The sequence below is a fragment of the Microcebus murinus genome, chromosome 7, assembly GCF_040939455.1.
Source record: "Microcebus murinus isolate Inina chromosome 7, M.murinus_Inina_mat1.0, whole genome shotgun sequence".
Classification (NCBI taxonomy): domain Eukaryota; kingdom Metazoa; phylum Chordata; class Mammalia; order Primates; family Cheirogaleidae; genus Microcebus; species Microcebus murinus.
Window position 1 is genome coordinate 25,097,172 of NC_134110.1, and position 220,810 is coordinate 25,317,981.

The 220,810-nt window shown below is 53.6% G+C and overlaps 14 protein-coding genes and 1 long non-coding RNA gene across 31 annotated transcripts; 7 read left to right on the plus strand and 8 right to left on the minus strand.

Moving 5' to 3' along the window:
* Window positions 1–211: 211 nt before the first annotated feature.
* On the minus strand, window positions 212–2,846 carry SLC52A2 (solute carrier family 52 member 2). 5 transcript variants are annotated; one of them, XM_076004924.1, is made up of 6 exons: window positions 2,793–2,845; window positions 1,965–2,203; window positions 1,747–1,862; window positions 989–1,356; window positions 768–891; window positions 212–677 (listed from the first exon to the last, which is right to left on the minus strand). In XM_076004924.1, the coding sequence occupies exons 2-6, from the start codon at window positions 2,092–2,094 to the stop codon at window positions 465–467; spliced, it is 951 nt and encodes a 316-aa protein (XP_075861039.1). In that variant the 5' UTR covers window positions 2,095–2,203; window positions 2,793–2,845; the 3' UTR covers window positions 212–464. The 5 variants fall into 5 exon arrangements, with proteins under 5 accessions (XP_075861039.1, XP_012615729.1, XP_012615728.1 ...); XM_012760275.2 differs by having other exon boundaries at window positions 989–1,862; window positions 1,965–2,199; window positions 2,793–2,846; XM_012760274.2 differs by having other exon boundaries at window positions 989–1,862.
* Window positions 2,847–2,902: 56 nt separating this feature from the next.
* On the plus strand, window positions 2,903–6,081 carry FBXL6 (F-box and leucine rich repeat protein 6). 3 transcript variants are annotated; one of them, XM_076004922.1, is made up of 9 exons: window positions 2,904–3,378; window positions 3,690–3,848; window positions 4,012–4,075; window positions 4,374–4,505; window positions 4,579–4,686; window positions 4,774–4,806; window positions 4,920–5,187; window positions 5,276–5,522; window positions 5,828–6,081. In XM_076004922.1, the coding sequence occupies exons 1-9, from the start codon at window positions 2,972–2,974 to the stop codon at window positions 5,976–5,978; spliced, it is 1,569 nt and encodes a 522-aa protein (XP_075861037.1). In that variant the 5' UTR covers window positions 2,904–2,971; the 3' UTR covers window positions 5,979–6,081. The 3 variants fall into 3 exon arrangements, with proteins under 3 accessions (XP_075861038.1, XP_075861037.1, XP_012615725.1); XM_012760271.3 differs by having other exon boundaries at window positions 2,906–3,378; window positions 4,774–4,887; window positions 4,956–5,187; XM_076004923.1 differs by lacking the exons at window positions 4,374–4,505; window positions 4,579–4,686; window positions 4,774–4,806 and having other exon boundaries at window positions 2,903–3,378.
* Window positions 6,082–6,264: 183 nt separating this feature from the next.
* Window positions 6,265–8,394, plus strand: CATSPERQ (catsper channel auxiliary subunit theta). The gene is made up of 7 exons (XM_076005335.1): window positions 6,265–6,281; window positions 6,565–6,688; window positions 6,749–6,899; window positions 7,141–7,235; window positions 7,396–7,591; window positions 7,719–7,804; window positions 8,061–8,394. The coding sequence occupies exons 1-7, from the start codon at window positions 6,265–6,267 to the stop codon at window positions 8,247–8,249; spliced, it is 858 nt and encodes a 285-aa protein (XP_075861450.1). The 3' UTR covers window positions 8,250–8,394.
* Window positions 8,395–23,669: 15,275 nt separating this feature from the next.
* Window positions 23,670–38,841, plus strand: SCRT1 (scratch family transcriptional repressor 1). Its single transcript, XM_012760270.3, has 3 exons — window positions 23,670–24,277; window positions 26,279–28,608; window positions 38,756–38,841. The coding sequence occupies exons 1-2, from the start codon at window positions 24,163–24,165 to the stop codon at window positions 27,211–27,213; spliced, it is 1,050 nt and encodes a 349-aa protein (XP_012615724.2). The 5' UTR covers window positions 23,670–24,162; the 3' UTR covers window positions 27,214–28,608; window positions 38,756–38,841.
* On the plus strand, window positions 33,548–43,774 carry DGAT1 (diacylglycerol O-acyltransferase 1). The gene is made up of 17 exons (XM_012760268.3): window positions 33,548–34,138; window positions 38,756–38,843; window positions 41,019–41,059; window positions 41,173–41,258; window positions 41,342–41,394; window positions 41,556–41,661; window positions 41,762–41,863; window positions 41,957–42,031; window positions 42,108–42,211; window positions 42,301–42,339; window positions 42,423–42,464; window positions 42,542–42,586; window positions 42,665–42,777; window positions 42,859–42,924; window positions 43,018–43,105; window positions 43,198–43,260; window positions 43,382–43,774. The coding sequence occupies exons 1-17, from the start codon at window positions 33,936–33,938 to the stop codon at window positions 43,535–43,537; spliced, it is 1,470 nt and encodes a 489-aa protein (XP_012615722.1). The 5' UTR covers window positions 33,548–33,935; the 3' UTR covers window positions 43,538–43,774.
* A 2,147-nt stretch (window positions 43,775–45,921) lies between these two features.
* On the minus strand, window positions 45,922–77,822 carry HSF1 (heat shock transcription factor 1). 2 transcript variants are annotated; one of them, XM_012760241.2, is made up of 14 exons: window positions 77,506–77,822; window positions 52,105–52,213; window positions 51,491–51,627; window positions 51,185–51,309; window positions 49,411–49,486; window positions 49,261–49,322; window positions 49,043–49,139; window positions 48,819–48,955; window positions 48,400–48,687; window positions 47,792–47,878; window positions 46,880–46,985; window positions 46,743–46,808; window positions 46,584–46,653; window positions 45,922–46,499 (listed from the first exon to the last, which is right to left on the minus strand). In XM_012760241.2, the coding sequence occupies exons 1-14, from the start codon at window positions 77,620–77,622 to the stop codon at window positions 46,294–46,296; spliced, it is 1,683 nt and encodes a 560-aa protein (XP_012615695.1). In that variant the 5' UTR covers window positions 77,623–77,822; the 3' UTR covers window positions 45,922–46,293. The 2 variants fall into 2 exon arrangements, with proteins under 2 accessions (XP_012615695.1, XP_012615698.1); XM_012760244.2 differs by lacking the exon at window positions 47,792–47,878.
* A 109-nt stretch (window positions 77,823–77,931) lies between these two features.
* Window positions 77,932–103,280, plus strand: BOP1 (BOP1 ribosomal biogenesis factor). 2 transcript variants are annotated; one of them, XM_012760172.3, is made up of 16 exons: window positions 77,932–78,089; window positions 80,527–80,706; window positions 89,138–89,218; window positions 100,446–100,600; window positions 100,677–100,794; window positions 100,874–100,975; window positions 101,045–101,257; window positions 101,325–101,486; window positions 101,557–101,637; window positions 101,703–101,772; window positions 101,851–101,983; window positions 102,068–102,248; window positions 102,323–102,611; window positions 102,694–102,778; window positions 102,861–102,968; window positions 103,045–103,280. In XM_012760172.3, the coding sequence occupies exons 1-16, from the start codon at window positions 77,988–77,990 to the stop codon at window positions 103,196–103,198; spliced, it is 2,214 nt and encodes a 737-aa protein (XP_012615626.2). In that variant the 5' UTR covers window positions 77,932–77,987; the 3' UTR covers window positions 103,199–103,280. The 2 variants fall into 2 exon arrangements, with proteins under 2 accessions (XP_012615626.2, XP_012615627.2); XM_012760173.3 differs by lacking the exon at window positions 80,527–80,706.
* SCX (scleraxis bHLH transcription factor) lies at window positions 96,243–98,822 on the minus strand. Its single transcript, XM_012760174.2, has 2 exons — window positions 98,088–98,822; window positions 96,243–97,203 (listed from the first exon to the last, which is right to left on the minus strand). Exons 1-2 carry the CDS (start codon window positions 98,661–98,663, stop codon window positions 97,165–97,167), a joined length of 615 nt encoding a protein of 204 aa, XP_012615628.1. The 5' UTR covers window positions 98,664–98,822; the 3' UTR covers window positions 96,243–97,164.
* Window positions 103,281–103,436: 156 nt separating the features above from the next.
* Window positions 103,437–170,658, minus strand: MROH1 (maestro heat like repeat family member 1). Of its 5 annotated transcripts, XM_076004926.1 has the most exons (46): window positions 170,521–170,658; window positions 161,305–161,394; window positions 161,005–161,099; window positions 159,223–159,325; window positions 158,340–158,415; window positions 156,092–156,237; window positions 154,441–154,572; window positions 153,401–153,563; window positions 153,148–153,246; window positions 144,086–144,237; window positions 143,370–143,510; window positions 142,858–142,950; window positions 141,114–141,192; window positions 139,741–139,854; window positions 136,886–136,959; window positions 134,780–134,902; window positions 127,945–128,052; window positions 127,504–127,648; window positions 127,326–127,366; window positions 126,853–126,994; window positions 126,466–126,518; window positions 125,853–125,960; window positions 125,291–125,503; window positions 124,771–124,893; window positions 123,661–123,807; window positions 123,531–123,557; window positions 122,552–122,674; window positions 122,260–122,339; window positions 121,945–122,059; window positions 121,739–121,834; window positions 121,026–121,130; window positions 120,550–120,685; window positions 120,309–120,421; window positions 118,899–119,051; window positions 113,820–113,971; window positions 110,083–110,248; window positions 109,415–109,611; window positions 106,279–106,416; window positions 105,894–106,008; window positions 105,394–105,540; window positions 105,076–105,264; window positions 104,608–104,763; window positions 104,406–104,540; window positions 104,235–104,337; window positions 104,098–104,163; window positions 103,437–103,725 (listed from the first exon to the last, which is right to left on the minus strand). In XM_076004926.1, exons 5-46 carry the CDS (start codon window positions 158,359–158,361, stop codon window positions 103,640–103,642), a joined length of 5,016 nt encoding a protein of 1,671 aa, XP_075861041.1. In that variant the 5' UTR covers window positions 158,362–158,415; window positions 159,223–159,325; window positions 161,005–161,099; window positions 161,305–161,394; window positions 170,521–170,658; the 3' UTR covers window positions 103,437–103,639. The 5 variants fall into 5 exon arrangements, with proteins under 5 accessions (XP_075861041.1, XP_075861043.1, XP_075861040.1 ...); XM_076004928.1 differs by lacking the exon at window positions 161,005–161,099; XM_076004925.1 differs by lacking the exons at window positions 161,005–161,099; window positions 161,305–161,394.
* Window positions 170,659–177,341: 6,683 nt separating this feature from the next.
* Window positions 177,342–180,027, minus strand: HGH1 (HGH1 cochaperone). Its single transcript, XM_012760322.3, has 6 exons — window positions 179,369–180,027; window positions 179,188–179,288; window positions 178,979–179,077; window positions 178,694–178,785; window positions 178,481–178,603; window positions 177,342–178,406 (listed from the first exon to the last, which is right to left on the minus strand). Exons 1-6 carry the CDS (start codon window positions 179,968–179,970, stop codon window positions 178,233–178,235), a joined length of 1,191 nt encoding a protein of 396 aa, XP_012615776.1. The 5' UTR covers window positions 179,971–180,027; the 3' UTR covers window positions 177,342–178,232.
* Window positions 180,028–193,997: 13,970 nt separating this feature from the next.
* WDR97 (WD repeat domain 97) lies at window positions 193,998–203,250 on the minus strand. Its single transcript, XM_076004933.1, has 22 exons — window positions 203,118–203,250; window positions 202,789–202,925; window positions 202,025–202,656; window positions 201,794–201,915; window positions 200,663–201,601; window positions 200,343–200,579; window positions 200,171–200,261; window positions 199,874–200,006; window positions 199,660–199,781; window positions 199,407–199,464; window positions 199,137–199,286; window positions 198,785–199,042; window positions 198,515–198,640; window positions 198,349–198,432; window positions 197,022–197,471; window positions 196,756–196,938; window positions 196,464–196,661; window positions 196,269–196,390; window positions 196,033–196,195; window positions 195,229–195,680; window positions 195,082–195,143; window positions 193,998–195,008 (listed from the first exon to the last, which is right to left on the minus strand). The coding sequence occupies exons 1-22, from the start codon at window positions 203,239–203,241 to the stop codon at window positions 194,812–194,814; spliced, it is 5,040 nt and encodes a 1,679-aa protein (XP_075861048.1). The 5' UTR covers window positions 203,242–203,250; the 3' UTR covers window positions 193,998–194,811.
* On the plus strand, window positions 202,636–203,602 carry LOC142871915 (uncharacterized). Its single transcript, XR_012920128.1, has 2 exons — window positions 202,636–202,682; window positions 203,247–203,602. It is a non-coding gene; the product is annotated as an uncharacterized LOC142871915 (long non-coding RNA).
* On the minus strand, window positions 203,376–206,493 carry MAF1 (MAF1 negative regulator of RNA polymerase III). Of its 2 annotated transcripts, XM_012760099.3 has the most exons (8): window positions 206,107–206,493; window positions 205,243–205,368; window positions 205,009–205,137; window positions 204,775–204,940; window positions 204,514–204,635; window positions 204,310–204,429; window positions 204,025–204,147; window positions 203,376–203,902 (listed from the first exon to the last, which is right to left on the minus strand). In XM_012760099.3, the coding sequence occupies exons 2-8, from the start codon at window positions 205,323–205,325 to the stop codon at window positions 203,881–203,883; spliced, it is 765 nt and encodes a 254-aa protein (XP_012615553.1). In that variant the 5' UTR covers window positions 205,326–205,368; window positions 206,107–206,493; the 3' UTR covers window positions 203,376–203,880. The 2 variants fall into 2 exon arrangements, with proteins under 2 accessions (XP_012615553.1, XP_075861047.1); XM_076004932.1 differs by lacking the exon at window positions 204,025–204,147 and having other exon boundaries at window positions 206,107–206,475.
* A 184-nt stretch (window positions 206,494–206,677) lies between these two features.
* Window positions 206,678–211,321, plus strand: SHARPIN (SHANK associated RH domain interactor). Of its 4 annotated transcripts, none has more exons than XM_020288749.2 (9): window positions 206,691–207,276; window positions 207,562–207,736; window positions 209,881–210,018; window positions 210,097–210,238; window positions 210,323–210,431; window positions 210,511–210,664; window positions 210,742–210,876; window positions 210,958–211,086; window positions 211,165–211,321. In XM_020288749.2, exons 1-8 carry the CDS (start codon window positions 207,079–207,081, stop codon window positions 211,014–211,016), a joined length of 1,110 nt encoding a protein of 369 aa, XP_020144338.1. In that variant the 5' UTR covers window positions 206,691–207,078; the 3' UTR covers window positions 211,017–211,086; window positions 211,165–211,321. The 4 variants fall into 4 exon arrangements, with proteins under 4 accessions (XP_075861046.1, XP_075861045.1, XP_020144338.1 ...); XM_012760097.3 differs by having other exon boundaries at window positions 206,705–207,276; window positions 210,742–210,860; XM_076004931.1 differs by lacking the exon at window positions 211,165–211,321 and having other exon boundaries at window positions 206,678–207,276; window positions 210,539–210,664.
* Window positions 211,322–212,340: 1,019 nt separating this feature from the next.
* On the minus strand, window positions 212,341–214,801 carry CYC1 (cytochrome c1). Its single transcript, XM_012760098.3, has 7 exons — window positions 214,622–214,801; window positions 213,809–214,005; window positions 213,598–213,724; window positions 213,356–213,513; window positions 213,106–213,266; window positions 212,735–212,835; window positions 212,341–212,646 (listed from the first exon to the last, which is right to left on the minus strand). Exons 1-7 carry the CDS (start codon window positions 214,748–214,750, stop codon window positions 212,542–212,544), a joined length of 978 nt encoding a protein of 325 aa, XP_012615552.1. The 5' UTR covers window positions 214,751–214,801; the 3' UTR covers window positions 212,341–212,541.
* Window positions 214,802–220,810: the final 6,009 nt, after the last annotated feature.

Genomic DNA, 220,810 nt, shown 5'->3' on the forward strand with positions numbered 1-220,810 from the left:
GAGCTGGCCTGCACACTCACTCAGGGCAGTTCCAACAAGCACCAGGGAGAGTGGTGGGGTGCGGGGGGTGTGGGCTCAGAAGGCGTGACCCCAGGATCTGTGAGACCTACCTGCTCAGAAAAGCTGTGCCAGGACCCTGGCAAGGGGCAGCTCCTGCTCTCAGAGGAGTCTGCACAGAAGGAGATGTTCACAAGACTAACAACTCCCACTCTCTGAGTAAGAAAGTTTTACTGTACAAATTCCATGTAGGTCCCTGGCCCAGGGCCTTAGCCCACAGCCCCAACACAGCCCTGGCTCCAGGCCTGCTCTTTGTTCCCGGCACCTGAAGTGCCAGGGTCTCCTGTGGAGTGTGCAGGTGTCTATGAGTGTGCCACGTGGGGGGCCTCTCTGGGCCACAGGCACTCAGGCTTGTGGCAGCCTCGAGGTGAAGACAGGAGTGGAGTGAGGACCCCTCCTGCCCAAGCTCAGGGGCCACAGGGGTCCACACAGTCCTTTCCGCTGCGGAACACATGGTAGATGCTGGTGGGAGGGAACATAGCGACAGCACCAAGCAGGGAGCCCACCTGGATGGCCATGCCAGCTGCCAGCAATGCTCGCTGGCCCCCACCATGCAGCAGGGAGCTGACTGCTACCTTCACATATGAGAACACGCCCAGACACAGCACCCATGACAGCACCTGAGAGGGGACACAGCAGCAGGCTGAGCACGAGATGCCCCTGCTCCAGGGCAAACCCGCCTCCCCATTTCACGTCCCTGCTGTGCTCACCACAAGGACCACCCCTGCAGAAGTGCCCACTAGGGGTGGGCAGGGGCTCAGGACTGCCAGTGCCATGAGGTAGGCTCCAAACAGCATGCCCAGCAGAGAGAGACCACTTAACCCTGCCAGGGACCTGCCAGGGGTAAGCAGAGATTCAGGGATGGCTGTACCAGGACTTGGTCTTTACCCCTGGCTTCCACCCGCCAAGGGGTTTGGGGTCCCTTGCATACCTGCACAGCACGCCCATGGCCAGGAAGCAGGCAAGGGGGTTGGCAGCACTGCCCAGCACCACGGCCAGGTGATAGGCCAGGCGCCCATAGGGCAAAGAGGAAAAGCTCTGTACTGCAGGCAGCACGCCATTGGTCAGTGCATTGGTGACGGCCAGCAGTCCCAGCAGGCAGGCACTGTGGGCCGAGAACAGCCGATAGGCCTCAGGGTCTGGGCCAGAGGTGGTGCCTGCCACCTGACTTGGTGGCTCCTGCAACAGCGAGACCTCTTTCTCCTCCTCCTCCTCTGCTCCTGGGGCTCCCACCTGCAGGCCAGGCCCTGGGCCCCCTTTGGGTGCAGATGGTGGTGATGGCAACAGCAGCAGGAGACCCTGGAAGGCGGCAGCTGAAGTGATCAGAAGGGCAGTAAGTGCCCAGAAGAAGGTGCTGGCAGAAAAATGCTCAGGGAAGTCCAGTGGGGGACCAGGGGTACCATTGGTGGGGGCTGGTGGGCACTCGAGGCGGCCCACACCCTGCGCTAGGGCCAGCACACAGGGCAGCAGGGCGCTGAGGCCCTGACCCAGGAAGAAAGACCGTAGGAAGGGAGGTGGCAGGTGGCTCAAGAAGGGCAGGAAAGTGACATTAGAGGCACAGCAGGCCATCGCCAGCACCAAGGCCAATGCTAGGAAGGCCACAGAGTGGAGCTGCCCTGCTACTGGGGCTACGTGGTACCACAGAGCAGCCAACAGAGCTGTGCCCAACATGCTCAGCACCTCCACCACCTGGATGGGGACCCGCTCGCCCTTGTCCAGGGTCAGCCGCCTCCACAGGGTCACCACCAGCAGACCCAGGTTCCCCAGCGCCACACACACAGAGAGGTATGCAGGGAGGCTCCAACCTGCAGAGAAGGAGGTAGGCCATGTCAGCAGCACGACAAAGAGCAGCCGCAGCCCACCTTCCTGGGCACACCTGCTTTGGCTTCCCTGCACCTCCCACTCACCCTCCGGAAGTTCTTTTACCACCACAGGCAGCTCCACCCAGATCCCGTTGACAGCAGCCCATGAGCCCATGCCGAAGAGAGCCACCAGCAGGTGGGTCAGCGCCAGACGACCTAGTGTGGGTGCTGCCATTCAGCCCAAGGCTGGGCCCTCCAGGACCGGGCAAAGATCACAGCCAGCTCTTTCCCCACCTCGGTCCAGAGACACTTTGGCTCTTCTGAGAACTGAAGATCTCTTCTAGCTTGAGGGAAACAGATAGGCAAGCAGGACTGACTGGGATCAGAATCAACTACGGTCGGAGTCCCAGGACCAGAGGAGGGACTCTGTAACAGAGGGAGCGCCGGGAGCGGAGCCGGGGGCGGGGTTGGGCGCAGCTGAATCTATCGAGTAGCGCCGGCCACCCGCGTCCGGACCCCAAGACAGTGATGCCGGCAGGGAGAGAAGCGGGAAGTCAGCCCAAGGCGCCACGGACCCTGGGAAGGGAGCTGATCCGCTTACCCACAGAGGACTAGGGCTCCAAGCTGCCAGAATCACCACCACCACCGCCAACGGACCCCGGGACAAGGCGCCGCTCGGCTAGCACGCACGCCCCAGGGCTTGTGCGGTACCCAGGACTGCAGGAGCCAAGTCAGACTCCCGGCGGGGCTGCGCGCGCTGTGCCCAGGGGCCGCCCCCTCACCGCATTAGGTGAGCGCCCTGGAAGCCCGGAGCCCAGCACACCGCACGCTACCCGATCAGCGGTTGGCCTTCCCACCACGCAGCGGCACCGCTCCAATCCCGAGCCCGCAGGGCTGGGGTTCAGCAGGACAGATGCCGGGACTCCAACTCACCCGCTGGGCCTCCAAGACCCCGCTAGCAGGCCCGCCCCCTCTCACGTGTCCCAGACCGGAAGCCCCGCCCCGGAAGCGCGTGCCGGCGAGCTGGGCACCCTGCGAGCCTGAGGGGCGGGGAATGGGTTGGAGTGTCCCGCCCCTTCCGTTCAGCTTCGGAGGGCCTTAGAGCGGCGTCGATGGCCATGGCTGCTCTGGCCGCCCGGCGGACCCGGCGCAGAGCTGGGGTTGTGCCGCTGGCCGGCGTGCGGGTCCGCTCGGCCGAGGACTGGTGGTGGGATCGGCTGGCGCCGAGCGGCTCTGGTTGCCACCTGCTTCAGTCAGACAGCATGCTGCTGGTGCTGCCAGGCTCAGGGCCCGCCCGCGCCCGCACAAAAAGGCGAGTCGCCCGCCAAGCTCAGCGGCAGCCGCTTCCGGGCCATCACGCCGCAGCTTCCAAGCCCAAGGCCACGCCCCGGCCGGAGCCGGCGCCCGCGCCCGAGGAAGTTCCCGACGCTGGCTGGGGAGACCGTATTCCCTTGGAAATCCTGGTCCAGATTTTTGGGCTGTTGGTGGCGGCCGATGGGCCCATGCCCTTCCTGGGCAGGTAACACTGCACCCACAGCCCTGGCCTGTCGAGCGCAGTGGCTTGGACCGCAAGTGGTCCGAGCGGGTGGCCGCGGCGGGGGCAGAGGGCGAACTCGTCTGAGCGCGCATACACTGGTGCTCAGACGTCTATCCGGGAGCGCAGTCTCTCTGTGGGTCCATTTGGAGACCCGGGAGCCGGGCTTTGAGCTGAGATGTCCACGACGCTGCGAGTTGCGGGGCAAGTGCCCCCTTTTGGGAAGCCTATGGTGGCAGCCGGTAGGGGCTTTGCCCACGAAAGGCCCGGCACACTCAGCAGAGCTGTCCTCCCAGGGCTGCGCGCGTGTGCCGCCGCTGGCAAGAGGCCGCCTCCCAACCCGCGCTCTGGCACACTGTGACCCTGTCGCCCCCGCTGGCTAGCCGCCCTGCCAAGGGTGGAGTCAAGGTGGAGAAGAAGCTCCTTGCTTCCCTGGAGTGGCTTATGCCCAATCGGTGAGGGGTTCTCTTTTCTTTATCCCTTGGCTCCACCTGTGTGGTGTGTGGCAAGCCCTCGGCCCCTTCTGTCTTCCTGGACCAAGGTGTTGGGTGGGGAGGCCTCCAACAGGAGGGGCAACGTGGGGATACTAGTGCAGTTCCGCCTCTGCTGTCCGCCCAGGTTCTCACAGCTCCAGAGGCTGACTCTCATCCACTGGAAGTCTCAGGTACACCCTGTGTTGAAGGTGAGAGCTCCAGGCTACCTTGCACACCAGCCATGACCCACTGGGGTTGTCTAGTACTCTAGGAAGTAGATTAGGCTCCTTAGGGCCCAACGCTACCCCACGGGGATGCCTGCCTGCCTTTCCTATTGTCTCCAGCCGGGAGGTCTTGGAGGTGGGGCACCCAAGTAGGCCTGGCATGGGCAGAATGGAGGTCATAGCTGAGGCAGTAGAATGGGATGGCACCATCCACCAGTTTCTTTCCCTTATGGACCTTAGCCTGCCCTCCCCCAACTCCAGTTGGCCTTCTGTCTTCCCAAAGCTGGTAGGTGAGTCCTGTCCTCGGCTCGCTTTCCTCAAGCTTTCAGACTGCCATGGTGTGACCACTGATGCTCTGGTCATGCTAGCCAAAGCCTGCCGTCAGCTACACAGCCTGGACCTACAGCATTCCATGGTGAGCCCTGTGTCCCAAGCGGCCCTGACAAAGACTAGGCTGAGATGACAGGTTTCTTGTGCTGGGTCCCCAGGTGGAGTCCACAGCCGTGGTGAGTTTTTTGGAGGAAGCAGGGCCCCGAATGCGCAAGCTATGGCTGACCTACAGCTCCCAGACAACAGCCATCTTAAGCGCGCTGCTGGTAGGTTGGTGATGGGCAGGAGCAGAGCCAGATGCTGAGCTGTGGATTGCCAGCATGCTGACTCTGGTATCCCCCCACCCCCTGCAGAGCGGCTGCTGCCCTCAGCTCCAGGTCCTGGAGGTGAGCACTGGCATCAACCGCAATAGCACTCCCCTCCAGCTGCCTGTTGAAGCGCTGCAGAAAGGCTGCCCCCAGCTGCAGGTACTTGATGCCCCACCCCTCCCACCTGTCAGCCCCTCTCCTGTCTGCAGCATGGGCCTCACCCCCAGGTGCTGCGGCTGCTGAATCTCACATGGCTGCCCAAGCCTTCCGGGCGAGGGGTAGCTCTCGGACCAGGCTTCCCCAGCCTCGAGGAGCTCTGCCTCGCCAGCTCCACCTGCAACTTTGTGAGCAATGAGGTCCTGGGCCGCCTGCTCCATGGTTCCCCCAACCTGCGCCTGCTGGATCTTCGAGGCTGTGCCCGTATCACGCCTGCTGGCCTGCACAATCTCCCGTGTCAGGGTCAGCTGTGTTTGGATGGTGGCTGGGCAGGTGAGATGTGGGGACTCTTGTCTGCCCTGCTCACTCATGCTCACTCCTCTCACCTCAGAGCTGGAGCAGCTTCACCTGGGCCTGTATGGCATGTCGGACCGGCTGACTCTAGCCAAGGAGGGCAGTCCTCTGTTGACCCAGAAGTGGTACCACACCCTGCGGGAACTGGACTTGAGTGGCCAGGGATTCAGTGAGAAGGACTTGGAGCAGGCCCTTGCTGCCTTCTCAGGCACCTCTGGAGGCTCACACCCGGCCCTGTGCTCCCTTAACCTCAGGGGTACCCGGGTCACACCAAGTACGGTCAGGTCAGCACCCCCTCCCCTAGTCCCTTGGAGCCAGTACACTTGCCTCTCTGTCTGCCTGGGGCCCAGAAGTGCTGTCCTGTTTGGCTTGTGACCTCCAGGGGTCTGAGAGAGGATTGCATGCCCTGCTTGACCCTGGCCTTGGCCTTGGGGACCCCAAGGGTACTAGGCTTGGCCTCGATGGCTGTGGGTGGCAGAGCAAGGTGTGCAGCAGAAGCAGACAGGGCTTCCTAGCCTGGCCCAACCCTTCTGTGGCTTGGGTCTTCTGGGCAGCAACTCAGCTCCCCTGGCCTGCTCTGCCCCCACAGCTCTGTGGTCAGCAGCTGCCCAGGCCTGCTATACCTCAACCTGGAGTCCTGCCGTTGCCTTCCCAGGGGCCTGAAGCGGGCCTACCGGGGCCTTGAGGAAGTCCAGTGGTGTCTGGAGCAGCTGCTTACTACCCCTCCCTCCCTCTACTAAGCAGCTACAGACCTCAGAGGCCTCAGCCGTCCTGCCCCACCCTGTATGCTTCTCCAGTTTTGCATATTTGAGCATTTTGTTACAATAAAACATTTTTTAGGAACTCTGCTGTGGTCTTTGGGGTAGGGTTGAGGAACTGGGGTTATAGCTGATGGAGCCACTGGGGGCTACAGCTGCCCCAGAGGCAGTGTGTTGTGGGGGTGGGAGTGGCCCCCAGCATGCTCTTGAGCCTATCCTGGCCACCTTTTGCCTGCTAACTGCTGGGTTTGAATCTTGGGCTGAGAGTATGTGTCTGGCCCTCAGGTACACTGAGGGGAGCTGTCCATGGTTGGAGGGGGCAGAGGTTCCCATGGAGAGGTGGAGCCCTGGTAAGGGCTGCCTGCCTGCAGATTTCTCTGCAACTTAGACGTGGCATGTCCAGCCATCCATCCTTCAGATGAAGGCCAAACCAGGCTGCACAGGGGGTCTCTAGTGGGAAGAATTTGACCGGGAAGCACACGTCCTCTGCGGGGCCTGCCCCTGGTACTCCCGTAAGGGGTGGTCAACAGAGCGGCCCCTTCTAGAACCTGCGTCCTGGAACTTCTAGAACCCGGGTGACGCCCAGCCTGGACTACTACCGGGCCTCACTGCCCTGCCCGTCGCCTGTGAGCTCCTGCTCGTTCCTGAACCGCAGCCGTGGAGGGTTTGATCACCCAGGTAGGAGCACGACTGTAGGCAGTGGGTGGTGGTAGCTGGCAAAGCCGCCAGGCTGACGCTTGTGCCTGACTCAGATCCCTAAGGGCCGGCCCAGCAGCCTGCCCACTACCTCTAGCGGCAACCGCTTCCAGCTCTGGGCCCTAGGACTCTTCTGCACCGAACGCCACCTGGCCAGGCGTCTCAAGAACAACAGTTTCTACCCGTTCACGCAGCAGCAGCCAGGCGGTGCGTGCGGGCCGGGTGGGGCGGGGCGCAGCAAGGCGAGACTCCGGGTAGGAGAGGGCCGGGACGGAGGGTGGGGCCAGGTGGGCAGGGCCAGAGCCCTGGGCGGGTCCGGCCCGTGCCCTCTGGGGCTCAGACACCACAGGTGGGACAACGCCGCTGCCCGGGCAAAACCCTGGCACTGCCACCCCCGGCTGCGGGCAGAGGTCAGCAGTCCTCACGCGCCGCCACACGCCACCCCTAGTCTTTGTCCTCGAGTACTACTTGGACACGTTGTGGAAGGGGACGCTGCTGTTCGTCGTCTGCGTGATCCTGGTCAGCGTCAGCTCCCTAAGACAGGTTGGAGGTCCTGAGCCCTAATCCACAGCCTTCCTCCCCTGAGGGCTGGACCAGACGCTCCGCACCAGCTCCCGAAGTACCTCTGCTCTGGCCCCTCCCCTCCCCCCCCCATCGCCCGCCTCCGCCCGCTCAGCTCAGATGGTTCCCGCGGCGTCCACAGGTGCAGGAGCAGGAGACTTGGGGCTTCCCTATGTACGGCATGGCCGTGGGCCTGTGGCTCATCATCTCGTCGCTGCCACGGCGCCGCCTGGTGCTCAACCACACGCGTGGCATGTACCACTTCTCCATACAGGGCCGCACCGTGTGTCAGGGCCCCATGCACCTGGTCTACGTGCGCCTGGCGCTCAGCTCTGACGGTGACGCGGGGGGGGGGGGGGCGGGCGAGTGTGTCAGGGAGAGGGAGGAGCGGGAGGGGCGGACAGGCCAGCCCGCTGCCCCGCCCCCGTCCCAGAGGTCCCTGGCTGAGTCCGCGTCCCTCCCCAGCCCATGGGAGGTGCTTCTTTCAGCTGGTCTTTGGCGGCAACAGGCTGGAGCCGCTGATACTGGTGCAACTGTCGGAGCACTACGAGGTGAGTCCCGCCCCTGACACGACTCCTGAGGACAAAATGACACCGACCACTGTTTAGTTTCTTTGGATGGGGCCATTTTGCACGCAAAGGGTAAATACAATGCGGTCCTCCGCGCTGGGAGCCAGCGGAGCGGGCGCTGGGCTGCAGGTGGGGCAGGAAGGCGGCTGGTCGGGAGGGGAAGCCTAGAGGGCACAGTGGCGGCGACGGCGGGGCCAGTCCTGTCTGGATTGGAGCTGACAGCCATCCGCTCTGACAGCAAATGGAATACCTGGGCCGTTACATTGCTCGGAAACTCAATATTAACTACTTCGACTACCTGGCTACGTCCTACCGGCACGTGGTCCGCCACTGGCCGCTGGGGGCCGCCTTCAGCCCAGGCATCGTGTTGCGCAATTACCGCGGCTACGACAGGCCCAGCCTGTCTCATTCTGACCTGGAGGTGTGACTCTGAGGCCTGCACTCCCCCTCTTCCCCACCGGCAGGACTGTGTTCTTTTTTGCCCTGTAGCCTCCCATCCCTACTCTGGGGTGGAGCGAATGTCAGGCCCACCCACTGGCCTTCCTCTCAATAAAGCTTCCTCAGTTTCCAGACTTTGTTGGGAGGCGGGAAGGTGCTCCTGTTCCTGGGTCTTCCACCAGTGCACACTGCCCAGGGCTTCAGGGAGCCCCTGCAGCCAACAGAAGCAAAACCCTGATGGGAGGTGGAGCAAGGGTGGCTGCAGGCATGCCTCTAAGAGTGGACCAGGTAGGCTTAGGACTTGCTGCCCTTCTTGACCAGCACACTTAACTGGCCCTACCTGACCTCAGAGGTGCTGGCCAATGAGTGGAATCCAGGAGTCCAAATCTGACTGGTCCAGTCTGGGTCAGGTGCCTGCCTCTTCCTAGTCCACCCAGCAGCAGGATGGGGTAGAGCCAGAGAACAAGCCCTGTGCCTGGGGGTGCATCTTGGATTAAATATCCCCCAAAGTTGTTGCTGCATACCTCCTAGGCCAGGGCATGAGGCCTCCTGGAGGGATAGGCCTGTGGTGACCACAGCACTTGCTCTTTGTGCCTGCTGCAACTCCAGTCCCATGTTCCCTGTCCAGCAGAACCCCCCAGCTCTCACTCCAATACCTGAGGCCTCTTGGGCTCTGGGGGCTGCTGTGGGAGCAGAGAAGGCAGTGGGCCATGGGGTTCTAGGAGGAGCAGTGCCTGGTACTGTCCATCTGGCTGTCCTGGTCAGCATGCTGCTAGCCCAGGTCTTTGGGCATTGTGTCAGCTAAGTGTCCGTGGAACCAGGAGTGGCTATATAATATGCAGAGCTCCATGCCAAATGAAAACTTGGAGCCCCTTGTTAAAAAGTTATTAAGAAAGTAAGCACAGTGACATACACCTGTAATCCCAGCTACTTGGGAGGATGAGGCTGGAGGATCACTTGATGCCATAAGTTTGAGGCCTGCCTGGACAATATGGCAAGACTCTGTCTATAAAAAATAAAAATAAAGTTGTGAAGAATTTCAAGATGGAAACAGTAGAGCATTAAACCAAGCACAAGGCCCTGATCTTGGTGCCCTGTCACATGCCTATGAAGCCAACCCTGCCTGGAACCATGACTTGGAGTCACTGGGTCAACCTCTAACCCCAAGGCTGGCCAGACCCAATGGGTTCACAGGCACCCCCACCCATTGCTGGGGCATGGTCTGGGGGCTAACGGCATTGCTTTAGGTAGTCCCTGGAGCAATTGTTAGTACTGGCACAAGTGCAAGGACCCCTCTGCCCCCAGAAGATGGGCCTTAAATGTCCCCAGAGTGTCACTACTCAAGTTTTACCAGGGTTTAGGTTAGGGACTTAGTTTAATTCAAGCAAAGTCCCTGCTCTTCTGGAGCTGAAAACCTAAGGGGGACCCAGAATGCAGAACTAACTTCTATGCATCCAAGGTGGCTGGAGGAGGAGTAGGGTCCCTCTAGCTAGGGGCTCAGGAAAGGCCTTTCCTGGGAGTGGCCTTTGAGTTTATACAAGCTGTAGGGGAGAGCATTCTGGACAGAAGGGACAAGAAGAACAAAGGGTGTAACACAGGACTGAGCTGCAGGTGCTCAAGAAGCTGCAAGGAGACTAAGCTGGTCACAGGGGAGAGGACTTGGGGAAGGAGGCCCGAGATGATCTGGAAAGAGCAGCCAGAGTTTTTACTCCTTGCAATGGGAAACTGCTGGAGAGTTGTAACCGAGATGCACTATGCTCCAGGGAAGGAGTGATGGAAAAGGGCCCCAAGGTTGCAAGAATTGTGTAAGGACAGAAGGGGCCAAGAGCATCCGAGGAGCAGGGACCACCAGGAGGTATGAGCTACAGCTGGGGAAGTGTGTCGGACTTGCTGGCAGGCTGGGCATGGGCTGCAGAGAAGAGCAATTTCAGGTGAGTCTGAGTTTCTGGTTGGGCACTGGGGCTGGGAGGTGTCGGGGGAGGGCTGGCAGCCAGGAGTCCTGAGTTAGACCAGGTGTGTGGGACTTTGTCAAGGGAATTTGGAAAGGTAGAAAGGCTATGGAGAGAAGGGAAAAGGGGAAGCACAGACCTGACACCATTGTCCCCCCTGAGGTCCCTATAGCTAAAGACCTGGATGAGAAGTTGCTGGCAATACAAAAGCGTCTGGCTTCAGAGACGCAGGGCAGAGGAGGCCCACAGAGGAAGGATTAGGAAACCAGAGAGGGAGGGAAAGGGGACCCGAGTCCAGCAAGATGGGGACTCACCAGAAGTGGCACTGCTCCTTCAGGAACAGCCTGGGAGAAGGAGGCTCAGCAGCACTCCAGAAGTGGGGGGGGCAGTGAGAGGGAAGTAAAGATCACACAGGAAGTTTCACTGTCAAGAGCAGAGAAACATTCCAGAGTACTTGCTACTTCCTGTCGAGTAAATAAAATAAAGTAAATAAATTTAATTACATTTTAATTAAAAAAAGAGCAGAGAAACAAGGGGGCAGCTTGCAGGAGGAAGGTCTTGCTTGTTCACTTTAAGGGGCATATTAGGCCAGGCGATGTGGCTCACGCCTGTAATCCTAGTACTCTGGGGGGCCAAGGAAGATGGATCCTTTGAGCTCAAGGGTCTGAGACCAGCCTGAGCAAGAGGGAGACCCCGTCTCTACCAAAAATAGAAAAACTTACCCAGACATGGTGGTTGATGCCTGTAATCCCAGCTACTTGGGAGGCTGAGACAGAAGGATCCTGAGCCCAGGAGTTTGAGGTTGCTGTGAGCTAGGCTAACGCCACAGCACTCTAGCTGGAGCAACAGAGTGAGACTCTGTCTAAAAAAACCGGGGTGTGCAGGTGTGAATGACCCAATATAGATTTACTATGAAGCAGATCCAGGGACATTTGTCACAACACAGTTCTTGGCTGGGCAGAAAAGGAGAGGATTAGGAACACAATTGGGATTGGAAGCAGGGTCTTTTTGTCCCTCTTTCACTTACTCCTTAGAAAAGGACCCCCATATTTAACTAGACATATGATCACACAGAATGAACACTACACTTCCGAGCCTCTGTTGTAGATTGGTAAAAGTGGTTATGAGATGAATTCTTGGCCAATGCAATGTAAGAATTGGTGTATGGGCCAGGCACAGTAGCTCATGCCTATAATCCTAGCACTCTGGGAAGTTGAGGCAGGCGGATTGCTCAAGGTCAGGAGTTCAAAACCAGCTTGAGCAAGAGCAAGAGCACCATCTCTACTAAAAAATAGAAAGAAATTAACTGGCCAACTAAAAATATATAGAAAAAAATAGCTAGGCAAGGTGGCGCATGCCTGTAGTCCCAGCTACTCAGGAGGCTGAGGCAGGAGGATTGCTTGAGCCCAGGAGTTTGAGGTTGCTGTGAGCTAGGTTGACACCATGGCACTCTAGCCCAGGCAACAGAGTGAGACTCTGTCTCAAAAAAAATTAAAAAAAAAAAAAAAAAAAAAAGAATTGGTGTATGTAATTTCCACAAATGTCCTTAAAGGGGTTTGGCTTGTTTTTGCCATTTTTTCTTTTTGTGGGCTGGATTGCATTCATGATGATTGGAGCTCAGCAGCCATTTTGGACCATGAGGTAGAATGCATGTGCTGAGGATGGCAGAGCAACAAGATAGAATTGTGGAGCTTGGTGATTATGGAGTTGACCTATCAATCCTGGATGGCTTACATTAGAGTCTCTTTATGTGAAAGAGAAAAAAATTCTACAGTTTAAGCTATTGTTACTTGGAGTTTTCTAATACTTGCTGCAAGTCTGATTCTAACTAATAAGAAGATTGTTAGCTTTGAAGGGGATTAGGAGGTTTTAAGGAAAAAGGGAAAGTATGAAATAGTCATCTCAGGGAATTGGGGAATTGGGAGAGTAACTAACTGGATGAGGAAAGTATAGTAAGATTGTATACCAATGTGGAGTGCTTAGTTGAGATGTGTGTCATACAATGTAAAGGGCCAGTGAGTGTGGTTTTATAGTTTTCTCTAGCAAAGTGTTGCTGCTTAGATGCACGTGTGGAGCAGGTGACAGTTTGGTCTAACAAAGGAAGCTCTTTAACAAGGACAAGAGGATAACAGTGTGGGGCCAAGGGAGTGATTATGATTCTGAATCATGGAACCTGAACTGGGAAGACAGCATGAGGACAAGGAGCTTCAGTTCCCTATTGCCATGTACCCTATCACCCCAAACTGAAAAGCTCAAAACAGCAATGATGTTACTCTTTCTCATGATTTTGTGGGCTGGTAGGGCTCAGATGGGTGGATCTACTCCACAGGGGTATTTGGGGTCGCTGGTATTTGGGTACACCACTCATGTGGGTACATCAGCCAGAAGCTTAGATGAGGCCAGAATGTTCAAGATGCCCTCTCGAGGCTGGGCATGGTGGCTCATGCTGTAATCCTAGCACTCTGGAAGGCCAAGGCAGGCAGATCACTCAAGGTCAGGAGTTCGAAACCAGCCTGAGCAAGAGCGAGACCCCGTCTCTACTAAAAATAGAGAGAAATTAATTGGCCAACTAAAAATATATATAGAAAAAATTAGCCGACCATGGTGGTGCATGCCTGTAGTCCCAGCTACTCAGGAGGCTGAGGCAGGAGGATTGCTTGAGTTCAGAAGCTTGAGGCTGCTGTGAGCTAGGCTGACGCCACAGCACTCTAGCCCAGGCAACAGAGTGAGACTCTGCTGTCTCAAAACAAACAAACAAACAAAAAAAAGATGTCCTCTCATCCTTTAGAGCAGGGGTCCTCAAACTTTTTAAACAGGGGGCCAGTTCATTGTCCCTCAGACAGTTGGAGGGCCAGACTATAGTTTAAAAAAACTATGAACAAATTCCTATGCACACTGCACATAACTTATTTTGAAGTAAAAAAACAAGCAGGCAAAAACACCTGCATGTGGCCCACGGGCTGTAGTTTGAGGACGCCTGCTTTGGAGCCTCTCTCCAAGTGGCATCTCACCATTCATCAGGCTATCTGGGCTGCTGGCTCCAGGGGGAGTGTTATAAGAGGACAGACCCCAGTGAGCACATGTCTTATCAGGCATCTGTGTACCTCACTTACTAGCATCCCATTGGCCAAACCCAGTGTCAATATGGAGGGGACTAGATAAGGGGTGAGGCCCAGGAGGCGAGGGTTGGTAGGGCCATGGATGTACAAAGGCTGCTGCATCTCCCCTCTGGCCCTTCCCAAGACACCTAATATCTCACCACTTTACAGCACCAAGCATAGGCTTGAAGTCCAGGGTCTTGGCATCTAAGACAGGTCCAGGTGCAGTTGAACTTTCTCAGGTGCAGCCTGAGAAAAGTGTGTGGATCTTCAGGTGCAGAGACCTAGTAGCTAAAACACAAGGACCTTCCCCTACACATATTATGTACATTAATGAAACAGAGATGGTATATCATTAGTTGACACTTCTGCTAAAAAATGGGAGGAGCCTTGAGTGTGTGCTGGATGTTGTAACCAGCTTCCAAAGAACAAAGCATAGAAAAGGACAAACAGCCAGGCGTGGTGGCTCATGCTTGTAATCCCAGCACTCTGGGAGGCTGAGGCAGGAGGATTGCTTGAAGTCAGGAGGTCCAGACTAGACTGAGCAAGAATGAGACCCCTGTCTCTATGAAAAATAGAAAAATTAGCCAGGCATGGTGGTGGGCATCTATAGTCCCAGCTACTCAAGAGGCTGAGGCAGCATGGTTGTTTTAGCCCAGTAGTTTGAGGTTGCAGTGAGCTATGATGATGACGCCACTGCACTCTAGCCCAGGTGACAGAGGGAGACTCTGTCTTAGAAAAAAAGAAAACAGGAAAGAAATGTGGTTGGGTTCGAATCCACCATCTTCCTGTTTGTTTCCTATTTGCTCCATCTGTTCTGTTTCCCTCTTTCTCTTTTTCTGCTTTCTTTTGCATTCATTGAGAATTTTTTCATGCTTTGTTTTCCATGTTAGCCTATTGGCTACAGCTCTTGTGCTATTTTGTGGCTGCTTTATTGTTTACAGTGAACATCTTCAGCTTGTACAGCCAGCTTCCAGAGACGTTGTAGCACTTCAGAGGTAAGTTAAGACTCTCACCATAGTGGGTTCCATTTCTCTTCTCTTGGTCACTGGCTATTTTATTATACATTTTCCCTCCACATGTATTGCAAATCCTGTATGCATTGTTATTGTTTTATATTTAATCATTTGATTGTCTTTTAAATACTAACAAAGTCTTCACACATACCCACCTAGCTACAATTTCCAAGCTTTTCACTCCTTGGTGGAGATCTAGATTTCCATCTGATATCATTTCCTTTCCCTGAATGACTTCCTTTAAGATTTCTTATAGTGTGGATCAGCTGGTGATGAATTCTTTCAGCTTTTGTATGTTTGAAACGTCTACTTAGCCTTCTGTTTTGAAAGCTATTTTCACTGGGTGTCAAATTTTAGGTGGACAGGCTTGTTTTTTTCTTTCAATACTTTAAAGATGTTGCTCCACCATCTTTGAGCTTGTTGGGTTTTTCTTCATGAGAAATCTGCTGTCATCCTTATCTTTCTCCTCTGTTCATAAAATGTGGGGTTTTTTTCCACCCCTTTCCTCTGGCTGCTTTTAATATCTTCTCTTTATCACTGGTTTTAAGCAATTTCATTATGATATGCCTTGGTGTATATAGTTTTCTTATTTTATGTGCTTGGGGCTTATTGAACTTCTTAGATTGTGGGGTTTATAATCTTCATGAAATTTGGAAAACTTTGACCCTCATTTCTTTCTTTTCTTTTATTTCACTTATTGTTTGTTTTTTTGTTTGTTTGTTTGTTTTTTGAGACAGAGTCTCATTTTGTTGCCTAGGCTAGCTAGAGTGAGTGCCGTGGTATCAGCCTAGCTTGCAGCAACCTTAATCTCCTGGGCTCAAGCAATCCTACTGCCTCATCCTTCCTAGTAGCTAGGACTATAGGCATGTGCCACCATGCCTGGCTAATTGTATATATATTTTTAGTTGATCAATTAATTTCTTTCTATTTTTAGTAGAGATGAGGTCTTGCTCAGGCTGGTTTCAAACTCCTGATCTTGAGCAATCCCCCTGCCAGAGTGCTAGGATTACAGACATGAGCCACCATGCCCGACCCCTTATTTTACTTTTTGAGACAGAGTCTCACTCTGTTGCCTGGGCTAGAGTGCTGTGGTGTCAGCCTAGCTCACAGCAACCTCAAACTCCTGGGCTCAAGCAATCCTTCTGCCTCAGCCTCCCAAGTAGCTGGTACTACAGGCATGCACCACCATGCCTGGCTAATTTTTTCTATATATTTTTAGTTGGCCAATTTATTTCTTTCTATTTGTAGTAGAGACAGGGTCTTGCTCTTGCTCAGGCTGGTTTCAAACTCCTGACCTTGAGTGATCCTCCCGCCTCAGCCTCCCAGAGTGCTAGGATTACATGCGTGAGCCACCACGCCAGGCCCAACCCTCATTTCTATAATCCTTTTTTCCTCCAATCTATCCCTACTCTTAGGAACTTCAATGACATGTATATTCGGTCCCCGTGAAGTTGTGCTAGAACTCACTAATGCTCTGTTCATTTATTCCTCAGTCTTTTTTTCCTCTGTGTTTACCTTTGGATCATTTCTATTGCCATGTCTTCAAGTTCACGAATCTTTGCACTGTCAAATCTGTTGTCAATTCCATCTTGTGTATTTTTTTTAAATCTCACGCATTGCAGTTTTTATCTCTAGAAGTCTAGCCATGGTTTTAAGCTTTGTTAGGTGTGCCCAGGGCAGTGTTTAGTCTAATGTTAGTTTTCCTGATTATTGAGGAAAAGCCTTCTGAGTGTTTGGCCTGATACCTTGTGAAGTTTTCCACTCTGGCTGTTGGGATCAATCATCATTCCTGGCCCCGTGTGCGCTCCAGGGCTTGTTCCTTCTCATCCTTTCAGGTGGGTCTTTTCCTAGACTCTGGTACTTGCCTCACACATGTGCTATTTTCTCTGCTGAACACTTGAGGGCCCTCAGCAGACTTCTGGTCCTCAGCAGACTTCTTTCTCTGGTTCTCTGCCACATGGACTCTAGCTGCTCTGCCCCGCTCCAACTCCTACATTCAGGGAGTCCATCTGGGTTGCCCACCAGTACTCTTTCCAGATGGTGACCTGGGGAGTCATAGGGTTCATGTTTGTCTCCCACCTCTCAAGGATCACTGTCCTTCACTGCCCATGTCCAGTGTCTGCAGAACCATTGCTCCATAGCTTTTCTCCAGTTTTTCAGCTGTTTCAGGCAGGAAGACACATCTGGTTTCTGTAACTGCCTCTGTGGGCTGGAAGTGAACATGGGTCTGGGTTTCTTTGGAGCTTTCTGATGGTGGAGTTCTGGGTCTGACCTCAGCACTCTGCCTTTGGCCGCAGAAATTAGAGCCTGCCTCAGTGTGCATCCCTTGGGGCCCTCTGCCTTTCCCTTTGAATCCTTTTTTTTTTTTTTTTTTTTTTTTTTTTTTTTGAGACAGAGTCTTTCTCTGTTGTCCTCAGAAAAGTGCCATGGTGTCAGCCTAGCACACAGCAACCAACTCCTGGTCTCAAGCAATCCTCCTGCCTCAGCCACCTGAGTAGCTGGGACTACAGGTGAGAACCATCTAGCTACCATGCCTGGCTCATTTTTTTCTATTTTTAGTAGAGATGGGGTCTTGCTCAGGCTGGTCTCAAACTTCTGAGCTCAAGCAATCCTTCTGCCTCAGCCTCCCAGAGTGCTAGGATTACAGATGTGAGCCACCATGACTGCCTTCCTTTGAATCTTTAATAGAGCTGAGCAGTGGCAACTCCCCACACTCCGCCATGATTATTCCCCTATACTTTTCAAACACCTGGTATGAACCAGCTGGAGCCTTCCCTGCTACCTTGTGACCACAACTCAATGACAGTAAAAGTTCTAACAACTGGATGTCATCTGCTATGGTCTGAGTGTCAGTGTCCCCCCAAAATTCATAGGTTGAAACCTAATCACCAATGGGATGGTACCGGGAGGTAGGCCTTTGAGAGGTGATTAGGTCATTAGAGGTCTCCCTGTTCCTCATTTTCTTTCTGTGTCCTAATGGAAAATCACAGAGTGCCTTGACTGTCTGTGATCCCAGTCAGCTGCAGGTTTCCCTAGCAAGCTTGAACCCAAAGCGGGGCCTTTGATATTCCTACACCTGACAAAGGTATCTAGGTTTACTAGAAAGAAACTGGCCCCAGCTCTGAGGCAGATTCTTTAAACCCTCATATAAACTCCATACTATGACACCCTGGCTGCAGATGTACCTGTGGAGAATTCCCTATTCTCTCACTGTCCATCATGAGGATGCTGCAGGCTCTGTATGTAAGTTCCCCTAGTAAATGCTGTGGACTGAGCACCCTGGCATTCAGTGCTCTCTTTGGAATCCCAACTGGCCCCATCTTGGGAAGGTTTGGGGCTCTCCCTTGTGGGAACTCCCCTGTGGCTGCTTTTGGGGCAAACTCATACACGGAATGAAACAGTCATAGGATGGAACCCTCATGAACTGGATCAATGTCTTTATAAAGGAGGACCCAGAGAGCTTTCTTGACCCTTCCACCATGTGAGGACAAAGGGAGAAGTCTCCATTTATGAGGAAGTGAGCCCTCACCAGACACTGAATGGGCCAGTGCCTTGACTTTGGGTTTCCCAACTTCCAGAACTGTGAGAAGTAAATTTCTGTTGTAGGCCATGCATGGTGGGCTTGAACCTATAATCCTAGCACTTTGGGAGGCCAAGGTGGAGGATCACTAGAGGCCAGGAGTTCAAGACCACCCTGGGCAACATAGCAAAACTCCACATCTACAAAAACTAGAAAAATTAGCTGGGCATGGTGGTGCATGCCTGTAGTCTCAGTTACTTGGGAGGCTGAAGCAGGGGATCACTTGAGCCTAGGAGTTTGAGGCTGCAGTAAGCTACGAGTGCACCATTGCACTCCAGCCTGGGTGACAAAACAGACCTGTCTCAAAAGAAAAAAAGTTTCTGTTGTTTATAAGATACCCAGTTTATGGTATTTTGTTATAGCAGCCCAAGTGGACTAACACTTGAGCTGCTATAACACTGGCCTTGTACCCTGGAACTCTGTGCTCCACCTCCAGCACTGATAGGCTTGCAGTGAGCAAACCTCCCCCCATTACCCCCCAACCCAACTGTCTGCCTTTGCTGACTACTGCTGATCTTAACTCCCACAGCTTGGGTCCTCAGGGCACACTCTCTGTAATAGAGTTTGGTGTGCAGGATAAGCCATTGTGATTAACCCTGTGGAGGGAAAAGGGCACACAGAGTGCCCAGGCTAGCCCCAGCCACCCCAGTGGGAGTTCTGGGGTCAGAAGTATCCTGTGTGGAGCCAAATGGCTTGGCCTTTCACTCCCATATTGCCCATTGCTAGAGGCAGGCCACCCCTAGAAGGCTGTGGCCTTGGCCAAGTGCTGTCGGCAACTGAGGCAGCCCTAGAGCATCTGACAATGGAAGGTATCCACTCCAAGTACTGCTAGCAGTTGGGCTGAAGTCTTTCCTTGAAGGGTGATACAGGTGATGTGTCACATGTCCACCACTAAGAAAAGTAACAATGGGTGAAGGGAAAGAAGCCAGCCACAGTCCAGGTGACACCAACTGCCCTCGGTGAGGGGTGTGGTCATGGGGGACCAGGTTCCTGTGAGAGGAAGAAGGTGGGCACAGCTAGAGAGGACCTTTCTCAGGGGTGGAGCTGGTAGTACCCAAGTATGAAGGTAGAAGGGAGCATGCTCTGAGGCCATGGCAGGAACAGGGCTCCACAGCAAATGCTGAAAGTGCACAGACTCAGGGAGAGGTCAAGGGAGGTAGGGGTGGAAGGTCCATGCTGAGTTAGGAATAATGAGGTGGCCAGGCCATCCATGCCAAGCTTCCATGGAGTGCAGGCAGGTCAGTAGCCCACTGTCCCCTGCCAGAGCCTTCCTGGCTGAGGCAGACCCAGCTGCCTTCTGTTGTAAGCGCTCCCCTCCCCAGCCCTCTCTCTCAGTGTCTCCTTCACCACTACCACAAAGGACTGTCTCATAGGGGTGGGAGTTTTACAAGAACATATGCATTTCTACAGCTAATAGAACTCTACATTTAAGGTATTTTACTGCATGGAAATTACATCTCTGGCTTAGAAATTAAGTGACATATGCCTGAGGCCAAGCATCTGAGCAGGTCAAGCAGCTGGACTCCTTGCAAGGAGATGGTCACCTTGACTGCTTTGGGACTGCTGGCCTCTCTACTATCCAGCCAGAGACCCTGGACACAGGAGGATGTGGATTCACCTTACTAGAAGCAAGAAGGGGGCAGGGTCCAGTTCTAACTCTGGGTACCCCCCAGTTCTAGCTGGGTTGACCCAGAGCTGGAGGCCAAGGACCACCCTCATGCATACTCTCCAGGCCAATGTACACCTCTTGTGTCTCTATTTATTAAGAGAAAAATGGCATTTTGTGATATGATGTCCAAGATTTGCTTCAAAATAACAGAGAGGCCTGGTGCAGTGGCTCATGCCTGAGCCAGCCTCCAGTGAAGGGATCCTCACTCTACTTTTGTGCACATTTGGTATTTTCTATAATAAAACAAACAAAAAAAACCCGAAATTTGCATTTTGTCATTTAATTTGCATGCCTTTGGTTCCTAATAGGGACTCTTATTTCTTGTTTAGTCAATCACCTATTAACCCCTTTGGGGTCTCAGCATCTTTGTTCTGTAAAAAGTTAATTAATGCCAGTTATTTCTTTCTATAACCAGAATGTTTACCTGCTGTTATATTTAGTGCAAATATTTTCTACTATTTTGATATTTGCTCTTTGTTTTTGCTTCTTTTTCATGTGCACATTTGTGTTGTGGTCCAATCTCTCTCTTTAACTTTCAATTTGCCTCTGGGCCTGTCTGGCCACTCCTCATGCCCTTGTCCCCATAGGCCCTTTGTGGCACACAAAACTGTTTTGGAATAAAGACCCCTCATCCTGAAGCCCTCCCTGGCATTCTCCCTGCTGAGAGAACCTGGCTCCTTACTGCTCCCTTCCTAGCAGCCCTGTCTGGGGGCCTAGAGGGGAGGCACCTTCCACCTTGCTTCTGGCTGAGGTCTGCAGCTCCAGCCCCCAAGAGTTCTAGCTGTGAGGCAATCACCACCCAGCACCAGCCTTTGCTGTCAGCACCATCCCCACCTGTCACTGTCTGAACTTCTGTGGCCTCAACATCCTCTTGGATGATCCTTCAACAGCCTTGACCTCTTCTTCAAGACAATGTCCTATACCCTCTACCCATCACCACCAGTGACTGCCCCCACCCCATCAGCTCAATTCTACACCCCATTCTCTGCCATTCCCTCTCTCCAGGCTAGGCTGTCCACTAATTTTCTGGGCTTGTACCCCATTAGGGCAGAGGGGGTGAGAACCTGATCACAGAGTGGGCACAGCAGGGGCTCTGGCTTTGCTGAGGGTGGGGGTGCTGGGAAAACAATAGTGGGATACTCCCCCCTCAAGCCTAATCTTTCCAAAACATGAGACCAGAGCAGGGCAAGGAGTGGTGCAGCCAGAAGCAGAGAGAGGCAGAAGGTCACAGAACCAACACTGTACACATCCAACCCCAAAGACATAGGGGCTGGGCGGAGCTGTAACTTGAATAAGGACAGCTGGAAGAGACCCCAGCACAGAGAGGTTCTGCCGCATGGCCTGGAGCTTCCACCAGCAGGGGGCTAGGGCCGTTGCCTCGCCTGGGGACCCTGCAACAAGTCCCCCAAGGTCCAAGGTCTCAGTGAGAAATTCAGGGCGGCCTTTGTGGAGCAGGGCTGAAACTTCCCAAGTGCACGGGAAAAGTCAACTGGACCCTGGGGCCAAAGCTCCACAGTGACCATGGGTGCTGGGGACGAGGGAAGCGGCTGCTCAGGATGCTAGAAGGAAAGCAAGGAAGAAGGCCCAAGTAATTGCGCCCAGGCCACATGTGTGCTCAGCACCCGTGGCTGGGCGCAGTGATGGCCAAGGCCTGGACCCAGCTGCCCCTCCCCGCCGGGCGCCTCAGGGGTTGTGGGCTCCACTGAGGGATACAAGAGCTGCCCAATGGTCCCCTCGGGAGAGCCTGGCCGCCGGACACATGTGTCCTGCTCTGTCGCCTCATCCGTCAACGGGGCTGGGGGCCAAGGGGGCGTGGAGATTGACAGAGAGAGGCAAGTATGTGGACAAGGAGTCGGGGAAGGGAGAAACGAGTAATGAGTGAGGGCGAAAAAGAAACAGGACGGGGAAGAGAAATGAAGTGGGCAGAGGACAGAGATGGGCGATGGGGTGGAGGAATGAAAGAATGAGGGAAGGGGATGGAGAGCTGGGAGTCCGAAGGACCAAAGTATGACCAGAGAGACAGAATCCCTGGGACGAGTGGAATGGTACAGGGATGGAATCGGAGGGACACGGTTGGGGGCGGGGACAGAGCAGCCGGGAGGAGGCAGTGAGCCCCGAGTGAGGGGATCGCGCCTGGCAAGTCCCGCGGCGCCCTGAGGGTCCACTCCGTAATTAGGCCTCGGTCCAGATGGGCCCCCAGTCCCGCAATAAAAATGTTAATTGGCCCGCGCCTCCGGCTGTGCCTCGGCCCGGCCCCCTGGGAGGAAGCCTGGACTCGCGGCCCGGCCGAGGGGGATTCCTGCCCCGCCCCCACCACGAGCCTCGCCGGCTGCTGCTCCGCGATAAGGGGGCGGCCGAGCCCCACCCCCGCCCCTCGGGAGCGCCTGCCACGCAAGATGAATGTCCCGCCGCTGCCAGGGCCGCTGGCACAAAGCGGGTCCGCGGTTTCCACCGCGCCCCGCGCCGGGCCAGCTCGGTCACACCCACCCTGGCTGGGCGCCGGGCTGGGGACCAAGGAGGCAGCCGGTCGGCGGGCGGACGGGGGAGGGGCGCTGAGCTCAGCACTCCAGGCGCGCCCCCGTGCGCGCGCCCGCACGTAACTGTCCCCTGCAGGGCCCGCCCGCTGCGCGCTCCCGGTCACTGTCTGCGGGCCCGCTGTGCCGCCCCACACAAGGTCACCGCGCAGCAATGAGCGCGCTCGCCTCCCCCTCGTGCGCGCTCCCAGTTCGGCTGCGCCCCGACACTCCCCAGAGCCACCCTCGCAACCTTGGAGCCCAACTACAGCAGGCCGCACGGGGGCGCGCTTGGAGCGTGGAGACCCGAAAGACCGCGCGGGGGCGGGTGAGGGACAATGGCGGCGCCGGGCCCTGGGCCCTAATTGGGGACATATGTACCCGCGCGCGGCCATTGTGAGGCCCGGAGCCCCCGGAACCCTAACGCCCCGGCGCCCCGTCATTGGCAGCTGAGCCTGACGTCATGGGGACTGCAAACTCCGGGCGGGCGGCCGCAGGAAGGGTTATCCGCCTGGTTGCTGGGCTGCCGGGGCGGAAGGTAGAGGGGGAGCTGCAGCCGCGCGGAAGGGCGGAAAACCACCAATGAAGCCGAATTCAGGAGCAGGGACATGGTAGTCCCACTCCCCCTCCACAGCCTGCTCGCTGCAACGCCTCTGCGTTCTACATTTGCCCAGTGGGGAGAGGCGTGGGCCGGGGAGGCCCTTCCATCGGGCACGGGGTCAGCCCGGGTGACCGAGTGGCAGGAGACATTGCGGCACAGGGCGCAAGTAGCGCTGTCACACTGTGCTTTCGCTGCCTCAGCATTCCCTCCCGAGTCTTCCGCTTCCCCCACCCGCCCCTGCAGATCCCGAGCCTCCAGGCCCCAAGCGGGGTGGGCCGGACTCAGCTGGAATTCGCCCTGTGTTCCTCCCCACAGGACCCAAAGTCCTGAGCGCAGGGGCCTGTTTCCATCTCTTCCCACACGCCTGACAATGCCACCAACCGCTGGGCCGCAGTTCCCTGGGCCGCGCAGGGGAACTCCCCACACATGGAGGCCGAGGCATCCCCAGGACCCCTCCCAGGAGACCCTGGCTGGGGCTTGGCCCAGCACAGCCATTTCTGCCGGCCTCTCCTGCCTCCCCTTCGTCCCCCTCCCCCAGCTCCTGGGCTTTAAAAGCCGGAGGCTGAGCCTAGGCGCAGACAGAGGCGGCTGCGGGCTCAGGAGCCCGGCCGAGGAGCTGTCCGAGCGCCGAGCCCCGCCCCCGGAGCCCCTGTCCCTCCCTCCCTTCCTCCCTCCCTCGGCCCGCCCTCCCTGCGCACCCCTCCCCCCCAGGACCCCCGCCCCCCGCCCGCCGCCGCCGCCGCCGCCGCCGCCGCCACTGCTCGCTCCGGCTGCAGAACAATAAAGCAAGCCTCCCAGAGACCCCCGCCGAGGACCCCCGCCCGGCGGTTGAGCCCCCGAGGACCGCCCCTCTCCGCCCTTGCCGGCTGAGCGCACCCGGGCGCTGGCCGCGGTGCTGCCCAGTCCGGCGCTGGCCGCGGTGCTGAAGCTGCGGGCGCTGCAGCGGCTGCCGCCGCATTCTCCAGGCCCCGCGCCGCCGCCCCCGGTGGCATGGGGGGCCGCTGACTGAGGCTCCGCCGCGGCGGCGGCGGGGGGAGGAGAAGGGGGCCGTGGAGCCGGGCAGCCCTGCACCCACTCGCAGCCTCCGGGCCCGGGACGGAGCCGCTCCCCCCTCTCCACCCCCCCAGCCTCCTCCCCCGCCTGTCCAGGGGCGGCACTGCGGGCTGGGAAGCCGGGACCAGAGGAGGGAAGGAAGGAAAGAAGAAGAGAGGAGAGGAGAGGAGAAGAGAGGAGAGCAGAGGAGAGGAGAGGGGAGAGGAAGAAGACGACGAAGAGGGACCCGGAGGGGCAGAGGAGCAGACGTAGGGCAGCCAAAAGGAGGAGAGAGGACGGCACTTTCGTGGCAGCATCCAAAGGCCAGAGTGGGGACCTGCGCTGCCTCCGCTGCTCCTCGGATGGTGACGGGGCCCCGCCGCGGCCGCAGTCCCCCTGAGCCCCGGCTCCACAGGCCCCCAGCGCCGGAGTCCCGCAGGAATCATGCCCAGGTCCTTCTTGGTCAAGAAGGTCAAACTTGACACATTTTCTTCGGCAGACCTGGAGAGCTCCTACGGGCGCGCCCGCAGCGACCTCGGCGTGCGACTGCACGATAAAGGTGAGAGCTGGGCTGAAGCTGGGCCCAGGGGCCCAGGGCCTTGCTGGAAGGGGTGGAGGGCCAGAGGGTGGGGGTGGGGGAGGAAAAACCTGGGAAATAGATGGGTACACAGAATGGGCAAGAGGCTGTGGCTGGAGTGGGACTGCAGAGGGTGGGGAAAGGGGAATGCAGAGGCAGGCCAGATCTGGGCAAGGCTGAAGAGACATTGGGGAAGAAAGGCCAGGAAGAGGAAGCACCTGAATGCACACACTGACCCGCAGCCTGACCCATGTGGGGACAAACAGCTGCATGGACGACTGCCGAATGACAGGACCCAGCCATGTGGGCACATGCAGACCCACACCCAGAAACCTGGGCCCACTTCACTACCCTCTTCTCTTCATCGGGTTGCACCACCAGAACACCTGCTGGGGCTAGCTGGGGAATGCTGGGAGCTTCAGGGAGTAGGCATGGGGTCCAGTGGGGCTGTCCACCTGTCAGGGCAAAGGTACCAGCAAAGGCAGAAGCTTCCCTGGAGTCAGGGTCAGGGAGAAGAATGTGGGGAGGTGGGCTGTGGGCAAGAAAGGCCCAAGGTGCTGGAGGCAGGGGGAGGCTCTTTGTGTAAGGGTGCTCAAGTTCAAGGACAACTGTTAGCATGCAGGAGAGGGAATGGGAGTGTCAGGCAGCCAGCGTGGGGTGGCAGAGCAAGTGTGACCTGCAGGAGCCAGAGCCTGTATGAATCCATGTGACTGCATGTGGCCATGTGACCGTGTGCGCTTGTGTGACCCTGTGTGAGTGTGTGCTTGCCTGTGTGCCACTACATGGGACCATGTGACTCTGAGTCTGCTGTGTACCATGTGACTGAGAGTGTGTCCAGGGTGGCAGCATGTGTGACCCCACATGAGTAGGTGGTGAGTTTGGGAGGTCAGCGTACAGCCTACCCTATGAGGAGACTCCAGGACTGATGGTGGCAGGGATGTTCGGCGTAACCCTGAAAAAGCCAGAGCCTGCATCGTGAGGGGTGTGCATTTGTGACTTTGAGGTTGTGAGATCCATCTTGTGCCTTGGGAACAGCCGCAGTTACCAGCATAAGTGATTCTGCTCTCCTGCAGCTTGTCCCTGTGAAGGTGTCCCCTGGTGGACACCCTGGCACTCTCTTTACCACAGCTCTCCCTAGTTGCTGTTGAGGAAAGTGGAAAGGACCCCAAAAGGGGAGTGTGGGCAGAAGAAGGCAATGTTGAACAGGGTAGGACCCAAGAGTGCAGGATAACCAGAGAGAGTGAGGGAGAACCAGAGTGGACTTGGACAGAGGAGAGTGAGGCTTGAGCCACAAGAGTAGGGGCCAAGTCCAGTGAGTGGTGAGAGAAGGGAGATGGGAAGGAGATGCTGGTGAGGGCCAGAACTGGGGGAGGTATACATCTCTAGGGCTGGTTGGGGGGCCTAATGGGCCAGAGAGCAGCAACATCAAAATGGATCACAGATCTGGGGGCCCCCGGCAAGAGCCAGTGAGGACCCAGGAAAGGCAGGACGAATGGGGTCCCTGGGCCAGCGGCCCTGGCTTTGTGCGCGGCGGGTCTGCAGTGTGTTGCATAATCAAGGAAAACTGCTGAAGTGGGGAGAACCCTTGGGGGAGGAGGAGGAAGAGTGGGGGGAGGAGGGAGAGGGAAGCGCCACCCCTCCCCCCTGACCTTGAGGCTCGGGGGAAGGGGGGCAGCCGCGCCCGAAGATGCGCCTCTCTCCTCCCCCCACGAGGGTGGGGCGCTCGGACGGCGGGGGCGGAGCCTGGCCCAGCCCTGTCTCATCCTCTTCTTTCCTCTCTTCCCCTCCTTGTCGTCTCCATCCTCCTTGCCCCGCGGTCCCTCGGCCCCTTCTCCTTTGTCCTTCTTGATGTTTGCCTCTTTTCCGGTACTTGGCGTCTCCCTGCCTGTGTCCATTTTGTCTCCCGCCGACACCCCCCCCATGTGGGTCTTGCCTGCTGTCCTATTCCCTTCCCGCTGTCTGTCTGTCCACCTCGGCCCGCAGGATACCTCAGCGACTACGTGGGGCCCTCTGTCTACGATGGCGATGCCGAGGCGGCGTTGCTCAAAGGGCCGTCCCCGGAGCCCATGTACGCTGCAGCCGTGCGGGGAGAGCTGGGTCCTGCGGCCGCGGGCTCGGCGCCGCCGCCCACCCCGCGCCCGGAGCTGGCCACAGCTGCGGGCGGATACATCAACGGCGATGCGGCCGTCAGCGAGGGCTACGCAGCCGACGCCTTCTTCATCACCGACGGGCGCTCGCGCCGTAAGGCTACCAATGCCAATGCTGCTGCCGCTCCCTCTACTGCCTCAGGGGCGGCCCCAGATGGGGACGCCGGAGTCGGGGGTGGGGCGGGAGCGCGCAGCTCGGGATCCGGGCCCGGGGGCCGGGGCGGCACGCGTGCAGGGGCAGGCACCGAGGCGCGCGCGGGGCCAGGGGTGGCAGGCACTGGTGGCCGGCATGCGTGCGGCGAGTGCGGCAAAACGTACGCCACGTCGTCGAACCTGAGCCGGCACAAGCAGACGCACCGAAGCCTGGACAGCCAGCTGGCGCGGCGGTGCCCGACGTGTGGCAAGGTGTACGTGTCCATGCCGGCCATGGCCATGCACCTGCTCACGCACGACCTGCGCCACAAGTGCGGCGTGTGCGGCAAAGCCTTCTCGCGACCCTGGCTGCTGCAAGGCCACATGCGCTCGCACACTGGCGAGAAACCCTTTGGCTGCGCACACTGCGGCAAGGCCTTCGCCGACCGCTCCAACCTGCGCGCACACATGCAGACGCACTCGGCCTTCAAGCACTTCCAGTGCAAGCGCTGCAAGAAGAGCTTCGCGCTCAAGTCTTATCTCAACAAGCACTACGAGTCGGCCTGCTTCAAGGGTGGCGCTGGCAGCGGCGGCCCCGCGGCCCCCGCGCCGCCGCAGCTCAGCCCTGTTCAGGCCTAGGGCGGCGGGGCCTCCGGCAGCCAGGTCGGCTCTCAGCAATACGGGCCCCCAGGGAAGTCTCCGCCGGCGTCCAGGAGGAGGGGCCGGAGGGCGGGCCCCTCCTCACAGCAATAGGGGGAGGGGGGGTCCGGTCCCACCCCGCCCCGCCCGCCAGGGGCCTTGCCGGCCTCTTCAAGCAATAGGGTCCTGAGGGGAGACCCAACCCAAGCCCCTTCCCCTCCCCTCCAGGGTGCCCCAGGCTTTCTCCCAGCAATAGGGTCGAGGAGACCCAGAACAGAACCTCATCTCCGAGTTGGGTCTCTGAAGACGGGGTGAGATGAGGTAGGGAGCGCCCTCTTTCTCCCTCCTCTGCGCCCCTGGATCGCGTCGCAGAGACTCAGGTCTTCCCCACCCCTTCCCAAGCCTTCAAGGGCCGGGCCTGCGGCCCAGACGTCCAGGGAGCCGGTCCCTCCCCGGCAGCAGGCCAGGGGAGGAGCAGGAGAGGGGCGGGCCTGAAGAGGCCTTCCTGCCCCCCCCACCCCCTCCCCCTCCCCCCCGCAGTCTTCGCCGAACTCCCGGGAGTGTTAGACGCGTTGGGATGGGGAGGGGAGCAGACGGCGGCACCCCTCTCCCTCGGGTTGCTTCTGGGGCCTAAGTCCGAGCCGCCCCTCCCACCCTCGCCTCGCATCCTCTGCCAAATCTGAATTCTTCCAGCCCAGCTTCCCGGGCGCTGTCCTCCATAACGAATAATAATGACACATATCGAATCGCATGGACTTATCCGACCTCCTCAGACCCCGCTCCCGCCCTGCCCCGGGGCTCCCTCCCTCGTACCCCGGGCATTCGGTGTTGGAGGACGGATTCCCGGGACCCAGAGGCAGGCCTGGGTGCTGCCCTCTGCACATCTCTCTGTATTCGCTTTGCGGGTAAAGCCCCCTGGGGGGGTTGCGGACGCGTCGGGTTTCTTTCTGTATTTGTACGTTTAATTTATGAACGGATTGCACTCGGGTCAGGGAGGGGGCGCTGAACCCCCCATCCTTCCCGCCGACGCCCGGGCCTAGGGATGTCCAGGATTACTTTCCCCGCCCGTGAGGCCCGTTCCTAGCTGGGCATCTCTAGGGAGCCTCAGGCCCCGCCTCTCAGAGGCCGGCCCCTCCCCTGAGACCCAGGCCCCGCCCCCACTCGGTTGCCAACTTTCGCCCGTCTATGCCAAAGCCTCGGCGGCGACCCCGCCCAAGGGCCCGCCCCATTGGCCGCCGCCTTTGTGACGTCACTGCATGCAGCCCCACCCCTCCTCCCGATCCTACCCGGGGCTGCCCCCTCTCCCTCCCTTTTAGGTAGTCCGATGCCGACTATAGAGCAATAATGCGCACTGCATGCGAAGCTGCCGCCGCCTCTAGAGTTACTGAGAATCAGGTATCCCCTCGCCCCATCCACCCCATAGGCCCCTAGATCAGGGACGCTGCGCGGGGCCGGCCGCGCAGACTTTCTTCCTCCCCCTTCCCTGCCCCCCCACGGCAGAGCCCGGCGGGTGTACTGGTTCTGGGGGCGGGGGTGGGGTGGCTGGACCCACGATCCCTCCTTCAGTCATCCATTACTTTCCGACCGTTCATTAGGCACCTACTATGTGCCAGGCCCATTGCTGAGTCCGCCAGGGATGCAGTGACCTTCGGGGAGGTGCGTGTGCAAGACAGGTGGCAACAGGCTTGGGTGGGCCAGGGAAGGATGCCCATGCAGACAGACCAGGTCCCTAGGCTCAGACGGTCTCCTTCTACTCCTCTCCACCTCAGCCCGGTCCTTGCTGGGCGCAGTTGGGCTCTACCTTTGACTTGGGCCTTTTGGGCCTAGCTGAGGTGACAGACTCAGGGCCCCAGGGCTCAGTGCCAGCCACCAGAGCCGCCCATACAGGGGTCCAGTCTTCCGATTCCCTGGAAACGTGGCTCTGCTGTGTTTGGCCAGGGGCAGGGCCCTGGCAAGAGAAAAAGGTGCAAGCTTGAATATGTGATGTGGCCAGCCTCATCCCCAGCACCCAGCTTGGCTGCCCCCACAGGGGCACACCGTGGGCCCACATCCAAACCCCTACACAACCAGGCCTGGTGCCCACACAGCTCCCAAACTGGGCCCTGCCCACCTGTGCTGCATGCACACACACACACACACACATACAGGCATCCCCACCCCACCCCACTCCACTCTCCTGTCTACCTACCTAAGGAGAAGGCCTGAGGGCCATGGGCCCACCAGGGTCTCCCACTTCCCCTCACATCTCGCCGCCGTGGAAAGCCATGGGCCCTTTCCCGCCCCCATAACTAAGCAGCACAATAACCGACTTAGCGAATTCAGGTAGAAGGAACGTTTAGGTAGCACCTATTTTGTACTGATTCTACAAGTAGGGCCCGAGGTGCGGGGGCCCTCGGGTGGGGGCTGTGGCCGCCGGCCTGCCCCGCCCCCACCCCCGCCTGCGCCCCGCCGCCTTGTACATATTCCCACCCGGAACTGGCCGGGATTTTTACTCGGGCCGAGCCCCTGTTCCGCCCCCGTTTGGGGCTGGGCCGGCCGGACAGACGGACGGACGGACAGACCTCCTTCCTAAGCACAATAGCACCAGCTCCCCGGAGCGCCGCACCTCCACGAGGAGAATAAATGCCACTCTTGATAGAATTTGTATTGTCGGGCTGATGTGTCCTGGGTTGGGCTGCGCTGCTGGGGGGCCTGTGGGCATCTTCCCAGTCCTGCCACAGTACAGAGGCTGGCGGCTTGCAGGCATCAATGCAGCAGCTTTTCCAAAGAAGGCTCTCTTCTTCCACTGGGGAGAAAAGCAGTTGGCATTTCCCCAGGAGCAGGTGAATCTGCTATGCGCTAAGAATTGGGCACTAAGGGTTTCCAGCCCAAAGTCAGGTTCAGCTCGAGGCTGATCTAGAATGGCCAGAGTAGGTATAGGAGGGGCTGCAGCCCTCTATCCTGGGGTGCCTCCACTCTACACCACCCTCCATGTAGGGGCTTTTGCTGCCCTGGCAGGCCCGACAGCCATAAGTGAGCTCTCTGAGATGCTGTTGGAAAAAATGGGGACAGCAGAGGGTTAGAGGTCTGGCCCCTTCCTGTGGCCTGATACCCACATTCTGACCCCCAGACTTCCAGGTTATGGGCCCCCTTCTGTCTGAGGAGGCCTGTATGAACAGTCGATTGAACCAGTTCCAGGGAAGAGGTGCCTAAAGGGCATATAGGCTTCTGTAGCCACCCATAGCCTGAGGGCTCCAGACAGGATGAATAGAATTGAGATGAGAGGTGGTGTTGTACTGAGAGAGCAGAGGGGCAGGGACCAGCAATGGCCCCTGGTAACCAGGTAGGTAGGCATGAACTGAGAGGTCCAAAGGTTTGGGGCACATATGGTCAAACCAGGTCAGCTCTAAGCCCAGGGCCAGCACAGCTGCCCACACCCTAGCTGTGATAGGGGACAGGCCTGCCCAGATTCAATTGGGGTGGAGAGCAGGGGAGCCAATTCTGCAGCAGGTTATAGACTGTGCGTCTGCTGTTTGGAGGGGGTGCTGATGGGGGTAAGTGCCCCCTTCTGGAGAGCAGTGCCAGCAATAACAATAGCAGGTGTGAAGACATGCCTGGTACTGGTAGGGGCCTGTAGCCAAAGCCTCCTGCAGAGGTACTCTTCACTTTCACTGTCTGGGCCTGGGTAGGCATCATCACCCTCCTTGGAGATGAGGAATCTGAGCCTCTGGGAGATAAACAGCTTGTCTAAGGCTAAAGGATCCCAGGGCTGCCTTTGACATAAGCTCTGCCCCCAAATTCTACCCACCTTGGCAGGCGGCAGTGGTGGGGAGGAAGACTCCTAACTACTCGCTCCTTTTGGAAGGATTCCACAGCTACTGTGTTTTTCTGCTTCTCCAGGATTTTGATGGGTGCTGGGGGTGGAAGAGTGGAGGCAGCCTCCCTGAGACCTGGGATGAGCTCAACCCCCCATTCCTCTCATCCATGGACGCAACTTTCCATCCTAGAGAATGGGTGGCACAGGCTGCTGACCATCACTGCCCAGGAACTCTCCCTTCGGCCCGTGCCCCTCACAGGGCTCCTTAGCCCACCACGGCCCCTCTGCCCTAGGGTCATCCCAAGATCCCTTCTAAACTCCAACCCCCTCCCAGCCCTCCATCCCACCAGGCCTGCAAGTCTCCTCGCCCCAGCCTCTGCCCGCTCATTTGTTGCAGCTCCCAGGGAGATCTGCACCATGCTTTTCTCACCCACCCCGCCCTGCACACCTTCGTTTCCAACCAATCTCATGTACCCTGACCTTTCGCCTCTCTCCTGGATTCCTACGCTGCACCTCACCCTGGATCCCGGGGTACTGGGGCTGTGCCAGGCATCACTCTCCTCTTAGGCTACCGCCCCGGCCCCGCCTCCCGGCTGCAGACCCCGCCCCCGCCATGTCGTCAGTACCGATGCTCTCGCTCATTGGTGTGCTTACAGCCAGTGCCTTCCCATTGGCTCGCGGCCCTGCTCTTCCCGCTCGGCCCGACCCATCCTCCCTGGTGGCCAGGTCCCAGTCTCTGGTCGCCTCACTCCCAGTGGCCACTTGCCAGTTGACCGGTGTGAGGCGGGACAGGGTCGCAGGCAGCGGCCTCCAACGCGATCCTTCACTCCTCATTGGACCGGGTGCGCTCGGCTTACTGGCAGGCTGAGCCGTCAATCTTTTCCTCCTCCCATCAGTGTGACAGCCTGTGAGGGTCTTCTGGTTTTAGGTTCTGTACTGGAGGGTGGTATGGCCAGAGCGCGCGAGGGGACACGTGGGCGCGCGTCGGGGGGAGGCTCGCACTCGCTGCCTGGGAGAAGGTGTGAAAGAGGGGATGGCAGAGCCCTTATGGCTTCACCTGTATGCTCTAGGCTCACAAAAGGACACTCTTCCGCCTAGCCTCCTTTTGGGGTCAGTACATTCTCAGAAAGGCATAGCACAGCTGAGCCCAGGCCCAGCCCCAGAGCACGCTCCGATAGTGGCTGCAATGCACAGACAAACGTTTTGGCAGACTGGGTAGAAGACTGGGCTGATCCTGATCCACCCAGGCCCATGCGTGAGGACAGGGGCTCTCTGGCTCAGTCAGAACGCCCCCCCCCCCCAGCAGGCTACAGGAAGACACCTTTTTGGTAGTCCCAGACTGCCTAATGCCCTGGCTGGCATCAACCCAAGATGATTATGGCAGGAAGATGTGTCACCAGGGTGAAGCCCTGCCGGCCACCTTTGGTGGAGGTGGTGGAAAGAGGCTGAGCTCACCGGGAAGGCTGTGACAGACAGGTCCACTGGAGAGGCTGCACACCTCAGGCTGAGTCCCTCAGTTTGCTTCCAGAGAGGCGCCTCTTGGCCCTGCTCATCCCAGAGGAATCGAAGTGTCTCCTGGGTAAACCAGGTCTTAGTCCCCAGTGAACCCTGGGATCTGAGGCCCAGAATGTCTGCACTCCATGCCCTGTGAAGATGCATGCCAGGCCAAGGTGGGAGCAGACTTGGTCTCCTGAGCCGCACTTTGTTGCTGTTACGGTTGATTAGTTGTTTCATTTAACAACAAGGCGATTGTACAGGCTGTGCAATTTCACAGAAGCCTCTGAGTCCCTGGCAATCTGGCACCCCAGGCTCCTGACGGCTTGGCGAGGCTAGTTCCAGTTGGAAGCCTGGAAGCCCTGCAAGTTGGAGGACCTGCTCCCTGTGGAAAGGCCGGCATCCTAGCCCTATGCAATACCGGCCCTGCAGACAGAAAGGTGGAGAGCCTGGAGCGACACGCAGGGCGGATGTCCCAGTGACTCGGGGCCTGGGGCACTTTTCCCGCTTGAATCTCTGACTTGGCCCTTGTCTGAAGTCCCCCTAAGTCGAAGAAAAGCTGATTCCTGCCGTGATAACTAGAGGTGCAGAGTGTCGGCGCAGAGCACCACTGTGCCTGGGGCAGCAGTTACTGCGCGGAAACCATCGCACCGGGTGGTGGTGACGCGAGCTGCCGCGGACAGAGGCCCCGAACAGCTGGACGGTAGCGCACCAGGCTTTTCATAAATAATCAACATCCCCAAACGACTCGCCTGGACTGAGGAATGACGGAACCCTGTATTTACAGAAGTGGGACAAGTGAGAGGTCAGGGGAGGCGCACAGCTGCCAGTAAGTCGCGTGCTGGTGCAGGCCCTCAGGCTATCCGCCTGGCTCCGCGGAGCCGGGCAAAACACTGGAAGTCTTTCGCGGAGACCCTAGGACGAAGCAGGGAGCAGATCTGCTGCCCGGCCGTGTACTTGCAGCCCGCAGTCCCGGCTCACGCGAACGACTACAGCTCCCAAGGTGCTCTGCGCCGACACTCCCGCAGAGACTACGACTCCCAGGGTGCTCTGCGGCGACACGCTTGCGGCGACTACGACTCCCAGGATGCTCTGCGGCGACACGCCCGCGGCAACTACGGCTCCCAGGGTTCGCCGCGCGTCCCACCTCTCACACCAGGCCCCGCCTCAGGTCGGCCTGTGGACTACAAATGGACACGCGCGGCAGTCGCCCGCCAGTTAGCGGCTCCGGTGCGAAGCGGCCTCGGTTCCTTGGGCGTACAGGCGTAACGCGGGCGGGCCTGGAGGGCCAGACGAGCGGTCGCGCGGGCTACGGCAGCCGGCGTGGGGCGGTGGTAGCCGTTGCTGAGGGTTGGGAGGCGGAGTCGTGGGCCTCAGGCGCTGCAAGCCCGGCGGGCCACGACTTGGCTGCGGCAGGGTGCTGGCTGAAGCCATGGGCGACCGCAGCGGCGCGGGCGGCTCCCGGCGCCGGAGGACGGGGTCGCGGCCATCGAGCCACGGCGGCGGCGGGTCTGCAGCGGTGGAAGAGGAGGCGCGGAACGCGGCGGCGGGCCCTGACGTGGGTGCTGGGGGGGACGCCCCGGCCCCGGACAAGGACGGAGACGACAATGTGGGCGGCAGCCAATTGGAGCTGAGGTAGTGGAGCACCTGACCCCTAATCTCTGACCCTATGACCCTGGACCCCGTGACTTTTTCCTGGTTCCCCGGGAGTGGCCGCAGCAGCGCAAGCTCTGAGTCCGAGAACCTGGGGTTCAGACTAAGTGGGGACCTGTGTGCCCTTTGGGCCCTGCGGGGAAACTGAGGCTTGGAGGGGAGGGTCACCTGCCAAGGTCACCGAGATGGAGGTGTGGAGTTGGCCAGGCAGAGAGAGGGGAGCCGGCAGCTGCCCTGCTTCCAGACGCTTTTGGGTCTGTGCATCCTCAGGTGGGTCCTGAGGTCCTTTCCGAGGGATGAGCTGGAAGCCTGGGCACTTAGAGGGCTAGTCCGGGTCCGGTCCTGGCCCTGGACACTGTCCTCTTCCTTGGAAGGAGTTAGATGGGATCCGGGCAGTTTGTGATGAAAGGTTTCTCTTTGGAGGGCTATGAGGGGTGCCTTGGGATTAGGGACAGCTCCCAGAGGACAGTAGCCCAGGTCTTTTTGAGGACAGGGAAAGGGGCAATGTAAGAGGCTTTTTTGCTTGCAGGCCCTTCCAAGGGTGGCTGCATGGCTCATTCATCCCCCATTGAGTCGTTAGGCTGGCCTGCTTGTGTTGCCAGAACAAGTGCTTGCTATAGGGATGTGGGTCTTGTATTGGGACATTTATCCCGTCTGGGGTTTACAGGAGGAGGGGTTTGAAGTGGACCCACCTGCGGGTGGGTGCCCTGTTTAGCTGAATGACTGACAGGAATGGAGGGGGGGGGGAATGAACCATGCTGATAGGGAGGGCTTGGCCTGCCTGGACATTGGCCCTTCCTCCAAGCTGGCCCAGAGCAATCCATTTGCCATCTTCCAGCCTTCCTTTCTGGCTTTCACCTTGGTCCAGGGGCTCTCAGGGTCTTTGGCTGAGGGAGCAGCTGAAGGGCCAGAGGTTATCAAGGAAGAAGTAGGCAGTTGGTCATTTGGTTGGTGTGGATTTGCTCTCTCAGAAAACAAGAACAGAGGCTTTCTTCACCGGGCACTGTGGAGAGGGATTAGGGGAGGGCAGCTGGGGTGCAGGCACTTTCACAGCCCACAGGGTGCTCACAGTTCACCTGGGAGATAAGATAACCTCAGCATGATGCATTCATGGAACAGTATGGACAAAGGTCGGGCAAGGAGGCTATGAAGGTGCCACTGGGGAGGAGGGTGGCCCTCCTGAGAAGGTGCTTGCTTGCTGTGGGCCTGGGGTGGTGCTGAGCGAGGTTGGTCCTGGCACTTTCTTCCTGAAAAGGAGTTGCCCTCTCTTTAGGAAGCAGGGGATGGCTAGCATGGCCTCAGGAGGGTGGGATCAAGGTCCTTTTGTGTGAGATGGGGGTTTCCACCTCTGGGCGAAGCTGCCACTCTGGGATAGGCAGGGGAGAGCAGTCACTTTTTTTGTTTTCACTAACCAGCAAGCCTTTTCTGTGCTTCTGGGAGTGTGGGGCTGGGTATAAGCCTTGTGGGAGAGGCTGGGTGAGCCCTGTTTTTGCTGTTGGGGTCTGAGATAGCCAAGGTAGAGCCTTCCTGGGACTGGAGGGTGAGCCAGCTGATCTGTCTGCTCCTGGGTCATGCAGGCTCTAGCTCACCCCCTTGTCACCCTCCCACCTCCCTTCTTCCAACTGCTCGTTGCTGTTCTTGGCCCAGCCCAGCTTTTCCTCTCCCTCTTCCTCCTTACTCCTTGAGCTCCAGGCTTCTTCCCCTCCCTGACACTTCCTGCTCACCTTAGGCTGGGCTCTGGGTGTGAGCTCATTTCTTCTGGTCCCATGGCAAGGTGAGACTGTGAGGCAGGAAGGAAAGGGCACCTCTTCCTGTTCTGCCTGGCTCATCCCTTCCAGGCTTTTTGCACACTTTTTCTGGCTCTCAGTTCACGGGCACTCCCTTTTGGTTTCCATCTTCTCCCAATGTGTTTGTCCCTGGGGTGTCCTCTTTCTGTCTCTCTTTCCCTTTCTCCAGCAGGGTCTGAGAGGTGTGAGGAGCCTGCCGCAACCATCTCTCACCCCAGGACTCAGCCCAGAGGTCAACACACAGGAAGTGTGGATGAGGTGGCAGCTGGGAAGGGAGCTGGCACTCTGTCCTGCTCCTCACTCTGGTTGGCCCTGGTGCTGGACTGTGTGGTCCCCAGGTGTGGCCCACACTTGGGAGCTATGCCTTTGGGCACACTTTGAACCTTGGCATAGGAGCATGGGGATGGGCATGTGCTTACCTCCTAGTGCTGATGTGAGATTGAGTAAGAGGATCCTACTGGCTGGGTGTCCCTGGGGGCTCCAAGGGGGAATGAGGGTGGGCTGCTCTATGTCCTCTCAGCCTGGGGAGGGGGTCTAGGACAGCTGGAAGGCATAGAGGCATGGGCAGGTCCTCTAGTAGGGGAGAGGGTGACAAAGGCGTTCTAGGCATGGCTGGCCAGTTCCTGCCTCCCTGTGTGGGTGAGTTGCCGGCCTGCCCTCTAGCCCACTTGCTGCTGGCTGTGCTGGCAAGCCTGGAGCTCTTTGGGCATTGGCAGATGGGGATCTCCTCCCCTGGGTCAGGGGCCTCTGACCTGTTGGGGGAGGGGCAGCATGGGCTGAAGCTGTGCAGTGGCGGTGCTGCCTGGGGTCAGGTGTCAGGAGGCCTGTGGAGGACCTGAGGCTGGATGTGGGTAGGTTGAGGAAGGCCTAGGGAATCCATCAGGAGTGACCTAGAAAAGCTTTCAGCTTTGGAAAGCAGCACTCTTTCCCCACTCTTGTTTCAGTCTTGAAGATGGGTACTAAGAAAGCCAGCATGGTCTCCTTGGTGGCCTGAAAGGGGCAGAGGTCCCACTGTTGTGGAACAGCATGGCGATGTGAAGACAGTTGATAGGTCATGGTACAGGCAGGCTAACTAGGAGGCTTTGAGATAGTTCTGGTGAAAGCAAATGGGCTTGAACTTCGGGGAGGGCAGTGGGGAGGCCTGCTCTGTCCTCCCTGGGAAGCTGTGCCTCATATTCTTGACTGCCTCAGGGTACTGGGGCTCTGGGAAACATGTATACTTACCCAGCTTCTTGGGGAAGTGGAGCAGGTGCAGTCCGGGGAGATGGACCAAGGGCAGTGGTCAGTCAGAAAGGCGTGTGCAGACCCAGGGAGGGGAGGGCTCAGATGAAGACCACAGCCTCACCTTGTGGTCCAGACTGGACCTCATGGGTAGATGCAGAAAGCTCAGGCCTGTGGCTGAGAGAGGCAAGTGGACAATGGCAGGGGCTGGGGTTGGGGCAGAGCTGCCCTGTCCTGATGCTCCAGCCTAGATGGGTAGAAGGACAGGTGCGACCATCCTTTTACCAGCTTGGTGGTGCTGGGGGCTAGTGTGGCCAGGTCCAGGAGCTGTGTAGGTATAGATGGGACAAGTGCCGTGTAGACCTTGGTCTGGGGGACAAAGGTCAGGCCTGTTGGCATTGCCCTTCAGTCTCCTTGGCCCCTTGCTTCCTAGGCGGGGCCATCTGACTGCTGACTCCAACTCTAGCCAGCTTGCCTCTCGGAACTGAGGCAGCGACAACCCTGAGAGGGCATCTGTGTCACAGGCTCCTGCCATTGTTCCTAGGCCCATTTTCTTGCCCAGGGCTCTGAGGCAGAGGTATATGTGCATGGAAGGGAAGGGGAGCCCTGGGCCTCTCCTCTTACAAAATTGAGGCTTTGCTCAATGCTACATGTGGCTTCCTGGTGGTGCAGCAGCTGGGAGTGAGGTGGGGCTGCAGTTGGTTTGAGTGAGGCAGTGCTGGTTCCTGGGCCATGTGTGGTCTGGTCTTGCACTTGCTGTCCTTGTCCCAGCACTAGGACAGCCCATCTACTGGGCCAGGTGCCCTTTTCCACCTCTGCCTTTCCCTGAGGACAGGCACAGTCTGCTTGCCTCCCCACCATCCCACACTGGGTGGGAGAACACAGAGGGTGCCTGTCTCTGCTGGAGGCCCCAGTGGGCTCCTCTTGACCCCTTCAGCCCAGGCAGCACTTACCTGTGGTTGAACTGGGATAGGCTATCACTTTTCAAAAACAAGTGGAGGCCACACAAGCACAGGCCAAGTCCCTGCACCCAGGAAGGTACCCATCAGGCTGGATGCTTGACTGGCCTTTAGCCTGGGTTCCTTTGCCCACTTGGGCCTTTGTGGTCATGTGTGGGGAGGAGGCTCTTTGGGCTGTGTTGGGACCCCCTGGTTCTCTGGGTGGCAGGATGGCAACAAAGCTTGGAGGACTTGCCCTTCACCCTTCTGTCCCAGCTATTTGGTGGGGCCAAGTGGGCCCACAGATCCCTGGGTTGGACTGTGGCCCCAGTGCTAGTCCATAGCCAGAGTGCTGTGGGAGCCAGGCTGGGCTCCTGGCCTGTGGTATGCAAGTCCATTGTAGGCCTGGGCCAGGCAGGGCAGGGCTAGCCAGGCTCCTGCCTGTGATATGCCCTTTTCTGCTGCCTAAAGGGGCAGAGAGCTTTGCCAGCCTCTGGTATGGCCCTACCTGGCTTTTCCTCCTGTTTGTAAATGAGGTGTGGGGTGTGTGGGCAGAAGAGTGGGTTGGGGTGGGAGTGTGGATCACAGCTGCTAGCCCAGAGTGAGGGGCTGGGGTATCTGCTCACCAGGGTGCTTGTGTCCTGCACTGCCAGGTGCCATCGCCTGCAGGATTCTTTGTTCAGCTCTGACAGTGGCTTCAGTAACTACCGTGGCATCCTGAATTGGTGTGTGGTGATGCTGGTGAGTAGGATGGTGTCTGGGAGCAGGTCTACCTGTGGCCAGGTAGGGCTCTGTCCCAAGTTGGCCTTCACCTGGGAACAGGCTCTGTCCCCCAGGGTGCTGGGGCTGGAGTCCATGTGGGTTGGGGGGCACAGAGCATGCTGTAGCTACCTTGAGAAGGCTATGTCTCCGTGTGGTGGCCTTGTACTGGGCTGCTGGGAGATGTGGTGGCGTTCCCTGCAGTGGCCACACACTTGCTGCTCCCTGCTGGATCCCAGGAGAGTCCTGCAGATGGTAATGTGGGGAGGCCTGAGGCCTGTGTGCTGTCAGCTGTGCTGAGGGGGCGCAGGCCCCACGGGAAGGCAGGGAGGAGGAGGGGAGGCTTGCCCTGCTTGGGCTGTGGAGGGAGCACTCTGTGGATTCAAGGCTTCCCTGGCAAGGTATGTAAGAAGAGTTTCCTTGTGCTATGCCTTATGGCCCTAGTGGACATAGAGCCCTGGTAGGCCTGGCCCCTGCTCTGCAGGCCTGCTGGCCCCTCTCCTTCAGCCCTGAGTCCTAGGAACCCTCCAGGAAGGTAGTTGGATGGAGTCCTGTGCCATGTCCAAGGCCTGCTGCCCTTGGGGCCTGGTTCCCACTGGCACTTTGTGGGGGTGGGGCTGAGAGCCCCACCCCAGAAGCAGTTGGAGTCTAGGGCTCCAAGGGGCAGCCTGTGGGGGGAGTTGTGGGCAAGGGCCTGTCTGGGCCCAGACTCCACCACTTAGGGCCAATATCGCCTGAGGCCTTTGACCCTTGCCCAGACTTGTCCTCTGTTGGGTGTGGTGCCTGTGTGGTACTGGCTCCACGTACACCCGTGGCCCCAGTTGGTGGTCCTGGGAGGTTCCCTGGGAGTGTCTGGGGCTCCCAGCATACTTGGTCTGCAGAGGGCTTTGGGCTTTGGCCAGCTGTGGGGTGAGTCCTGGTGGTGAGAAGCTGGCTGGGCAAGAGGACAGTGGGCCTGGTGCTCGCCTAGCCCTCAGGAGATGTGTTCTGTTCCTGGCTTAGGCTGGGTCTTGGCAAGCCAGACAGCACTGTTGGTTCTTTTGGAAACTGTTGGGCCTGCCTGGCCCTTTGGCACAGCTGTGAAGCCTTTCCCTACTTCTGGCTCTGGGCTCCGGGCTCCTTGCTAGGTTTCCTCTGTGGCCGGGGCCTGGAGGGGCCACTGCCCATCAGCAGCTCTGGCTTCTGCCTGCTGTGGGTTCTCAGGAGAGGCCACATTGTGCAGTGGATGATGTGGGTTCCACATGTGTTGAGGCAGGAGGTCCACTGGTTAGCCTTGCAGCTGGGAGAGGTAGGGCAGTGGCCCCTGTGTCTCTGAGGTAGTCTCCTCCTCCATGAAGCCTTCCCTGACCACCCAGGCAAGGACCAGTGTTCTCTTGGTGGCATTGCTTTTCCAGAGCACTTGTTACCACCATGCTCATGGAGGTGTTGGTGGTGCTTGTGAAATAGGTGATGAACTTCTTGTCCTTGCAGAGGGAGGCTGAGTGCCTAGCCCTAGTGTGGAGCCGGGACCCTGTCTTGATGGGGGCTCAGTCCATGGAGAGCTGCCATGGAGCAAGCCTGGAGCTTGGGGGCTGTAGGAGGCAGCCAAGGCTGGGCAGGGCATGTGCCCAGGGAGCACTCCAGGCCCAACCACCCTCTACCCCACACCCTTGCCTGCACTTTCATGTTGTAACCTCTTGCCACACAGCTGAACACTGAAAAGACTGGCCTGGCTGGCAGGGCAGTGTACTGGGCAAGGGCAGGCAACTCCCCCCTTCAGCCTTGGCCCCTTAGAGGGCCTGGTTCCCTGGGGCTTGGCTGTGGACAGTCCTCCCTGGGCTGGCTTGGGCTTTGGGGCTGTCACTATGGTGGTGGCTGACTATAGGGTGAGCCTCAGGTTCCTCACTGGCTTGCTTAGTGAGAAGGACAAGCACTGCTGCACAGCAGGCCTCTTTTTGCTGCTGGAGATGCAGGCATCGGAGGTACCTGGTTCCCTCCATGCAGGCCCTTCTAGGGGCCCCTGCACTGATGTGGGCTGAGGTGTGTGGTGAGTCTGGGAGCTTGGCATGAAGACCAGACAGGGCTGGGTGTGGGTTGGGGGCTCCTATCCCCATAGGTGCTGGGGTGGGGTGTCTTGTGGTCAGGAATAATGGGGCTGTGTTCTCCTGTCTTGTGTAGATCTTGAGCAATGCGCGGTTATTTTTGGAGAACCTCATCAAGTGAGTACCTTCTCCATGTCCTGGCCTCACCCCAGTCACCGCCTGCTTAGGTCCTGTCCCCAGGTCTCCCCCCTCCCTGTCCCCACCTCAGGCCTTCATGCCCCTACCCCTAGGTATGGTATCCTGGTGGACCCCATCCAGGTGGTGTCTCTGTTCCTGAAGGACCCCTACAGCTGGCCTGCCCTGTGCCTAGTTATTGGTGAGCTGGGCTCTGAGGAGGGTCTTGGGTGGGGACCAGACCCGCTTGGCCTTGAACCTGCCCTCTGGTGCTTCTGTCCTCAGTGGCCAACGTCTTTGCTGTGGCTGCGTTCCAGGTTGAGAAGCGCCTGGCGGTGGTAAGCATCATCCTGCCACAGCCCCTGGGAACCTGCCAGTCAGTTCTCCTCACTGCTGCTGCCTTCCTGGGAGGAGCTGCTTCCCAGGTGGCCCTCACTCAGGGAGTGGGGGCCCTGGCTGAGTGCTCTGCCCCCCCCACCCCCCGGCCTCACCCCCACAGGGTACCCTGACGGAGCAGGTGGGGCTGCTGCTGCACTTAGCCAACCTGGCCACTGTTCTCAGCTTCCCGGCGGCCGTAGCCTTGCTGGTTGAATCCATCACTCCAGGTGTGCCCCGATCCCACCCCATCCCATCTGCCCTGGGCCAGCCACAGGTGCGGCATCTGGCCGTGGACCCTGTGGAGGCCTGAGCCTTCCTCTCCTGCAGTGGGCTCCGTGCTGGCGCTGATGGTGCACACCATCCTCTTCCTCAAGCTTTACTCCTACCATGAAGTCAACCTGTGGTGCCGCAGGGCCAAGGCCAAGGCTGGTGAGGGCCTGCTGAGGGGCTAGGGCTGCTTGTGAGGCCAGGCTGGGCAGCAACATCACTCCATCCCTTCCCTCCCTTCTGCTCTGCTGCTAGCTCCTGCAGGAAAGAAGGCTGGCGGGGCTGCTGCCCAGCATACTGTGAGCTACCCAGACAACCTGACCTACCGTGGTGAGGACCCTGTGGTGGGTGGGGCTGGGGGCAGGGCCAGGCCTGTGCTGGTGCCAGCCCCTCCCTCCCATTCCAGATCTCTACTACTTCCTCTTCGCCCCTACTTTGTGTTATGAGCTCAACTTTCCCCGTTCCCCCCGAATTCGGAAGCGCTTTCTGTTGCGACGACTCCTTGAGATGGTGAGGTTGGGGGCTGGGGGCTCACTGGGGACTGAGGGGCCTTTAGGGCCATCTGGAGACTCAACCGTCTGCTCTGGTTCCTCCCTTAGCTGTTCTTAACCCAGCTACAGGTGGGGCTCATCCAGCAGGTAAGGGGGCTGGGGCGGGTGGTGTGGGATGGGGTGGGGTAGCTCAGTGCAGGTGGGAGCTGACGCTGCGCCCTCCTTTGCAGTGGATGGTCCCTACCATCCAGAACTCCATGAAACCCTTCAAGGTGAGTGGCCCAGGCCCTCCTGTGGCTGGGGTGGGCGGGCGGAGGCCGTGGCCGGCTGAGGGAGCCTGTCTCCATAGGACATGGACTATTCACGAATCATTGAGCGGCTCCTGAAGCTGGCGGTAAGTGTGCTGGGCCAGGAGAGGGGGATGGGGGGCAGTGGCAGGGGTGTTTTGGAACCTGGAGCCCCTCTCCCACAGGTCCCTAACCACCTCATCTGGCTCATCTTCTTCTATTGGCTCTTCCACTCCTGCCTGAATGCTGTGGCCGAGCTCATGCACTTTGGAGACCGGGAGTTCTACCGAGACTGGTGGTAGGTGGCCTTGAGGTTGCCCTTGGGGACTGGGGTGGGCTATGGTGTGCTCTGATCACCCTGTCATCTCTCTACTCCCAGGAACTCTGAGTCTGTCACCTACTTCTGGCAGAACTGGAACATCCCTGTGCACAAATGGTGCCTCAGGTAGGTGGTGTATGTATGTGCATGTGTGTGGGAGGTGGGGTGAAGCTGTGGGCCTGGGCCCCTTCCCACGCCCCCCTCCCCCTTCCTCTGCAGACATTTCTATAAGCCCATGATCCGACGGGGCAGCAGCAGGTGGATGGCTAAGACAGGGGTGTTCCTGGCCTCAGCCTTCTTCCATGAGGTCAGTGCTCTGCAGGGCATCCTGCCTCATCTCTGGGCAGCGGTGTGGGCCATGTGGGACATAGCTGACACCCCCTCTCCCTCCTGCCTCAGTACCTGGTGAGCATACCCCTGCGAATGTTCCGCCTTTGGGCCTTCACGGGCATGATGGCTCAGGTGAGCAACCTGCACATGGCTGCCAACCTGCCTGCTTCCCCCTTCCTGAGCCCTGGGGCCCAAGAGTAGCCCTCCCTGTGGTCACCATGGCTGACTGACCTTGGCCTCCACATGTCCCCAGATCCCGCTGGCCTGGATTGTAGGCCGCTTCTTCCGGGGCAACTATGGCAACGCGGCTGTGTGGCTGACGCTCATCATCGGGCAGCCAGTGGCTGTGCTCATGTATGTCCACGACTACTACGTGCTCAACTATGAGGCCCCAACAGCAGTGGCCTGACCCACTCCTCACTGCCCGTGGCCAGAGCCAGCTTACCTTCCCTTGGGCCTTGAGTGCTGCAGCTGGGGGCCTGGCTGCGTGGCATCATCCTCCTGCCCTAGGAGGCCTCTCTGCCCCTGTGGGGCTCTCTCCTGTACCCCTTAGGGATACTGGCAGCATACCGGGCAGATGCCGGCTGGGAGTCTGTGCTGACCCTGCTCCAGGGGCTGAGGGTGTCAATAAAGTGCTGTCCAGTGACCTCCCTTAGTCTGCCAGGGGTTTGGAGGGCTTATGGGAGGAATGGTAACACCCATGGGGAGGGTCAGTGTCAGGGCTGTGGGGGGAGCTGCTCCAGGAGGTGCTAGAAGGCCCTTTTGTTCCTCAGGCTGTCTGGCCCTGGTGTTCTTGGAGGGTTTGGGTCCACCGGCCTCTCCATGCCACCCCAGCCCTGCTGGGTGCTTCCCTATGTGCCCACATGGGCTGAGCTGTCTAGTATCTCCTGGGATGGGTGGGAGAGGCTACTTTGCTGTGGCAGGGCAGGGCAGGGCAGAGCCAATGGGGCATTTGCATGGCTGGGGATGTGGCCAGGTAGGTCCCCAGTGTCCCTACAAGCTCACTGCTCAGAAAAGTTCAGATCAGACTTTGGTGCTAGTGATGTACCTGCTAATCCTGCATGGTGGGGCCAAGTGTCCTGTGGCTCCCAGTGGGGCATGAGCCTGTTTAGCCAAATTGGGCCCATCCTCAGCTTGGGCAGGAAATGCTCAGGGTTCACTGGAAGTGGGTTTTGCCTGGAGCAGCCTCCAAGGGCCCTTATGACTTGGGTCTGGGGGACCAGGAGGCTGTAGAGATCATGATGACTGTCCATGGGCAGTTCATCTAGGGATGGGCTTGGGGCAGGGCCCTGGGATCACATCTCCAGGGTCAGGAGACCCCGAGCCCCTTGGCTGAGATAGGGACCCCCTCCCTTAAGACCCCACCTTGTGCACTAACTGTGCCTTCTGAGGCCAGGCTGCCCCTTCACCTGGCACAGAGGGCCTGGAGAGTAGGGGACCCTGGGCCCAGTGGCTCCAAGCTGTCCTCCCCTAGGGCTAGGCCTGCCATCGGCCCTGGAGCTCTTCTCCCCACACATCTTCTGGCACTGATCTGGGCAGTCCAGACACAGCCCTGACTGAGGCCATCAAAAGGACACTTCATTCCCAGGCCCTGCCACCCATTGAACTGCAGAGGAAATCATCTTGGTAGCAGAGGTGGGGGCAGTGCCAGGTCCCCGTTCCCAGCTTATCTTGGTGGGCTGGCTGTCTGATTGGGATCCCCTGGGCTGAACCAGGCAAAGTGTGCCCTCCAAACCTGTAACTATAGTCCAACATGGCAGGTGTCTGAGGAGCCCCCAGTACAGGTCTAGCCTGCACTGTCCTGCCCACTACCAATCTGCCGGACCACAGACTTGCCAAGGTGCTGCCATGGGAGGTCAGGCTACCAGTACTGGGGTGGGGTGGGGCTGCCCTCCCACTACTCCAGTGAAGGCAGCACCTTCCTGGCTCCTCCCACCCTCTGCGAGTGGCACTCCAGAACAAGCTGTTGCTGCCAGAGTAAGAAGCTGCTAGAAGAACAGTGGCCAGGCCGGGTATGGTGGCTCACACCTGTAATCCTAGCACTCTGGGAGGCCGAGGCCGGTGGATTGCTCGAGGTCAGGAGTTCGAAACTGAGCAAGAGCGAGACCCTGTCTCTACTATAAATAGAAATTAATTGGCCAACTAGTATATATAGAAAAAATTAGCCGGTGGCGCATGCCTGTAGTCTCAGCTACTTGGGAGGCCGAGGCAGAAGGATTGCTTGAGCCCGGGAGTTTGAGGTTGCTGTGAGCTAGGCTGACACCATGGCACTCACTCTAGCCTGGGCAACAAAGCGAGACTCTGTCTCAAAAAAAAAAAAAAAACAACACAAACACACAAAAAACCCGATGGTCAAGGCTGACCCAGAGGCAGGGTCTGTTCCACTAGCCACATCAGATCACCTGGGCCACCTTCCCCTTCTTCCACCAGGCCCTGTGGAACACCTTAAGCAATAGGAGGTGGCTCCTGCACCGATGTACTCAGGGTGTTGACTCTGTGGGAAGATGCAGCCCTCCCTCCATGTCCCCTATCCCTGAGTGAAAATAACTTGTGAAGGGGATCCTAGGGACTCAACAGACAACCAGGGACTCCAGGCCCAGGCTACCCCTCTCTGGCCCCTCAATAAAGGGCTGTGGGCACATTCTGGCCCTGGGGAGTCGGATGGGCACAGAGTGCCGTGAGCATCTTCCCCTCTCCGAGGAGGCCATCTTAACCCAGACCTTCTGTGACCTCCGTTGCCCTGCCATGCTCACTGCACACCCCCCCTCCAGACAGGAGAAACACACAGGAGGCCACAGTGTAGAGCCTGTGTTTATAGATCTCTGCCTGTCTCGTCCGTCCGTCCGTCTGTCCACCTGTGTGTATATATCTCTATGGAAGGGGAAAGGGCTCTTGTGTAAAAATCGAAAATACAATTCTGACTATGAACAACCTGCAGGATCAGTCCAAGTGTGACTGTGAGGAGGCAGATAGGCCCGTGGGACTCTCGCTCCTGACCACAGGCCCTGCCCAGCCCCAAGCCCCTCTTTCTGCCCACACTGGGGCTATGGTATTTGAACTGTGGTGCCCGAAGGCTGCAAGCCTGCCTTGCCTCCCCAGGACCAGCCCCGCACTGGGATGTGGGGGTTGGGCAAGCCACAGCCGACTGGCCCCCTCCTGGGGCCTCTAGGACACAGTGGGGTCCTTGGCTTTGGGAGGCTCAGACCCCATCAGCAGGGAGATGGTAGGGTCATCTGCATAGTCGTCCCCCTCAGAGAAGTAGGAGCCTTCTCCGAGCTCAAAGAGCACCGGCAGGTCTCCATTCCCAGTGTCCACAGGGCCGGGGTCCAACAGGAACAAGGGTTGCGCCGTGTAGTGCACCAGCTGCTTCCCTGCAGGGTGTAGTGGGGTCAGGGTGGTGGGCTGGGCAGGAGGTGGGGGTATAGGTGGGGAGTGGGGTATGGGGTGTGGCTCACCTGAGTCAGAGCTGCTGTTCTCAGCTTCAAGAGGCCTGGGGGGTTCCTGGGGAGACAGGAGCTCCTGGATCTGTAGGCATGGTGGTGGTATATACTATGGAGTGAGGGCTTCCACAGGTCATCCCCCCCACCCTGCCCTGCCCCTGCTTGCCTACGCACACTGGCCAGGCTGCTGTCAAGGTCAGGCAAGCTCATGTCGGGCACGGTCACTGAGGGGCTAAACAGCTGTGGAAGGAAGGAGGCCAGTCAGTGCCACACCTGTGAGCAGGGAGGGGCGGGGACAGGGGTAGACTCACGTCCAGCAGGGCGCTGGTGTCCACGCTGAAGCCATGGCTGGTCAGCATGGTCTGTAGGTTGTCCAGGTTGGAGTCCATGGCATCCAAGTGTTCACTGAGCTCGTTCCTGGCCCGGGATGAGTGGGCAGGTGAACCAGTGCCCAAGTCCCCCACCCAGATGCCCTCCTGCTGGAAAAGGGCTCCCTGTGGCTGTAGTCTCTCCCAAGCTGGGTCCCTCTCGATGCCTAGCATGGGCTAGAGGGAGACCACGTATGTGTGGATGGCCCGGAAGGCGGTGGTGAGCTCTGTGCCCTCCAACCATGGCAAGGAGGTGAAGGCCTGTGAGGCATTGGTATGGACTTAGGATGGGCCAAGGTGGCAGCAGGGGGCATGGGATGACTCAGCTCTAGAAATAGGATGTCGGGTATAGTTCTTCAGGCCTGATGAGGTTTGCTATTGCATTGAAAACCAAGTGAGGAGACGGGCAGGGAGTTGTGCTGTGTGTGGGTAGGTCAGCCCCTCCCCTGGCACTGCTGTGGGGGTGAGACTCAGGGTCTGGTGGCCATGACCAGGAAGGTCCTGGGGCACCAGGTACACCTGGGCCATGGGACGGGAAGCCAGGAGGCTCCTGGAGATGCTGCAGGCCTACCCCTCACTGAGAGGAAGGTCAGTCAGCATAGCAGCCCAGATCCTGCCTGCTGCAGTGGCCAAGACTGGGGCCTGTCCTTGTCACAATGACCTGGACCACTAGCCCGTGCCCAGGTTGTGAGGGCACGGCACCTGGTGGCCCTACCCAGATGCAGCGGGACCTGGGATGCTGTTCACCAGGCAGGGCCCATGACTTATGTTCAGACTGGGGTCTGGTCTGTGGCTGTGGGAGGGGCCCAAGCTCTGGCAGAGCCCTCCTCCCTCCCCAGTGGGGTCAGCGCTAACCCTGGCTGGACTCGGCCATGCAGAGAGGAAGAGGAGGGGCAGGGGAAGAGGCGGGCGACCCCAGACATCTGTGGAGTGCGAGCCAAACTGCAAGATACAAAGACAAAAGCCCCCCCCCCCCATTGCAGTCGGGGACTGGGCAGGCTCTGTGCCTGTCCTCGCTTGCTCAGCCTCCAGGCAAGGCCTAAGGGGTGGTCAAGGCCAGGCCTGCTCACCATCTCCTGCACCCATCTGGGAAGCATGACAGTTGCAAGGACCCTGTCACAAGAAAGGGTGACAGCAACAGCAAGGGCAGCTGAGAGAGCAGGTGTTACCAGGACACCTGGGCAGGTACCACCAGGCTGCCCTGCCATGCACCTTGGTCCCTGTGGCATCTGGGGATGTGGGGCAACCTGGTTGGTAGCCATGTCCCTCCCGAGCCCCAAGCTCTGATGAGGTCAAGGTTGGGGGCCAGGTCTGCCTTTCCTTGTCCCAGCAACCCCTGAGCCTGCAGGCCTGGGGGTCAGGGTGGGTGTCCTGCCTTGCTGGCTGCCTTGTATGCAGCCCTCCAGGATGGTCTGAACTAGAGCCCAAGGCTGTGCTCCAAGGCTGGGGTGGGCAGCACTCACTTGTCCAGGCAGGCTACGCTGAGGCACTTCTCAGGGGTGGAGGTGGGCAGGGGTGAAGGGGAATGGCCCCTGGCATCTGTGTGGCCCCCAGTGTTGGCATCTGTGAGGGCTGTGGCCGAGGCGGGGGTGGGCTCGCTCTCCCGCAAGATGGAGTCAATGAGGGCGGTCGGGGACAAGGGGGTGTCCACAGAGGACGGGTGTCCGGGACTCGCCTCCTCCACCTGAGGGCTCCGAGGCGGGCTGGAGGGCTCCTCCTTGACACGCACCAGGGGGCTGCCGGACAGGGGCCTGGACAGGGGTGGGTGGGGGCATGTCAGCAGGAGCCCCAGCTGGGCCCACCCCACTCCCAACTCCACCAAGGGCCCACAGGGGCTCCCCTAGTGGGGGGACAAGAGGGCTGGGGGTGACGTGGCTCCCACCTCTCGTCTATACTCCTGCCTGGGGAGGCCATGGGGCTGGTGGGGGCCAGCTCAGTGATGTCGGAGATTATGGGTCCGGAGCTGGCAACAGTTTCTGGGGGGTAGAGGCTTGAGCTGCTGTAGGCCGGAGATGGAGCCTGCAATCAAAGGCAGGAGGCCGCATGTGGCTTATGCTATGGCCATACCACCCCGATGCCCACCGACCCACGGTGCCTGGTGCTCACCGTGTAGGGGCCTGAGCCGTGGACGTGCTCCAGGGAGTACTGGCGGCCGTACTTGGGCACGGAATGTGCCGAGCTGCTGTCGTTCAACATCAGGGGGCTGCAGGGAAGGGTGGGGTTAGCTGCCTCCCCTGGCCTCAGCAGTACCTGGGACACAACTGACAGAGGACAGGGACCCCCTGGGTCCTGTGCAGAGGATGCAGGTGTCCCCAGAGCCTCACATCTTCCTCTTCACTCCCAGGATCCGGTTTGACTGCACCAGTGAGATCAGGAACTGAATGAGCTGTGGGTAGAGAGGATACAGTCATCCAGGCCCATTCGGGGGAGGGGGGGTCCCTGTTGGCCTGTTGGCCTGCCAGCCCTGCCTCTACCTTGTTGACGACTTTCTGCTGTTGGGCGTGCTTCTGCCGTAAGCTGGCCACCTCCCGCCACAGGGCCTCGTTCTCACTGAAACACACGAGGATGTGTCAGTGGGGTTGCAACCAGGCGCACCGGGCAGGGCTGGCCTGGTCCTCCCGGGGATAAGGATTGCCGTGTGAAGGGGCTGGGGAGGCCAGGGCTCTTCCTGGCCCTTCCCAGTGTGGCTGTATTCCAGAGTCACACAAAGGTACCCAATGGGGTGGCTGCAGAAGAGGCAGGCCCCCAGACAGGTGGCAGACCCTTGAACTCTGCCTCCCACCCCAGCATCTCTGCCCCATGGAGGCCCAAGGAGCGGGGTTCAGGGAGGACACTGGTAGCCCAGCTCTTCAGGCTGCAGAGCAACACATAGGGGGGTGTCCTATGCCTTGCAGGATGCTTGGGGCCTGCACCAGGCTCAGGTGTGGCTCACAGGTGGCCCTGTGCAATAGGGAAGAGTGGCCCCAGCACCGTCTTCCCCCACCAGGAATCAGGCCACGAGTGCACTCCCATTGCTCTGCTGATGGCCCAGCCATGCTGCCACATGTCTTCCTGACACACAATCATCCTTCCTGGCCTGATCTCAAGAGGCACCAGTGTTCTGGGCTGAGGACAGCCACCCTGGGGTTGGGGTTCCTGAGCCCTGAGGACCCCAAAGTGGGTAGAAGCAGATGCAAGCCAGCCTTCCTGGGTGGCCTTGCCTTAGTTTCTCAACTGCCAACCATGTGCTAGGCCCCTGCTAAGAGCTTCACCAGGGTCCTGGCTGAAGAGGGGGCTGTAGGGTGGGTTATGTGTGCCCAGACACATGCCAGGGGCAGAGGTTGCAGAAAGAATGCTCCAGAAACCTGAAGTGCTTCCCACCCCCAGGCCTGAGGTGCAGGTAGGTGGGAATAGATAGGGGCACCCTGCATGGTGTGATGCCTGGGGCAGCAGGAGTCATCAGAAGGGTGGGGAGGGTAGCAGGGAGCCAAACAGTCACAAGGCCTGCTGTGGCCAGTCTCTGCCACCCCTGGCCTCTGGGTGTGGGGGCTGCAGGGCAGCATCTGTGCACTCAAAAGCAGGCTGGCTGGTCCTGCTGAGCTTGGAGCCCAGCTGCCTAAGGCTGTGGGAGCCTAGCAGAGGCCAACCCTCCCAGGAATCAAGGACTGCCAGCAGGGGCATGGGGTGGGTGCCAAGCAGGGGCCCTTCCCAGTCTGATTCTTTTTTTTTTTTTTGAGACAGAGTCTCACTTTGTTGCCCAGGCTAGAGTGAGTGCCGTGGCGTCAGCCTGGCTCACAGCAACCTCAATCTCCGGGGCTCAGCGATCCTACTGCCTCAGCCTCCCGAGTAGCTGGGACTACAGGCATGCGCCACCATGCCCGGCTAATTTTTTTTTTGTATATATATTTTTAGTTGGTCAATTAATTTATTTCTATTTTTGGTAGAGACGGGGTCTCGCTCAGGCTGGTTTCGAACTCCTGACCTTGAGCAATCCGCCCGCCTGGGCCTCCCAAAGTGCTAGGATTACAGGCGTGAGCCACCACGCCCGGCCCCCAGTCTGATTCTGTATTTAGAGAATGGTAGGCCCAAGGGCTGTCACAAAAGCCACAGAAAACAGGGCTAGGGAGGGGACAGGCTCTGCACAGAGGTGGTGAGGGTGGAGGCTGCAAACCCTTCGCCCAGGATAGGGCCTCCTTCCCCAACAGCATGCACAGCCTCATTGGGGTCCCCAGACAAGGCACTGCCCACCCTCCCTGGTGCAGGACCTACTGCTTCATGGCCAGGAGCTTGGAGTCCATGCACTCTTGCCTGCCCTTCATCAGCTGCACGTCCGTCAGCAGCTTAGTGACGCTGTCCTGGCGGATCTTCATGTCCTCGCTCTTCAGGGTGGACACCTGGATCCCGAGGGGGAGAAAGAGTCACTGAAGTGGCCAGAGCTTGGCAAGCTCCCAGGCTGCAGCCCCACCCAGGGAGGGGGCAGGGCCTGGGACATAGCTGGAAAAGTCATGAAAGGTGTGGCCAGGACAGCTGCAGGGAGGTCTGGGGGAGGAGGCTGGGCAGAGGCTGGCAACTCACACTGGTCACTTTCCTCTTAATATTCTCCAGGAGCTGCTCCTGGCCACGCAGGAAACAAGGGTGCTGGAACTCAGTGTCGTCCCTCTCAGGCTTGACCAGGCCACCCTGCTCAATGTGGACCACTTTCCGGAAGCCGTCTGCACATAACGAGTGGATGTAGCACTGCCTAAGGCCTAGGGACCAGACCCCCCCCTGTGACAGCCTGGCCACTGCTCCATAGCAAGCAATGAGCAGTTCCTGAAGGGCTACACTGGTGTGGCCCTGGCTAGACTCCACGCTATCCACTCAGAGCTTGTGCCTGGGTGGTCTTAGTCTAAGGGAGATCCATGTCCCCACATCTCCCCTCCCTGATGCATGTGGGAGTGTGGCTAGGGCTTCACAGCTCTTCTCTGGGGACCCTAGGTTCACACCCACAAAAACCTTTCCCTCAAGGAAGAAGTGCCCACCCTAGGCCCCCAGCTTTCAGGGCTCCACGCCATGCTCTTGGCCACCGCAGAGGGTTCAGTCCTTCACACTCAGGGTGGGTCAGCTTCTCCACACCCCAGGCTGGCTGCCTAGTACCTCTGAGCAGGGGACCCTCGCCCCCACAAGCCCGGTGGGGTAGGCACACTCACACATGTTGAGCTGCCGCACGAAGCTGGCCATATTGTTGTGCTTGAAGTACTTGGGCAGCACCTCCTTGGCGAACTGGCCCTGGTCGAACACGTGGAAGCTGTTCCCGCTCTGCCAGGAGACACATGGATGGGTCATGTGTGGTGGAAAGACACAGAGGTATCTGTGCCCTGAGGGGACCCCTCCCCATGAGTCGGGTAGCTCACATTCCTAACCCCACAGGGCTGGGGCCACAGGGGGACCCAGAAGGGCTGGTGAGAATTCACCCCTCAGTATCTGCACTGAGGCACAGGTCTGGGTGGTGGCCAGATGCTCAGTTTACATTCATGAGACACCCATAGCACTTGGAGCCCATTCTCTAGAGGATCAGTATTTAGTTTTAATCGGCAAGTTTTCCTTAAGAACAGCTAAGACCCCAAATTGAGGCAGCCAAAGATATGGGAATCTAATTTCTGTTACATTGAAGGAAATACAATTGTTTTCAGAAATACAAACTTTACTCCTCTTTCGGCACGTAAGACAAGAAATATCGACTGTCAGAAAGTGCATACACGGGAGCTGACCAGGCAAGAGTCTTTGCTGGCTGCAGTCATGGTGGCTCAGAGAAGGCGCCAAGATGGAAGGATGGAGAGGCCCAGAGCAGGGCCAGAGAAGAGCATGCAGGGCGTCTGCACAGGAGTGGGGGCGACTGAGCTAGGTAATGCACCAATTAAAGACAGAGCAGGCTTCTCCCTGCTGAAGAAGGGAGTTACAGCTGGGGACAGGGGAAAGCCAAAAGGCCCCTGTGGTGTTGGACTAGAACTGGAATACTGCTCTTCAATATAGAAAGACAGGAGAATAAACATGGGTGTGAACATGTGAGGGGAATGGGAACAGCATAGAAAGGGGCTCCAAAGCAGCAAGGGGAAAGCTGGTAAAAATGTTAGTCAACTTTTCCAGAATGCTGAACATTAATGGAAGAATTGCAAGCAGTACGGGGAATGTTTATTCAAGAAAAGCAGTTGGAGCTCAATAAGAACAGTGAGCACTGTGGTATTTTACCCTGACCTGTTCCTGTTCTATCTCAGCTGCAATCACTGGAACCAGTGACCTGGCAGCCCCTGGGGGAGGAGGGCCCAGAGCTCCTTCAGGCCTTGCATGGCAGCACCCTGGGAGCTCCCACTTCTCAGGCTGTCTTGGATTTGACTTGAAGCTCTCCCAATGCAGAAAAGCCTTTTCCTAGGAGTGCTTGTTGAAACAGCTGGAGACAATTTTTAAATGCTGTGGCTGCCTAAGGCAGTGTGTAACAGTTGGGGACAACAGAACACTTAAAAGAAAAAGCTGGAGAATGAAGTATCACTAAAGGCTCTGAAAAATCCCCAGGAACCCAGAAGCCATGTTCATGAGCAGACCTGTGCTCTCATTGAGGAAAGTCATGAGGAAGCCCTAAGCTGTCACCTCTGGCTGACCTTAAGGCTCTGTGTAAGCACCAAGGGAAAGCTAAAAGGTCTGTCAACCATCTGGCGGAGTACTGAAGGTGTGCCCCAACATAGAGTCCTCCCAAAAAGACTGGAAGATTCATTGCCCCTAGGCTCTTTAGGAGCACCAATCCAGAAAAGCCACCAAAGTACAGTTGCAACAAACTGTAACAGCAATGAATCCTGGGAAATGGGAGAATCTGAGCTCCAGAGTTGCCACATTATATTAATTAGAAATCTAGTTTTCAACAAAAATTATGAGATGTGCAAAGAAAGAAGAAGGTATGGCCTATATACAGGGGGAAAAAAAAAGGCAATCAAGAGAAACTGTCCTGGAAGAAGCCCAGACCCTGGACTTACTAGACAAAGATTTTAGGTCAACTATTTTAAATATGTTCAAAGAACTAAAGCAAACCACATCTAAAGAACTGAAGTAAGAGAATGATACCTCACCAAATAGAGAAAATCAATAAAGAGACAAAAATTATAAAAAAGCATTAAACTGAAATTCTGGAGTTGAAAAGTATAATAACTCTTCAGAGTTATTATAAAAGTTCTCCAGAGGGGCTCAAGTGCAGATGTGAGCAGGGAGAAGAAGGAATCGGCAAACAGGAAGATAGGTCAATTGAGATCATCCAGGTTGGGGAAAAAAAGAAAAAAAGAAAGAATAAAAATGAACAGAGCCTCAGAGACCTGTAAGACATCATCAAATGTACGACATATACATAATAGGAGTCTTTGAAAAGTGATAGGGACAGAAAAAAATATATGAAGAAAAAAATGCCCCAAATCTCCACTAATTTGATGAAAAAATATCTAGGAAGCTAAACAACTCCAAGTAGGATAAACTCAAAGAGATTCCCAACTAGACATTTCATAATCAAACTAGCAAAAGCAAAAGGCAAAGTAAGACTCTTGGAAGAAACAAGAGAATAGACTCATTGTAAAAAAGGAATCCTTAATAAGATTAACAGCCAATTTCTCATCAGAAACCATGAAGCCAGAGACAGTGAGATGACATATTAAAAATGTTAAAGAAAAAACCCTGTCAGTCAAGAATTCTAAATCCAACAAAACTATCCTTTGAAAATGAAGGAGAGATTTCCACTTCTGGGATGGCAGTGTCAGGAGCTTTGTGGAAGCAATTCCCAGTGAAACAAGCAAAACTTATTTAAGTCTCTGGCAATTGTCCTAAAAGCATATGACAAATAACAAAAACATTTACTCAATAAAATCTGTTGAAACTTGGTAAGAACAGTGAGCATCTGTGGTATCTGAGCTATAACCCACTCTCTCCCAGCTCACCATGGTGGACACTACATTCTGGAAATGTGGGGCCAAGATGGGGATCCCTCAGTTCCCAGTCCAAGCTTACTGTATGTCACTTGGATGGGCAGACAATCAGAATTTCTCATCCTCTCCAACTCCAAGTTGAAGAGACTAAATTCCTGCTGAGTGTGACCAAGTAGTCAGAGTTTTTCTTCCTCCGCCTTGCCCCTACTCACAGAATGCAGGCTCTACCTCAGACACAGCAGGCTGAGAGAATACTGGGACTCTGATCACCCTCCTGCCAGTCTGCATGCAGAGGAGAGTATGCATGCTGAGAGAGTCAAGCTGAGTAGGCCAGAGGCCACTGCCCTGCCCTGTACCCAGAGTAGTGGCTCAGAGAAATTTGCCCAGGAAGAGGAAGTCCATAAGGGAAGAGCTCTAAAGGTTTCCCCAAGGAAACTCACTTTATCCCAAAGTTCAAGCCCAAGAGTGCTCTTAAAAACAGTAACTCCTCTAAATTAATAGTAACGAGTTAGACTACAGCCTCAAAAACTACCACAGCCCAAAAAAAAAAAAAAAAAAAAAAAACCCACAGAACCCCCCCAACAATTCGACAATACTGCCCTGAAAAATCCCAAAACAAAAAATAAAACCCCAGCACTACTCAAATTTAACTGAAGCAGATTGCTGAAAAATTTGTGCCCCAGAGCACCGTCAAAAACAATAGAGTGGTGGTGAACACTTTGCTGTTCTGGACAAAAACAACAACAACAAAAAACAACAATAGAGTGGCTGGGCGTGGTGGCTCACACCTGTAATCCTAGCGCCTCTGGGAGGCTCAAGGTCAGGAGTTCGAAACCAGCCTGAGCAAGAGCGAGACCTGTTTCTATTAAAAACAGAAACAAATGAATTGGCCAGCTAAAAATATATACAAAAAATTAGCCAGGCCGGGCGCTGTGGCTCACGCCTGTAATCCTAGCTCTTGGGAGGCCGAGGCGGGCGGATTGCTCAAGGTCAGGAGTTCAAAACCAGCCTGAGCAAGAGCGAGACCCCGTCTCTACTTAAAAAAAAATAAAAATAAAAAAAAAGAAAAAAAAAAATTAGCCAGGCATTGTGGCGCATGCCTGTAGTCCCAGCTACTCCAGAGGCTGAGGCAGGATTGCTTGAGCCCAGGAGTTTGAGGTTGCTGTGAGCTAGGCTGACGCCATGGCACTCACTCTAGCCTGTGCAACAAAGTGAGACTCTGTCAAAAAAAAAAAAAAAAAAAAAGGAAGGAAGGAAGGGAGGGAGGGAGGGAGGAAGGAAGGAAAATTAGCCTGGCGGTTGTGGCACACACCTATAGTCCCAGCTACTGAGGAGGCTGAGGCAGGAGCATTGTTTGAGTCCAGGAGTTTGAGGTTGCAGTGAGCTGTGATGACACCACACTGCACTCTAGCTGGGGGGACAGAGCAAGACTCAGACTAAAAAAAAAAATAGTGGGACACCTTTAACCACTTCGGTACAGCGCTCACCGGCCATGAAACCTTGCCCACAACTGGCACTCACAGTCCACACGACAGTTTGTGTTATGCATTGACAACGGATCCGTTTTGCTCTTGTGTGATTAGGAAAGCTTTAAAGTACTGAAAGCTTATTTTACTTTACAGGCAGCTTTACTTGTAATGCAAATCAGAATAGGTAACATATACATATATGTTTTTATTATGTTATTTTTAAATGTTCACAATTTTATTTTGATAAATGAAAAATTAGAAAAGTCATATCACGGCTGTCGGCTAAAGTCGATGCTCGGCTCATCTATGTCTATCAACTATAGTCGATGCTTGGCTGTGTGCGTTCATCTGTGGCTGTCACTATAGTCAATGCTCATACCGAACTGGTTAATTACACCAGCATACATGTAATAGGAGTACCATAAGGAAAGGAGAACCAGAAAAAGTATTCAAAGAAGTAAGGCCTGAAAACTCCCAAAATTTACTAAAAAAAAATTCATGAATATGGTATGTCTCTATTTACTTCAATCAATTTTCTTTGTTTTATAATTTTATGGTTTTTGCATACAGATATGTACACGGTTTATTAGGTTTACACTTAAGTGCTGCCCAGGCTGGAGTGCAGTGGCACCATCATAGCTCACAGCAACCTCAAACACCTGGGCTTAAGTGATCTCCTGCCTTAGCCTCTGGAGTAGTTAGAATTACAGTCACTTGCCACCACACCCAGTTTATTTTTCTATTCTTTTTTTGTAATGACAGGGTCTTGCTCTTGCTCAGTCTGGTCTCAAACTCCTGGCTTCAAGCAACCCTCCCGCCTCTGCCTCCCAAAATTCTAGGATTACAGGTTTGTCAAGTGATTTTTTTTAAAGCAATTATAAATGGGATTTTAAAAAATCAATTTCCTATTGTTCACTGCTGATATGCAGAAGACTGACAGATTGTGTATTAACCTTCTATCTAGTAACCTTGCAACTCATTCATTAGTTCCAGGAATATTTCTGTAGATTTGTTGGGATTTTCTATGTGAACAATCATGTTATTTGTGAATAAGGATAGTTTTATTTTTTTTTCTCCAATATGTATTCCTTTTATTTCCTTTTCTTATTATACTGGATAGGACTTCTAGTACAATGCTGAATAGGACAGCTGCAAAAAGATATCATGGCCTATTCCTGATTTTTAGGGAGAAAGCATTCAGTCTTTTATCATTAAATACACTGTTAGGTATAGATTCTTTAGACACTTTTGTATCGGGTAAAGGAAGTTCCCTGTTATTCCTAGTTTTCTGAGGCGTTTTTTTTTTTAAATGTGATGAATGTTAAATTTTGTAAAATTCTTTTTTGGATAAATAATATGATTATGTAGTTTTTCTTCTGTAGACTGCTGATATAGTGGATTATATTGATTTTTATTTTATTTATTTCATTTTTTTTTCTTTTTTTTGAGACAGAGTCTCACTCTGTTGCCTGGGCTAGAGTGCTATGGTGTCAGCCTAGCTTACAGCAACCTCAAACTCTTAGGCTCAAGTGATTCTCCTGCCTCAGCCTCTTGAGTAGCTGGGACTACAGGCAAGTGCCACCGCGCCTGGCTAATTTATTATATATATAATTTTTTTTTTTTTAGTTGTCCAGCTAATTTCTATTTTTTTAATAGAGACGTGGTCTCAATCTTGTTCAAGCTGGTCTCGGACTCCTGTGCTCAAATGATCCACCTGCCTCGGCCTCTCAGAATGCTAGGATTACAGGTGTGAGCCACCGCGCCTGACCTATTTTTTTTCATTTTTTAATTTCAGCATATTATGGGGGTACAAATGTTTAGGTTATGTATATTGCCTTTGCCCCACCCACGTCAGAGCTTCAAGCGTGTCCATCCCTCAGATGGTGCGTACCACACCCATTATGTGTGAATATACCCATATCCCCTCCCTCCCTGATTTTTAAATGTTGAGCCAGCCTTGCATTCTTGGGAAAAATCCCATTTGCCGTGACATTAATTTTTATATAAAAAAGACTATATTTAGAAATATATTACTATTATTGTATATAATGCTGAATTGATTTGATAATATTTTGTAGATGTTATAAAAGATACTGGTTTGTAGTTTTCTTGGATGATTTTTTTGCTTAATATTGGCCTCACAAAAGGAATTGTAAAGTGTTTCCTCCTCTGCTAACTTCTGGAAAAGATTGTATAAAATTGGTGTTATCTCTCCTTCAAATGTTTGAATATGCCAGTGAAATAATTGGGCTTAGAGATTTCTTATTTGGAAGATTTACAACTATGAATTCAATTTCTTTAATAGTTTTAGGACTATTAATGTTATCTCTCATCTAGTGTGAGTTTTTGGTAGTTGGTAGTTTTCAAGGAATTGGTCACTTCATCTAACTTGCCAAATTTACATTCATAGAGTTGTTTATAGTATTTCCTTGTCTGCGGGTCAGTAGCGATGTATCTTCTTTCCTTCCTGATTTTGACAATTTACATCTTTTCTTTTTTCTTTTGTTATTCATGCTGTAAGCTCATCAATTTTTTTTTTTTTTGAGACAGAGTCTCGCTTTGTTGCCCAGGCTAGAGTGAGTGCCATGGCATCAGCCTAGCTCACAGCAACCTCAAACTCCTGGCTCAAGCAATCCTGCTGCCTCAGCCTCCCAAGTAGCTGGGACTACAGGCATTCACCACCATGCCCGGCTAATTTTTTGTATATATATTAGTTGGCCAATTAATTTCTTTCTATTTATAGTAGAGACGGGGTCTCACTCTTGCTCAGGCTGGTTTCGAACTCCTGACCTTGAGCAATCCGCCCGCCTCAGCCTCCCAGAGAGCTAGGATTACAGGCGTGAGCCACCGCGCCCGGCCTAAGCTCATCAATTTTTAAAAATCTTTTCAAAGAATCAGGTTTTGGGTTCATTTGTCATATCGTTTTCTATTTCATTTATTTCTTCTGCTGCCTTTATTACTTCCTTTCTTCTCTTGTTTTGGGTTTACTTTGCTCTCTTCCCCTACTTTATTAAAGTAGAGGCTTAGAAAGCCATTCTCTTTGTCTATTATACCAATAGTCACTTATCGGTATAATTTCATTTATCATTATCATATATTAGGTACATGTATATGTTATACTTTTACACAACAGGAAGCACAATAGGCTTGTTTACACCAGCATCACCACAAACACACGAGTAATGCACTGCGTTATGACATCAGTAGATATTTTTCAGAGCCATTATAAACTAAACCCTTTGCACTCAGATGTCGAGTGTGACTCGACACGGTTAGCATCAGTAGCAGCTCATATGTCGAGCCACACTCGACACACAGTTTCACTGCAGGGGGGATTTTTGTCTATTTTTCCAGTATCTTTTCTTGTTTTCATTAGCATGAAAGGACAAGTAAAATGTAAATGCAGAGATGGTACACTAACTTCCAGGGGTAGATTATTATCCACTAACTTAGAGCCACATTTAGATGGAAAGCTCCATATAATGACACCTTACCCTAACAAAAAACACAAAGATTGTGTTGTTTGTTCTAACAGAAAAATCAAAGGAGGAAGAAGAGAGACGATTTATATTTGCGAAACATGTGAATGTAAACCAGGTCTTCATGTGGGTGAATGTTTCAAAAAATATCACACCATGAAAAATTATAGAGATTAAAATTACTCTATGAATGTATCAATAATCTGAAATATACAAAAATCCAAATAAATAAGTTTGTATGAGAAGAAACTCCAGTTTTTTATTCTACTGCCGCGCTTTATAAAATCTGGGATATTTAAAAAATTAAATCCCAAGTAGAATAAAGGAATCGAGAAAAAAGTAAGCGAGTACAAAGGGTTAAGGGCCTATTGTTGTATATGTGGTTCCTCTTTGAGTGATATATTGTTATGTGGCACATGGCTATATATCTTTTTTTCATCCTTTTATTTTTAACCTAATTGTATTGTTACATTTGACATGAGTTTCTTTGAGACAGCTTTTAGTTGAGTCATTAAATAAAAATCCATTTTATCTTCTAGTTGATGTGTTTAAATGAGGGGTAGGTAAACTTTTCACTAAAAAAAAAAAAGTAAATATTTTAGTCTTGGGCCATATGGTCTCTGTTGCAACTACTCAACTCTGCTGTTGTAGCACAAAAGTAGCCATAGAAAAAGCTTAATAAATGGATGTGGCTGTTTCAATAAAACTTACAAAAAACAGTCAATCCATGGGTTTGCTGACTTCTTTATGTTCTGGCTGTGTTATGTATTACATCTACATACGTTGAAAATTCCATCAGACAATGCCATTATACACTGGTTCTAACTATCACACACATTTTAAAGAAGAGAAGACTAGTTTTAATTTACATATAGTTAATTCTATATAAATAGAGTCACCATTTCTGTTCATTTTCCTTCATTTCTGATGTTCCAAGTTTCCATCTGGTATCATCAACCTTTTGTTTGAAGAATTTCCTTTAGTAATTATTTTAGAGTAGGTTTTCTAGCAACATATTTTTATAGTTTTCTCTTCTTTAAGGATGGCTTAACCTCACCTTTGTAACACTGAAAGATATATTCCCTCGAATACAGAATTCTGAGTTGACAGTTCTTTTCATTCATTCTATTTCCTTCTGGCTTCCATGGTTTCTGATGAGAAACTTACAGTCTTGTGAGTCATTGCTGTCTTATCAATAATGTGTTGTTTTTCTGTGGATTCTTTCAGAATTTTAAGTTTGTCTTTAATTTTCAGAAGTTTGGTTATGATGCATCTTGGTGTGAATTTCTTTGGGTTTATCCTTTTTGAGGTTTGCTGAATTTCTTGAATTTATCAGTTTATATCTTTTACATAATTTATAAGTTTTCAGTCATTATTTCTTCAAATTTTTTTTTCCCTGCATTTCTACTCTTCTTTTGGGACTCCAATGACACAAACATCAGACCTTTAGGTACTGTCCTAGTAGTCTCTGAAGTTCTGTTCACTTTTTCTACCAAACTTTTTTCTTTCTGCTGTTTAGATTGAGATATTGTCAATTGAGATATTGTCAACTCTAATGTCAAGTTCATTGACTTTCCTCTGTCATTTCCATTTTGCTATTCACCCCATCTAGTATTCCTTATTTTGGTTATTATAATTTTTAGTTCTAAAGTTTCAATACAGTTCTTATTTGTAGGTTGTATTTCCTTGCAAAGTCTTTCTTTATATTCATTTCAAGAGTGTCTATCCTTACTTTGTGTGACATTTTTATAATAGCTACTTTGAAGTTGTTGTCAGACAATTCCACTATCTGTGCCATCTTAGCCATTGGCATCTTTTTGTCTCTTTTCCCATGTGAATTGAGATTTTCCTGGTGTGTATGTATGTTGAGTAATAGGTTATATCTTGGTGTTATGTGTTGAATTATGTACCCTCTATCATATACACAAAAGATATGTTCAAGTCTGAACCCACAGTACCTCACAAAGTAACTGCATTTGGAAACACGGGTGCTGCAGATGTAAACAGTTAACATGAGGTCACATTGGAGAAGAGTGGGCCCCTAATTTAAGATGACTGACGTCCTCTAAGAAGACAGCCATGTGAGATACACAGGGAGACTGTGAACTGACAACAAAGGCAAAGACTGGGCCATGTGGCTATAGGCCAAGGAATGCCAAAGACTGACAGAAACCAGCACAAGCTGGGACAGGCAAGGAACAGTCCCCTACTATAGGCTCAAAGGGAGCATGCCATGGATATCAGACTTCTAGTATCCTGAACTGTGAGATAAAAATTTCTGTTGTTTTCAGAAACCTAATTTGTGGTTCTTTGTTATGGCACTCATATGAAACTAATACCTGGACATGGTGAATGTTTTGTTGGGAGTTAGCGTCTTGTTTAACTCCTACAGAGAAGGTTTTTTTTTTTTTTTTTTTTTTGACAGAGTCTCACTTTGTTGCCCAGGTTAGAGTGAGTGCCGTGGCGTCAGCCTAGCTCACAGCAACCTCAACTCCTGGGCTCAAGCAATCCTCCTGCCTCAGCCTCCCAAGTAGCTGGGACTACAGGCATGCGCCACCATGCCCGGCTAATTTTTCTATATATATTAGTTGGCCAATTAATTTATTTCTATTTGTAGTACAGACGGGGTTTTGCTCTTGCTCAGGTTGGTTTCGAATTCCTGAGCTCAAACGATCTGCCCGCCTTGGCCACCAGAGAGCTGAGAATGTTGATATTTCTGTTTTACCTGGCAATCAACCTGGTTGGGCACAGGTCATACATTCTGAGTGGTCTTCTGCAGGCCTCTGTGACACTATCAAGATTCGCCCCGTGTGCACCACCTAGTGGCCAGTCTGGCATCTGGGCAGTGTTGTGTACCCGAGTTCAAAGTACCAGGAATGTTTGGAATCAACTAATGTGCATACACATGCATCCCTGGCTGAGCCCAGGAGTTTATACACAGCCCTATGGGATCACCTGCCCAAGCTACTCCCTCTCTGCAATTTCCACAGTACTTTCAAGTTCCCTGGGGCTCTATTTTTTAGTTCTCTGGCCAAAGAGCTAGGGTTTAACTTTGTCCACTCTGCTGTGCACCTCTTGAGAATGCTTTTCTGTCTGTGTTACATGGAGCGGGGAGACGACAAAGGGAGAAATCAATGGGTGTCCACCTTGGCCTCTTGGGAACACAGCTCCTCTGTTCACAGAGGAAGGAACCCCTCAAGAGTTTTAGGTGCTGGTAGGCCTCTACTGCTACCATTGTCACTGCCATTTTCTACAGCTGGGGTGTGAGATAATGGAGGGGGGAAAGAGAGAAAAAGGAGAGGAGGCCGGGCGCGGTGGCTCACGCCTGTAATCCTAGCACTCTAGGAGGCCGAGGCGGGCGGATTGCTCGAGGTCAGGAGTTCGAAACCAGCCTGAGCAAGAGCAAGACCTCGTCTCTACTATAAATAGAAAGAAATTAATTGGCCAACTAATATATATAGAAAAAATTAGCCGGGCATGGTGGCCCATGCCTGTAGTCCCAGCTACTCGGGAGGCTGAGGCAGGAGGATTGCTTGAGCCCAGGAGTTTGAGGTTGCTGTGAGCTAGGCTGATGCCACGGCACTCACTCTGGCCTGGGCAACAAAGCGAGACTCTGTCTCAAAACAAAACAAAACAAAACAGGAGAGGAATTACTTCATTCTCTGAGCATGTGGAGACCCTTTTCTACTTCTCTAACTATGGTTAGAGGGCATTTCCTAGAGCTTTCTTTGTCCATGCCAATACCCACTTTGGGGCTTTGGGTATATTAAATCCAGGCCAGGGTATTGAAAGGAACAAAAATAGTAATCTCACCATCAGTTTGGTGGCACTTCAAATTCTGGTATTCCCTGCCAAACTACATGTTACTATTTACTTTTTGGAATCCTCAAATCGTCTCTATATCCTGTGTCAAAGTGTTATAGTTGCATTAAGTGAGAGAGACAGGATGTAGGGTGCTTACTCCATCTTATCTGCAACCAGCATATCCTTCCCCTCCTCAGAATGAAGAATTGGCAAACCTTTTCTTTTTTGGTAAAACATCAGATAGTAAATATTTCTGTCTTTGTAGGCCATGCGGTATCTGTTTCTCTGTACTGAACTCTGCTGTTCTATATAGCATAAAAGCAGCCAAAGACAATATGTAAGTAAACAAATGTGATTGTGTGCTAATAAAACTTTATTTACAAAATGGGCAGTGGCTAGATTTAGGTCATAGGGGGAAGTAAGTTGACACCTGCCTTCGATCATAAGTTGTTGAGCTTCTTGTGTTGCTTTGAGAAGTCCAAAGCTATGTGATTTCTAATTCTTTGTATGAGAACTGTTCCTCCCTCCAACCCTTAAAAAATGTTAGGACAATAATGACCTTCCCTTTGTTCCCAGGATTCTGAGATTTCACTTTTCACCATGATGAGCTTTGTGATGGGTCTTCTTTTGTATTTATTGGTAGAGAGCTAGGAGGCTCTTAGATTGTTCAGTTCTAGGGAATTTTCCTGACTTTCTCCTTTTATAATAGTTCTCTTACATTTTCTCTCTTTTTTTCTTTCTAGGACTTCTATTAGGTAGATATAATAGTTCTTGAACCGATCTAATTATCTTAAATATTTGCTCTTGTTTTTCATATTTTTTTGTTCTAGTATCTGGATTATTTTCCCAACCTTCTTTTAACCATTTTAATAAATTGTCTATATTTGCCACCGTATTTTTAATTAAGAATTTTGTTTTCTGGTGTTCTTAAAAAAAAAATTGTTTTCTGAATGGTCTTGTTTCACCGATACAATATTTTCTTCTATCTGACAATTTTTTTTTTTTTGCTTCACTTTTGTTAGAAGCTTTCCCATAGGTGTGACAATCCTTGTGCGAAATGAAACCCTAAGCCCCACCACCAACTGAATGGACTCCCTTTTGTCAAGGGGATCCCAGAAAATCCTAAAGCTGAGTTGCTGGCCCTAATAGGGGAGGTCAGACTTGCCTCTTAATGCCCCCTCCCTTTTTGGAGGTATCCTTTGTAACAGTGAGATGCTAAATCATTAACAGGCCTAAGGCTATACAAGACAAAGCTTAAAGCACACTTGTAGACAAAGCTTCATTTCTTTAACCAATTATAAATCAAAGAATCTTTAAACTCATCTATAGCCTGTAAGTCCCCATCTCTCTTGAGATGTCCTGCCTTTTCGGGCCAAACCAATGTATGCCCTCTACATATTGACTCAGAGTCTTCATGAATGTATAAAACCATTTTCTCAGGACCTCTTGAGACCATGTGCTCTGGGCCAGTTACACACATTTGGCTTAGAACAGGCGTCCTCAAACTACGGCCTGCGGGCCACATGCAGATGTTTTTGCCCATTTGTTTTTTTTTTTTTTTGAGACAGAGTCTCGCTTTGTTGCCCAGGCTAGAGTGAGTGCCGTGGCGTCAGCCTAGCTCACAGCAACCTCAAACTACTGGGCTCAAGGGATCCTCCTGCCTCAGCCTCCCAAGTAGCTGGGACTACAGGCATGTGCCACCATGCCCGGCTAATTTTTTGTATATATTAGTTGGCCAATTAATTTCTTTCTATTTATGGTAGAGACGGGGTCTCGCTCTTGCTCAGGCTGGTTTCGAACTCCTGACCTCGAGCAATCCACCCGCCTCGGCCTCCCAGAGAGCTAGGATTACAGGCGTGAGCCACCGCGCCCGGCCTGCCCATTTGTTTTTTTTACTTCAACATAAGATATGTGCAGTATGCATAGGAATTTGTTCATAGTTTTTTTTAAACTATAGTCCGGCTCTCCAACGGTCTGAGGGACAGTGAACTGGCCCCCTGTTTAAAAAGTTTGAGGACCCCTGGGTTAGAATAAACCTCTTTAAATTATTTTATAGAGTTTGGGTCTTTTTCCATTAACACTTGCTTGTTCATTCATATTACAGAAGAGGCTGGGCACTTGTTTTATTGGAGGGTGATCTGCTTGGTTGGTTCACAGCTATAAGTATCCAAAGGTCTTGTTGCCTAGGCTAGTAATTTTCTTTCTTCCAAGATGAATTCTATAACCCCCTGCCTGAAGGGCATAATCTTAGTTGTCGGCATTTGTTTAGTGCCAACTGTGGGAACAGGGTTGGGAGAAGGGCTTCCTTCATCATGAAAACAGTTACCAAGTCCCCTCACTTTCTGTCCTGTACCCTGGCCCTTGCTTGGCCTGGGTGTGCCCAAGTCCAGCATCCAGCAGGCCAAAGCTTCCATTATCCTGATAGGGTAAAGGAGGTTCAGGTTTGTAAAAACTATGTCCATTGTCTTGAAAAGTAGCTGGCATCTCTAATCCCCAAGTATTTAGGGGCTCCATGAATGAGTCATCTGATTTGAGGTGTGTCCCAGGCTGCCTACTTGCTTAGCTTGCTTCTTTCTCTGGTCTGCTAAGTGGTTTTTATCTTCCAGAATAGCTCCTGCGTTTCTATCCCTGTCCTCCCAGTCTTCGTGGTACTATGCCCCCACTTTTTTTTTTTTTTTTTTTTTGAGACATGGTCTTGTTCTGTCACCCAGGCAGAGTGGGTGTGCCTGGGGTGTGCCTGGAGTGCAATGACATGATCATAGTTCACTGCAATCTTGAATTCCTGGGCTCAAGCCATCTTCTTGCTTCAGCCTCCCAAGTAGCTGAGACTACAGGCACTCACCACAATGCCTGGCTAATTTTTAAAAACTTTTTTCATAGAGATGGGGTCTTTCTATGTTGGCTGGGCTGGTCTTAAACTCCTGGCCACAAGAGATCCTCCTGCCTTGGCCTCCCAAAGCACTGGGATTACAGGCAAGAGCCACCATGCCTGGCCTATGCTCCCTGCTTTTAAAATTTAAACTCTATATACTAATTTAGTAAGTTTTAACCAGAAATCCTAGGTACTCCATAAATGTTACCTCATTTAATCCTCACGAGCAACTGACTTCAGAGAAGAGTAAGGCTTTGAGGAGATTGGAAGAGGCTTGCCCAGGTCCCACATTCAGCTGCACAGCCAGGACCCAAGCCTGTGGCAGCCTGTGGAGAGAGAACATGTCCTTTCCGCTCTACCCAGAACTCGAGACAGACCCACATTTTAGGGGTGGAAAGAGGAACCAGAGGAGACTAAGAAGAAACCATGAGGGAGATTAGAGGTTAACCAGGAAAGGCATAAGGACTTGTCAAGGAGCAAAAGGAGTCACCAGATCACTCTTCCAGAGTGGCTGTGTGGGGAAGCAGCAGCAGGTGGTGGCAGTTCATACTGAGGCAGGAGCAGGCACACAGGAGGGTTTAAGTAACAAGACAAGTGCTTGGTGGGCTACTGGGGAATGTGCCTAGTGTAGAAGCTGGAGAAATGAGGGAAGAAAGGACCAGCCCTCTGGGACTCCACATTCTCCTGACATCTTACATGGAGGTGATCCCCAGGGGGCATCCATCACCCACCAGTGACTTAACCCTCATGCTGTCTCTACCCTCAGGCTGGACTCTGGGCTGAGCACTACACCTGCTTTTTAGGTATCTCCACATGGCTGACCATCAAGGACTCCCCTCTCCCACCTTTCTAAAAAGGAAGATATAATTAATAAACAGTAAACTCTATCATTTTAAGTACATAGCTTAATCAACTTTCCACATACAGCTGATTAACCACCATTACAAGCAAGGAACAAAACATACTTTTATCATACCAAAAAGTACCCTATATCCCTTTGCAGTCAATCTCTTCCCTTCATCCCCAGTGAACTACTGATCTCAATTTTGTACCTACAGTTTTGCTTTTTCCAGAGTATCATATAAACGGAATCATACAGCATATGGCCTTTTTTTTTTTGAGACAGAGTTTCGCTTTGTTGCCTAGGCTAGAGTGAGTGCCATGGCTTACAGTCACCTCACAAGAGACCTTGAGCCAGAATTAATCCACAAGTCTTAGAAACTGAGATAATAAATGATTGTTATTTTAGGAAGTTAAGTTTGGAGGTAATTGGTTACATTTGTATACCAACAGATAATACAACCACTAAATCTTCTCATGGGTTTTTACACTATTGTAAATATTTCAGTTTTCAATAGTTGGCGACTAGTATGCAGAAATATAGCTTATCTTTGTATACTGACCCTATATCTTGTGATTTCACTAAATTCATTTATTCTCGTAACTTTTTTGTAGATTCATTGGGATTTTCTAAGTAAATCATCATGCTATGAAAAGGTAGTTTTTATTTCTTCCTCTCCAGTCTACATGTCTTTATTTGTTTTCCATAATGTATCGGTGACATTTGGTACATCGTCAGACAGACGTGGTCAATGCAGGCATCCTTGCCCTCTTCCAATCTCGGGGGACAGAATTCAGTTTTTCAGAGTTAAGCCTAATGTTAGCTACAGGTTTTTTGTAGACAGTCTTCATCAGACTGAGGAATTCCCCTTTTATTCCTAGTTTGTTGAGTTTTGTTGACTGAAATCGATGGTTTGCAGTCATTATTATCTTTTGTTCTTCTCTATGCAATTTCCTTTCTTTTTCTGGTTGCTTTTAAGATTTTCTCTTCATCAGTCTTTTTGAGCAATTTGATTGTGACATTTCTTTTTTTTTTTTTTTTTTTTTGAAACAGAGTCTCACTTTGTTGCCCAGGCTAGAGTGAGTGCCGTCAGCCTGGCTCACAGCAACCTCAATCTCCGGGGCTCAGCGATCCTCCTGCCTCAGCCTCCCGAGTAGCTGGGACTACAGGCATGCGCCACCATGCCCGGCTAATTTTTTGTATATATATTTTTAGTTGGTCAATTAATTTATTTCTATTTTTGGTAGAGATGGGGTCTCGCTCAGGCTGGTTTTGAACTCCTGACCTTGAACAATCCGCCCGCCTCGGCCTCCCAAAGTGCTAGGATTACAAGCGTGAGCCACCACGCCCGGTCTGATTGTGACATTTCTTAATACAGCTTTCTTTATTCTTAGCCTGCTTGAGATTCTTGGATATTCTTGGATCTGTGGGTTTACAGCTTTTCAAAAATTTAGGAAGGCCAGGCGTGGTGGCTCACGCCTGTAATCCTAGCACTCTGGGAGGCCAAGGCAGGCGGATTGCTTGAGGTCAGGAGTTCAAAACCAGCCTGAGCAAGAGTGAGACCTGTCTCTACTAAAAATAGAAAGAAATTAATTGGCTAACTAATATATATATATAGAAAAAATTAGCCGGGCATGGTGGCACATGCCTGTAGTCCCAGCTACTTGGGAGGCTGAGGCAGGAGGATTGCTTGAGCCCAGGAGTTGAGGTTGCTGTGAGCTAGGCTGACGCCACGGCACTCACTCTAGCCTGGGCAACAGAGTGAGACTCTGTGTCAAAAAAAAAAAAAAATTTAGGAAAAATTTCGGTCAATATTTCTATAAACATTTGGCCCGACCTCCCCTTTCCTGGAACTTCAGTTGTATCAGACCACGTGGTATTATCCCACTGAGGCTCTGCTAAGTTTTTGCAATCTTTTTGATCTCTGTGGATATTTCTATTGCTTTTAGTTCAGTAATCTTTTTTTTTTTTTTTTTTTTTTGAGACAGAGTCTCACTCTGTTGTCCCAGCTAGAGTGCCGTGGCATCAGCCTAGCTCACAGGAACCTCAAACTCCTGGGCTCAAGCAATCCTTCTGCCTCAGCCTCCCGAGTAGCTGGGACTACAGGCATGTACCACCATGCCCGGCTAATTTTTTCTATATAGTTTTAGTTGTCCAGCTAATTTCTTTCTATTTTTTTTTTTTTAGTAGAGACGGGGTCTCGCTCTTGCTCAGGCTCGAACTCCTGAGCTCAAAAGATCCACTTGCCTCAACCTCCCCGACTGCTAGGATTACAGGCGTGAGCCACTGTGCCTGGCCAGTTCAGTAATCTTTTCTTCTGAGTTTCTAATCTGCTGTCAATCCACTCTGGTGAATAAAGTTTCCATATACCCCACATCAAGTTTCCCCTAGTATTAACATCTTGTGTTAGTATGGTGTACCTGTCCACAAGTACATGAGATACATAATTAACTAAAGCCCATTTTTATTCATATTTTCTTAGTTTTTACCTAATGTCCTTCTTCTGTTCTCAGACATCACCCAAGATACTACATTTCATTTAGGTATCATGCTTCCTTAAGTTCCACTTGGCTCTAACAGTCTTTCAAACTTTCCTACTTTTTGACAACCTTCACAGTTTTGAGGAGTACTGATCAGGTATTTTAGAATGCCATCAATTTGCATTTGTCTGATATTTTTGTTATGATTAGCTGGAGTTATATATGTTTGAGGGAAGAAGATCAAAGAGGTAAAATGCTCTTCTCATCTCATCATAGCAAGAGTACACACTATCGGTAGGACTCACTGCTGCTGATGTTGGTCGTGGTTGCCTGGCTGAGATCGTGTTGTCAGACTGTCTCCCCTGTAAAGTCATCTCTCCCCAGTCTATACAGTGCTCTTTGGAAGGTCACTATGTGAAGCCCACATGCACGGGGTGGGGAGTTCTGTGTCACCTCCTTGAAGAGAAAGTAAGTAAATAAACATCTTGGAATTCTTCTATGTGGGTGATTAGTTCCAGTGACATTTTGTCCAATTTATTTTTTATATCTTCCATTTCTCAGTCTTTATGTTTTCGCTTTACTTCCTTGAGTACACAGAACATTTTTAATTGTTTTAATGCTCTTTTTTGCTAATCTCTTCAAACCTGGGTCTATTACTATGGACTATCCCCCTCCTGTGACAAGTCAGATTTTACAGCTTATTGGCTTGTCTATTAGTGTTTGACTGTATCCTGGACACAGGAATTTTATGTTGTGTGTCTGGATTTTGCAGTACCATGTCCATGTTGTGGTTCTTCCAAGGTCTCTGCTGAATGCTCTGTATTTCAAGTGGCTTCTCCACTCTGGCCAGTGAGAACCCAGTAACCCACAGCCTTGTGTGTTCTGCTCGTTGCTCACAGCTCTTCAGTGTTATTCTTTCTCTGGAAGTTGTTCTTAGCCCAGCTTTATATGGTTTCACTGCACGCGCAACTCAGCATTCAGCCCAAGACTCAAGCAGGCTCATGGGTAGACTGCTGGAGCTCTTTCTCAGCATAAATCCCTCCTTTCTTGTACCTTGCCCTGCAAATTCTAGCTGCCTCCACTTCCCCAAAGTCTGGGCTCTGCCAAATTCTCCCTTTCTGCCCTTGAGTCAGGAAATTTCTTCCCCATAGAAAGCCTAGGTAATTTTGTGGTTCACCTCAGTCCTTCTGGTTTTCTAATATCTAAATATGGTTTAGTAGTTTCTTTTTTTTTTTTTTTTGAGACAGAGTCTCACTTTGTTGCCCAGGCTAGAGTGAGTGCCACGGCGTCAGCCTAGCTCACAGCAACCTCAAACTCCTGGCTCAAGCAATCCTCCTGCCTCAGCCTCCCAAGTAGCTGGTACTACAGGCATGCGCCACCATGCCCGGCTAATTTTTTCTCTATATATTAGCTGGCCAATTAATTTCTTTCTATTTATAGTAGAGACGGGGTCTCGCTCTTGCTCAGGCTGGTTTCGAACTCCTGACCTCGAGCAATCCACCCGCCTCGGCCTCCCAGAGAGCTAGGATTACAGGCGTGAGCCACCGCGCCCGGCCGAGTAGTTTCTTTTTTTAAAAAAAATTGTATTTAAAATTTATTTGATTTTTTTATTAATAAATGTCAGTCATCTGAAAAACATGGTTTAATGGTTTATTAAGCCATTAGGGTTAAGTCCAAGTTGAACATGTCAGACAAGCCCTACCTTACGGGTCACCATGAGTTTGGGGGGTCTGCTGGTGAATCTGTCAGAGAACCCAGTGTTTCAGCTCCCTGTCTCAGTGGGTCAAGGCCCCTCCCCTGCTGACCACAGGCAAGTCTTGCAGGAGCTCATAGCTTATACCTGGACATAACGAAAACCCGTGACTGGAAATATGGAAGGACAGCTACTGGCTGGTGAGCAATGCCCTGGCGCCCTGAAATGCATTTACTAAATGGTGTTAGTAAATGTCAAGTCTTATTGTATATTCAGAGCCTATGGCCTTATTTTCCATAGCACTGTGAACAACCTGAAATGCATACAAAATCCTGCATGTTGGCTCGTCCGAAGGTAGTGAGTTATCTCACATGATTGTTCACAGTCAATTACAGATTGAACTCCTTGTTCTACTACTTTCCCCCCTCCTCACTACTACACTTGACTAGTCTTAAAAAAAAAAGAACAAAATCCTGCATGTCAGTACTATTTTATAGGGAGACAGTCTACATTTGAACAACATGGTATCCCTAAGGGGCTCGCTCACCTGCAGCTTTTGAGTGTCTGCCGAGGACACAAGCCCTTGCAGCTCCAACCCCTGCCCATCCAGAGATGAGTCTGTGTGATGTGCTCTGGGCTCCTTGATGTGGCTGCCTGACCACTCTCTGGGTCCCAGGAGCTGGGCTTTAGGAGCAGCAAGAATGTGTGGCAAGAGTGTGTGCAACTGGCATATGGGGATCTGGGGACTATGAGGGTAGCCAGGAGAGAACAGGGCAGCAGAGAAATCCAGTCTGAGAGTGAGGCAGACAGAAAGTCCTGAGCAGGTGTCAAAAAGGTGGCTCACATTTTAGTCCTCCTCCCCTGGTCCTAGCTTTATCCTTGTCTGGGAGAGAGATTATTTATTTGCACCTTTCTCATACTTTTCTTGTTTCTACTCAAGCTAGCTTTATTTCATTCCTGCAACAAAAGCACCATGACCAGAGCATTCTTCCTCATCTCTGATTGCTGGACATCCTGCACCCCAACCTCCTGGCCCACCACTTTGCTGGGTCCACAGGGTCAGAGGGAGGAGGCCAGTGCTGCCAGGCACTGGGAGTCAGTTGAAGCCGACCTGCCCTCCCTTTCATAGCCTGCAAGACTGGTCCCCTCCTACTGCCAGATCTCGAGGAAACCTTGCAGCCAATGGAGCAGGCTGTGATACCACCTGAGTGTGAGGGCTCCAGCCCAGTTTTTGTGATACCTGATAGGGGATGACTGCCCCTACAGGGTGGGTGCTGTGGACATGCTGACGCCTCTATGGTTCATCCTCTACCAGGCCTACACCTCCAGAAACCAGGGACTCCCAGGCCCAGATGCCCCCTCCTAGCCCCTCAACAAACGGCTGTGGGCACACTCTGGCCCTGGGGAGTCAGGTGGGCACAGGGTGCTGTGGGCATCTGCCCCTCTCCAAGGAGGCCACCTCAGCCCAAACCTTCTGTGACCTCCATGCCCTGCCCTGCTTACTGCACACTCTCTTGTCCCCCTGGACAGGGGAAACACACAGGAGGCCACAGTGTAGAGCCTGTCTGTTTATAATCTCTGCCTGTCTCGTCCGTCCATCTGTCCACCTGTTTGTATATATCTGTATATCTCTATGGAAGGGGAAAGGGCTCTTGTGTAAAAATCCAAAATACAATTCTGACTATGAACAACCTGCAGGGTCAGTCCAAGTATGGTTGTGAAGCCCCAACCAAACACCGGGACATGCGGCTGTAGTGAAGGCAGCAGAAAGGCAGGCCTGCAGGACCTTCACTCCTGACGAGAGAGAGGCATTGTAAAAATACAAAATACAATTCTATGAGCCAGCAGTACTGGCCACTCCAAGGGCAGCCTGGGTCTCAATAGGAAGGCAGGCAGCAGCAATAGCAGGATGTCTCTGGGGAAAGAACATGGACTTCAGATTTGGTTTTAGCATTTTCTAGCTCTTACTTTGTAAAGTTGCCCAGCATTTTTGAGCATCAGTTTTCTTATCTATAAAATGTAAATCATGCCATCTATTTCAACTGTTGTGGACAGAACAGAACTAACAAGAAGGCTTAACCTCATGCCATGCACAGAGGTGCTGAGTGAGGACAGCTGGGCACCATTTGTAGGTTATTCCTGAGCACCCTGGGCTTGGGGAGGCACTGGGGCCTCTAGCTTCTGTAGTACAGCTCCCAGCCCACTGGTGCAGCAGCCTGAGATTCAGGATGATCACCAGATCTTCAAGGACAGGCCCAATGGGCCTGCTGGGTCCTGCCGGCTGTCTGAGAACATGCCTGCACAGCTCTGAGAGCCAGGGGAGCAGGAGTGCCCTACCTGTCATGTTGTGGCCAGAGCTCTCAGTGTCCGGGTATGACTGGGTGCTTTGCTTCTGTAATTCCTCACGTGACCTCATGAGGAACACCTGAGTGCGCCCTGCACCCACCTTACTGCAGGCAAAGCTCTGCCTCCCACCTAGAGATCCAGCCTCTCCAGAGTGGCCATCTGACCTCAGGCACTCAACAGGCCCCCCTGGGATGGGCCCAAGGGCTTGGCAACCTCTGGTTTCCTCAGTCTCAGGGATTCTCCCAGGGCCACAACACAACCTTCTAGAGTCATTCCTGCTGCTAAAGAGAAGAGAATTGCACCATCAGGCTGGGACCAGGGAGAGGCCAGAGAGGTACCCAAGAGATGAAATTTAAGGAGGCCCTCATTCTCAGGGCTATCCAACTGCAGGGTGGGGCTTAAAATGGAGTGCCTCCTTAAACTTTGCACCTAGGCACCTCTCTGGCCTCACTCTAGCTCTGCCCTGATCCTTAGGCCTCAGTCTACCATGGTTCCTTGTCACTTGCACACCCAACACTTGCCTCAGCATTTGTCTGGCACCAGTCACATGGCCCTATGCCTGTTCTCAGGCTCTCCAACCAGATAGGTGGCTCCTGGGGCTGGGACAGCACAGCTAGTCCTGCAGCCCAGAGCCCACTGCCAAGCTGCCCAAGGGAAGCACAGTTGGCCCTGTGAGACAAGGGGTGAGTGGGGCTGGGACAGTCTCTTTTGAAAAGATCTATCAAATTTGAAAACATCTCCTATGACTCGTTCATGAAATATATGTTCACTTTTTAAAAAGTAGAAAAAAATGTAAAAATTATCTGTAATCTCAACATCCAAAGGAATGCTTTTCACACTTCCTTTCAATCTTGTTAGAAAAAATCCTGAACAAGATTATATTTCATAGGAAATTGGGATCACAGTGCACCTGGTGTTCTCGGCCTTCATTCCCACTTACGTTGGGCATTTCTCCATGTTGTGAAGCTCTCTGGAGAGGCTTCTGCTCTCCAGAGTTGGCCTATGGTTCTGCAGGCCTGGCAAGAGCCTTAGCTGGTGGATAGAGTTGCCCTTGCACAAAGCGGAGGAAGCTAAAGCTGAGAGATGGTATGGGGCGTGGCAGGGGAGGGCCCAGATCTCATGCTGTATTTATGGAGCTACCTGTTTATCCAGGTGTTCAATCTCTCTTTGTCTCTGAGTATTGGATACCGCTGCACCTTTGGGACAAGGCGTTGAGAAGCCTGCCGAGGGAGAACCACGCACATCTATGCCCATGCTCTTATGTGGATCTTTCTTGGATCCTAACCTCATGATCACCAAATTTCCTCTCCAGGGCAGATGGAGCTGCACTGCCCTCCAGGACTTGTCTGGGAGCACATGGACCTCTAAAGGCCCTTGCCTGTTTGGGTAAGGTATACACCTAGTCCATCTTTAACTGAATGAGGGTTTAAGGGAAAACACCATCGCAAGGATGGAGCAGCTGCCACAGTCTCTACTACACAGACTCTGGGGTAGGGCCTGCTGTTCTGAGCCCCAGTAATGGTGTGGGAACCCAGACTTCAGGCCAGGGAGGAATGTGTAGTGGTTGTCCAGCCCTAGCAAACACCAGGCCAGGCTCAGTAAAGGCACTGGCCAGAGTTTCTGGGGCTGGACAGTCTTTCCCCTCAGATTCTTCCTCATCTCCTTCTTTCAAACACAGAGGGTTTTTCTTGGCTGACTGGTGAGAAGACTTCCAGCACAAAGGAGGAGGTTCCTGAGGCAGAAACACTAGAGCCTTCCCAATCTTCAAGTCTCCGAGTTGGGACTTTACTGCCACAGAGGCCTCAGGGCTTGGGTGAGTGCCCTCGAGGCTGTGAGGTGGAAGCATCATCTCCTTTCTCCAGGCCAAGCAGCCCAAAGAAGCTCTGCAGTCCCCTGCCCAGGCTGGAAAAGGGTTTCCTCCCATTTGTGAGCCAGTGCTTGGTTTCCATCTCTCTATCATGTCAGCTACCACAGCTGTGTCCTGCACCAACTACGCAGGCTTTATAAAATCAGGTGGAACCAGACACCCTTATTAAAGTCAGCTCCCCGTCCCTCCCCAGGGAGGACACAACAACGGGGCTCACAAATGGTGTAGCTGCTGTGGATGGAGGCTGGTCCCACGCCTGATCAGACCCACCTTTCCCACTCCAAAGCCCTACCCAAAACTTGCTGTGGGTCCTGGGAGAGAGTACATCAACACTTCACCAACCTGCCTCTCACTCTTTAAGCAGAAACAGCAAACAGATTACAGGGCAGGATTAAGCTCAGAATATCCCAGAGAATCCCTTATGGCCCTCCCCCAACAGGGCAAGAGTGCTTCCTGAGAGTTAAGGGGAACAAGAAAGACAAAAATGTGGGGTCTTTTCCTTTGGTCGGAAAAGTTCAAAGTCTAGAATGAAGAGATGGTGGAATGAAGACAGCTTGCAGAAATGCACACTGCCCCTTTTGGGGACTTGGGAACAGGGAAAGCCCATACAGAAGTGTCAGCAGGACAAATACAAAGTGTTTCTAAGAAGAGTGAAGATTTCTAGTCTTCTCCTTATTTCCAAATACCCTTTGAGCAAAGCAGAGCTTCACTAAACAAACCCGAGAGGCAGAGAACCTGGCTTCCAGCTTGGGGCTAGTTTCAGTACAGACTTTTTCTTCATTCCTAATGGCTTAAGAGACTGGTGTACAAAAGGGAGATACTCAGCTGAGTCTGAGAAATGCTGGTGTAGCAGCTTGCAGGAGGAGGTCAAGCACGTTTGGAGGCATCCAGTTTGTTCCAGTCCCTCCAAGAGCTCCCAATGATCAGTGTGGCCTTTCTTCAGGCCATCATTTGCCAGCCCTGGCTATGGCTATGGCTCTGGCCTTCACCGGACACAACGTCACAGCCAGGATGTGAACAGCAGACTCTGATCTCCAACTCGACACAATCACTGATTTACTTCTGCAAACCAGAGCTGTCCGGTCTTGCAGGGTCAGACCATGTAAACAAGCCTGCTGCCAGGCAACAGAAGACAGGAACACGAATAAAGATGTCCCACAAGGAATGAAAAACAAAACTGTTCTTGGGAAACCTAGCTCCAGTATCTGGGAACGGGTTTGAGATCGACTTGAACTTTGAGACGTTTTACTTTCTGTTTTCACTTCTTTTCCACAAAAGCAACGCCCTACGATTCATGTGCCAAGTCCTGATTTCTCTCCCAATAGCTGCCGACCCACTACCCCGATTCCGGCCATTTGAGAGAATACAGGTGGACACTTGGCCACATCGTTTTCTGGAGAAATTGGGCGCTCATTCTAAGGACAGATATACTTCCGCAACTGTCCAATAGTTAGCAAAAGACTAAGGAATGAGAAGCTCCATCCTCCTCATCCCAGGGAAACTTCACTTGGGCAAGGTCTCCGAACTGCTTTTCCAAATTAGGGTTCTAGCTCTGGGGCAGATTTGGAACCTGCAGTGCTTTTAGGGGCGGGAGACAGGGCAGGATCATCCCGAAAAACTGCCTCTGGCTCCTGGCGCGGAGCATTCTAGGAGGTCCAGCCCCAGCCCATCCAGGGCTCCCTCCCGGCAGGTCCCCTCCCCCGCGGGCAGCAGGGCGGGGCCCGCTGCCTGCTGTCCCGGCCCGACACCCTCGGGGTTCCCACGCAGGCCCGGCTCCCGCGCACCCGCGCACAGCCGCTCACCGGGCTCCAGCAGATGAGCGCGTCGGTGTCTGGGTCACTCACGAGAGTCCACAGCTTGGTCAGGAAGGCCGGGACGTTGCTGGGCCCCGCAGCGCCGGGGCCCACGGTCAAATCCATCTCGGGCGAGGCAAGGAGAGCGGACGTAGCGGCCGCAAAGAGGGACCGAGAGCCGGGCTAACGCAGTCGCAGTGCCTGCCACCCGGACCGCACCAGCGCCCGCTGCGCACACACTGCCCCAAGGCCTAGCATGGCTGCCGCCATCTTGCGACGGGCGCGCTCCCGTCTGTGCCGCCGTCCGCCCTCGTCCCCACTGGTGCGCGCCCGCAGGCCCCGCCCTCGGCCCGGCCACACCGCGCGCCTGCGCGTGCTGGCCCCGTCCTTGAATCCCACCAATCGAGGCCAGGCTGGGCGGGGCCTGCCGGCGCACGCGCCGCGGCGCTGCCGGAAGCGGCTGTGGAGGTCCGAGCCGGCGTGCAGCTGGCATGGCGGGCGAGCTGGGCTCTTGGCGCGTGGAGGCTACGGCGGGCTGCGGCATGAAGCGGCGGCCAGAGTCTGAGCAGGACCCGGAGCCACAGCTGGAGGAGGTGACCACGGGGCGGCGGGGGCTTGGCCGTCCGAGGGCCCAACGTGCACGTGGCGGGCGGGGACGTGGGTCGAGAGGGGAGGCGGGGAGGGCGGGGGCGCGTCCGCTGTGCTGGCGTCGCTGTGGGGCCCCAGGCTGAGAGGACAGCCCGTGCTGCGGAGCTGCGGAGCGGGAGTCGGTCTGGGGATGCCGGAGGGAGCGGGCGGGGGGCGGGGGCAGCCCTCACCGGAGCCTTTCGAGCCTCTTGCGTTGTGCATCTTGCCATCGGTAGGATCGGGGTTTGCACCCCCACTTAATATTTAACCTCTTCGTACTCGCCTTATCTGCATTATTATTCTCATGGTTGGATATGAGAATAAGAAAACCTGAATAGAACTCAGTGACTGCTGTGTTTATTGTATCAGAACTTATTGCTGCTCTACTCCTAATGCCCAGCTTAGCCGTGGTGTGGTTGTGGGGGCGTCATCAAATCTGGGCAGAAGGCATGCACAGCCAAGTGGGTTGTTGAAGCTGTCCCTTTGTTTTGTGAAATGTACTCCTGTTGCTCGCCCACTGCCCTCTGCCAGCAGGCAGGTCTGGGCGCCAGGCTCTGCTACTTCCACCCTTTGGCTAAATACTCATCAGGAGTCAGTTGTTTTTTTTTTTTTTTTTGTTTTTTTTTTGAGACAGAGTCTCGCTTTGTTGCCCAGGCTAGAGTGAGTGCCGTGGCATCAGCCTAGCTCACAGCAACCTCAAACTCCTGGGCTCGAGTGATCCTTCTGCCTCAGCCTCCCGGGTAGCTGGGACTACAGGCATGCGCCACCATGCCCAGCTAATTTTTTATATATATATCAGTTGGCCAATTAATTTCTTTCTATTTATAGTAGAGACGGGGTCTCGCTCTTGCTCAGGCTGGTTTTGAACTCCTGACCTTGAGCAATCCGCCCGCCTCGGCCTCCCAAGAGCTAGGATTACAGGAGTGAGCCACAGCGCCCGGCCAGGAGTCAGTTGTTTTTGTGCCCAAACCATTTATGGTCTATTTGTTATTAGAATTGTGTGGCCAACTGAATATTGGAACTCCATCACCAGTGGGTATATGTTAGAATCACTTCTGTGAAAACTCAGTTGAATGCTATGGCATAGCTGGTAAATACAGTCTGTTTTCTTGGGAGAGATTTACAAACTATTAGAAGACAGTAAAGGCTAGACTTCACACTCAGCTGCTTCCAGAGAGTCTTTGAGTTCCTGTTCTACTTTTTTTCTTTTTTTTTGAGACAGTGTCTTTCTGTGATACCCAGGCTGGTGTGCAGTGGCATGGTTATTGCTCATTGTCACCTCAAACTCCTGGCCTCAAGCAGTCCTCCCACTTTGGCTTCCTGAGTGAATGGGACTACAGGCATGTGCTACCACTCCCAGCTCTCTAGTTCCACTTTTTAAAACCCGGTGATGGGCTGGGCAAGGTGGCTCACGCCTGTAATGCTAGCACTCTGGGAGGCCGAGGTGGGAGGATTGCTCGAGGTCAGGAGTTTGAAACCAGCCTGAGAAAGAGCGAGGCCCCACTCTACTAAAGATGGAAACAAAATTAATTGGCCAACTAAAAATATATGCAAAAAATTAGCCGGGCTTGGTGGCACATGCCTGTAGTCCCAGCAGTTTGGGAGGCTGAGGCAGAAGGATTGCTTGAGCCCAGGAGTTTGAGGTTGCTGTGAGATAGGCTGACGCCACAGAGTGAGACTCTGTCTCAAAAAACAAAAAAAACAAACTGATGATGGAACCTGTCTGCTGTATGTCATGTAGCTAGGCATGGAGTGGTCTCCAGTCATCAGGGCTCTGCTCAGAGAAAGCTGTGTCCTGCTCCAAGACAGGAGTGATTAGGATTATACTTGTGTATAAGTAAAGCATGAATTGTTTTTATTACTCTTCAACTAGCCTTTTCAACTTGCTGACTGTTGGTTCCAATCTCATTAGATAAGGAGGCTGCTTCCTCAGGTGGTAAAAGCCCTGCAGGGCTTGTGATCCTCTTCTGGCCCCCAGCTCCTCCCCCAGTTAGTGCCCTCACAGCTCTTGGGGGCATTGGATGCCAGAGTAGACTGTGGAGGAGTTTAGTTGGCAGTGGCAAGCAAGTTTTTAATGCAGTGGAAACTGAGCTCTAAAAAGGGGATGTTGTCCTTAAAAGGTGTCTTCTTTGTGAGATGCTAGGAATTAAAATGTACATGCCAGAGGCAGGTAGCCATGCTGCCTGTGGAGGTAGAAGGTGCGGAAGGCTCAGGCTAGGTGGATGGTTCACTAGAGGTAGAGACTTGGGGCTGGAGGGTAGGGCGTTGGAGGCTGGCTGTACAGAGCTACTGGTCAGTCCCTGGAGTGGATGGTGGGGCCTGCTCCTTGCAGCAGTCATCTCATGGTGCCGGTGTGGGCAAGCCTGCAGGGGCAGCAGACACCAACCCAGTGCTTCCTTGCAGCTCTCTCTCTGCAGCTCTGCTCCCAGCCATGGAGACAGCATGGATTCTGGCCTTTCTGACAGTGAAGAGAGTGTATTCTCAGGCCTGGAAGATTCTGGTAGTGACAGTAATGAGGATGATGGCCATGATGACCTCGAGGGCCACGGCGGGACAGAGAAGACGCCTGGGGAGCAGGTGCAGGTGGGTGAGTGAGGAGCCTCCCTGGTGGGCTTGTCTCTCTAGGCAAAGGTGGTCAGGAGGAGGAAGGCTTGCTGGGGCCTGGGCTCTCTGAGGGGCTGCACTGTACTGCTTTCTCCACAGTTCCCTCAGGAACTCCAAGGCCCATGCCCCTCGTTCGCTACACCTGGGGCACACTGGGCTCTGGAGCTCTGGTTTTCATCCTCAGTTATGTGTACCATTTAAGGGAACTCTGAAAATCCCCATGCTTGAACCTTTTCCCTTCAGGCGATTCTTGTGTTGCCCGTCTGTGGGACACTGAACCACCCTCTCAGCCTTGCTGCAGGCTGAGTTTCCTCCAGGCAGGGTCCAAGATGGGGACTGGACTCGCTGTGGCTGCTGGGATAGGGGCCCAAGCAGGCTGCATATGGGACCGCTGGAGTCGAGCCCCACTGACCCTACAGGGCTTCAGGAGCCCAAGTGCCCACAGGTGGAGTGTTTGCATTGTACCATTGCAGTGATGGTGGGGTGTGCCCCACTCTTAAGGGACACGTTTTTCTTCAGTGGAATTTAACTAAAATACAGCATTTGTTATTCAAATATTATGGAAATAGTTTGTAATGATTTACACTTCCAGTGGCTTTGGCATTCTGAAAGTTACCATCTTGGCTAGTACAGAAGCCTGCTCCCTTGACGGAAACCAAAAGCCATGGCTTGTTCAGTTTGTGCTGGTTGCATTGGATATCTTTGTTTACTAGGAAAAAAAGAGTTTTTTAAAGAGACATAGTCTCTCTCCATGTTGCCCAAGCTGGTCTTGAACAGCTGGGTTCAAGTGTTCTTCCCTTCTCAGCCTTTCGAATAACTGGGACTATAGGTGTGCACCACTGAGCCCAGCTAGGAAGAAAAGACTTAAAATCAGATTTAAACCTTCTACCTATTCCAGCTTTAATTATAATACTGGCATGCACAGAGAGAAAATGATGTGCTAAGTCTGTTGACTGTGGTTTGCAACTATTTTCCCCTTCTTAAGGTTTAAAATAATAAAATACAACTTCCTTGAAAAAAACTTAGAGCCAGATATGGTGGCACATGCCTGTAGTCCCAGCTACTTGGGAGGCTGAGGCAGGAGGATCGCTCAAGTCCAGCAGTTTGAGGTTACTGTGAGCCGTGATGACGCCACTGTACTATAGCCCAAGCAGCAGAATCAGACTGTCTCAAAAAAAAAAAAAGGAAAGTTAAGGATTTACACATTTAAGTATTTGAAGTATTCCTTTTATTAAATTCTTTGAAATAGGTAATGTGTACAAGTATCTCAGAGGTACAGCAGGATGTGTCCTGGTAGAAGGCCCTGTCTCCTCTGCGCTTGTCTCTAGAGCCCCCGAGCTCTGGGCCTTCTGAGCTGCTGAGTGTGTGCAGCTCCATCTTGTTCTCTGCGGGGGTTTCTGTGACTGGACATAGCTGGCTGCCCTGCACAGGATGTTCCTGCAGCACCTCTTTGGTCTGTTTGCTCCGTTATGCTGCAAAGCCTGAGGCTGCAGCCTCAGTAAGAGATGGTGAATAAACTGCCTGCCCTTTGCCCACAGGGTGGGCTCTTGGAGTTGCCAGCCTCTGACTGCATGGTGCTGGGGGGATGGTCGTCTGGTTTCCTGCACCACCCCTGCTGCCTGCCCAGCTTTTGTGCTTACATCTTAGCGTATGTTCTGTGCTTTAGCATGTTTGGCCCCTGCTGGAATATTTTCAGTTCTGAAGTGTGGTCCTCATTACTGGATTTAAATTCTTGCAGGCTAGGAGAGTGAATTGAAGAGGTTGCACTACCGTCGGCTCCTTAGGAAGTCTCTCCTACTGCCCCCTTTTCCCAGCTATTCCTCAGAAGCCATCAGACACCTTGGCCTGACTGAGCTGGGCACTTCCCTCCTGTCTGCACCCCTTGCGGGATGGTGCAGATCCTTTGCCATCTTGTAGCCCTGTTGGTGGAAACTCAGCCTGCAGGACAGTCCCTGCTTCCTGAATATTCTCATGGCTTCCCTGAACATGGCCACACAAAGCATCTGGGATGCCCCTCTGATAGATAGCCCTGCCACACTCTGGGTTGGTAGCCCTAGGTTAGGCTCATTTCTTTGTCATCCTGAAGCCAGCCCAGGGCTCATTACACCTGTAACCCTGGCACCCTCCAACCTCTTGGGTGCTGCCAACCAACCTCACCCCCAGTCAGGGCTTGTCATGTGTCACATCATTTGGAGGTCTCTGCCCCAGATGTTCATCCCACTGGATATGGGTCCTCAATCCAAGAGCTCCTCCATTGGCCAGCTTCTAGAAGTAGCCCCTCCCATTAGTGGTAGGAACTCATGCCAGCAGTGACTTACCAGCTTCTGCCCCTGTCTCTGTGAGGTGTCCCAGCTCTTTTCTGGGAAGCCTGGGATTCTGTGGCACCTGCCACGGCATGCACACCTGTGTGGTCTTGCACATAGTCAGGGGCCGTAGTGAGCATCTTTGTGAATGACGGTACCATCTGCCTGGGACCCACTGGAGAATAAGATAACTTTTCTGTGATGAGAGAACAGCCTGATTGCTCCTTCCCCACGCCCACTGCCCCCTCTTCTTGGGTGTGTCTCCTACCTGGGGTGCTGGTGACTGCCAAGCAGTGGGTTTTCTGCTAATTTCTCTTCAGCCATGTGCTCCTGTCTACTTGACCATCACCCCTATTTCCTCCACGTTCTGTTGGCAAGATGTGTCCCCTATCCGTCTCAAGGCTTCCACTGCCTCTTGCCAAGGATGAGGGGCAGTCACCTCTCTTCTCCGTCTCTGTGCCTCATGTGTTCTGAAGGACAGTCTGGTGACTGACAGATCAGACTGGAACAGTGGTGGCATCTGTGTGGTGTCGGGCTATGTGCTCCCCAGACCTTGCTGCCTGTGGTGTTGCACCTGGCCCAGAAGATGTAGTGAGGCAGGCCCTGTGGCATTTGCAGAAAGCCTGTCTCTGCTGCTGTTCTGGCAGTCCCGTGCTAGTGGGTCACTTCAGGGAGCCCTGTCCCATAAGTCTAGGTTCCAGGCGTTTGCCTCAAACCATCCCAGACAGAGAAGGGCATCCTGCCGAAAGCATTGCACAGGTGAGGACTGGAGCAGACGGCCTGGCATGCCTGAGGGAGGCTGCTGTGGTGTGCGCCTGGAGGCAGCAAACCCACAGGGAGATGCTGGGTTTGGTGCCTCCTGTGTGTGCATTTCTTCTAGGCCTGTTGGGCAGACGCTGGCCCAGGTGCTTAGGGCCACTCTGGGCAAATGTGCCCCCATGGGGTGAGAATGCGCTTGGCTCCAATGCCAGCCAGGTACTTCCCTCTCACTTCCCACTTCCCTTGGGCCTTTTGTATTTCTGCGTGTGCACCGCTTTCTTTTTAAGGGGTGTGTAGAATCATGTGATGTTGGTGTGATGGGGGTGCTAGAGGACTCACAGGAGGTCTGAGGGTACGTGGGGAACGGTCTCCCTCCCTCCCACGCCTTTTCCTGCACACACCTCTGTTCAGGCAACTTCTGTTTCCAGTTTTAAAGTTTCTTTCCAAGATGTTTTTTGCACATCCAAGCTTGTGTGCATATAAAGAGTTTTCAAATGGTGGTTTCTTAGAAGAAAAGGGAGCACATCTTGCTCAGTCTCAGGACTTTTTACCTTGCTTTTGAGTTCGTTGCTCTCTGAGCACACGGCTGCTCAGCGCAGGTGGGCTGTGGTGGATACTTGCAGTCATTTGCTATTATAAATGGTGCTACAGTAATAACATTGTTTATGCTGCTTCTCACATAATGTGAGCAATTCTTGGGTTTAAATTCTGGGAAGAATTTCCAAGCCTAAGAGTAAATGCATTTTTAATTGTGAAAGGCATCCTTACTGTCCCCTGGAGGTTGTGCCACTCTGGGCAGCCACACCTGAGATGGAGCCTCCTCCCAAGCTAAGGTCCTACATGGTGAAACTTCATCTCTTCTTTTTTTTTTTTTTTTTTTTTAAATTTTTTTTTTTTTTTTGAGACAGAGTCTCACTTTGTTGCCCAGGCTAGAGTGAGTGCCGTGGCATCAGCTTGGCTCACAGCAACCTCAATCTCCGGGGCTCAGCGATCCTACTGCCTCAGCCTCCCGAGTAGCTGGGACTACAGGCATGCGCCACCATGCCCGGCTAATTTTTTGTATATATATTTTTAGTTGGTCAATTAATTTATTTCTATTTTTGGTAGAGACGGGGTCTCGCTCAGGCTGGTTTCGAACTCCTGACCTTGAGCAATCCGCCCGCCTCGGCCTCCCAAAGTGCTAGGATTACAGGCGTGAGCCACCACGCCCGGCCATCTCTTCTTTATATTAAGAAAGAGGCACCTTTTCCTTTGTTTCTGTGAGAACTACTGTTTCAGCTAAATCCCTTTGCATCTGAAATGCACTTTTCATCACTGTTTATGTTCCTTTCCCATGGGTCATAGGTGTGCCCGGGCTCTGTGACCTGCCCTTCTGCTTTGGGCCCCTGCCCAGCCTGGCCTGCACTTCCCACCTGTGCCCCTGCCCTTGAGCTCATGGCTGAGGTAGAACCCCTACGAAGTGCCTTGGTGGTCCTCCCCCAGGTGCAGCCACCCCTATCATGGGCCCTTCTGTCCTTATGGGGAGGGAGGAGATATCTTGTCAGTTTTTTGTTTTTTTGAAACAGAGCCTCGCTTTGTTGTCCAGGCTAGAGTGAGTGTGTGGCGTCAGCCTAGCTCACAGTAACCTCAAACTCCTGAGCTCAAGCAATCCTTCTGCCTCAGCCTCCTGAGTAACTGGGACTATAGCCACGCGCCGCCATGCCCGACTAATTTTTTCTATATATATTAATTGGCCAATTAATTTCTTTCTATTTATAGTAGAAATGGGGTCTCGGTCTTGCTCAGGCTGTTTTCGAACTCTTGACCTCGAGCAATCCGCCCACCTCAGCCTCCCAGAGTGCTAGGATTACAGGCATGAGCCACTGCGCCCTGCCTGTCAGTTCTTTTTTCAATCTATTTTCTTAGGACTTCCTTTTAACCCTTTTCTCCCTAAGTTTCAGTTTGCTGCCCCAATCCCAAAAGCACTCTGTTTTCTTCCCTTGGTCAGATTGACCACCTGTCCACCCAGCGTCTTGTGTCCTCACGTGGATTTGCACATGGGATCAGGAAAACTAGCTTCGTTTTGGTCTGAGGTCCCTGGACCAGGAGCCCTTGGCTGTTTTCTCTGTTTGTGTCAGTTATGTGTCATTGTGCAGCAAATTACCCCAAACCCAGTGCCTTCCAACAACAAGCACTCACTCTCACTGTTTCTGGGGGTTGGGAGCCCTGGCATCTTGCAAGGTGTGCTCAGGGTGGTAGCAGGATAGGGGTTTCCTTTCCAAGCTCCCTCACCTGGCTGTTGTCAGGAGGTGCTCAGAGCTGCAGAAGGGCACGATGTGTTCTGGGGCTGGTGAGTGGGTGGGAACAAGAGCTGGCAAAGGAGGGGCCAGCTACTGGGGCTACCTCTTCCCTGCCCTGAGGGTCTGGGCCACACATAAACCCAAAGCCACAAGAAAGCCCTTGGCTGCAGGTGGGCTACCACCAAAGCTAGGGGGTCCTGTTGTGAACATGCTGGGCCCTGAGTCACAAGAGATATCTTTTACTTTGTATTGTCTCTGGCCTTTTCAGTCCCTGTTGGTGTATTTTCTGTTAAAAGCATGTGGGTTTTCCATGCATCAGTTTATAAGTCTCTCCTGTTAGATGAGCCACATGCATGGAGCCCTCCTGTGCTGGGCTGCGGGCAGCTGGTGTGGGCTGTGCCCTGAGGAGTGTAACAGCCCCCTTGTCCAGCGTGGAGGGTCTGTGGTGCAGCACTGAGTTCTTCAGCCTCCTTTGTGCGTAGGGTCTTTGTGTCACCAGCCACACTCTGGTCTTTGCCCTCAGGTGTAAGGGAAATGCACGTGCATGGCAGTGGTTGCTTCCTTTCTTTCTGCCAAGTCTCTAGTGGAATCCTCTTGTGGGCAGCCCTGACCTAGAAACCACAGGGAAAGTAGTGCTGGGAGCAGTGTTTTGGCCTGGCTGACACAGTGGCCATGCCTGTCTGCTCATAGAAAGAGACAGGTGCCCTCGCTGTCACATGCCCAGTTGGTGGTAGTATTAGGGCATGGCCAGGTTGGGCCAGATGCTGGGCAGGGAGGAGCTCATTCAGTGTTTTGGGCTCACATACATTCTGCCCTGGGGCTGGGCAGAGATGTGCCTATCCTCTGAGGTCCAGAGGCCCCCCAGGTTCAGGGACGGGAGTGGCTCCCTCCTCCTGGCCTGTTGCCAGCCTCCAGTACAGTTCCTCTCCCAGCTGGTCAGCACAGCCTCCTATATGAGCCCCACCTGGGTGCATGGGTCAGCTCCCTGTCTGTTCATGGATCCTTCAGTCCTGCTTTTCATTGGTCTGGGTTGCCTGTCCTTGCTGTCCCTGTGGTGTCTCTGGGCTTTCCCTTCACCCTACACCCCGACTCTGGCCAGTTGGCTTCTGTTGGTTATAGCTTGAGACTGTGCTGCTGCCTGCGCCCTCGGGGGGCTGCCTTTCCTGCCCTGAGGTCTGGGTCCCCTCACCTGGGGCTCTTTCAGGGCAGCTCTGGGCAGGGTTGGTGCTGGGAGCCTGGGGGGCTGCGTGGATCTGGGCAGACCCTCCCCCATGGTGTCTGCACTACTGCCAGGCGGGGGCACTGGGAGTGTTTCATGGGCTGACATTCCATTTGTCCATTTTTGGGATGTTTTTTTCCTAATTTTTAAATTAAAAAATATGTTTTCAATGCCCCAAAGCATCTGCCTCCAAAATTTGAAGTGATGGGGCTTTCCCAGGTCACCCAGTTCCCAGAGCTGAGCTGTTTGGTGCCCCTGCTCTTAGGGAGTGCAGGGTGGGTTCCCGCGCTGCTGCCCTCTGGTGGACGTCATCTGCCCCATAGCCATCACTTCATCAAGCAGACGCACACCTGGAGCCCTGGGTGCTTATCTGTGTCGGGCTCTCCCAGCCCCTACATGGCTGTGTGGGTGGCCTGTCTGTACCCACAGGGCAGCAGGGGGCACACAGTGTGGATGGCAAGTAGTCATCACCAGCCAGGACATTGTGCCTGTGGCCTTGGCTCAGAAGTTGAGGGTCATGGGGTGCAGCGACCAGGTGCAGTGCCCTGGCTGCGACCCCTGAGGCCCATGCTGCAGAGCATGCTGTGGGTGTGGGGCAGATAGCAGCTTGGTGTCACCTTGGCGTTGGCTGGCTCTGGCCTAGGGGGCTGCCTGGCTCAGGGACTGGGGCAGGTGTTGGGGTCGGTGCATCTAGGCAGAGGCAGGGCCTAGGGCTAACCCACCCTGCTCCCAGCCAGGCAGTGGACCTGCTTCCAGTGGGCAGTAGGGGAGATGGGGGTGGAGGATCTGGGAACTGGATCTTTCCTTGTCCCTGGCCTGGAGAAAAACTTAGCTTCCCATTTCTCTTTATATTGAGGGAAAAAACAGGCGAGAGGAGGAGCAGGCTCGGCAAGCCTTTGGCTCCTGCTCGGGCAGGAGGGCGTGGGGCTCCAGGCGGGGGTTGCGCTCAGGGGTTCCTGCTCCCCCCCCCCCGGGGGGGTGAGAGGTGGGCCTGTTTTCCCCATCAGTCCTGGTTCCGCCAGTAAACCCGATCTGGTTGGAGCCATCCACGCCTCCCCAGTGTGTGGGGGGGAAGGGGCAAGAAACTGTTTTCCAGGTTGGGTTGTGAATTCTCAGCAGCCCACTCCCTGACCTGGGGGGCTGGGGTCGGCCTGGGGCTGTGGACGTGCTGGGTGGGAGGGGGCTGGGGGCCTACAGAACCACAGGCATTCTGCAGGTTCAGGGCACCTCTCTGGGCCCTTGGCTGGCTGAGCTGGGCCAAACAGGCATCTTCTCCACCCCTGTGCTGGTGAGCTGCCTTGGGGCAAGGGTCTTACCCTGAGGCATGGCCTGTCTGTGGTCTCTGTGCCAGCTCTGGGTGTGTGCCACCCTGCCCTGCCCATATTGCTACCCGGGTGGCGCCGCTGGCTCTTGGTCTGCCATGGGTCTGTCGGACCAGAAGCCCTGCAGCAGCTTTGATGGTGATAGGAGTTAAGGGCAGTGGCTGAGGGGATTGGAGGGTCCTGCTGCTCTGGATGCCTTCACCCTTTCCAGCCCGGCACCAAATGTCAGCACCTCCCTGGGCTGCCAGGAAGCCCAAGGGGAGGCTGGTGAGCCCGGCCCTAGCAGAGGTGCAATGTCTGGGCGGGGCCTGCAGTGGTGAACGCCAAGCTACACAGGCCCTGAGGCACACGTGGAGCTGGGGTGTCCCATGGGGGCTGTGGGGACCTCAGCCTTGGGGAGAGCAGTTCTGCAGTTCTTCTGAAGTGCTTCACCAGAAGAGGAGGCTGGGGTCCCTGGGCCTGGGACATACTGAAGGTCAAAGGGCATCCCATGCCACCTGACATAACCATTCTTCCCTCTCTCTGCAGGCCGGTCCCCCTTACCAGAGGACAGAAGTGGTGAGAGTGCAGAGCGGGAATGAGTATGCCGAGGACAGCTCTGACGAGGAGGTGAGCTGGGCTCATGCACTTTCCATGAGGGTAGGAGGCCCTGTGCCAGGGTGGGGTGGCAGCCAGGAGCCACCCAGTGGGTGTGTTGGGCCTTCCTAAAGGTGAGCTGTGCTGCCTGGGGGTGGAAGAGGGGTTGGAGCCGTAGCGAGGCTTGAGTGGGCGTCCTGGCTTGGGGCCCTGTTCTATGTCTGGAAGAGTGATTTCGAGGTCTGGGACACATGACTGAGACAGTATGTGTGGGTCATTGCGCGTGCCAGGGGAGGGAGGCTGGGTGTGGCTCCATGGTTCCTGTGCCTTTGTCTGGGCCCTGGCCCCGTGGACTGGTCTCGCAGATCCTGATGTGTCTGCAGGTGGCCTGCTCTGGGACACCGTGTGCTCCTTGGTGGGGGTGTCATGAGCAGAGTAAGGCTCCCATCTGTGAGGTGAGCCACTGCAGCCTTGGGCAGGGGATGGGCATCTCCTGGTGTCTTGGTTGGCTTTGCCTTTCCCATGGTACTTCCAAGCAGTGGCTGATGTGGGCTAGGCCACCGCCTTCAGGCCTCTGAATTCCAGGAGCACTTACTCAGGAGGGATAGCAAAATTTGGTGGTTTCTTTCAAGAAGCTTACAGTCTGAAGGGGAAAAGCATGGTGCTGGGCCAGGGGTGTGGCTGGTTTCTCTGGAGCCACGGTGCCTAGAGGCCATGATAGGGTGTGTCCAGGGGTCATAGTTGAGTTGTGGGGGCTGCCCTCAACTTGTAAGGGCCTGGAAGCTCTCAGCCCCGAGGCAGTGGCGTCACCTGCCTGTCCCTTCCCTGATGTGGCCAGGCACACGCCTGGTGGGAGCGAGAGCCTTCTCTGGGCATTGGGGGCTGCAGGGGGCAGGCTTTGGTGTGAAGCCTGCAGGGATGGGGCCCTTGCTTCCCGAAGGAGCTCTTCCTGCCTGCCTGTCAGGGGCTGTCCCCAGGGCCTGGGGGAGACACGCGCTCCCTCCCTGCTCAGGTTCCCCCCCTCATGCTCTCTTGGCAGTGGCTGCTTGGCTGCCCGCCCGATCCGGTCTCTGCTGCGCGTTCGGAGAACAGAGACAAAACAAAATAAATTGGTTTCCTGGCCGTAGCAGCGGCGCACTCAGTGAAGGGGGGCCACGCAGCACGGCCCCTGCCTGTCTCCCCTCCCCCTCCCAGGGGCTCTGGCTGTCGGCAGCCACATCCTGTCGGCTACTTTTTTATATTTGGTATTTTGAGAAATCAATGATGATTGTAAGTGGAGTGCAGAGGCCGGGGGAGAGGCCCCGGAAGATCGCGGCTGATGGCAGGGCTAGCCTGACCTGCCTACAGAGCTCCACCGGGCCTGTCCCTTGCCACTGCTGGCCTCAGGGTGGGCAGCCCCCTGCTGTGCCGGGAGGAAGCGGCTGGGCCACGGGGGCTGCTTCCTCTGTGATGACTATCCCAGATGTGGTCTGAGTGACAACCCAGGAGCTGAGATGCCGCCTGGCCTTACTCCTGCCAGCATAGCTGGCCAGTGGCTCGAGGGGGCGGCAGAGCTCAGCTTTCAGGAGTCCAGCCAGGCCTGGACAGATGTGTCCCTTCCCGAGAAGTCTGTGCATGGGGGGTGCCCAGAGGTTGTGTCCATTGCGGCCTCTGCACCCTTGGGGCAGAATGAGGTTGGCCGAGGGGAGTGATTTGGGGCTGCAGGTGGTCAGGGAGGAGCCTTGGACAGCCTTCCAGCAAGTGTTGGACCAAGGGTCCTGGTTGGGAGAGGAGGACTGGGTCCTCTTTGAGCTTCCTCCCCCTGCCCCCGTTCCTGACAGCAGCGCATCTCTCTTGGGGTATGCAGACATGGCAGCCCCTCCCTGGCAGAGGCCCTGTGTTTGGCTGTGGCCTGTTTGGCTGGTGCCTATGAGGGGCCGCAACCTGCTGTCAGGGCAGTCCCTGCTTGGGCCTCCATTGGATGGCCCCTTCTCCCAGCAGTGTTCTTGGAGTTGGCCGGTCATGCTGGGACCCTGGTGCTCCTCTTTGGCCAATCAGAGGCACTTAACAGAGCTGGCTGGATGGGTCTGACCAGGGCCCTAGCAGCAGGCAGGAGGGTCCTGCTGGGGGCAAGTGCTGCTAGCCCCCACCTGCCTCCTATCCTGGGCCTCTTCCCTGCCCAACCCCAGGTCTGGGTTCCAGGGCCTGGTCTGGGGACTCTAGAGCTTCTGTGCCCTCTGACCACTGCCCTTCAATGGAGCCCCACTTTGGGGGTTTCCCTCCCCTAGACATTTCCCTAACCCTGGCCCAACCTTGGCGGGAGAGCTGCTTCCATTCACGTGGTCTCCTCCTACCCTCCCTGGAGTGAGGCTGAGGGAGGTGGGGGTGGAGCCCCTGATTGAGCTGCTGGGCCCGGTTGGGGTCCTGGCCGCCATGGAGTGGGGGGAGCCCCCAGGAGCCAGCTAAGCTGCGGCCGCCCCGCCCCCGCACGGCCACCTCACTCCTCTCCCACCGCGCCTGAGCCTGGAGCTTCACAGACGTGATCTCATCCAGCCGCCCGGACCCCCAGGGAGGGGGGCGGGGAGAAGGGGCGGGGCGAGGGAGCCCTCCGGCCTTTGCAAAGGCAGCTCCCCTCTTGGTGTCAAGAAGCTGGGAGAAACTGAGGCTGAGGCATGGCTCAGGAGAAGAACTGCATGTCTCTCCTTCCCCTCACCTGCCCAGCAGGCCTGCAGTCAGGGTGAGGGGTTCAGGGCACTGAGAACTCAGGGAGAGGCCGGGGAGGAGCTGCTCCTCGCTTGCCTCTACCCTGCCCCTGGGGCCCATCCCCTGTGGACTGCTGGTGAGTCTGGGGAGCAGGGATAGGCGTGGGGGCTGCAGCCCTGGCTACTCCCCTGGGATGGGTCCCTCTGCATCCAGAGCCCGCCGTCTCCTCTGCTCTCTCGCCAAACGCCATTAATGGCTTCTCCCAGCTACTGAACCGGCAGCTGCCTCCAGTGCTGGCGGCCTCCTGCTCCTCCGGGGCCGCCCCCGCCCGCCCGCCCGCGTCTTGGCCCCGAGCACTCAGTCTTGCGTCCTTGCGTCCTGGCAGCCATCGCCTCTCGGCTCAAGTTTCCCAGCAGCGAGTGAGCAGCTGGCCCTCCCCACTTGGTTTGTGGAGGGCGCCCCAGGCCTGCAGACTGCCCTGGCTTTCCTGGCGGCCATCTGCCCTGCCAAGCCCATGCCTGTAGACTGCCCTGGTTTTCCTGGCAGCCATCTGCCCTGCCAAGGCCATACCTGCCTCTGAATGGGCTCAGACTGCCCCCCCCAGCTCTTGTCCTTTCTCCATGTGCGTGGCCAGCCTTCCCAGAGGGGCACCCCTGCCGACATGCTCTGCTGACCCCACACCCTCTCCAGTGGTAGGCGTGGGTGAGCATATGCTGTGGTCCCCGCTGGGTGCCCCTTGACCAAGGAAACCCCACCTCCATCTAGCACCACCCCATGGCCCAAAAGCCACCCTTTGCATTGGATTGGGAGAGGAGATTCCTTTTGGGAAGCGGGGGAGGTCAGGCAGAAGGGATGGGTGGTGGAAGTCAGCTGCCCCCTGTGAGGGGTCTCAGGGCCTGGGAACCTGGTGGTAATGGTGGGGGAGGGGTGGGGTGGAGAGCCCTCCAGAGCCCCTTCCTCCCTCTTGCTGGGGTGTGGGGGTAGGGGCTCTGGGCCTGCTCTGGTGCCCACTCAGGGCCAGTTTCCTTGGCAGTAGGAACCCTGGTATGTGGCCGGAGGGTGCTGGGACAAGGGGTTATTGAGGGAGGTTTGCCCTGGGGCTGACCAGGGGCAGTGTCTGGAGGGCAGGTTCTGTGGGGCTTGGTGGGCACGGGGTGCTGGCTGGGATAGGGGCATAGCAGGAAGCTGGCTGCAGGGGCTGGGGCTGGACTTGTCCCGAAGCCAGGCTGTGCTGATGGGGGTAGGAGTCTCAGATGCATATGGGCTGTGTTTGGGGTTGAGCAGGTAGCACTCTGGTAACCTCCACCTTGAAGCTGCAGTTCTATCTCTGTGTAGCATGGCTCAGACCAGGCCTTTGCCACTTAGGTGAAATTGGGTTGACACGGGGTGAGCAGTGAGTGTGAGACACGTGTCTGAGCCCAGGCCCCTAACCCTAGCATCTGGACAGGTGTTCTGGGAGTTGCTGCTCCATTGGACCCTGGACCAGGCAGGCTGGGGTCTGGGTCAGTGTCTGGCAAGGGGTGCCCTCTCTCTACCCCGCACCATGGGGCTGGCAGGAGGCCGGGCTGTGGGCCCAGCCAGCTTCTTCAGGGACACACAGATGGTGGGCGCAGAGAGGGAGGTGAGGGCTGGGCTAGGGGATCCTCCTCCCCCTGCTCTGCCCCTGCCGTGGGTCCCCGTAGGAAGGTGAAGCCCAAGCAGGACCTGGCTTTTTCCATCTGATCTGCCAAGGACTCTGGCTCCAGCACCAGAGCTCAGCATCCTGCTGGAACTTTCTGTGGGTTCCAATGCAGCAGGTGAGCCTGGTGTAAGCAGCTGCCTCCTGACCCCCCACCCCACCCTGGATGCCCTGAGCACTTAGAGATAAAACTCTGAGAGAGGGAGGAGGAGGAGGAGTCATGGGCACAGGAAGGCCATGTTGCTCTGAGACAGGCGGCCATCGAGTGCGGGGGAGTGGAGTGAGCGCTGAACACTACCCGCATTGTAATCGGAGAGGGGCTGGGGGAAGAGAGAGACTGAGCGAGGGCGGCTGACCCCACGCTCCCGGGGGACAGGTGGGAGAGGCGGAACGAGGAGAGAGTGAAGGATTCCAGAGGTGGGCCGGCTTCCTCTCTTGCAGACAGACACGGGAGGGCGGCGGGCAGCGGGCCAGCCGCGTACCTGCAGTTCCAATCTGTGGTCCTGACAGCTGCAGCCACTTTGGAGAGGGGGAGGGGAGGGGGCTCATCTAGGGCGGAAAAACCCCAGCCGGCACATCAGCCGGCTGCTGGCTGCTGCCTGTGTCCGGTGCGGTCTGGGCGTGGGGGCCCCCATGAAAGCACTGACCCTGGGTCTGTGTGTGTCCTTGGCCAGCCAGCCTGGGCTCTCAGAGTGTGGTGCCTGACCTGGAGGGTCACATGTGTTTCCTGGCAGCCCGCAGGTGCTGAGCAGGGTGGGGCGGCTGGCCCGTGGGCGCAGGCAGCCTGGTGATGAATCATGTGGTGCCCTGTTCCCCAGGCTGGGGACAGGGAGCTGACAGCTGAGGCTGAGCGGAGCATTTCCAGCCCAGCTCAGCTCATAGGGGTGGCTCTTGGCCCAGGGTGCAGGCGGACCCCCCTCCTTCCCAGCTGCCTCTGTGGGGCACGTGAGGGGAGCCCTGGGTCTGTACCGAAGCTCCTGGCATGGTGTAGGGTGAGGCCAGCACTCTGGGATGGAAGCCAGGGGCTGTGGTGGGCAGGGAGCACCTGCCACCCCTTGGCTGTGAGTAGCTGTGTAGACTCGAGTGGGGCACAGGGCTGTGGTTCAGCCCACGCCACCCCTGGTCTGGTTTAGATTTCTGGAGCAGTGGAGGGTGACGGAGCGTTCTCCTGCCCCTCCCCTCCTGCTGGCTGGCGGGCCAGGCCCTGGGCCGCTGCTACCGGTGCAGTGCAGGGAGCGGCTGGGCCGGCTGCCCAGGCCTGAGGCTGGCCAAGCTGCAGCCGCAGTCAGAGTCAGGCCCCGCATGGAGGGCTCGGCCAGCGCGTGCTGCACCCCAACCCACCGGGCCCTGGGGATCCTCCTGGCTCCAACGCCTCTGTTCTGTTCCCTGGCCCCTTTTTTCTGGTTGCGTTCGACACCACAGACTCAGGCCCTTATCTAGTGGCCTCCGACTTTCCTCTCACTGTGTCCCTGTGCCCTACCCAAACCCTCGTGCCTAGGCCTGTGCCCGCCACCTGCTCCAGTCTTTGCCTGCCCTCCATGCAGAGTCCCAAGCCACGAGGTACCTATTGGTGCCCCACTGAATCCCTGACATCTGCCTGCGCAGGCCAGCAGTCCCCACCGAAGGATGCCTCTCCCCTGCACACTTTGGTTTGCTTTGTGGAAACTTCCAGTGTCCAATTTCAAAGGGCACATCCCTCTGGTTTGTCCCCAGTGCTGGCTAGGCCACTCCGACCACTGAGGTGGGGTGTTCACCCAGCTACCCATCCTCTTGTTAGGCTTGTGGGTGAGGCCACAGACCCTCCCTGCAGAACCACACCCGGTGCCCAGTGGGCAGAAGACAGCCAGCTTGGGGACTCTGGGGGCTGTGCTTGTCCAGGGCAGGGTGCCCTGCTGGGTCGTGCTCCTGGGCCCACCCAACTTCTCACAGTGGCCTCGTTGGCTGGCAGGGCGGCTGGGCAGGTGATGCAAGGAGAGCACTCCAAGAGGGGAAGGGGCTGCCTCAGCTCCTAGCTGCACCCCCATATCCCCCCAGGGCCTAGTGTCCTAGGTGGGTGGGGACTTCTGTAGTGACCAAGTTTGTCCTCGCCTCCCCTCCTTCTGGCCAGCTGTAGGCTCCTGCAGGATTAAGGAGAGGAAATTTGGGGTTGGGTTTCTCTGAACGAAACCTGCCGTTGTGACTTTTTATCCTGTTATATTTCTATCAGATTGGACACAGCCCCCTCTAGCCCCTAATAGCTCTGGCTTTGAGAATTTCTTCCAGAATTACACCACCACTTCCTGCCCCACAGTTCCCTGGAGCCCATCTGTGCAGGGGAGGGGGCAGCTCTGGCCCTGCCCTGTGCAGATGCCCACGTGGGCCTCAGCACCTGGTCCCCCACAGGGACCTGGGGGCTCAGTGCCTGTGCTAAGGTCTGCAAGTGCTCAGAGCTGGGGTCTGAGGAGGGGCCTGGGACCGGCCAGCCACCCCGCTGCCCGCACTTGGCGCCCTCAGCTATTCCCTGCCCGGCTGGAAGTTGGGCTGCTGCTGGGGTTGGCTGGGAGGGATGGCCGCACAGAGCCACCTGCCTTTCTTCTCTGCTGTGCCCACCTAGCTCACACCACTAAACCACAATTGTCACCTGCAGAGTTTAATGGCTAGCCAGCTGTACAGGGAGCATGGTGGGGGCCTATGTCAGCCTCCTCATGGTGGGCAGGGGTCTTGGGGAGTTGGGTGGGGTGTGGTGGTGGAAGGACGGCTGGCGTCCTCCTTCTAGCATGGGCACTGGTTCTGGGGCGCAGGGGAGAGGTGCCTCTGTCCAGTTAGTGTGTAGAGGTAGGGGAGTGGGATGACCCTGGCATGCAGTGGGCCCCATAGCCCTTACTGGGGTCTTGGGTGGGCACTTGGGGTGCACTTTAGATGTCCACTTCCTGGGGATCTGTGGACAAAGGCTGTGGTGTCGTTTGCCCACAGCTAAGTGGCCTAGGCTAGCTGTTACTTTCTCACCCCTGGGTGCCTGGCAGGCCTATAGGCAAGGTAAGGTGGCTCTGCTTCTGCCCACCTTCCTGGGGGGAAGGGCTTTGTCCTTCCCTTCCCTCCCGCAGCCTCACTCCAAAGCCACCATAGGAGCTCCGGGTGGGTAAGCCCAGCTTGTCTCCCTCCACGAGGAATGGCCCCGAGTCCTGGGGATTGGAGGGTCTTCGCAGAGAACTGGGGTACCCTGGCCACTGGGGTGGGAGTGTAGGCTCAGGGTGGGGGCGAATTCCCAACCTTCCAAGAGGTCAATCTGCCTCCATATTTGGAAGATAATGTTTTGTTTTTAATTATACAAAATTTCCAGACTTTATATTATCATATAAAAGACACAAGATGCCAACACATAGCGACCGGAAGAAAACCCAGGCAGGAAGCCAGCATGGAAAGTTCCAGTGGGTCTGGGCAGGTGCTGGGGCCACCTCAGAGTCCTGCTGCCGCCTGTCCATCCATGGGCCCTGCTCACAGCCTGGCAGGGCTGGCCTGGCGGGCACATTCATGGAAGGCCTTGCCCAAGTCAGGTCCGAGGTGGGGGCTCTCTGTGGCTCACCCAGGGGCATCCACCTCCCCCAGTAGCATGTGCCTCCTTGCAGCCGTGGGCCCACTCCTAACTTCGAATCGCCGTCTTTCTGTCGCGGTCCTTGCTCTGCAGAGGGGAGGGAGGAGTGTGAGGGCCAAGACCCAGAGACCTGGTACCACCCCAAGCTGCCTGGGCCTCTCTGCTTTCCCCACCGGGTGCTGTCCCTAGTGGCTGATACGGAGGCACCCCCTTCCCAACTCGCCCCAGCTTCCCCCGTGCGTTTTGGGGAGGGGAGCACACTGCTGCACAGCAGAAATTGTAAAATTAAATTTCCCAGATGTTCAGGCCCCAGGAGCTCGCGCGTGCTGTCTGGAGAGGAAATGGGGATTGGGAAAAGCCCTGCCGTATTTTCTCCCTACTCACCCTGCTTTTCCGGTGCCACCAAGCACAGCAGGGGCTGTAAATCACAGCTGGCCAGCATCTCCTGTGGTGTGGCCTTCGCCCCCCCAGCTGTACCCGCCCCCCCAGCCTCTGCCTTTCTGCCCATGCCTCAGGGAGCCTCAAAGGCCCTGGGGCAGAGCAGGTGCCCAGTCAGCCTTAGGCCAGTAGTGGGCTGCAGGGGCTGTAAGGGCACATGGACCCCAGAGGTCCCTCTTTTCCTGCCTTGCTGCCCCCCAGTCCCCTTCCCATGGGGGTAGAGGGAGTGGGCTTGAACCAACATCCCACTTCCTGAACTTGCTTCACTTCACTCTCACTTGCTGAAGAGCGGGCCTGAAGCAGCCCTGGTCCAGTTCTCCAGCTTCTCCCAGGTTGTGGTCTGCCTTGCCTTCCCCTAGACCCCCTTTTGGCTCCTATCCCTTGCCCCACATTGGGGGGCTCCCTGTAACTCTGGATGGAGGGCCCTGAAGAAGGCCTAACCCTCCCTGTGTGCACTCCGCCCTGCCTTGGCCAGGCTTGGGTTGCAGGTGTCCCTGTGTGCCCTGGCGGGTCCTGCCCGCGGCCGTGCTCACCAACTTTCTCTGGTTGCTGAGGCAGAAGGTGCAGATCTGTTTGGGCTGGGCGTTCTCGCCGTCGCGGGCCGGGGTCGGGAGCGGTGGCGGCGGTGGGGGGCTGCCCGCGCGCGCCCCATGGAAGAAGGCAGGCCCTGAGTGGCACGGCTGCCCGTCACCGCAAGCCTCGCCCACCAGCAGCACGTTGCCCAGGTGCGAGATGTAGCTGGAGGCCAGGCGCAGCGTCTCGATCTTGGACAGCTTGCGGTCAGCCGGCTCCGTAGGGATGAGCGTGCGCAGCGCCGTGAAGGCTGTGTTCACGCTGTTGGTGCGGTCCCGCTCTCGCGCATTCGCTGTGTGCCGCTGCCGGGGCTCACGGCCCGGCCGGCCCCCCACCCCCGGCCCGCCACCCCCGGCCCGCCGGCCCCCAGCCCTCCGCCGGGTGCCCTGGAGGCCGCAGCGCGCAGCGTGCACACGGCAGGGTTTCTCGTCGGAGCCAGAGCTCTCGCTGCCGTGGTCTTCATCCTCCGACAGCGGGCTCACCTCGGGGTACAGGTAGCGGCCCGGCGGCGCCGAGCGCAGCATGGCGAAGGACATGGACCGGCGGGGGCGCGGCGTCAGCTCTGCCGCGCGCCACTCATGCCGCCTCCTGCGGCCTCCGCGGGCCTCGCGGGCCGCCCGGGGCCGGGGCGAGGCGCGGGATCTTGGCTGCGCCCCGCGGTGGCGGCTGCCGGGCGCCGCGCGCACATGTGCGTCGGGGCTGGAGCGAGGCCGCAGGCTGCGCCTTTATAGGGCGGCCCGGCCCCGCCCCCTCGCTGCCCCGCCCCGCCCCCTCCCACCAGAGGCTCTGTGGAGCCCGGGGCCTCTGCCTCCCTGGGCCCCTGCCTGCTCCCTCTCCTCTTACCCTTCTGCCTCCTCTGGGTACCTCAGCCTCTCTCTGGTCCCTGCCTCTGTCTGTCTCCCTGGGCCCTCTGCCTCCCCACCCTCTGCACTCCCCCTACTCTTCTGTTGCCCCTCCCCCTGCCTTTCCCAGCCGTGCTCAGGGGCAGGTCCTTGGAGCATCCCTTCATCTTAAAGGATGCAGAGGAAGTGGGAGACCCCTTCTGTGTGGCAAGTCAGGCCCCCAAGACTACAGTGGCTGCCACTGCTTCTCAGCAGGTGGGAAGGGGCTCCAACAGGACCCATAGCCCTGCTTTTTTCCCTGGGATAAGCACATTAACCCGACTGCTCTGGCCCTAGAGTCTGACCGCGCCCTGTCTGTCTCGCGCTCCCGTGTGCTCTTGGGCCTGTCTGCCAGGCTGTGTGCCCCAGCCCCTGTGCTAATGTGAGTCGGCCCCACCCATCTCTCCTACACCTGCCCCTCCAGGCCTGGAGCAAGCTGTGCCTTCTGCTAGGTCCTCTCCCACTCTTCTCAGCTCACTTCTGCTCCAGGGCTTCAGAGAAACTGCCCCCATAGCCTCATTGCCTACTGTGTGTGTCCTGTGGGTCTCCTCTACCATGCGTGGGGACCGGGCATGCTTGGATAAGACCTGGTTCCTCCCCCAGGTCCCTTAGGAAACACACTTCTGTCCATCTAATTTTGGGATGGCCATGTTGTCCTGGGGTGCTGGAGGGCCCCCCTTTCCCCACGGAGAGGAAAAGGACATTCTCAGCAGTGGGCAGGGCACTGGGGGTGGACTTGTTGGGAGGGACATTAGTGGGCAGGTACAGAGGGGCAGAGCCCAAGGGGTCCTGTCCCACTGGCAGGGGGGAGCTCCCATCTGTGCTCATTCTGTCTGCCCTCCCCCCGTGACTACTGTTGCAGGAAGCGGCGCCTGGGCAGCAGTCCCCAGGCTGGAAGGAGTGAGGGTGGTGGCTGGCAGGGGCTGCAACCAGGAATGTGTGTCCAGGAATGTGGCCGCTCTGCCCGCCTTAAGGAGGGGCAGGGGGGAGGGAGTCCTTGGCCAGCCACAGGGCAGAGCCCAGTGGTTTCTGTCTCCCATGGAGCGGGTCAGAGGGGGTCTTCCTCTCACCCCTGCCCACCTCTACCTTAGGCCCCTGCCAGGGGAGGGAGCCCGGTGGGTGATGAGGTCATTGCTGTCTGTGGCTGCCCAGAGCCCTGGCCAAGGAATCCAATGGGGGGGGGCTGGGGTTGGCACCGCTTCAGTGGAAAATGTGAAGGTGCAGCTCAGGCGCCTCCAAGGGCGGGGGGGTGGGGCAGTGCCGGCCGCTGTGCCACGTCAGACCCTAGGGCCAGGGAAAGGGCATGTGCGGGGGTCAGCTGGCCTCGCGGTGATCGAGGCTAGTGCCTATATTCCGCCTATTCCCTCATCTGCACCTCCTGGGTGGCCTGGAGGGATGTGCATGGTGGAGCTGAATACTGATGTGCCATGGCTGCAGGACATCCGGAACACAGTGGGCAATGTGCCCCTGGAGTGGTACGAGGACTTCCCCCATGTGGGCTATGACCTGGATGGCAGGCGCATCTACAAGCCTCTGCGGACCCGGGATGAACTGGACCAATTTCTGGACAAGATGGATGACCCTGACTACTGGTGAGGGGCTGTGGGCAGGGCCTGCAGTGGGTGGGGCTGTGGGGCTGGAGCCAGGCTCTGACTGGCTGGACCCCAGGCGTACTGTGCAGGACCGGATGACAGGGCATGACCTGAAACTGACCGACCAGCAGGTGGCCCTGGTGCGGCGGCTGCAAAGGGGCCAGTTTGGGGACGAGAGCTTTGATCCGTATGAGGTAAGGCAGCAATCCTGGCCCTGGGGGTCTTGAAGTCCAAATAGGACTCTGGCCCACATGCCTGTGTCTGCTCCCCCAGCCAGCTGTGGACTTCTTCAGTGGGGACATCATGATTCACCCGGTGACCAACCGCCCAGCCGACAAGCGCAGCTTTATCCCATCCCTGGTGGAGAAGGAGAAGGTGGGAGCATCCCTGCCCCCCATGGTACAGGCCCTGTGCTGCCCACCCTGACCCGGGCCATCTGTGCAGGTCTCTCGCATGGTGCATGCCATCAAGATGGGCTGGATTCAACCCCGCCGGCCTCGAGACCCTACCCCCAGCTTCTATGACCTGTGGGCCCAGGAGGACCCCCACGCCGTGCTGGGGCGCCACAAGATGCACGTACCTGCTCCCAAGCTGGCCCTGCCTGGCCATGCCGAGTCCTACAATCCACCTCCCGAATTCCTGCTCAGTGAAAAGGAGGTGGGCCTACACTGGTTGGGGGTCTGGCCCCTGGCCCTGTGCTCCTGGCTCATGCCTCTTTTTATAGCGCTCGGCGTGGGAGCAGGAGGAGCCAGGCGAGAGAAAGCCCAGCTTCCTGCCACGACGGTTCCCGAGCCTGCGGGCCGTGCCTGCATACAGCCGCTTTATCCAGGAGCGCTTTGAGCGCTGCCTCGATCTGTACCTGTGCCCACGACAGCGCAAGATGAGGGTGTGTAGGGGTGGCTCGCCTGGGGGGACATGGGAGAAGGGCAGGGTGAACAGACGCTCTCCTGCCTCAGGTGAATGTGGACCCCGATGACCTCATCCCCAGACTGCCACGGCCTCGGGACCTGCAGCCTTTCCCCACGTGCCAGGCCCTGGTGAGTGGGGCGTGGGGGGCACACATCACTGGGTGTCCGTCTCCTCACTGCTGCCTCCTCTGCAGGTCTACAGGGGCCACAGCAACCTCGTCCGCTGCCTCAGTGTCTCCCCAGGGGGCCAGTGGTTGGCTTCAGGTGGGCCTGAGTTGGGTAGCCCTGGGTGGGGGGCGAGTGGAGGGAGCAGGTCCTCAGAGCCTTCTCTGCTGTGTCCAGGCTCAGATGACGGCTCCTTGCGGCTGTGGGAGGTTGTCACTGCCCGCTGTGTGAGGATTGTGCCCGTGGGGGGCGTGGTGAGGAGTGTCGCCTGGAACCCCAATCCCACTATCTGCCTGGTGGCTGCAGCTGTGTAAGCGTGGGGCCAGAGGCCCTGGGGTGTGGGACATGTGGGGCGGTGCATGTGCTGAGGGGTGTGTCTGGCCCTGGCCTGCAGGGAGGATGCAGTGCTGCTGCTGAATCCCGCCCTGGGAGACCGGCTGGTAGTGAGCAGCACGGATCAGCTGCTGAGTGCCTTTGAGTTGCCCCAGGAGCCCGCCATGCAGCCCGCCTGCTGGCTGGAGGCCTCGGAGGAGGAGCGCCAGGGGGGCCTGCGGCTGCGCATCTGCCATGGCAAGGTGTGTGGAGGGGCTGGGGGATGTGGAGGGGGCTGGCCTGGATCAGCCAACCAGCCAGCCATGTTCTCCTGCAGCCAGTAATGCAGGTGACCTGGCACGGGCGTGGGGACTACTTGGCTGCAGTACTGGCCACCCCAGGCCACACCCAGGTGCTGATCCACCAGCTGAGCCGGCGCCGCAGCCAGACCCCATTCCGCCGCAGCCACGGACAGGTGCAGTGTGTAGCCTTTCACCCTTCTCGGCCCTTCCTGTTTGTGGCCTCCCAGCGCAGTGTCCGCCTTTACCACCTGCTGCGCCAAGAGCTCACCAAGAAGCTGATGCCCAACTGCAAGTGGGTGTCCAGCCTCGCTGTGCACCCTGCTGGTGAGCCTGTGTGGGACTGTGGGATGTGCACCCTGTGGGTGAGCATGTGGGGCCACCCTGCTCACTACCTCTGGCCACCTAGGTGACAACATCATCTGTGGGAGCTATGACAGCAAGCTGGTGTGGTTCGATCTGGATCTCTCTACCAAGCCGTATAAGGTGCTGAGGTAAGGTGAGGTGGGCTGTGGATGTGGCCAGTTGGGTCCCTCCATTTAGCCTGACCCTGCCGCTAATCTGAAATCCCCCCAGGCACCACAAGAAGGCCTTGCGGGCTGTGGCCTTCCACCCCCGGTACCCACTCTTTGCATCTGGCTCAGATGACGGCAGTGTCATTGTCTGCCACGGCATGGTGTACAAGTGAGTGCTGACCTGCCTGGCCCCTCCTTGGGACAGCTGTGTCCGCTTATGTCCTGAGCCCTCTTCCTCCCCACAGCGATCTGCTGCAGAACCCACTGCTAGTGCCCGTCAAGGTGCTGAAGGGGCATGCGCTGACCCGAGACCTGGGTGTGCTGGATGTCGCCTTCCACCCCTCCCAGCCATGGATCTTCTCTTCGGGGGCCGACGGGACCATCCGTCTCTTCAGCTAGTGGCCTGCCTGCCTCAGTGGCCACAGCTGAGGTGTGGGGGTCTGGGTGTACTCAGGATCTTCAATAGAGGTTTTGTTCCCTATGGCCTGGTGCTCCTGCCTCCTTGAGTCGGGGTTCCTGCTGGGCCTTCACCTCACTGAGTTTTCCGAAGTTGGGGTCAGAGGGAACAACACCCAAGCAAGGGCACCCTCCTGGCTAGTGCCTGAAGGAAAGGCCACATCATTGTACCCATTGACTCACTGAGGTGCAGGTGGCTTTATTGGGAAATAGGTGGGGTCACACAGACGCCTGGCCTGCAGCGCCTCTCACTGAGGGTTCGGGTTTGATCCCGGGCAGTGCCAAGCCTGTCCCACCCTGCATCTAGGCAGGAGGCCCCATCTGAGCAGGTACAGGCTCACCCAGGGGGCTATTGCTTTGGGGAAGGGTCCACTGGCCAGAGCTTCACGCGAACTTCACCAGGCGGCCCAGGGCCTCGGCAGCCTTTGCTCGCACTGCAGGGGCCGGGTCCTTCAGCAACAGCTGGAGAGCTGGGGGCAGAGGGCGTGACTGCCAGGAGGGTGCTGGGAGCTCCCCCCTATCCCACCACCCCTGCCTGGACACTGTGCCTGGGGGGCCATGACCTTGGCACACCCCTGGCTGCGCGTGGGCCACACTCTCCTAAGAGACAGGCCTCTGCTGGGAGGGCTCAGGAGCCGACGGAAAGATAGTTTTTCCTTTTTTAGTGTTTTTTAAGCTCTTTTGGAACAGTTAAGAAGTTTCCGTGAATTACTAGAGACGATGAGGTCACCAGTGACAGGGAAAGAAATCCAGGAAAATCACTTAGTCCCTGCGGGTGCCCACAGGGTCAGCAGGGCCCCAGCAGGTTGGGGGCCCTTGTTGGGGGGGGGCAGGGGGCTCACCCGCAAGGAGCTGTTCCAGGTCCACCTGGGGCCGATGTCTGATCTCCGCATGCAGTACCAGGAACCCTGCAGGGTGGAGGGTAGAGTGAGGGGTAGGAAGGTGGGATGGGGGCTTTGGGGGTGGGAACAGCGCTTACCCGTGAACATGGGGGCAGCAGCACGGATGTCCTCCCAGCCACTCTTAAAGTAGAATAGGCTGGTGCTCACCAGGCGACCCAGCAGGTCTGGGAAGTGCCGCATCTGTGGGCAGCTTGGGTCAGCTCAGCCCCTGCTGGCTCCCTTGCCCCCTGCTTGCCCCCTGCCCTCACCAGGTGCTTGCAGGTGGTATTGAGGAACTCGCCAAAGTGCAGGCCCCGGCCTTCCTGCAGGTAATTCTGGAAGGTGGCCGATAGCTCCTCACACTCCAGGTTGGGGCCACACATGCGCAGGGCAAACCTGCAGGCCTGCGGGGCACAGAGGTGAGGCCCGGCCCATGGAAGCTGCCCACCCCCATCCCTACCAGCTACTCACGCTGGCCACGGGGGCCTGAGGGTCCTGCAGGTGCAGCAGCAGGGGTGCCAGCCCGCTGACGACCTGCTCCAGGAAGACATCTTCACAGTCTCTGTGGCAGGCCTCGTTAAGGTGCCCGAAGAGGCAGATGGATGCTGTCCGGACCTCTATTTTCTCCTGAGGGGCAGGCATCACCACAGACTATAACCCACCCCACCTGCCTCATGCCATAGATGGTGACACTCAGGCTGGGAGGGGCCAGGGACTTGGCAGTGGTGGCAAAGGCTGGCAAGACAAACTCCTCAGGGTAGGGGTTGTTAGGACTTGGTGCTCAGGTCTGCTCTGAGAGGGCCTAGCAGCAGTGGGGAGTTGGCCAGGGCTGGCCTGGGTGCTGTGACAGCCCTGAGGCTGGCATTGGGTCTGGCTGGAGTCCCTCACCAGGGGTACAAACTGTTGTGGCTTTTTGTTCCTGCCCCCAGCCCAGCCTACACTGTCAAAGAAGGGCCGGACACGGATGGCAACGTGCAGCAACACCGAGTGCAGGTCCCAGGGTTCCACCAGGGGCAGCAGCCGCGAGAGGCCCACCATGGCTTCTAGGGCCACCAGGCCATGGGGGTCATCCCCGTCGTCCAGCCCACTGATCATGGCCGTCAGGAGCTGGGGGCCATGGGCCCGCACCTGGGAAGGCCACATTCAGCCTGGGCTCCAGAGGCACCAGCCCCACCCCACAGGCTCACCCCTCCCTAGGCAGCCATGGCCCGCAACCACGTCTGCCTGGGTCCCAGAAGGGCTGGTGGCCAGGCCCACCTTGTCAGGGGAGCCTGAGGCAAGATTGGCCAGGCCTCGGAGCACCAGCCGCCGCACACTGGCACATGAGTCCTTCTGGCGCGCTGCCAGGCCATCCAGCAGTGACTCCAGAAGCATCAGGTCATTGACTACGTTGCTGCTGAGCAGCTGGAAGCACATAACAAGGGCTCCCACTGACCTCAGAGGCTCACCCCACCCACCCAGCTCAGGCCCAGAATAGCACAAGGCTGCCCTTGCCTTGGGCCCAGCACTCAGCATCACCAGCCTTGAGGGCCAAGGCAACAAATGCTGAGGAACCTACCCCCATTGAGGGCCTAGTGCAGGCTGCAGACAGCCCAGGTTCTCCCCTCCCTGGTAGTAGTAGGGTGTCACCAGGCAGGGGAGGCTGGTGCACACCTGTGGGGGAGGATACCCCCACCCCTGCAATGGTGGCACAGAGGCATCTGCCAGCCAGGGCAGAGGGCTCATCCTCACACCCAACCTCCCTCCCAAAGCCCTACCTCAGCCAGAAAGGCTGTGGAGGTGACCCTCTGGATCTCGTATGCGCTGTTCTGTGTGCCAATGAGCGCCTTCATCACCAGGGGCAGCCGGGGGCCTGCATACTTGGCCATGGCCCTGGGGAAGGAGGGCACCAAGGTTACAGGGGCTTGAGCTGTCTACCAGGGGCACTTCAATGCCCACCCTGCACGGTCAGAGCCCAGGTAGCTTACCTGGGCTGCTGCTGTCTGTCCCAGGGGCTCGAGCAGCTCTGCCTCCTCCCACATGCCACTGCGGTCCCCTGCCTGACTTTGTTGGGTCCTGTGACCCCAGAGGTTCTCTGAATAGGATCCAGGCCCAGTGGGAGTCCACACAACACTAGCACTACTGTGGGCAGGGCCTGCTCACCTGGCCAACCTGGTGGTCCCCTCCTCATGCCCAGCCGAGGTCCTGAGCAGCTCCCAGCCACCCTCCAACTCCACGTCCTGCATCACATCCTCACTGCCGCCTCGGAGCAGCATGGCCCGCAGGGCGTCTGCTGCAGAGCTGTGGGATCATGAGTGGGCTCAGCGGCTAGATGCACACCTGGGTAGCTGGGGGGGGGGCTGGGTCTGTACTCCCATGTGCATGTGCACACATGGGGAAGACCCTGGGGAGTTGAGCCTGTCCCCATGGAGCCATCCTGCAGGGGCCCAAGACAAAAGGCCAGCTGTTGGCCTGGAGGCAGTGAGGGCTTGTCTGTGGCCACTCTGCCACCAGCCTCAGAGGTGCACACTGGCAGAGTGTCCAGGCTTCCTTTCTGGACACTCATGGCAAGTACATGTCCCAGCCTCCCTGAACACCTGGCCTGCTATGTGCAGGCCTAGAGCCAACCTGCCCCCACCATGGGCCTGAAGCTTCACCCAGGAGGCCCCAGAACCCTGAGGAGGGTAGGCAGGCCACACCCCTGGCCCACTCCCAGGTGGTGAATGAAGCCAGCAGGTGAGTGAGCAGAGAATGTCGTTGCTGAGAGCCTTAGTACCCACACCTTGGCTGACTCCACCTCTCCAAAGCCCTGCCAAGCAAGGACCTCACCCCCAGTCTCCCTTGCAGGAGGCCCAGGGGCTGGCAGAAATTGTTTGATGTCACAGCCTCCCCACAGCCCAGCTGGATTTGGTGTCCACCTGCTGTTCAGAGAATCCCTTCCCTGCCCAGGCAGTGGCACTGGGGCTGCAGGACCCAGCAGGCAATGTCTAGGGGGAAGGAGAGCATCACTCATTCCTGCATGGGTGCCAGGGCATGGCACCCCAGGGAGACTCTCAGATCAAGGCAGGACCCTCCCTTGCAGCCCTACTCCCCACACTGCCCTCCCTGCCTACTAGCCACTGCACACAGCAGGCCCTGACCCCAGGTGCTTCTGGCCCAAACTGGACACCCATGGAGCTGTGTGCCAGCCTGCTGTGAGGTGGCAACTGTGGCCATGGTGACTATGCCCACCCCCACCCACTGATCACCTATAGGCATCAGGCCCCACAGGCTCTTTGGACCACAAGAAGCCTTAACTGTGCTGCCTGGCTGTGTAGGGGGTGGCCGGCTGAGCACATGCTGGGCCCAGGAGGGAGTGCAAGTGGCCCCCACTGAGGCTGGGACAGGCCTTGCTGGTCTGCACACTGTGTGGCAACAGGATGTGGGGAGGAAGTTGTGCTGAGCACCAGCTTGTTTGGGATCCAGTGACTGTGGCTATGAAACTTCAGGTGGGGCCAACTCCTTGGGAGAAGGACTCGGGCAGGGCTGAGGGACTGAGGAGCCCAGGGGTGCCAGTAGTGGGGAGGCAGGTGTTGGTGGCTGGGCCAGATGCAGCCCCCTTACTCCCCAGGAAGAAAACACTAGAAGGCAGCTCTGATGTCCCAGGAGTTCTGCGGTTCTAATGGAGAACCTGGTCTTTGAGCTGGGTGCTGAAGGGCTTCTGGCCCTGGAGACGGAGCAGAAGAGCCACGCCAGCCACTGCAGTCACTGGGCAGGCATCCACAGTGCAGCACATGTAAGGAGGCCCTGGACACACACAGGGCTGGGTCAGCCTTGGGCTGAGTGAGGGGTTGGGGTGAGGGTTCTAGCTGGCGAGAGTGCAACTGCCAGCTAGCACCACACCCTGCTCTAGGCCTTGCGGTCATCTAGACCAGAGGCTGCACTCCAGGCCACAAATGGTGCGCTGGTTATAGGTCTAAGGGGCAGTGCGTGTTTGGCACAGGAACATGGTAATGACTGAGATGAAGAGTCTCTCCTGCTTGTCTGCCCAGAACGCTGAAGAGCATGGCATCAGCAGGGTCTTCCTTGCTGGTTGGAAGCACAACTTCCCACATCCTGTTGCCACACAGTGTGCAGACCAGCAAGGTCTGTCCCAGCCTCAGTGGGGGCCGCTTGCACTCCCTCCTGGGCCCTAGGCCCAGCATGTGCTCATGGTTGGTGGCCTCTGTCAGCCAGGCTTTGCAAACACCCCAGCCCCAGGGGTGTCCCAGACAGAGCTGGTCCCCAGTAGGCCAGGCCTAGAGCTGGTGGCCACACTGTCTCTGTTCACATTGTCCACTTGGTCTCCAAGGAATGCATAGGCCCTGGGCCTGGAGAGTCTGAGCTGGTATGAGAAACCTTGTGGTGGTGGTAGTGGTCCAGTGAAATGAGGTCACCCTACCATGTGGCCCCAGCCAAGGTGCACACCCAAACCCAGATGCCCATGTGGGTGAGGCATGGTGGTCCCTGGGGCTCCTATCATTCAGATTCATGGGGCTGGGGCATGGCCAGTTCTGTCTGGGATGTCAGCTTCCTCTGCTGGCAACATGGCCCAGGCACTGTGTGGATCACTGGGAGCCCCTACACCAGCTCAGGAATGGCCACAGAAACCAGGCTTGGCAGGCGGGCCAGGCACCTATGCCACTGAAGCTCGGGGCAGCAGACCCACCCGGCTTCTACCCTCACCCCTCAGCAAGCAGCTCTACCGTGCCCACCTGGGACTCCTGCCCTAGAGCCCAGGGCTCACTGGCAAAAACCACAAGACCCCAAACCCCAGTGAGAGTGGCAGGGGAAGGGCTGGGGAGCCGCCTGGGGAGGCCAGGAACATCTCAGCAACAACTATTATATTGGGTCACAAGCACACACCAAGGCCACTCTGCCAGGACAGTTTCAGGGGCAAAGCTGGTTCTTTTTCAGTTGGCCCAACCCACACTTCAAGGACTCCCCCATGGTTCTGCCTTCTGAGAGGAGACACTGCCTGTGGCCAGCACTACCACTCAACACCACAGCAGTCCCTCACCAGCTTGCCAGCAAGGGCAAGAAGAGAGAGAGACCTTCACTCCCAGCATGTCATTGGGAGTTGCCACTGACTGCCCAGCCCTGCACTGGGCAAGGCACCAGCCCCTGCAAGCAAACTCTCTCCTGGGCTCCCCCTACCAGCAGAGCTGCCACAGACCCTTCAGGTCCTGCTGGCGCCCTACCTCTTTGTCTCGTATATGCACGCACACTACATCAGCACACTTACAAACCAGCACGGGGGTGGAGGTGCGGACACTGTTACCTGCAGGGCTCGAGGTTCCTTGCAGCCTGGGCCAGGCTGGCGCCCCTCCTCTCCTTGGCCTGTAGGTTCCGGGGCAGCTGGACTCCCACAGTGCAGCTGACACGGAGCAGGAGCGCCACAAACAGCTGCGGGTAGAGCTCGAGCACCGCAGGCCCTGATGCCGGGGCGGACACAACCTCATGCAGCGCACAGGTGGCCTGAGGAGAAGCCACCATGGGTCTGTGCCTCACTTGGGCCCTATACCCCAGGACCAAACAAACCTGAGCCATCCCCCATGGACCCTGTGTGCACTAGGGGGTCTTGGGCTCTTGAGGCAGCGGGCAGGGAGAGAGGGGCAGTTCAGCCTTCATGGGACAGGCCTCAGACCATCTGTTCAGTTCAGAAGGGAGGAGGGGGAATTCTCACAGCTGGTTTACTGCTTGAAAGACTGCCAAGCTGCACTTATTTTTTTTTCCACAGGATAAAACGTGAAGCGATCTCCCTTGGGGGCCAACACCTGTGAGGCCTTTATGAGCCAGGGCTCAGTGCTCCAGCACCCGTGCCCCTGCACAGCAGCCAGGTGCCCATGGGGTGGCACCCAGGCCACTTTGTGGGGGGCTCCACCCTGGCACTCAGGCAGGTGGGAACAGGGATGATGTGTCAGGGTGTCCCCTGGGGCACCCACTCACCGAAAGGGGCAGCAGCGTGGCCACTCGGTCGGGGGCGCTGCCTAGAAGAAAGGCTCGGCTCTCCTTGAACGGGACATCTCTGCTCATCTTCTCCAGAAGCAGCCCCAGTACCTGGGTGGCAAGGCTGGACTCCACAGCCAGGGCCCGCCAGAGCATGCAGGTGTGGCTGCAGCGGGGCAGGAGGAGGGTCACCACAAGGCCACCACTGGCCACGGAATCACAAGCACCTGGGCCAGGCATCCCCACCCACTCCCCTCAGAGTGTGGACCTGGCCCCACAATGCCCAGACAAGCCTATCAGACTCGAGCATCCAGGTGGGAAACGGCCTCCTGACCTTGGGTCTGAACTCATCCTCTTGACCCCAGGGGTCTGTGTACAAAGCTGAGAAAAAATCTGGTCCCTAACACAGAGGGCCTTAGGCAGGGGTGGCAGGGGCAAACGCTAAGCTTCTCTAGAAGAAGCAGCACACAGTAGGAGAGAACCCGGTGCACATGGAAATGAGGCAACACAAGTGAGACCACCCACATGTCACCAATGGGGGACAATGGGAGGCAGCTATGCTCATGTGTTTACAGAACTAAATGACAAGCTTCAAAATATCTCCTGGGAACTTAAAATTCTAAGGATAGAGCAAATTTAAAAGAGAACCAATATAGCCCTTTTAGAAATGAGACACTAATGCACTCAGTGGACATATTTGGTGCTAGCCCGGATATGGCAGAAGAGAGAAACAGTGAATTGGAAGATAAATCAAAGAAGTTAACTCAGAACCCAGCACAGAGGAACAAAGTGGAAATTCATAAGACAGCATAAGAGATGTGCAGGATAGAATGAAAAGTTTAACTGTTCATTCAAGGGGTGTCCTAGAAGCACCAGAAAGAGAGATAATATCTGAAAAGGAAAAGCCTGAGAATTTTTCAGAATGGATGACAGGTACTAACCTACAGACTGAAACAGCCTAGCAGCTCCCTAGCAGAATAAATAAAAGGGAACCTCCACCTCCAATTAGCACAACACCAACACTGAAGAAATTCATGAAGACAATACCAGTTAGACTTGTGCCAACTTCTCAAGAGCTAGGGTGGAAACTAGAACACGTAATGTGTCGCTTCACACGCACTGAAGAAAATGCCTGTGAAACTAGAGTTGGAAACTCTGAGAAATGATATTCAAGAAGGATGGCCAAATGGACATGTCCAGTAAACAAAAGTGGACAGTTTGTCACTAACAAGCTCACCAAGGAAATTCTGGACACTGTGTTTCAGGTAGAAGCAAAGTGATGGAGGCTGAAATGCCAGGCCAAAGAGCAAAGGACTTGGCAGTAAATGTGGACAAACGCACACACTAGCTGGGATGCAAACACCAAGCGCTGGCAAGGACATGGAGGCAGCGCCAAGGCACTGAGGCCCCGCAGGCTTGGCCACCCTGGATGGCGGTTCAGTCACATGTGACAGCCAAGCCTGTCTGCACCCAGGGCAGAGCCACAGACTTCTGAAAAGGCCAACTGGTAAACAGTTGGGGCGTCACGGACCACGGAACCTCTGCTGCAACTAGTGCAGTCTGCAGCTGCAGCATGAGCGGCCAAAGGAGGGAGAGGGTGTGGCCGTTTCAATAAGATTTCATTTATGGACACTGAAATTTGAATTTCCTATCATTTTCTTTTTTCTTTTTTTCTTTTTTTTGAGACAGAGTCTCGCTTTGTTGCCCAAGCTAGAGTGAGCGCCATGGCGTCAGCCTAGCTCACAGCAACCTCAAACTCCTGGGCTCAAGCCATCCTTCTGCCTCAGCCTCCCGAGTAGTTGGGACTACAGGCATGCGCCACCATGCCTGGCTAATTTTTTCTCTATATATTAGTTGGCCAATTAATTTATTTCTATTTTTAGCAGAGACGGGATCTTGCTCTTGCTCAGGCTGGTTTCGAACTCTTGACCTCGAGCAATCCGCCCGTCTTGGCCTCCCAGAGTGCTAGGATTACAGGCATGACCCACCGCGCCCGGTCTTTCCTATCATTTTCACATGTCATGAAATATTGTTTGGTCATTTTCCAACCATTTATAAATACAAAACCTGCTCTCAGCCCATAGGGTGTACACAAACAGGGGACAGGCCAGGCATAGCCCATGACTGTGGTCTATCAACCCTTGACCTAAGCAATTCTGCATGTAACACAAAACAGATGAACACTCTAACCCACAAATGACACCACACAGGAACCATCAAAAGCAGCATTGTCCCAAACAGCCCCTAAACCACCCAAACCTCTATCACCTAGACTTGGATGAGTGAACTGTGCAGTACCCACACAGCTCCCCACAACGCTCGAAAGAATGCGCTGAGCCAGGAAGCCCCAAGAATTGACCTGACCCACATGCACAACACTTACGTTCAGGTGGAACCTATCTCCAGGGAGGGCAGGTGGCAGTGGAGACCTTTCTGGGGGTAAAGGTATGAGATGAGGGGCACACAGGGTCTGCCACGGGCAGGATCCCTCCTCTGCCTCGTGTGGAAAGTGCATGTGGACACACCACCATAGAAATGAAATAAAGACTGAACAAAGAGCAAAGTGGTCACGATTTACCTAAATACTGTCTGCATTACAGAGCAATAGTGATGGCTCCAGCATCAGATGCAGCTCCACATAAACCAAGGGTCCTTGTTACAGAAAATGCTCAGAGAAAAGAAACAGAATTTCCAAACTAATCAAATGGAAAAATGAAATGGTTAGAGAGACTGTCAATCTAAAAAAAAAGATAAGATTTTAAAACACAGAACAGGTGAGACAAAAAGAAGGCAAAAAATAAGAGTAGATTTAAACCCACGACATCAGTAACAAAACAGCAATTTACTGTTTAAAACGAACACATCCAAAATACGAAGACAAAGAGGACCGGGACAGCACAGCGGCAAATGCTGGAAGTGCAGCGGCATGGCCAGCAAGGCAAAGTGGCGCCCCAGATGACCACGGGCGTCCCCAGAGGAAGCAGGTGTTTTAACTTATGTGCACCTGACCATCAGTGCATAAAACAAGCCGACAGGAATGAAGGACCAGACACAACAAAAACTGCGATCTTCGAAGCAGCTGCAGCACCTGCCCAGTGGAGAGGGTCTCACTGCCTCACCCAGCATGGGGGCCTCCAGGAGGTCCCAGGCAGCCCAGCGCGCCTGGGACAGCAAGAAAGGCAAGACCAGCAGGCCTACATTCCAGACCTTAGTGATGACCCCGGTGTGGTGGTAGGTGGCAGACAGGCAGGACAGGGACGACCCTGCCGTTTGTTGGGAGCTGGAAAGATGCGCCCGTTTAAGTGAGGATGGGGGGATGCGCTGGCATAGGTGAGGATGGGGGTCCATGGGCACCCAGAGAGGGCTCAAAGTGGGTGCAGCCCTGGGGATCAGCTCACAGGTGGTGGACACCCGGTAGAGGAAAAGCCCTAGGAAAACTGGAATGGACACATCAAGGAGCATCCTCCAGTGCCCACGGAAACCTGGGGCTGACGGGAAATTGGCCAGGCAGCTTCAGGGCCACAGAGGACAGGGACAGTGAGCCCCCCCATGGAGGGCTGTGCAGAGCCCAGCCTGGCTGGGGGCACAGGGAAGGCCTCAGCAAGGACCCTGAGTTGCCTATGAGGCTGGAGCCTATCTCCATGGGTCTCAGAAGAAAGCTGGGCAGAGAGGCAGGTATAGGCCCGGGAGGGAGCACTGCTCCAGGTAGGAGGGACCCCAGGGCCTGGGCCGGTTACCTGTCAAAGGGCAGAGGGCTGCCCAGGAGGCTGGACACCACGGCTGCACAGTGCTGGGATGCCAGGAGGTACACACTGTGCTGGGTGGCTGGCAGGACGTGCTCCTGGGTCTCTTGCAGCTTGGAGCGCAGCACGCTCACGATCTCAGGCACCTGGGGATGGACAGGACATGGTGGTTAGGCCATGACTGGGGCTGGGTGTAGGCGCACATCTGCATGAGCTACAGTGGTTGGGGCTACATGGAAGGTACCCAGAGCTCCAGCTGCTGGTCTCGGGGGAAAGGCAGGGCCAGCTCCCAGAGGCGGAGCAGACCAGAGACCCAGGAGTCAGAGTGAGCCCCAGACTTCACAGGAAGTGATGAACACCACTGGGGGTGGTGGGCAGCTGATACAGAGTGGTGAAGGCAGGGACTGCTGGGCTGAGTTGGGGCCCCCAGAACCAATGGCCCCTTACACCCCCACAGCACAGCTGCTCAGTCCAGCCCAGGAGACCCCCCTCTGCCCACTGGAGGCAGGACCTACATGGGGGTCAGGCTGGCGGCTGAGGACAGAGGCTGGGGTTGGACTCAGAAAGGGAGGATGGGACATCCAGATGGCTGGTGCAAGTCTGTGAGTGTCTCACTGCTCTGGAAAACAGGTGACTGGAACATAGAGGAAGGGGGGCAGGAGGACCCGGGGACCTCCAGGCCCACCTCAAGCCCAGCTGTGGGCTCTGCAGTTCCTGACCAGCCTCCAGCTGGTCTAGCGCAGTATGTGAGGCTCTCGGGGCAGGGCCTAGTTGTGGGGGCCCCACCAGAAGGGGTGGCTGGTCTGAGAGTCTCCTCATAGCCTCAACTGTGGTGGCCCCACTGCCAGGATACACAACTGAAGCCACCAGGGTCTGGGGTGAAAATAGATGAAAGAAGCTGGAGGCCACGGGGTCACAGCTGGGAGGGTGTGTGGGAGGCCACCTGGTGGAGTTTGTATGATAGCACTCGCCTCACTGCTACCAACCTCAAGGAGTTGCCAACACAGACATCGATTTCCTTGGGAGGCCCTGGGTACAGGGAGCCGTCCCAGCTCAAGGTCATGTGCATCAGAGTTTGGACAGCCTGTGTGCCTTGGTCTTTATCTGCATGCCCACCTGCCCTCCTCGTCCTAGACCAGCCATGTCCCCGACAAGATGGCTGTCCAGGTCTGGGGAAGTGCATGCTACACATCAAATGGTACTCTGCATCCCTGACTTCCAGGACGTTCTGACTGCAAGGAGGTCAAGCAAAGACTTCTGAACAGGTGTTGTTCCTTAGCCCTTCAGGGTGGTCACTTGTGCAGAAAGGCCTCAGGGCATGCAGCCAGTGCCACTGCTGGCCTGTCCCACCTGTTCCCTGCTGATGTGGCCTCTCCATCCAGCGCAATGTGTGGGCCCCAGGGCTCAGCTAGGGGCAACTCGGTGATGCAGGAGCAACCACTTCAACCACCTTGGTAGTTATGGCTCCACTGGACTCTCCTGTCTCCCTTGCATTAATGTTGGCATTTTATTTTTTTATAGAAACCTATCAATTTCACAGATTTTCAAGTGTTTAGGAACACAGCTGCTCATGGATATGCTTCATTATTTTTTACATCTTCTGTGTGCATATTATTTTCCCTCTTTTACTTTGTATTTTGCTTTTATGGATGTCGGCTCTTTTCCTATGACTTGTCTCATCAGAGGTTTATTTTTCCATTTATTTCGGTGGGTTTATTTATCTTCTCTAATATTTTCTTCTGCATATTTACTTTTTCAACAACTAGAACCTACTGGTGAACATGAGTGCTCAAATCCATACTTTTCACAAAGTTTGAAATGGCATCTGGGTGCCTGGGTTTGGAGGGCCCTGGGGGTGGGGCTGGCGTCCACACTAACTTGGCTCGCAAAGCCCAGTTCGCAGCAGGCCCACACACTGGTCCTAGGAGGAGGGGCTGCAGTCCAGCTGCCTGTAGTGCCAGGCACACTGACCCCTGCGGGGACCTTTCCCTTTCTGTCATGCTGGGTCTGGGCCATGTGCTCAACATGGCTTTGCTGAGACATAATTCAGACACCACACAGTTCCTGTGCAACCGGTATTTCCATATCCCCCAAAAGAAACGCTGTCTCCACCAGAGGTCACTCCACACCTCCCACCCGATCCCCAGCTTCTGGTAACCTCTACGCTACTTTCTGTCTCTGTGGATTTACCTATTCTGGAAGTTTCACATAAATGGAATCGCACTATGACAGCTTTCTGTGTCTGGCTTCTGTCACTAGGCATGATGTTCTCAAGGTCCATGTGTGTTGTAGCAGGTGTCCGTGCTTTACTCCTACGGCTATACTCCACCCTACAGATGGACCATATTTTCTTTACTCACTCATAAACTGATGACATTTGGGCTGTTTTTCCTTTCTGGATAATACAAATTATGCCATGAATATTTGTGTACAGGCTTTGTGTGAACACATTTTCAGTTCTGTTAGGTGTATGTCTGGAGTAGAAGTATTGGGTCACATGGTAACTCAACTTTCTGAGGAGCTTCCAGACTGTCTCCACAGTGGTGGCCCCATTTTCTGCTCCTGCCTGCTTGTTTCAAATGGAGCCCCTTCTCCCTTGTTGTTTCCTTGGCCTCCCCTGCACATCCTCTTCAACCCACGGAGTCTCTCTCCCCCACCTGACGTTAGGGATCCACTGTTGTTCCTGTCTTGCCCTCTGTGCTCTGATGCATGATCATCTTGTGTTGGGGGAGGTCACATGCTGCCTGCTAAGGCCATATTTTCTTTTTTTGTTTTTACATATTACATAATTATTTATGTAAAACACTTTTTTTAAATTTTGGCATATTATGGGGGTACAGATTTTAAGGTTTCAATAAATGCCCTTTCCCCCCCTCCCCCCACAAGTCTGAGTCTCCAGCATGACCATCCCCTAGATGATGCACATCTCACTCATTATGTATGTATATACCCGCCCCCCTCCCCCTCCCACCTGCCCAATACCCTATTACTGTAGTTCCTATGTGTCCACTTAGGTGCTACTCAGTTAATACCAGTTTGCTGGTGAGTATATGTGGTGCTTGTTTTTCCATTCTTGGGATACTTCACTAAGTAGTATGGGTTCCAGCTCTAACCAGGAAAATATAAGATGTGCTATATCACCATTGTTTCTTAGAGCTGAATAGTACTCCGTGGTATACATATACCACATTTTATTAATCCATTCTTAGATTGATGGGCACTTGGGCTGTTTCCACAGCCTTGCAATTATGAATTGTGCTGCTATAAACATTCGAGTGCAGGTGTCTTTTTTGTAGAATGTCATTGGATCTTTTGGGTAGATGCCCAGCAATGGGATTGCTGGATCAAATGATAGATTCACTTGTATCGCTTTAAGGTATCTCCATATTGCTTTCCACAGAGGTTGAACTAGTTTGCAGTCCCACCAGCAGTGTAGGAGTGTTCCCCTCTCTCCGCATCCACACCAGCATCTATTGTTTGGAGACTTTTTGATAAAGGCCATTCTCACTGGAGTTAAGTGATACCTCATTGTGGTTTTGATTTGCATTTCCCTGATGATTAGAGATATTGAGCTTTTTTTCATATGTTTGTTGGCTATTCTTCTGTCTTCTTTAGAAAAGCTTCTGTTCAAGTCCTTTGTCCACTTTTTAATAGGGTTATTTGATTTTTTCTTGCTGATTTTCATGAGTTCTAAGTATATTCTAGTTATCAGCCCCTTATCAGATGGATAGAATGCAAAAATTTTCTCCCATTCTGTAGGCTGTCTGTTTATTTTCATGTCTGTTTCTTTGGCTGTGCAGAAGCTTTTTAGTTTGATCATGTCCCATTTATTTATTTTTGTTGCTGCTGTGATTGCCTTTGGGGACTTCTTCATAAACTCTTTGCCCAGGCCGATGTCTAGGAGAGTGTTTCCAACATTTTACCCTAGAATTCTAATAGTTTCATACCTTAGGTTTAAGTCTGTTATCCAGCGTGAGTTGATTTTTGTGAAAGATGAAAGATGTGGGTCCTGCTTTAGCCTTCTACAAGTGGCTATCCAGTTTTCCCAGCACCATTTATTGAAAAGGGATTCTTTTCCCCAGCATATGTTTTTGTCTGCTTTGTCAAAGATTAGATGGCTATATGAGAATGGTTTTATATCAGGATTCTCAGATCTGTTCCACTGGTCAATATTCCTATTTTTGTGTAAGGCCACATTTTCTGATTCAATGTCAGAGAAACTCAAAAGTCCAACAGCATCAGCCTGTTTTAACCCTTTGCACTCGCTTGCTGTTTTCTCATCATCCACTTGACATTATCCACACTCGACATCTGAGTACAAAGGGTTAAAGAGGTCCCCCGGCAGGGAAGAAAATGGGGGTTCACCATGACCCAAGTGGGTATATGACACTAGTGTACCAAGTTACAGGTGGGCTGAGGTGCTGTGTCATAGGCCTGCTCCTGGCTCAGCCTGGGCATCAACAACCCCACTCCCTGGCCTTGCTGTGGAGTGTCGTGTATGGGAATCTGAGCTGGGAAGGAAACAGCTCGGCAGCTCCACTGTGCAAAAAGCAGCACCCTCAGAACCCAATACCCAATTCAGTGTGCCAGGCCCACAGATGGGCCCTTGGGTTCATCAGAATGGGGGACCAAAACCCATAAAACTTCTAGAAGAAAACACAGAGCAAAAGCTTCGTTGACAGTGGATCTGGCAATGATTTCTTGGACATGACACCAAAAGCACAGGCAATGAATAAAAATAGGTCAGGCGCAGTGGTGTTGCCTGTGGTCCCAGCTACTTTGGAGGCTGAGGCAGAAGGATCGCTTGAGCCCAGGAGTTTGAGGCTGCAGTGAGCTGTGATTGCACCACTGCACTCTAGCTTGGGCAACAGCAAGACCCTGTCTCAAAAAAAAAAAAAAAAAGAGCAAAAAACAAAAAAGAATGAAAGGAAGGAAGGGAAGAGAAAATAGATGAATGAACAAATGAGACTATGTCAAACTTAAAAACTTTTGTGCATCAAAAACCAAATCAACAAGAGTGAAAAGGTAGCCTACAGAGTGGAGAACATGTCTACAGACCCCGCTTGCCCTCACCTTCTCTAGCAGTGCGCTGCCCCGCTCCTGCAACAGGCAGTTGACCATGACGGAGGCGGCCTGGGAGCAGTTCTTATCGGGGTCCCCCAGGCCCTCAAACATGGTCAGCAAGAGGCTGATGAGCTGGTCCGCCGGGAGGCGCTTGGCAATAACCTAGGCAAATGGTGGTGCCAGAAAATCAAAGAGGGTGGGGCCAGTACCCCCAAACACCACTATTTCCAGGGATCAAATTGCAGGGGTTCCAGCCCTTCTCACAGCTGGCCCTAGCCCTCCCCCCCACCCTGCACCTTCCATGAGCTCACAGTACAGTCATGGGCCCTGCGGAGGGGTTGGAGGGAGTCATTCACCAGAGCCTGCCAGGGCAGATAGGAGCCTGGGCGGGCTCCTGTAGGGGTCCCTAGGGTCACAGCTCCCTCCTAGAGGCTCCCCCTGGCAGTGTGGTCGCCCTGGAACTCTGCAGGGCAGTGGGGCAGCCCAGCCCACCTGAGCAGGCCTAGACCCTCAGCTCCCCTCCAGCTCAGCAGTGGACAGAAGCCCTCTCCTCTCCCTTAAGCATGAAGAGACTGGCCAGAAGTTACAGCCAATAAAGCAGCATGAAGGGTAAGGAAAAACACAAAACAATGCACCAAGAAGACAGGAAAGCATGAAAAGTGACTGAACATCCAAGAATTCTGACCCAAGACCAGGAAGCCTCTGCTCTACCTTAACTGGCCCAGGGCAGGGTCTTTGCTTCCTAGTCCCAGAGTCCCCAGCCCAGAAAGGGCCATGGGGACCCTTCCCTCCCCTCTTCTCTGCAGGAGACAAACCCTCTGGATCCTAGAAGGCCATTTCTAGGCACCACATCACAGAGCAGCCATGCCCCAGCTCCACATTGAGGAAGGAGCAGCTCTCTTGACCCCTTGGAGACCTGCTGGGCCTCTCGGTGTGGACATCAGCACCACAGGGCTGGAAGGCACACTGGACTCAGTGCCTCTCCAGAATGCAGTGGACAAGGCACCTCAACCAGCCAAAGGCAGGGCCCACCCCAGCCCCTTGGCAAGATGGCTAGAGCCCACCATGCCCCACAGACCAGGCCCCAGCCCCAGGTGGCTCTTGAGTAGATGTGAGCTCAGGGCAGCCCTCAGCACAAGCACAGGGAAAGCCCCAGAAACCTGCATCTGCGGCTAACAGGCTTGAGGGAAAGGCAGCTGGGCCTGGTGGCACCCCATTCCCTCCATGGGTGGTAGGGGCAGCACTGGTCAGAGGTGGCGTCAGGCAGCTAACTCTCTGAATGAAACCTGCCCTGTGCCCCATACCCACTGACCCCAGGTGGCACCTACAGAGCCTGGGAGAGTCCAGGTGCTGGCTCGAAGCCCCTCAGCCCCCCACGGTATGGGCCCCTCCTTCCTGCCACAGGTGTTCTACACATACCTGGGCTATGCTGTGGCAGGTGTGGAAGAGGACGGCTGGGTCCGGGTGCATGAGGCCATCCTTGAGAGTGAGGAGCCGCTCAGCTGTGTCATCACGGTAGTCTTGGGAGAAGCCTGAGAGAGGAGAGGAGAGTCTGGCTGAGGCCTTCCTGGGCGATCCCTCAGCAGGACTCTGCGCCTCATCCCTCTGCACCTTTGCCACCTCGGCCCAGCCCCCGCCCTCGCCCTCAGCAGGGGCTCACCCTCATAGCCCAGCTGAAGGTAGAGCAGGGAGTAGACGCAGCCCACGGCCTCCTGACGTGCGGCAGGCCACAGGTCCGCACACCGTGGGGAGAAAAGGCCGACAAGCAGGCCCAGGTTGTGGAAGGGCACCAGGGCCTGGGGGAGAGGGCCAGAGGGAATGTGTGGTGCCGGAGTGTGGCCAGGAGGTCAGCCTGTGTCCATGCAACCCCAGGCCCTCCCCATGGTCAGCACAGCCCCCTGCTGAGCCCCTTCCCTGACCCAGTGTAGGCTCTGCCCAGCTCAGCTCTGCTCCACTTGGGCAGATACTGGGCGAGCAGGTGTGTGCAGCAGGGATAATTGTGGAGGAGAGGGCATGTGAAGCCAAAGGCAGGCCAGGAAGCCTGTAGGGTGCTCTGGGACGTGAGGGCCATAGGCCAAGGGACCCAGGAACAGGGCTGGGCTGGGAGCAGGGCAGGCTGGCAACCCAGGCACTCACACTGACATGCAGGTGCTCCAGGAAGTACTGCAGCAGACAGCTGCTCAGGCCCAGAGCCCGCACCCGTTCATGGCCCCTTGGGGACTTGATCCATGGGCTCAGGTGCTGGGGAAGAGGGGACTTCATACAGATGTCTACTCAGGGGCAACCCAGGAGAGCAGGGCCCATGTGCCAGGCCACCCCTCCTGGGCTGCCAGGGCCAGCCTGGGCCCACATGGCTTGTACCTCAGGGCCCACTGCAGCCCTGGCCCTGCCACCCTGCCCTCCCGCCTGGCTCACAGACACAGCCTGCCAGGTGGACCCAGAGCTGGCGGGGTGGTGGAGGCATAGGGAGGAGCCTGCCCTGACCCAGAAGGGCACATCCGTGGAATGAAGGGTCGGTGCTGCCCCAGCCACAGCAGTGATTAGTGTAGAAAAGCTACAGCACAGCCACAGCCTTCCCGTCCTGCCACCATGACAGCCCCCAGACAGCCAGGAGCTCACAAGGGACCTGCGGGACACCCCAATCCTGGCACCATGTGGGCTCCAGAGGTGCATCTCAGTCTGGGCCTCTCCCATCTGCATTCTGCCCAGGCAGAAGGGGTGCTGCCGCCCACTCACAAAGTCCGCCCCAATTGCAGAGAGCACCAAGCCATCTCTGGGGTGCCCTTGTGAGGAGAGAAGACCCAGAGAACCAGGTAGAGCAATCCTCATGCAGCCACCACCCTGCACACCTCGACCATGACCTGCAGGCCCTGGGGGGTCATGTCCTGCTGCAGGAGGCTTGTCAGCAAATCCTCAAGGGCACGCACCGTATCCAGATACAGGGCCTGGAAGGAGAGCCAGGCCACCCGGCCCCACCAATGACCCCACTGCCCACAGTGGCCTTCCTGTTGCCACCCACGGACACAGGCACACAGTGGAGGACACGCAGCACTACCTCCTGGCAGCCGATGTCCTCGCCCTGGGACTCAGGTGGCAGGGCCATGACGCTATGCAGGCAGCCTTGGATCACGTCCGCACGGGCCTGCTCCCCCAGTGCCGGCTGCAGGGAGCTGAGCAGCAAGTTAAGGGCCCAGACATCAATCCTGTGGCAGGTCCAGCCACCCGGAAACTTCCGTGCCTATGTGGATAGCACAGCTGCCCACAGTTTGGCTCACTCTGGACCCAAGGCTTCAACCCCTCACAGCACACATGTACACACACAGACCTACATACACACACACACACACACACACAGAGGCTGGAAGGATACGCCAGGTAAGTGCAGGTGAGCATGGCTTTCTTCCGAACAGGTGTCCTTAAGGAATCTGGAGGCTCTGCTCTGATGAACTCCTGGAGGAGGCAGCCAGTGGCTCAGCCTGGGAGGAGGTGCCAGCTTTCCTCCCCATCAGCCTCCCAAGCTCTGTCTGTCCTCATGTGGCCTCTCACCCCGTTCTCACCCCTGGGTCCTCCCCAGACCCCACCTCCACTGCCACCAGCACCTATGATGCCACCATCTGTCTCCCAGGAAGCTGCCTGGGACCAGCCACATGATCAGTGCTCACCATCATCTGTGCCACCAGCTCTGCTTTCCTGGAGAAGTGGAAGGAGCTGGCCTGCGCACTGCTGCAGATGGCACGGCTGACCATGCACGTGCTCTGGACGAGGCACAGTTTCAGGGCTGGGTCCTAGAGGGACACCCAGCTGCAGGAGGCCATCAACACCCACCCAGGACCGAGCACAGCACACGCCCCCTCTCCTTCTGCTGCAGCCAGACTGCTGCTCTGTACTCAGAGGAGCTCTCCAGCCAGTCCTCCCACACGTCAAAGTCCATGTGGGACAAGAAGAGTGTGCCCAGGGATCACGGAGGAGAGGAGAGGAGAGCCCTCAGCTGAGCGGGCTGCCCCTCCCTGTAGGCTCAGAGAAGGGTGAGGGGAGGTGTCCTGAGGACACACAAGGCTGGCCCCTGCCATGCTAATGGCTGAGGAAAAAGAAACTCTGAGAACTCTGTGCTCTGCCCTTCATGGGTTGCCAACTGTCCCCAGCAAGGGTCTTGTCAGGTTAGTGCCAGAGATGACAGAAGGAAACAAGTTAGAGAGGTGGGGGACTTCGGGGGGCCAGTGAGCCTCCGTGACATTGCCACTGGTTCTGGTCAGCCCCCCTCCTAGGTGTGGGGATCTGGAAAGGTACAGCCCCTGAGAATCAAGGAGCAGAGCCAGAGGAGAGTCGTCTGTCCTGGGGCCAGGCAGCTATAGCCCAGGCCCTGGCTCCTCAGAGGCGGCAGAAGCCTCCCTTGTTGCCCACCTGCCTCACAGGGCCCAGGCTAGGGCAGGAGCCCTGGGTCTCTGTTCCAGCCCCTAGAGGAGGGGCTGCTCCAAAGGGAATTGGAGGCAGGAGAAGGTATGATACTCTAAATGCTCTCCCATGGGCTGGGAGCAGGAAGCCCCAGAAAGCTCCCCTCTGGCTCTTCCCCAGAAGCTCAAGCCATCCCAGAGAGCTGAGAGAGGAAAGGCAGAGCTGACATTTAACTCCCACACACTGTACCTTGGTTTCTACCTTTATTCCCAGAACCTGAACAATAAAAAGTGAAATGAATTAAGTTGTGAGAGTCTCGTGTCGGCAGGACCCCTCCCTGCCAGGCCCCACTACCCAGACAGGCCTGCGCAGCACCCACCTTGGTGCTGAAGTACTGGAACATGTTCCGGAGGATGTCCGACTCCACCCTGGCCAGCATTAGCTCCCGGGGGGCCTGTGCTGCCACGTGCCCATAACACAGGATCAGGGCACTCTTCACTTTTTCTACCTCGTTCTCACTTCTGTCCTGAGGGGCCAGAGGAGTCAATGATTACACAATAGACTACACCCCTGACAGGAAGCCTTGGACGAAAACTCACTGAAGTACTCCTTGAGACAGGCCAGAGCTGGTCATCAGAGGCATGACCCAACTGGCGGATAGCACCACCTGAGCAGAAGAGCCCCTTTGTCAGGGACAGGAGGGGCCAGGGGGCCTGAGTGGCAGAGAGAAAAGGACTACATGGTGGGGTGAGCAGAAGGGAGGGCTGGGAGCCCCAGAGTAGACACCCTGTCCACGCCTGAGCTACAGGGCAGTTCCTCTGTCCCTGGGGCTTGTCCCACCTGTGCACAGATAAAGGGCTGGGAGGCCCAGCAAGCCAGGTCCAGCCCTGAGAGTCTATAATTGGGCAGGGCCACAGCAGGGGTCCACGCCTTCCTTAGGTCAGGCCTTGGCTCTGGCAGCTCAACCACTGGCTTCAGCAGAAGTGCAGCCTCCACTGGCCACCAGAGGGCAGAGGTCTATGCAGGCAGCCTGCCCCCCCCCCCCCCCCAGGGAGGTGCTTCCAGACTCTCACCCTGGCCCTCCCCACCACGACAGGTAGAGAGACGCATGCCCCTTGTCACCAGCTGTATTCACTTCTGCGAGGCCTTATGCCCCCTCTGCCAGAGGTGGGGTGAGTGGGCCACACACACACACACATACACACACACACACACACACACACACAGAGGCCCCGCTCATGCAGGGAATGCAGGAAGCAAAAACTGCATGTCATCTTCCTGCCCCACCCCAAGCATGCAGGGCACCCCCTGAGCCCAAACTTGTGAAGAGACAGAGCTGCCCTCAGAGGCGCAGGAGCCCCGCCCCATCCTCACCACCCCCACCACTCCCCAGGACCTTAAAATGTAGGGTAGCGGCTGAGAAACAAAATCACAGAGACAGTCCTCCTACCCCAGACCTCCACCCTGGCCATCAGCCTAACCTCCGTACCTTAAAAATGTTGAAAATGCCAATGGATTTTCTAAACACATCCGACTTTACAAAGTCCTCCAGCTGGGCCAGGGTGTCCTCAAGGTGGGAGCTGGCACAGATCCCAAAGCAACAGGCAAGGCCCTGAGGAGACACACAGGTGTACTCACACCTGCACAGAGAGGACCCTGCCCCTTGCCTTAGAGTCGTGTAAAGAAAAGAGCGCATGTGCACACACACACGGCATACAGGCTTGTGTACATATGCACATATGCATATGCAGACACAGGCAGTGCACCATGCACACACACACATGCTGTACACATGCAGATGCAGACAGTGCACCATGCACACATGTGTACATACGTGTGCAGATGCAGCCAGTGCACCATGCACACATGTACACACTACATGTGTACAGATGCAGATAGTGCACCAGGCACACATGTGCAGGTGGAGAGTACACCATGCATACACATATGCACACATTTACACACACACACCACATATGTGCATATATGCACAATCCACACACACACACTCGCGCACGTGCTGGCTGGCTGCCTGAGAGAACAGAGGGCTGTCCGCCAGCCCTTGGGCATCCAGGGGCTTCCGCAGGGAAAGTGACGGCCACCTCACGGTCTGCCTCCTCCTGGTATCTGGCTGTTTCCAGCAGCTCTTGAAGATGTTTCCTCACCACTTCCTTACTTGAAGCAGCACCCAGGGTGGTTCCTATGCATTTGTACAGGAAGTGCTGAAATGAAGCCAGAGAACAAGGTTGTGCCTGACTCCTAAGTAGAGGGGTGCCCAGCACTTCCATGGTGCTGCTCCTGGAGTGCCCACCCTGCCACCCAGATGTGGGAGGGGCAGGTGGGAGCCATAGTGCTAGCCCTGTGAGGACAGACTGGCAGAGCCTGGGCAGCATCTGGGGGCAAGAGGCAGAGACAGTGGGTTCTGCGCCTTCCAGGTTTCAGCCACCAAGAGGAGGCCACAGGCCTTTTCCTGGCTCTGCCAGGGCCACCAGGACCATGGAGATAGACCCAGACAGCAAGTGACAGAGACTGAAGGCGGCACTGGGACCTGGAGCCTGAGCAGCTGCGCACCTTCTCCTGAGGCATCCCGTTGTAGCAGGGCAGCTGCTTGCACATCTCCAGGCTCAGCTGGCAGGTCCATGTGTTATCAGACACAGTACCCAGGGTGTCACGCAGGAACTGTGGGCAAGGAGAGGTCCTGCAGAGGCTGGCTGAAGATGGGCCTGAGGTCTGGTGTGTCATCACCTGAGGACCTCAGGGTGGCCCCTGCTGTGGTCCCATGTAGTCTGCAGGTGACCTCCCAGCAAGGGCAGTGGCAGCAGAGCAAGCCCTGTGTGGTCAGCTAAGTAGAAGCCTGGGACATGAACAGCTCTGGGCCAGGCAAGGGGTGAAATAAAAGGCCCATAGTGAGAGCAGTTTGGAGCCCCTGGGATTTGGCCTTGGCTACTAGAGGGTGGGTGTCTTGTCCCAGCTGTCTGCAGTTGGCAGAGGTCCTCACTCCAGAGACTCCTGCCCACACCTCTGTTCCTCCAGCCATACCACGATGTCGAGGTTGAGGCAGATGGTACAATTCTCAGCAGGTGGCCGTAGCCTCAGCTCCTGCCACCCCAGCCCTCCCCACCAGCCCAGAAGCTGCTTCCATGCCCGGGACAGGCCACACTCTTAGCCTCCTCTCTGCTCTCACCATCAACAGCTTTTCCTCCCACTCCTTCCGTGGCAGGGTTTCCTCAGTATATTCTGAAATGACAGTCACACAGTGGGTCTTGTCCTGCTAGGCAGGCCCACCCCATCACACATGAGTGGAGTCTTCAAAGCCCAACTCCCCCCGCCCAGCCCAGGACCCACCCATCTTCTGGAGCTTGGGGGGAAGGCATAGCAATAGCCAACCCAACCTGGCTGTCCACACTTCCAACCTGCTCTCAGTGACAGGAAGGAAGGCTTTCAAGCCCCAGGCTGTCCTGGACCACAGTGGTGACTGTTTCTTCCAACTTACAAAACCCTCCTCCCCACTGGCCAGCCCCTCCCCGCAACCAAGCGCTGCCCTCCTCACGTGAACCCCACAGGGCCTCACCATCTAGGTACCCCAACAGCAGGGGGATGGATGTCTCCCACTGATGACTCAGTGAAGGGTGAATGCTACGATGCAGAATGTTCAGAAGACGCAGCGAGGCTGCCCCACGCCCATCCCCCAGGTAGGGGTTGGAAGACACAACCTGAAGGGAGGCAGAGGTGGGAGTGAGCTCTGAGCAGGTGGCTCCTTGCCTAGGATCATACCCTGCACTTGGCTCTTACCAAAGCTCAGGCTATGGTGATAGAGGGCAGCCCTGCCATGAGCATCTGTCCGGCAGCTCCTCACTGAAAAGGCAGCGCCCTCCCTGGGAGTCCATGACAGCACAAGGCTCTGGGCAGTGGGCTGCCACATGCATGGGAACAGGGACTCAGAAAGAAGTGCCTACTTCTAACATCCTCTGAAGGACCCCAGAGTCTAGCTGCGCTCTAAGGAGATGTTTCCCGATCGGGGGAGCTGCATAGTACATTGCTCACCAGGAGTCTTGTGGTTACAGCGTAGGGAGATGGAAGGTTCACTGGAGACAAGACATGAGGAATAGTTGCTCAGAAGCCAGCCTGGCTGCCTGGGCCCAGCCTGCAGCTCTCAGGGGGACAGGGAGCCAAAGCTGGGGCTGTGGTCACAAGCAGGGACGGGGTCGGGGCCGGCACGCACCATGGGCATCATACTGGATGAGGAAGGTGTCAGCCCCCACCTCCTGCCTCTTCTGCGCTAGATGCACGAGGCTCCTGCAGAGTGGAGTCAGGGCCCCGGTGAAGCGCACAGGGGTGAGGAACTCCAGCAGGTACGGCCAGAGGACCTGAGGGCAGAGTCGGCTCAGAGCTGGCAGGGCCTGGGCACACCAAGCTCTGCACAACAACTATGAGGACCGCAGGCCCTGCCTGGGCTCAGAGAGCAGGCCAGACCCTTTGCTTGCCCTGCTGTAGCTGAGGCGGCCTCTGAGCACTGCCTGGCCACTACCCTGCATAGTTTAGCCATCACCCAGGACCTGGGGTTGGAAGGGGTGAAGTTAGTCACAGAACAGGGACAGGAAAACCTCCAAATGGGAATACAGGGGTACAGCCGGAGGGGAGGCCAGAGCCGCCCTGCACTCACGTCACTCATCCTGTCCACGGCGGTGCTGACCAGGTAGAGCGTGCAGATGCTCATGGCCCGCACACCATCAGCTGAGAGGTTCTTGTTGTCGGGGCCTGGATTCTCAGGCTGGAGGGGGAAGGGGCAGAAGGCAGGGCATGGATGGGGCATCATGTCACGCACCAACGTTAGGCAGCTGTGGCTCAGGCCAGTGAAGACACAGCTGTGTGGGAGCAGGACAGATCCTGCCAGCCTCATCATGGAGGAGCATCACCTAAGAAACAGTCTCACCTGGCTCAGTTCTCATCTGCAAAATAAACAAAACCTTGAGCATTTCCTGTAAGCCACTGATTCCATAAAAATTAGGTCAGGCACAGTATTACTTGTAATCCCAGCACTCTGGGAGCCCAAAGTAGGAGAATCATTTGAGGACAGGAGTTTAAGACCAGTCTGAGCAAGAGTGAGACCCTGTCTCTACTAAAAATAGAAAAATTAGCCAGGTGTGATGGTGCATGACTGTAGTCCCAGGTGAAGGCAAGAGGATCTCTTCAGCCCAGGAGTTTGAGGTTGCAGTGAGCTATGACGATGCTGCTGCACTGTAGCCTAGGTGACAGAGCGAGACTATTGTTTCAAAAAAGAAAGAAAGAAGGCCGGGCGCGGTGGCTCACGCCTGTAATCCTAGCACTCTGGGAGGCCGAGGCGGGCGGATTGCTCAAGGTCAGGAGTTCAAAACCAGCCTGAGCGAGACCCCGTCTCTACCATAAAAATAGAAAGAAATTAATTGGCCAACTAATATATATAATATAAAAATCAGCCGGGCATGGTGGCTCATGCTTGTAGTCCCAGCTACGCGGGAGGCTGAGGCAGCAGGATCGCTTGAGCCCAGGAGTTTGAGGTTGCTGTGAGCTAGGCTGACACCACGGCACTCACTCTAGCCTAGGCAAGAAAGCGAGACTCTGTCTCAAAAAAAAAAAAAGAAAGAAAGAAAGAAAAACTTTGTCCATACTTTGCAATGCTGCCACAAGAGAAATGGGACAGCCTTTGTGGAAATGATAATCTCGGGAGAAATCCTATTTTCTACACCAAGCCTTGACCACAACCTCAGCAACCTGAGCAGGTGAAACACCTGCTGTCCTCTCTGTCTGGTGAGGCAGCTCCAAAGCCTACCTCCTTGGGAGGCTACTGTGGAAGGAGAGAACTTCTGCTCCCTACATACTTTGTGAGCCCTGCATTCAGGCTTCGAAACAAAACAAACACTGAATGACAAGGAGAAATTGGCAAAACTGCAACCATTGTAGGAGATTTTAATAGTAACCAAAGGTTAAGTAGAAAAAAATAGTGATATCTAGGCCTTAAACAACAATTTTTAAGGCATGCTCTAAAAATATAGATAGAACTTTATAACAAACACACACGAACAACTTTGAAAGCCTGACTGTTGAGCTAAAAAGAATATCTCAACAAACTGTTAAAAGCAGAAATCAAGCTGGCCAGATTCAATGTAACAATGCAATAAAATTACAAATCCATAATAGGCATGAAAATCTATCCACTGGGGGATTTTCAAATATCATAAAAGAACCATTTGGGTTAAAAAAGAAACCAAACAGAAACTGAAAACTATCTTATAATGAACACTGAGAAAACACACAAAATCACCAGACACACAAATATTAGGCACAGAGGCCAAGGACATTGTCTAAAATATCCTAGAAAAGGGAAAATATTAACAATATGAACTGAGTACAAGGAAAAAAAAATCCTGAAAACGTTTAACAGTTGAAATAAAGAATTTAATTCAGGAAGTTATTATAATAATGTAATAGATATCACCAAGGAAGAAATTACTTAGAAGAACAGACTGAAGAAGACTTCAAGGAAAGAAAAAATTTAAAAAGAACGAAAGAAGGAAAAGCTCAAAGATAGGAAAGGCAACAGTGCTAGCATTGAGATAATAGACAGGGCCGGGCATGGTGACTCACGCCTGTAATCCTAGCACTGTGGGAGGTCGTGGAGGGTGGACTGCTCAAGGTCAGGAGTTCAAAATCAGCCTGAGTAAGAGCGAGACCTCGTCTCTACTATAAATAGAAAGAAATTAACTGGCCAACTAAAAATATATATATATATGTATGTATATATATGTATGTGTATATATATGTATATATATATGTATGTGTGTGTGTATATATATATATATATATAATTAGCAAGGCATGGTGGTGCATGCCTATAGTCCCAGCTACTCGGGAGGCAGGAGGATCGCTTGGGCACAGGAGTTTGAGATTGCTGTCAGCTAAGCTGACGCCACGGCACTCTAGCCCAGGCAACAAAAGTGAGACTCTGTCTCAAAAAAAAAAAAAAGATAACAGATAGACCAGAATTAGAGAGAAAAAAACCGATGGCAAGAAATAGTTAAATGAAGGAGAGAATTTCTCCAGAACTAAAAGGTAAAAAGAACACATCCAAGCAGAGTCCAAGCAGAGTCCACAGAGCTTGAGGCAAGGACAGTGCAAGATGAGCCAGGGACATCTTCATGTGCCAGAAAGTGAAGACAGGCTCTGAGAACAATGAACCACATCTCAGGAATACAGGAGCCAGCTCATGGCAGCGCCACCGGCCAAACTCGGGACAGCCTTAGCACCAGAACCGACAGAGATGGTGTCTAGACCATCCAGTCAATGAGGGGCCATGAGTCCTCGTGAATGTAAGACTAGGAAAAGCTCTCTGTCTCAACATAAGACTAAAAAACTAAGTGTAGAAATATTAATGGAGTTAGAAAACCATCAACTGATGCTAAAACTGATTGATGTTGATTAAGTTTAATCAGCAAGCAGATATTTACTTAGTCCCAATCCAACTATCTATTAATTATAAGAGACAGCAACTGTAAGTGCAGAAACCTCACTGAAACAAGTGATCAGAGCTAACAAGACCAATGTTGTGACAACCAACTCTGTGATGTAACACACATGCTCCCAGGAGATTCCTGTCAAAACTGCATCACCTGAATCAAATCATGAGGAAACACAAGCCCTACCTGAGAAACATCTAGCAAAATAATTGGTCTGAAGTCTTAGAAAATGTCCAGTCAACAAACACAAAGACAGGGGGCTAACAAGACATAACAACTACACATAGTGCCTCACTCTATGTTGGAAACTGCACCTGAAAACAGCTGTAAGAGACAGAATTGGGAAAAATAATAAAATGTGAATACAGACTATGCATCAGGTAATATGGCCTCAATGTTAAATTTCCTGATTTTGATAACTGTACAATGGTTATGCAGAACAATGATCCTTATTGTTAGGAAATAAACACCAAGATATTTAGTATTTAGGGATAAAGGGATATAATGTCTCTAATATTTTCTCAGGTGAGTTAAAAAATGTACATGCATGCACATGTGTGTATACAAAATATATAAAGAATAACAAAGACATAACAAGAAAACTACACACACAAAAAAAGAAAACTACAGACTAATATCTCTTATAAATGTAGATGTGAAAATCCTCAACAAAATACTAGCAAACTGAATTCAACAATATATAAAAATGATTATACACCATGGCCAAGTAGGATTTATCCCAGGAATGCAAGGTTGGTTTAACATCTGAAAATCATCTCATGAAATGCACCATTATTGCTAGAATAAAGAACAAAAACCATGTGTTCATCTTAACAGACACAGAAAAAAGTATGTGATAAAATTTAGTACCTCTTCATGACAAAAATATTTAACAAAGTGGGGACAGAAGGGAATGTCCTCAACCTAATGAAGGGCCCATGGCAAGCATCATGCTTAATGGTAAAGACTGGCTGTTCTCACACCCAGAAAGGACCAGGTGAGGGTGTCTGCTCTCACCACTTTCATTCAACACTGTACTGGAGGTTCTTGTAAGGGCAAGTAGCCAATAAAACTAAATAAAGAGCATCCAGCTTGGAAAAAAATAAAGCTATTTGCAGATGACTTGATCTCTATAGAAAGTCTTAAGGAATCCACTAAAAAACTATTATAATTGGCCGGGCGCGGTGGCTCACGCCTGTAATCCTAGCTCTCTGGGAGGCCGAGGCGGGCGGATTGCTCGAGGTCAGGAGTTCGAAACCAGCCTGAGCAAGAGCAAGACCCCGCCTCTACTATAAATAGAAAGAAATTAATTGGCCAACTAATATATATAAAAAAAATTAGCCGGGCATGGTGGTGCATGCCTGTAGTCCCAGCTACTTGGGAGGCTGAGGCAGGAGAATTGCTTGAGCCAAGAGTTTGAGTTGCTGTGAGCTAGGCTGACGCCACGGCACTCACTCTAGCCTGGGCAACAAAGCGAGACTCTGTCTCAAAAAAACCAAAAACAAACAAACAAAAAAAAAACTATTATAATTAATAAGCAAGTTCAGCAAGGTTGCAGTCTATAAGATCAATATGAAAGAACATTTGTATTCCTACACAGTAGCAATGAACACTGAAAATGAAATTAAGAAAATAATTCCACTTGCAGTAGCATCAAAAATAATAGTTATGAATAAATTTAACAAAAGAAGTACAAAACTTATATTCTGAAAACTACAAAATAGTGTTCAAAGAAATTAAAGACCTGAATAAACAGAAATATCTTACGTTGTTAGATCCAAAGACTTAATGCTGCTAAGATGGAAAACACTCCCCAAATAGATACACAGATTTAATGTAATCCCCATTACAATTCCAACTTACTCCTTTGCAGACATTGACAAACTGATCCTAAAATAAATTCATATGGGATTTCAAGGGACACAGACTGCCCAAAACAATCTTGAAAAGAACAAAGCTGTGCCTGCAATCCTAGCACTCTGGGAGGCCAAGGTGGGCGGATTGCTCGAGGTCAGGAGTTCAAAACCAGCCTGAGCAAGAGCAAGACCCTGTCTCTACTATAAATAGAAAGAAATTCATTGGCCAACTAATATATATATATATATATATATATATATATATATATATACACACACACACACACACACACACACATATATATATATATATACACACACATATATAAAATTAGCTGGGCAAGGTGGTGCATGCCTGTAGTCCCAGCTACTCGGGAGGCTGAGGCAGTAGGATCGCTTGAGCCCACGAGTTTGAAGTTGCTTTCACGCCTGTAATCCTAGCACTCTGGGAGGCCGAGGCGAGCGGATCGCTCAAGGTCAGGAGTTCAAAACCAGCCTGAGCAAGAGCAAGACCCTGTCTCTACTATAAATAGAAAGAAATTAATCGGCCAACTAATATGTAGAAAAAAAAATTAGCCGGGCATGGTGGTGCATGCCTGTAGTCCCAGCTACTCAGGAGGCTGAGGCACTAGGAGCACTTGTGCCCAGGAGTTTGAGGGTGCTGTGAGCTAGGCTGATGCCACAGCCCTCACTCTATCCTGGGCAACAAAGCAAGACTCTGTCTCCAAAAAAAAAAAAAACAAAAACAAAGCTGGAGGACTCATGCTTCCCAATTTCAAAGTTTACTACAAAGCTACAAGTGATCAGGACAGGTGGCATTGGCCATCACATGGAAAGACAAGATGATGTGCAGGGGAGAGTTACAGTATAGCCTTGGTTTTTAAAAGCAACTTGGCTTTTTTTATTTTTTAATTGTGACAACATAAACATAACATATAACTTACCATTTTAACTATTTTTAAGTGTACAGTCTGGTGGCACTGAGGGTGTTCATAGTGTTGTGCAACCATCACTACTGTTCATCTCCAGAACTTTTCCATGTTCCCAAACAGAATCTCTGTCCCTATTAAACAAAAATTCCCCATCCCTCCTCTCCCAGCCCTGGAAACCACCATGTTGTTTTCTGTCTTCCTGAATCTCACCACTTCAGGGTCTTCACCTAAGTGGGATCACACTGTATCTGTCTTTCTGTGACTGGCTTATTTAACTCAGCATGACATCCTCCAGGTTCATACATGTTGCAGTATGTGTCAATTTCCTTCTTTTTTAAGGCTGAATAACATTCACATTTTGTTTATCCATTTATTCCCTCCATGGACATTTGAGTTGCTTCTACCTTTTGGCTATTGTAAATAATGTTGTTATGAACAAGGGTGTCCAAATATCTGAGACCCTGCTTTCGATTCTAATATTAAAAGAGATCTTCAAATCCCAAAACGTGTGGGACTACTAGACTAAAACAGGGGTCCTGGCTCTCTCCAGTGCGTGCCTAATGACCCAAGACACTGCCATGAAGAGTCAGATTGGTAATTGGACCTCCTGAGGCCACAGTGGGGGCAGTGAGCACCTCCTCACGAGGGACCCCACACTCCTGGCCAGTGCAAAGTCACAGAACACCCACATCCACTGTCCCTGAACTCCACTATTGCAAAACCAACACAGATGTGCCACTTGGCAGGCACAGTGGACACCACAGTGACATCACAGGAGTACAAGAAGGAGACCACATCTCTGCTCAGAGTGGACCTCCATGGATAGGCTGGCTCCACTGACTTGAAGAAACCAGGCTTGGGCCAATGCACTCACCAGCAGGCACCTGCACCGGCACCTGCACCTATACCTGTACATGCTATCTGTGGCTTATTTTTGCTATATTCTACGTTCCCCTCCTTCAAGAAGAAATTGGCATTTAGTAGCTTTTTAAATAAAAAAGCCTCAAAGAAAGCAAAGTCTCTATCTTCTGCCTGTGTCTTGAGTCCTGGGAGCTGCCCAGTGGACGAATGCAGTGCAGAGACCCTGACTCAGAGGGTCAGTGTACAGACACAGGTCCACACATCTACCTTGTGCCAGGCCAACAGCTCCTCATGACCTGTGCCTGATAGAAGCCCTGGCAATGTGGCCCAGAACTGGGCAAGGCAATGGCCCTTACCTGCTGCTCAGGAGGCAGTGCGCACTGTTGCACTAGGTACTCGATCATCACCTCGCCTCCAGGCTGCTCCAGGTAGCCGTGGTGGGCCATGGCACTGATCACCTGCACCACAGCCTGCTTCACCTGCCAAAACCAATGAGAGGTCAGGAAGGGGCTGCAGACAGAGGCTGCCACACCAGTCCAGCCAGCAGGGAACCTTATTCCTACCCCACCCGCACCTGTGCTGCACCACACCTATGCTGCACCCACACTTGTACTGTACCCATACCTGCACCTATACCTGGGCCTGCCTTCTCAGTCCCTCAGCTTCATGGGGGCTTCTCTAGCTTCTCTGACCGCAGCCCTTGTGGATGTGGTTAAGGTCTGTGGGGGCCTCTTTTCCTCCTGCCTGTCATACCTCCCCCACCCCCACTGCCTAGCCCCCAGAAGTCTCTTTGTCTCACCAGTTTCCTCCCTCCATCCACTTCCATCAAGCTTCACCCCAACTCCACAGGGCAATTCGGCTGAAGGCCCTGCGGAAAAGTCCCCTGTGCCCAGCCTCCCCAACACCAACTGCCACCCCTCCCAGACTCTAATCGCCCTGGCCTTGAGCAGTGGGGGCTGGTGTCCTCTCAGGCAGCTCCTCCAGTGCAATACCCACACACTTCCTGGGAAGTGCTGCCATGCCAGCTGTCTCACCCTTCAGGTGGTGGACCCCAAGTCTGCATCTGCTGCCCCAGCACCCCGGGGAGTTCTGTGCCCACGTGTCCTGCCATGCCTACTAACTCTGCCTGGCGACTCAAAGGCATGGCCAGTCCAATGTGACTGAAAACAGCCACTCCTCCCCCTGCACAGATGCCAGCCCCTGTCCTGAGCTCCAGGCCTTCTCATGTGCTGCCTCTCCTTTGGGAACTTTCTCCCCAGCATTGCAATAATGCCTCTGCCTCTTTAGCCATCAAGCCAAATATCATTCCTCAAACCACTCCCTGCTCGTATCCTTCTCGACAACACACGTGTGTCTAGCATGGCTGTTGGGGAAACAGGTAGGTCTGAAGGGGCAAGCAGGCTGGCAGCTGTCTGCCCAAGCAGAATGCATCTGGCCATCTGATATGGCAGGGGTTGTACAGCTTGGGCCCCTGTGAGGTGCTCTAAGACTCTGGCAGGGTGTATATAGGAGAACAGCCTTGAATAAGAGGAGGGGTTTGTGGGCTGTGTAGAAGGGACCCTGCAACAGATGTGACTTGGGGTCCATTTCAGTAGTTTCTAAAGAAACACAATAAAACTCTCACAGAAGGTCCCAAAGAGGAGTCCCAGGACCAGCACAAAGGTTGGCACAGTCCCCAGAAAGGGTCAGGGGGTCCCTGCTGCCTCTCTAGTAACCAGGTCCTATCCAAGACTGCAGTCCCTGGCTAACCTGGTGCAGTTAAGGATCTACTTTACCCAAAGATAAGCCTGGCCTCTGCCCTTGAGCCTGGGAGGTCATCACCATGCCCTGGAATGTCCTGCCTGTTAAGAATGTTCTTGTCTACCTGGGGGCCTCAGGCCACACTAGGTGGTCTAACCATGTGATCTCAGTGGGGGCTTTTGGCCATGTGGCATCAGCTCCACCCTCCAGAGGGGCTGGAGACAGCTCAGCCATGTGGGCAGCCACCCAGGTCCACAGGATAGAATCCAGGGAAGATGCAGGTGCCGTGTGTTTCAGCGCATAGCCTGGTCAGAGGAGGTAGCCCTGTAGTCGGAGGACACCTGGAAGCTCTGAGTTTGGACCCTCTTGGACTCTGCCCCATGCACCCCTGACCTGGGATGATTTTATGCTGCATCTTTCCCCTGTAATCAGCTATAACCATGGGCATTAAGCTTGAGGTCAGTCCTGAAAGTCCTTCTAGTGAATTTCCAAACCTTACCATGGTTTTAGGGAACCCCCTGGACCTGTGACTGGTGCCAGAAGTGATGGTGGTCTTGGGGACTGTCCCCCTACTTCACACCAAGCCAGTACACCAAGAGCAGCCATGGAAGAGCGCCAGCAGCACACACTGAAGGGCACGCGACACCATGTGTCTGCTCTGGGGCCTGGCTACATTCCCTGCAGCTGCTCATGCCAGAGTGCGACCTGACCTGTTGGCTCACCTTGCTGCTGGGGTCCAAAAGAGGAAGCTTCATGGAAGAGAGAATAAAAGGCTTCTGAACCTCCATTTGAGCAGCTGCAAGCAAGGAACAAAAGAACTCAGCCTCCCCACCAAGACCAGGCCTGGCATCCCATCCCCCACCTGGAAAGCAAGGCTATGTGCCAGGGCCCAGCCTTTCTGTGGCCCTGCCTGGGAGCAGGGCAGGGCATAAGCAAAAGCATACCTACTTCCCTCCAGGACAAAAAATCTTTTTTCTCCAAATAACATTATTTTACCTTATTAAAAAGCTAACAGGGCATGGGGAGGGGAGGGAAAAAAGAAAAAAATAAGCTTACGGGTTGGCAGTTTAGGGCAGTAGGTGAGTGTGAGTCAGAGAGACCCAGGTTTGTAATGCTGGGGAAGGTCCTTCAGTGGCTCTCAAACATAAAAGCATAAGAGCCACCAGAAGGCTCATTCTCCCTTACCCCTGCCATAGGTTCGGACTCAGCAGCTCCCGTGGGGGCTCAAGTGTGCACTTCTCACACATTCCTGGTGCTTTGAGAACCAGTAATATAACCTTTGTTTCCTGATACTTAAATGGCTATAAAAAGTGGCTCCCAAGAAGTGGTTGTGAGATTAATAAAAATAAAACAAACATGGGAGGCTGAGGCAGAAGGATCACTTGAGGCCAGGAGTTTGAGGCTAAAGTGAGCAATGATGACACCACTGTACTTCAGCCTGGGTGACAGAGCAAGACCCTGTCTTAACTAAACTAAAACAGAAACAAAGGACATTGAGCATGGTGAAGTGCCCTCTGAGGCACACTGCATGTGGTTGGACCCATCCCAGGTCCTAGGTGCCAAAAAATTTGGGGACTGCCACTGTGAAAGGCTCTTCATGACCTCAGAATTGGGAAGTATGGGAGACATAATAATAAAAGATGGGGCCGGGCACGGTGGCTCACACCTGTAATCCTAGCACTCTGGGAGACCGAGGTGGGCGGATTGCTCGAGGTCAGGAGTTCGAAACCAGCCTGAGCAAGAGCGAGACCCCGTCTCTACTATAAATAGAAAGAAATTAATTGGCCAACTAATATATATATAGAAAAAATTAGCTGGGCATGGTGGCGCATGCCTGTAGTCCCAGCTACTCAGGAGGCTGAGGCAGAAGGATTGCTTGAGCCCAGGAGTTTGAGGTTGCTGTGAGCTAGGCTGATGCCACAGCACTCACTCTAGCCTGGGCAACAAAGCAAGACTCTGTCTCAAAAAAAAAAAAAAAAGGAAAAGATGCCCAACACCTACCCTGAAGTGGGTAGGATACAAGGGAGCCACACTAATAACCACAAACTCACATGGGAAAGATGTTATTTTTTTCAAGCTTATTACTAATTAATTAAACTTAAAACCAGGAAAACTGAGTCCTTTAATCTAAGTGGGAGGAAACCATCACACATATGAAAATCGAGGGAAATTCTACAAAACAACTGGCCTCAATTCCTAAACAAAAAGGACTCTTCTTGGTCAAAGGAGTCTAGCAGACAACTAACCTAAATCATAGCACACCCCTGGTGGGGTCCTACATGAGGGGATGATCTGCCAGACACCCTGTGACAATGATCTGTACAGCTCTAAGCACCCTCACGGTGTGGTCACCTGGAGAGTGCCAGCCTGGAAAGTACATGTGAGCACACCGGCTGTTTGATGCCAGCCATCCAAGGTGGGTATCAGCCATCAACTTCTTGCGACAGTAGATGGGCACTATTCTTCCAACTTTTCTAAAAGTTTGTAATGTGCACACACAGAAGCTGAGTGTGGAACAACTGACAATGGCGCCTTGGGGGGTGGGTGGGAGGTGCTGGGTGGGAACAACGTGTGTTGCTTCAGTGACGGATGCACTGAGGCCCTGACTTCACCACAAAGCAACATATCAGTGCAGCAGAATTGCACTTGTTCCCCAGGAATACACACACATTTTTGAATACTTCTAAAAAAAGTTTGGAATTTTTGTGAAATAGAAAGTTGGGAAAATATTCAACCCTTTACACTCGGGTGTCAAGTGTGACTCAACACGGGTAGCAAAAATTATAGAGATTAAAATTACTCTTTGGGCCGGGTGCGGTGGCTCACCCCTATAATCCTAGCACTCTGGGAGGCCGAGGCAGGCGGATTGCTCAAGATCAGGAGTTCGAAACCAGCCTGAGCAAGAGTGAGATGCCATCTCTACTATAAATAGAAAGAGGCTGGGCGCGGTGGCTCACGCCTGTAATCCTAGCACTCTGGAAGGCCGAGGTGGGCGGATTGCTCGAGGTCAGGAGTTCGAAACCAGCCTGAGCAAGAGTGAGACCCCGTCTCTACTATAAATAGAAATAAATTAATTGGCCAACTAACATATATAGAAAAAATTAGCCGGGCATGGTGGCACATGCCTGTAGTCCCAGCTACTCGGGAGGCTAAGACAGTAGGATTGCTTGAGCCCAGGAGTTTGAGGTTGCTGTGAGCTAGGCTGACGCCACAGCACTTACTCTAGCCAGGGCAACAAAGTGAGACTCTGTCTCAAAAAAATATAAAAATAAATAAATAAAATAAAAATAAAATAAAATTACTCTTTGAATGTATCAATAATTTGAAATATAAAAATTCCAAATAAATAAGTTTGTATGAAAAGAAACTCCAGTTTTTTATTCTACTGTCGTGCTTTGTAAAATCTGGGGCATTTAAAAAATTAAATCCCGAGTAGAATAAAGGAATCGAGAAAAAAGCAAGCGAGTGCAAATGGTTAAAAGAATTCAAAGCAAGATGCTACTTTTCACCTAAAAGACGGACAATATCTGCCTTTACCAGGCCCTGCTCCAGCATGGCAGGTGTGGGGGGCACTCACCGGCGGAGTTGATGACATGTCTCAGGACCTGCAGGGTACCCACGCGGAGCCTCTCATTGCTGGTGTCCAGCCTTGGCAACAGAAAGGCCAGCAGGCGGCCAGGTGCACAGCAGGCTACGGAGCAACATACGCCTGTCAAACTCTGTCCAGAACCATCTCTCCTCATTCCAAGCCTGCACCTGCAGCCTCAGGGGTGGTGTGCCTCCCTTGCTTGTCCCTGTACCCCGTGTCTACACACTTCCCAGCATAGAGGAGGAGCAAGTGAGGAGTTTCTGTGTGACTGGTGAGAAGCTGGGGCTGCCTGATTGCTCAGATAGGCCCTGATGGCTTCTGGGGTGGGGTGTCGAATGTAGGGGCCCAGGAGGGTCAGCGTCACCTGGAGCAAGTGGAGATGCAGACGCTTGGTCACCCTGGATCTGGGCACTCACTCCAGCTTCTCACACTCACAGGGCCCAAAAATCCTCAGTCCCCTCCTGCCTTCAGGCCAGTCTAAGGTTGGAGAGATGCTCACGCCATCAAGCACTTGGAACCCCAGCACAAGCTCCAGGGCTTCCCGAGGGGGTCTTCACCCAACCTCCATTTCTGAGTGCTGCAATGGGAACCTCCCAGCAATGACAGCAGGTTCTTTTATCCTATGAACTGTCATCATCAACAGTGCAGGTGGGCCTTGGGTACCTGCTCTGCCTGGATGTCAGACTTGCTGTCCTCCTGCCTACCACACCCTTCCCCCAGCCCAGCTGAGGCCAGTCTCCTGCCTCCCCTCCTTCTATGCACCTCCTGGGAACCAGGGCTTTCACTCCTGAGATCTCCTATAAAGACGGATGTTGATGCTGATCTAGGGAGGGCCTGAGGTTCTGTACTTCTGACCAGCGCAAGGTGGATTGCTGATGCTGCTGGCCCTGAGCAACATGATAGCTCTGGATGCAGGCAGGGTCCCATACTCCATCCTCCTGCCCTTGGGGACTGCCAAGCATGGCCCAAGCAAGGTGTAAGGACAGGGCTTGCAAACCAGGCCCCTGTGGTCCAGGCACCATGGCACACTAGCAGGCCAGTGACAGGGTGTGTGGCCCCTCCAGGCAGGGTCACACAACACGAGACTGGTTGATCAGAGCCCACAGGGACATGCTGATGGGGCAGACAGCAGGCCTCAGCCAGGGTGAGGGGTGCAGAAGAGCAGGCTGCTGCAAGGGCATAGGTTCTCGCCCGTCTGGAAAACAGATTCTGGACTGTGGCCACCGGCAGGCCCTGGCTGTGAAGCCTCCTGGGCCATAAGCAGGTACAGGCAGAGGGAAAAAAGAGGCTCCTCAGGCCAACCACCACCACTCCCTACACACTGCAGCCAGCTGAGGGTGTGGGAGGACACTGCCACTCACCCAGCACAGTGAAGCAGCGCAGTACCTCCTTCTGGTTGCTTATTACCAGGGGACTCGAGGACTCCACAGGCACGCAAATCTGCTCAAGGGAACAGAGGACAGAGATTACAGGGACAGTGCTGTCACCCTGAGACCCAGCTGGGCTAGAAGGAAGGACGTGTGCCCTCTAAAGACGCTAGGCCTGAGCAGTTGGGCAGAGAGCTCCAAGCTGCTGCTCCACGTCCACAGCTCAGGTGCATGGCACTGTCCAGCCTGTTCTTACCCAGGAGTGGGGATGGTCGGGCCCCAGCCACAGGACACACTCAGTCAGAGTGTGCTTCAGCGACCAGCCCCATCCCCTTGCAGTTGGAGGAGAGAGACAGCAACAGACACACACAGCTTACCCTCATGTCTCAAGGCAAAAGCCCAGCTCCTTCCATACTCCACCCTTCCCAGCAGCAGCCAGAAACACTTCTGCACTAGGAGGGAGACCGTCACCCACATCCCTGGGCACGCATACCCAGGTCACAGGCTGGAAACCATTAATCTCTAGAACATATAAAGCACTAAAAACCGGCTGGGCGCGGTGGCTCACACCTATAATCCTAGCAATCTGGGAGGCCAAGGTAGGAGAATCACTCAAGGTCAGGAGTTCGAAATCAGCCTGGGCAAGAGAGAGACTCCGTCTCTACTAAAAATAGAAAGAAATTAGTTGGACAACTAAAAATATATATAGAAAACATTAGCTGGGCATGGTGGCACAAGCCTGTAGTCCCAGCTACTCAAGAGGCTAAAGCAGAAGGATTGCCTGAGCCTAGGAGTTTGAGGTTGCTGTGAGCTAGGCTGATGCCAAGGCACTCAAGCCCCAGCAACAGAGTGAGACTCTGTCAAAAAAAAAAAAAAAATTATTATTTCCATTTCTTTATTGGCTTATTCTTATTCAAGTTCTCCATTTCTTCTACCAATTTTGACATTTTAAGTTTTTCTAGGAATCTAATCATTTCATGCAGTTTTAAAAGTTTACCATAGTGTTGTTCACAATACTTATATTTTTTCTTTTCTTATATTGTTTTTAATACCTCTGTTATTGCCCTCTGCCCTTCCCTTTTTGGGACCAAGATGTGTTCTTGGAACCAGGACTGTCCAGGCTGGCAGGTGGTGGGGACTGCAGGTATGGGAGAGGCTAGTGGCGGGACGGAGCTGAGCAATAGACTCCAGTGCCCGTTCTACTCCTCCTCCACGAAATCTCCCTGGAGGCCACTGGTTGCTCTTTCCAGTGCCCTCTGCTCTCCACCCAGTCTGCGGGACACACATCCCCACTGCCAAGTCACAGTGCCCCACACTGCTCCACCAGCTGTCCTCAGGCCTCCTCCATCTGACCCCAGGGGTGCCCAGCTGATCATCCTCTTCAGGACCCGCTGCCCTCACCAGGCCCTGACTACCACCAGGCTGCACTGAGGCTTTCTCCAAGACCACTTGGGCTAGGCTTTGGGGCCACCATGCTCTGCCCTACTCGCTGCCCACTCCTGCCACCTCCATCCTGGGGACTCCTGTCACCTGCATGCCACTGCTGGGCAGGGCAAGAACAGGGCCATGGAACTGCACCCAGAGGGTGTTTCGGGAATGCCCCTTTCAGTCCCAAGTGGCCGATGCTCAGCTCCTGCTCAGGCACTTCAGCTCCTGCTCAGGCAACTTCACGCTGAGGAGTCCAACCCATGGCACCAGGACCCACTTCTGCCTGTCCTCCAGTGCCCCCACGGCCTACCTGAGCATGCAGAGCGGCCAGAAGAGCATCAAGCTGGACCTCCAGTGTGCGGCTGCCCACGCTCACAGCTGCCTCAAGGATCTGGCCCAGGCTCTGTTTAAGGTATGTAGAAGAGGGCCATCAGTCTCACTCCCAGCCTGACTATGGGTCCAACCAGAGCCTCCCAGTCCAGGCTGCGGGAATAAGCCAGGAGGGCATAGACCCTACCTTGGGGCTCAAATGAGGAATCCTGACCTCCACCTCCAGAATCTGGAGCTTTCTAGGAAGGGGCTCAGGAAAGGGGCTTCCCAGGTCACAGGTGCAGCCGGCAAAGAGGTCCAGGCTCCCTGGGTACCCATTCAGGGCAGAGGAGTGGGAAAATGCTGAGCTGGTCCCCACAAAGGACTTCCTGCATGCAGAATGCCCCAAACCCACCACTTAATCTTAACAGACCACTCAGGGCTACTTGTCCCAGGGTCTGATCTAAGGGGTCCTGAGGGGTTGGGTGGTAGACCTGCCCCGCTTGCAGACACCTTGGACACGTAGAATGTCTCTGCATGCTTCTTATAGAGGGCGAGGACCCCGGGGAGGAGCTTGGGAAGCTGCTCCTCCAGCCTCTCGCTTGGCAGCAAGAGGCTCATGGGCCCCAGAGCTTCCACCACGGCGAGCCGGAGCTGCAGAGAGATGGGGCAGGGCATCAGCCACACAGAGCCCTTCACCAAGTGCCTGGGTGGGCGTAAGGGAATCCCAGGTTACCAGTGGGTCCTAAAAAGAGCTGGGAAGTGGGCCCAGCAGCCACAGGTCAGAGTGCAGCAGTGGAGTGACCGTGGACAACTGGACAGCAGCCAGGCAGAAGCAGTGTGTATGAAACACTCAGTGCCACCTCAGGGAGCACGGGCTTCAGGGCAGGTAGAGGGTACAAGCCAGGTGGACATCCACAATGACCAGGCCTCAGGGGCACATGTGCCCAAGGAGAACAGGACGAGGTCCAGAGCAGGCTGGTACCAGTTACAGGAGTGGGACCCACAGGTGAGGCTCTACCCAGGGCAACCCTGCTCCCCATGCAAGCCCCCCACCTCCAGAGCAAAATCTGTGGGCAGGGAACTCAAGGGATGGAGCACCTGGGCAGCAGGTGTAGACAGGTGACTTGGCCTCCTGCCCATCCTATGGCAACCCCCAAAGCCCACAGAGCAGAGGCCCTCAGTGGCAGCCATGCCAGGCCCAGATGGGCAGGCTTATAGGGACATACCCTGGGTTCTCGACTCTGCAGCCAGTGGTGGAAGAGAATGTCATAGGCACTGAAGATGTCGGAGGCAAAGGTGTCCTTTCTGACCGTGGGGTCTGGTGCTTTGTCCAGGTTGGCCAGATACTCCAGGGTGCTCTCACTAAAGTGCTGCAGGGCTGCAACAAACCCCAGTGGAGAGTGGCTTCGCAACACCCCTGGTCTGCATCATGCCCCTTCTAGAAATCCCATTCCAGTCTGCAAGATGCCTCCCTGGCACACTGGCCAGGTGCCGGACTCCAGGACCACAATAGGGTAAACAGAGCCTCACAAGTTCATGTTTTTCCCAGAACCTCAGACAGTGACCTCATTTGGAAACAGGATCTTTGCGGATGTAATTAAGACACGATCACAATTGAGTAGGGTAGACCCCAAATCCAACATGACTGCGGTCCTTATCAGAAAAGGAGAAGAGACAGAGACAGAGAGGAGATAGCCACGTGACACAAGGAGAGAGGGAGAGGGAGAGCGGGGGAGCAATGCAACCACAGCCAAAGACACCCGGGACCCATGCCCACCATCAGAAGCCAGGGAAGGCCTGCTATGCGCTCTCCCTCTGGTCTCCACAAGCAACCAGTCCCACTGACATCTTGATCTTGGACTTCTGACCTTCTAAGCTGCGAAAGGATAAGGTTCTGACGTTTTAAGCTACCCAATTTTTGCTTGCTACGTTGCTACCTAAGTAATAGGAAACCAGTGTAAATACCAACCACCCTGCCGAGGACTAGGCAGAGGTGGGAACCCAAAGAGGGACACCGCCAAGGGGGCAGTACCTCTTGGCCAGTCGCCCAAGGCCTCACTCAGAAGCTTCAGGGGCAAGTCCAGAGCCCCGGGAAGTGCTTACCACTCAGGGAGGGTCCTCACAGGCCTGAGGCCCACTAAGAAGCTGTCCGTATCTTCAGCTTCACCAATGGGGCCACATGCCCTCCAAAGTGGACTCCCAGCCACTGCTCCTGACAGCCACAAGTGCTGTTCCAAGAAACAACTGAACTCTACATTTGCAGACAATTAATATATTTTCTCCAAACTGACTGATATAAAACGACATCTTCCTATACAGCCTCATCTGGATTCTCCTAATTACCAGTGGGTGTCTTTCCTGGTGTAGGTTGGCTGGCTTTGACCTTTCCTCCCCCACTTCTGTCTGAGCTGAGGTCTCCCTTTCTCATTTAACAGGATTTCTTCCTGTATCTGCTTTGAAAGGCAGCTCATCAGTGTGAGACAGACTGCCCAGTCACAAGGCTGACTCTGTCACTCCTCAGGTTTGTGACCTGAGGGAAGTTACTGTGTCTGGGTTTTCTCGCCTATAAAATGGGGCAATGGTACCACTGATGCCCAAAGCTGGACCACCTGGGCTGGCGCAGGCACAGTGTTGAGTGCTGGTCAGATGTGTGTGCCGGCTCCTGCTGCATGTGCTCCATCTACTCCTACTCCCAGGACCAGGGCTGGGCCTTTCCACTTTGTACAGAGCAGAGATAAACTTTTTATAGTATCTCATAATGCACAAGGTTAATTTTTAACATCAAATGTATTAATCCTCTCTTTCGTGATTTGTACTTTTTGCATCTTAAGAAACCACTTTAAGGCCAGGCACTGTGGCTCACGCCTGTAATCCTAGCACTCTGAGAGGCCGAGGAGGGAGGATTGCTCGAGATCAGGAGTTCAAAACCAGCCTGAGCAAGAACAAGACCCCGTCTCTACTATAAATAGAAAGAAATTCATGGCCAACTAATATATATAGAAAAATATTAGCCGGGCATGGTGGCGCATGCTTGTAGTCCCAGCTATTCGGGAGGCTGAGGCAGTAGGATTGCTTGAGCCCAGGTGTGAGGTTGCTGTGTACTAGGCTGACGCCATGGCACTCACTCTAGCCTGTGCAACAAAGCGAGACTCTGTCTCAAAAACAAATAAAAAAAAGAAACCACTTTAAATCCAGCACTTAAGCCAACAGGTACAGGTGTCCCTGACAGCCCTACCAGGCTTGCCAGCCTCTGGCTTGTCCGTGCTCAACCATCTCACACCCTTTTCTCTCAACAAACCCACTTCAGTGATGTCAACCTCACTGAAGAGGACCTCGACCCCGCCTGAGCCCACGCTTGTACCCAAGGCTCCTGTGTTGCCCGTGGTCACCATGAAGCCTCCCTCTGGAGTCCCTGCAGCAGAGACCAGCCCTGCCCCTGCTAGAGCAGAACTGAGAAGCGTCTCCTCCCCTACTCTCGGGCCATGGGCCTACCCTCCAGCACTGCCTTCAGGGTCACCAGCCACCCCAGGGGCTAACCCAACAGTTAATTCATGAACCAGTGGGGACAGGCAGATGAACAGAGAGCTATATGCCACCTCTGACACTGGTAAGTAGGAATGTAAATACTCCTTAGATGCTGATCTTACAGCAGCATCCTGCTCAATTCTTGTCACCTCTAATAATTTGTGGGAATGTGTTGGGATTTTTACATAGACAATTTTATTAACTAAAGACCATAAAATTTGGTTTCTTCCATTCTTTATTTGTCTGGTTGGTTTACTGTGGGGTCTTGTAGTGCTGGTTAAATTCCCCAGAATGTTAGATGACATTCCACAGATGGTAACACCAGCCCTCCTTGCCCACACCAATCCCAGAGAGGGCCTCTGGGTGGCGAACACCACAGCCCCACCCAGCTGTGGGATCCTGGAGGGACCACTCACCCTCTCAGGGGCTTCCACCTTCCTGCATAAAATGGAGAAAACAGCAGGTGAACTTAGCCTTGCAATCTGGGCATTCCTCAACTACAACTTGCTTGTTTTAGGGTTTCTGCATTTCTGTTACCCTCTCACACTATCCTCACCTGCTTTGGGTCATAGGTTAACCTGGCTCATAAATTGAGTGGGTTATTGTATATTCTCTAGAATTCTGTGTTTTAAAAAGTGTAAGAGTGAGAATCTATATCTTGCTTTTGACACTAGTAGAAATGCTTCTAGTGCCTCCCATTAAGCAAGATGCTATCTTTGAGGCTGAGATAAATATATTTTTACCATGTGAAAGAAGTATTCATCTATTCATATTTATAAGATTTTTAACAACAACTAGGGAGGTGGTTGTATGATTTTTTTTTTCATACTAATTAGTATAATGAGTCCAACCTCCCAATATGGAATTGTCCATGCATTCCCTGGGGTGACTGCCTGGTCAGGACACAGCCAGTCCTTGCTGCTTGAGACGAGGTTTAGGCTCAGCTATCGTGGGGGATGCCACATGACAATTATGAATATCTACTTGGTTCTCAAGTTTTGGAACTGAGAATTAACACATCAAAGGTCACCATTTCCTGTAAAACCACCTTTGACTACAGATTTTGCGGCAGGAGGACAGATGGAGGTGGGCTAGTGGGGGAGCCGGGCCCATATGCCTCTCTTGCTGTAATGCTCAGGTCATGAGAGGAATTTAGAAACTATCCCTTTCACTTTTTTGTTCTTGGGAGAATCCCCTGTTGAAGCAGCCTGGGCTCCATGCTGGGGTAGTACCAGCAGCTCAGAGCTCCCCCCTTCAGGGAAGTTAACTTTCCTGCTCTGGGTCTCAGAGGTAGTGTCACTGTCCCTCCATCATTTCCCATTTCGCTTTGGAGTTTTCTTCCTTCTTTTTTCTTTTTTTTTTTTTAATACATATATATTTTTTTATTTCGGCATATTATGGGGGTACAGATTTTAAGGTTTCAATAAATGCCCATTTCCCCCCCCTCCCCCCACAAGTCTGAGTCTCCATCATGACCATCCCCCAGATGGTGTACATCTCACTCATTATGTATGTATATACCCACCCCCCTCCCCCCTCCCACCTGCCCAATACCCTATTACTGTAGTTCCTATGTGTCCACTTAGGTGCTACTCAGTTAATACCAGTTTGCTGGAGAATATATCTGGTGCTTGTTTTTCCATTCTTGGGATACTTCACTTAGTAGTATGGGTTCCAGCTCTAACCAGGAAAATATAAGATGTGCTATATCACCACTGTTTCTTAGAGCTGAATAGTACTCCATGGTATACATATACCACATTTTATTAATCCATTCTTGGATTGATGGGCACTTGGGCTGTTTCTACAGCCTTGCAATTATGAATTGTGCTGCTATAAACATTCGAGTGCAGGTGTCTTTTTTGTAGAATGTCATTGGATCATTTGGGTAGATGCCCAGCAATGGGATTGCTGGATCAAATGGTAGATTCACTTGTATCGCTTTAAGGTATCTCCATATTGCTTTCCACAGAGGTTGAACTAGTTTGCAGTCCCACCAGCAGTGTAGGAGTGTTCCTCTCTCTCCGCAACCACGCCAGCATTTATTGTTTGGAGATTTTTTGATAAAGGCCATTCTCACTGGAGTTAAGTGATATCTCATTGTGGTTTCGATTTGCTCTTCCTTTTTTCTTGATTAGGTAGCAACTTAACTATTTCATTCACTGTTTTCAAAGAACCAGATATAAAATATAATTGTTTTAGCAGCACAATTCACAATTGCAAAGATGTGGAAACAACCCAAGTGCCCATTAATACATGAGTGGATTAATAAAATGTATACCATGGAGTACTATTCAGTTATAAGAAATAATGGCGATATAGCATCTCTTGTATTTTCCTGGATAGAGCTGGAACCCATTCTACTAAGTGAAGGATCCCAAGAATGGAAAAATAAGCACCACATGTACTCACCAGCAAACTGATCAACACCTAAGTGCACATACAGGAATAACATTTATCGGGTGTCAGGCAGATGGGAGGGGGGAGGAGGGGATGGGTATATACATACATAATGAGTGCAATGCGCACCATCTGGGGGATGGACATGCTTGAAGCTCTGACTGGGGGGGGGGAAGGGCAACATATGTAACCTAAATATTTGTACCCCATAATATGCAGAATAAAAAAATTAAAATACATATTAAAAAAGAACAATAGCAAAAAAAAAAGAAAGAAAAAAATATAATTGCTTTGCCAATTTTTAACTTTCGGAAGTATTGTTTTTTTTCTGTATTTTCTGCCTTGCTCAGGTCTGGGCATGTGGGATGAGGACCATACACAGCAGTGACAAAGGTCACAGTGGCAACATATGTGGGAGTAGGCTTACTCAGGGCTCCTGCAGAGCCATGAGCCCAGAGACAGTGATGAGCACCCCCAGGCCACACAGCCACTGTATGGCAGCAGATTCAGGCCCAGGAGCCCAGGAGGGGCGGTCTGCAGAGGCTGCTGGTTCAGCAAGAGGAACATGCTGTGGCAGAAACGCCAGGATTCACAATCAGGCCACGGATAGCGCACCTCCAACCCTGTAGTGGCCACCTCTAAGGCTACTTGGCATTCCTACCCCTCCCTGACAGCACAAAGGGCACAGAGCTCTAACTGCTTCCTCCCCCCTCCACCTCTACAGTGGGCATGCTGGGACCTTCCTGCTGGCACCAGGGTACCCTGTGCACTCCTCACGCTCACTTGGAAACACCCAGGAGCCTCTGCGCCCTGTCCAGTCCCATGGAGGATGGGCTTCCTGATGCCCTGGGTAGTGGGTGATAGCCTTGGGCAGGGGGTCAGTGGCTGTGGGCTTGTGGCTCCAGGCATAGCAGTCCAGGTGGCCACTTGACAGCATCTCATTTTGACGGGATGCAGCTAAGTGTGACCTCTTCATGCACCTGTCTCTTGGGAGTGAGTGCGCCCGACACCTGCCCGAACACACCCCTCCTCTCTGTACTTCCTCGCAGCTGACTTCAGGCCCTATCTAACCCATCCACTTGCTCTTCAATGGAAAGGGTTATAGTCTCGTTTCTAAAAACTTGATTTGGTCCTTTTTTCAAACTGGCTTTGTCCGCATACTCTCTTTTCTCATGATTTGTTCCTTCTTTTATCTCTTCATCCTGTTATTTTACATCCTACATCTGATAATTTCTCATTAGTCACCATCACCCTTTGGCTGAGAATGGACCTTGGAGGTTCTGGTTCAGATGGGCTCTGGACTCCACCTGATGTGCAGAAAGGCCTTGTCTCCTACCCACCCTTGTGGCTGCTGAAATCCAGACTGCCCGGGGCAGCTGGAGACCTCTGACCCCTCACCTCCTCACGCAGCCTTCCTGTCGGCCTCAGGGTTTCTCCTCCTAATCAGGAGGACCTTGGTCAAACTGATCAGCATTTCTAGGTATTTTGTAGTGAGAAGGTTTTTCAGAATAACAGGCCACTATATTGGCAGAACCAGAATCTCATTCCCCAATTTGTTATTAGGTTTTGATTTTTAATCAACATTTTACACACACACACACACACACACACACACACACACACACACACACACACACACAGGTTAAAAGAGCAATTCTCGGCTGGGCCTGGTGGCTCACGCCTGTAATCCTAGCACTCTGGGAGGCCGAGGTGGGAGGATCGTTTGAGCTCAGGAGTTGGAGACCAGCCTGAGCAAGAGCGAGACCCTGTCTCTACTAAAAAAGTAGAAAGAAATCAGCTGGACAACTAAAAGAATATATAGAAAAAATTAGCCGGGCATGGTGGTGCATGCCTGTAATCCCAGCTACTCAGGAAGCTGAGGCAGTAGGATTGCTTGAGCCCAGGAGTTTGAGGTTGCTGTGAGCTAGGCTGACACCATGGCACTCTAGCCCGGGCAACAGAGTGAGACTCTGTCTCAAAGAAAAAGAAAACAAAACTAAAAGAGCAATTCTCATACACCCAATTTCCCTCTCTCTGGGAGCAACCATTCTCTAAGTAATGAACCTGCCGTGTTTCTCAAGCTACCCCTTTCTGCACCTCTCTCCACAAACACTTCCTAACCTTTAGGCAACTTTTATTGGCCCACGAGGTTCTCTGCCTGCGTTCTAGCCATGGCACTGCTGAGAGCTCACCCCTCCCTACAGCTGAGTCAGGGAGCTTGTGTCTGCTCAGCTTTCCAGTTGTGCAGCACCAATGCAGCCCCCACCTCTCAGTAGGTGCCATGTCAGCACACAGCCACACGCCCCATCCTGTAGCTCCTGGGCCTCTTCCATCTTGGCTCAATCCACACCTTAGTGGGGTCCACCTCCAGTCACTGCTAAAGTCACATGTGAAGTGTGCTTTTGAGCCCTGATTCTCTAGTCTTTATTTCACCCTCACATTGAAATGGCTTTCAGGCTGGGCTCAAATTCCAGATTGAGCTTCCCATCAGGGCTTTGTGGGGCTGTCCCCTGAGCTTACCAGCACCAGCGAGAAGCCCAAGGCCACCCTGTTTCCTCCTCCTGGACCAGTCGCTCTCTGCAAACACGTTTCATGTGACCCTCAAATGACCTTTCCATCTGGGATATCTTCAGTGTGAGGAGTGGTTTTTAATCACTTCATGGCCCCCACTTCTCTGTCCATTCTCCCTGGGGTGCCTGTTATTGCAATGCTGGCTTCACGGTCTGGCCTAATTCTTTCTTCTCTCTTCTACTTTCCATATCCCTGCACTTTGGCTCTATTTTCCGAAAGATGTCCTCAACTTTCTCTGCCAATTTTCTATTATGTTTTCCATTTCTATCATAATGTCTTTAGCTCCCCTTCCTCATAGTGACAAGCTCTAGTTCCACACACGCATTATCTTATCTCCCTGAGGATATCATCATAGGTTCTCTTTCTTGGCTGTATTCTTCTCCTTGAACTGTCTGCATTCCCCAAGTCACAGCTTGTTTCCTTTGCTGCCACCTTTCCTGTCAAAGACTTTCCTCAGACAGCAGGAATCGCTGGCTGCCTGCCCTGCGGAACAGCTTGGCCAGGCCGACCAGGCACCTGGCTATCTGGGCCTCCCTCAGGCTCCTCTCCTGCCCAGCGGCAGCATCCTGAGAATTGGATGGGAACAAAGCTGCGGGCACATACCTGCTCCTGCTCTTGGGAAGCGTCACTGCTCTTGGCTGGACCCACTCTCTCCCCATGGTGGACACAGGTCTGCCCAGCACCAGAGTCTGCCTCAGGCCCTAACTGCCCACAACTGCCAATGGGCCTCATACACAGTGGGTGCAGACTTCCTTGGCCTGACGGAGGCTGCTGTGGCCAGCGGGACCACCATCTGCTCCAAATGCAAACATGATGTTCCATCTGTGGTGAGGGGCACCTCACCTGAGGGGATCCTTCAGAGAGTCTTATTGGTTAAACCCACTAGGTCCACGCGTGAAAGAAAATATCGACAGGGTAAAACCTGGAAGGACATTAGGCCTACCAAGGAAAAGCTGACCAAGAGTCTTTCAGAACTGTAAGTCAGTTTCTGCTCAGAGCCTCAGCAGTTGGAGGGATTCATGCCATGTATTTTCCTTTGAGTATCAAGGAAGTCACTGCCAGGGACACCATGGGGTGCCCCATTGCTTGGTCCTGGTCATGTGAGCCTGGACGAGGCCACCCTGTGCCCCTGCCCATCTGTACGTGTGCACATGGCGAGGCCCACACTCAGGCCTGTTCCACCATGCCTAGTTTAGGATGCAGTGCCCAGGAAGCCAAGGGCCCTGGCTGTGAGGTTGCTGCAAGGGATACCTGGCCCCCTAGTGTCCCAGAATCTCCAACTTCTGCTGAACTAACCCTCTGTCCCCTTTCTAGCAGGACACCCTCCATTCCCAATGGCCACACTCCCCATGGGGCACCAGTTTTAGCTGAAGCCACCAAGGCCCACACTGGAAACAGGCCTATGGTCCCCTGCCTGGTACAGAATTTGGCAGACACTGGACATGAGGAACCACTATCAGGAGGAGGTAAGAGGTGGGAGAATATCCCCCTGGACCCCTAGTGCCGAGATACCCAAGGAGTAGCCACTCCTCCAGCTCAGAGTGAGGAAAGAAGTGGGGGCAGAAATGGAAGGTCAAGGCTTGGAGGAAGTCTATTTCCACCACAGGTAAGTTCAGGCCCCCAACGATACGCAGAAGGTACTGGGTGCTCCCTAGGAGCAGAGAGAAGCCACAAAAGGGAGAGGCTTAGCCAGCAGCCCCTCCAAGTGCCCAGCCCTGGCCCCACAAAGGGGCACTGCAAACAAAAGAAGGGAGTTGGCGGGTACCCACTGCCCTTGGAATCACCACCTTACCAGAGCAGAAGGCAACCCTCAGCTCGTCCTGCTTGGTCATGCCCAGCATAGGCAGCATGGTGCTCAGGATGGATGGCAAGAAAGGGACCACACCAAACACTGCAAGAGAGAAGGGCCATCACAGGGGCTGTTGCCAAGGCCAGCCCTGGGCCCAACCCTACAGTGGGATGGGAGGAACCCAGGAGCCAGCATAGTCCTCAAAGGCCCTCCAACTCGCTCAAGAACACAGGGTGGGGGCCAAGCCATCACCTACCATTGGAAACTGCGAGGCTGGCAAACGTCCGCACGACAGAACAGTGTGGCAGAGCCCCAGGCTGGAACCTGCTCAGCATCTCCTCCATCACCCTATTGACGAAGTGCTGCCCCACGGCCACAAGGACACTGCTCGCAGCCTGCTGCCAGCCACAAACCAGCTCCTAGACCCCAGGGAGACAGAGGTAGGACCTCTCCTGAAATCTCAAACAGGCAAAACCGAGATGTCCCACCCTTGGCTTCCCTGTGCTCAGTGTCCCCAGAACGTGAGGGTTGCAGAAGGCTGCAGGGCATGGCCTCCCTTCTGAGGGCTGTGCCAGAAGCCCTCACACTTGGGGGAAGCAATAGCGCTGGGGAGAGGGGCTAGGAGCCTTGAGGCGCCAGCACCCTGAGAGGACTAGGCCCAGCACAGAGCCATAGGCCTGGCCTAGGCCGCACAGGCACCAGCGCCCCTACATCTGCTGTAAGAGTTTGGGCGCTTTGCTCTCTGCTTTGGTTTCTGCCTCGGAAGATTGTGGGGTGACTGTCCCTGGCACAGCAGGGTAGTCCATAGGACCATGGGGCCTCTGTCAGTCCAAGGTGGCCAGACACTAATCAGCACTCTTAATGCTCTTGGGTAGAAAGGCCAATAAAAAGAAGCTTCCGGCCGGGCGCAGTGGCTCACGCCTGTAATCCTAGCACTCTGGGAGGCCGAGGTGGGCGGATTGCTCGAGCTCAGGAGTTCGAAACCAGCTCTCGCAAGAGCAAGACCCCGTCTCTACTACAAATAGAAAGAAATTAATTGGCCGACTAATATATATAGAAAAAATTAGCCGGGCATGGTGGCGCATGCCTGTAGTCCCAGCTACTTGGGAGGCTGAGGCAGAAGGATTGCTTAAGCCCAGGAGTTTGAGGTTGCTGTGAGGTAGGCTGACGCCATGGCACTCACTCTAGCCTGGGCAACAAAGCGAGACTCTGTCTCAAAAAAAAAAAAAAAAAAAAAAGAAGCTTCCTACCCAAGCTAGGACCGAGTATCCAAGGCCAGAAGACCTGCCCATGTACCTTTGTCCTGGTCATCTCGCTAGAGGCCAGGAGGATGATGATGTTAGCTGTGTCCTTGTCCAGCTCGCTGGTGTGGCTGCGCAGAACCATCTCCATGGTCCTCAGAACCATCGCCCGATATGGATATGCCAGCTGAAGAGAGAAGCTGGGAGGTGAGCCCAGCGCCCAGGCACCCTGTACACCTGTCATCGCCTCTACAGGGACAAACCCACACTAATCAGCCCTCTGTGCCTCAAACATAGGAGGAGGGGCACTCTTTATAGGCCAAGGTAGGAGGATCACTTGAGCCCAAGAGTTTGAGACCAGCCTGAGCAACATAGTGAGACCCTGTCTCTATGAAAAATAGAAAATTAGCCAGGTGTGGTGGTTCTAACTGTGCGGGAGGCTGAGGCAAGGAGACCAATCACTTCAGCCCAGGAGTTTGAGGCTGCAGTGAACTATGATGACATCACTGTACTCCAGCCTAGGCAACAGAATGAGACCCTGTCTTTAAATAAATAAATAAAAACAGATTTTTAAAAATAAAATAGGGCCGGGCGCGGTGGCTCACGCCTGTAATCCCAGCACTCTGGGAGGCCGAGGCGGGCGGATTGCTTGAGGTCAGGAGTTCGAAACCAGCCTGAGCAAGAGCGAGACCCTGTCTCTACTATAAAAATAGAAAGAAATTAATTGGCCAATTAATATATAGAGAAAAAATTAGCCGGGCATGGTGGCGCATGCCTGTAGTCCCAGCTACTCGGGAGGCTGAGGCAGGAGGATTGCTTGAGCCCAGGAGTTTGAAGTTGCTAATAAAAAAATAAATAAATAAATAAAAATAAAAATAAAATAGCTAAGACAGCTGAGGGGGCAGAAAGGAGAGACCATCCCCCAGGACGTGTCACAAGGCCACAGCACAGTCAGTGGATGTTTTCATGGAACTGGGCTAGTCCCCAGGAGATGGCAGTCAAAAGATGAGAGATAAATACTCTCATGTAGCAAAATATTAAACCAAACACAAAGAATAACGGTCTTTTGAGATTGCAAAAGTCTCTTCCCCTTCCAAGAACAGCCTAAACTGCACATTGAGAAAAAAGAAAATGTGCATAATAATTTCAGACAACAGAGAGCTAGTGCTGTCAGTGGTTACAGAGAACTGCTGAGCCACTGCCAGGAGAGGGCAGAAATGCCACGAAGTGAGACCAGCTCCGAGCCACTTCTGCCCCAGGCTTGGGTCAGTGACCGACCAGCAGTGGAGGACCCCTCAGGACTCTCTCTCCAAGTGACTGTTGGAAAAAACCTTCTCTCCCTCAGGCAGGGACCATGGTCTGTCCCTTGGGCACCAAGCCTGGCACAGAGCTGCTGTCTCCATTCAGTGCAGAATCAAAGGCGTGGCAAACAGCCTCCTTCACGACAGTGAATGATGCAGTGGCCACAGCCCAGTCCCCTCATGACAGGACCCTGAGATCACTGGGGGATGCAGCCACACCCCATGTGTGACAAGACAAGGCAGGCCATCTGTCCTAAGTACCCAGCCTTGAGAGAGCTGAGACATGCAGCTGGCACTGCACAGTGCCTGACCAGCTGCTTCTGGCGGGGCTGTCTTTCTCAAACCAGGTCAGCCCAGACTGAGGGTGGCCCTGACAACATCACCATCACCAAGGGGCAGAAATACCTTGTCATGCTGCCGCAAGTACTGCTCACAGGCACAGAGCATCTCCTGTGGCTGCACCTCCCCGAGGGAGCACAGAGCACTGCAGACTTGCTCCTGCACCATGGGGTCCTTGTCGGTAATGGCATCCAGCAGAGTCCAGGACAGCTCTGCAGTGACAAAACCCAGGTTAGCACTGCATTCTTAAGCCTGAGCACCCTACTCTATCACACCTCAACTGCCATCCCCTACAGCACACACCTGTCAGCCTCTGAGGATCACAGACTCAGAGTGGAAGGATACAGCATGTTCTGGCACCACCACCAGCCTGATGCCTCAGGGCCCAGTGGGCCTGTCCACCTTGCACAACAGCCATGCCTCCCATCCCCTCAGCCATACCTACTATCCCCATGGCCACGCTGCTGTCCTCAAGGCCACACTGATCTGCAGATGCCCTCTCTTGGTGTACCCCTCCCATCTGGTCTAGCCACACCCCACCTTGACATCCCTGCCTGCACAGGGGTCGGGTGCATTGAGCGGTTAGGCACAGGGGTATGGGGGCTCAGATTCTGGCCATCATTGAGAAGCTGCCTGCATCAGGGCTAAGAGATGCAGAAGGCACAGCCTATGTGCCATACAGGCACCCACGGCCATGACATTTTAGTTTGTGCTTCCTCGAGGATATCAACTCACCTGCCAGCCAGGATTCTACAGAGGGTTCCCTCAGGGTCCATGCCCAGGGCAACACCCCTCATGCCAAGGATAAGCTGGGATTCTCCATGACCCTATCTTCTACGTGTAATGCCTGGACAGGCAGGAACCAAGCAAAGGACCAGGGACACCAGTAGTGAGAAATAAGTGAAGAAATAAAGCTACTGCCCCATCCCATAGCACTCAGCCTCACAGGAGTAGGTGTGAATCAAGGAAATGATGAATAAATGTAACACTCTCTAGGCAAGGCCAGATGTCATCTGACCCGTGATTGCTGGCCCCTTCACTTGGTACAGGGCAGGCCAGGCACCCCAGGGACTTACACTGACTGGCTGCCCCTCCCACAGAAGACACTCTGTCCTAGGCTGGGATGTCTCACTCCCCAGTACCAACACCAGGGCTATGACACCTACAAGGACACCCAGGAGGCACCTAGGAGTGAAGGAGCAGACAAGCATCAGTGCGGGCCTCAGTCTCCCCTATGAGGTGGGATTCCTTCCTGAGTAGGAAGCTAGACTTTTAATAGCCCTCTATTTCCAAGGTTCAATAAACAATCAAGTTGATCCAAGTTAATGAGATCTGATTGTATCTAAGGACAAGTTTGACCCAGTAACCCAACTTGGCCTGTTCTAAAGCACATCTGCATCTGCTCTCCCAACTGGCCTTCACATAGGTGGAACCTGCCATCTGTGGATGGTGCTCATACTCCCTCATCCTACCTACATTCCTCTGCCCTGCCCTTGTAGGCCAGCACCCCAGGCTCCACCTGTACCCACAGACTCTTGTCCATCACCCCATTCCACACACCAATACCCCCCATGCCATCCAGGCCTCTCTGTGCCCCTCGAGATCAGGGCATGGCACCGAGACTGGCACTTACAAAGCCCCAAGTTGTGGCTCACCCTTTGGACAAAGCTCCAGAGGGCAGAGACACCTAGGGTAGGGCTTCCCCACCATTCTGGGTTGCTACTGCACTGGCCTGAATATTGATGTCCCTCCAAAAGTCACATGTTGGGACTTAGCCCCCAGGGTGGTGATATTAAGAGGTGGGGCCTTTGGGCTCTGCCCTCACAGATGGGATTAGTGCCTCATAAAAAAAGCTTAAGAGAGAGCCCTAGTCCCTTCTGCCCCACCTGATGTGTGAGGACAAAGCAAGAGATGCCATCTATGGAGCAGAGAGGGTCACCAGACACCAAATCTGCCAGCACCTTGATCCTAGACTTCTCAGCCTCTAAAACTATGAGAAATAAATTTCTATTATTTATGAATTACCCAGTCTAAGGTATTTAGTTACAGTAGCTTGAATTTTTTTTTTTTTATGAAAACCTAGAGAGAGCATGTTCACTCAACAGTCATTCCTTCAAACCATATTTACTGAATACCACATACTTGTCTGAGTCCCAGACTCAGAGCTAGTAGGTGTGAGGTCTACACCTAACAGACTACACCCACCTCGACCAGAGCCACTCCATGCGTCACTGGAGCTGTAAGAGTCTCGGCCTGACCCAGTCCCAGGCCAGAAGCTCGTGGGCCCCCCAACCCCAAGCACATATGCACTCACTCTTCACACAGGACTCGGTCATTTCTGTGGCCTTGGCTTTTTCTGCACCAATGTGAACATGGACAGCGTCTCTAACCTGAAATAACAAAAAACACAAGATTTAATTCATAAGCCTCCACAATACCTAAGTTTATGGGCAGTTACCATTTTTGTGGAAAACACACAATTTAAATGAGTTTATTCTGGGGAAACATCTTTTCTTTGAGCCATGCAGGGAGGGAAAAGCCACTGCTGTCCTCAACAATCTCTAGCTCCCCTCCCTGAGCACACCTGGCAACCCACACCTCATACTATCAGTCCAGGGCAAGTGTAGCCACTGCCTCCACGTAAAGCATCTTCTTTCTTCACCCTGTAAAGAGCAGAGGATGGATGCCACAGCTGTCAAATGTCACTTCTTGGAGCACCATATGCAACAGATGGTCACAAAGAATTGAGTCCATTAAATATGCAAGTTCTTTTGTCTCCACACTATGTGGTCACAGGCTCAACTCCTATGTCACACTCCCCAAGCAGGATCAGAGAGGCCCCACACCTGCCCTCAGTGGGGCAGCTGGCTTCTTCCCAGCGCTCACGTCCTCGGGATCTCTGGGGACTCCACTAGCCCCTTCACTCCCCCAATTACCTCCCACCCATCACTCCTTCCTGACAAACTCCAGGGAAAAATAAAAGAGGGATGCCATGATCCCCTCAAGCAGGCAAGACATCTCATAAGGAGGGGGCAAAGTGAGAAATCTGTAAGCGTGAGAGGTGGTGGGATTGAACATGAGCAAAGAGCACTCACCCATCCCACGAAAAGCTCAAAGAATGACAGAAAATATGCATGTTTTTTAGAAAACAAAAAACATAAAAGTACAAGAAAACAAGAAAGATAAAATTAACAGACCAGAAATTTCTAGGAATCCTGGGAAGACAGAAAGCCGATGGAGAGCTCTGAAGTAAAGACGGTGTGGTCAGCATAGCATTTCCCCTTTCTTCCTGGAAAGCACCTAAAAGGTAGAAAAACAAGAAATAAAAACACATTCCATTTGTGGCACAGTAAGGAGAAGGCCAAACACCCCAAGCCATGGAAGGGTTCAGAGCCAAAAGGGCAGTGGCTGTCAGGTGGGGCAGGGGATGCACTGGTGACAAATGTCAGAAAGAGCCCATACAATATACCTCCAAGGCAAGGGCACACCTGATGTAGAATATCAAAACCCTGAGTTCCCGGACCTGTGTTGAGTTTACAAGGCGGAGGAGCTGGGGCTGAACAACCTGTCTCTGGGAAACAGAAGCTCCACCCTGTGCAAGGCCACCACTGCCCAGCTCCACTGTCTGGGGAAAAACAGCGAGGAGGACAGTGAGCTCCAAATGGTAGGAAATGAGGCCCCAGCTCACTGCCTGGAAAGAATGTCCAGGCTTGGGCCTAGCAATACATCTACGTTGAAGAGACAGAACTGGAAGTGTCGAGGGACACCAAGGTGGCTGGAGTTTGCGGGCTCCAGTGCCAGAGAGAGAGCCCTGGAGAGCTAAAGAGGTCCTGAGCCACTCAGCTTTACTGACCAGCAGTAGGGCAACTGGATAATAGCCCCAAAGATGCCTAAGCCCTAATTCCCAGAACCAATGATATAGTCCCTTATATGGCAACAGAGATTTAGAGATGAGATTAGGAGTACAGACCTTGAGATGGGGAGATTATCCTGTATTATCTGGGTGAGACTAACCTAATCACACAAGTCCTTAAAAGCAGAGAAGTCTTCCCAGCTGGGACAGAGAGAAGAGATGGAAGGAGGAGGATGAGAAATCTGAAGCATGAGAAGGATCCAATTCACTATCTAGCTCTGACGATGGAGGAAGGAACCTCTGAGACAAGGAATGTGGGTGGCCAGACGCTGGTAACAGCCTTAGCTCGTAGCTGGCAAGAACACAGGCACTTTGGTCCTACAGATGCAAAGAGCCTAATGCTGCCAACAACCTGAAAGACCAGAAAACAGATCCTGCCGAGAGCCACCAGCAAGAACTGCAGCACTACTGACACCTGGATTTTTGCCAGAAGGACCCACGTCAGACTGCTGACTTTAAGAACTTCAAGATAACAAATTTGTGTTGTTTAAGCCATTAAGTTTGCAGTAATTTGTCACATCAGCATTAGTTATACGAAAACTGGAGTAACTATACCAGAGTAGATTTCAGAAACATTAACAATCCTAAACATTTATATACCTAATAACAGATCTTCAAAATACATAAAGCCAAAACTAATCAAATGCAAGGAAAAACAAATAATTCTAAATTAAATATTTCAACATCTCCCTCTCTATGACTGATAAAACAAGTGTTGATAGAAAATCAGTAAGAATATAAAAGACATGAACAACAGTGTCAGCAACTTGACCTAAGTATTCTTTACAGAATACTCCATTCCATAACATCAGAATATTTATTTTTCCAAAAGCACATAAAACATTTACCAAGACTAACCATATTTTGGGCGATAAAATAATTCTCAATAACTGTAAAAGAATTCAAGGCATACAAAATGTTTTCTGACAAAAACAGGATTAAATATATAAATAAGAGGTACCTGAGAAATCTCTAAGTATTTAGAAACTACTTAATATTCTTTGAAATAATGCATAAGTCAAAAAAGGAATCAAAAGTGAAATTACAGCCAGGTGCAGTGACTCACACTTATAATCCCAGCATGATGGGAAGCCAAGGTAAGAGGATTGAATGAGGCCAGGAGTTCAAGACCAGCTTGGGTAATATATCGAGACTCCATCTCTACAAAAAATAAAAAAAATTAGCCAGGCGTGGTGGTGTTTGCCTGTAGCTCCAAGAGGCTGAGGCAGGGGGAACACTTAAGCCCAGGAGTTCAAAGTTGCAGTGAGCTATGGTCACATCACTGCACTCCAGCAGCGTGGGCAACAGAATGAGATCTTGCCTTTAAAAAAAATAAAATAAATAGGCCATGCACAGTGGCTCATACCTGTAATCCTAGCACTCTGGGAGGCCGAGGTGAGAAGATGCTCAAGGTTAGGAGTTCAAAACCAGCCTGAACAAGAGCGAGATCCCATCTCTACTAAAAATAGAAAGAAGTTAATTGGACAACTAAAAATATATAGAAAAAATTTGCTGGGCATGGTGGCACATACCTGTAATCCCAGCTACTCAGGAGGCTGAGGCAGAAGGACTGCTTAAGCCCAGGAGTTTCTTTTCTTTCTTTCTTTTTTTTTTTTTTTTGACTTCCCATATTTATTAAATTAGAAGTTTGCAGGTACAGCTAAGCCCAGGAGTTTGAGGTTGCTGTGAGCTAGGCTGATGCCACGGCACTCTAGCCTGGGCAACAGAGTGAGACTCTGTTGCCAAAAATAAATAAAAAGAAAAAAGAAAAAGAAAAAAGAAATAGACAAATTCCTTAAAAGACGTGAGCTACCAAAGCTCATTCAAGAAGAAACAGATAATTTAAGTAGTCCTGTATCTCAAAAGAAATTGAACTTATAGATAAAAGCATTCCAACAAAGCCTACATGGCTTCCCTAGAGAATGCTACCTAACATTAAAGGAAGAAATAATACCAACTCTACACAAATTCTTCCAGAAAAATCGAAAAGAAGGGAATACTTCTCAACTGATTCTATGAGCATTACTCTCGTAACAAAACCAAAGACATTACAAGAAAACCACAGACCAATATCCCTCATGGACCCAGATCTGAAAATTCTTATCAAGATCGGGCACAGTGCCTCACGCCTGTAATCCTAGCACTCTGGAAGGCCACGGCGCGAGGATCATTTGAGCTCAGGAGTTCAAGACCAGCCTGAGCAAGAGCCAGACCCCGTCTCTACTAAATACAGAAAGAAATTAGCTGGAAAACTAAACATATATGTAGAAAAAATTAGCCAGGCATGGTGGTGCATGCCTGTAGTCCCAGCTACTCAGGAGGCTGAGGAAAGATTGCTTGAGTCTAGGAGTTTGAGGTTGCTGTGAGCTAGGCTGATGCCACGGCACTGTAACCCGGGCAACAGAGTGAGACTCTGTCTCAAAAAAAAAAAAGAAAAAAAAAAAAAGAACATTCTTAACAATATTTTATCAAATATTCATCAACATATAAAAAGGATAATACATCATAACCAAATAAAGTTTATTCCACGAACACAAGGTTGGCTTTATATCTTAAAATTCAGCCAATGTAATTCACAACATTAATAAACTAAAAATGGCCAGGCACAGTGGCTCATGCTTGTAATCACAGCACTTTGGGAGGACAAGGCAGGAGGATCACTTGAGGCCAGGAGTTCGAGACCAGCCTGGGCAACATAGCAAGATCCTGTCTCTACAAAAAATAACAACAATGACAAAAAAATTAACCATCCCAGCTTCGTGGGAGGCAGGATGATCCCTGAGCCCAGGAGTTCAAGGCTGCAGTGAGCTGTGATTGCAACTGTGAATAGCCACAGCACTCCAGCCTGGGTACAGAGTGAAACTGTGTCTCAAAACAAAACAAAACAAAAAACTAATAAACACAGAAGAAAATCTTCATGACTGATACCAAAAGCAGAATCTACAAAAGAAAAATTTGATAAACTGAACTTTGTCAAAATGAAAATCTCTGCTCTTTGAATAGATCACTATAGATTAATACGACTAAGACTCACCTCTTAGCGATGGGCACCCCCACCCCAAGCCCTGCCCAGCACCTCAAGCCTTCATCCACACTCACAGTAGCTAAACTTTGTCAGGCACAGGCACACCACGCCTGACCAGCCTGCTGAGAATCACACCTAAGCCTTCCACAGGGGCCGTCATGAGCTGCTGTTTCTCAGACCACCTCGCAGCCTGTGGGTTCAGCCCCAAAACCTTTGCTTCAGCTTGTCCCACACCAGTCCCTGCCATGATTTCTCCACCACTGGATTCCTGCACCCCTCCAGGGTCCATTCCAGTCGCACAGAACACACCAACGCTCCAAGAAACTGAATATTCCTGCAGCCCTCTGCTCATGTGGTGAACATGGGATCGGCACAAAATATTAACAGCTGTATGTTCCAGTCTGTCTTCTCCATACAGTGAGCAGGGAGAAAGGTTTTGGTTTGTGTCCATAGTATGCACAGAATTAAACTGTTCATTGAAGGAATAGAATCGAAATCCTCCTGTAAGTCTCAATATTACAAAACTGTCAATTTCCCTTAATCTATAAATACATAAATCATGATATTGGAGGCCAGGCACGGTGGCTCACGCCTGTAATCCTAGCACTCTGGGAGGCGGAGGCAGGTGGATTGCTCGAGGTCAGGAGTTCGAAACCAGCCTGAGCAAGAGCAAGACCCCGTCTCTACTATAAATAGAAAGAAATTAATTGGCCAACTAATATATATAGAAAAAATTAGCCGGGCATGGTGGCACATGCCTGGAGTCCCAGTACTCGGGAAGCTGAGGCAGCAGGATTGCTAGAGCCCAGGAGTTTGAGGTTGCTGTGAGCTAGGCTGATGCCACAGCACTCACTCTAGCCTGGACAACAAAGCAAGACTGTCTCAAAAAAAAATGATATTGGAGGATGTTTGATGAATTGGTTCAAAGTTCATAGGAAATGATGAACAAGCAAGAATAGCCAATTAAATTTTGAAAAATATATGAAAAGAAGGGGGATTTGGGTCTATATTATGTTAAATTGTATCAAAAGGCTATCTTACCTAAAACTATGCTATTGTTATAATAGGCATATGAATCAACAGAACCACATAGAAACTCCAGAAAAAAATATTCATAAGGAAAAAAATATATTCCATGAGAAAGATTAGATTTTAAATCATAAAGACAGATTGGTCAATAAAGAGTGTTGAAACAACTAATTGAGCATTTAGGGGGAAAAAATTGGTCTTCCCAACATCTTACCTTACCCTAAAATAACTTCCAGTGGATATAAGTTAAATGGAAAAATGAAACTGCAAAAGTCTTACTAGAAAATACAGGTAAATATTTTATAGTCTTGGAGTTGAAAAGGACTTCCTAAGTCAAACACAAAAAACCAGGCACCATAAAAATATCATTCAGTTTGACCATATAAAAAATTTAAATTTCTGAATTTCAAAAAAATAATATATACATATGTATATATTTTCTTGCATTAGAATCCTTCAACATATGCATACTGCTTAGCACACCACTGCCACCTCCACTTCTGCACACAATGCCACTTCCCAGCCAAAATATATATATTTAAAAACCATAATCTACACCCATAACCCCACACACCCACTCTCAATCACCAGTGGAGCATAAACTAAACGAACGACAAGGCAGCACAGGCAACAAAAGTCAAACAGACAATGGGGTTTCATCAAACCAAAGGAAATAATCAACAGGCCTGCAGCATGGGAGAGAAGATTTACAAGGGACACAACTGATAAGGGTTAAAGTCCACATACATAAGGAACTCAACTCAACAGGAAGAAAACAAATAACTCAAATAAGAAATGGCCAAAGGGGCCGGGTGCGGTGGCTCATGCCTGTAATCCTAGCACTCTGGGAGGCTGAGGCGGGCAGATTGCTCATGGTCAGGAGTCTAAAACCAGCCTGAGCAAGAGCAAGACCTCGTCTCTACTATAAATAAAAAAGAAATTAATTGGCCAACTAATCTACATAGAGAAAATTAGCCGGGCATGGTGGTGCATGCCTGTAGTCCCAGCTACTCGGGAGGCGGAGGCAGGAGGATCACTTGAGCCCAGGAGTTTGAGGTTGCTGTGAGCTACGCTGATGCCATGGCACTCAGTCTAGCCTGGGCAACAAAGTGAGACTCTGTCTCAAAAAAAAAAAATAAAATAAAATAAAGAAAAGAAATGGCCAAAGGACTTGAACAGACATTTCTCAAAGAAAACATACAAATGGCCAACAGTTATATGAAGAAATGCTAAATATCACTAATCATCAGAGAAATGCAAATCAATAAAACCACAGTGAGATATCACCTCATGCCTGTGAGAATGGCTATTGTCAAAACACAAAGCATAAAAAGTGTTGAGGATGTGAAGAAAAGGAACATTTGTGCACTGTTGGTGGGAATATAAATTTGCATGGAAAATAGCATGAAGGTTCCTCAAAAAATAAAAATAGAAGTACCACATGACCCAGCAACCCTGGGTATATTTCCAAAGGGAAGAAATCTGTGTCAAAGAGTTGTCTGCACTCCCATGCTCATTGTAGCACTCTTCACAATAGCCAAGACGTGGAACCTAAGTGTCCATCAATGGATAGATGGATAAAGAAAATGTGGTATACATACACACACACACACACACACAATGGACTACTATTCAGCCTTTAGAAAGAAGGAAATCCTGTCATTTGTGACAACCTGGATGAACCTAGAGGACATTATGTTAAGTAAAATAAGCCAGGCACAGAAAGACAAATTCTGCACGATCTAACTTACATGTAGAACTTTAAAAAAGCTGAATTTACAGAAGCAGAGTGTAGAATGGTGGTTACCAGGGACTGGGCAGGGCAAAGAAGATTAGGGTGATGTTAATTAAAGGGTACAATGTTTCAGTTAGACAGGAGGAACAAAGCCAAGAGATCTATTGTACAATGTGGTGACTATAGTCAATAACAATGTTTGTATACTTGAAAATTCCTGAATAACTTTTTTTTTTTTTTTTTTGAGATAGGGTCTCACTCTGTTGCCTAGGCTGGAGTGCAGTGGTACAATCACAGCTCACTGTGACCTCAAACTCCTGGGCTCAAGGGATCCTCCCATCTCAGCCTACTTGAGTAGCTGAAATGGCAGGCGCGTAACACCACAGCTGATTAATTTTTTTTTTTTTTTTTAGAGATGGGGTCTCGTTATGTTGTCCAGGCTGGTCTCCAACTCCTGTCTTCAAGTGATCCTCCTGCATCAGCCTCCCAACGTGCTGCGATTACAGGCATGAGCCGCTGACCTCGGCCAAGCAAGTAGATTTTAAGTGTTCTTACTACAAATAAGTATGTAAGACTATACATATTCAATTAGTTTGATTTAGCCATTCCACATAGTATACATATTTCAAAATATTATGCTGTACACACACACACATACATATATATATATATATAATTTTACTTTTCAATTTAAAAAAGTAAATAATTTTGGCTGGGCACAGTGGTTCATGCCTATAATCCTAACACTCTGGGAGGCCGAGGCAGGAGGATCGCTTAAGGTCAGGAGTTCAAGACCAGCCTGAGTAGGAGTGAGACCCCATTTCTACTAAAAATAGAAAAAATTAGCGGGGCATGGTGGTGAGCGCCTGTAGTCCCAGCTACTCGGGAGGCTGAAACAGGAGGATCACTTGAGCCCAGGAGTTTGAGGTTGCTGTGAGCTGGGCTAATGCCACAACACTCTAGCCCAGGCAACAGAGTGAGACTCTGTCTCCTAGGAAAATAAAAAAATTAATAATAAATAATTTTAGAAAATGAAAGGCAGGACAAATCATTCATACTATATAAGACATACTATATAAGATAAATTTGCCTAATATGAATACATTGGTCCCTCTCATCCTCTGTTTCACTCTCCATGGCTTCAGTTACTCTCAGTCAACTGCAGTCCAAAAATATTAAATGCAAAATTCTAGAAATGATGAATCCAAAAGTTTTAAATTGTACACTGTCTTTAGTATTGTCATGATTGTTCTTTTTTACTTGTTGTTACTCTCTCACTGTGCCTAATTTATAAATTAAACTTTATCATAGATATGTATATCTAGGAAAAACATAGTATACATGGGGTTTAGCACCATCTGTGGTCTCAGGCATCCACTACGGATCTTGAAAAGTATACCCCAAGGATAAAGGAGGACTACTGTATGCAAATGGGCTTCTGTACATCACTAAGATAAACAGGCAAAAGATCAAAGGATGATGTCTCAGAAGAGACAGCCAACAGATATGTAAGGACTATGCTGACCACTCTAGGATTAGTGGGTGGGTTCCTGCTGCCCTTCCAGGGCTGAAGGTAGTATAGTACCCAGTGCTGGAGCCAGACACCCAGCTTCTCCTTGTGCATGCTTACTGCGTAGCCATGAGCAGGTGTGGAAACTCCCTGTGCCCCGTTCCACCATCTATACATGGTCATGATCACTGATGACCAGCACCTCTAGTCATAGGCTATCAGACAAAAACAACACAAGTGAAACATTTGAGCAAGGCTGGGCATGCAGCCCAACTCAGGGACTGCCTCAGGTGTGGGTGTTGGCTGGCAGAGCCTGAATGGTCAAACACCCATTTTTCCATATCTGTCTACTGACACTCTCACACTAATGCACAGACATTTATGTACATGGATGTTAGAAAAAACACAAATGCCAATTTAGGCGTCTGGTTAAATTAACAACAAAAAACCTAATGGAAGGAGGTGGCAGATAGGGCTAATGAGGTTTTCTCTCTATACATACCATGTTTCCCTGAAAATAAGACAGGGTCTTATATTTATTTTTCCTCAAGAAGACACCCTAGGGCTTATTTTCAGGGGATGTGTTATTTTTTTTAAGTACAGTACAACAATCTACATTTATTCAAATATAGTTAAGTCGTCGTCTTCTGGAACATCATAACTCTCCAAACCCCGAATTCCATCCTGAATTTCTTGCAACTCTATTTCCTTTAGAATCATTGGCCCCAGAGAGCAACAGAGCTCTCATGGGGCAGATGAGAAGGGCTGCTCGTCTTCTTTACTGCTCTGTGATGAAATGCACGGGTTGTGCAGATAAGCTGCGTAGCCATGTCCATCACTAGGTCTTCTTTCTGGGGTAGGGCTTATATTGCACAAATGCTTAGAAATACTGCTAGGGCTTATTTTATGGGTAGGTCTTATTTTCAGGGAAACATGGTAGGTAGTACACATTTTTGTGTGAATGAAGACACTGCTTCCTCTTCATTCAACCATATTTAGTAAACACTTGCTGGCCACTGCTGTAGGTCCATAGAGTCCCTGGCTTGGAGACTCTCTCCAGCCACAAAATGATGCACACAAGTATTACAGCTGCCACACATAAAGGCATGACATAGGTGCTGGGCTACCTGCATGAGTCTGAAGGGAGTTAGATGGGAGCTGAGAATTGTGCTGGCCACACATGCAACACCCAGATGAGCCAGCCTGCAGGGTCGGGAATGTGCAGGGAGACTGGAAGATCATGGAATGCCTCACCCATGCACGGGGTCCAAGGGACTTTGCCTCCTAACACAGGAACCACAAAATCAACTTCCTGAGTCACCAACCTGACCCTGGTGACCAAGGGTCATGCAGCTCTGCAGCTCACTGCTCATGGTCCACTGAGAACATTATTTCCCAACATAAGCCACCCCAAGCTGTGTCACTGGGTGCACATGCAAACCCCCAAAACCAGGTGGCCCCTCCAACTCAGTCAAGAAAGCACGGTTCTGAGCACTAGCCAGGAGCTCGCCTAGTGCTCCCACCTGATCAAGCTGCGTGAGCTGGCACAGAGTAACTCAGCTCAGTGAAAGGGGGTTTCAAGGCAGAGTGCTGATCACAGACAGCAGCAACCTTGCTTCTAACAAGGGCCACTGTGGACCCTGGGAAAGAAAATAAGCAGAAACACCTGTTTTCTGACACCTGGGACAATCACAAACTGAAGCAAGCATATGATTCACAGGTTCCACCTCTAACCCACTGACATCCCTCAGCAGGCAGCAATCAGCTCTAGGGGAATGAGAAATACCAAGATGCAGGTCTGAACAAGCCACAGCAGCTGGACATCAGTTTCAAGCTAACAAAGACAGCTTAACCCTGGGTCATTCCACTCTGACACCACAGAGAGACTTGGAGACACCTGCTAACATGGGCCATGATAGCCTAACGCCTAAGAATAAGATCCAGATGACACAGCATCGCCAGGCCCACAGGGCGCCGGGATTGTACATGCAACCATGTCACCAACATATGCCATGGATAAAATATCCCACAAACAATGATTCCCAGGTGTCTCCAGCCCTGGCCTCCCCAGCATCTCCATTCAGTCATTGCCACTCGAATCCAACAGCTCTAAAACTCAACTCATCTTCACCCCTGACCTGCCACCAGCCCCAATCTCACCTGTATCACCCAATCTCACCTGGGCTATCTGGGTCAGCAATCAGCATCTCTCTCCCACACCCTACAGCCCACTCATTTACCACCATCCCCTCCACAGTGGTGCGTGCCTCCAGGACTGTCCCCTCAATGCCAGCCTCCACCCAGCCACCGGCTGCTGCCACCAACCGCCTCTCCAGCTTACCTCCCCAGGCCGAGCCACTGCTCCTGCTCCCCACACGGGTCCCTAGCCCCCTCACATACCCCTGTGCTTACCTCACTGCACTTGAATTTATGGGTCTGTCCCCTCCTCACCTGAGCCGGCAAAGGGAACCTCTGTAAGGGTAGAGGTAGAACGAGCCCCCTATGTCCCCACAGCAGCCTCCTATGACCCCGACACTGCACTTAACACCGCAGGAAAACTGGAACCCACATCAGCGGGCTGCCCCGGCTGAGCGCCACCTAGGTCTCACCTTGACTGGAGGCTGGACTCCCAGGCCCTTCCAGCTTTATGACATAGGCTGTGACCAGTAATCCCCGTGACTCCTTTAAATGTCAAAGAGGATACAGAAATACAGTGGCCCTGGCGCACACCGGCTTGGAATTCTCAGGGTTTAGGCTTAGCTTCCCAGAGAGGAAGCCTGGTGGTCGGGTGGGACCACCGCGCTCTCCGGGGGGTCAGGCACAGGCCAGGATCACCAGGCTCCCTGACTGTAGTGGACAGGCACGGCTCGGGACCACTGCGCTCCCCTGGCGGGGAGGAGACAGGCACCGGTTCGGGACCACCGCACCCCCTGGGGAGGAGGAGGCAGGCACCGGACTCAGACTACAGCGTTCCCCGGAGAGGAGGCAGTCACGGGGCCGGCGACCACGCCCTGGCGCTGAGGAGGAATGAGAGCCGCGAAGCTCTGGGTCTCCCTTCCGGATCGTGACGCAGCTCAGCTGGCTCCAGGGCGCTTCAGCTGGGAAGGGGGCGGACCGCGGCCCCCGCGACGCCCAGGACCCTCCCGGCGCTCGCCCGGCGACCTTGGGAGGCGCCTCCTGATTCTGCTTCCCGAGCGGCCGGGCCAAGGGGATGGCCCCTAGGCCCTCCCGCCCAGACTTTCCCGCAGGGCACCCCAAAAGCGCGTCCCCACCCGCCGTTTACCTGAGGTGCCGCAGCCGCTGCAGCCACAGCCGCCCGCGGCCCGGAGTGGGCGGAGCCGCATGAGCTGAGCCCGCCCCCGCTGCCCTCAGGCCTACCGCGACCTCGCGCGCGGCAGTCAGGCCACGCCCCTACGCGATCTCTGCGCTCATTGGTCGTAGGCGTGTTCCTCTCGGTCGCTCCACCCCGCTCACCGTTCCCAAGCGAGCAAGAGTGCGCAGTCTCCGCCTCACGATCGGCCCTGCCCCCGGCCGCCTTTCGGGCAGGGCACCTGGCTGTTGGAGGCGAGCGAGGCGGGCCACTGCGCAGGCGCCGGCTCCAGCTCCGCTTCCGCTTCGGACGCACGCGCCCCTGCGATCCCGGGGGACTCTAGCTCGAGGGTCGTCGTACCCCAAAGCGCACGGAGCAAGTGGGTGCACTCGCTAACACATACCTGTCCAGGGCTACACGTCAGGTGGTGCCTGACCTGGGCACACACCGGCGTATCGTAGTGTCCTATCTCTCACGCACACACACTGAACACCCGGCGGACACCCCATAGAGCCAGGGCGCGGACCCTCAGGCGCAGGCACACGCATGTGTGCGGCATGTACACGTCCAGTCTACTGACAGACCACAGTCACCCAGGCCACCAGGCCTCGCACCGAGACCTTAGAAATTGGAGCGTGGCAGGTAAAAAGTAAATGGCTAATAAGACAAAGCTCACGGAAGGTGCTGGGAAGGACCAGGCTGGGAGGCGGAAAGCACCTGAATGTGTGCACATCAAACCGAAATGATGGTGTTCATAAAGTCCAGGAAGTGGTCTGCAGCGCCGCCTCCAGGGCCGTGTCGGTCGGTTAGATGTGGAAATCCAGCTGCAGGAGGTCCTGGGAGGCAAAGGGGGCAGGGCACTGGTGGTGCAAGGGGAGGATGCTCATTTTTCTACAGAGAGGGACTTGAGCCTGTTTCTTTTAAGGAGATGGATCCCAATAGGGGCAGGACACAGAGTGAGACTTTCTGCAGATGGGGGCCTGGCCCAGGAACACTGCCAGGAAGCTGCCCCATCCCCATAGACAGGAGCTACTAACAGGGCCAGTTGCCAGGGAAGCAGGAGAGGCCTCTTCCCAGCTCACACCTGGACGACTCATGTAGTGGCTCCCCTGGGCCAATGCCCTGTCCTCCTCCCAGCCTCAGCTGGACTTCCAGCCACAGTAGCCATCTCTTCACTCCCCAGACATACAAGTTGCCCAACAAACATCAAAATTTCATTTTTCTTTTATTACATTATTAATGCCAATCTCTCTGCCAAAGCAGTAAACTCTGAGGAAAAGGCCTGGGTCTGTTTTGCTCCTAAGAGCTTAGCACAAAGCACGGCACAAGGTGGTTGCCCAGTGCAGCTCCTTCGATGAATTAGGGACCACAAAGAAGAGAATAATAAAGACTCTGCAGAGGGAGGGTGGACAGAGTCAATGACCACTCGGACCCCACCTGCCTTCACTCAGTCTAACACTCTCTGGCTTCCAGCTGGGTTCTCGTCCTGGTGGGAGCTGGAAGGGAGAGAAGGGATACAGCTGGGGGTTGTGGGCTCCCAGGCTTGACAGCAGCGCCTCGTGACACAGCCCCCGTGGCCAGGATCACCTGGCTCCAGCTGTAGAGACGCAATTCCCTTCAGCCACCCACCTTCAACAGGCTTCACCTTGTGCTTTGTGCTTCTCCAGCCCTTCTAATGTTTGCAGAACCAATCCCAAATTAACCCGCCTCTGCTTGAATTATTTGAAGCAGTTTCTCTTTTCCTAATTCCCAAGTCAGCCACAAACCAGTTAGTTTGTTCTTATTTTCTATATTCCAGGCAATTTGCCAGACAAGGGCTGTGGGTGGGAAGGAATATCAAACAAAGCCTTGCTCTCAAGAAGCCCACAGTCCAGCAGGGTTGAGAAAATGGTCTTGCCAGTTGAAGTCATCCTATTCTGAGGCCTTCATTACAGCGAGCATACCACATCTGCCCCTGGATCTCAGCGGAGGAGAATCTAAGTCCCCAGACACTCATTGGGCCTTTACCAAGCTCCAGGCCCTTGTAGACACTCCCAGGACAGCTGCCCATTAGACAGTACCACCCTCCAGGCCAACAGCTACTGTGCTTTCCAGCTCACAGCAGAGACCACACATTTGGGCCTAGGCTCTGCCACCACTAGGCCTCAATTTCATCATCTGTAAAACAGTATTGCTCAGTTGTCTTCAGACTTGAAAGCCGGATATGAATGCCCCACGTGGGATGGGCACCTCGGTGTGTTCTATGAACAGGGGCAGGACTGCTACAGGTGGAAGTTGTAGCTAGTGTGACTGCTTAGAATGGTGCCTGGCACACAGCCTGTGCTCAGTCTATGTTAGCTCCTTCTCCTGGCAGCAACAGTGTTCTCAGAGGACTCTAAGGGCCAGAGAAGGGAGGGGCACTGTTGGCTTCTGTCTCTCAGAGCTGTAGAATCTAAGGTGGGCCCAAGCCTGGGGCCCTTGCTTGCCTTGTGGTGTGTGATCAAGTCTGCAGAGAACTCTTGGTGGGAGGCTCCCTGCAGCAGGCCCCACCTGGACAGGAGAAGCTTCAGGCTCTAGTGAGGGAGGCCAGAAGGCAGGAGGCTCCCTGCCTGCCCTTCTGGCTCAGCCTCTAGTAGAGGCCTGGGCACTCTATCCGAGGATGAGGGGTACTATATCCCTTTTCCCCTTCCTCATGGCTTAGCAAGTTGGCCTTCTGCCTTTGCCCCCTGCCCCCTCCTCAGTTTCTTTCAAGGCCTTTTGTGTTCCAGCTCCATCCTGAGTGGTCCTCAGAGGCCTCACCCTGGCTGCAGCCCTTGCAGGGGGTTTTCATCCCATGGAGAGTGGGCCCCATGCAAGACAGTGCTGGTCCTGAAAGATGTCCTCAGACATCAGAGTGGGCAGGTCCTGGGGCACAAGAGGACACCCCCTTCAAGGGCACAATGCAGGTACAGCTCTAGAATCCCCATTCTAGAATTTGCCTCTTTTTTCCCCAGTGCCTGCCCCCACACACCCAGTACAGGATGTGTCAGCCCCCATCCCAAACTGTGTTAGCTTCCCACCCTGAATTGTGTCAGTCCCCCACTCAGAGCTCTCAGGCCCAGTCACTCCCCTCCCTCTACTCCAGTCCTAGCAAGTCTTCAGAAACTTGGCTGCTGCCCCAAGGGTGGTACAGGTCCCACCTGGCCTCCTGCTGCCCCATCCCCTACCCTCTGGTACAAGTCAGGCCTAAACTATGCCCCCCCCAATCCAAGACTTGGAGCTGGACCACTAAGCCCCCTTCCATGGTGCCCTGCCCTCCATGAAGGGCAGCAGCAGGCCAAAGTTGGACCAGAGAACCTTCATGGAACAGGTGCATGAGTGCAAGGAAACAGGTACCTGCTCTCTTCCAAGATCAGCTGTGGGGCCTTCTCCAAAGTCTACCTGGCCTATGGCATACACAAATGCATGCAGCACAACCCCAAGCTGTCCTGGGGCTTGCGGGGCAAGTACAACACCACAGTGAGGCAGCTGCCTCCTTCCCCCTCCTAGTGGGTTCCAGTGCCCCCAGCTCGGCCCCACAGGGCCCCCCTGTCCTAAACCTACTCAGGTACCTTCCAGCCACTCCCGCTGCCTCCACCATGGGCTCCTTCTCAGGTCCCACTCCCAGTTCACAAACCCCTCAAGTTCTTGGGACAGGAGGGTGGGGGAGATCAGGGATGCCCTTCAAGAGCTCAGCAATGAATACAAAGGGCAGGGGGCTGTGTCTGCACACACTGGCACCTTCTGCCCACACAGATGGCTATCAAGATTATCTCCAGGCCGGTCGCGGTGCTCACGCCTATAATCCTAGCACTCTGGGAGGTCGAGGTGGGCAGATTGCTCAAGGTCAGGAGTTCGAAACCAGCCTGAGCAAGAGCGAGACCCCGTCTCTACTATAAATAGAAAGAAATTAATTGGCCAACTAATATATATAGAAAAAATTAGCCGGGCATGGTGGCGCATGCCTGTAGTCCCAGCTATTCAGGAGGCTGAGGCAGCAGGATTGCTTGAGCCCACGAGTTTGAAGTTGCTGTGAGTTAGGCTGATGCCATGGCACTCACTCTAGCCTGGGCAACAAAGCGAGACTCTGTCTCAAAAAAAAAAAAAAAAAAAAAAAAATCATCTCCACAGCCAAGGCCCCCATGGAGTTCTCCCACAAATTCCTGCCCTATGAGATCTCTTCATTCAATGCTACCTGCAAGCACCCAAATGTAGTAGGCTGCAGCCTCAATACAGCCTGTCCTCACCCCTCCCTATCCCCTAAGGTTAGCCTTCTCCCACCTGGGACCTCCCTTTGGCCCTTAGTCTGGGGCCCAATCCCACCCCAAGACCCCAGCAGTCCCAGCACATCCTTGGACCCTCCTCAAGGTGATGGTAGGTGGAGCTGTCCAAGGCCTATCATAGCAGCCAGCACTCCTACCTGGTGCTGAAACTGGTGGCAGGAGGCAACCTATTGGAGCACATCAACACCGTGTGGGACCACTACTACTGCCCAGGGCTAGAGGAGAAGAATCGTAGGCTGTTCTGGCAGCTCGTAAGTGTTGTGGCCCACTGCCACAGCACTGGAATTGTGTACGAGTGAGGGTGCCACCTGGCCCACCCACATGCATGAACAGGCCCACTCAAGCCCAGGCCAGCCCCACCTCCTTCTCCACACAAGGACCTGAAGTGTGAGCACATCCTGCTGGATGAACAAGGCTTTCTAAAGCTGACTGGTGAGCCCACAGCCCCACACACGGTGCCCCATGCCCTGCAGCCACCCCTGTAGACCCACACCCTCCTGAGCGCCTCTCCTGAGACCCCTGCCCTTACTGCTGCCTCCCTGCATGTCTTATGCAGATTTGGGGCCTCTTGCATTCTCCATACTCAGAAGTAAAAAAAAAAACAAAAACAGATTTTGGCTTTGCCAACTGCACAGGGCTCAAGAACTCCATGCTGAGCACCTTCTGCAGTTCTGTGGCCTACATGGCCCAGAGGTCCTTGTGAGCAAGAGGTATAGTGGGAGCAGGCCAACCTGTGGAGCCTGTGAGTCCTGCCCTAGGGACCACGGGAGGGTAGGAAGGGCCTCAGCCTAAGGAGCCCATGTCCCAGGTCATCATCATCTCTGCCATGGTGACTGGGAAACTATCCTTCAAGGAGTGCTAGCCCCACCGCATGCTGCACCTGATGCACCATGGCCCCACCTTCTAGCCAGGTCTGTCCATGTCTCTCCCAAGTGCCAGCAGAGGCCTGGAGAGTGGGCAGTGAGACCTGGGCTCCAAGAAGGGTCATCCAGCATGATGGGGAGACTGACCCAGTATCTTCCCCTACCCAGGATGGGAAACATTTGGTACATGCACCTCAGTGATGGGGAAGTTGGGGGTAGGGGCAAGACCTGATTCAGAAGGGTTCAAGAAAAGCAGTGGCACCCAATCCAAACCTGAGCTCTGCATTAGCCTAGCTCAGGGCAAGCTACCGTGTTTCCCTGAAAATAAGACAGGGTCTTATATTTATTTTTCCTCAAGAAGACACCTTAGGGCTTATTTTCAGGGGATGTATTTTTTTTTTAAGTACGGTACAACAATCTACATTTATTCAATATAGTTAAGTCGTCTTCTTCTGGAACATCATCATAGTAAAATGGCAGCCACAGCTTTCCTTCTTCCCCCTGGGAACACACAATATCTAAAGCAGAATGTCCTGCTCCTCACTTCACTGAGAGTTTCCCTTCAAAGCCTCAGCTTGCAGCATGCACAGGATGGCCGGGACCTGACGGGGAGCCGACCTTGTTGGTGGGGCCGCCCACACCTTTCCAGTCACCTCTGGGATAGTAGCTGTCACAATGGGGCAGATGAGAAGGGCTGCTCATCTTTACCGCTCCTCGAGGAAATGCTTGTATCGTGCAGATATGCTGTGTAGCCATGCCCATCACTAGGTCTTATTTTCGGGGTAGGGCTTATATTGTGCAAATGCTTAGAAATCCTGCTAGGGCTTATTTTATGGATAGGTCATATTTTTGGGGAAACACGGTACCTTGCCTCTGAGTGCCTCAGTCTCCTCATTTGTGATTGTCCTGAGGACTGAATGGGGCCACCCTCTAAGCTGCCAGCATTGTTGGCAGCGATGTCCATGGGCACTGGAAGGTGAGTTGCAGCCATGAGCTCTTGCCAACACAGTGCCAGAACCTGATCTGAGGGCTGCTCCAGCTGTGCTCAGGCACATGCCTGGGCCTGCAGCAAGTGGCTGTGCACCACTAGATGCTGCCTACAGTGCACAACTCTTCTACACAGTACTGGGTGCCTCCCCAGGTGTGGTGTGGCACATGGGGTGAGCAATTGGGTGACGGGTAGTTCCTCTGCACTCTGACCCCACTGCAATCCCCTGCAGCAAAGCAAGTAGAGTCCAAACTCCCAACATCCCCAGAGGATGTACAGCCTGGCACAGGCTTGAAGACCCCCAGGCCCATCCTATAACTGCAGTGCCCCAGCCACAAGGCATCCCCAGGAATGCCCTTGGCCCTAGGGTCAAGACCCTGGATGCCCACCCCAGAAAGGTGTGGGTTCTGCTGGGCTGGGGGTCCAGAGCACAACTTGACAGCCACTGCCATTGTTCCCCAGGCCTGCCATCAGGAATATGCCTGAGCACTCCCTGGTCAATTAAGGGTGGGTGGGGCAAGGCCAAATAGAGCATCTATTCTATAGCACCCAGGGTGCAATGTCTTAGTGCCAGGAGAGGGCAGTTGGTCTCCAGGGGCCTTGCCAAGCTGAGGTTCTGCCACTACCTTGTGGGGTTCCCAGTCAAGGAAAAACACCAGTCCATACATCATGCCTACCCAAAGGGCCAGAGCTTTAATGGGGGTGGGTTAGAGGGGGCCATGGAGGGGAGATGCCCGGCACCCAGTGAAGCACCCAGCCATGGTAGAACACAAGGTGGAGTGGGCCTCCAATTTGCAGAGACATGGGATGGGGCACTGTGAAGTCTCAGGAAGATAAGCTGAGCTCTTTCACTGGGGTCCAAGGTGCCTGGGAGGGCCTGTTGGCAAGAGAGGGCCAGCACTAAGGAACTCAATGCAAAAGATAGCAGTGAGATCTGACAGGAGGCTCAGAAAGGGAACATGGTGGAGCTTGCCAGCCACAGAACGGGGAAGCACACACACAGACCCAGGGGAAAGGCAGAGGTAGGCAAAGCTAGGGAAGAGCAGCTGAGGCTCAAGGAAGCTGCCCAGGGAAGTGGCCTAGCCGGAGGGGCTGGGGAAAAACCAATGCAAGCCAAGATGGGGAAACAGGAGGCACAGTCCTATGCAGACCCCAGAACCCAGGTATGGCTGGGTCAGCCCTCTGAGGCAGGGAGAGGTGAGGGCCCAGGGGTTTGGGCTGACAGCAGGGGCACTGCATATACAAAGGCACCCACCTACACCCAGACCCTGCAGTGCCCTCAGGAGTGGGGCTTCACTGGGGCTACCATCTCCTCCTCACGTTGGGGCAGGTGAGTGAAAACCTGAATTCTCGCTAATAGCAACATGGCATAGGGCTGGAGTGCTGTTAACCCTCCAAAGTTCATCGGGCATTTGCCCCAGAACCCTTAGATGGACAGGAGCCCAAGTATATCTCTGCTTCTCCACATGGCACAGCCAGAGGGCCCTATAGGAAGACCTGGCCTGAGAAGCCTGGCAAAGGTGGGCCTGGAGCTGGTATCAAGCTGCAGGGGACTCAAGTGGGTGCAGCCCTCTTGCCCCACAGCTCTGGGGCCAGCTCCTGCCGCTCTCGCTCCAGCTGCTCCTGCTCCTGGCGGTCCACCTGCTGCAGCCGCTGCTCCACATCCTCAGGCACCTGCACTTCCATCAGGTTTTCCATGCCACTCTCGGGCTCATCCCCAATAAGCACCTGCTGGCAGGGGAGGCAGTGAGCAGCTGACAGGTATCGGGCACCCTTTCCCAGCCTCTCTACCCTGCACCCACCTGGATGAGCTTCTCACAAGTTGCTCGCACATCAGGCTGTGGCTCCCACCTGTGTAGCTCTCTAAGGATCAGATAGGCTCCCTGGTCTCGTATCTGCTGCCGACCTGGTGCTGTGGCTGTGAGCTGGGGAAATGGAAGAGATCACCCAGATATCAGTGAGCTTGTGTATGTGTGTGTCAGAGGGTGGCATTAATGTACAGGACTCCTGCTCACCAGCATGATGGCTTCAATGAGCATCTTGCGGATGTCGGCATCAGGCTCTCGCTGTTTGTCTGGTGGCAGGTACTGCAGATCAACAGGCAGACCTAGGGGCAAGTGTGAGGACCACTGGGTCCCTGGGCTGAGCAGCTGGGCCAGGCTCTGCCTGTGTAAGCCCCATCTGTGCTCAGCAACTCCCTGCTGAAAGCTTTCAGAAAAGGCCTAGGACCTGGAAACCACCTCCTCCTCCTCCTCCCACTGGCCTCCCTCCTGTCCAGCCAACCCTGAGGCTCCACTCACGTTCCATCTCTTCCTCGGAGAAATCTTCAGGCCCAGCCAGGGGCAGCAGCAAGAAAGGGAGAATGTCTACCTCGGGCCCAAGCAACCACTGGTGGTGTCCTGGGCAGCAGGAAGCGGGGGAGACAAGAATGGGGGGTGGCCCGGGCGATGGCCAAGAGGATCCAATCTGGTCCCCACACCCGCAATGGCCCAACCCCACCACCACTCACGGTGCTCGAAGCAGCAATTCCGTAGTGTCCCCACCACCCCGCCCCTGCGCACCGAGGAGTCTGGATACTCGGTAAGGGGCAGCAGCCGCTGGACCACGCACCTGTTGTAAGGAGTCACTCAGTGCCGCCCCTGCTCACCTCCATGCCCCACCCCCCGCACGCGCGGCGCCCTGGGCTTCACCTGTCCGGGTCCAGCAGGAAGGCACGTGCTGCAGGCCGCTGGCTGAGGTTGGACAGCAGCGGCCCCAGGTAGTGTAGGGGTGCGCGGGCGTTGTAGCCGGGCGTGCACAGCGCGTGCACTAGCTGCTCCAGGCCCGGGGTCCCGGGCTCTGCGGCCTCCAGCACAGCCATCAGCGTGGCACATGGCGCTGGCTCGCGGCTGAGATTGGCCAGTGCAGCGGCCGCCTCCTCGGCCCAGGGCCACTGCGGGTCCAACGTGCGGCCCAGCAGACGGGCAGGCAGCCCGGGGTCGGCCGCCAGCAGCTGTTCGTGCAGGCCGGGGTCAGCGGCCAAGTTCACGAGCGCTAGGGCGGCATCTCGACCCGAGGCCAACTCGGCCAGCGATCGCAGCAGCGCCACCTGCCCAGCCAGCAGCGCGCGGCCCGGACCGGAACCAGTCAGCGCCAGAACGTGCCGCGCCGCCACAGCCTGCAGGTCCGCCCGCGCCCCCGGCGCCAGAAAGGGCAGCAGCTTCGCGGCCGCCACCTCTGGGCCTGGCCCCGGGCCTCCCGGCGAACCTGCTTCGGCCTCCCAGACGCCCACACCAGAACCAGCCTCCCGCATGCCTTAGCCGGTCTCCCCTGCGCCTTGCCTTCCGCTGGGATCCTAGCGGCGCCTATCAGGCTGCGGCCACGCCCACCAGAGAGACGAAGAGCAGCGGCGGCCAATCCGAGGCTGCGGACTTGACGCAGAGGCAGGGACCGACGCGCGGAGGCGGAGCCAGGCTGGCGCGGGGAACTGTGGGCGGGGGCGGGGGCGGGGGCGGGGGCGGGGGCGGAGCCGCGTGGGGTGGGCCTAGCTCGCTAGGCTTCCCGTCGGCCCTCGCGGGTCGTGAGGTCTCCGCAGGCTCCAGTCAGTCACTAGCTGTGTGAAAGTGTGGCCCAGGGTCCTCCTGGAAGAGTAGCCACCCAAGAGCTCGGCGCTGAGGGCCCCAGGGTGAGACCTGAGGGGCAGCCTTGGACAAGCCCCTGGGCATCTCAGAGCTGGTAAATCTGGGGCATTTGTCAGGACTTATTCAGGCGCAAGTGACAAAAACCCATCTCACTGACTTGCACGAAAAGAAAATTGGTTAATGGGTCCATATAACTTGGAAGTTTGTCGGAGACTGGCTTCTGGAGCCCTGTGCTGTCAACCCTACCAACCCCTACCTCCCCACCCCTGTCACCTGCTTTTCTGTGGTTTCCTATCATTTTCACCTGCCTCAGGCAGGCTGGCAGAGAAGTACACTGGCTCTCCCAGCTACATGATCCTCGCAAAAAACAGTTTCTTCCAGTGTCGGAGTTTGTCCCAGGGAAGGTCGCCATTCAGTTCTTCATGTGTCCTCCACTGGCCTAATCACTGTGGGAGAAGCAGCAACCTTCTAGGAACACACGAACTTGGAAGGAAGGGAGGGCAGATGAAGGCACTGCATCATTTTGGGGTCACCTGCCATCTGCCAGGCTAGTTGCTCAGGACACAGAAGGCCAAGATCTTTCTGGCCTTAGGATTTTTGCACTTACTGTCTCCTCTGCCTGGAATGCTCTTTCCCCAGCTGTGTACAAGGCTGGCAACTTAACTGTCAGAGCTGTCATTCCAGGGCAACTATGTGAAGGAGAGACTCAGCTCCTCCACCCCCAATGGCTGCTCAGTTTCTATCCACTTCCTTCAAGGTAACAGTGCTCAGAGGAGGATAATAGAATTTAAGCTTCAGGGATCCTTTTTTACATGGGTCCTTTTCAAAGCTGCCTTAAGAGCAAACAGTGTCCTGGTATAGTGTCCCCATGTTCATAATGGTTTTGCAGAACTTGCAAAAGTGGGATGTAGCAGACATTATTGGTGCCAAAACCACTAGGATGGCTGTAATCAAAAAGACAGGTAAACAGATATTGATGAGAATGTACAGAAACTGGACCCCTCATATATTGCTGGGGCGGGGGACTGTAAAATGGTGCAGCCACTGTGGAAAACATTTTGTCAGTTCCTCTAAAAGTTAAACAGAGTTACCATATACCTAACAATTCCACTTTTATGTATAGACTCAAGAGAAATTAAAACTGGAAACATACATCCACATAGAAACATGAATATGGGGGGGGATGGTGTAAAAATAAATAAAATAAAACAAAAAAGAAAAAAAATTTAAAAAAGAAGAAGAAACATGAATGTATACAAGTAGGATTATTCATAATAACCAAAAAGTGGAAACAACCCAAATATCCATCAATTAATGAATGTGATAAATCCTTACAAAGAATATTATGCAGCTATAAAAAATAATGAAGTCCTGACATATACTACAACCAACATGGATGGACCCCCAAAACTTAAGGGAGATGAAAGAAGCAAGTCACACACAAAAAACATATATTGTATAATTCCATTTATAAGACATTTCCAGAACATGTCCAGTGGCTGGCTCATACCTGTAATCCTAGCATTTTTGGAGGCCAAGAGAGCAGGACTGCTTGAAGCCAGGAGTTTGAGACCAGTGTGTGCAAGAGTGAGACCCCATTTCTACTATAAATAGAAAAGAAATTAGCCAAACAACTAAAAATAGAAAAAAGGAGCTGGGCACAGTGGCACATGCCTGTAGTCCCAGCTACTCGGGAGGCTGAGGCAGCAGGATTGCTTGAGCCCAGGAGTTTGAGGTTGCTGTGAGCTAGGCTGATGCCATGACACTCACTCTAGCCTGGGCAACAAAGCGAGACTCTGTCTCAAAAAAAGAAAAAAAAAAGAAAAAATATATATATAGAAAAAATTATCCGGGCATGGTGGTGCATGCCTGTAGTCCCAGCTACTCGGGAAGCTGAGGCAGCAGGATTGCTTGAGCCCAGGAGTCTGAGGTTGCTGTGAGCTAGGCTGATGCCATAGCACTCTAGCCAGAGCAAAATAGTGGGACTCTGTCTCAAAAAAAAATCTAAAATTAGCTTGTGGTGATAACTGCACAACCATGAATATACTAAAAACAATGGAAATGTACACTTTGAATGGGTGAATTGTATGTAAGTTTATCTCAAAGCTGTTAAAACAGGGCACCCATGTGACATTTGGTACATACTTACAAGGATTTGTTATCAGAAATTGAAATGTAACTTGGCATCCTGTGTTTTATCTGGGTGCTCTGTTTGCAGCCTGTTGGCTCTCAGGCTCACCCAGGAGCCCATAGACAGCTCTCTGTCTAGGAAAGAGAACTGCTGCAGAAAAAGACCTTCCCAAATACTGAGGAAACCCATGCTGCCAGCCAACTCAATCAACCAATGTCATTAATAAATGTGAACAAACAACATCAAGAATCACTAAATATTAAGAACACCGGAAGCATATACTTATTCTCAGAAAGAACACAATACATGAAGAAGAGAACTTTTAAAGAATTCTAATTATTATAGTACACTCTGAAAACTCCAGAAGATATTGCATCCATAAACAAAATCAGACGTCTTGATAAAGGAGCAATCAGGAAAAAAGATTTATTGAAAACTGAAATAGTGATTGCTGAATTTAGAACCAAAAGGAGAATGAACATGGCTGATGATCGAATTAGTGCTTGGGAAGTTAAAGTTGAAAGTATATCCACCTGGGCCAGACGTGGTGGCTCACACCTGTAATCCTAGCACTTTGGGAGGCTGAGGCAGGAGGCTCACTTGAGCCCACATGTTTGAGGTTGCAGTGAGCTATGATGATGCCACTGCACTCTAGCAACAGAGTAAGACTTTATTTCCAAAAAAGAAGAAAGAAAGAAAGAAAGAAAGAAAGAAAGAAAGAAAGAAAGAAAGAAAGAAAGAAAGAGAAAGAAAATATATTCAAATGAAAAAACAGGACAAAGATGAATAATAAGAATAGGAGAGGAAAGTTAGGAAACATGGAGGAGTTCCAGGAAATCTAACCTCTCTCTGGTAGGTGACAAATATCTTTTGCTTTCTTTTTATTTATTTATTTATTTTAGTGTATTATGGGGGTACAAGTGTTAAGGTTACATATGTTGCTCATTCCCCCTCCCCCCTCGAGTAAGAGCTTCAAGCGTGTCTATCCCCCAAATGTTGCACATCTTACTCGTTTCGTTGCATATACCCATCCCCTCCTCCCCCTCCCATCTTTTGCTTTCTAAACATGAAGTCACTAGAAGAGATCTTTCTGTTTATCTAAGCCTGATGAGGTTTTACTTGATTCTTGACTACCAAATAGTTCATTTGTTGAAGCAATATTACACTTTTTTGTATTGTATTGATATATACATATTTTGGGGATACATGTGATATTTTGATACATGTATACATAGAATGTGTAATTATCAAATCGGGGTAATTGGGGTATCCATCACCTCAAACATTTATCTTTCTGTTGGGAAATTAGTCAATTCTTCTAGCTATTTTGAAGTACACAATTATTGTTTTTTTGAACTCCTGACCTTGAGCAATCCGCCCGCCTCGGCCTCCCAAGAGCTAGGATTACAGGCGTGAGCCACTGCGCCCGGCCCACAATTATTGTTAACTATAATTTCCCTAATTTTCTATCAAATACTGGGCACCAGTCACAACCTGATGCATAGGAGCTGTTATTTCACGTGTTTTGTTGAGTTGCCTCTCTTGAGTCTCACCTGACCAACACACACAAACTGAACTTCTTTCCAGGTCTTGGTAGGAATAAACTGGACACAGGTCAAACAAGAGCTACAAGAGCATCTGCCAGAATAAACAAGTCTCCTGTGAGAGGGACACCTGGTCACAGATTGGATGCTTAGGCACTGGGCTGTCTGCCAGCACAAAGAAATATCCCATGAAAGGCACACTATAAATATCCACAATGAAGTCCCTGGAGTCTTCTCAGGGCATGGCTAGAATGTATAGCCACTGTCAGGCAAGATAATTCAAGACTAAATTAGGACAAAAACCACACAACAGAAAGCTGGAATCAGCAAGGTGAGCCAAGGCTCTAGCGGGAACCAGGCCACCACATATATGATGGTATATATGTATACCAATATGATGGTATATATGTACAGTTTTACAATAATACTAAATGAGCCCCAATATATGTGCCATTCAGGTTGTGAAAGCCCTCATTTCTGATGCACCAGAAACCACCCACTGTGCCCCTCCCATTATATGCCATCCACTTGTTCCCTCCCAGACAGAACCACCATCCTGAATTTTGTAATATTTATTTCCCAGCTTTTGTTATAATTTTATCCTCTGAGTATGTATCTCTAAAATAGTTTCTTTTGTAACTTTATGTGAATGAAGTTATTCTGGGTATATGCTTATAATGATCTACTTTCACTCAAGATTATGTTTATGAGACATGATTTTTATTGCTGTGTAGAATTCCATTATATGAGTAAACCACAATGTATATTGTTAGGTTGGAGCCAAGAGGGAGACACACAAAGCCTGAGGTGTAGCTAAACGCTGTTTATTTGAACATCTGGGTGCAGATGGGTGGAGGCAGAAAAGAGCATTCACACCAGGAAGTGGGGGAGAGCCTTGGGGTTTTTTATTTGTTTGTTTGTTTTGTTTTGTTTTACTGAGACAGAGTCTTACTTTGTTGCCGGGCCAGACTGCTGTGGGATCAGCTTAGCTGACAGCAACTTCAAACTCCTGGGCTCAAGCAATCCTTCTGCCTCAGCCTCCCAAGTAGCTGGGACTACAGGCATGCGCCACCATGCCCGGTTAATGTTTTCTATATATTTTTAGCTGTCCAAGTAATTTCTTTATATTTTTAGTAGAGATGGGGGTCTCACTCTTGCTCAGGGTGGTCTCGAACTCCTGGCCTCAAGGTATCCTCCCGCCTCAGCCTCCCAGAGTGCTAGAATTACAGGCATGAGCCACCACACCTGGCCATCCATTCCTTTAGCTTCCTAGGGGTCTGGCAAATGCTATGTGACTAATAAATATATCCATTTCAGTGTTTCTGGACATTAGGATTGTTACCAGTTTTTCTATTATGAAAAATGCTACTAAGGCCAAGCTCGGTGGCTCACTCCTATAATCCTAGCACTCTGGGATCCTGCGAGGCTGGAGGATCGCTTGAGGCCAGGAATTCATGACCAGTGTGAGCAAGACCAATACCCCATCTCTACTAAAAATGGAAAAATTAGCCAGGTGTGGTGGTGCGCACCTGTAGTCCCAGCTATTCAGGAGGCTGAGGCAGGAGGATCACTTGAGCCCAGGAGTTTGCAGTAAGCCATGATGCAAACTTGTTTTGTTTGCTCTGTCACTCTACACCAGGTGACAGAGCAAACAGAAACAAAAACAAATGCTACTAAGAACATTTTTTTAAATGTCTCCTGGTGTACACGTGCAAGAGTGTCTCTAGGATCAGGGCTATGCACTTGTTGGTTATGCTAGACAATTTTCCAAAAGAGTTGTACCAATTTACCTTCTGCACTGACTTCTGACACTAACTACTGGAGGTAGGCCAAACTTCACAGGTTGAGGGGATGTCTTCCCCAAGACTGCCCTCCTTTCAGACACCAGCCTCAAGTTTGGGGTCTCCAGAGCCACGCTCATTCCAACCAAATGGCTACAAATTCAAAGGTCCCCACTCTTCTCTCAGGTTTAATAATTCACTAGAATAACTCACAGGACTCAGAAAAGCACTATATTTACAATAAGTCTTTTTATAGCAAAAAAGGAGACATACTAGAACAGACAAAAGAAGAGCTATGCAGGGCAAAGTCTGAGAAGACCCTGGTCACAATGCCTCTGTGTCCTGTCCTATGGAGTCGGAGCAGATCACCCACCCTGTGTGACGGTGCAAGTCAGGGCGCTCGCTGAGCTGTGTTCAGCATTTCTATGGGGTACTAATATGCAGGCAGGATTTATTGACACATCAGCTGCATGACTGGGCTCAGCCTCCAGCCCCTCCCCTCTTTCTGGACATCTGAGTCCCTCATTAGTGTAAATTGCCAGGGCCTACCATAAATAACAAAGACACTCCTATCTGAGAAACTCCAGGGACTTAGAGGCCAACTCCATGAACTAGGGACAAAGGCCAGAGATAGATCAGAGTTCCTTTTACTTTTCATCATACACACCATACTCTGAGGGGTGTGAGGAGGTATTCCATTGTGGTTTTAATTTGAATTTCCTTGATTACTAATGAGGCTGAACTTTTTTTACTTTTATTTATTTATTTATAGATAAGATCTTGTTCTGTCACTCAGGCTGGAGCGCAGTGGCATGATCATAGCTCACTGCAGCCTCAAATTCCTGGGCTCAAGTGATCCTCCGATCTCACTCAGCCTCCTGAGTAGCTGGGACTGCAGGTGTGTGCCATGCCTGGCTAAATTTTATTTTCATAGAGACAAGATCTCACTATGTTGTCTAGTATGGCCTCAAACTTCTGGCCTTAAGCAATTCTCTCTCAACCTCCCAAAGTGCTGGCATTACAGGCGTGAACCACCACACCCACCCAGTCTTAAGAGTTTTTTGATCAGTATATAAGCCTTTGCTCTATTTTTTTTTTTTTTAGTTGTTTGCCTTGTTCTGGTTGATTCAGAGAATGTTTAAAATACAATCAGAATATGAATTCTTTGCAAAAGGTATGTGTTGCAAACATCTTCCACATTTGGGCTTTTTTTTTCATGTTCTTTTTGGTGTCCTTTGAGAAACAGAAGTTTTTGTTCTTTTTTGAGACAGAGTCTCATTTTGTTGCCCAGGCTAGAGTGAGTGCCATGGCGTCAGCCTAGCTCACAGCAACCTCAAACTCCTGGGCTCAAGCAATCCTGCTGCCTCAGCTTCCCGAGTAGCTGGGACTACAGGCATGCACCACCATGCCTGGCTAATTTTTTTCTCTATATATATTAGTTGGCCAATTAATTTCTTTGTATTTATAGTAGAGACGGGGTCTCACTCTTGCTCAGGCTGGTTTCAAACTCCTGACCTCGAGCAATCCGCCTGCCTCGGCCTCCCAGAGTGCTAGGATTATAGGCGTGAGCCACCAGGCCAGCCCAGAACAGAAGTTTATAAGTAGTCAAATTTATCACTTCCCCTTTTTAGTGTGTGGTTAGGTTTTTGCTGTTTGTATCATGTGTAAGAAATCTCTCCTAACCTGAAGTCATAAAGATTTTCTACTACATCATCATCTTAAATTTTTATAGTTTTGCTTTTTAGTATTTAGGCCCTTAATCTGCCTAGAATTGAAATTTGTGCATATATTGTATAAGAAAGGAGTCAAGTTTCATTTTTTTCACATATGGACAACCAGTTTTTCCCAGTCCTGTTTATTGAGAAAGCTGTCTGTCGGGGGCTGATTCTGGTGTTATGCCTTATACTAATCATTCACTATAACCTGTAATGTACGTGTGCTGCATGACGCAGCAGTAGCCAGCATTTTCTTCAGACACGGTTACTGCCTTGGGACATAAAAAGAGGCCTGAGTTTCTGCACATAAGCAAATATTGCCCAGCTCCCACATGGAGGGCCCCCATGGTGGGAGTCTGGAAGCCATAAAGAAGAACATTCCCAAGGTCCAGCCCCATATGATGGTTGGTAGTCAGTGATGGGTAAGACTCCCCATGGGGGGACGACCTAAGACAGACACAACCGTGGGGGTCGGCTGCTGGCTGGGAGAGAGCTGCTGGCTGGGAAAGAGCACGAGAAGTTCTTCTAATGGCTGCATCGTTCAATATTGCTTATCTCGGCCTTGGTTTTTGAGTTATGTCCAACGCTGGCACCTCAAGTAACCGTTTTGAGGTCTGAGACCATGGGAAATTGTTCCCTTTTGAAACAACTCCAGAATTGACTGATATCACTGCTATGCTCAGATGCTCATGTACAAGGAACTAACCTTGGGTCTGGGGGGTATAAAAATAAAGCGACCAGTGCATTGGTCATTCGAGTCATTGTCACATCCGTGTGTGTCTGTGTTGTTATTTTATGTTTTGTGTTCATCCCCCGTCCTGTAATCGGGCCATGTCAGCTGTCTTTTTCCTAATAATCACTAGAACCTTCTCAGTCATGTATTAAGTAACCATGTAGCTGGGCCTGCTGTCCACACTTCATACACTATTCCCAGACAGAGTCTACAGAGGTTGTCCTGGACTGGCCTCCTGCACTGGCCACAGCAGACCTGCTGGGCCAGAATGGAGTCACTTGTGCTAAGTGCCATGCAATCAAACTAAACTTAAAACAGGCTAGTTTTAAGAAAGTTGAAACAGAAGATTCCAGCCAACCTGAGCCAGCATAATAGGAAGTGCCCTCTGTTTTTAACCTGAGTAAGGAAAATAACTTTGGGATGATCAATCTGCTTTCTGTTCCCTGTTTCTGGTTTCTTCAGCTCTTTGCTGTCTAGGAAGCCACCTTCCTGGCTGGGCTCCTGGGAACACTCATTCTGTTTCATCAATGAAGTGTTGCCCAATTCTAGAATCAAAAATAAAAGCCAATTAAGATCTTTAAGCTTGATTTGTTATAATTTTTGTCTGTTGATGTTCCCTTGGCCTGGATGTTTATCCATGAACCAACAGCACTCCTGTGTCCTGGTGTCTTATAGAGGAAGCTCCCCTACTTGTCATTCCTCCCAAGAGTAGCCTGGCTGGTCTTTACTCTGTATTTCATAAACATTTTAAAGTCAGTTTGTCAAGTTATATGAAAACACATATTTGCAATTTCTTAAATTTTGGTTGAGATAGCTTGAATCAATAGGTCCATATGGGAGAAATTAATGTTTTTATGATGTTGAGTTTTCAAGCCATATTAAAGATCTTCTTTAACATTTCACACTTTTTTTTTTCTTTTCTTTTCTTTTCTTTTCTTTTTTTTTTTTGAGACAGAGTCTCACTCTTTTTGCCCAGGCTAGAGTGCCATGGCATCAGCCTAGCTCACAGCAACCTCAAACTCTTAGGCTCAAACGATCCTTCTGCCTCAGCCTCTTGAGTAGCTGGGACTACAGGTATGTGCCACCATGCCCAACTAATTTTTATATATATATATATATATATATATATATATATATATATATATATATATAGTTGCCCAGCTAATTTCCTTCTATTTTTAGTAGAGACGGGGTCTCGCTCTTGCTTAGGCTGGTCTTGAACTCCTGAGCTCAAATGATCCACCCACTTCAGCCTCCCAGAATGCTAGTATTACAGGCATGAGCCACCGTGCCCGGCCCTCAATAATTCTTTTAACTGCTGAATAGTTTTCTACTGTGGGAATATAGCACAATTTATTTATTCAGCTATTAAAGGATATTTGGGTTGTTTGTAGTTTTCACTATTAAAAATAAAGCTGCTATGAACATGGACAGGCAAGTCTTTGTGTGAATATATGCTTTTGTTTCCCTTGGGCAAATACCTAGAAAGGGAGTGACTGGGTTTTATCGTAATTACATGTAAACTGTGCCTGTTCCAGTTACCAATTTATTGCCTTTCAGCTCCCAGTCTACCTTTTTCTTTTTTTTTTTTTTTTGAGACCCAGTGCCAGTCCACTCTTGATTGCCTACTCTATGATAATGCAGCTGGGCCCTTTAAATATTACTCCTTTGGTGGCTGGTGCAATGCTGGCTTTGTCAATAGAGGGCACTGGAGGGACACACTTATTCCTGAGAATCTATCTAAACTGTCACTATGGCCCACCAGTGACTACCTGACAAATGGAATTTTAGGAGTTTTATCTCATCTGACTCACAGTGGGCCCAGTATTTCCATGGGCCCATCCCAGTGTTATTTTTTGAGTTCCTGAATATATAATTGGTGTAGGTATATTTGACAACTAGCAGAGGTAGACACCTTGACTCTGGCCCATGACGTAAGGACCATAGCGGGAGGATTGCTTGAACCCAGCAGTTTGAGAGTTTGAGGTTGAATGAGACCTTGTCTCAAAAAACAAACAAACCAGCCGGGCGCTGTGGCTCACGCCTGTAATCCTAGCTCTTGGGAGGCCGAGGCGGGCGGATTGCTCAAGGTCAGGAGTTCGAAACCAGCCTGAGCAAGAGCGAGACCCCGTCTCTACTATAAATAGAAAGAAATTAATTGGCCAACTGATATATATATAAAAAATTAGCCGGGCATAGTGGCGCATGCCTGTAGTCCCAGCTACTCGGGAGGCTGAGGCAGAAGGATCACTGGAGCCCAGGAGTTTGAGGTTGCTGTGAGCTAGGCTGACGCCACGGCACTCACTCTAGCCTGGACAACAAAGCGAGACTCTGTCTCAAAAAAAAAAAAAAAAAAAAAAACAAACAAACCAACAACAACAACAAAAAACTCTGACAAACAGAGACAGGAAAGGCCATGAGAAGGGTTCTGGTGCATAAATGCCTGATAACAAGAACTATTATGAAATGAAAGACTCTACAAAAACCACAGCCTTGCACAAAGGCCAGCATAAACTTACACTTCTGTCCTGCAATTGCCTGTCCAGGCTCAGCCTAGCATTACCCTTGTGATGGATCCTTAAAAACACATATGTAATCCTCCTCATTTTCCCTTTAGAAATCTTCACCTTCTTTTTTTTTTTCTTTTCAAGAGATGGAGTCCCCTGTGTCCTGTGAATATATGCATAATTTACAATGGTGTGCATATGTATTCCCTTTGCAATATCCTATTTCTGGAAAAATATTTTTTTTTTAAATAAATATTCTCTGTCATTTAGGTTGACAGTTACACATATTGCAGTTGTCTCCTCCTACTCTGTGGCCTGACTTCTTTACTTTGTTTATGGTGTATATATATATGAATAGACATCTTAATTTAAAAATACATATTAATATATATTAATAAATATATCATTTTCCAGCTGGGCACGGTGGCTCATGCCTGTAATCCTAGCACTCTGAGAGGCTGAGGCAGGCGGATCGCTCGATGTCAGGAGTTCAAGACCAGACTGAGCAAGAGTGAGACCCCATCTCTACTAAAAATAGAAAGAAATTGGCCAGCTAAAAATATATAGAAAAAATTAGCCGAGCATAGTGGTGCATGCCTGTAGTCCCAGCTACTTGGGAGGCTGAGGCAGAAGGATCACTTGAGCCCAGGAGTTCAAAGTTGCTGTGAGTTAGGCTGATGCCACGGCACTCTAGCCTGGGCAACAGAGTGAGACTCTGTCTCAAAGTAAATAAATAAGTAGGCCAGGCGCGGTGGCTCACGCCTGTAATCCTAGCACTCTGGGAGGTCGAGGCAGGCGGATTGTTCGAGGTCAGGAGTTTGAAACCAGCCTGAGCAAGAGCGAGACTCCGTCTCTACTATAAATACAAAGAAATTAATTGGCCAACTAATACATATATAGAAAAAATTAGCCAGGCATGGTGGCACATGCCTCTAGTCCCAGCTACTTGGGAGGCTAAGGCAGGAGGGTTGCTTGAGCCCAGGAGTTTGAGGTTGCTGTGAGCTAGGCTGACGCCACGACACTCACTCTAGCCTGGGCAACAAAGTGAGACTCTGTCTCAAAAAAAAAAAAAAAAAAAGTAAATAAAGAAATCATTTCCCTTTATAATAGCATTTTAGCATTTTTTGTGATCTGTTTGAATTTTGCAAACTTTCTCAAGTTTGTATTTTTATTTATTTATTTATTTTTAGAGACAGGATCCTGCTCTGTTGCCCAGGCTAGAGTGCAGTGGCACAATCACAGTTCACAGCAGCCTCAATCCTCCTGCCTCAGCCTCCCAAGTAGCTGGGAATATAGGGGTACACCACCATGCCTGGCTGATTTTTAAAACTTTTGTAGAGATGTGATCTCTCTATGTTGCCCAGTCTGGTCTCAAACTCGTGGCTTCAAGTGATCCTCCCACCTTGGCCTCCCAAAGCATTGGGATCACAGGCATGAGCCACCCTACCCAGCCTTATAAAAAGCATTTCTTGTTTTCATCATTTAAAACATGAAACACGGCCGGGCGCGGTGGCTCACGCTTGTAATCCTAGCACTCTGGGAGGCCGAGGCGGGCGGATTGCTCAAGGTCAGGAGTTCAAAACCAGCCTGAGCGAGACCCCGTCTCTACTATAAAAAAATAGAAAGAAACTGGCCGGGCGTGGTGGCTCACGCCTGTAATCCTAGCACTCTGGGAGGCCGAGGCGGGCGGATTGCTCAAGGTCAGGAGTTCGAAACCAGCCTGAGCGAGACCCCGTCTCTACCAAAAATAGAAATAAATTAATTGACCAACTAAAAATATATATACAAAAAATTAGCCGGGCATGGTGGCGCATGCCTGTAGTCCCAGCTACTCGGGAGGCTGAGGCAGTAGGATCGCTGAGCCCCGGAGATTGAGGTTGCTGTGAGCCAGGCTGACGCCACGGCACTCACTCTAGCCTGGACAACAAAGTGAGACTCTGTCTCAAAAAAAAAAAAAAAAAAATAGAAAGAAACTAATTGGCCAACTAATATATATATATAAAAATTAGCCGGTCATGGTGGCTCGTGCCTGTAGTCCCAGCTACTTGGGAGGCTGAGACAGGAGGATCGCTTGAGCCCAGGAGTTTGAGGTTGCTGTGAGCTAGGCTGATGCCACGGCACTCACTCTAGCCTAGGCAAGAAAGCTAGACTCTGTCTCAAAAAAAAATAAATAAATAAATAAATAAAACATGAAACACTAGTAGAAGCAGTCCACCATAGCCTCATAGTTCTTGTTATAGTGTGCACAATTTCTGTTATAAAAAAGTCAAGTTGGCCGGGCGCTGTGGCTCACGCCTGTAATCCTAGCTCTTGGGAGGCCGAGTCAGGCGGATTGCTCAAGGTCAGGAGTTCAAAACCAGCCTGAGCAAGAGCGAGACCCCGTCTCTACTATAAATAGAAAAGAAATTAATTGGCCAACTGATATATATATATAAAAATTAGCCGGGCATGGTGGCGCATGCCTGTAGTCCCAGCTACTCGGGAGGCTGAGGCAGGAGGATCGCTTGAGCCCAGGAGTTTGAGGTTGCTGTGAGCTAGGCTGACGCCACGGCACTCACTCTAGCCTGGACAACAAAGTGAGACTCTGTCTCAAAAAAAAAAAAAAAAAAAAGTCAAGTCTCCCACTGTCTACCCCTCTGGCCCTGCCTGGCCTAGGAAAGAACTGCCCACTCGTGGTCCCATGACAAGTGCCCCTGCATAGTCTGGAGATAATGGGCTAGGTATGGAAGACCAATTCTAACCATAAAGCCACCAAGAATAAACTTCTGAAGTCAGAAGCTGAAAATAGGCTGGGCACAGTGGCTCACACCGGTAATCCTAGCACTCTGGGAGGTTGAGGCGGGAGGATCGCTCGAGGTCAGGAGTTCAAAACCAGCCTGAGCAAGAGCAAGACCCCGTCTCTACTCAAAATAGAAAGAAATTAATTGGCCAACTAAAAATATATAGAAAAAATTAGCCGGACGTGGTGGTGCATGCCTGTAGTCCCAGCTACTCAGGAGGCTGAGGCAGAAGAATTGCTTGAGCGCAAGAGTTTGAGGCTGCTATGAGCTAGGCTGACGCCATGGCACTCTATTAGCCTGGCATGGTTGCACATGCCTGTAGTCCCAGCTACTAAGGAGGCTGAGGCAGAAGGATTGCTTAAGCCCAGGAGTTTGATGCTGTGAGCTAGGCTAATGCCATGGCACTCTAGCCTAGGCAACAGAGCGAGACTCTGTCTTCAAAAAGAAAAAAAGAAGCTGAAAATACTTACAGGAAAGAAATCACTGCTTAGACAAGCCAATAGGGGGATATAAAAAGCTGGGGAAACTTTCTAAAAGCAGTCTAGACAGCTATTGTGCACAAGGACCCCACGGGCAGTCTTCTCAGTCTCCTGCAGGCCATGACGGCAAGGGCTTCTGGGACTCACACCTCACAAGGTCCATCTCTCACAACATTTAAGTTGAAGGGTCAAATGGATGCTGCCTCGTTACTGCTTCTCAGATGAAGGCATGTGGTTCCTTCATCAATTCTTCTCCTTTCCAGAATGAAGGTAAGAGCCAGGCGTGGTGGCTCATGCCTGTAATCATGTGATCAACACCAAAGGCACCTGCTCCACACACAGCTGTGGTCACCCACACCCTTCCTCACTCCTTTCCACTCTTGGCCATTGGCTGGCCTGTGAACCATAGCTAAGGTCAGTCTCTGATCTCAACACCCAGTGAATGACCAATAATCTTTGGCTGAGTGTGTGAGAGGACGTGCTCCCCACTCTATGGGTCTCCTTTGTACCTAGACAGGCACTTCTAGCACCAACACTGCTCGGTACATGCTGACCAAGTCCCAGATGCTGACCCACCACAGACTTGACCATGCCCCAGCTCCCACCTTCCACATGCGACTAGCTACCTGCAGGTTTAGGCCATTGGCCAGACCTCCCTGCCCACCCCAGGGCACTCCAGGAGAGAAAATGGCCTCGAGCTTGCTGAAGCCTCTTGACTTTATTCCAGACCAGGCCTTGGCCAAAGGCCAATGGCAGACCTAAGCAGGCTGCCACTCGCCAACTTGGGGTGAAGGGAAGGTGGAGTGAAGGGTGCGGGGGTGGAGGGCATGGCCACCAGCCAGCTCAGCTGTAGCTGTTAGGGTCTGTGTCATCTAGCACAAAGTAGCGCTGCAGGGCAGGCTGTAGGAGCAGCGGGGGCTGGGAGTGGGCAGGCCTGGGCCAGCCTGGGGGGAAAGGCCGCACCTCCACTCGTGGCAGCGGCAGCTTCAACATCCGGATGGGGCCATCCAGGGTGCGGCCAGCACGGGATGGCATCTGGCCTGGGGCAAGTGATGAAGTGAGGTGGTGGGTAGGGGTGGGGCCAGGTCTGTCTCCGCCCCCATCTCCACTCACCCCTCAATCTCCTCCCACATTTCTGAATGGTGGCCTCCTGAAGCCTCATGATGGGGTGGTGCCTGGGGGTAAGGAGGCAGGTTCAGCCAGGCCTGGCCATTTGGCCCTCGCTGCCCACATCCATGCCCATGCCCGCACCCAGCGCACCAATGATCCCGAGCTGGTGGCACCACCGTGTTGGGCACCATCAGGGGTGGGAGTTCAGCCTCTGGGATCAAGCTATGCTGCCGTGCCCGCTGCTGCTTGCAGAATAAGTTGAGCATGTCGATGAGGCCTAGGTCCAGTATTTGCGACTTTGACCAGTCTGTCTTCTCGAGTGGCGGCAGCACCTCAGGCAGCGTGGAGGGCGCTGAGGAGTACAGGTCGGTCTCAGGGAAGCTCTGCAGTGTGTCTGCGAGCACACGTTGGGTGTGCTGGATGTTCATCTGCATCAGCAGCTGCTCGGTCTGGAGCTTTAGGCCAGCCAGGTCTGGCTGCGCAGGTGAGACCACCATCAGGGGCATCTCCAAGCTCTGCAGGAGCCTCTTGGACATGCTTGAGGTCGACCAGGAGGTGCCCAAGGATGTCATCGAAGCCATCGAAGCCCGTGATGTGGTCTTCTTGGGAGAGGAAAGCTTCAAGGTACTATCTGAGACCTTGGGCAGCACCACAGACAAGTGGGCTACGGATGGTGGCTGCAAGGTCTCCACCTGTGGGGAGGAAGTGCCCTTGCTCCTGGAGCCCCTGCACAGACACCAAGACTCCCTTCGGCCTGAGCCCCAGCCCAGGGGAGAGGCTCCCCCTCCTCTGACAAAGAGACCAGAGATTCATCAGGCAGGATGACTCCAGGTCCAGAGCTGGGTGAGGCACAGAGCCTGCTGGCCTCACCTGGCTCTCCCCCAGGACTTCAGGAAAGCCTCGGAGAAGGCAAGAGTTTCCCGCAGGTAGCCCACCCAGCCCTGCCGGCCAGACCTGCAGCTGCTGGATAAGCTCCTCTAGCTTCTCACAGCAGCGTCTACGCAGCATAGCCTTGGAGTTGAGATCAGAGTCCTTCACCCAGGTCAGCATCTCCTTGAACAGGAAGCCTTCTGGATCCTGAAGGCCCAGCATGTCCAGCAGCTTCCTGAGCTCTGGCCTAGGACACACACATGTGGCTTACTCAGAGGCCTCCCAGCTGGTGAGGGGGACGCAGCGGGAGCGACACTCACTGGCAGGAGGCTGGGGAGTAGAGGAAGTAGGACATAAGCTCCAGCACCACATCTCGGGACTCCAGGGAGCAGGCCAGGAGCAGCTGCAGCGCCAGCATCACGAATAGCCTCTGAGTCTCATCCTGAGCACAGATAAGGAAAGCATGCTTGGTGGGTGTTGTGGAAGGGGGGCCAGGGGTGGGTCAAGGAGTGTACCTGGAGGCTGGGAGGCTGGTCCATGTTGAGCAACTGCACAAGCACATTTTGCAGCTGGATTTGGAGGATGCTGCTCATGTCAGGAAGCAGCCTCAGCAGTGCACGCAGGATGTGCACACGGTCCATCCATGTGACCTCCTTCAGCAGGTCCATAAGCGTTAAGGCCAGGCCTGTCACTGTGCCCATCTCCGGGTATGCCTGCGGGGTGGGCATGCCGAGGCCCTGGCTCCCACTCCACACGAGGTGTGCCCCTGCCCCAACCCTAGCCTATGCTTCCCAGTCAGCCCCAAACCTCCAGGGTGAAGATGGGGAACAGCTTTTTGAACCAGTTCTGGCAGACCAAAAACTGCAGGAACTTGGGCAGATGTCCAAAACGCTCTTCCCAGAGCGAACGCCTGTAGTCGTGCTTGGGGTGAAGGGAGGGCTTGGTCTTGGCGGCCTCATAGAAGGGCTGCAGGGTCAAGTCCGAAGAGGTCTAGAAGGAGTGGGGGCCACTGTAGTCCCTGCCTCTCTGAATTTCAGAGCCGAGCCCCACCTCGAGGTGGCCTGGGGGTGGACCTGTACCTCTACCTCACCCGGTTGGAAAAAATCCAGCTCCTGGTCAGCCTGTGACGTCTCAGGGCTCAAGAAAGCCTCCCAGTCAGCCTCTAGGTCCAGCTCCTCCTCCCACTCCTCTTCCTCCTCATCTTCCTCCTCTCCTAACCACTGGGTGACATTCCTTGGCCACGGGGTGCGGAACCGCCTGCTGCGCCGCCGATGCAGCCACATGTCGTACTGGCTCACACGCAGCTGCAGAAGGGAGAGTGCAAGATGTGGCATCTGGTGGGCTGGGGAGAGAGGAGCCCTCCTGAGCCCTGCCACCCAGCCCAGCCCTCTTGCCTTGCATTTCGTCTGGGAGGGAAGCTGGGCCAGGGACCCCAGGTGGCCGATCTCTGCAGGCAGCCACATCTGCTGTAGTACCACAGAGTTGGGTACGCAGCCAGGGAAGCTGATGGGATTCGGGCAGGGCTGGAGGTAGAGCACACCAGGGGTTGAGAGCCTGAATTCCCCCAGTCCAAACACTGGAGTCACCTCCACAACCAGCTGCCGTGCCCACCAGGCCTGCAAGAGCTAGACTGGGTGAGCAGTCTCTGCTTTCCACACACAGATGAGCAGGGAGAGCCTTGAGACACCAGGGGGCAGGGTGGTCAGTGAGGATCAGCTGTCCCAGGGAGCCTGGCATGCCCATGTGTTCCCCACAGCACTCAGACCCCAGCCCTGAAGCAGGGACATATATAAGAAGCATGGGAGGGGACAGGATAAGAAGGAAGGAGCTTGGCAAAGGGGGGCTTGATGGTGCTGCCCAAGCCAGAAGGGTCCAGGGCCCACCTTAGTGGGTGACGGTGCCAGACTTATGCTGGGGCATGGCCTGAAGCCTGCCTGGGCATCTGGTGTGGGAAAGGGTAGGAAGATAGTCAGCTCCCCTATATTTTGGTCCCCTAAAAAACAGGGACCCTGGTCTTCCAGGAGAAGCTCAAAGGGGCCCTACCCACCCTACCCAGCACTTCTACTGAGGAGTGGGCTGTGCAGGCACAAGCAGCCAGCAGAGGCTCTGGCTTTGCCTGCTGTCTGCTCTGGGAGCCCTGGAGCCCTGGCTTAGGCCAGGCTCAGGCCTGGGAGGCATTCAGCTCCCAGAGCAGTAGGGAGCCCCTGTATACCTAAACTGGGCCTGGCAGGGGTGAAGGGTAGGGAGGGGAGGGCTAAAGCTGGCCTTCTGGGCTGCAGGTGGGTATGGCGCCCAAGTCAGATTCTGACACAGAGGTTTGCAAGGAAAAGGGAGATGGGGTACACAATAAGTAGGACTCCTGAAGTGGGGTGCCTCTGGGGGAGTGGGGAGGGGTATCACCTTATAAGGCCGTGTGGTGGCAGGAAAGAAGCCCCCAAGTTTAGAGGGAGGATCCGTGGGCCGTCTCTTCTGCAGCAGAGGGATCTGGGGATGGGACAGGGGTTTCAGAGCAGAGCACAGCTCCCAGCACCCCTCCAGCTCTGCCACCTGCCTAAGTCCCTCTCACCCTGTGCTCCAGGTGGGAGAACGATGGATCCAGAGCCATGGTTGTCGTCTCTTGGAGCTGCTCCCACTGCAGCTGCAGATCCAGACTGAGACCCAGGTCGTGGCTCAGGGAGGAGTGGGCCAGAAGCTAGGGTGTAGGAGGAGTCACCAGGTCCTGAGGTCAGGGTGGGGCTGGACTTGAGGTCAGGGTAGGGGCAGAGGTAGGACCTGAGGCCAGGGCATGGGTGGGGAGGGGCCTGAGATAGGATGAGGGGGAGGGGCAGGGGCTCACCTGGGATGCCCTGCTATGCACCCTTCGGTAGGTGGGTGGGATGGGCAAGGTGACTCGAGGAGGGCGGGCAAAGCGCTGGCCCAGGGCCCTGACGTCCTGAGGGGGCAGGGCTGTTGGTGCTGTCTGGGTTTCAGTGCTGACCCCAGCCTGCCAGAGATAGGGGCCAGCTCTGGGCAGGTCACACATGTCCCAGATCTCTCTCTCCACTGTGAAGGTCCCAGTGTCCCACTGCCAGGACTCCCTTCCAGACTGCACACCCTAGGAGGGGTAGGACCAGATGCTGTGTCAGAGGCCTGGGGGGTAGGGGAAGGGGCCAGGGTCAGGGCTGGGCTGGGAGAGGCCCCACACCCACCAGCAGGCCAGAACCATAGATCAGGCGCAGGTAATTGTCGAAGGCTTCCTGGCGATGCTGCCAGGAGGGTGTGGGGCGGGCTGCTGGGACCACTAGTCCCAGCCTTAGCTGCTCAAGGTCTTGATCCCGGTCCACTAGGGTTTTCAAGTCCTAAGATAGTGGTCAGAGGTTAACTCATTCTTCTGAGCCTTGGGACATGCTGCCCAGGCAACCATGAGAATCCCAGCCCTAAGCCTGGGCAGGGGATAGGGCCAAGGAGAACCTACCCACCTCCTTCACCACTGGCTGCTGAGTTGGTGCCTTCTCATGAATGAAGGACAAGGAAGCACTGCGGATGGGGACAGGCACAGGTGGGACACTGAGTGGCATATCAATGGGTTGGGGCAGTGGCTGGGATAAGGACTAGCCAGGAATAAGGATGCTAGGGCTGGGATGGGGCCTCATGGTGGGGCACGCAGCCAGGTGCTGGTCCAGCAGGGCTGGGTGGGGGCCTCCCGATGGCCGAGTGGGCCTGCCATTAGACCTGAGCTTGGCTGCCCAGTGTAGGTTGGCAAGCCTCTGCAGATGGGCGGAGGTCAGTAACTCTTGGCTGGTCAGTGGCAGTGGAGGGTCGTCCACCATGTCAGGAGCCTTCCAGCACAGATTCTGGGCAGGGGAAAGGAGCCTGGGTCCCTGGCCTAGGGAGCCAAGTTTGCCTGCAGCAGCCCCACCTCATCCACCGTGTCCTCACTGCGCACCTTAACCAGGTAGGATGTGGGTAGGTAGAGCCTATGGGATACCAGGCAGAGACGGGAGCCCAGCGCCATCACCAGGTCCCCACTGTTGCTGCAGAAGGCCAAGGCCTGAGGGGCACCATTCAGCTGCAGGAGCCTGGAGGGGTACCCGGGGCTAGAGTCCAGCCACTGTTCCACAGAGGGAAACAGGCGGGGGCAAGGCCCTCTCTCCCCTCCAGCCACTGGGGCTGGTTAGGGGCACAGATACAAGAGCCCAGTCAGCTGCCCCTCAGCCCAGCCCTCCCTTGGGCCCCAGCCCACCGCAGCAGGCGGTTCTCAGCAGTCCAGATGCGGATGGTGCAGTCCAGGCTGGAGCAGGCATACAGCCTGAGGGAGGGGCAGCAGCACAGGCCTGGGGATGGGGCTCAGTGTTAGGGGGCAGAGCAGCTTGCTGTCCTGCTGGCCTAGACTCCACCTTGGCTCTGCCCCTCACCAGTTATGTGGTCCATGGGGTCGTCCTGGGGCCGGTGGTCAAATCGCCGGCTGTCACCCAGGTCAAACTGCACCAGGCCATAGGTAGCACTGTCTGGGTTCTCAAAGCCTACAGTGACACGTTTGCCTAACACACAGAGTGTCACGATTGGGTGGGAGCAAGAGAAGGTGCGCAGCAAGCTCAGGCTCTCCTCGGCGTATGGGAAGACCCGCCACATCTTCACGGTCAGGTCTCCGCCTGCAGGCAGCAGGAGCCAGGGCTGGGCCTTGGGGGTGGGAAGGGTCTCCCAGGCCGGCCACGTGGGTAGGAGAGGTACTGACCTGAAGACACAATGCTGTTCCAGGTGGATGCAATAGCGGTGACCGGGCCTGGACTGTGCGCCTCTGTATGGAAGACAGTATTCGATGAGACCCACTCGAGCACCGACAACGCGCCGTCTGTGTGTCCAACCACGGGTAGGTACCTGTGGGCAGCGATGGAGCCTGTTGGTGCCGGCCCTTTCGCCACGTCCGCCTGGCCGGTCCTCACCAGCTCCAGCACCCACCGATTTTTGTCCTTCCAGGCCCAGGGCATGGTGCTGTGGTGCATTTCGCCCCTGTGCTGGCGCACGATTTCCCAGGAGGTGAATGCGCTGCGGGGGTCTGCGAGGTGGCTGTACAGGTGCAGGCAACAGGGCTGAGGCGCCGGGGGCGCCAGAGGACGCACACGGTACAGCACAAGCATGGGGCGGCACGCCGCATTGGCGCGCACCAAGTGCCCCGCACGCGTCAGCAGCCACAGCGCCTCGCGCGGCAGGCAGTAAGCCACTGCAGCGGCGCAGTCACTGGGTTCCAGCAGCAGCGCGCTCACAGTGCGTCCGGTCACAGCCGACAGCAGGTAGACCGAACCGTCAGCACAGGCGCACACGAGGCGCGTGGGCAGCGGCGGGTATGCCGGCGCTGGGTAAGCAGGCGCCGGCAACGGGGGCGCAACCTGCAGAAGGAGCACTGGTGCCGGCAGCTGCACCAGCGGCGAATAGAGCTCGCGCACGCGCCAGAGCTCCACGCTGCTGGTGCAGAGTGAGAGCACAGGCTGACCCGGGCCCATGGGCGCCAGCAGATGTCTCACGCGCCCAGACAACGCGTCCTGGCCCCAGGAGCACAGCGCCACTTCGCCCACCTGTGCTGCTGCCCGCAAGTCCCATGTGCGTAGCGTCCCGTCATGCGAGGCTGACAACACCAAGGTCGAGTTCAGGAGCACGGCCAGAGCCGTCACTGGGCCTGTGGGAGGGGCGCGGGTCACTCCAGAGCACTAGGGAGAGGGAAGGGGAGGTGTCAGCCCAGGTTGCAGCCAGCGCAGAGGCCTGGCCAGAGCCAGTGAAGATACTGGATGGCCCAGAGCTGTTTAAGGCAGAGGATCGAGCTTGGGGTGGATAGAGAATGCACTTTAAGACCTGCCCTGGTGCGGCGCACCTGTGTGGCCCACGAACACCATCCGGATCTGCCAGTCAGCCTCCCACACCTTCACTGTGCTGTCCAGGGAAGCCGTCACTATGGCCTCTACCTCCTTGCAGTAAGCCAGGTCCGAGATGGTGCTGTAGGTGGGGAATGGGAGGGGATGGCCAGCAGACTTAGCACAGCCTTGTACATGGGCGGCTTGTGCCCCTGCCTGTGACCAGCTCTCGCTAGTAGACCTCCCCTCACGTTTTGTGCAGATCCCTGCGCACATCCACGAGAGCCCAGGCCTGCAGATCGAAAGTGACCACGGCGGAGCCGTAGGCTGCAAAGCAGCGCAGGGCCTCATGGGGAGGTGCTGGTTCCAGAGCCAGACGCTTGAGCTCGCCCACTGGGCTTGGTGGCGGCTGCAGTGGTGGTGATCCATGGAGCACCAGGCGACGACCACCTAAGCGGAATTTCCAGAGCACCAGGCTGCCACCCATCTGGGCCACGAGCAGCAGCCCTCGGTCGGGCACTGGCAGGCAGCAGGTGGGTTCGCATCCTGGTGCCCAGCCCACCCCCGGCTGGCTTAGCCACAGCAAGTTGAAGTTGGGCCCTAGGATGGCCAGCCCCGCGGGGCCCCAGCCTACAAAGCGTCCCACAGTGCCCAGCGGGCCCAGCACGGCCACCAGCCCAGTAAGTGCCACTGGCTCTGGCAGCTTCTCTTGTGCCCAACCATCTTCTCTGTGCAGGTGCAGGACGCCCGCGCCGTCCAGCACCACGAAACGTCCGCCCACTGGGTCCTGCGCCACGGAGCGCAGCCCGGCTGCCACCTCCAGGCGGCGCAGCGGCTCCAGCCCGTGCGTCAAGCGCGCGACTCGCAGCTCGGCTCTCTTCTCCTGCGTTGGGACAGGCACACCCGCAGGTAAGGGTTGGGATGAGGGTTATCAGGGTGGAGTTGGTGCTGGGAACCCCTGGGGGAAAGGCCAGATCTGGAGAGGCTTCAGGAAGATGCCCAGGGCGAGCCGCACCTTTTCCACTATGTCGTGGAGGCCTGCCCTCAGAAGCAGCCACAGCTGGCGGGCATGGGCCCTCGGGGTCTTGGTTTGCCACCACTGGCTGTTGGTAAACAGCGGAAGGGGCGGTGACGACTCCGTGAAAGACAACTCTGTGAGCAGGAGTTAGAAACGGTCACCCATGGCCTAGGGCCCCCAACCCTGCAAATTGGGGCAGCTGGAAACACACTTCCGAGAGCTCTTTCTGGTCGGGGACTGCCCAGGGGAGTTCATTCCCTGGATTGGAACCTGAGCCCACAGTCTGCTCCCTGGCGGCACCTGGGGGAGGAGGCCAAGCCCCTCACCATTCTTTTCTGCGAGCAGCCCAGGGTCTGGGAAGTCAAAGTTGTCTGCGTCATACAGGTATGGGTCCAGAATCGGATTGTTGCCTTCTGAAAAGCTGCTTGCATCCAACACTTTTGCCTCCATTTCAGCGACTGTGGGTCCTGGCACTCAACAGCTTCTCGGACCCAGCGGAAGCAGTGGCTGTTGCTAGGATACCAGACGCCGTCGGCCACACCCATGACGCAGGCCCCACCCCCAAGCCACATTCAGGTCCACACTAAATCACAGAAACTTTTATTGGAAACGAATGAGCTGCAGCAAACTGACACTCAGTGCACGCGGTCAAATGGGCGAGGTGAGGGGGATACAGGTGGGCGCCAGGAGCCAGCCCAAGACCAGAGCCGATGACCGCTGGGGCCTGATTGCGGGCCTCAGGCCATTTGCCCTTTGGGCTGGAGTGTGCAGGCCCAGTACAAAATACAAAAATAAACTCTGTGGTCCAGCTGTCCCTGCCTGTGGCAGTTCATTTGGGCAGGCAGGCAGTCACTCTTCCCACCAGGCCCCGTGCTGTCTATCTAGTCCAGCCACAGCATGGGCAGCAGCCTGTGGGGGTGAGTGGACATCCATAGGCTGGAGCCAAACAGCCAGGCCGGTGTGGCCTTGGACAGCGCTGAGACTGTGGCAGCGCCAGGGTCTGGCCAGCAGCTGGGGAGGACCTGGGGCCTCTCAGGTGAGCAGGTCCAGGCATTGGTTGAAGCTGGATGAAGCTGGGGTCTCTTCTCATCACATACACATCACTGGGACCCTGGGCAAGGGTTGGCATACAGCAGGCCTTGAGGAGCTACCACTGAGACCAGATAGAGGGCCCTCCACCCTGTCACACCCACTCCAGGTTCTAAGGACCCAGTCACAGCCGCCATCACACACCTGTCCTCCTTGGTGCTGGTGTCCTCGGCCCCGCCCTCACTGCCTCCGCCTTCTTCCTCCACTTCCTCCCCCAATTCCATGTCCAGCTCATTGCCTGCCTCTGAGGGTGTGTAGGTGGAGCCACTGGGGAAGGAGGGGAAACCAGTCTTAGGACCGCCTACCCAAGGCCTGCCTAGCTCCAGGGAGGATGTCCAGGGAAAATAAAGTCATGAGCAGGTGGGCATAGCTAGGGAAATTGTGTGGGCCTAACAGGGAGCTGGGGGAAGGGAGGCAGATGGTGCCCACCTGATGGAACGACAGCTGAAGAAGACAATTCGTTTGAGGCGCTTGTTGTAGAAAAAGTAGTTGAAGGACCAAAGGCTTCCATCCTCCCCAAAGGGGTCTGAGTCTAGGTCTGGGTTATAGCTGGAAAATGTGGGGTGAGAAGTGGCATGAGGCCCCAAGTGCCACACGCACCTTGGGGGCCCACCTGCAGGGATGCCAGCCCACCTATAGATATCACATTCTGCCAAGCAGATCTCCTCATCCACTGCATTCCATAGCTGTGGCTTCAGGGCCTTGAAGTCCTCTCGCACAGCAGAGAACAGACTGCAATTGACTGCATTCACCACCTAGGGCAGGTCACAGTCAGGCTGACAAGGGCCCTGGACAGCAAGCTGGACTGGGTGGAGCCCAAGGATGACAAAAAATGGGGGAGGGCAGTAGGATGGCTGTGGGGCTGTGGGTCCCCTCCCTCCACTTGACCCTCACCCAACTGAGGCTGGGCTCCCGGCTGAACTCATGGCTGCGAGCTGTGCTGAAGTCATAGTCAGGCCTGAAGGACTCGTTGAGTGTGGCAATCAGGTAGAAGAGGGTCTTGCGGCTGCACTTGTCACTAAGGGGGCCCTCGTCCTCACCACCTTGGCTCTTGCTCAGTCTGTAGAGACAAGCATCAGCCCAGCCCACCACCCTAGTCCCCCAGGGGTAGGCTCCACCTCGGCTTACCTGTTGGGGCTAAGGCCGGAGGTCTGGGGTGGGGAAAGTGCCTCCAGCACGTGGGGCTGGCCCTCCTGGCAGAACTGCTTGAACATATGTTTGTCGTCTCCTGCCATCTTACATGAGTAGCTCTCAATCCTATGGGATGCAAGAAGGATCATGGAACATTGCCTCCCAGGTTTGATTCATAGGCCAGGGCAGAGTGCCCTCTGAAATGCCAGCTTCCAGAACCTCAGGCCTCACCTGCCAATGATGTGGGCATCTCCAGTCTCCACAGTCAGCTGCGAATTGATAGCCTCAAAGCTCGAGTTCTCCAACAGCTTCATGTCCTTGGGGAAGGGTTCTGTGCTCCAGAGGGGCTAGTGCTGCCTAAGGATGTGGGAGGCCAGGCTATGGGTATCAGGCCCCATGGGGCTCTGCCTTCAGCCCTCCTACTCCCCAAGCAGAGGTGCTGTAAACAAACCGAGTCTGGCTCCACATAGGTCCCCTCCCTCTCCTGGTCTGCTAGCTGATGAGATCCCCTTACCTGAAGGTGGCAAATCTAGGCTCAAGCTGAGCCACGCCCCCTGCAAGCCACTAAGTTCTGGGACCAGGTTGGGAGGCCTCCCCTGGGATCCTCTCACCCTGGGGCTTAGTCTCTTCCTCAACGTTCCCCAACCCCATCCGGAAAGTGCCCCCACCCACCGTGGGGGTCATTTTGAGCCCGCGAGGGACATGATTCCCGCTGCAGCTTCCTCAGGCCAAACTGGGCTCCTCAGCCTAGGTAAGAACTCGCATCCTGGTTGAGAACCAGGACACCTGGGGCTCTGAGACCTGCGGTCACCTGGACGGGCTCTTTCCCTGTTCTGGCTGCTTTCTAGCAAGAGGGAGTGGAACCCCATAGGCTCCTCTGCTCTACTGTGCAAAAGCACCTAGTTTCTCTGGAAGCTATGGAGCGAAGGGAGGCCCCGCGGAGTCCACCAGGCCGTGCCCGCGAGCCGGGATTAGGGGCGCCCACCGAACAGTGGCGGAACTACAAATCCCAAGAGGCAGCGCGCCGCACGAGGCCTGCTGGGGGCTGCGGTTCCGGCCGCCCGGGACAGCGCGGGGCAGCGGGCAAACACCCACCTGCCTGGGCTGGGCTGACCGGGCCACGCCGGGCTGGACCGGGCCGGATCGCTCTGAGTAGATACTGGTGCGCAGGCGGGGCAGACTCCGCGTAGCGCGGGCTCCTCAGGACCGGAGGGCGGCGCCGCGGCCTCCTCTCGGGCCGCACTGCATCCGGGGGAAGAAGCTCCGCGGCGACGTCCCGTTACTCCCGGCCCTGCCGGCCCGTCCGGGCTGCCGCCACAACATAGCCTCGCCCCCCTGCACAGTGCCCGCCCTCGCGACCGACCTGCCGCTGACCGCCACAGAGCGCCCTAGCGAGTCAGCAACCGAGCGAGCGACCGACCTCCGCCTTCCCGGCCGGACAACAACAAGCGTCCGCCAGGCCCGGCCCCACGCTTCTGAATGGCCCGCTCTAGCCTCTAGGATCTGGATCCCGAGTGGCCATTGGACATGGCACCCGCCGCTCAGTCATGCCTTCTACTCCCACTGGCTCAGGAGCCTGTCTGTCACTCTCCTCACCGTGCAAGCCCGCCTCCCCCCGGCGCTCACTGGTCGCAGCCTCGTTGGCCCCGCCCCTTGAGGGGCTGGCCCCGTTCCACGGAGGCGGGGGCTGCCCGGCGCAGCTGAAAGAGGCGCGGCGTGCGGCTACTGCCCAGCGCTGTGGTTAGTTACCTGCTGGGCTGCAGCCTCCGAGGCGAAGAGGCCGCGCCCATCCTCCAGTTGTGGCCGCTGCTTGGGTCCCCGATTCTTTGCCTCCGAGGCCCAGCTCAAACGTGACCGCCTCGGCCACCTCGGGCCGTGCCCATTCCTGGAAAAAGCGGGCGGGTCAGGCTCGGTTGGTGCGCCGCACTCGGCCTCGTCCTAGGCGCCAACGCTCTGGCTGAGCCCGGAACCCCAGGCTCGAAACTCTGGTTTCCAGCCGGCAGAGGCGCTGAGCTGCCGGATCCGACGGAAGCCGGCTCGGAAGGCCGAAACCAGGCTGGACTGGAGATGGCGCCGCCCGCGGGAGGGGCGGCGGCCGACTCGGACCCAGGCTCGGCCGCAGTGTTCCTTGCTGTGCACGCCGCAGTGAGGCCGCTGGGCTCCGGGCCAGACGCGGAGGCGCAGCTGAGGAGGCTGCAGCTGAGCGCAGACCCCGAGCGGCCGGGGCGTTTCCGGCTGGAGTTGCTGGGCGCGGGCCCCGGGGCGGTGAGTTGGGGCGGAGGGGGCATGAGCTCAGTCGGATCGGCCCAGGCGGGGCGCGGAGCCCGAGGCCAGGTCTCTGTTTGCCATCTGGATGCTCTTGAGCAATTACTTTTTTTTGCTTCTGTTTTCTTGTACGTAAAATGGGTGTAATGCCTGTACCTATTTTACGGGATTATTGTGAAGATTTGAAAATAAGCGTAAAGGGCTCAGGACCTTGTACATGGCCTATAAATGTTACCTCATATTCCTTTGCTCATCATTTGTGTGGGGTGGCTCCCCAATCCTCAGGTCAGTTTGGAGTGGCCCTTGGAGTCCGTCTCTTACACCATCCGCGGCCCCATCCAGCATGAGCTGCAGCCTCCACCAGGAGGGCCTGGAACCCTCAGCCTGCACTTCCTCAACTCTCAGGACGCTCAGCGGTGGGCAGCCCTGGTCCGAAGTGCCACCATGGAGGGACAGAATGGTCAGTGCCTTGGAGTGTAGACTCATTTAGAGTAGTCCTGGCCCCTCAGTCCTGGGTGACAAAGCTGGGCCCACCTTCCCACTCTGGGGGTCTGGGAAGGCTCCCATGAGGGAGAAGGTGGAGGAAAGGAGAAGGGGTTGAGAGGCTGGAGCCTGGAATATCAGACAAGTGTGGAGAGGCAGAGTAAGCAAGGCCTGAGGCTCCAGTGAGGAGGCAGATTATCTCCAGAGCAGTGGGAGAATGACAGACTCAGATATTTGCTACTGAAAACAGACTTCTGCAGTCAGGTGAGTTGATGTCCATAAGGCTAGAGAGAAGGCTGTTTCCAGAGAGGCTTAGAAGATGGAATTAGCTGGGTTTCATGGCTATTTAAATGGAAGAGGTATCAGCTGAGCCTGAGAAAAATGGAGGGGACCGTATAGTGCAGGGTTCCCCAACAGAGGGCCTGTGTGGGAGGACATGGAGGTGGCTGGGTTCTCACACATCTGAGCTGGAGCTGGGGCTCTGGAGAGATGAATATTGGGAGGAGAGGTCAACCAAGGTCACCAGGAGAAAGAAACAAGAAGAGAAGAGGGTCCAGCCAGGGAGGGGAAGGACAGCTCACAAATGAGATGGAGGAAGAGCTGCCAGAGAGGTAGAAAGACAGACAGTGGGATGTAGAAAAGGCCTGGGCAACTCAGTGTTTAAAAAGGTAAAGGGGCTGGGCGTGGTGGCTCACGCCTGTAATCCTAGCACTCTGGGAGGCTGAGGCGGGCAGATTGCTTGAGGTCAGGAGTTCAAAACCAGCCTGAGCAAGAGCGAGACCCTCATCTCTACTATAAATAGAAAGAAATTAATTGGCCAACTAATATTTATAGAAAAAATTAGCCAGGCATGGTGGCGCATGCCTGTAGTCCAGCTACTCAGGAGGCTGAGGCAGAAGGATTGCTTGAGCCCAGAAGTTTGAGGTTGCTGTGAGCTATGCTGACGCCACGGCGCTCACTCTAGCCTGGACAACAAAGTGAGAGACTGTCTCAGAAAAAAAAAAAAAAAATTAAAATGGTAAAGGGCCTCTTTTCATTTGTTCCCTGAATCTGTGTGTTCTGCACCTGCTCTGTATACTAGGCACTTATCATGAACAAAACCTTAAATCCTTCCCTGACCTCTTTGAGCTTGCATTTCTAGAGGGAAGCCAACACATAAAATAAGTACAGTAAATTTGTTAAATATTATATTAAATATTAATTAAATAATATTTAACTTAAATGTAATTTAATTAGTTTAATTTAAATTAGTTAAATACTGTATTAAATATTATAGGAATAAGAAGGGAAGGCTACTATTTAAAATAGGGTGGCAGGGAAGGCCTCATGGAGAAGGGGACCTGTGAATGAAATTTGAAGGTCTTGGCATGATGAACCATGTGGCCAAGGGAGTAGCAAACACAAAACATCTGAGGCAAGTGTGTGCAGGTGCAGGTACAGGGACTTTTGAGCCTCAGTGGGGCCAGGGCCAGGCAGTGAGTGCTGGGTGCTTGAAGGGCCCTGCTTATTTTAGTGGAGACATAGTTCAGAATACCAAGGGCCTGTGGCCATGATAGGAGCTGTGTCAGCATTAGGTGGGGACCTCCCCATTACAGTGGGCTGGGCCTCAAGTAGAAGGTAAGAAGAGAGACAGCAACATGCCCAGTTCTGTAAAGATGCCCAGGGCAGGCAGCCCACATGTGTTCTCTGTTCAGCTCAGAACAGGAGAGGTCCCTGAGTATACCAAGAAGAGGCCACCTTGACTGCAGGCTCCTGCCTGAGGGCCTGCTTTGGTTCTGCTGTGAATCTGAGGGTGCATGCATCCCTGGCTGCCAGAAAGGGCCAGAAGAGTGGCCTGGCTTCTGTGGAGGGAGACAAGTGGCACCACTTAGCAGAAGGGTTCAGAAGGACTCCAGTCCCAAGGATAAGCCAAGCACAGCTCTAACCCCAACAGGAGTCTGGCAGGGGCCTCTGAGGGGTTTGCAAGAGCCAAAGCTGGGAGGGGAAGGTGTGGCTTGAAGTATTGCCTGAGCAGGGACCTGGCATGGACCCAGATGAAGCAGAAGCAAAGGTCCTGGGGGAAACCTGAGGGCAGAGAGGCCTGGGTGGAGACTACAGACCATCTCACATCTTCCCTCCTAGGCAGTGGCAGCTCAACACCAGCCCTGGGCCTAGAAACATACCCTGCTTCCCTGCCCAGTCCCACTGAAACTACGACACTCAAGGCCCTGCAACCTGAGGCAGATCTTTCCCAGAGCCCTGGGGACTTGATGGAGAAAGGTAAGGGCAGGTAGGTTGGGTGATTAGGGTAGGCTGCCAGTGCCCAGCTATGACAGCTGTCCTTTCCTTTTCCTACAGAAGACCTGGCGGGGCGCCTGGCCCAGGCCATTGCAGGTGGGGACAAGAAGGGGGCAGCCCAAGCTGCAGCCATCATGGCCCAGCATCACAATGCCCTTAGTGTCCAGCTCCAGGAGGCCTGCTTCCCACCTGGTCCCATTAGGTAAGGCCTGGGACTTCTTCCTTACCCTGCCCTCCCAACCCTCCCAGGTTCCCCTTCCATTCCCTTACCCACATTCTGCCCTAGGTTGCAGGTCACACTTGAAGATGCAGCATCTGCTACATCCTCTGCATCCTCTGCTCACGTTGTGCTGCAGGTCTACCCCCGCTGTACCATTGCAGCCCTCCAGGAGCAGGTGAGCACAGGGTCTAGGGAGCCCTGCTGAGGACAGGGGACCCTGGGTGACACTGCCTGCTCTGATGCCCTGGCCCCAGGTGTTTTCTGAGTTCGGTTTCCCACCAGCTGTGCAACGCTGGATCATCGGGCAGTGCCTGTGTGTGCCTGAGCGCAGCCTTGCCTCCTATGGGGTATGGCAGGATGGGGACCCTGCTTACCTCTACTTGCTTTCAGCCCCTCGAGAAGCCCCAGGTCAGTCCTTGATGGGGGTAGGGTGAGGGAGGTGGGATACAGCCTGAGACAGTCCTGAGCTTCACCCTTTGCCATAGGATGCAGCCCTCAGCACCCCCAGAAGGTGGATGGGGAACTAGAACACTTGTTTCCCCCATCAATGGTACTGCTTCAATCCCTCCAGCCAGCCACCTCCAGCCTCCCCAGCCCCCATCAGGTGGGCAAGGGACCAGGTAGGGCAGGGGTGGGCAGGGCTTGGGTGTCCATGGGCATGAGACAACAGGGAAACAGCAACTATCTCCTCACCTCTTTAGCTCGGCTGGCCCTGTCCTTCCTGTACCTTCATCAACACCCCAAGCCGCCCTGGCTGTGAGATGTGTAGCACCCAAAGGCCCTGCACTTGGGACTCCCTTCCAGCAGCTTCTACCTAGCAGCCAGCAAAGGTACTGGGGGTGGGGAGTAGGGGGTGAGTGGATGGACAGGGCAGAATACCCAGGAATGACTCTATCTCCTCCTTGCAGATTACAGGTCAAGCAGGGCTCTTCCTTCATAGGCCCGAGGTCTCAGCCCACTCCCAAGCTGGTCAGGGGACCTCTGCTGACTGCTCATCAGGGACAGATCCATCAGGTTTGGGGGGAATGGCCACAAGCTGGAGTCATTAAATACATTTATGAACCAGTGAGTGTCCCCTTCACAGTGTCTCTGGCAGAGATGGATGGGGCTGAAGAGTGGATTTGGACTCCAAGTCCCAGTGGTCATGGGAACATGGCACAGGGTCTCTTCTTCGCAGGCCCCAGAGGCCTGTAAGGATCTAACTGGCTGCTGACTGTTGGCCTGAGGCTGCTGGGTTGTTCCACATTCCAAGCCCAGGCCACTGTGAGCCCTGCCCTCCAGCACTGATCTGGTCTCTTGTCTTCCACCCTGGTCCCCCAGGCCTGCAACCCCTCTTCCTTTGCCTTCAGCCCTGTCAGCACCACCTTTCTCTTACTTAGTTCTTGCTCCTGCTAGGGGCTGGCCCCTAATTCTCTCCATTCCTCCAGCCAAGATGACAATAGAAATGGTATCTTAAGGAAGGGATGCTCAGGAACTGGGAATCCTGCACTAGGGCCCTGTGCTACTGCCACCCTCCCGACTTGGACCCACCACCCGGCTGCCCTATGGACTGCTTAGGACGTGCCATTCCATGACAAAATACCCTACCTGATACCTCCTCTACCATGTGCCCCTCTTTAGTGTACAGCACCTTCAACTATTCAGCTAGGAACATTACAGGTGCCCTCGTCTGCCTGCCTGATCCCTTAACATGGCTGGGAGCCATCCTTCTCTGGGCCCAGCCCAGGAACAGCTTCTGGTCTAGACCAGGACTTTCCCTTGTTGAAATGCTGCTGAGGCTCCTGGCTGCCATCAGGATAGAGGCCAAGTGGTTCAATATCAACACTGGCCACTTGTTCCAAAAGGTCCCTGGGCCCCCGAAGCAAATCTAGCCTGACCCGCCTTTTTTACCTGTGCCAGTACATACCTCACACTGATGAGTACTGCCACTTCCTCTAGCCTTCTGCTCTCTCTGTCCCAGCTACCAGTTAGTGCAGGACAATGCTGGCCACATTGTGTGAACATCCTGGGAACTCCAAGCATAAGGGTCTTGACCCAGAGTCCCCTGCAAACCTGTATTGCTTTCACATAATAGCTCAAATGTGTATGTTGAGAAACTTAATTTATTCCCATGATGGGGACTGAAGGAGGATCTGGAGCTAGAGCCTGGCCTCCTGCCCCCTTCCCTCTTGTCCCAGATGAAGAAGGGTTTAGCTGAGTGGCCAGCTGAGGCCTGAACAGGTCCGGGATGGCTCCTGGGCTGGAGGGCCTGTTCAGGTAGAATGACAGGTAGACACTGGACAGGGTCACTTGGGTGGCCGATATGCCAGCTTCCGACTCTTCAGGACTGACCACTTATGCCGCTTCATGGCGTAGACCAGGGGTAGCAGCAAGCCCATCATCATCAACATCTGGGGACAATACAGATTCAGAGAAGGGAGGTAGGAGGGACCCTTCCAGCACCTGACACCCACTTTGGCCCTTGCCCAACCCTTTCACCTTTAGCCCCATGCGTTTGCGATGGTCATGTTCTGGCTCAGATGCCCAGCGCAGGAAGGTGCACACGTCCTTGGCTACCTGGGACATGGTAGCTGGGGTGCCTGGGCCAAAGAGGAGTGGTGAGGGCTAGGGGGTCATACACTCTCAGCACACCCCCTTTTAGGAACAGAGATTGACCCCTACCCAAGGCTTCAAAGGGCTAGGACCCACCCCCAGGACTGTGAAGGAGCCCAAAAGCTGCCTCAGAAATGCCTAGACAATACCCCAACCAAGAAGGGGGTGGGACCTCTTGGGACCAGGAATGTAGGGGAAATATCCAGCAGGATGGGAAAAGACTTAGCTGGTCCAATCTCAAGAGGGAAGCCTCTCACCATCATCAAACTCCAGGACCTCAGTGTAGATGGGAGGGGCCATGCCGATGGCCTGGCCAGGAAAGTAGGGGTTGAAGTAGAGGCCTTCTCGCAGCGACACCCCAGTGGGTGGTTCACAGTAGCCAGTGAGCAGGGAGAAGACGTAGTCCTCACCACCGTGCCTGGGACCAGATCCATGGCTCCTCAGCCCAGGGCACAAGTCAGACCTTCCTCCCCCTCTCCAGCACCACCCTGTGGGCAGCCCATGTACCTAGCTCGCACGATGTAGCTGAGGTCAGGGGGCAATGCTCCATTGTTAGCAGCTCGAGCAGCCTCAGGGTTGGGGTATGGTTTGGGGAAGTAGTCAGACAGCTTCCCTGGACGCATGAACATCTCCCCATCCTCGTTGGGGCCATCCTGAACCTCCACCTGCCAACAAGAGCCTCACAACCGTGCCATCCCACCACGGTGGGAGCCCCCAGGCCTAAGTCCTCCACACCCCAGGCCCCACACCTCCTCAGCCAGCGCCTTAGCTTCATCCTCCGTGTAGCACACGCCCACCAGGTGGCGGTACGCAACGTAGTCCATGCTGTGGCAGGAGGAGCACACCTGCTTATATACCTGGAAACCCCTCCGGATGCTAAAGAGAAAGAGAGTTAGGGGCACTCAAGATCCCACCCCTCCCACTCCACTCAGAAACTTCCCCAGCCGAACAACCGCATACCTGGTGTGGTCCAAGGAAGAGAGGAGTCCACGGTGAGACCACGGATAGCTGGGGGCGTGCAGCTCCAGGTCACTGGCACTCACAGCAGAATGCAGAGCCATGGCCAGCCCTGCACCCCCTGCCGCCAGCATGCCGAGCGCTGACAGCATCACCTTCCGGCCGCGGGAAAGGCCAGACTTCGACGACAAGGATACTGCCTGCAAGATCTCCGCTCAGCGCCTGCCAGGACACCACCCAGCCCTACCTGGGTATCTGCCTATCAACGCCCACCTCTCCACCCAGCACTGGCCACTTCTGCAGAGTGCCAGAAGCACACCTTGCCCCACTGCCCGCCCCAGTCCTTTCCGCTGCTGACCCCCAGATCGTGACTCGGCTCTGAGGATGGGGTGTGAGATGTGTTCTTGGATTCTGAGCCAGTGTCAGGCCAAAGTAGTCAAGGGATGCGGGAGAAGGTCAAGGTCACAAACAGCTGGCTGAGGTCAGGCTGGGGTCACTTCAGGACGCGAGACAGTCTGGACGGTCGGCGCCAAGAGCTGTCCTGGGCGCACTCTCCGGGGAAAGCCCCTAGCCCGCACCCGGCAGCGAACCCGCTACGCCGCACCCCCCATATAAGGACAAAGCATCTTGCGGTTCAGAGGAGTGTACGCCTGGCCCTGCTCCCGGGCGCCGAAGGTCAGCAGGCAGCGGAGATCCGGGGCGCCAGGTGGCTGAGACCGCGTCCCCACTGCCCCGGCCTGCGCCCAAAGCCTCCCCGCCATGACCTTCACAGGGCTGCGGGGCCGCGCGGAGGCCGGGGCCCAGCACAGCGCTCACCTGAGGAGTCCGCAGCGGCAGCTGCCCGGGCCGCGCGCGACACAGTAGACCCGGGACACGTGCGCCCGGGAGTCCCGAGCCCCGCGGGCCCAGCACCGCCCAGCGAAGCGAAGTCGCTGCTGCCGCCATCTTGGCCCTCTTTTGCGCGGCGCCGCTCCCGTCAGCCCCTGGGGCTACACTCGAACCCAAACCTCGCGAGAGCCGGAGAGCGCGAGGTGGACCGGGCCTGCCGAGACTTGTCCGTCAGGCCCCTGGCACCGCCTAGCTGCGCTCTTTTATTGGTTGTCATGGAAACTGACAGTTAAGGGGGTCTAGTCGCTTTCCTATTGCAGTGACAACGGGTTTCCCTCCGGGCTTGCCTGTTTGGCTGTGTCTGCGGCTGTGGGCAGGCCCCGGGCCGCAAAGGGTGGCTCTCCTGGGGGTCTTGCGGTCTCATAAGGGCCAGGCTAGGGCAGGCAGTGTGAGCAGGCGGGGAGCCTAGGGACTGCAGCGCCCACTTGCCCAGCCCTCTCCTCTGGGCCTGGACCTGTGCTCTTCGTCATTCCTTCGGCAAGGATGTATTAAGCACAATTTATGCCTGGAAACGGGTGCAGGAGTCATGAGCAGGACAGCGAAAGTCCCTGAAGAAACTACTGCCGGTAATAAGCAAAAACGGACCTTTGAAAATCTGTCCACCCTCTGTCCAATAAAAGCAAGAAATAACCAGCTAAAATTGTCAGAATCAACTTTCCTCAAACTACAGAAATTAATCAGAGAATTTCAGCATCCCAACGAGTATCTAAGAAAATAGATGAATATCAGGAAGAACAGCGAAATTTGTGGTGTTTTAACTTTCCTGGGTTCAACCCTGCTCCCCAGGTCAGTAGTAATCTTGAAAGCAACAGCCTACATTCCTGGTATTGAAGGTAGCAGAATGCCCTCATTCACAAAGAATTGTCGTTTTTTTAACTTGTCTGATGTCTCCCTGGAAGACCTCCCATACAAGATCCACTCAGAGCTTGCCCAGTGTCAACATCCTTTTCCTGAGGCTGTTTGTGAAAGGCAATTACAAGCAAGTGTCATAACTTCACAGCTGCCTGAAGGTGATGGTATAACAGTCCTTGCAAACAATAAACAAAAAACTTGAAAGGAACAGCAAGGGAATAACATGCTCACAGGGACTTTGAAACTGCATATATTTCTGGGAATAAAGATCACATACAGGCCAGGCACCGTGGCTCACACCTGTAATCCTAGCACTCTGGGAGGCTGAGGCAGGCGGATTGCTTGAGGTCAGGAGTTCAAAACCAGCCTGAGCAAGAGCGAGACCCCGTCTCTACTATAAGTGGAAAGAAATTAATTGGCCAACTAATATATATAGAAAAAATTATCCGGCATGGTGGCACATGCCTATAGTCCCAGCTACTCGGGAGGCTGAGGCAGCAGGACTGTTTGAGCCCTGTTTGAGCAGGACTGTTTGAGCCCTGAGGCAGCAGGACTGTTTGAGGTTGCTGTGAGCTAGGCTGATGCCAGGGCACTCACTCTAGCCTGGGCAACAAAGCGAGACTCTATCTCAAAAAAAAAAAGGTCATATACATAAGTAGGGCTGTGGGTATACTCAGGAGAGATGTGAAAAAACCCTAAGCTCTCACTTCTGACAGACCTTGAGGCTCTGAGAGAACAGTAAAGGCTAAAGCAGGCCGGGTAGGGTGGCTCACTCCTGTAATCCCAGCACTCTGGGAGGCTGAGGTGGGAGGATTCCTTGAAGTCCAGAGTTCCAGACCAGCCTGAGCAAGAGCGAGACCCTGTCTCTACGAAAAATAGAAAAAAATTAGCTGGGCCTTGTAGCATGCTCCTGTAGTCCCAGCTACTCATTGGGAGGCTGAGACAGGAGGATCTCTGGGGCCCAGGAGTTTGAGGTTGCAGCGAGTTACAATGACACCACTGTACTCTATAGAGCCCAGGGTGACAGAGCCAGACCCTGTCTCCAAAAAAAAAAAAAAAAAAAAAAGGAGAGATTATTACAGGTGTGGCTCACACCTGTAATCCCAGCAGTCTGGGAGGCCAAGGCAGGAGGATCACTTGAAATCAGGAGTTTGAGACCAGCCTCAGCAAGAGTGAGACACTCCCTCCCGCCCCCATCTCCACTAAAAGTAGAAAATTAGCTGGCCAACTAAAAATACAAAAAATTAGCTGGGCATGGTGACACATGCCTGTAGTCCCAGCTACTTGGGAGGCTGAGCCAGGAAAATCGCTTGAGCTCAGGGGTTTGAGGTTGTTGTGAGCAAGCCTGATGCCATGACACTCTAGCCCAGGCAACAGAGCAAGAATCTGTCTCAAAAAAAAAAAAAAAAAAAAAAAGACATTGCTAGATAAACTGAGACAGTTTGTCATGAGCACCCTGCCTGCCCTCCAAGATAAGACAGAAGGGCGTTCTTAGCTTGAAATGATGCCAGACAGTAATTCAAATCCACATGAAGAAATAAAAGCACCAGAAAAGGTAATTACATAGGTAATATAAATACAAACATAAATACATTTTTGTTTGTAATTCCTTTTTCCTCATGATTTTAAAACACTTGCATAAAGCAATTAATTATAAATCTATGTGCATGGGCACAGAATGTATTAAAGACATAATTTGTGACATAACAGCCATAAGGAGGAAATGTTACATAAACATAACTATACAGGACTAACATCTTTTAATACTACTGAAATTATAAATTAAGATGTTAACTATATCAAGGTCCATGGATTTTTTTTTTTTTTTTTTTGAGACAGAGTCTCGCTTTGTTGCCCAGGCTAGAGTGAGCGCCGTGGCATCAGCCTAGCTACACAGCAGCCTCAAGCTTCTGGGCTCAAGCAATCCTACTGTCTCAGCCTCCTGAGTAGCTAGGACTACAGGCATGCGCCACCATGCCCAGCTAATTTTTTGTATATAAGTCGGCCAATTAATTTCTTTGTATTTATAGTAGAGACGGGTCTCGCTCTTGCTCAGGCTGGTTTTGAACTCCTGTCCTTGAGCAATCTGCCCACCTCAGCCTCCCAGAGTGCTAGGATTACAGGTGTGAACCACCGTGCCCCACTTCAATAGCCTTTTTTTGCAGAAATGGACAAGCTGATCCTAGACTCATATGGAAATGCAAGAGACCTATAATAGTCAAAACAATATTGAAAATGAAGAATAAACTTGGGGCCGGGCGCTGTGGCTCACGCCTGTAATACTAGCTCTTGGGAGGCCGAGGCGGGCGGATCGCTCAAGGTCAGGAGTTCAAAACCAGCCTGAGCAAGAGCGAGACCCCGTCTCTACTATAAATAGAAAGAAATTAATTGGCCAACTGATATATATATAAAAAATTAGCCGGGCATGGTGGCGCATGCCTGTAGTCCCAGCTACTCGGGAGGCTGAGGCAGAAGGATCACTCGAGCCCAGGAGTTTGAGGTTGCTGTGAGCTAGGCTGACGCCACGGCACTCACTCTAGCCTGGACAACAAAGCGAGACTCTGTCTCAAAAAAAAAAAAAAAAAAAAAAAGAATAAACTTGGAAGGCACATACATCCCATCCCAATTTCAAAAGTTACTACAAACCTAAATAATCAAGACTGTTTGCCATTGACATAAAGATAGACATATAAATCAATGGAATAGAATTGAGAGTCCAGAAATATAATCTATGACCATACATCTATGGTCAATTGATTTTTTTTTTTTTTTGAGACAGAGTCTCACTCTGTTGCCCGAGTTAGAGTGCCGTGGCATCAGCCTAGCTCACAGCAACCTCAAACTCCTGGGCTCAAGCAATCCTCCTGCTCAGCCTCCCAGGTAGCTGGGACTACAGGCATGCGACACCATGCCCAGCTAATAGTTGTCCAGCTAATTTCTTTCTATATTTTCAGTAGAGACAGGGTCTTGCTCTTGCTCAGGCTGGTCTCGAACTCCTAAGCTCAAATGATCTGTCTGCCTCGGCCTCTCAGAGTGCTAGGATTACAGGGATGAGCTGCCACACCTGGCCGTCAATGGATTTTTGACAAGGGGGCTAAGACCAATGGGGAAAGAACAGTGTCTCAAAGAAATGGTGTTGGGACAACTGGATATCCAAATGCAAAGGAATGGAGTTGGCCTGTTACCTCACACCATTTACAAAAATTAACTGATAATTATCTCTTTTTTTGAGACAGAGTCTCGCTTTTTTGCCCTGATTAGAGTGCTGTGGCGTCAGCCTAGCTCACAGCAACCTCAAACTCCTGGGCTCAAGCAATCCTTCTGTCTCAGCCTCCCAAGTAGCTGGGACTATACAGGCATGTGCCACCATGCCCGGCTAATTTTTTCTATATATTATTAGTTGGCCAATAAATTTCTTTCTATTTTTATTAGACACGGGGTCTTGCTCTTGCTCAGGGTGGTTTCGAACTCCTGACCTTGAGCAATCCTCCCACCTTGCCCTAACAGAGTGCTAGGATTACAGGCGTGAGCCACCACACCCGGCCAATGAACTGATAATTGATCAATGATGTAAGTCTAAAACCTAAAACTATAAAACTCTTAAAAGAAAACACAGGCATAAATCTTTGTGACTTTGAATTAGGCAATGGTTACTTAGAAGGCAATGGTTACTAACATGAAAAGCACAAGCAACCAACGATACACTAATAAATTGGATTTCCTCAAATTAAAAACTTTTTTTTTTTGAGACAGAGTCTCGGTTTGTTGCCCAGGCTAGAGTGAGTGCCGTGGTGTCAGCCTAGCTCACAGCAACCTCAAACTCCTGGGCTCAAGCAATTCTGCTGCCTCAGCCTCCCGAGTAGCTGGGACTACAGGCATGCGCCACCATGCCCAGCTAATTTCTTCTATATACATTTGTTGGCCAATTAATTTCTTTGTATTTATAGTAGAGACGGGGTCTCGCTCTTGCTCAGGCTGGTTTCGAACTCCTGACCTCGAGCAATCCGCCCACCTCGGCCTCCCAGAGTGCTAGGATTACAGGCGTGAGCCACCATGCCCGGCCAAATTAAAAACTTTTGTACATCAAAGTACATTATCAAAAAAGCAAAAAGATAACTCAGAGAATGCTAGAAAATATTTGCAAATGTCTTAAAAGGATATAATAAAACTTGACAAAAGAATAACCCAAGAAAAAATGGGTTAGACAGTTCTCTAAATATACACAAATTGCCAATTAATTGCATGAAATGATGCTCAATTTCATTAATCAACAGTTAAATGTAAATCAAAACTACAATGAAGGCCGGCCGTGGTGGCTCACGCCTGTAATCCTAGCACTTTGGGAGGCCGAGACGGGCGGATTGCTCAAGGTCAGGAGTTCGAAACCAGCCTGAGCAAGACCCCGTCTCTACCAAAAAATAGAAATAAATTAATTGACCAACTAAAAATATATATACAAAAAATTAGCCGGGCATGGTGGCTCATGCCTGTAGTCCCAGCTGCTCAGGAGGCTGAGGCAGGAGGATCGCTTGAGCCCCAGAGATTGAGGTTGCTGTGAGCTAGGCTGACGCCACGGCACTCACTCTAGCCTGGGCAACAAAGTGAGACTCTGTCTCAAAAAAAAAAAAAAAAAAAAACTATAATGAGATACCACTTCACACCCACTAGGATGGCTATAATCTACAAGATAAATAAGCATCAAGGAGAATATGGAGAAGCTGGAATCCCATTACATTGATTGTGAGAATGTCAAATGGGACAGCTGCTTTGGAAAATAGTTTGGCAGTTCTTCACAATTTTTTTTTAAGAAAGGGTCTTACTCTGTTGTCTGGGCAAGAGTGCGGTGGTGCAATCATAACTCACTGCAGCCTTAAACTCCTGGGCTCAAGTAGTCCTCCTGACTGAGCCGCCTCAGTAGCTGGACTAGAAGTGTGTGGCACCATACCTGGCTAATTTTTCTATTTTTTGTAGAGAAGGGTGTCTCACTGTGTTGCCCTGGCTGGTCTCAAACTCCTGACCCCAAGTGATCCTGATTTGGCTTCTCAGCGCGCTGGGATGGTAGGTGTGAGCCACTCCATCCAGCCCTTCACAATGTTAAGCACAGAGTTACTATATGACCCAGTAAGTAATTCACCCCTAGATATGCAGCATGAGAAATAAAAACATGTCCACACAAAAACTTGTACATGTTTATAGCAGCACTATTCATAGTAGCCAAAAAATAGAAACCCCAATATCCTTCAGTGATGGATAGACAAAATGTGG

What these genes read in the sequence shown, in the direction of transcription:
- BOP1 (XM_012760172.3), top strand. Translation starts at nt 77,988, where the DNA reads ATGGCGGGCGAGCTGGGCTCTTGGCGCGTGGAGGCTACGGCGGGCTGC. An exon ending in CACGACAGCGCAAGATGAGG is followed by an intron (nt 101,487 to 101,556) that starts GTGTGTAGGGGT and finishes CTCCTGCCTCAG; the next exon opens with GTGAATGTGGACCCCGATGA. An exon ending in TGCGCATCTGCCATGGCAAG is followed by an intron (nt 102,249 to 102,322) that starts GTGTGTGGAGGG and finishes GTTCTCCTGCAG; the next exon opens with CCAGTAATGCAGGTGACCTG.
- MAF1 (XM_012760099.3), bottom strand. Translation starts at nt 205,325, where the DNA reads ATGAAGCTGTTGGAGAACTCGAGCTTTGAGGCTATCAATTCGCAGCTG. An exon ending in TCCGGCCTTAGCCCCAACAG is followed by an intron (nt 204,941 to 205,008) that starts GTAAGCCGAGGT and finishes TTGTCTCTACAG; the next exon opens with ACTGAGCAAGAGCCAAGGTG. An exon ending in ACCAGCACCAAGGAGGACAG is followed by an intron (nt 203,903 to 204,024) that starts GTGTGTGATGGC and finishes ACCCTTGCCCAG; the next exon opens with GGTCCCAGTGATGTGTATGT.
- CATSPERQ (XM_076005335.1), top strand. An exon ending in GCGTCAGCTCCCTAAGACAG is followed by an intron (nt 7,236 to 7,395) that starts GTTGGAGGTCCT and finishes CGGCGTCCACAG; the next exon opens with GTGCAGGAGCAGGAGACTTG. An exon ending in CCTGGCGCTCAGCTCTGACG is followed by an intron (nt 7,592 to 7,718) that starts GTGACGCGGGGG and finishes GTCCCTCCCCAG; the next exon opens with CCCATGGGAGGTGCTTCTTT.
- HSF1 (XM_012760241.2), bottom strand. Translation starts at nt 77,622, where the DNA reads ATGGATTTGACCGTGGGCCCCGGCGCTGCGGGGCCCAGCAACGTCCCG. An exon ending in AGCGTAGCCTGCCTGGACAA is followed by an intron (nt 47,879 to 48,399) that starts GTGAGTGCTGCC and finishes TGTATCTTGCAG; the next exon opens with TTTGGCTCGCACTCCACAGA. An exon ending in TTGACAGCAGCCTGGCCAGT is followed by an intron (nt 46,654 to 46,742) that starts GTGCGTAGGCAA and finishes CCATGCCTACAG; the next exon opens with ATCCAGGAGCTCCTGTCTCC.
- CYC1 (XM_012760098.3), bottom strand. Translation starts at nt 214,750, where the DNA reads ATGGCGGCAGCAGCGACTTCGCTTCGCTGGGCGGTGCTGGGCCCGCGG. An exon ending in TCTTCCTTGGACCACACCAG is followed by an intron (nt 213,725 to 213,808) that starts GTATGCGGTTGT and finishes CTTTCTCTTTAG; the next exon opens with CATCCGGAGGGGTTTCCAGG. An exon ending in GGTCCTGGAGTTTGATGATG is followed by an intron (nt 212,836 to 213,105) that starts GTGAGAGGCTTC and finishes TCTTTGGCCCAG; the next exon opens with GCACCCCAGCTACCATGTCC.
- SHARPIN (XM_012760097.3), top strand. Translation starts at nt 207,079, where the DNA reads ATGGCGCCGCCCGCGGGAGGGGCGGCGGCCGACTCGGACCCAGGCTCG. An exon ending in TTCCCACCTGGTCCCATTAG is followed by an intron (nt 210,239 to 210,322) that starts GTAAGGCCTGGG and finishes ATTCTGCCCTAG; the next exon opens with GTTGCAGGTCACACTTGAAG. An exon ending in TTGCAGCCCTCCAGGAGCAG is followed by an intron (nt 210,432 to 210,510) that starts GTGAGCACAGGG and finishes CCCTGGCCCCAG; the next exon opens with GTGTTTTCTGAGTTCGGTTT.
- SCRT1 (XM_012760270.3), top strand. Translation starts at nt 24,163, where the DNA reads ATGCCCAGGTCCTTCTTGGTCAAGAAGGTCAAACTTGACACATTTTCT. An exon ending in CGTGCGACTGCACGATAAAG is followed by an intron (nt 24,278 to 26,278) that starts GTGAGAGCTGGG and finishes CTCGGCCCGCAG; the next exon opens with GATACCTCAGCGACTACGTG.
- FBXL6 (XM_012760271.3), top strand. Translation starts at nt 2,972, where the DNA reads ATGGCCATGGCTGCTCTGGCCGCCCGGCGGACCCGGCGCAGAGCTGGG. An exon ending in AAGGCTGCCCCCAGCTGCAG is followed by an intron (nt 4,888 to 4,955) that starts GTACTTGATGCC and finishes CCTCACCCCCAG; the next exon opens with GTGCTGCGGCTGCTGAATCT. An exon ending in GTCACACCAAGTACGGTCAG is followed by an intron (nt 5,523 to 5,827) that starts GTCAGCACCCCC and finishes CTGCCCCCACAG; the next exon opens with CTCTGTGGTCAGCAGCTGCC.
- SCX (XM_012760174.2), bottom strand. Translation starts at nt 98,663, where the DNA reads ATGTCCTTCGCCATGCTGCGCTCGGCGCCGCCGGGCCGCTACCTGTAC. An exon ending in TCAGCAACCAGAGAAAGTTG is followed by an intron (nt 97,204 to 98,087) that starts GTGAGCACGGCC and finishes TCCCCTCTGCAG; the next exon opens with AGCAAGGACCGCGACAGAAA.
- MROH1 (XM_076004925.1), bottom strand. Translation starts at nt 158,361, where the DNA reads ATGACCGAGTCCTGTGTGAAGA. An exon ending in CAGCCTCGCAGTTTCCAATG is followed by an intron (nt 153,247 to 153,400) that starts GTAGGTGATGGC and finishes TCTCTCTTGCAG; the next exon opens with TGTTTGGTGTGGTCCCTTTC. An exon ending in GCTGTTGGGGTACCTAGATG is followed by an intron (nt 126,519 to 126,852) that starts GTGAGGCCCTGT and finishes CTGTCATTTCAG; the next exon opens with AATATACTGAGGAAACCCTG.
- WDR97 (XM_076004933.1), bottom strand. Translation starts at nt 203,241, where the DNA reads ATGGAGGCAAAAGTGTTGGATGCAAGCAGCTTTTCAGAAGGCAACAAT. An exon ending in TCTATGGTTCTGGCCTGCTG is followed by an intron (nt 199,043 to 199,136) that starts GTGGGTGTGGGG and finishes TACCCCTCCTAG; the next exon opens with GGTGTGCAGTCTGGAAGGGA. An exon ending in TGCATAGCAGGGCATCCCAG is followed by an intron (nt 198,641 to 198,784) that starts GTGAGCCCCTGC and finishes CCTACACCCTAG; the next exon opens with CTTCTGGCCCACTCCTCCCT.
- HGH1 (XM_012760322.3), bottom strand. Translation starts at nt 179,970, where the DNA reads ATGCGGGAGGCTGGTTCTGGTGTGGGCGTCTGGGAGGCCGAAGCAGGT. An exon ending in TTCCTGCTGGACCCGGACAG is followed by an intron (nt 179,289 to 179,368) that starts GTGAAGCCCAGG and finishes TCCTTACAACAG; the next exon opens with GTGCGTGGTCCAGCGGCTGC. An exon ending in TCATTGAAGCCATCATGCTG is followed by an intron (nt 178,604 to 178,693) that starts GTGAGCAGGAGT and finishes CCATTTCCCCAG; the next exon opens with CTCACAGCCACAGCACCAGG.
- DGAT1 (XM_012760268.3), top strand. Translation starts at nt 33,936, where the DNA reads ATGGGCGACCGCAGCGGCGCGGGCGGCTCCCGGCGCCGGAGGACGGGG. An exon ending in TTTTTGGAGAACCTCATCAA is followed by an intron (nt 41,060 to 41,172) that starts GTGAGTACCTTC and finishes CCCTACCCCTAG; the next exon opens with GTATGGTATCCTGGTGGACC. An exon ending in TGCGACGACTCCTTGAGATG is followed by an intron (nt 42,212 to 42,300) that starts GTGAGGTTGGGG and finishes TTCCTCCCTTAG; the next exon opens with CTGTTCTTAACCCAGCTACA.
- SLC52A2 (XM_012760275.2), bottom strand. Translation starts at nt 2,094, where the DNA reads ATGGCAGCACCCACACTAGGTCGTCTGGCGCTGACCCACCTGCTGGTG. An exon ending in GGTAAAAGAACTTCCGGAGG is followed by an intron (nt 1,863 to 1,964) that starts GTGAGTGGGAGG and finishes CCTTCTCTGCAG; the next exon opens with GTTGGAGCCTCCCTGCATAC. An exon ending in GCCATGGGCGTGCTGTGCAG is followed by an intron (nt 892 to 988) that starts GTATGCAAGGGA and finishes TACCCCTGGCAG; the next exon opens with GTCCCTGGCAGGGTTAAGTG.